Source organism: Schistocerca nitens, chromosome 3 (assembly GCF_023898315.1).
Source record: "Schistocerca nitens isolate TAMUIC-IGC-003100 chromosome 3, iqSchNite1.1, whole genome shotgun sequence".
Classification (NCBI taxonomy): Eukaryota; Metazoa; Arthropoda; class Insecta; order Orthoptera; family Acrididae; genus Schistocerca; species Schistocerca nitens.
In genome coordinates this window covers 293,698,537-293,986,894 of record NC_064616.1, presented here as the reverse complement: position 1 = coordinate 293,986,894, position 288,358 = coordinate 293,698,537, and the positions used below count along the sequence as shown (strand labels likewise).

At 42.5% G+C, this 288,358-nt stretch overlaps 1 protein-coding gene and 1 long non-coding RNA gene across 3 annotated transcripts; both read left to right on the top strand.

Moving 5' to 3' along the window:
* Positions 1-80,596: 80,596 nt before the first annotated feature.
* LOC126248262 (uncharacterized) lies at positions 80,597-253,849 on the top strand. Of its 2 annotated transcripts, none has more exons than XM_049949114.1 (6): positions 80,597-80,723; positions 92,406-92,502; positions 95,309-95,389; positions 95,934-96,023; positions 96,132-96,233; positions 253,670-253,849. In XM_049949114.1, exons 1-6 carry the CDS (start codon positions 80,617-80,619, stop codon positions 253,847-253,849), a joined length of 657 nt encoding a protein of 218 aa, XP_049805071.1. In that variant the 5' UTR covers positions 80,597-80,616. The 2 variants fall into 2 exon arrangements, with proteins under 2 accessions (XP_049805071.1, XP_049805070.1); XM_049949113.1 differs by lacking the exon at positions 253,670-253,849 and adding an exon at positions 98,156-98,409.
* Positions 113,951-142,681, top strand: LOC126248268 (uncharacterized). Its single transcript, XR_007545442.1, has 2 exons — positions 113,951-114,168; positions 142,310-142,681. It is a non-coding gene; the product is annotated as an uncharacterized LOC126248268 (long non-coding RNA).
* Positions 253,850-288,358: the final 34,509 nt, after the last annotated feature.

Here is a 288,358-nt window from a genome sequence, read left to right as displayed (position 1 = left end):
AGCGTAACACGAACTATGTAAGAGTGTTGTATAAGGTAAAAAAAAAAAAATAGTGAGAGTACCATATACTAGGATAAGTTAAAATTTAGGATTCAACAATAACTAGATCCTTAATATTGTGGTGGTTTTCTACCACAAGTGTTTGGCGCGCGCCTGTTGGGATGTTATTTTTCAGGTCATCAAATCACAGACCCGAGATGGAGGGACGACCGGCGAGCGAACATAGAATAGTTGCATGTTCTTTATAGCTCAGTAAAACTTCAGCCTGCATAATAACATAATTTATTCAGAAGACATAGAATGTAGATCGTTGGCATATGGTAGTTAATTCTTGAGCATGTCTACTGTCGATCTACACTCCTGGAAATGGAAAAAAGGACACATTGACACCGGTGTGTCAGACCCACCATACTTGCTCCGGACACTGCGAGAGGGCTGTACAAGCAATGATCACACGCACGGCACAGCGGACACACCAGGAACCGCGGTGTTGGCCGTCGAATGGCGCTAGCTGCGCAGCATTTGTGCACTGCCGCCGTCAGTGTCAGCCAGTTTGCCATGGCATACGGAGCTCCATCGCAGTCTTTAACACTGGTAGCATGCCGCGACAGCGTGGACGTGAACCGTATGTGCAGTTGACGGACTTTGAGCGAGGGCGTATAGTGGGCATGCGGGAGGCCGGGTGGACGTACCGCCGAATTGCTCAACACGTGGGGCGTGAGGTCTCCACAGTACATCGATGTTGTCGCCAGTGGTCGGCGGAAGGTGCACGTGCCCGTCGACCTGGGACCGGACCGCAGCGACACACGGATGCACGCCAAGACCGTAGGATCCTACGCAGTGCCGTAGGGGACCGCACCGCCACTTCCCAGCAAATTAGGGACACTGTTGCTCCTGGGGTATCGGCGAGGACCATTCGCAACCATCTCCATGAAGCTGGGCTACGGTCCCGCAGGCCGTCTTCCGCTCACGCCCCAACATCGTGCAGCCCGCCTCCAGTGGTGTCGCGACAGGCGTGAATGGAGGGACGAATGGAGACGTGTCGTCTTAAGCGATGAGAGTCGCTTCTGCCTTGGTGCCAATGATGGTCGTATGCGTGTTTGGCGCCGTGCAGGTGAGCGCCACAATCAGGACTGCAGACGACCGAGGCACACAGGGCCAACACCCGGCATCATGGTGTGGGGAGCGATCTCCTACACTGGCCGTACACCACTGGTGATCGTCGAGGGGACACTGAATAGTGCACGGTACATCCAAACCGTCATCGAACCCATCGTTCTACCATTCCTAGACCGGCAAGGGAACTTGCTGTTCCAACAGGACAATGCACGTCCGCATGTATCCCGTGCCACCCAACGTGCTCTAGAAGGTGTAAGTCAACTACCCTGGCCAGCAAGATCTCCGGATCTGTCCCCCATTGAGCATGTTTGGGACTGGATGAAGCGTCGTCTCACGCGGTCTGCACGTCCAGCATGAACGCTGGTCCAACTGAGGCGCCAGGTGGAAATGGCATGGCAAGCCGTTCCACAGGACTACATCCAGCATCTCTACGATCGTCTCCATGGGAGAATAGCAGCCTGCATTGCTGCGAAAGGTGGATATACACTGTACTAGTGCCGACATTGTGCATGCTCTGTTGCCTGTGTCTATGTGCCTGTGGTTCTGTCAGTGTGATCATGTGATGTATCTGACCCCAGGAATGTGTCAATAAAGTTTCCCCTTCCTGGGACAATGAATTCATGGTGTTCTTATTTCAATTTCCAGGAGTGTATATAAGTAATAGTAATATTGGTGCGGGCCCGCACATTTAGTTGTTCATCCATTACATAGCTACAGATAAATAACTATAAAATTAAAATTAGAGTGTCTGAAATGACAGACCATCAATGTATCGTTTTGTAAATTTATTATAACATAGAAGGTCATGGGGAAAAGTTAGGCATAAGATTTTTGTAAGAATTGTGGAGATGGCGGGGATCGTGGCAATGCAGAGGCCAGCCGGAGCAAAAACAAGAGGTCATCGGCTACCTGCAAGAAGAGAGCGTCAGTGCGCCACCTGACGTGAAGGGCGCGAGAGCTTCTGGTCCTACAAGCTGACAGTCACCAGGCCGTATACCTGAGGGATTAGGCGGCAGACAGCCCTCGCCGAGCCACAAGCGAAAGTGAGGCTGGCCGTTGACACTGACATGCGACACACACGCGACAGCCTGCTATCTCTCCGGACGCGGCAGCCATTTGGAGGGATTCCCTGCAGCAGACCACGTTGTCGTGAGTACACGAAGAAGATCACATATCGTGTCAGAACCTGCGCCTCATGTGCCTCAGGACAGAAAGGGACGCTATACACTCACCTGTTTGGGTTTTTACAACTCACTAGCATTGGCCGATCTGCATACACAAAACAGCATCGTGCCACACTAACAAATGAATGGTCTCATTTCTAACTTCTCCTCTCCATTAGAGAGCAGTTGTAGCAATCGTCGCTCCTAGTTCGATCCTGTATGGATGACCTCACACACTTGTGGAGTCACTCCACGTGCCATCATCCCTCGTCGAACTGCAATATTGGGAAACGTAAAGTACTGTCCAGCGAGAGAAGAGACCTAGACTAGTGATGTATCCCAACAAGTAGACCTCAGAGACAATTAATCGACGTGAGGAGAGCCTATCACTGTGTCTTCCTACCGTACTGCCGTGATCATATGCGTGGGTCTTGGTGCAATCTCAACAGAGTACTGCAGATGCTCCAGCACACCCTATTGCTGTTGCAACAACGTAGCAACAACACCCGACGTTTAGCCCTATGTGATGTCAGTACTGTGGAATTTGTGAAGTGCTTCGAATATTTCTAACAATGTGATTTAGTGCCTCATTCTCAGCACAGTCGTGAACTTTGTGCAATGTGCACACACAACTTGATGCCCCATGAACCTTGTTTTTTTCTTAAATTTCTTTCTCTTATGTTGTTTTTGTAATGTATGTTATACCTTGTATGTGTTTGTGTTTTACACTGTAATTCTTATTACAAATTACTGTATTGTTCTCCACACCATGTTTTTTTTTGTATTTTGTATTTATTGTTGTGTGTATGCAAACAGTGTGCCGGAAGTCCCCATAAACTGAAGCAGATACCACCACCGTCATTGTGAATGGACCGTCAGTTCAGGGAACATTTTGTAAAGGTTATTCTTGCTGCAGGGAGACAGAATGAATCGGAGGTTGTAACTAGATTCTGAAAGCTCACAAAGAGATTGTTAACTTAAATAGTATCACGTGTGAGTGAGTTCAGGTTAGTTTCATGATTCAAATTGTTGTAAAATCTTGGGCATTTAATTGCGGAGCACTCCAACTCTGATTGTAAAGAATAAACTGCTCCATATTTGGCTCACATGCCCGGGTCAAATTTAGAGCGTGAATGTCTGTGTGAATCGGTGTTTGGAAGGGGCTCCCTGGGTATGGATGTGTGATGTGAGTGTTAGTGTTCCATATTAAGAAGGTGAAGTTGGCTACATCATAAATAATCCTCCCTCTATGAGCTGCACTTTTCGGTTGCAGTGGTTTTTTTTAATAGATTGCGGCATGTGGAGTCAGTTTGTAAGATTGTTCTTGGGCGATTGACTCACTACTTTGCTCCTAAGTGAGCCAACCGCTCACCAATTACAATCTAAAATGGCGTAGGGGCTATGAGAGATGGCATGAGCCCCCTCTCATATTTCTATCTTACGATTTTCGTCTCTAATTGCATGCGGTGAAAAGTTGCTATTCCTTCACACACGGACTTCCCACACAGCGTCTGTTGTCACCCAGGTGGTCCGGTGACAGGCAGGCTCTGCGGATCTCGAGAGGGTTAAGCCGACGAGTGTGAGGGAGTCGAGTGAATGCTTTCCAGACGCCGACATTGTCAAAAGACACGCCCGGAGGGGCCTGAAGTAGCGGCTGGGCTAGAGGTTCCGTTACTTCGCAGAAACTTAGCGAAAACACTTTCTGGCGGGCTACCAGCGAGGCGTGGGAATGACTTGTGTACCCAGGCAGTTGTGGCGGGAAAATTCCCGCGCTTTCTGCAAAATAGTAACTGTGATTGGCTTGCTCAGGGCATAGCTCCGTGACGTAGCAAAATCAGCGCAGAAATTGGCGCCAAGAATCTCCATTGGTGGAATGGTAGTGCTCCGGCAATGGAGTGGAATTTTCCGCCGGTTTTCGAGTTGCTGATTGGAACGTTTAACCACGGCCACTGTCGTGGGGGCGGGAATGTTCTGTGTTCGGCCTGTACGGGTGCTCTGGGGTAGTCGGCTCTCGCTTTGCGGTCGAGGACATCGAAGCAACCAGCCATCGCCTCCGGTACGCCAGATCGTGTTCTGGCACTTAAGAAGACAGTTTGGTAACGTATGTCCGCAGCACCGGCAGATAGGGATTTTCCTAGGTGATAATCAGAGCTCACCAGAGCGCGCCTGTTCGTCTTTTTCTAACTTTGTTCTGTCTTGAGTAGCAGCAATTAATGTTGGGTTAGCTGTGTGTCTCTCTTAAGATTTGAGTGGCAAGGAATTGGCTCCACATACCACTTCGACTTAAACCTCACAATCTAGTTTAGGGACAACTTCACCTTTACAGTGTTTGTATGAGTATCCAATTTGAGCCAATTTGATGTATTGTAAATGTTTCATGTGTTTTTGTTTATTATTTTGTGTTTAGTCTTAATAAATCATATTGTTATTTTGGACAGAACTTTCATTCTGTTAATCGGTAGAGCAACCCTATCATTCCTCACTATGTTAATGAAACCTTCGTTTATTTAACTTATTTATCAAATTAAATTATTGCAGGTGCCAAACTCTCTTCTACTCCACTGGCAGGGTTGATTAGAGTCAGTTCGCGTATTTTTTTTAATCCTTGTGTAACAGCAAAAGTCGGAGTTAGAATAGGGGGGCTTAGAGCATCATTTACATATGTAGATTCTAGAAGAATTTAGTGTTAAATACACTGCTTGCCCCGGCACCTCGCAAACTCTCAAGTTACAATAACTGTCTGCAAGATAATTAATGTACGAGTACATCAGCAGCAAGGGGTAGTAGTATAGCTAGGCTGGCTCGAGCACTGCCTGCATTGTTTCTAGATTTCCTCCCCCCTTCCCCATCCCCCTCCTCTATAACATCATCGATGATATCATGCATTGTTTTCAGATCTCCTTTCTCTGACACAGGCCAATTGCCCTATGTATAGAATGGTAGGGAACTAAAAAGTTGACAAGAAATCCAAAATAGTACGATTGTGCTACAACATTCTCCCCCTCACCTATGTGGTTACATATCAGATCTCAGTTGTTGTAAGTGTTAATTGGTGGGGAATCCAAGATGATGCATTGTTCTGCTCGTTGAAAATCCAAGATATCCGACCTGGGAATCCCAGCACAGCCATATGACATCAGAATCAAAGATGGTGATCCAAGATGGCGGACCTGGGAATATGAGCATAGACTCTATAAAGTCACAGTTCAAGATGGCTGACCTGGGAATATGTGCATAGCATCTATGGCATCATTTACTGAGATGGCGAGTTGGAATACGAGCACAGCCCTATGGAGTCATAATAGCCCTGTGGCGTCATAATCCAAGATGGCGGACCTGGGAATACAATCACAGGCTCTCTGATGTTGCTATTCAAACTGGCTGACCTGGGAAAACGAGCATAGGCAACATGGTTGTCAGTTTTCCTGGGTTTTCCAATCCTATGGCGTCACAGTCTAAGATGGCTGTTCTGGAGAACGAGCACAGGTTGAATGGTTGCCAGGTCAGTTGTGGAGGGAAATTAAAACAGTCATTGTCTCCCCCACTCCCATGACTTCACAGTTCAGGTCATTCAGTTCAATTACGTAGGTATTCGAACCGAATCAAAAAAGGAAAAAGTAATGACAGAAACGAGACTCAACATAGCGATTATTTGTCTCATGCACCTTCTGTATTCTACACTTCACGGAAATGCTCAGAGCATGCACCTTTTTTAAAAAAATTAGATGCTATCTTGAATCGAACGCAGCCCCACTTCTCCCCACCCCGCAGCAAGCGAGCACCCTAACATAGTACCACAGTGCTTGTAGAAATATTTGTTCCTAACTTTAACATATTAAACGTGGCTGGAAAACTTCGAAGTCCATTATCTCGACAATTTTTGAGAGTTGCATCGAACTGCGTTACGAGATGCATATTAAAGTTATGAACATCACGTGCCATAAACATTTAAATAAAATTAAAAAAATCCGATTGCCCCGTGGTCCACTTATGAGTTGGCGGAGTCCTTTTTTCATGGCGCATTCGACTAGTCGCTGTAAAGTTAGGAAGTCGTTTCTGAAAGTATTTGTATGGAGTGTAGCCATGTATGGAAGTGAAACATGGACAAGAAGAGAACAGCATGGACAAGAAGAGAATAGAAGCTTTCGAAATCTGGTGCTACAGAAGAATGCTGAAGATTAGATGGGTTGATCACATAACTAAAGAGGAGATATCGAATAGGATTGGGGAGAAGTTTGTGGCGCAACTTGACTAGAAGAACGGATCGGTTGGTAGGACATGTTCTGAGGCATCAAGGGATCACCAGTTTAGTATTGGAGGGCAGCGTTGAGGGTAAAAATTGTAGAGGGAGACCAAGAGATGAATACACTAAGCAGATTCAGAAGGATGTAGGTTGCAGTAGGTACTGGGAGATGAAGAAGCTTGCATAGGATAGAGTAGCATGGAGAGCAGCATCAAACCAGTCTCAGGACTGAAGACCACAACAACAACAACCTCTTCTTCGACATTTCGTATTACACCCTTATGTATGGGGTCGATCTTTATGGCTGCTATCCCTTCTGTACTCGGCCGACAGTTCTGGCTGCTATAAAATGCTGTATCTCTTCTCTTACAAAAAAATGGCTGTGAGGTCATCAGTCCCCTAGAGCTTAGAACTACTTAAACCTAACCTAACCTAAGGACATCACACACATCCATGCCCGAGGCAGGATTCGAACCTGCGACCGTAGCAGGTCGCGCGGTTCCAGACTTAAGCGCCTAGAACCGCTCGGTCCTTCTCTTACAAACTGACATTTAAGAGAAACAAGGTCACGGTGGTCTTCCACAACTGCCATAGGGAAAACTTTCGCCCGACTCTTTCTGTTGCATATTCTCGACGCGCTGGCACCATTTCACAAATTATTCTGGTGTTGTGACATCCTTTACGAGAAAAGATTGTTACACGTCTTCTGCGATTCCTTTCATCACTTGTGAGATTTTGTCGGCTTGTCATATTCGGATTCACAATGTGTAAATGGCCAACACATTCTGCATGTATAACTCTGTCGTTTTGCCAGGACGTTGCGCCTTGCTCTTCAGTTGCTCTTCTACTAAGCGGACTTGCTGTTGATTGTCACCAAATGTTTTCTTGAGTTCTGGCTGGAATTTTTCGCAGCTACTGAGCTTCTCTTCGTTGTTGAAAAATGTTGAAATGTGTGTGAAATCTTATGGGACTTAACTGCTAAGGTCATCAGTCCCTAAGCTTACACACTACTTAACCTAAATTATCCTAAGGACAAACACACACACCCATGCCGGAGGGAGGACTCGAACCTCCGCCGGGACCAGCCTCACAGTCCATGACATCAGCGCCCAAGACCGCTCGGCTAATCCCGCGCGGCTCTTCGTTGTTCTCGAAGCACTGCTGGGCTATCATCATGTCATCCCACCCGTTGCATTTGGTGACTCGGTCGAGTCTTTTCAGGCATTTAGTCGGTTCCTGATCAGCGTATCCGGAAAACAATGATAGTTGTCTGATGTGCAGATGATTTACTGCTGTTTTGGAATGAAATGGTTCAAATGGCTCTGAGCACTATGGGACTTAACTTCTGAGGTCATCAGTCCCCTAGAACTTAGAACTACTTAAACCTAACTAACCTAAGGACATCACACACATCCATGCCCGAGGTAGGATTCGAACCTGCGACCGTAGCGGTCGCCCGGTTCCAGACTGAAGCGCCTAGAACCGTTCGGCAACTCTGGCCGGCTGTGAGAGATACGATAATACTCTGCTACGGTAGTTTTTGAAGGCTTCGCGCATTACCGTCTAGACAACCGAAAGAGTTTCTTGTAGCATCGCTCTGTCCATAACCCTATGTTTTGCTTTACCCCCATGAATTGCTTGGGAAATTTTTTATTTAATGTCATTGGTGTTTGTTACATACTTTGCCGTCTGCCCCATACTACGGTGGAGTGCTGAAAAATAATTTCTCCAATCTTTTTCCGTGAAAGCTCTTAAACTTTTTAAATAAAACGAACTTCATTAACACTATTTATTTCTCAACATAGTCACCCTAACGACGAACACACTTTTCGCAACGAGAGACCTGTTTGTTGGTACCGTCGTTGTAGAAAGTTTGACTTTGTTGTCGGAGTCATAGTCTTATTTTTGCTTGCGCCGCTTCATCACTATCAAAGTAAAGTTCTGGAAGTTTTGGAAACACGTGAAAATCGAATAGGGCCAAGTCGGGACTGTATGGGGGACGATAGAACACAGTGAACCCAAGGCGTCGGATAGTTGCAGACGTGTCAGCTCTAGTGTGTCATCTGACATTGTGCTCCATGTGTGGACGTTTTCTGCGGTAAGATACTCGACTACAACACGCTGTTGCTCTTACATCACGCTGTTTCTCACGCACCGAAATAGTTACGTTACACACCGCTATGTTGCGCGCTATAGCTCTCTACCGGCAGAGTTGCAACTTGCTTCAACGAAGTGGGAAAGTCGACTGAATAATAAACATAACTTTTCATACCTCAACTGATATTGAGAACAGAATAAAAAATCTGGAGGTATTTCTTTTCAGCACGCCGTCGTATATAAGTAATCCGACGGTTACAACATTTTTATGTTAATACATGCAGAGTACGCAGTAACTGTTAATTATATCTGTAGGTTATTATGTCTAAAGTTCATGGCTATTTTGTAAAATTCTACATTTCCTTCTGTGAGGATGAATATGATTTTTCTGGGAAACTGGTGTTTCAGTTTGCCTTTTGACAAAATTACTTGTTAATTACTATAACAGTGACACGAAAAAATTCGTGATCTCAATCACCTTCTCTGGTTGATAACGCGTTCTTATCATTGACTTTAGACATCGTCTGGCACATGCCCATTCAGAAGGGGGAGGGGGGGGGGGGAGAAAAGGGGATTTGGGGTGGGGGAGGGGTAAAAGTTGCACATTACGTTACTGGCGGCCTCTCCTCCATTGTGTTTTGCTTACACTTCAGAATACTTAAGCCCAGGCACGACTCACGACCAACCCTCGCAGCTTCACTTCTGCCAGTATCTCATTCCTGATTTCCAAAATTCATAGAAAGAAAGGAAGATTAACGCTGAACTTCCTGTCACCGATGAAGTCATTAGAGACGAAGCTGCATTTGGGGTAGGATAGGGAAGGGAAAGAGCAGTGCCCTTTGAAAGAATCAGTACTGACATTCACCTTCAGTTTCACACATAACCTGAATCTGGATGGACCGACAGATTTCGATCATGGCCTCCCCAACAGGAGTCCAGTGACTTGCCACATTGCTCAGTACTTGATCCGTCAGTAGATCATGGTTCACGAAATGATCATGCTCCGTCGATATCTGACGTGAAGGATAATGATTATTTTTTATCGCATAAGCTCCTCTGCATTACAAACATCGTAATACGATCCCTCACTAAAATCGTAGTAAGAATGTCGCAATAGCAGATATTGACATAAGCGATCGCGGAATAGAGAATCAACTAAAACTGCTCAACAGAAGAAAGGCAGTGGGACCGAACAAGATACCTTTCAAGCTCTACAGAGATTAATTGAAAGAAACTGCTTCTCTTTTAGCAGTAGTTTACTGCATGTCATTGTGACAATGAAGGGTACCTAGCGATGGAATAAAGCGCAGATAATTCCCTCTTCAAGAAAACTCACCCGGGTAGCCGATCGCGTTAAAGCTCCGCTTTCGGGATTCGGTGGGGAGGGGGGGGGGAGGGGGCGATGGGGAGTCTTTCCCAGATCGAGCCACCGTCGCAGGTTAATGACGAGAGAGCTGGTAAAACTGACCAGCCTGAATGTGATGTGTAGCGGTTTCCCACATCAAACTATATACACTCCTGGAAATTGAAATAAGAACACCGTGAATTCATTGTCCCAGGAAGGGGAAACTTTATTGACACATTCCTGGGGTCAGATACATCACATGATCACACTGACAGAACCACAGGCACATAGACACAGGCAACAGAGCATGCACAATGTTGGCACTAGTACAGTGTATATCCACCTTTCGCAGCAATGCAGGCTGCTATTCTCCCATGGAGACGATCGTAGAGATGCTGGATGTAGTCCTGTGGAACGGCTTGCCATGCCATTTCCACCTGGCGCCTCAGTTGGACCAGCGTTCATGCTGGACGTGCAGACCGCGTGAGACGACGCTTCATCCAGTCCCAAACATGCTCAATGGGGGACAGATCCGGAGATCTTGCTGGCCAGGGTAGTTGACTTACACCTTCTAGAGCACGTTGGGTGGCACGGGATACATGCGGACGTGCATTGTCCTGTTGGAACAGCAAGTTCCCTTGCCGGTCTAGGAATGGTAGAACGATGGGTTCGATGACGGTTTGGATGTACCGTGCACTATTCAGTGTCCCCTCGACGATCACCAGTGGTGTACGGCCAGTGTAGGAGATCGCTCCCCACACCATGATGCCGGGTGTTGGCCCTGTGTGCCTCGGTCGTATGCAGTCCTGATTGTGGCGCTCACCTGCACGGCGCCAAACACGCATACGACCATCATTGGCACCAAGGCAGAAGCGACTCTCATCGCTGAAGACGACACGTCTCCATTCGTCCCTCCATTCACGCCTGTCGCGACACCACTGGAGGCGGGCTGCACGATGTTGGGGCGTGAGCGGAAGACGGCCTAACGGTGTGCGGGACCGTAGCCCAGCTTCATGGAGACGGTTGCGAATGGTCCTCGTCGATACCCCAGGAGCAACAGTGTCCCTAATTTGCTGGGAAGTGGCGGTGCGGTCCCCTACGGCACTGCGTAGGATCCTACGGTCTTGGCGTGCATCCGTGCGTCGCTGCGGTCCGGTCCCAGGTCGACGGGCACGTGCACCTTCCGCCGACCACTGGCGACAACATCGATGTACTGTGGAGACCTCACGCCCCACGTGTTGAGCAATTCGGCGGTACGTCCACCCGGCCTCCCGCATGCCCACTATACGCCCTCGCTCAAAGTACGTCAACTGCACATACGGTTCACGTCCACGCTGTCGCGGCATGCTACCAGTGTTAAAGACTGCGATGGAGCTCCGTATGCCACGGCAAACTGGCTGACACTGACGGTTGCGGTGCACAAATGTTGCGCAGCTAGCGCCATTCGACGGCCAACACCGCGGTTCCTGGTGTGTCCGCTGTGCCGTGCGTGTGATCATTGCTTGTACAGCCCTGTCGCAGTGTCCGGAGCAAGTATGGTGGGTCTGACACACCGGTGTCAATGTGTTCTTTTTTCCATTTCCAGGAGTGAAAGTGCTGGCCTGGTACTCACATTCCGCCTCAGGCGCACGCTACGCAAACATTTAGGAAACGTTCTCATACTTGAACGTAGATTTACGGTAGACGCATACAGATGTGGTGTACAGATTGCGTCCCATGGGGAGTGGTGGCAGCAGAAAAGATATCCGGCCGCCAGCTCCGTCTAGCATTAAAAGTCTCCCTAGGTTCGCTGCCGTGGTCTGAAAACAACGTAATTCAATATTTCGACGATGCAGTTGTGCACCATCTTCAGAAGAACGTTGCTGCTTAGCGGCACTCAATGGGACTCAGCAACAGCAGCGTTCTCCTGAAGATGGAGGACAGTTGGATTGCCGAAATACTGAATCATGTTGATTTCAGGACCCCTCAGCAAACCCAGGGAGACTTTCAAGACTTATTACCACTAACACTGCCTCAACCCACATATCCGCCAGGTTAGACCAGAGCTCTCCTGCGCTGCTTTGTGGACTCGGGTAGGCGCGCCGGCCCCGGATCGAATCCGCCTGGCGGATTAACGACGAGGGCTGGCGTGCTGGCTGGCCTGGATGTGGTTTTTAGGCGGTTTCCACATCTCACTAGGTGAATACCGGGCCGGTCCCCACATCCCGCCTCAGTAACACGACTCGCAGACATTTGTAACACATTGGCACTGTTTCATGATTTACACTAGACGCAGACAGCTGGGGTACACTGATTCCGTGTTGAGGGGGGGGGGGGGGGGGTTACGGGGTGGTGGCCCGAAGTGAATCCAGCCACCCCTTACAATTAAGCATACCAAATCTGATTGTAACAATGCCGATCCTGCCAAAACTGTAGGATAAAGCACAAGCGAAAAAAAGAAGAAGAAAATTGCGTCAACCCACTTAACCGACCCCGTAGAAGAAGCGGGAAAAGGCTTGTTGTCTGTGGCGTAACTGAGATTGTATTATGCACATTTTTTCAAACATTTAACTTTTGTCACACCTTTATGTGATATCAATGTTAGTTATCCACTAAGGTGTTGTGTAGGAACGATCAGTCAACAGCCAACTCAGTTTCAGACGATTTACCTTCGCTGGAAGTTAATAATAGGTGTATCGTTAATTAGTGTGATATTTTTTAAAATTCGCTTGAACATTTTCAGGTTTAATGTTTTTTCAAAGGTTGGTACGAACATATAAGCGGTGCACAAAAGAAAGGAGAAGCAAGCATTAGAAAAAAGAAACAAACAAATTAGCGAAAATAAAAATAACTATTTTCTTTTCTCTTCCTGGTGATAGTGCTAGCTCAATGGTTACACAAGTTTTCTGTGTAACAAGTGAGTGCTCTACTGAGGTGAAAACTGATAACAGCAGTTGTGAAGCCGAAAAAGAAGACTGTAAGAAAATCGCAATAAAAATAATTAGGCCCATTGATATCACTTACTATTGAAATGATCGTACAAATTATTAGTTAGATGTAGATGATGAAACTAAAACGTTCTTTGCCAGACAAAACCCTTATCAGCCAGTAGCTCCATTCGCCCAAGATGCTAAGCGGGAAACCTGGTTCTACTCCATTATATAACGAAAATTCACATTGACAGGACGACGAACTTGAAGGGAATGGATGTGTTATTCATCTAAAACTGACCCGTTTACTGCAAACCGTGTTGGCTCTTTGGAGGACAGAAATTGCCGTCACCTTGGAGGAAAAGGGTTCGAGAATGAAGTATAATGCGACACGAAACTAGATATGCACATCTAGCGCATGAGTTGTTTTCAGTTCATGGCGTAAGAAAAACGCAGTTGATGCGGTTGTGAATTCAGGAGTGAAGAAAACTAAGAGCAAACGTAAACAGGTCCTTAAGGATATTTTATATGTGTCGTTAACACTAGCACCAATAACACAGATTTCCGGAAACATAGGGAGGAACTGGAAAATCAAACATGGAAAAGTTTTGGCAATTATCGAACTTGCAGCAAAGTAGGATCCAGTATTACGTGATCTAATAAATGAACAGAAAGTACCTTAGCCCTTCAACTGAAAACCAGTTAGCGAATGTCCTAACCCGTGCAGCTGAAAAAGAAACTATTCATGACATTAAAGCTGCCCCATACTTTTCTGTTATTGCAGATACAACGTAGGACATTACAGAAAGAGATTAACTAACTCAGACATTTCGGTATGTTACAGTTTCACATGATGTCACTGAACAACCTTGGGACGAGAAGATAAATGAAAGCTTTCTAGGTTTTCATGAAGTAAAAGGTCAATGTGTGTTAGAAATAAAAAAAATGAAATACTAAGTACAATAGAAGAAAAGGGGCTTTTGTTGACTGAACGCCGTGGTCAAGGTTATGACGGTTGTGCCAGTATGTCATGCATGTACAAAGGTGTTAGCAGGAGAATTCAACAAAGACAAAGAACTACAAAATATGAGCATTGTGTAGCGCATAATTTCAATCTAGTACTTAACGATGCTGCATGTGGAGTTCAACAAAGCAGATCCTTTTATGACACAGTAGAAACGTTGTATCTTTTCTTCAGCCATTGTATCAAAAAATGGGAACTTTAGGCATCTTATTTTACCTTAAAAAACTTTGCCCACAACTTTGGTCTTTGATATAGCAGTCAATTAAAGCCCTTTGTTACGTTTATGTCGATGTATTATGGCTCTGTCAAAAATAATATTTATATCTAAACAGAGGGAGAAAGGAGAAGAAACTGTTGTATTGAAGAACTAATTAGAGAAATTTGAATTAATTTCTCAGATAGTGTTGCAATTAAAGATTCTAGAATGTACTAATTTAGCATCTCAAACAATGCAATCGGAAAATGTTGAGCTTGATAAAGCGTGTTCTCTCTTTTAGAAAGCAGCTGATAATTTATCTTACTATGGAAACAATTCTGAAGAAGCAGTGTCGTCAGCTACATCTTTAACAAAGAAATGGAGCATTTCACCATAATTTTAAATTAAAATAATTAGAAAAGTGGATAAAACAGTTTCATGAATGGTATCAGGACGTGTGGCTAGTGGATCAAAACATATGTTTCAGAACCACGGTTTTTAATGGCTTTTTGGACAGTATTGTAGCCCTGTTAAAAAGGATATTTGAGGGTATGCACGATGTTAACTATTTCTTCAAAATTATTGTCCCAACATTTCTAAGTCTGCTTCTGCCGAAGAGGTTCACAATGCAGCATTAATTCTCCAAAACGAATATGAGGTGGATTTATCTAATAAAGTCCCAGACCAGGTAATAGGTTCCAGAAACACTCTGATAAAGGAAATAGCTTCATTAACCTCTGTAGTTGACTTAACAAAATTATTAGTAATAGAGAATTCAATCGTAACAGCTAGCGTTCTAGATTAATGCACAGCATTTTACCTTTTTTCACTGTTCCTGGTACTGTTTCTTCGGCTGAGCCCTCATTTTCGAAGCTCACACTTATAAAGAAGTGTCTCGGGAATTCTATGACCCAAAATAGACTTAGTGAACTCAGCCTCCTCAGTACCTAAAGTGAAATCGCTTGATCCATTGATGTCAGTAAAATTATCTTCACTACAGATCAAGGCGAGTAAAGTGATGTTTTATAAATGCAAGTATTAATAACATTTAACAGTATCAAAAATTTTGTTTAATACTTTGAAAATAGTGAACAAATAATCGCTTTGTTTATATTACATGGGATTATGCAACACATTGCATTAAATTTCTACTTCTACCTGCGTTTATTATGAATATGGTTAAATATGACGTGGGGACTTCATTTTTCTATTCAAGTACCGTTAGACCGTATATTAGTTATTGATCGGTTATAGGCTATATTTCATTACAGGGGGGCAGGATTTTTATTTCTGCAGGCGGGCCGGTGTCGTGTACGTTACCCCTCTACCTCAACGGCGAGGGGCGCAGGACCCATTCGTTCTGCGGTCAGAAAAATAGGACACGTTCCTCCCGAGCCCGCAAGGGTCCGGAAAAGGATGGGACCCATTACTCCCGTTTAAAGCAGGTAGACGCGTCTTTCGCAGCTGGTGACGGCCCTGCAGCGCATCGGGAGATGAGGTCGGAGTGTGTGACCAGCCTGAAGAACCGTTACCGTTCTAGCGCGGTTTTTTTCTGCCCTTTCTGGGCACTCATCCCGGCCCATTCTTCAGTCCAAACTTCGTGAATACTCCAAGCAAGCAAAGCTTTCTAGCATATGTACTTATAGTAGATGCTGTAAAAGTTTTCCGCGCTTATCATGAAAATGGTTAAATGTGACGTGGGGACTTCATTTTTCTATTCGTCAAGTTCCGTTAGACCGCAAAAAGCCAGTAAAACGGCTGAATATAAACTAGCACAATAGTAATGAAACACAGAAACTGGCTGAAATATCTCCAAGGAACTATTAGGCGTAATACAAGGAGTGTGCCAGCAGGAGATTCTTCAATTTAGGTGCGAGAATCACCGCTAAGATCTTTGACACCTCGCGGTAGCTTACTGAAAAGGGATGCAGGAGAATACTATACGACTTTCTGCATAAGACTCAGGGAAGTGTGATCCAAATGTAGATTTAATTTCTGTGTGATATTAATTGAATGAAAGCTACTAATTTATGGGAAATTGCTCATGTTTTTAAAAACGAACATCGTTTAAAAAGTCCATGTTGAGAGTGCCAGTTCGTTTAGTCTCTGAATTTTGTGACAAGGTAATTTTTGCGTGAATGTGGACTTCTTCAATACCCACAGCATCTAATACTTCAGTAGAAACAATTTCAATAAAGCTACTGCAACATGAGCTGAAAAGCCTCTGGGCTGCAGGCCACTAGGCTAGATCGGGAGGAGTGGGTCCTGTTAACCGCTAATGTACCTGGTTTTAGGAGGAATGGGATCCACGGCGAGAGTTCATCAAGGACAAAGGTATCGTCGGGAATGCCCCAGAGATGTGTGATAACACCATTGTTATTCTCTTATACATTAACAGCAGTGGCGGCTGGTGCTAATTTTCATTGATGCGGCCAATAAACTTTACTAGCGAATTGCTCTAAACTGTTTGTTGTATAACATTTGTTTACGTCTTACTGCTTAAACACACTAGAAAAATAATAAAACTGGTAACTTCACAGATATGCATGTGGAGCTAATCCAAGAAATACTGTAGTTAATAATAAAGTATATACAGAAGTGAACTGAAGTTTTTTATGTGTTGTGTGTGTAAAATTGTAGTTGCGCCTAACCGTTTGATATCTAGCTCTTCTTCCATATTTAATAAATTAAAGGCCGTTTTTAGCAAACAACTACTTTATTCATTTTAAAATCACTGAAAGAATTCATTTTAAAATTACTGTAAGAATACTCGAGTTGCAACCACAGAGCTCCAGAATGTGAAACACTACTGAGATATGCCCCGTTTGCTGTTTGCAACATTTTCTTTTGACGAAGGGCAGTAGAGGGGGGGACAAGAGGGGGGAGAGGGTTTATGTGTCAACAGTGCAATTAATTCATACAGCTGCTGCCAACACAGTTAGCTCATTTCAACAATGGAGTTTTTGCTAGTACTTCGCTACAGTATTGTAGGACCTCGAAAGTTGGCCATCGGGTCATGAAACAAAAAATATGCTGTTTAACCGGCCTCTTCTTATTCTTGCCAATTTCTGCTAACTGTGGACTGGAGTGAAACTGTTTAAGCTAAACTGCTTCAAAATATTCGATACAATAGTAAGTGAAACGGGAAAATGATCTCAATGAAACACATCATTTCATCTCACTTTCATTTCCTGCCAGAAAAGCGTTAAATGAGAGCTCTGTATCTTATTTTGAAAAATATGCATCAGAAAAAAATGGTTCAAATGGCTCTGAGCACTATGGGACTTAACATCTGAGGTCATCAGTCCCCTAGAACTTAGAACTACATACACCTAACTAACCTAAGGATATCACACACATCCATGCCCGAGGCAGGATTCGAACCTGCGACCGTAGCAATCGCGCGGTTCCAAACTGAAGCCCTTAGAACTGCTCAGCCACACCGGCCGGCTATGCAGCAGATTTTGGGCCCAAATAGATTAGAAATATCGACACAGGAGAGCTAGTTAACGAATCAGCTGCTTTCAAATTGCAGTAGAAAGAGTCGATAAAGAGTGCTGACACAGATTCTCATATGGATATTTGTAATTTTTTATTTTTGATGTGTAGGTTACGAGATGCTAATTCAAACATCGAAATAGGTTTGAGGATATTTATGACAATTTCAACGCAGTTCCAGCTAATTAAAGATGATAAAAAAATTATTTATGCTCAAGTGCAGGTGAAGCAGACTGTCAAATTCAGCTATCTTGTCGATGGAACATGACACAGCTGCTAAGTTTGACTTCAATGACATTATCAATGAGTTTGCTGCGCTCAAAGCTCTGAAATGGAAAGTAAAATTATAATAAGAGTACAGTTCTCGGAAAGGAATGTGTTCTCAACAGCCGGCCAAGGTGGCCGTGCGGTTCTAGGCGCTACAGTCTGGAACCACACGACCGCTACGGTCGCAGGTTCAAATCCTGCCTCGGGCATGGGTGTGTGTGATGTCCTTAGGTTAGTTAGGTTTAAGTAATTCTAAGTTCTAGGGGACTAATGACCTTATAAGTTAAGTCCCATAGTGCTCAGAGCCATTTGAACGATTTTTTTTGTTCTCAACACTTAATTATAGCTCTTTTATTTCCTATTAATGATTCATAAGCTATTAATAATTTAATACAAGTAAATAAAATCTGTCTTTGATTATACATCGCGATAAAACCTAAGTACAGTAACTGCCACAAACAATGAGACATAGATTTTGTTTCACTTTCAATTATTTTGGAAAGTTTGTACAATTTGCAATTTATTTACTGCGATGACACATTTAATTTGTTGTATGAAATATTTTTCGTCAATATAGCTCATGCAAGTAACATTTTTTCAGTAACGCTTGATTTTTATTAAGTCTCCCTTACAAATTTCAAAATTTCCTATAACTGCTTAGAAAAAATTGCACAAACGTAGTTTCCTCGGGTGGGGGGGGGGGGGGCGAGAAGTTTTGGAATTTCTGCCAGTGGCATGGATCTGGCTACGGGCACTATTTGCATGGACTCAAACGTTGTGTAGACGAGCGGACGGGTGGCCCAGGAGGGGTAAAAGGCAGCATGGTTCGATAGGGTGCGTGACCTGATTCCCCCAGCGGGCCCGTCCGACCCTCAGAGCATGCTCTGTGGTCCGAGCTGGCGAGGAGCGAATTCAGAAAGGGAAACTGTTTGGCCACATCACTGTGACTTCCGTTTTACGAGCCCGGGGTGCGGAGGGAGTGGGGGCTATCTGACGCAAGCCTGTGGTGCTCGACGAATGGGGTGGGGAAAGGAAAACAATGTCGGCGCTGTGGAGGAATACGCTTTGGAGAGAGAGAGAGAGAGGTAGCAGCGAGGCCTGGCCCGGCTACCGACAGCGCAGAGTAACATCGTATCTCTGTAGCGGAGCAGTGGAAATTGGACCTGATTACATATACACTCTGTCATTCGTACCACATCAAATCGTGTATTATTCATGCTCTGCGAAATAATACTGAAGAAATAAAGCGAATAAAATTACGAGACAAAATTTCTGGTGGGACTGGGCCCCTCTAGACCTTAAGAACGAGCCCCCTCTGATAAATGACCTGACAGATAGAATGAGTATCAGTTTGCGACTGTTTGCTGATGACGCTGTAGTGTACGCGAGAAGCCGGCCGCTGTGGTCGAGCGGTTCTAGGCGCTTCAGTCCGGAACCGCGCGACTGCTACAGTCGCAGGTTCGAATCCTGCCTCGGGCGTGGATGTATGTGATGTCCTTAGGTTAGTAAGGGTTTAAGTAGTTCTAAGTTCTGGGGGACTGATGACCTCAGCAGTTGAGTCCCATGGTGCTCAGAGCCATTTGAACCATTTTTGTACGCGAAAGTGTCGTCGTTGAGCGACTGCAGAAGCGTACAGGTTCACTTAGGCAGAATTTCTATTTGGTGTGACGAGTGGCAGCTTGCTGTAAACGTGGAAAAATGTAAGACAGTGGAGATGGGTAGAAAAAATAATCCTGTAACGTTCGAAAACAGTATTAGCGTAGCGCTGCTTGATAGAGTCATGTCGATTAAATACACTGAAGCGCCAAAGAAATTGGTAAAGGCATGCGTATTCAAATACAGAGATATGTAAACAGGCAGAATACGGCGCTGCGATCGGCAACGCCTATATAAGACAACAAGTGTCTGGCGCAGTTGTTAGATCGGTTACTGCCGCTACAATGGCAGGTTATCAAGATTTAAGTGAGTTTGAAAGTGGTAGTATAGTAGGTGCACGATCGATGGGACACAGCGTCTCCGAGGTAGCGATAAAGTGAGGATTTTCCCGTACGACCATTGAATATCAGGAATCCGGTAAAACATTAAATATTCGACATCGCTGCGGCCGGAAAAAGATACTTTAAGAACGGGACTGAAGAGAATCGTTCAACGTCACAGAAGTGCAACCCTTACGCAAATTGCTGCAAATTTCAATGCTGGGCTATCAACAAGTGTCAGCGTGCGAACCACTCAACGAAACATCAGCGATGTGGGCTTTCGGAGCCGAAGGTCCACTCGTGTACCCTTAATGACTTCACGACACAAACTTTACGCCTCGCCTGGGCCCGTCAATACCAATATATTGGACTGTTGATGACTAGAAACATGTTGCCTGGTCGGACGAGTCTCGTTACAAATGTCATCGAGCAGATGGACGCGTACGCGTATAGAGATAACCTCATCAATGCATGGACCGTGGATGTCAGCAGGGGACTGTTCAAGCTGGTGGAAGCTCTGCAGTGGTGTGGGGCGTCTACAGTTGGGATGATATGGAACACCTGATACATCTAAATACGACTCTGACAGGTGACATGTACGTAAGCATCGTGTCTGATCACTTGCATCCATTCGTGTCCATTGTGCACTCCGACGGATATGGGCAATTCCAGCAGGACAATGCAACACCCCACATGTCCAGAATTGCTACAGAGTGGCTCCAGGAACACTCCTCTGAGCTTAAACACTTCCGCTGGCCACCAACCTGCCCAGACAAGAACATTATTGAGCATATCTGGGATGCCTTGCAACGTGCTGTTCAGAAGAGATCTCCACCCCCTTCTACTTTTACGGATTTATGGACAATCCTGTAGAACTGATGGTGTCAGTTCCCTCCAGAACTACTTCAGACATTAGTCGAGTCCATGCCACATCGTGTTGCGGTATTTATGCGTGCTCGCGGGGCCCTATAAAATATTAGGCAGTTTCTGGTTCAAATGCCTCTGAGCACTACGGGACTTAAATTCTGAGGTCATCAGTCCCCTAGAACTTAGAACTACTTAAACCTAACTAACCTAAGGACGTCACACACATCCATGCCCGAGGCAGGATTCGAACCTGCGACCGTAGCGGTCGTGCGGTTCCAGACTGTAGCGCCTAGAACCGCTCGGCCACCCCGGCCGGCAGGCTGTTTCTTTGGCTCTTCAGTGTATCGAGGTATATCGTTGCAAAGCGATATGTAATGCAACAAGCACGTAAGAAGCGTAGTAGGAAATGTAAATGATCGACTTTGGTTTATTGGGAGAGTCTTCAGAAAGTGTAGCTCATCTACAAAGAAACAGCGTGTTGTAGAACATTTCTCTGCAACCCATTTCTGAGTACTCCTTGAGTATTTGGGAACACCACCAGCTCGGATTAAAGACAGACATCGAACCAATTCAGAAGCGCGCTGCTACATTTGTTACCAGTAGGTTCGATTAACATGTGAGTGTTACGTGGATTCTTCGTGAACTCCACTGAGAATCCCTGGTAGAAGACAACGTTCTTTTCGTGAAATACTCTTGAAAATGTTTGGAGAAAGCGCATTTGCAGCTGATTGGAGAACGATTCTATTACGGACAACGTACATTTCGCATAAGAACCACGAAGACAAGATAAATCAGCGCTCGAACAGAGACATATAGATAATCGTTTTTCCCTCGGTCCATTTGCAAGTGGATTAGGAAAGGAAATGAGTGGTTGTGCTACATGGTACTCTCCACCATGCGCCATTCGCTATGTAGCGAAGACTTTGATGTAGATGTAAATGTAGATCCGGAGCGATCTAAAGAGGGATGGCCACTCTAAACGAATAGGAAAAGCGGATGCCAGAATGAATATCACGGAGAGTATCTTAAGGAAATGCAATTCATCCACGAAAGAAGTGGCGCAGAAAATGCACGTTCGACCGATTCGTGAGTATTGTCCATCAGTATGCAATCCCCATGAATCACAAATAATAGACGGGAGAGATAGAAGATCCAACGAAGAGCGGCGCATTTCGTCACGGGATCGATTACGGTGCGAGAGCATTCCAGAGATACTCAATAAACTCCAGTGGCCGGTGCTACGAGACAGGTGGTGTGCATCACGGAGAAGTTTGCTGTTGAAATTTTGAGAGCTTGCATTCGGAGAAGAGTCGGACGACATATTACTTCCTCCCATGTACGTCTCGCGAAATGTCAGATAATTAGATATCATACGTAGTTTTACCGACAGTTATTCTTCCCACGCACTATTTGTGAATAGCACAAGGACAGGGGGAGAAAGGCAGTTGTACCAGAAGTACCCTTCGTCACATGTAGTAAGGTGGCTTGTCGAGTGTAAGTGTAGATTTAGGTACTTCCTGAATTAGCACTCCTGGAAGAAAACACACTGCGGAGAACTTGGCTTAGCCACAGCCTAGGGAATTGTTACCAAAATGGATTTTTTCATTCTCCAGCTGAGTGCACGGTGTTCTTCTTGCCAGATTAAAATCGTGTGCTAGATCACGACTCGCTAGTCTTGCAAGGTATACAGAAATATTTGGATGGAACTGACTGGAGCGATCAGTCGGTAAGACAACTTCGCGTTAAACGCAAAGTTCTGAGTTCGAGTCCCGGTCTGGCACAGAGTTTTAACCTACCGAAAAGTTTCAAACCAACACACTCTTGGCTGATGAGTGAATGATTCATTCTGGAATAATTAAGTTGCACAGATTTGACCACAGTTCTACACTACTGACCATTAAAATTGCTACACCACGAAGTTGTTCTACAGACGCGAAATTTAACCGACAGGAAGAAGATGTTGTGATATGCAAACGATTAGCTTTTCAGAGCATTCACACAAGGTTGGCGCCGGTGGCGACACCTACAACGTGCTGACATGAGGAAAGTTTCCAACCGATTTCTCATACACAAACAGCAGTTGACCGGCGTTGCCTGGTGAAACGTTGTTGTGATGCCTCGTGTAAGGAGGAGAAATGCGTACCATCACGTTTCCGACTTTGATAAGCATGGGCGGCTGTACCTGTACACGCCATCCAAACTCTGTTTGACTCAATGCCCAGGCGTATCAAGGCCGATATTATGGCCAGAAGTGGTTGTTCTGGGTACTGATTTCTCAGGATCTATGCACCCAAATTGCGTGAAAATGTAATCACATGTCAGTTCTAGTATAATATATTTGTCCAATGAATATCCGTTTATCATCTGCATTTCTTCTTGGTGTAGCAATTTTAATGGCCAGTAGTGTAAAAGCGTGCGTTGTTGAGAAGTTTTCCTTTATTCGGCTGATTAGTTACAAACTATTTTCGCGTTTCGCCCTGAACTGAGACAATGGTTTCCTGGGCGGCAAACACTTGCATGTGAGAGAAATAATGAGTGGGTAGCGCCGTGAGTCACCTTTGTGGCAACTTAGATCGTGCCTGTGAACGAGCACGCGAGCTCCACGCAAGTAAGGACGTAGAGCTCTTTCACAACCACTTGCATCTTACTGCATGTCAATCCTTACGACACATGTCACTGTTAATCTCATATCTGATGTAACAAGTCAGTTGTGAGTAATCGGCAATGTCAGATAAAGCGAAATTCCTTGTAGTTAGAGGATACATTTACATTCTGAATCAGCAGCCATCTGAAACTGATCATTAAGATTGTATAAGTCAGCCGTATGATCTGCAATAATAATACAGTAATCTTGGCAGTGTTGCCCTATACAAGGTCATACCGACCATATTGTGAAGTATCTCGATTCTCGGAAGCTTTTTTGATTGGAAACCAGGCTGACGTTGACTAAAGAAACTACGTCCTTATGAGATATGTAACCAAGATTGCAAATGAATCATAAATTTCCCTCGAAACTGCACGCATCACGCTAAATTGGATGGAGGGTCGTCTGCAGGCCCTGAAGTAATGTATGGTGTGGCCAAGGACAACGTGATATGACTGTTGCTGTTCCTCTTATCCTTAAATGACTTAACGGATAGTATCAGTTGAAGAACTCAAGCTTGTCGCAGATGATGCAATTATCCATGAAGAAATTCTATTCGACAAAAATTGCAGTTATATCCAGTGAGATGTCGACAAAATATCAGTCTGGTGCAAGGAGCGGCAATCAGGTCTTAACGCAGAAACGTACAAAGCTGTTCACTTAAAGAAAAGTGGTATAGTTGACTACACTATTAATGAGCCACAACTAGAGCGAGTCACACTGTACAAATAATTGGTAGTAACAGTGAGTTAGACTCAGTTAAGATGTTGTGGTAAATCACGTTTCAGACTACGATTTATCGGTAGAGTACTGGGAAAACGCAGTTTGTCGACAAAACAGAAAAGGGGCTGGATAAAAAACTTCTATGGCCCGCACTTGAATACTGCTCATTTCTATGGGACCTGTACAGTGCCCGACTAGCAGGAGATGTAGAGTGTATTCAGAGAAATGCGGTGTCGAACGGTCAAATGCACAGTTGACTATGCAAGAAAGGGTAACAGAAATCTTGAAGAAACTTATCTGGCAAAATTCGAAGGAAGAAGCCTGCTTAGAAAACATTAAGAACCGATTTTCAGGGCAGAAACCACGAATATTCTTCAGCCTTGTATGTATCTATCCGGAAGAGACAGGGAGTGGAATAGTTCCTTAGTAAGTATTTTAATAAAAAGCACTATTTGTCTTCATAACTGATCGCTTAGCTTGTTAGTGCCACACACGCAAAAGAATAAACTTATTTTATGTAGATACTCCTTTCCCGAGGTGAAACAGCTGGTCTGGGAAATAACGTCGTCCCAATTATGGAATTATCAGATATGATTTTGAGCACGGACAAAGAACTAGAAACTGCAGGTATGGTTACAGGCTGTTCTGAAACAAGTTGCCAAGTAGGAGAAACACAACACAAGTTTCCAAGACTGTCACGACGCGTGTAACAGAGAAAGAGCAGAAGGCACGTAGTACAACGGCCAAGAAGGGCAATTATCTGTACGGACACCAGACTTTGTGCGAAAAGTAATACGTGGACAGCGGCTGCACATTGTGTCATTCTCACAACGTAAATATCTCTATACACCTCATGTAACGATGAACTAATGAGTGACGCAGTGTTGTTTGATGGAACCTCACGTTCTTGCGTATTTACTTTCATTAAATGAAACCTGTTTCACCAAAGATGGAATGCTCTATATTCACTACAGTCATGTACTGCCCTTCAACAATCCTTGCACTATAGCTGTGAAGAGAATGAGGATTTGCAGTTAACTAATGAGAATGCAAACTAAATGACTAATTAAGAACTTATCTGACAAGCGTTGGTTGAGCAGCTAAATTAGGTGCAGCGCAGGTGACAAACGACAGCCGCACGACGACCGCCCTGGATCAGTCTGCTAAGCTGAGGACAAAGGTAGCCCATTGCCAAACAAAACACTATCATGAATGTGTCATGCACGGGATGCAAGCCTGATCATCGATCATAGTAGCAGTTCCGTCGGCGAATGAATGACTCAGCAGATCATCGATGAACGATACCAGACACAAAATTTTCAGTCTCGTCTTCTATATCTTATGGAATATCAGTTTGCGTGAGATTTTGTGCCACTGGTTAGAGGTGATATTTATGTCCGCCAATGGGGTCAGCCATTACTTCTTCTCCCTCACTTTACTTGCTATACTATTGTACTTCCAGAGTTCATTGCCTAGAAAAAATACACTCTAGGTGTTTTCCATCGGTTCCCACGCGTGATATACACTGAAAAAAGTCGTGGGATACCTCATAATATCGTGTCAGACCTCGTTTTGCCTGGCGTACTGCAGCAACTCGACGTGTCATGGATTGAACAAGTCGTCGGAAGTCCCCTGCAAATAATATTGAGCCTCTATAGCCGTCCATAATTGCGAAAGTGTTACCGGTGCACGAAATGATCTCTCGATGATGTAACATATATGTTCGACTGGATCCATGTTGGGCGATCTGGGTGGCTCGAATTGTCCAGAATGTTCTTCAAGCCAATCGCGAACAACGGCCTAGTGTCGTGGCGCATTGTCATCCATTAAAATTCCATCGTTGTTTGAGAACATCAAATCCATGAATGGCTGCTTATGGTCTCCAAGTATCCGAACATCCAGAGGACCCAGTCCACTCCGTGTAAACACAGACCACACCATTATGGAGCCACCATCAGCTTGACGACTTGAGTCCATGGCTTCGTGCAGTTTGCGCCAAACTCGAACCCTACAATCAGCTCTTACCAACTGAAATCAGGACTCGTCTGAGCAGGCCACAGTTTTTCAGTCGTCTATGGGTCAACCGATATGGACACAAGCTCAGGAGGGGCGCTGCGGTTGTCATGCTGTTAGCAAAGGCACTCACGTCATGCATCCACTAACAGAACCCATTAATGCCGAACTTTGCCGCACTGTCCTAAAGGATGAGTTCCTCATACGTCCCACATCGATTTCTGCGGTTATTTCTCGCACCGTTGCTTGTCTGTTAGCACTGACAAATCTACGAAAACGCCGCTGCTCTCGATCGTTAAGTGAATACCGTCGGCCACTTCTTTGTCTGTTGTGAAAAGTAACGGTTAAAATTGGTTATTTTCAGCACACTTTTGACACTGTATATCTCGGAATATTGAATTCCATAACTACACTACTGGCCATTAAAATTGCTACACCAAGAAGAAATGCAGATGATAAACGGGTATTCATTGGACAATTATATTATGCTAGAACTGACATGTGATTACAGTTTCACGCAATTTGGGTGCATAGATCCTGAGAAATCAGTACCCTGAACAACCACCTCTGGCCGTAAAACGGCCATGATACGCCTGGGCATTGAGTGAAACAGAGCTAGGATGGCGTGTACAGGTACAGCTGTCCTTGCAGCTTCAACACGAAACCACAGTTCATCAACAGAAGTGACTGGCGTAATGTGACGAGCCAGTTGCTCGGCCCCCATTGACCAGACGTTTTCAGTTGGTGAGAGATCTGGAGAAAGTGCTGGCCAGGGAAGCAGTCGAACATTTTCTGTATCCAGAAACGCCCGTACAGGACCTGCAACATGCGGCCGTGCATTATCCTGCTGAAATGAAGGATTTCGCAGGTATCGAATGAAGGGTAGAGCCACGGGTCGTAACACATCTGAAATGTAACGCCCACTGTTCAAAGTGCCGTCAATGCGAACAAGAGGTGACCGAGACGTGTAACCAATGGCACTCCATACCATCACGCCGGGTGATACGCCAGTATATCGATGACGAATACACGCTTCCAATGTGCGTTCACCGTGATGTCGCCAAACACGGATGCGACCATCATGATGTTGTAAACAGAACCTGTATTCATCCGAAAAAATGACGTTTTTACATTCGTGCACCCAGGTTCGTCGTTGAGTACACCATCGCAGACGTTGCTGTCTGTGATGCATCGACAAGGCTAACCGCAGCCATGGTCTCCGAACTGATAGTCCATGCTGCTGCAAACGTCGTCGAACTGTTCGTGCTGATGGTTATTGTCTTGCAAACGTCCCCATCTGTTGACTCAGGGAGCGAGACGTGGCTGCACGATCCATTACAGCCATGCGGATAAGATGCCTGTCATCTCGACTGCTAGTGATACGAGGCTGTTGGGATCCAGCACGGCGTTCCGTATTACCCTCCTGAACCCATCGATTCCATATTCTGCCAACAGTCATTGGATCTCGACCAACGCGAGCAGCAATGTCGCGATACGATAAACCGCAATCGCGATAGGCTAAAATCCGACCTTTATCAAAGTCTGAAACGTGATGGTACGCATTTCTCCTCCTTACACGAGGCATCATAACGTTTCACCAGGCAACGCCGGTCAGCTGCTGTTTGTGCATGAGAAATCGGTTGGAAACTTTCCTCATGTCAGCACGTTGTAGGTGTCGCCACCGGCGCGAACCTTGTGTGAATGCTCTGAAAAGCTAATCATTTGCATATAACAGCATCTTCTTTCTGTCGGTTAAATTTCGCGTCTGTAGCACGTCATCTTCGTGGTGTAGCAATTTTAATGGCCAGTAGTGCATTTCCGAAATGGAATGTCCCGTGCATCAGGCTCCAACATCCATTCTGCGTTCAAAGTCTGTTAATTCCCGTCGTGCGACCATAATCGGGTCGGAAACTCTTTCACATGAATCACCTGAGTACAAATGATAGTACCGCCAATGCGCCGCACATTTATGCTTTCGTTCGCGATACTACCGCCACCTGTATATGTGCATATGCTTATCCCGTGGCTTTTGTCACCTCAGTGTACCTTCTTGAAGAAAGAATATACGCTGCATTCAGGGCTGGGCGTTAATTTCAATCCCAGCGTCCGCCGCCCAGTTAAATGATCAGACTAAAAGCAGATGCAAAAGGATGAGAATTGCAGAAGATATTTACTACGACCCTGGGCTCCAGAAGGTCACGGAATTCTATGGCTAATGAAGGACCATCGCTGAACGACGGTTGTCTGTCTGCCTTGACAAAGGGAGGTCATTGTGAGCATTGTGAGCAGATGAGGAATATATAAAAAACACACTGAGGGAAATGGAAATAATCGGTCCGGTATTTATCAAACTTTGCGGAGATATTCGTCACATAACAGGTATTAAAATATTTACCTTTCATTCCGTTCGGAATTGATCTCCATCATCAACATTGGTATGAGACATGACCTCCATGAGCACGAATCCGCTTTTGCATTGGTTAAGGCATTTCCTGTCAAGTTTATGCATACCGTGCCAGATCATGAAGACTGGTGGTAGACATGTTTCATGGAGACAAATCACGGAGATAGAGTAGACCAAAGAAGGACCTGTATATTTCTCAAAGATTTTATGATGTGGACTGGATAATCATCCTAGGACATGCCATTTGGCACCCTCGTTATGAAGGGTACAATAGGTTTTCTTATTCTTCACATGCTGGCGTGCATTCAGAATACCTTAAGAAATTACCACATTAATTCTGTCGTCATATCCGATAGCTCCGTATACCATGGCTCCGAGTGTTGGAGAAGTATGGATCCCGAGAATCACTTTCACCTTTCAGCATGCCATCTACAGGACGTTGGCGTCAATCTGACCGCCACGAACAGAAGTGAGACTGATCGCTGTACACCACAGAATGCCACTCAGTGACGTAGTTAGCTCAGGTTCTACACTGTGCAAGTCTCTGTTGTGTGTGTGGTGTGGTGTCAATGGTAAACGACGCATGGCAACTCGACGCCTCAACCTTGCGTCCAGTAACCTGTTCCTGACGTTTCGTCGTCGTACTATGTCTGTAACCTCTTCACGAATTTCAGATATTATCATCCGCCTCTTCGTCACAGCAGATCGAACTATCCTACGACCTTCTCGTGGTGTAGTCCTTCTGAAAGGACCTGCGTCTACGCTTCTTGCCACACTGTTGTCCTCAGTCCATTCCATCAACCCTCGTTCAGAAGTCATTACTCTGCAGCCAGCCGTCTGCACAATCCATCGGAATGAAGTTCCCATGTCCCTCATGTCAATAAATCGACCTTTCTCAAAGTCCGAATGATGGTGATCAGCTGCACGTCCACGTCCGCTTGCGTGTTGCGTTGCGATCTCGTCCTGGGAAGGCCCTGTAACGTTAGACACATCCAGCGGCCATCGTGTACCCACACCAAACTATATCTGCAGGGGTGCTTTTAGTCTGAGCTGAAAGTACAGAAAATAAGCTTACATAAGACAAAATTTTAATCAACATATCTCACACGCATAGAAATACCGGAGTATCAGTTTAGCAGTGTACAGTCAAGAGGTGCACAGTATAAAAGTATCCAATTCCGTTTCTGTATTTGCGACTGTTCTTTGGTCCACAAAGTTGGGGAATTCGGTAGATGTAGAGAATGGAACATTGTTGGATGTTGATGTTTTGGTTTCCTTGTCAAAGAATTCATGGGGAAAGATTTATGACTGCCTTTCTAAAAGCACACCTCACACAACATACGAAGGCAGTTTTCTTCCAACCTCTGATGGGTCGCGAAATAGAAATCGCAGAGAAAGTCAATTTTATTTGCAACATTTAGCTAGACGTTCCAGCTAATTCCTTATATAATCTCCGCTCCGACGTATACATTTGTCGTAGCGTGGTACCGACTTTTCAATTCCCTCGTCATAAGTAGCAGACCAACCTTCGTGTCACGACACGCTGCATTGTTGCCAAATTTATTCAATATGGCGGCGATGACGTCATCCAAGATGGCGGTATGTAGACTTGGCAACAGTGCACGACGTCATCCAAGCTGACGGCTTTTGGCGGGAAAATAGGCCAATTATGCTATGTCCACTAACCTAACCTCCAGAAAACATGGCGGGAATTTTGAATTTTGGTGGGGAAATAGACCAATTGGGCTACATCCACTAACCTAACCCTCCAGAAGAAATTGGCGCCAAATTCAAATTCCAATAAGACAATGCATGCAAAACCGTACATGTCTTTATTACTATTGATTGCCATTTATTAACATTCATTATCATTTATTATTATTTATTATTATTATTATTAGTTATTATTATTATTGGCCTACCTCCCCTAGAAAATTCGCGACAAATTCAAATTCCATCACGATAATGGCAGCAAAACCGTACTTGTCTTTATTATTATTGATTATTATTCATTATCATTCATCACTTATCATTACTTATTACTATTATTGGCCTACCTCCACTAGAAATTTGCGCCAAATTCAAATTCCAACGCGACAATGTCTCCATAACTGTACTTCTATTTATTATTACCATTTATTATTTATTCAAGATGTCCGATTTCGGTGGGGAGAAAGCGATTTGCGTTACATCCATAGCAAAAAATCTGTCACAAGTTCAAATTCCAACACCATAATCTATCACACATACCAAATAGCCTACATCCTACGAACTTTAGCACTTATTTATCATTTCACTGCTAAGCTATGAAAATCGCGTCAAATAATAAAAGGCACTTATAATAACCTAATTCACATTCTTTGATTTTGTGTGGGAAAAAGGGCTGATGTATTTATTTCAAGCAGTAAGGTCATCACTTGTTCTCCAACACAATCAGTACACACCTTCGCCACGACGTCCGCGCTCCAGCTGAATTAGTTCAAACCGTCGCCAGCCCCTGGCCCCGTCTCCCAGGCGCCACGGTCGCCGAGCGAGCGGCCGCGTAGCCCCGCGCACCACGGGTAAGGGTGCGCTGGCCCCACCGGCTAGCGTGCGGGCTATTGCCTACGGCGGTGACGTGAGGCGGCGCGCTGGGGGTGGCCCGCGCTAGCTGCTGGACCGGCGATCGCTCCCACGTTGTAAACATGTTTTCACTGGACACGCTGGAACTTGCTGAGTTTGACATCACAACAGTTCGTTGTCCGTTCATCACGTGATTCATCGCCTCCACATGTTGCCAACCAAAATTGTTTGCCTGGGAGCTGAATAACACAATGGTCGTCCGTTCGACAAAGAACGCCCGGCCACACTTTCGGCGCGAAAGTTGTTTTCCTGGGCACGTTCAAACCTGTCGATGCCGACCGTTCGCCACCCACCACGTGTCTTTGTGCGACCGAGAACGCCGTGCTACACTTTTGGCGCCAAAGTCTGATCAACGGTTGAATTTGCCATGACCGTACAAGAGCACGTTTGGTCGTCACAAGACCCCTCAGTAAGTTAATTCACTCTCTCTTGCGCCACGTCACCACTCCGCCCACAAGCGACCGCTTACGTCACACACCCTCGATCGCCCCCTCCATACACGCGACGCACATAGTCTTCTGTAAATGTGCTGACACCCACATCGCGCATCTAACCTATCAATTACCTAAGTACTTAATTCCATTTCAGTTTTAATCATATTAAATAATTCAATTTAAAATTTCGTATACGTTTGAAAACGTGTTCAACTACCTACTTTCAAATACTTTTATAGGACCAGACCGCAACCTCTTCCTAGGACCCCTCGCCGAGTTTGAATTCTGTCAGTAAAGAAACGTCACTTGTGCTTTCGCTACCAACCTAAGAAAATTGCGCCTAAAGAAAGTACACTTGTACTAACCTCATCCACTCGACCACCACCTCCTCCTAGGATCAGGCGCCAAGTGTGAAATCTGCCAGTAAACGAAGCTCATTTGCGTCTTCGCTACCAACATAAGAAAATTGCTGAAAACGAAACTTACCACCACCACGACCACTTCCTAGGGGGCAGCTGGTTAAAGGGCTCAGCCCGCACTAGGCTGATGGAAGGAGTGTACTATATTTATTTGGGGGCAATTTATTTAGGGATGGAATATATGTATCACGGAACACACGCTCTGACATGCCCCACACCATACAGACTTGCTAACTACTCCCACATAACGCATTTATAAGGCTCTAGACACACGCTTGCTAATTGTTAACAGTTAAAAATAACGTATAACACAGCCTACAGACATGCGAACCGCTCGTAAATAATGCAAAATATTTACGTCCAAATACCCAAACAACTCCTAATTTTCGCAAGTAATTTCAGTGCAGACCTGCAAACTGCTCCTAAATAATACAGCACAATGATGTGCAGACACGCTAAGTACTAGTAAACTATTCAGATAGCGCATATGCAGGCCTACCGACCCGATCCCCAAATAATGCAATCAACGCGTGCAAGTACAGTCCAATGAGTACATAGGAGGCTTCCGCAAACATGAAGTGGCGGTAACTCCCTCATACGTAACGCCTGTGAAATTCCTATCCAAATACATGCTCACCTACACACACGTGCTGATGTGATCGGGTGGGAGTGCAACCCCGAGCTTCAGCCGAATGCAGGCCAAAGCTGTATGGCCCGCCGGAGTGACCGTGCGGTTCTAGACGCTACAGTCTGGAGCCGAGTGACCGCTGCGGTCGCAGGTTCGAATCCTGCCTCGGGCATGGATGTGTGTGATGTCCTTAGGTTAGTTAGGTTTAATTAGTTCTAAGTTCTAGGCGACTGATGACCTCAGAAGTTAGGTCGCATAGTGCTCAGAGCCATTTGAACCATTTGAACCAAAGTTGTATGTAGGCGCCCTTGATGACCGAGCGTTTATTTACACACACAACGCGCACTCCAAGCAAAGCCCCGCGCGTTCGGCCTTCCTCACTCTAACTACTGTTCAGCGAAGTTGCTTCGGAATTCCATTCCACAATAGCAGAACCTGCTTTCCGCCCTTAGCGATTCTAACGGACGATGACTGACGCTTCATCGCGCGCGCATCAACCCCCGCGAAGTGAGGCAGCCACAGCTCGCAGCCGCCAGCCGCCACCACCACCGAACGCCGGTAAAAGTTGCATTCCAAGCAGCGCTGACACCAGTCTCATATTCGAGGCATCCTCAGGTGCCGCTCGTCTCTGCTGTTGAATGCAAGGCGTGTTGACACACACACACACACACACACACACACACACACACACACGGTCATCCTCTCTACTCACCCCATAACATAAGCAATAGTAACTTTACAATCCAATATATATATACAAAGTCTACACAATGTAAGCCACAGTAACTTTGACAGTACCGACTACATGGTTGGTAGGACATGTTCTGAGGCATCAAGGGATCACAAATTTAGAATTGCAGGGCAGCGTGGAGGGTAGAAATCGTAGAGGGAGACCAAGAGATGAATACACTAAGCAGATTCAGAAGGATGTAGGTTGCAGTAAGTACTGGGAGATGAATAAGCTTGCACGGGATAGAGTAGAATGGAGCTCTGCATCAAACCAGTCTCAGGACTGAAGACAACAACAACAACAACAGTGTGTAAGCTTAGGGACTGATGACCTTAGCAGTTAAATCCCATAACATTTCACACACATTTTTTTGTCTCTCCTTCCTTGTCTGTTCCGTTTTGTACAAACATCCTCAGACTCATAGACTGCAATAACACATGTACTTTCTCGATAATACAGGGTGATTCAAAAAGAATACCACAACTTTAGGAATTTAAAACTCTGCAACGACAAAAGGCAGAGCTAAGCACCATCTGTCGGCGAATTAAGGGAGCTATAAAGTTTCATTTAGTTGTACATTTGTTCGCTTGAGGCGCTGTTGACTAGGCGTCGGCGTCAGTTGATGCTAAGATGGCGACCGCTCAACAGAAAGCTTTTTGTGTTATTGAGTACGGCAGAAGTGAATCGACGACAGTTGTTCAGCGTGCATTTCGAACGAAGTATGGTGTTAAACCTCCTGATAGGTGGTGTATTAAACGTTGGTATAAACAGTTTACAGAGAATGGGTGTTTGTGGAAAGGGAAAAGTTCTGGACGGCCGAGAACGAGTGATGAAAATGTAGCACGCATCCAGCAAGCATTTGTTCGCAGCCAAGGAAAATCGACTCGCAGAGCTAGCAGAGAGCTGCAAATTCCACAATCAACTGTATGGAGAGTCCTACGAAAAAGGTTAGTTATGAAACCTGAACGTCAACTACCAGAGGCGATGGATCGGCCGCCAGGCAGCCCGTGACAGAGCACTTCATCACTGGCCTCCAAGAAGCCCTGATCTTACCCCCTGCGATTTTTTCTTATGGGGGTATGTTAAGGATATGGTGTTTCGGCCACCTCTCCCAGCCACCATTGATGATTTGAAACGAGAAATAACAGCAGCTATCCAAACTGTTACGCCTGATATGCTACATAGAGTGTGGAACGAGTTGGAGTATCGGGTTGATATTGCTCGAGTGTCTGGAGGGGGCCATATTGAACATCTCTGATCTTGTTTTTGAGTAAAAAAAAAACCTTTTTAAATACTCTTTGTAATGATGTATAACAGAAGGTTATATTGTGTTTCTTTCATTAAATACACATTTTTAAAGTTGTGGTATTCTTTTTGAATCACCCTGTATTACACCATTTTAGCTCTACTTCTCAATATCATGCACTAGGCTACACCCTACCGATCACTAGTTCATCCTAATTCCCAAGATATCTGCAATTTAAGTCGGAGAAAGACATGTCCATTACCTTCTGTAGCCTGTCTAGAAACAGAACGACCTCAGTTATTGCAACAGGACCTTGTCTTGACCATTCGCTCGAAATGCGAGCGCCGCCGGCAGCATGTCAAAGCCACATATCTGTCCATCTAAACAGCCGTCCACTCTGCCCTAGGACCAGCATGCCAAAGTGGGCTCTCTCCATACCTGCTCTCCAACTATTGTCTAACGACATACACTGCACAAATGGATTCCTGAATAGTGCAGATCCCTATCCTCCCCTGCATCTCGAACTCGACGTGTAAACAGTGTCTCTTCACCAGCCAGCGAACCCGACATCATTAAGGCTGCGCTGACAATTTCCACACACAAATCTTAAGGACTTGCATATATAAACGCCTATTCACTCCTGCCAAAACTCACATAATAATAAAAAAGCATTCTTCCTTTATAAACATACATTAGTATGCATTTAGAACAAATAGACAAACATAATTCCAAGCAGAAGTCATACATATGATTAAAAAGAAAAAAAAGACCTCAATTTAGGTTATTGCACATTTATTTACGTGTCCTAATGATACCGTCGTAGATGAGTTGTGTCATCCACTCGCTCATTCCTTCAACACACACTTTCACGGAACTTGTTCTACTTATAAGCCACCCACCCTCTTATAATAATTTTGTACAAGCATTTACGCCCCCACATACATCCCAGCTCATTAGAACATAATAATTCCTTTTTCCACACGTCACTTATTGCTGCCTCCCGTGTACTCAATTGACTGTGCTTGCACGCGTTGATTGCATTATTTGGGGATCGGTTCGGTAGGCCTGCATATGCGCTATCTGAATAGTTTACTAGTACTTAGCGCGTCTGCACATCATTGTGCTGTATTATTTAGGAGCAGTTTGCAGGTCTGCACTGAAATTATTTGCGAAAATTAGGAGTTGTTTGGGTATTTGGACGTAAATATTTTGCATTATTTACGAGCGGTTCGCATGTCTGTAGGCTGTATTATGCGTTATTTTTAACTGTTAACAATTAGCAAACGTGTGTCTAGAGCCTTATAAATGCGTTATGTGGGAGTAGTTAGCAAGTCTGTATGGTGTGGGGCATGTCAGAGCGTGTGTTCCGTGATACATATATTCCATCCCTAAATAAATTGCCCCCAAATAAATAAAGTACACTCCTTCCATCAGCCTAGTGCGGGCTGAGCCCTTTAACCAGCTGCCCCCTAGGAAGTGGTGGTGGTGGTGGTAAGCTTCGTTTTCAGTAGTTTTCTTACGTTGGTAGCGAAGACGCAAATGAGCTTCGTTTACTGGCAGATTTCACACTTGGCGCCTGATCCTAGGAGGAGGTGGTGGTCGAGTGGATGAGGTTAGTACAAGTGTACTTTCTTTAGGCGCAATTTTCTTAGGTTGGTAGCGAAAGCACAAGTGACGTTTCTTTACTGACAGAATTCAAACTCGGCGAGGGTTCCTAGGAAGAGGTTGCGGTCTGGTCCTATAAAAGTATTTGAAAGTAGGTAGTTGAACACGTTTTCAAACGTATATGAAATTGTAAATTGAATTACTTAATATGATTAAAACTGAAATGGAATTAAGTACTTAGGTAATTGATAGGTTAGATGCGTGATGTGGGTGTCAGCACATTTACAGAAGACTATGTGCGTCGCGTGTATGGAGGGGGCGATCGAGGGTGTGTGACGTAAGCGGTCGGACATGAGCGGAGTGGTGGCGTGGCGCAAGAGAGCGTGAATTAACTTACTGAAGGGTCTTGTGACGACCAAACGTGCTCTTGTGCGGTCATGGCAAATTCAACCGTTGATCAGACTTTGGCGCCAAAAGTGTAGCACGGCGTTCTCGGTCGCACAAAGACATGTGGTGGGTGGCGAACGGTCGGCATCGACAGGTTTGAACGTGCCCAGGAAAACAACTTTCGCGCCAAAAGTGTGGCCGGGCGTTCTTTGTCGAACGGACGACCATTGTGTTATTCAGCTCCCAGGCAAACAATTTTGGTTGGCAACATGTGGAGGCGATGAATCACGTGATGAACGGACAACGAACTGTTGTGATGTCAAACTCAGCAAGTTCCAGCGTGTCCAGTGAAAACATGTTTACAACGTGGGAGCGATCGCCGGTCCAGCAGCTAGCGCGGGCCACCCCCAGCGCGCCGCCTCACGTCACCGCCGTAGGCAATAGCCCGCACGCTAGCCGGTGGGGCCAGCGCACCCTTACCCGTGGTGCGCGGGACTACGCGGCCGCTCGCTCGGCGACCGTGGCGCCTGGGAGACGGGGCCAGGGGCTGGCGACGGTTTGAACTAATTCAGCTGGAGCGCGGACGTCGTGGCGAAGGTGTGCACTGATTGTGTTGGAGAACAAGTGATGACCTTACTGCTTGATATAAATACATCAGCCCTTTTTCCCCCCACAAAATCAAAGAATGTGAATTAGGTTACTATAAGTACCTTTTATTATTTGACGCGATTTACATATCTTAGCAGTGAAATGATAAATAAGTGCTAAAGTTCGTAGGATGTGGGCTATTTGGTATGTGTGATAGATTATGGTGTTGGAATTTGAACTTGTGACAGATTTTTTGTTATGGATGTAACGCAAATCGCTTTCTCCCCACCGAAATCGGACATTTTGAATAAATAATAAATGATAATAATAAATAGAAGTACAGTTATGGAGACATTATCGCGTTGGAATTTGAATTTGGCGCAAATTTCTAGTGGAGGTAGGCCAATGATAATAATAATAATAATAAATAATAATAATAATAATAATAAATGATAAATGATAATCTATAATGATGAATAATAATAAAGTCAAGTACAGTTCTGAATGCATTATCTTGTTGGAATTTGAATTTGGGGCCAATTTCTGCTGGAGGGTTAGGTTAGTGGACGTAGCCCAATTGGTCTGTTTCCCCGCCAAAATTCAAAATTCCCACCATTTTTTCTGGAGGTGAGGTTAGTGGACATAGCACAATTGGCCTATTTTCCCGCCAAAAGTCGCTATCATTGATGACTTCATGTGCTGTTGCCATCTTGGATGACGTCATCACCGCCAGCTTGAATTCATTTGGCAACAATGCAGCGTGTCGTGACACGAAGGTTGCTCTACTACTGTCATAGAAGGCAGCCATCTGCGACTTCCGTCAATTCCATTCGCTGGTCTGCAGGTCGTTGTCTGTATGAAAACGCTGTGCCATAGCCAGAGGTTACTTGACCGAAGAAATGAAAATCTGAAGGAGCCAAGTGTGGGCTGTATGGCGGGTGATCAAACACTTCCCATCGTAAACGCTACAAGAACGTCGTCGTTGCACCTGCAGTGTGTTGCGAAGATTGAACCACATGGCATTTACGTTAAGTGGACTGAATGAAATCAGGCGAAACCCCTCAGCAGGTACACCACACTTGATGGAAGACACTACTTTTCTAGACGTTTTATGTGCTCGCTGTGCCCTCAGAACTGATAAATACGATGTGACGCGATAGACGGGCATACTAGAGACACTGTGTAATACATTTGCGCAAAGCTTCATTGAATTTTCACTCTGGTTTTAATTTTGCGACCGATCGCAGGTTGAAAAAAATAGTCCTTGTAGTAGCGACGCATTTAAAACACAAAACCATGCGCAGGCACCCTCCGCTTTAAGTGGCACAGACGTTTCTCCGAGACGACATAGGCTACCTCTAGATTTTTTAGGGAGAAAGAAGTGACTGTCGACCATCTAATCTTCAGTAATGTAATTAGAGGCGGAACACTAGCTCTCTGGAGCGAATCGACAATGGCTTTGTCGTAAGAATCTTCCTGATATTATAATGAGCTACAGCAAATCAGAATCTGGATCGTCAGACAGAGATTAAAACCCTGTACCTTTTAATACGAATACAGTGCCTCAAGCATTGTATGACGGTACTCAGTATTTATGGAGAGTGAAAGGATCCAACACCACACCTGGTTCTCATCAAAATTGTTAAGCTTTGTATGCCATATTGACGTAAGATTAAACCATGGAGTCCCAACATAAAAAATTCAAAATTTTTCACAAAATTGACCTTTATCATCATGGAAAGCAACGAGTACATGAAAAAATGGTAAAACAATAATTAATTAATTGTTGTAACGATGTGGTTTCACTTTGAAATACAATTTTAAATTTTTTCACAAAATTAACCGTTATTATCTTAGTAAGAAAATACAAGAAAAAATTGGCAAAAAATAAGCAGCCAATCGTTTTAAAGCTACAGTTTCATTTTAGAACCATTGGGACATAAAGTTTTCAACCACCCATCATTCCATGAGATATATTTGGAAGCAATTTCCCAGTTTTCCTCGTCGCAATTCCACAGCTCAGAACTACCATCAACTTTGCCTAAAACAAATTATATTCCTAACTAGCAAGCAAAAATGGCTTTAAAATTTAAATTTTATCAAAAGCACATACTATTCTAGTGGTTTCATCTCTTCAATATGAAAAAAAGAAAAACAAAAAAAGGGAGCCACATGCCACATTCTACTAGCACGTAGCACAACTCCGCGGCAGCTGTTGCTTTGAACGCTGTAAGTCACTCTAAAGGTACGTTTACATCCGGCATTTGTATCGGCACCAGTATGCGCGCCGTATATGCGCATCTCCGGGACATGTATCGCGACTTGGAATGCACTCCTTGCAAGTTATACATGTATGATCTGCGTTCACATCTGGTGTTCTGTATCGGTGCGTCCGGTCGTGCAAAGCTGTTCTGAATCCGCAAGCCGACATCTGTAAAAGGTGTCTGGCTGTAGCTAAATGATGCCAAATAGCAGAAAAAATCAGCACAAAGTGGCTCGCTGTTCGCATTAAGTTATGTTTCAGGTATGCTGGGTGCTCTTATATCAGGTACTGGCTGTTGGCGCTTTGAATAACGGGAGTGAGGGAGCGCTCTCTGGCCGTGCAGAAGTCGTTTCGTGGCATTCGTCCGAGAAATGCCGGGTTGTTAACTTGATCGCTCCAACGCAGCGTAGCTTGCGCCGTAGAGGAGTTTCAAATCTACTTATCACCTTTTGCACTGAGCAATCTCCTGTGCTATAATATTTTAATTATCTTTTCAAAGTAAATGATTGTGCAGATTATAAACGTGGTTTTCCTCCTTTCAGCTGAATGAGTAGTTAAACTTTCTATTATTTCAACTCTTGATCAATACTACACACTCTAATGTCACTGTTTTTATTACCTTATCTTATTTAATACTTCGTAAAGTTGCGTTACATATTTAACATTGGGGTTATTTTTGAGCTTCTTTGAATATATTCACGTGATCTTTGTCTAGAATCCGCGGGCACTGTATAACATTCACGTAGTAGATGTCCATTGGCACTATGTTCCCAATACCTACACTAAACATTTCAGAGAAAAGGGGAGCTCGTGAAACAGGACTTTCTGCTTCTCGTGAGTTGTAGACTGCGTTCCACTTAGCCCTCGTCTATTCGTCTTGCATATTTGAAACTTGTGGGAAAAGAATGGCTCATCTTTCTAAGTAAGTGTAGATTTGTTTCACAATAGCAAATCGATCGTTGAGCAATTTTTGGTAGCTTTGCAGAACTGTGGATGAATGGGACCTCTTGTCCCTCCACGTGTCCTGATGACGCCGAGATACTGTACTCAACGTCTGTACAGTTCGTATCTGTTTTCAGTTACGGAAAAGTCATTTTGTGAAATCACTTTGTCTAAGAACCGTGGCTGGTTTATTGAATATATTGATAACGTATTTCCTCGAGTCAGAAGCAAATACAGTACGTAGTAATTACCATTAAAAACAAAACAGAGAAAGCATTGTTAAGCTACAAAATCTTGTAACATCAGAGTCGCGAGCATAAGTCCTCCTTCTGTGCAAGATGCAAGGCGTAGTTGACATACCAGTAGGTGTTCCATGGCGAGTTCTCGGCAGTGATATCCACAGGGAAGTGCCATTTCTGGAAGTTGCTCCTGAATATTTCAACTCAAGATAGAAATCGGCTGAGTGATCTCGACACTATCCAATTCTGTTCATGCCCAGATGAGTGGGTTTCCGACAGGGGTGGCCATGTAGAGGTGAGGTATTCTCAAGTCGGGAAATCCATAGTTGTTTCGTTTCTGTAGCTGCTGTTGTTGGCCACACTGTGTGTTGTTGGCCACTCCGAAATGTTCTTGAGGAAACTTCTTCTGGAGCTGGACCTTAGGGCTTCTGGAATGTGCCCATATGATGAATGGTTTTCCAGCTAAGTCTGATTTGTTCTCTCCGCACTGGCAGCTACTTCACGACGAATATTAGGTGGCGTTAAGCCTGTGAGCTGACAGAGCTTTGCAAGTGGCATAGGTTTCAAATCTCCTGTAGTAAGACTACACATTTCGTTCAGTGTCTTGTCAATTTTGTTTGAGTGCGTAGATTTGTACCAGACTGGGCACGCATATTCTGCAGGACTCTAACATGTTACTAGTGCCGTCGGTCTCAGGGTTTGTGGTCGAGAGATCCACGTATCATCAGTGATCTTGCTCAGGATGTTATTGAATATATTGATATTAACAAACGCGTTTCGGTGTCGGCTACATCACTTCTCCTTGACAATCCCGTTTATCATTCAATTATAAAGTTTAATTTTTTTTGAATAATTATAAATGACAGCATCTCCTCTTCCTTCATTTAATTATAAATGCCTGAAAAAGACATCATTTCTAGACATTGTGGCGCGTGTTACTGGAGGACGCTTGTACAAGTGATGCAGTTACAATGGTTGCAAGTGAGTAGAGTAGTTAGAGTAGATCAAAAAGAATACGGAAGATGTTTATGTAGTTACGTTACGTTTCTTTAATGTATTCATGAAAAGATTCACTGACTCTGTGGCACTCAGTGCCTTATTCTCGATCGTATACAGATTTCTTTTTATTATTTTAGCATGTTAAATATTGTGGGATACTTTCTTCTTTATTCTTTTATATAAGACAGATAGCAGTTAAATGATTTCTTTTGGGCTTGGCAACCTTACGTGTGTGGTTCTTGATATTCAATGTGTTTGTGAGAAAGCACACCCTAATAATCAAATTTATAATATTCCTTTGCGTAACAGTGATCTTGAGAAAAGTGTAACTTCAAATTAATTTCAGTTTCATGTGTGGGCTAAATAGTGATTACACTCAAGGAATCACCAATTAGTAAGTTCTAAGAGACTACGCGTAATTAGTGCACGAAAACTGGCCAAGTGTGAGTGCCAACGTTTGAAAGTGGCCGCCGCATGGTCCCGCGTGTTTACTGGGAATACAACAACGAAGAAGGAAGACGCTGAAACGCGCCGTGGGTGGCGCAAGGATTGCTCACACCTGCTCCACGAACGTGACCGATGACGGAGGACGGCTATCGAGAATTCTGTGAGACAATAGAAAGGCGTATTAGCTGTCATGACATCATCGTGTTACGATTACGAGGCCGATTCTGAGAGTACAGCATGTATTCATTTCGTGCATTTCAGGCAACATATACTGCCGGGAAAAAATTGTAACACATTCAACTATGTTCAATGACACCAGGGTAATTATACGCGCATACTGAAGGGTTTTAGTATTAATGATTCATTTCTTACGGTCATTGGCGATCAAAGAGCACCCCGTAGGCCTGTTTGCGCACCTTCTGCTTTGAGGTGAATAGTGTTTTCAACATTTATTCTAGGGTACAACCGTAGCGGTCGCGCGGTTCCAGACTGAAGCTCCTAGAACCGCTCGGCCGCACCGGCCGGCTCATTCATTTGAACATGTTCGCATTGTGAGCCTGCGGTAACGTGGATAGATGCATCGACGGATTGCTGTACATATTGAGCACGATATATCGTTGATGTGTCGTTGCTTTCAATAGTGGCCTGTTGAACATTCCCATAGCTATAGACCAGATTCTGGACGTCCAGATAGTATAGACGCACGTCAAAATCGACGTGTTGTTGCGAGCAGCGGTGATCGACCGAACATCATCCAGGGACAAAATCTGGGTACATGTTGCACCCGCTCTGCCATCAGGGACCGTCTGATTGCAGCAGGACTAAGAACACGCCTGAGTCTGGCCAGGCCAGCATTGACACCACAACACCGCCAATCATGACTACTCTGGTGTCATCAAAGAGTTGAGTGGAAAGTGGAATGTCTCTCTGTTGTGTTCAGTGATGAGAGCAGGTTCTGCCTCTATGCGAGTGATGGACGAACACTTGTATGGCGCAGACCTGGTCAGCTGCCTTTTCCAGAATGCATTCGCCCACGACACACAGGTCTCATCCCAGGTTTCGTGGTGTGGTGGCCATCAGTTACAACTCACGGTCAGATCTGGTGTTTCTGCATGGCACAGTAACCAGTGCCCACAACAGTGCACAGGCTGTATCCCCGTGCTACTGGCCTTTCTTCGACAGGAAGATGATGAGCTTTTTCAGGAGGACAATGCACGTCCACTTACAGCTGCTGCGGCTGTACGTGTCCTTCGTGGTGCACAGCAACTGCCCTTTTCAGCAAGATCACTAGATCTCTCAACAAATAAACACGTTTGAGACATGATGAAGGGGGAACTTACTCATTCTCCAGGGCCTGCATGAAATATTGCTGAATTGCAACAAAAGGCGCAAGGTGCTTGGGACAACCTATCTCAGGATGCCATTCTGCATGTTTATGATCGTTTGCATGCGAGAATTCACACCTATACTGCAGCCAGAGGGGGTAAACTGTGTAACGATGCTACTGTCTGGGCACCGTTTACTGTGAAATATGTATTTCATTTCATCTAAACTTATTATCATGTATCCCTACAATGGCGAACTACCTGTCACCTCCCTTTTTAATAAAATGACCTTGTCCTTAAGGGTGTCGCATTTTTTCCGGCAGTGTCGTAGCAGAGAAGGCCACCATATTCCCACTAACAAGAACAGAGCGCTAGGGTTCTTTGTCTCGACAAGTCACTTACTATGGAACAGAAGCCTGCAGATACACTTGTGATAGATTGTATCAGAGATACTTCAAAGGGTTGTCTCCTTTGAAGATGTACCGAGTACGACGGCCGAATGTTGCGGTTAGAAGCAACGTATGGCGCGAGAGTATACACGACGACTGACCGGTCGACAGGGGTGTGGTGACGTGGCAGCACGTCGCAAGTTAACCGCTTTGTCGTAACATACCGAAGATCAACTAAGAATCCAGTATCTCAAGGCCGACAGCGACTAGGGTGTATCTTCAGTATGGTAGAAATGTATCCACACGCGTAAAGCGCTGCAAAGGTCGACCACAGAAGTTTGACGAAACGACGCCACGTGTCTCCGCTGTGATACGAGGCGATCGACAGTCTACTTCATTCTACTCTGCTCGGAGTCAGATCGGTGCCGACTTGAATCTGAGGCGTTAGGAACCCATTTGTGCCGTGAATGTAGGAGGACAAATGTACAGTAGAGGATTCAGTAGCCAATGGCTAACCTGTGTCTCAGAACCTACTATCGCGCAGTAAGAGCTTTCGCTCTGATGACAACTAGGACGTATCGTGGTATAATCCCCATGAAGAACTTTTTCATACGAGGAGCGTTCTTCTAAGAATTTGGACGCAATTAGGCAGCGATGATGTTATCCATTGCCTGACTGTAGAGACGAGCGATGTTGGCAAATCATCGATGCTGATTTCCTTTTCATCATAGCCGTCTTGATATCGATAGCCAATAATGCTCGACCCAAAAACATCGATGTTTTTAACATCGATGTTAAACTGTCAGTTTATAGATGGTGTAAATATGAGAATAAGAGGGGATTGCAAAAAGCAAGTTCAACATGTCGTCCCACGCTAAGACCATTGACCATTGCACAACCAGCGTGGCACCTCTCAGAAGAGAGTACATGTTCTGGGTTTCCTGCAGAGAAATTGGTGCTGCAGTACGGTTAACAGGTGCACCACACTATGTGAATGAAATGGTGAGATAGCTGAAAACGTACTCCAAAGTTGTAGTGGGAGGGACGGTATGATTCTTATGAGCAAAACGTCTAAATTGCACACAGATTACGGAGGAATTCTGGCGGCATATGGACCAAATGGTACGTCCCTTCCAGCCTCAGTGAAGTGATTCCAACAATGTGTCTAAGGCCGCAAAGACGTGGGTGATGCTGATTGGAAGGATGGCCATCACATCGTCCACAGACAACAATGTCCAGGTAGTCGGGGAACTGATTCGTAGCAATCGCAGATTTTTCAACCACGATGACGTTCACACAGCGGTTCTCGAATGGCTCCGTTACCGATGAGCGGATTTCAGTCGTCGAGAAATCTAACGATTGGTAGAACAGTCCGTCTGTTGTTCATAGTGACTATGTTGAAAGAGAGTGTCATGTGTCTTTGTTTCTTTAAAGTGTTGTATACTTTCAATAAAAGTTACTTGGCCCGCCATAATAATATGTAATTTACTTTTCAAGTCCACTCGTACAAATTAGTCAAATAAAATACTTATTAACCAATAAATACAGCAATAGTTCACATTACATATGCCGCAACTTCTCGTCAACAGACTGAAACGCTTTTTTTATTTCCAGTTGCTAGTCCCGTAATGATCCAGATATAAACTGATTCTTACTGTTCACTTCACATTTAATGTAACACGAAATTAACCTCCGTTTTTTGAAGTACTTTTCGGAACAACTCAAAAGTTGAGAAATGAAAAAATAAGGTATCAATAACTCACTCGTCGGTGAATATGACGCTCCTACACTGCTGTATCATTCCGTAATCATCTTTAATGTTAACACAGGCCGCGTGGAAATGAAAGTGTGCTGAAAGCGTTTGTTCTTGGCAATAACGATCTCTCAAATTAACAAACCAAAAGAGGAAATTATTGGAGTACTGAGGGAACAGAAACATTTACTTGGATTAAATATAACCTTTCGTATCGTAAACGAAAAATGTACTTACATAATTCAAAATAACATTTTTAGCACTTATAAAAGCTATTCAGGATAATATGGGTACACACTACTTGATACCACGAAAACATTAAATGAATTACCAAACCAGCCATTTCTTGTTATTCTTAACCGTCTGCTATTACATCACAACACTTTCAAATATGTTACTATACACCGATAAGGGGTGCTAACCTCTTCGACAGGAGTGCATCTGCAGAAATCTTGAGTACTAGGATTGACTTGGACTCGTCTAGCTGCATTCATTCACGACACGCGGTATATAGCGGTCTACTTCTGGTCAGCTGCATATTAAATCGGTGCTGCAGGGCGGGCTGGTCAAAGATACTGCGAAGGGGTCTTTCAGTCTCTAATTTTATCCTAAGACTGCGAGAATGCTCTTTGACTCCCATCTGCATAGAGATAGATCGTAAATTATGCACTATGCTCGAGGTGCTAGAAATATGTAGAGCGCTGTCTGGTATACTTTGATGATGCATGTGTTCGAGAATTAACACTGAATGAATGTACTGCACAAGTACTCGCAAAGTAGATGATGAGATGAGTGTGAAATCTTATGGGACTTAACTGCTAAGGTCATCAGTCCCTAAGCTTACACACTACTTAACCTAAATTATCCTAAGGACAATCACACACACCCATGCCCGAGGGAGGACTCGAACCTCCGCCGGGACCAGCCGCACAGTCCATGACTGCAGCGTCTGGACCGCTCGGCTAATTCCGCGCGGCCCGCAAAGTAGAGAAGGGCCGGTTTAGCTATGATACTGAAATTGGGAAACATGCTGTTGCATCATTGGTCGGTGTTGAAATTACTGTAAAATTGCTAAAATTGTTCGCACTATCAATTGTGAAGATGTTCAGCAGAAAAAACGATGTTTCAAACCACGACACATGGTCACACGGAGCATCTCTTGTGACTTACAGTAGAGTTTGAGGGATACGGTCATCCTCCTACTGCACAGGTGTTGCAACTTTACACTGGCCTGTGCAATGGATCAATACCTGTATATTCAATAGGATCGTCACATGTGCTCGATGCCTGCATGCAGATGGTATTTGTTTTCGATATATGGGATGAGAGAGATGCAGACAAAATCTTATCGAGTGTTCTATTGGATGAAGTTAGTGAAGCTTTTATAGTTTGTAATTTTTCTCTGTTGGATGGATCAGAATAATGATGATAGCATGTTGGGGTGATAAAGGTTAATGGGCCCTGAGGGACGCAGATCTGCTTTGGACAACAGTACCTGTATGTAGTTTGGGGACGTACCACAATGCTGTAGCAAAATCTCGTCCTTTACCCAGTTCCTGTACTGTTTTTTCTACTACCTCATATTGCAGGAGCAGGCTTCGTTTGGCGCTGACCTTACATATCGTACACTGTTGGTGGAGCTACAACAACTTGTTCCCATTTCCACCGGATGGTCAAAACACAGTCCTGTCGCACTAACTCAGGTCACTCTGTTTCTACATGGGTTGCAGAAGGTGGTAGATACGGCTCTTTCCGACTTCTGCTCAGTTTCTACTTAAATCGCAACGATCACATGCTCAAATCTGCAGAAATGGCAGCAGTTGCAAGAAGCATAGGAACTATCTGAAATTTTACTGTAGCAGATAGGTTCGAAAAAAGTGACTCGTTTCGAGATATGAGAGTGCCAGAAATATGATTCACTAGTGGCTGTAATCATTAAAGGACTTCTCCATTGGATACAACGCAGATATGTGGTTGAATGGAAAGACTTGATTCCAAATCATAGACATCATTTCTACCAGAAAGCGTAGCACTAGAGATCTGAAAAGCTAGTGTACATTTCTTACGACCACAATCAGCACACCATCTACTGTTTGGATCCTTCTCAATCCACCATCGCCTATAACCCAGTCGATATATCACTGAACCTCTGACGTGGCATCGAGACAGAGTGCGTTACAAATACTGGACAAATATCTAGCGGCGGCGTGAGGCTTCATACCATGTTCCTTAGCCAAATCACTTTCCGAATTCGGTGATTTTTTCACGAGGTTGCATCTTTGGCGACGTGTAACCACACTGTTGGTCTGATAATATACACTAAGGCGATCACCGTCTATATTCAATGTTGCGGTATTTGTCTGGAAAAAAACACTTCATTCGGAGGTAATGCCATACCTCGATTTATAAATCTGGTATAGCTTTTAACACAGATACTTGAGTGCACCTGTAGAACCAAGACCGACTGTGATAGTAATATGGTCGTTGCGATCGTATTTTTTTTAACATCTGGCGGTTTGTAAGACGATTATGCCTCTCTTTATAAGACACAGTGGTACCACTCGCAAGAAAAACTTATGACACTTGTCCACCCATCGCCGATTTTCGGTCAATATTTTTTCGTATCGCTGGGAATCAGTTATTGACGAAGTATTACACTTAGTAGCAGGGGGTGTGTGATAGGTTCGCCTTGAGCATCAGGCTTATAAAATATGTGTGTGTGTGTGTGTGTGTGTGTGTGTGTGTGTGTGTTTGAGTGTGTGTGTGTGTGTACCGATGTGTGCAAAGGAAATGACTCTGTCCAGTCGTAAGGAAGGTATGCATTTGATGTGGAATACTGTTATAGCAAAGGGAAAAGTATGTCAGGTCATAAGAATGGTACAGATATTTCTATTTCCAGGACCACAGCTGTCAGCAGGGTGTATTTCTGATACTTCACTCATTGTCGAATGTCGTCCAATTGAGACAGTGATCGTAACATTTAATTGAAAGTATAGCGATCAAATACACTCCTGGAAATGGAAAAAAGAACACATTGACACCGGTGTGTCAGACCCACCATACTTGCTCCAGACACTGCGAGAGGGCTGTACAAGCAATGATCACACGCACGGCACAGCGGACACACCAGGAACCGCGGTGTTGGCCGTCGAATGGCGCTAGCTGCGCAGCATTTGTGCACCGCCGCCGTCAGTGTCAGTCAGTTTGCCGTGGCATACGGAGCTCCATCGCAGTCTTTAACACTGGTAGCATGCCGCGACAGCGTGGACGTGAACCGTATGTGCAGTTGACGGACTTTGAGCGAGGGTGTATAGTGGGCATGCGGGAGGCCGGGTGGACGTACCGCCGAATTGCTCAACACGTGGGGCGTGAGGTCTCCACAGTACATCGATGTTGTCGCCAGTGGTCGGCGGAAGGTGCACGTGCCCGTCGACCTGGGACCGGACCGCAGCGACGCACGGATGCACGCCAAGACCGTAGGATCCTACGCAGTGCCGTAGGGGACCGCACCGCCACTTCCCAGCAAATTAGGGACACTGTTGCTCCTGGGGTATCGGCGAGGACCATTCGAAACCGTCTCCATGAAGCTGGGCTACGGTCCCGCACACCGTTAGGCCGTCTTCCGCTCACGCCCCAACATCGTGCAGCCCGCCTCCAGTGGTGTCGCGACAGGCGTGAATGGAGGGACGAATGGAGACGTGTCGTCTTCAGCGATGAGAGTCGCTTCTGCCTTGGTGCCAATGATGGTCGTATGCGTGTTTGGCGCCGTGCAGGTGAGCGCCACAATCAGGACTGCATACGACCGAGGCACACAGGGCCAACACCCGGCATCATGGTGTGGGGAGCGATCTCCTACACTGGCCGTACATCACTGGTGATCGTCGAGGGGACACTGAATAGTGCACGGTACATCCAAACCGTCATCGAACCCATCGTTCTACCATTCCTAGACCGGCAAGGGAACTTGCTGTTCCAACAGGACAATGCTCGTCCGCATGTATCCCGTGCCACCCAACGTGCTCTAGAAGGTGTAAGTCAACTACCCTGGCCAGCAAGATCTCCGGATCTGTCCCCCATTGAGCATGTTTGGGACTGGATGAAGCGTCGTCTCACGCGGTCTGCACGTCCAGCACGAACGCTGGTCCAACTGAGGCGCCAGGTGGAAATGGCATGGCAAGCCGTTCCACAGGACTACATCCAGCATCTCTACGATCGTCTCCATGGGAGAATAGCAGCCTGCATTGCTGTGAAAGGTGGATATACACTGTACTAGTGCCGACATTGTGCATGCTCTGTTGCCTGTGTCTATGTGCCTGTGGTTCTGTCAGTGTGATCATGTGATGTATCTGACCCCAGGAATGTGTCAATAAAGTTTCCCCTTCCTGGGACAATGAATTCACGGTGTTCTTATTTCAATTTCCAGGAGTGTATGTATGCGACTGGTTTCCTAGGATAATTCTGTCTAGGGGTGTGTGGCGTGTTGGCGGTGGCATGATTCATGTTTCAGCCAACGGTAGGAGCTGTCCGAATGGAGAGGCCTGTTGGGATGCAGGAATGTAGCTGACTTAACCGTGTCGTTCTCTAGACAGCCGAATAGTGAACTAATACTTAGTGTGTGTTGGTCAGCTTTCGCCATCACGTGGAAATTTGAGAATATTCAATATGGACATGTGTTTGCGCTTGACCATTATTCCCTTCCATGTCAATTGTCCCATTGACTGCTTCTTCACATTTCCGTCTTTATTTAGTTGTGAGAACATCGATTGTGGTGTGCGCATCTAGCAGGTGAAAGAGAGGTGTAAGACATGTTTGCTGGTTCTCTAGACATGAGAAACACCTTAGCTGACTTTGCAAATTATAGGAATGATTTGGAATCTGATACATCACCGACATCAGTATTCGCGAGTGGAAATATCAGTTTCCGCTATTTTTTTTTTTTCGAGTTTCCACGTAAAGGTCTTCGCAGATGGGATAAGTTTCTAGTTAGTCAGTGGTTTACAGCATGATGCACCTCGCTAAAATTTTGGGTTTCTAGAGAAATATGCAAGCAATATTTTTGTGTGCTTGATATCGAGAAGTATCACGTGAATTGTATAATATTCTGGCAAACCATGTGAAAATACATGTTCAAATGGCTCTGAGCACTATGGGACTTAACTTCTGAGGTCATCAGTCCCCTAGACCTTAGAACTACTTAAACCTAACTAACCTAAGGACATCACACACATCCATGATCTAGGCAGGATTCGAACCTGCGACCATAGCTGTCGCACGGTTCCAGACTGAAGCGCCTAGAACTGCTCGGCCACTCCAGCTGGCTTGCGGGAAGTATCTAGTGCAGTGAGGAGTATACCTACAGAGCATGTGCTGTCTTCACGGCTTATGTAGGAGTGTCTGGCAGTCGATAGCTATATGCTTGATGCAAAAGGGGCAATTTTGTATGGCGCAGGATACGAATTGTAAGTTAACTACATCGACACGGTACATGGTGATATATTGCCGGGTTGGAGATTGGTTTCACGCTCTAATATTCAACCTTCTGGTCTCAGTGGCAGAGAAGCGTAATTGAGCAAGTGTCTTTCCATATTTGACGATCTGTAGGACACTTTTTCAGGGTTTAACTGTCTGTGCAATATGGCGATCTGTGCAAAATAGTGTTGGCGCTGAAAGTCTCGACTGCAGAAAGAAAGAAAAATGCACACAGTGCTTCCACACTGGCAGCATCAGTAATTTGGAGGGTAAATTCAGTAAGAGCCGATTAGAATGCCCCATTCATTCACAAGACTCCTTTGTGCTGGGACGTAAGACCCTCTACATGGCAGCAAGAACGTTTACTGTTTCTGAGACGCATGTTGAAAGCAGGACATCATTGTTTCCAGGAAGAGTAACACGTGATGGATGGGGTGCCTAATTAGGACCATCAAGAAGAATTCAATAGGTATTATTCTGGGCTATTTTCGTAAACAGCTCCTGTTAGGACAAGTATTTCCATACAGACGAGCTGAGACATCACAAAAGCTCCTACAAAAGCGACCGTTAACTATTTCTGCAGCACTTTACTATTTCCAAGAGGTAGATTTGGCTTTTATTTACATAGACATGTGACATTAGTATAACATTGAGAACCATTTAGCTGTGCCTGTGCACATGAGCCACTATGCAGACATCTCTCGCTTGACACTGGACTTGCAGCTACATGTCAGTCACAGTAAACACGTGCATGTCTGGAGGCATCTCACATGTCCTGTTAGGATTGCATAAACAATGCACCCTGTGCTATTCTGGGAAGCATTGCATCAGATTTCTATAGCGCGACCTGTGATGTCGGTATAACATTGCGAACCTTTTAGCTGTGTCTAGAAGGGTGAGTCACTCGCCAATTAGGTCTTCACTAGACCGCAGGTAGAAAGGATTCGCGCCAGCAACAGTAAATATCTGTGTGTCGAGAGGGTGACTTGACTCTTATTTACGTAGACATGTGATGTCAGTAACACACTCGAAGAATTCTAACTGTATACCCGAAAATAGATATGATTTTCACCTACTGACTGTATGTAGTAGCTGCCTGAGAGCAATAGATCGCACTCCTGCATTCGTCTGTCTGGCGGTAGCTCGCTGTGGCATCGTCGCGTGCACGCATTGTAGCCTCTGATACATTGCAGTTGACGACAGTTCGAAAGCGTTTTTTTCGTGCAATAGGTGTTTGTACATTCCATTACTTTCAGTTGTTTAAGCGTTGTGAGCATGTTTTCAGAGCCTTTTACATGCATTATTTTTGATAATTTTCGAGTTGTTTGCGTGTCTGTAGACTTTGAAATGCATTATTTCGACAATGAGCGTGTCTACAGAGCGTTTCACATGCACTATTTCGGTGATCTACGAGTAGTTTGCAGCTTTGTAGGGTGTGCAATGCATTATTTCGGTAATTTACGAGTTGTTTGCTTGTCTGTATATCAGTGAACTGCATTATTTCGATTATTTACGACTATTTTGCAGGTCTGTAGGCTATGTAGCATGATCCCAAGCATGTCATGGCGAGTGTTTTGAATCAGTGTAATAAGTAAACTATGTGAAATCTATCTCTAAATAAATTGCTCCAAAATAAGTATAGTACACTCCATCCTCTCTCCACCAGCCCAGCAGAGGCTGAGTGCTTTCCCCACCATTCTCCCCCCCTCCCCCCCCCCCAAACCGCCATGGGATAACAGCCGCTCTGATGGCAGTACTGTGTACTAGGTCAGTTGGACTCCGGACCTCATAGTGAACACAGCAGATGGAGCTACTGCCTCAAATTGTTTAAATAAAGACTGCCTGCAAAAGAAAGACTTATGTCCGTCCTATCCAGCAGCCCAGCACAGGTTGAGTCCTTTCCCTGCCAATTACAAGGAAGAGGTGGCGGTTGGATGACTTAGGTTAGTAAAGGTAGCCCAAGTGACCTTTTTTCCACCAAAATTTGAGCTTCTCGCCATTTTCTGGGGGAGGGGAGGAGGAGTGGGTTAGATTAGTGGAGGTAACCCAATTGACCTATTTTCCAGCCAAACTTTGAACTTCCCACCATGACGTCATTGCGATGTTCCTATATCTATCGCCGCCATCTTGGATCCGCCGTCTTGAATAAATTTGGTAACAATTCAGAGTGGGGTGACATGCAGGTTGTCCCACTTCTGACGTTCTGTGTGTCTGTTTTGTTAAAGTCCTATTGCTCATCCTGTTTGTACTCTATAGCAGGATCAGTTGAACCCTTGCATTGGCATATTGTGCATTGAAATCACAGTCCCCCACATCAAATCTATCCTCCCATTTGCGACTAGACATACGTGATTTTTTTTAATGAAGAGTTGTCTGATTGCTTCCAACAGACGTCTGGTGGTATGTCGGAACACAAGCCACAGTAACTTTATGTTGAACCAGCATAACATTTCTGACTATCATTCATAGGTGTATGGCGTCTGAAGAAATTACGGTACGTCCACCCTCACACCAGCTGGGTGTCGTTTCGCAAGGCCTACCATGGCTTCCCAATAGCAAAATTACAATTAAAAGGCCTTCGCGTCTTTTATTTAAGCTCCGTACATTCTTGCACAATAGTCGGAGTTTGCCAGAGCAGGAAGAAGTGATACGCCAGGCCAAGTCACAAACTCCTGCTACTTCTCGCGAAGTACCGTCACGTTGAAGGTGGCGAGTGATCGAAGTCGCTTCTGTAAAGTTCGTTACCTGTACTGCAGGAAGACTATATCCTACAGACTATTATTAATCACAAGGAGAGGTTTCTTGTGTCTGATACAATGTTTTTTGCTGTAACACATCGAAGTAGCGTATGAATTCAGCTGTGTACCCAGCCATACATTTTGTTTTTCTGCCATGACTTCGAGATCTGTGACAGTAACATGTTTCCACCCGTAGATTCTCACAGAAAGCCGCATGGTTAAATTATGCTGCTCTCACAGCACACAGGATGGTTGAAATAAATCACAGAGGCGGTGTTTCTTATTGACAAAAATGTGGAAGACATCGCACATATGGAAACTGGAAGAGTTTGCGGCATTGTGGAGCGTTTCCAAATAGCTGTCCTCCACATTTAACCTCATCTTCCACAGATACGGGGTAGCAGCTCTCTCGGTGTTCCGTTTTTCGAAGAGAAGCAGAGCACTGATTCCTCACACTGGTGATGCATATAGCACCCAGGAATATATGTGGTATGCAAAAAAATAGTTAATTCACACGATAAAATTAAAACCATATGGTCAGTTGTGAAGGAAGTGTCTGGTCAGCAGCACAAGGTCGACGATATAAAATCAGTTCGCAGTAAAAATATTTCTGTTACTGATAAATCAGATATATGTACAGTATTTAACAATCATTTTCTGAGCATTGCTGGTGAATTAAATAAAAATTTAGTTTCTACAGGAAATCGTATAACTTTCTTGGCAAATGCCTTTCCGAGATAGATGTCTGAAATACTCCTCTGTGATACAGGCAAGAGGGAGACTGAGTCAATAATTAAATCACTGAAGACTAAGGACTCTCATGGTTACGATGTTGTATCTAGCAGAATATTAAAGTACTGTGCTGCACATGTTAGCCCTGTAGTTAGCCATATTTGTAATTTTTCCTTTATGAATGGTCAGTTTCCTGAGTGATTAAAGTATTCAGTAGTAAAGCTCCTTTATAAAAATGGAGAAAGGGATAATGTAGATAATTTTAGACCCATTTCTATGCCATCAGTGTTTGCAAAAGTTATTGAAAAGGCTATGTATGTAAGGATAATTGATCATTTTATATCACACAATTTGCTATCAAATGTACAGTTCGACTTTAGAAATTGTTTGCAACTGAAAATGCTATATTCTTTTTTCTCTGTGAGGCACTGGATGGGCTAAACAAAAGGTTTTGAACGCTTGGCATATTTTTGGACTTAACTAAGGCATATGATTGTGTTGATCACAAAATATAGCTTCAGAAGTTGGACCATTACTGAATACGGGGAAAATTAATCTACTTTGCTTATTTTCATTTGCTTATGTCGTATGGTATTATATTTTGGGGTAACTCTTCCCTTTATGAAAGGATATTTTTGGCTCATAAACGGGCTGTTCGGGCAATAAGTAGTGTAAGTTTATGAACCTCTTGTCGACCCCTGTGCACTAGTCTGGGTATTTTGACATTGCCCTCTCAATGTATATATATTCCTTACTGTCATTTCTTGTTAACAATATTAGCTCAGTTAATACTCGGCAGAAATCAATCCTGAATTTGGATCGGACTTCCTTAACTCTTGCGCAGAAAGGTGTGCAGTATACTGCTGCATCCATTTTCAATGAGGTACCACTCGAATTCAAAAATCTTAGCAGTAATCCACGCCCTTTCAAATTGAAACTGAAGAGTTTCCTCATGGGTCACTCCTTCTATTCTGTCTATGAGTTCCTTAAAAAGTTAAGCTGATTCTTGTTGTATTGTTGACTGCATTTACTTAAACTTATGGATTGTCTTTTTTCGGGTTCATAAACATTTTATTTTTATCTGTTATTACTTTTATGTTGTAATTTCATGTACTGATACGTTCCATGACCTTGGAGATTTGCTCCTCTATTTGGTCCTACGGAACTTGTCGTCTAAATAAAAAAAAAGATTTACCCCAAAAAGGACAACACACTACTGGTAACCTTCTCCAGCAAACAAATATGTGGCGTGCTTACGTGACTCCTTAGCTAATGGTATTTAGCAGTAACCTTCTTTTAGGTAATGATTTGTCTTAAATTTTAACACCGTCAAACCCTTGTACTATATCTTCTATTTCTATACTCTCCGGTTTATCATATTCTCTCCACACTATGCCATTCAATTTCCTAGTGTCTATTACTACCCGTACACTTCCATTCTTCATATCCACATTCAATAAGAAATTATTATATCCATCGTTGCTCCTTTCAGTAATACCCCACACTTCTACGTGAGTCAGTTATTCTTCTACAGCTTTCCTTCTAGCCGAAGGTATGTGGTAACATTTTGCAAGAAATAGAGTATTTGGTTTTATATTCAGGTGATATTCAAAATTCTTCACTCTTCTTGGTTCATCAGAAGTAATTTTGTTATTGTTAACCACCGTATTACGTAACTCAACTCTTTGACCTTTACTAATAAATTGAATTTCGTCTAACGTCCTCTTGATCTATTCCATTCTGTCAATATTTGATTCAGTATAGTCTTCATAAGCTCTAATATATTATTTCATAACAGATATCCAGTGGTGTCATAGTCATCCTCATACACCCTGTTTGACCATCCTTGCGCCGGCCGAAGTGGCCGTGCGGTTAAAGGCGCTGCAGTCTGGAACCGCAAGACCACTACGGTCGCAGGTTCGAATCCTGCCTCGGGCATGGATGTTTGTGATGTCCTTAGGTTAGTTAGGTTTAACTAGTTCTAAGTTCTAGGGGACTAATGACCTCAGCAGTTGAGTCCCATAGTGCTCAGAGCCATTTGAACCATTTGACCATCCTTATCCATCACTTTTTCACTGAATCCTACCAGTACCTCAACACCATTGCACAAAAATTTAATCATTTCCTTTTCACAATCAATTTTGACATTCACCTACTCATAAAGTCCAATCCAATGATCCAGATGAAATATAAAACAGCTAACACTAAAATTCGTTTTATTATTATTGTTATTTTTTTTCTCAACCTACCTGTGGAACCTGCCACACTCACACCAGATACAGCCATCCCTAAAGCTTTAATATTTGCTCCCATAATGTTCCTGACAAATACGTGATTTCACTCCTGTTTCTCAACAAAACCCTTTCCTTTAAGCTATAAATGTTAATAATTATGATGGTATACTACTTTTTATACAGTTCTCCTTCATTTTCTTCTGTCAATAAATTTTGTTCAGTAGCCTCTGCTGTCCAATCGGGTTTCATTGGTTCAAATGGTTCAAATGGCTCTGAGCACTATGGGACTTAACATCTATGGGCATCAGTCTCCTAGAACTTAGAACTACTTAAACCTAACTAACCTAAGGACATCACACAACACCCAGTCATCACGAGGCAGAGAAAATCCCTGACCCCGCCGGGAATCGAACCCGGGAACCCGGGCGTGGGAAGCGAGAACGCTACCGCACGACCACGAGATGCCGACTCGGGTTTCATTAAAATATTAGTTTGCACAGTATTGTTTACAGCTTCCTGTGAGATATGATCGGTTTCCCTTGTCTTGGTTCATCTCCCACTTCCTACTTTTCCATAGATTCTATACACTGACAATCTTTAGTGCCCAACTCATCTGTTCTCTTCATAACATAGAATAGATTGCTCTCTTTTTCCTGTCTCTCATTTGCAACATGAACTACTTTTGTATTTGCTGTAATCTGTCTTTCACTATTTCCACCAGTGCCAACTTAACATGCAACATTACTGCCCTTCCCACCTTCTTCTTCAACATCATCTTCTGATTCTTCTCAATTGCCACTTGACTGACTATCATACCACTATACTATACCTTATTCTCTATACTCCCTTCACGATTGTCCACTACACATCTTTCAAACCTCCCTTTTGTCACTACTCCCATTTCTTCCAAATATTCCTTAAGACCACCATTTAACCTTTTCATCTGTTCCACAAACTGATCACACACCATCTGATAAGAGGAAATATTTACTGGTGTTGCAAACATTTGCATCATAATCATTATTTATTTAATCTAGATTGCAAATCATTATACCTTCATCCTCATTTTCTATATTGCTCTAGACCAATCTATTCTCCCTACTTCTATCTTCCTGCCGATTAACTCTCTCATCAACTTGGCAGCATTCTTCCATAATACAGAATCTGTTTGTTTTCCTACTTTTAATCTTCCCTTACTGGAGACTGAATCTTCTTCAAATTATAATTCCTTTGTTTGCTACGGCCACTTTTGATGTTATTATCCCAAACTGAGAACTTCCACCTTTATTCCCACTGTTCCCTTCATATCTATTATTTATTTAAAACGTTTTACAATCATCAGTTGATTGCGTGTACCTGTAACCACTGGAACTCTGCTTATAACCTGCACCAGCTAAGCCACTCACTGTTCTGGGCCAGAGTTTTCTCATGACCTCAATCATGAAATTGTCTATCTGTGCCCCTCCAAGGCTTCGTACCTATTCCTCCTCTTCCCCCTCTATCTATCCTTGTCATTTGTGCACTATATTAATGGTGCTGCTTCCCTTGACTATGCCACCTTGGATTACTATGTAAATTTCTATCACTTCTCTGTTCCAGCTGTCTCTTTCCCCCACATTTCTGAAAATGATTTCCAAATTACAATCTCCCACACTAATATACCTACTCCCATGGCAATGTTCTACACAATTCCATTTTCCTACTCTGTTACTAAAATTTTTCTAAAAAATTTTCCAAAAATTCTTCCTAAGTATTACACCCTACAACAGCTTTAATCACCCAACTTCGCATATCTCCTGTAAGCCTCGGCTTTGCAATTCTGATTTTGTCAACTTCAGTAGATGCTTATAGAATCATCTATCTATATGATGATGGGTTCCCTTCGAACAAAATTTTTCAGCATCAATTCCTATACTCGCATAACATGCCTCTGTAAACCGAGAAATACTCTTCCCTTGATGACATTTCTTTAAGATATCTACTTTCACTGAAATTTTTGAAGTAACGGTTTTTCATTTTTCTTTCTCTTTTACCTTCAGTTCGGATAGTTGCTTCTTGATGGAAGCCTCCAATGATTTATTTCCTCCATTAACGTCTGTTCTGACTTCAGATACCTTGTTGTCCATCTTTTCGTTAATTCGCGTTTGTAAATTCTGTTTGCTTTCATTAGTACTACTTTTAGCCAGCTCAGTCTGTCTCTGGAATTTGTTAACTGGCTGAACAAGCACTGTACGAACTTCGATTCTTATCTTTTTTCAATCGTTCAACGGCAGCTTTTATTTCGCGATCGACTCTCTCTCCCAATGTGTCCACCCGTTCGTCCATATTATTCACACTTCCATTTAATGTAGCTCTCTCCCCATGTCAAACTTCCGTGTTTTTGTTTAACAAAGATAGTAAATTGCTGTTCACTGATTGCATTTAAGATCTGTGTGTGTATATTTTCTTACTTATCTCAGATCTTACTGCTAACATTACTTTCACCAAATCACCGATTTCATTGTTTTGGCTCGATTCAAATTCCGGCTTCACGTTAATTCACGTTTTCGATCCGTCAATGAAAACTTTTCCTCTCCTTGATCAAAACAGTGATTCTCCTGTTCCCTTTTTACGTCTGCAACCACACCTGTTTCGTAACCTATCTCATTATGCTTCTCTGTTTCATCGAAAACTTCTGTTTAAATTCAGTATTTATTAGTACGTCGTTCCCATCTAGCTGTTCAGTTCCTGCTATGCCGTTCTTCCACAGAGACAGCATTGTCAACACGCTAGACACAATTGTCATCACTGGTTCAAAAAATGTTCAAATGTCTGTGAATTCCTAAGGGACCAAACTGCTGAGGTCATAGGTCCCTAGACTCAAACGCTACTTAAACTAACTTATGCTCTTTTTTTTTTATAAGAACAACACACACACCCATGCACGAGGGAGGATTCGAACTTCCAGCGGGAGGGGCCGCGCAATCCGTGCAGGGCGCCTCGAAACCCGCGGCCAGTCCGCGCGGCCATCACTGGTTCAAATTTCAACACTTGTCCTTGACAAAGTTAAGTATTGTCCTGTGCCCTATGATCGTCACGTATACCGTGGCAATCGGGATTTACTATTTAATTGTGTTGATCTATTAAAATTATTACGTGAATGCATCTGACTACCAGACGCCGTATTATAGCAAAACTTCAAGTAAACGCGCTAATAATACTTCACTTTTATGTGCACATAATCATAATTTAAATCAGAAATAGATAAATCGTTTACGACTATAGGGGGGTAGTAGTAGGTTTGGCAATGACCTAATATACTATATCAGTGAATCATATAATAACGTGGCGTTACTTGTTACATTTACAGAACATTGGTGCGCACCTTAAAATACTCAGACTACATTATCAATTAAAATTAATAAACGCACGAATCAAAATTACGCTTTCCTTTATATTTTGAAAGTGAGTGTCTTCAAACTTATGTTCATGTCTTGACTTAATTGTGTCGTTACATGATCTATCGTCGAATATTACTCAAAAGTGTGCGACCCATGCCGAATTAACTACTTGAGAATACTAAATGTGTACAAAGAATAGAATCACAAATGATCACAGGTTACGAAGATCCACACAGAGCGTCACGGATAGTTTCAGGAGCCAGTATTAAGAGATAAATGTAGGAATATACTACCGCCCCCTATGCATCGCTCCCGTAGAGACCGCGAAGACAAAATTACATCAATTAGAGCTTCCGCAGTACCATTTATCAGTCGTTCTTCCCCTGTTCCATACAGGGATGGAACGTGAGGCAGAAGTAATATGCGGTTCGATGGGAAGTACCCCCTGACACACACTCCACAGTGGTTGGCGTACTATGGCTGTAGATGTAGAAGTAGAAGAAATATCTGTGACCTGCGGGGCGTTGTGCCCGTTTTATCATATGTACTCATAGACGAGAGTGCAGTAGTTTGCTTCTGTTACGACCGGTGTTCACATTCGCCATCTTTCTTAGCTTCTCTCATGTCCTGATCAGCCAGAACATTATGACCGCCGATCTGCTATCGATATAAACCCGTACAGGCGACAGCAGCGTCAGCTGGCGAGAAATGACAACTTGTCAGACATACGCACGGCTGATGTGCACTACTGGCCATTAAAATTGCTACACCAAGAAGAAATGCAGATGATAAACGGGTATTACTTGGACAAATATGTTATACTAAAACTGACATGTGATTACATTTTCACGCAATTTGGGTGCATAGATCCTGAGAAATCAGTACCCAGAACAACCACCTCTGGCGGTAATAACGGCCTTGATACGCCTGGGCATTCAGTCAAACAGAGCTTGGATGGCGTGTACAGGCACAGCTGCCCATGCAGCTTCAACACGATACCACAATTCATCAAGAGTAGTGACACGTATTGTGACGAGCCAGTTGCCCGGCAACCGTTGACCAGACGTTTTCAATTGGTGAGAGATCTGCAGAATCTGCTGGCCAGGGCAGCAGTCGAACATTTTCTGTATCCAGAAACGCCCGTACAGGACCTGCAACATGCGGTCGTGCATTATCCTGCTGAAATGTAGGGTTTCACAGGGATCGAATGAAGGGTAGAGCCACGGGTCGTAACACATCTGAAATGTAAAGTCCACTGTTCAAAGTGCCGTCAGTGCGAACAAGAGGTGACCGAGACGCGTAACCAATGGAACCCCATTCCATCACGCCGGGTGATACGCCAGTATGGCGATGACGAATACACGCTTCCAATGTGAGTTCACCGCGATGTCGCCAAACACGGATGCGACTATCATGATGCTGTAAACAGAACCTGTATTCATCCGAAAAAATGACGTTTTTACATTCGTGCACCCAGGTTCGTCGTTGAGTACACCATCGCAGGCGTTGCTGTCTGTGATGCATCGACAAGGTTAACCGCAGCCATGGTCTCCGAACTGATAGTCCATGCTGCTGCAAACGTCGTCGAACTGTTCGTGCTGATGGTTATTGTCTTGCAAACGTCCCCATCTGTTGACTCAGGGAGCGAGACGTGGCTGCACGATCCATTACAGCCATGCGGATAAGATGCCTGTCATCTCGACTGCTAGTGATACGAGGCTGTTGGGATCCAGCACGGCGTTCCGTATTACCCTCCTGAACCCACCGATTCCATATTCTGCCAACAGTCATTGGATCTCGACCAACGCGAGCAGCAATGTCGCGATACGATAAACCGCAATCGCGATAGGCTAAAATCCGACCTTTATCAAAGTCGGAAACGTGATGGTACGCATTTCTCCTCCTTACACGAGGCATCATAACGTTTCACCAGGCAACGCCGGTCAGCTGCTGTTTGTGCATGAGGAATCGGTTGGAAACTTTCCTCATGTCAGCACGTTGTAGGTGTCGCCACCGGCGCGAACCTTGTGTGAATGCTCTGAAAAGCTAATCATTTGCATATAACAGCATCTTCTTTCTGTCGGTTAAATTTCGCGTCTGTAGCATGTCATCTTCGTGGTGTATCAATTGTAATGGCCAGTAGTGTAGTATCAGTGAGCGTGCTGTCTGTGAGTAGACCGGGGAAGGCGCACGATCTACCTGAGTTTGACCGAGGACAGATTGTGATGTCTCCGAGGCTCGGCATGAACATTTCAGAAAGTGCACGACTTGTCGAGTGTTCGAGGAGCGCTGTTGTGAGTGCCTTCATCACGTGACGAAATCGAGGTGAAACTACGTCCAGACATCGTGGGATTGGGTTTGCACCCCACATTACAGATGTCGGACGTCACAGACTGGGCAGACTGGTAAAGCAGGACTAGCGGAGCACTGTGGCGGAACTAACATCAGACTTTAATGTTGGGCAGAGTGCAAGTGTTTCTGAACACACAGTGCGCCAAACACACCTAACGATGGGCTTCTGCAATCGACGACCCATGCATGTGTACGTGTCAGCACCACGACTTCGGCAACAACGACTGAAATGGGCCCATGATCATCGGCACTGGACGTAGGCGCAGTGGCAGAGCGTTGCATAGTCTGATGAATCCCGATACGTTATTCATCAAACCGATGGGAGTGCACGAATCCGTAATCGTCCAGGGGAACACCTCCTCGACATATGCACTGCGGGACGGCGACAAGACGGCAGTGACTCCATCATGCTCTGGGGAACATTCACTTCGGTATCCATGGGTCCAGTGGAGCTCGAGCAAGGGACCATGACGGCCAAGGAGTATAGTATAGTGCTTGCAGACCACGTATGCCTCTAATGACACTCATGACGATCATGCTCCTTTCAGCAAGATAATGTGCCACGTCAAAGGGTCAGAAGTGTGACGGAGTGGTTCGAGAAACAGAATGGTGAGTTCCAATTGGTGTGCTGCCCCCCCCCCCCCCCCCCAACTCTCCAGATCTGAACCCAATCGAACACATCTGGGATGCGATCGAACGTTGCATCAGAGTTAAGATAATTAGGTGACTTGTGTATGCAGATGTGGTGCCAGTTCCCTCCAGCGACCACCCAAGGTCTCATTGCTTCCATGCCACGACGAGTCGCCGCTGTTATCCGTGCAAAGATGCACATACCGGCTATTAGGAAGGTGCTTATAGCATTCTGGCTGATCTGTGTATAAGATATGTGGGGTCGCGTGAAGAAATTTCCAACTTATGGTTCAGAGCTGCAGTGGGGTGGCGCCTATGTTATCCTCTAAGACACTTAGGACACTCTACAGAAACTAAAATAAATAGATAAAATCAACAACGTGGCAGTAACTTTTACAATTTGACATCAACATTATGAAATTTCTGTGAGTCGTTTTACAGCGGCAAGTGGATGGCAGTTTTTCTCCCATGTCATCTATTGACAAAACTAGATGTTTACAACCTGACATCAACATTATAAAACATCTGCAGATGATTTTATAGTATGAAGTGCGTCGCAGGTTCCCTCTCTTCTCATCTGTTGAGACCTAAACCTTATACTGCTCGATGAACGGGAAGAAACTTCCTTTGTAAGCAACTGAAAATCTGCATCTGTTCATCAATACAGAGTCATAACTGTGCGACATGTTGATAGTAATCGAAGCAGATTAAACTATTTTGGTCGTGGCTTCGTATCACTTTGCTAACGATCCCCGTGTTTCATACGTGTTAGCTGCAGAAGGATCTCAGAATATGAGGAGAGGATTTACATTTTCCCTGAACTGGAAGTGAATCGCTAGAAGCATCAACAGTAGGTTGCGTCACGACCTTGGAACACAGACGTCCCGTCCTGGCACGAGCAGTAAATGTCAGCATCGAGGATAACCGAGATTACTGTGGCCCGGTACTGTGACTATAGAAACGTAAGCTGTAAAAGTCGAAAGAAATCTATAAAATTACGAAAAGAACAGGGATTGACAGCCGAGAAGAATGCATTAGAAACACTTCCACGCCTGTGGCATCTTCGTGATAAGTATGTGTGCCAGACTTCCGTGAATTGTTCACATGCATATCGTGAATATTTTCCCATTGGCATCAATATATTGGCATGAATACTAATACGGAAGCTTTAATTCTGTGCATGTAAATCCTTTCACTTTCAGACCAGTTCTACTCAAAGTGGAAGAAACAGTTTTAATTGACAACCAAGGCGTTGGGAATCTCTTTTAGTGCTTTCTATCCAAGACAATAGATTTGTCAGAGCTGTGGTGTCGCATGGGCTCGAGGGTCATCCCAAATTTCGTCTCTAGGTTACTGGTATAGTTCGGGAGGTTCACTAAGGTCCGACGTGTACTGGCAACCGGTGCAAACGAGGGATGAATTCCTCGTTCATCCTGTACACGCTGAAATACAAAACTAACATATGCGGGTGAATAGATAGATCCAGTCTTCCTAGATTTTCCAAAGACGTTCGTCGTGGTGCCACATCTTCGACTAGTTATAGGCTACTGGTATATTTCACAATCTCTCAAAAGCATTTGATTGTGTTCTTTTAAGTAAATCAGAATATAAGGGTGTGCAAGGAAATGCTACATGGTTCAGATCGTATCTCTGTGACAAGAAACAAAGGATGTCAATAGGAAGGAGTCCTGTATTAATTTATCAGTCATCAACCAAATGGGAACCAACTTCATGTGGTGTCCCAGAAGGTTACATCTCAGGTCCCTCACTTTTTCTTGCGTATATCGATAAACTTTCATCAGCGACACTACCAGATACCTAATTTGTTTTCTTTGAAGATAGTACAAACATTGCAATAAATAGAAAACTGATTATAGTTTTAGAAAGATCGACTAATGAAATTTTCACGGGCATTAATAAATTGGTCATAGCCAATTCTTTGTCACGAAGCTTTGAAAAGACACGCTATACACTGTTCAGAACTTGTAAGAGTCCCTCCTCCCCCCCCCCCCCCCCCCCCCGTATACGATGAAAATATGAGGACAAACAAATAGAAGAGGTTGACAGTGATAAATTCTTGAGATTACAAAATGGTCAGGTCCTGCAGAAAGTGTCATCACTTATGTCTCTATGCTGTTCGTTTTTGGAACACAACCTACGACCAGCTTAGAGACAGAAGTGAGAACACTTTCTGCAGGACCTGACCATCATTTTGCAGGACAATGTTCAAACACGTACAGTGCAAGCTCTCACTGATTTGTTTGACTGGTGGGGCTAAGAGCTATTCCACCTACTGCACTCCCCTGACTTAAGCCCTCGTAAGTTCAACTCGATTTCTAAATTGAAGGAAACACTTCACGGCACGCGCCGCTCGAACTGCCAACTCATCTGGCACTGCTAAGAGTATCTTACGACTTCCACATCGCTGGCAACGGGTTTTATACACTGCTGGTGACTACTTTGAAGGTCAGTAAAACTTTGAAACACGTATCTATTTTGTACAAGCTGTAAATAAATAGTTGCCACTATTAAAGTTCCAACTCTCGTATTCGAATATTCATAGCAAGCATGCAATCGATAACTGATAAGCTCCTTCAAACAAAGTGCTCTCTGGCTTTTTAACATAAATTTACTCGTAACAGAAGTTGGATCTGATGTAACATAACGTACTCTGTAAACTACAACAAAAGATTTTTTTGTAATCTACTGTTTATTTCAATACCAATAATTTTTAATGTTAAATGCGCAAAAGAAAGTGCCCCAGAACCTGCTAATGTGCGAAAGTATGTAGGATTAGATTCAAGAGGAGCTGGAAATGAAATAATAGGCTTTATGAAACGGTAAAAGAGAACTTCGTTATGAAATAAAAACAAAACAATAGCCAAAGTAGCCAACCCTCCTTGAACTACAGACAACGGCAAGGTGAGATGGCTCGCATACCTCAGCGATACGGGAGGGGCCTCACAGTCCGTGACATGACGCCTCAAACCACGCGGCCATTAGGCGCGACTGTATTTAAATACGCTTGCCTATACCAGTTTCTTTGGCGTTTCAGTGTATATAAAAAATAAATGTAATATATGTCTGTCTGAAAGTTTATTAGGGTTTCGTTTACAAATTTGATGAAAACTGGCCATGCGGGTTTTGAGATTTCTGCTAATAACGTTTCCGTGTTACATGATATCTTTCTTGCGCCACATTCTAGGAAAATGTGGCTTCTCGCTGCAGAAGTTCTTACAAGGGATGCGCCTTGATACAGAAGTCCTTCATGAATAGTAGCAGTACGAGCCCATTCCGAGAAAACTTGACTAGAAGAAGGGATCGGTTGGTGGGACATGTTTTGAGGCATCAAGGGATCACAAATTTAGCATTGGAGGGCAGCGTGGAGGGTAAAAATCGTAGAGGAAGACCAAGAGATGAATACACTAAGCAAATTCAGAAGGATGTAGGTTGCAGTAGGTACTGGGAGATGAAGAAGCTTGCACAGGATAGAGTAGTATGGAGAGCTGCATCAAACCAGTCTCAGGACTGAAGACCACAGCAGCAGCTTCTCCATGTCCTCCTGGATTATCCATCTTTCAGCTGTCGATACTCTTTATGAGCGCTAACTAATTGGTGGAGGTTCCTCAGTGTTGACATGCGTTTTACCATGGGCCGATTGGTGTGTATTTTCTCCACTTTGGATTTAAAAACATCCTAAAATTAACTCAGAATTTCTATCGGTCACCGACGTTGTTGCTTAGTCAGGCCAGATCCTATTGGCAGTTCGATAGTAGCTTCCTCCCCTGCATTGTCTGTAGTGGTAGGAGAGCATGATTCTTCGTCGATGCCATTACTCTGCCCTTCCTCGACTGGTTCGGCTGTCCCTATGCACATTCTCTCAGAAATTAATTGTGGCTTCAATGTTTAACTGACCATCTCGATTGACGGCTGACACTCGTCTCGTATATGATAGCGGAATACCAACGACTTCAACGGCAAACAACCGACTAAGGCACTGTTGGTCATGTGTGCTCGTTGGAATAATTTCGGCAGTCAGGAGCTCTGATCTTCCACCATCAATGACTGTTTGTGGTGCCTGTAAGAAGTTCCATTCGACAATAACAGCACGAATACTTTCTGATAAACAACAAACTCGAAAGCTATCTTCAGCACAGCCGTTTTCTTATCACGAAAACGGTATCTTGTAGCTGGCCGTGATAAGCACTCGACATTACAGGAAAAGAAACATCTGAGTCTACTAATACCTGAATTAGTTGTCCGCCGATGACGACGTCGATGAGATTTCCTGTCATCATGGTAACTATCATCCATGGAGAATTTTCATCGGTAGCGGCTTCACTTTCTTAGATTGTCGCCTCGCTTATTTTTCCTGAATTAGGTGGCTAAGCGAGCGGCTGGTAGCTCCGTACGGCGACGTGAATGGTTACGGCATCTTGGGGAGTGACTTCGACCAGGGTATGAGCTTCGACACACAGGTCAGCTATAATCGTTTGCAGTTGTCTGCCGTGAATGAGTCTGTTGTGATGGTTGACGTCTTGCAGCGTAATAGTCGTCGAACATTATGCTTCTTTTTCTGCAGTAGCGAGCAACTTGTCCAGAGCGTTCACAGTGAAACCAGACTGGTGTGTTGTTCTCCTTCCTTCAAATATCTATTCTTCTGCGGAGCTTCATGGCGCGTTTGGCTGGTGGAGATTGGTGCCAAAGATTGACACACCTCTTCTTCAACGTTACCTTCAGATGTATAAGGTTGACGTTCATGGCTGGTCTCTCTTCTGTACTAGGCCCAACAATTCTGGCTGCCATGAAATGCTGTATCTCTTCTCTTACAGTCTGGAGTATGAGAGAAGCGAGGTCATGGTAGTCCTCCACAACTGTTCGTATTCCGGTAGGTGACGGCTTTTACATTGCCCAGTTGGAGACACGGGGATGTACATGTTTTGAAGTACCAGGTGCCTCCACCAAATAATGTCACTGTGTAATCACACTCAAGTCCATATCCGAAAGCCGGGTCATTAAAGAAATATAACATTTAGGACTGAAAGCAAGTTTATTGGGAGCGCCAACATATAGCCAGAACAGAACTAACTTCCTCGACGGAGAGTACAGCTATTTATATAAGCATCCCGTATTCCAGATTGCTGGTATTCATGTAAACATAGAATATTAAAAAGTATTCAAACATTATAAACATGAAATATTTCGAGCACCACCCAGAAACGATAAATACTAAATAACAGATAGTTTGAACTGGCAGCCCACAGCACACCAGTCAGCGACCCTAACCAGTGCAACACACTGCAAGAACAACAGCTCGCTGCAATATCTGTAAAGTCATACAATACATTTATTATATGCAAACAACAAACACGCCTTCGGTGCAGATGGTCTAGCGGGAAAGCGCGAGCCTGGCAAACGAGAGCTCGCGTGATCGAATCCCAGTTGGACCACGGATTTTTCAAAATGGTTCAAATGGCTCTGAGCACTATGGGACTTAACTTCTGAGGTCATCAGTCCCCTAGAACTTAGACCTACTTAAACCTAACTAACCTAAGGACATCACACACATCCATGCCCGAGGCAGGATTCGAACCTGCGACCGCAGCGGTCGCGCGGTTCCAGACTGTAGCGCCTTTAACCGCTTGGCCACCCCGGCCGGCACGGATTTTTCAGTTTACGGTTTAACCTAGCCTTCGCCTCTCAAAGATGTGAAATGTTGCCAGAAACGACGAGTGGTTCGGATTCCAAGTTAAACTGTAGGTCCCATTTCCCTCGGGGATATCCTTATGCAATGCGGAATTGACAACTAGATTGTCACGAGAGGAAAACCTGCAATATAAAAGTAGGCAGAGAGTACCGCCTTCTCAGCACAGAAGCAGTAACAGCAGAATTGGTTGACCAGGGCAACTCAGTTGCTTAGAATGTGGACGTGTCGTTGGATGTCACCTGAGTACTAAATCCATCAGCGACATTTCAGCCTGAGCAAGCACACCACATGCTTTCCTTTCCAGTCTTGCTCTTGAGTATTCTGCAACTACAGCCAGCATCTCATCAGCGTAGGCTAATATTTCTGACACCTGATTCCGAGATGTTAGCAATTCGCCTCTTTACTTTATTGGATGTTGCCCCCCCCCCCCCACGCTACACTGCGCCCTACCCAATAATCTAGGAAGGTCTATTACAAACATTGCCTGTCACCACAGACTATCAATTGCACCCACAATGTCAACCACGATCTCTACGATATACTTCCTACTATCAGATGAATTTGCAAATGCGAATAATGACTACCATCAGCTGTAGAATGGAATGACGACAATGAAAAATTTGTGCCGGACCGTAGACGTATGGCTGACGACATATGGAAGCTTGGGTCTGGCCGTGAGCTGTGCACGGATAGCCAAATGCTAAGGTGACTGCTCGCGATAAGCGGGAAATCCGGATTCGTGTCCTGGTCCGGCACAAATTTTTACTGTCGTCATTCCATTCTACAGCTGATGGTAGTCATTATTCGCAACTGCGAATTCATCTGATGTGTTTCGTAACGGCTGTGGTCACCGCAGCATATCGTCATCAGAATAACACAGGCACTGCAGTATCGTACTTGTTATTACATTGTCCACAATGCTGTGAGCACAGTTAATTACCACGTCGTTGGATCTGCCCTTTCTGAAGCCGAAATGGCTCTGGCTGAGGTCATGTAGATCCCTGCGGGACTGCAGTCTGCTGCACAGTTAAGTGCTCTTAAACTTTACCCAAGGTGCTAAGAAGGCAGATTGGTTTGTAGCTCTTTGGAACCACTGGATCCTTCTGAATTTTCAAAACTTGTCCAGAATCCCAGACTAGAGGAATTCTTCCTGGTATTAGTGATTTGCGGCGTTTCATTACGAATGAAACCTGGAGGTGGTCCATAGCTACAACAGACAGGAAATCTTTCACCTCTTTGTTATTTCAGATTATGTTGTATGCTACTCCTGTAACATCAGCGGCGGACCTTATTACATTAATTCACACTGCAACCGAAATACTGAAAGCCCAGCCGTATTTATTTCAGTTTGTGCGTCGGTCTCGACATACCTGCTGTATACTCTACAATTAAGTAGTAGGTCAAAATTTTGAACCTCTTTTGTAGTATACAGACACCCTTGTCGGATTTCTTAACAAAATGTGGAAATCGGTCCATCACAATATCGGAAAGTTGCTCTAAATTTGACATCCCACAGGGCACTAACTATCTGTTCCCTCTTCAAAACTGGTCTGTTCACCGTACTGTTCCTCATACAAGTGTCGAGTGTCTGAGGACACTAAACTGCGAGGTAATTTGCGGCCTGCTCCACATAATAAGCGTCCCACAGGCACAGTCCGTGTATTCACATTGCACGGACGGATAACAGGTTGTATAATTACCTAGGATAATTAACACAGTCTATCTGGTAGAGCAGGGATTTCCAAACTTTTCCTCTGATGGAATACTTTGAGAATACTGATACTTTGATGGGACGCTTTGTTTAATCTGAAGCTTAATAAAATCTTAATTATTGAGAAAAATTTGTTTTATTCAGTTATCACTTCAATTTTAAATCACAACTAATGACACAGAAATCACAATAAAATTTATAAAAGAAGCAATTAGTACGTCAAAATGTCGAAAAAACGCCATATTGTTAACAGTTTTTCGGGGAGTTTTTAATCACCTCCTGCGGAACATCAGTTTCGGAAACTCTAGTCTAAAGATGATTTGACCCCAACCTGGTAACAATTTGTGTTGACCAGTCCTTAGATGTCTTACGAAATCGTTCGCCCCTGGGGAAATTCAGAAGCGCTAGTGGAAAATTAAAACGAAAGCCCTGAGACAATGGGCTCGAATGAATCAGTTTCAGCCACATATTACATTCGCTGGGCACTGGACCATCTCAGCACAGAACGTTTCGAGACTGGATTAATAAAAAAAGATAAAGAAAAGATGAGATGATGGTTCAATGATTCAAGTGTTCTACATAACCACCGTCAACTTGAGTAAAAGATAGAAGGTTCACACAACGCTGTAAAACTGTCAGAAAAGTCCTTCTTTGGGATGTTGTGCAAATCATGCGTCACATTGGCGTGAATGTCGGTTACGTTGTCAAAGCGTTGAGCCTTCAGGTATTGATAACATCAAGTATCGTCATCTGCGACGAATTTTTTCAGGAAAGAATTTTTTACGTCATGCATTTCAATCAAGTCGTGGCAGGCGTCCATATGTCGTTTTTGTTCGGGAGTCAAGGTATGCAGGACGAACTTGACGCACATTTTTCTCTTCGTCAAAACATTTTGGAAATTGTCTTGAACACTTAATTTAAAGATATTGTTCCATTGCGATTTGTCAAACGACGAAGTTGACACACTATAGCCGCATGTAGACTACTTAACACTGCCTGCTCACTACTTACTGGTCGAATGCACATACGCTGTTTACAGTTGTTAGTTGAAGCTGCCATCATAGTTACTGCGCTGACGTAGCTTATACGCTAAGAATAAAATCGGTCTCAGATCTTTTTGGAAGGGCGGTGTATATCATTCTAATAGCACGGTCATACACCTGGAGACAAAAGTTACTTCAAGCCTTTTCTTCCTACAAATTGCAGACCTACAATCATGGATAGAGAAAATCAGTGTCAGATATCATCTTGGGAGATATTATACCACTCTACTTCCAACTGTTGTTCCAGTCGATCAAGGCGTGTTGCCAGTAATGCAGAGCGAAGTAGACACTGTGGCTTAAGTGATCATACCAGACAAAGAAATTTGTCAGCCCCAGGAGACATGACGCTAATACCGCTTAACAACTCCTCTAGCCTTGACAGTGGCCTCAACTCAGCGAGAAAGTCCACATGATTTACCAGTTCTGCCTTATCCAACTGAAGAAACTCATTAATGATTAGATCCCATCGCACTTTCGTGAAAGCGCTTAACACAAGGCCCCGCTGCAGACAATTAACGAAGGTACAGGCATACGGAACAGGTTCCCGTATGTGTGAGTGGCTCGAAGACTTTTTTAAGTAACAGAACGCAATACGTTGTCCTCGACGGCGAGTGTTCATTGGAAACAAGAGTATCGTCAGGAGTGCCTCAGGGGCTGTTCTTATTCTCAATGTACATAAATGATCTGATCGACAGGGCCGGCCGAAGTGGCCGTGCGGTTAAAGGCGCTGCAGTCTGGAACCGCAAGACCGCTACGGTCGCAGGTTCGAATCCTGCCTCGGGCATGGATGTTTGTGATGTCCTTAGGTTAGTTAGGTTTAACTAGTTCTAGGGGACTAATGACCTCAGCAGTTGAGTCCCATGGTGCTCAGAGCCATTTGGACCATTTTGATCGACAGGAAGAGCAGCTATCTCTGCCTCTCTGCGATGACGCTGTGGTATACGGGAATGTGTGGACCTTGAGCGGCTGGAACAGGATACAAGAGGACTTAGACACCATTTGTAGTTGGTCTGATGAATAGCAGCTTGCTCTTAATGCAGAAAAATGTAAGTGCATGCAGATGAGTACGAAGAACAATCACGTAATGTTCGAAAACTGCTGCTAGACACAGTCACGTTGATTAAATATCTAGGCAGCGGTATGAAATGGGACGAGCACGTAAGGACGGTAGTAGAGAAGGCGAATGGTCGACTTCCGTTTATTGATAAAGTTTTAGGAAACTGTGGTTCACCTGTAAAGGTAACCACGCATAGGACAGTAATGCGACCCATTCTTGAATACTAATCTAGTGTTTGGGATTCCTTCAGGTCGGATTAAATGAAGACATCTTAGCAATTGAGTGACGGAATGCTAGACTCGTTACTGATGCATTCAATCAACACGCGATTATTATGGAGATGCTTCGTGAACTCAAATGGGAATCCCTGGAGGGAAGACGACTTTCTTTTCGCGAGTGTCTAAGAAGCTGCAGTCATAGACTGTGCGGCTGGTCCTGGCGGAGGTTCGAGTCCTCCCTCGGGCATGGGTGTGTGTGTTTGTCCTTAGGATAATTTAGGTTAAGTAGTGTGTAAGCTTAGGGACTGATGACCTTAGCAGTTAAGGCCCATAAAATTTCGCACACATTTCAACATTTTTCGCGAGACACTGTTGAGAAAATTTAGAGAAATGGCCTTTGAAGTTGACTTGAGAACGGTTCTATTGCCGCCAACGTACCTTTCGCGTAAGTACCACGAAGATAAGAGAATGTAGAGCTATCACGGAAGCATAAAGACAGTTGTTTTTCCCTCGCTCTATTTGTGAGCGGAACAGTAAAGGAAATGACAAATGGTGGTCTAAAGTACCTTTCGACATGCACCATATGGTGGCTTGTGGCGTATGTATGCAACTGGTAAATAGATGGAAATGGAAATGAGCGTTTGGCGTCATTGGCCGGGAGCTCCCTTACGGGCAGGTCCGGCCGCCTTGGTGCAGGTCTTATTACATTCGACGCCACTCTGGGCGACCTGCGCCGGATGAGGATGAAATGATGATGAAGACAACACAACACTCAGTCCCTGAGCTGAGAAAATCCCCGACCCAGCCGGGAATCAAACCCGGGTCCCTTAGGACAGAAGTCCGTCACGCTGACCATTTTTTTTTTTGTTTAAAAAATCTCATTTTGTTCGTTGCATCCGCTCTTGGCGGACGTCATAAGACATCCGTTTAAGTTCGTTGTTAATCGATTAACTCAGTTTTTTTATTACAGAGGGCAGCTAACCCTCTCACCGAACACGCTGAGCTACCGTGCCGGTGCCATTCAGCTATCGGGGCGGACGTTAGATAGATGGAAGATGTTGACAGCTACGCTTCATACTCTGTTCCAAACTATACCAGATATTTCCCAAGAGATTAAGATCGGTTGGTTTAGCCCACAAGTCGAGGTGGCTTATGGCGACTGACTGTCGGTTGAGCCAAGAATGTATGTGTGGAGCCCTGTGAACACGGTTGTTGTCATCTTGGAAGGCGGGAGTGTCCACAACATAATCATCATGAGGATGCAGAAGGGAGGACAGCAGTTGGTGACCGAAATTTTTGAGACAAACATCCGAGTTCATGACAACCTAAATAAGTCGCCCCAAGTCATGCTACGAAAATGACCCCCAAAATAACACAGAACAGCCTGCAGCCTGAACTACTAGTTCCACACTCAGCGCGTTAAACGGCAGCACTTAGTCACTTCAAATGTTGTTATAATTGCCGTGGTTCGTAGTCACGGTAAGTCGAATGAATGGGATCGAAATCACGGGAGGACAAAAAAACCAAAAACATCCCAGAACCACCTTCAGCCAGAACTACGCCCTTCAAACACTGTGGGTTAAACAATTCGTTGTGCCGTCGGTGCACATGCCACCTTGATTCATTTTTTCAAATGAAAAATCGCTACTATTTGGACCACAGTATACGGGTCTAGTCAGCTACCGTTCAGTTTCTGGGTTGTTTGGCCCACTGAAGACATTCAGACTATGTACCACTGTGATTAATGAACTGTTGCGACATATCCAGCTGAAAATGTCTATTGTACGCAGCTTCCTTCATCATGTTCACTCGGAGACTGTTTGAAATGGATCTGCACTCACTGAGAGCAGCAATTCCTGTCGGGGTTGAAACAGATTGCCACTGACGAGGTGTGGCACATGTCTGCACACCCTATCCGTTAAGATCTTATTACGACCACTTTTCTTACACCCTGTTACAATGCTGCGATTGGTGCACCATTCTGTGTAGATGCGTTGATACACTAAAAATCGGGCAAATTCATTCACGGTGTGGTCATGGGCACTCCATACACGACTACTACACCTACATAAATACACCTCAAGCCACCGTATTGTACGTAGCGGTGGGGTACTCCGTACCACTACTAGTCATTTCCACTGGCAATTAGAACTGCTGACTATATGCCACTGTATGAGTCCTAATCTCTGATATCTCATCTTCGTGGTCTTTACGCGGAATGTATGTTGGCGGCAGACAGCTTCAGTTGCCGGTTCTCTAAATTTTCTCAAGAGTGTTCCTCGAAAAGAACGTCGCCTTCGCTCCAGGGATTCCCGTTTGAGTTCCCGAAGCATCTCCGCAATACTTACGTGTTGTTCAAACCTACCGGTAACAACTGTAGCAGACCGCCTCTGAATTGCTTCGATGTATTCCTTCAATCCGACCTGGTACAGATCCCAAACACTCGAGGAGTAGTCAAGAATATGTCGCACCAGAGTCCTATATGCGGTCTCCTTTACTGGTGAACCACTCCTTCCTAATTTTCTCCCAATAAACCGAAGTCGATCATTCACCTTCCCTACCACAATACTGGCATGCTCCTTCTATTTCATATCGCTTTACAACGTTACGCCCATATATTTAAACGAGATGTCTATGCCAAGCAGGACGCTACTAATGCTGTACCCGAAAAATTACTAGTTTTTTTTCCCTGCTCATCCGCATTAACTTACATTTAGAGCTAGCTGCCTCTAATCACAGCAACTAGAAATTTTGTCTAAGTCATCTTGGCTCCTCCTACAGTCACCTAATTTCGACACCTTCCCGAACATCACACAGTCATTAGCAAACAATCGAGGATTGCTACCCAGATCATATATACACTCCTGGAAATGGAAAAAAGAACACATTGACACCGGTGTGTCAGACCCACCATACTTGCTCCGGACACTGCGAGAGGGCTGTACAAGCAATGATCACACGCACGGCACAGCGGACACACCAGGAACCGCGGTGTTGGCCGTCGAATGGCGCTAGCTGCGCAACATTTGTGCACCGCAACCGTCAGTGTCAGCCAGTTTGCCGTGGCATACGGAGCTCCATCGCAGTCTTTAACACTGGTAGCATGCCGCGACAGCGTGGACGTGAACCGTATGTGCAGTTGACGTACTTTGAGCGAGGGCGTATAGTGGGCATGCGGGAGGCCGGGTGGACGTACCGCCGAATTGCTCAACACGTGGGGCGTGAGGTCTCCACAGTACATCGATGTTGTCGCCAGTGGTCGGCGGAAGGTGCACGTGCCCGTCGACCTGGGACCGGACCGCAGCGACGCACGGATGCACGCCAAGACCGTAGGATCCTACGCAGTGCCGTAGGGGACCGCACCGCCACTTCCCAGCAAATTAGGGACACTGTTGCTCCTGGGGTATCGGCGAGGACCATTCGCAACCGTCTCCATGAAGCTGGGCTACGGTCCCGCACACCGTTAGGCCGTCTTCCGCTCACGCCCCAACATCGTGCAGCCCGCCTCCAGTGGTGTCGCGACAGGCGTGAATGGAGGGACGAATGGAGACGTGTCGTCTTCAGCGATGAGAGTCGCTTCTGCCTTGGTGCCAATGATGGTCGTATGCGTGTTTGGCGCCGTGCAGGTGAGCGCCACAATCAGGACTGCATACGACCGAGGCACACAGGGCCAACACCCGGCATCATGGTGTGGGGAGCGATCTCCTACACTGGCCGTACACCACTGGTGATCGTCGAGGGGACACTGAATAGTGCACGGTACATCCAAACCGTCATCGAACCCATCGTTCTACCATTCCTAGACCGGCAAGGGAACTTGCTGTTCCAACAGGACAATGCACGTCCGCATGTATCCCGTGCCACCCAACGTGCTCTAGAAGGTGTAAGTCAACTACCCTGGCCAGCAAGATCTCCGGATCTGTCCCCCATTGAGCATGTTTGGGACTGGATGAAGCGTCATCTCACGCGGTCTCACGTCCAGCACGAACGCTGGTCCAACTGAGGCGCCAGGTGGAAATGGCATGGCAAGCCGTTCCACAGGACTACATCCAGCATCTCTACGATCGTCTCCATGGGAGAATAGCAGCCTGCATTGCTGCGAAAGGTGGATATACACTGTACTAGTGCCGACATTGTGCATGCTCTGTTGCCTGTGTCTATGTGCCTGTGGTTCTGTCAGTGTGATCATGTGATGTATCTGACCCCAGGAATGTGTCAATAAAGTTTCCCCTTCCTGGGACAATGAATTCACTGTGTTCTTATTTCAATTTCCAGGAATATATATATATATATATATATATATATATATATATATATATATATATATATATATATAGAGAGAGAGAGAGAGAGAGAGAGAGAGAATAACGATTCTATCCCACTTCCCTGGGGCATTCCTTACGATATCCTTGTTTCTGATGAACAATCGTCATCTAGGACAATATATTGAGTTCCATTGCTTAAGAAATCTTCGAGCCACTCGCATATCTGGAGGCACCTATTCCATATGCTCGTACCTTCATTAAAAGTCTACTGTGAGGCACCGTGCCAAACGCTTTTCGGAAATCTATAAATATGGAATCTGCCTGTTGAGCAAGGGCAACCCGAGTTCCACACGAGGGATGCTTTATAAAACCGTGCTGGTTCGTGGGCAGAGGCTTTTCCGTCTCAAGGCAGTATATTACAGTATATTCGAACTGAGAATATGTTCAAGGATTCTGTAGCAAACCGATGTTAGGAATATTGCTCTGTAATTTTGCGGGTACATCCCTTTAAGTTTCTTATAGAGTGACATTTATTAAACTATACGAAATAAAACCGTCATAACTTCTGAACGGTTTGCGTTACGCCGTTCAAACTGCACATTTGGCCGCGGGGCGTTGTGGGAATTAAAACGCGGATTGTTCTTTGGTTTAGCAACGAAGCCCACTTTCATTCGGATGGGTTCGTCAACAAGCAAAACTGGTGCATTTGGGGGACTGAGAATCCGCGAGAAGTCTCTTCACCCTCAACGGGTCACTGTGTGGTGTGCAATTTCCAGTCACGGAATAATCGGTGTGATATTCCTTGATGGCACGGGACTACCGAACAGTACGTGAAGTTTTGGAAAATGATTTCATCCTCATTATCAAAAGTGACCCTGATTTCGACAAGATGTGGTTCATGAAAGACGGAGCTCGACCCTATCGAAGCAGGAGAGTGTTTGATGTCATGGAGGAGCACTTTGGGGACTGGCATGGGCCTCGATTGGCCGCCATATTCTCCGGATCTGAACACATGCAACTCCTTTTTGTGGGGCTATATTAAAGAAAAGGTGTAGAGCAATAGCCCCAAAACCATTGCTGAGCTGAAAACAGCTATTCAGGAGGTCATCGACAGCATCAATGTTCCGACACTTCAGCGGGTCATGCAGAATTTCGCTATTCGTCTGCGCCACATCATCACCAATGATGGCAGGCATATCGAACATGTCATAACGTAAATCCGAGTATCTGTAGTGACGTTTACATGTTGAATAAAGTGCGTGCACGCTGTAGTTTGTACTAATTTACGCTTCTTTCATATAGTTCAATAATTGTCGCCCTGTATATACAGGAGTCACCTGCGCTTTTTTGCAGTCGCATGGGAGTTTGCGCTGGGTGAGAGATTCGCGATAAGTGCAAGTTAGGTAATTGGTCAAAGCCGTAGAGTACTCCTTGTAAAACTGAAATGAGATTCCATTCGGTCCTGGCAACTTATTTGTCCTTATTTATCCTTGACAAGGTTTATCTCTGCTATTACGTGAAATCCAGACCACGCCCACTTTCCACGGTATTTAGGCCGTTCTTCGACGTCCGACTCGTCAGTCGGCAATACTCAGCACAGCCAGGAGCACCTCCGAAGATGTCCAACGTAGCTTTGGACGAAACGTCAGGGATAGAAGAGTTCCATGGACCACGGCCAGACAATCCGGAAGAATTCTCGGCAGGCCGGCCGGAGTGGTCGAGCGGTTCTAGGCGCTACAGTCTGGAACCGCGCGACCGCTACGGTCGCAGGTTCGAATCCTGCCTCGGGCATGGATGTGTGTGATGTCCTTAGGTTAGTTAGGTTTAAGTAGTTCTAAGTTCTAGGGGACTGATGACCCCAGATGTTAAGTCCCATAGTGCTCAGAGTAATTTGAACCAATTCTCGGCAGCTCAGCTCATTTGTTTTCAACTCTCGTAGTTGTTGCTCTACGCCAGGGATGCTTATTACTATGTCATCCATACGAGAGTACGTTCGTTGGTCTAACGATCGTATGTTGTATGAACGTCTTTAGTTTTGCTGTCTTCAACTGCAACATCAGACTGGTCAATGAGCAACTGGATGAAGGCCTTAGACACACTTAGCGGTTTTACATATGAATATTCTCGGCTTCCCTGCCAGATCTTTTTCTACGGTATGATGGTGGCAGCTGTTGTATGTTTTACGCTTAAATCTTTTCACAGACGCCCAAAATTCTACTATCCTTCACCTACCGCCATTTGCGCGTTCTCTTTTGAACCGAGAGTGCAACAGCCTCTGCTTCCTCAGCATTTTCCGAATTTCGATATTAAACCATGGTGGGTCTTTTCCAGCCTTAATCCACTTACTAGGCAGATAACTCTCCAGATCGCAGTTTACAATCTGCTTTAACTTCGCCGATCTTACTGAAACTTAGTGACCTCAATTTACTGTCTGAGTGAGATGCTAACAACTGCTTATGTGCTCTATCTATCAGAATAACTTTCTCTAGCCTTCTTCACGATTTATTAACTTTCGTAGCCATATTTGCTATTATGAAATCATGATCGCTAATCCCCGTTTCTATACTGATGTTGTCGACAAGTACCGGCCTATTTGTAGCTACAACAAAACTCTTTGAAATGGATCTACACTTACTGACGGCAGCAATTACTGTCACGTTTGAAACCGATTGTCACTGACGAGGCGTGACACATATCTGCAGTCACTGTCCGTTAGTATCTTATTACGACCACTTTTCTCACACTGTGTTACATTGCTGCGAGTGGTACACCATTCATTGTATATACGTTGGTCAGTCCGCGTTGATAAGCCAAAACCTCGGCCAACTTCATTCACGGTGTGCTCAGGGGCATCCCCAAACACGAGGCGGCCGGAGTGGCCGTGCGGTTCTAGGCGCTACAGTCTGGAACCGCGAGACCGCTGCGGTAGCAGGTTCGAACCCTCCCTCGAGCATGGATGTGTGTGATGTCCTTAGGTTAGTTAGGTTTAAGTAGTTCTAAGTTCTAGGGAACTGATGACCTCAGTAGTTAAGTCCCATAGTGCTCAGAGCCATTTGAACCATTTTTTGAACCCAAACACGATAACTCCTTTCTTCCACTCCATCACGTCTCCACGTGTTACTGCGCTAATCCATAAAAGCGACTAGAATGTGCACACCACTTCACTACCATGACTTAGCGTCAAGTGGCCCGTTGCTCATGTAAGCTTGTTTCTAATATTTTGCCCGGTTAGCTACGTGTGAGATATTTATAATCGTAATCTTTACCTATACCTGAGATAACAGGTCACGAGCATCGAAGATCTGACCTGGCTATGGTAGGATCCAAGTGTACCCGCAATCACAGCGCCTTCTTGCTCTGTCTGAAAATAATTGTGTGGCGGTAAAAAAGGCGGCGCCGAGCTGTGAGCAGCGCGGGAAAACACTAGGCTCAAGGGTATCTGTGCAGGTAACGAAGCGGGCGTGCTTCTTTTTTCTGCGAACGCCGTGACGTCAGGTCGGAAGCTGAAGGTTGCGCATCCGGGTGTGTGTGTGGGTATATAGCCGCGGCGCGGGTCGGCACCTCACAGTCCCAGCCATGGCCGCCACACCTGCAGTGCTCGCCGGCGCCGTTGCGTTGCTCGCTGCTTCCGCCAGTGCTTTCAACGCACAGGGGCCGCGGATGGCCTCAGAGTTCACCACCAGGCACGTACTCGCTGCGGCTCCTCATACTCACGGCCTTCATGTGGCATGCTGAACACCGTATTTAGCAAACTGACTGTCCAATATCACTTTTGGTTGCTCGTCCAAACGCTTCAGTACCGTACGGTCTGTTGGCTTTCGCTTCGGTATGTTCGGCGGACGTTTGTTAAACGCTTTTCTGACTCTCATATTGGAATTTTCAGCTCCTCCCGTGCTTTCAGAAAATATAATGAAATTAGGTATAGGTCCGCCATTTTGCAAGTAAACAATTATTAAACCTCCTGGCAGATTAAAACTGTGTGCCGGACCAAGACTCGAACTCGGGACCTTTGCCTTTCGCGAGCAAGTGCTCTACCAACTGAGCTACCCAAGCACGACTCACGCCCCGTCCTCACAGCTTTAATTCCGCCAGTACCTCGTCTCCTACCGTCTCCAAACCTTCTGTAAAGTGTGGAAGGTAGGAGACGAGATACTGGCAGAAGTACATCTGTGAGGACGGGGCGTGAGTCGTGCTTGGGTAGCTCAGTTGGTAGAGCACTTGCCCGTGAAATGCAAAGGTCCCGAGTTCGAGTCTCAGTCCGGCACACAGTTTTAATCTGCCAGGAAGTTTCATATCAGCGCACACTCCGCTGCAGAGTGAAAATCTCGTTCTACACAATTATTCTTTTGCTTTTATAGCCAAGCGTGTTTCATCACAGTTGTGGCACCCTCAGTGGGGTTTACATTTTACATTGTGTGTATCCTGTGACTGCCAACTGAAATCAGCCACAGGTCTAAATTAAGGGTCCATTCTCCTCTGTCAGCCTTTAAAATAAGCGATTTTACGAGTATTTTGGAAAAACTAAGGAGGCAATCAACGTAAATCTATTTGCACATTATTTATTGATTCTTGCACAACATATGATTTTTTTAAAGAAATTCGGTAATCATTAAGCCCTCCATCCCAGGAGTTAAGGTTGCTCTGTCCAAAATGAGGTGTGACCATGACCGAAGTGCTGCAGTCTGGAAATCTTATCTATAATCAAAAAACAATTTCTTTAATACATAGAATATTGCGCACATAGTAATAACATAGTTTCTTTGAAATTTGAAAGAAATATCGAACTGCACAGGTTTGAGACAAAGATATAGTATTGACTTTTTTCGGTCACGCTATTTCCAATAACTGATGAATAAATTAAAATAAAAAATAGTCTACTACTCCCCGCGGACATGCCCGAGGACTAATTCTGCCAAATTGCAGAAAGATATCTTTCTTAGTGCGCCCGTAATCCATTCCGTCAGCTTAAGTTCAACTGTGTTTCAAGTTGACGTAATAGATTGCATGCACACTAATGTCGATATCTTTTTGAAATTTGGCTGAATTACTCCTCGGACGTGTCGGCAAGGAGTAATAGTCTAATTTTTTATTTTAATTTATTCGTAAGTGATTGCAAAAAGAGTGGCCAAAAACACACGACAAAACTACATCTTTGACGGGACACACTTCATTTTGGACAGAGCAATTTTAACTGCTAGGCTGGGGGGCTTAATGTTTACTGAATTTATTTAAATAAATCGGAAGATGTTATCCAATAATCAATTAATAATGTTCAAAAAGATTTACGTTGCTTGCTTCATTGGTTTTCCCAAAAAAATCGTAAAATCGTTAATTTTATAGACTGACTGATGGGAATGGACCTTTAATACAGTGGTTTATATCTGCGTAAAAAACGTATTTTTGTTTCTATGTAGTTGGAATGACGTTTTCTCCTGCTCATTCGTGAATCCTGCGTCTTGTTACGCTGCTGTCGCTTGGATACACAAAGGTAAATTGTGCAATGAAACGTATCTGCAACCCATGGTAACAAAACAAGCCACAGGATTCACAAATGGGCTGTAGAAAACGTCACTTCATCTATACAAAAACAGTTTTGACACATAAATATAAACCAGTCGAAGCTCAGAACAAGCCAAATACAGCAATGATGGCGTGGTGTATTAATGACCTGTGGCTGATTTCGGTTGGTAGCCACAGGACATACACAATATACAATAAAAGAGAAAAGCCCACTGAGAATGCCAAAACTGTGGTGGCACATGTTTGGGTATTAAAGCAAAACAATAATTGTGTACTAGCAGAAAGGCGGACCCGTATTTAATTTCATTACGATCTTTCTGACGTTTCATCAGCACGACTGACAGACATTGCTGGTGGCGAGAAAGTGTGTGAATCTCTGACAATGCCAGCTAGTTGTGCTGGCCAAACGTCAGATAAATTATTAAACAAACATCGATAGAGGATCACAAGACCAAAGCCAACAAGGAATACGTGAATAAGTATCCATGAAAGCTTCGCCGAGAGAGATGGTGCAGTGATTAGCACACTGTACTCGCATTCGGAAAGACGACTGGACACATCCCCGTCCGATCAACCAGACCTAGGTTTCCGTGATTTTCCTAAATCGGTTCGAGCCAAATCCGGATGGTTCTTTTGAAAATGGCACCGCCGACTTCCTTCGCCATCTTTTCCTAATCCGAGATTGTGTTCTTCTCGTTGACGACGGGACGTTAAACGCTAATCTTCTTTCCTTCTTTTACAGAAACTTTAACAATTTTGCACTCCAATAGCGATTCTAGAAATGCGATTTTGGCTGCCAGATTTTATCTTCCGCAAACGGCGTTCGGCTCCATATAAACGTTCTACTGCATTTAAGTAGTGGTTCTGACGTCAGGCTGTGACTTTATTTTTAAAATGTTGCTTTAAATATTGGACTGACGAGAAAATTATTCATCTTCTATATTTGATATGCCGAGAGTTTTTCTGTTCGGCGAGCAGGATAACTGACAGTGACCGAAGCAGAAAGGATATAAAATGCATACTGTCAATAGCAAAGGAAAAGTTTCTAAAAAAGAGAAAATTGTTGACAGTGAATGTAAATTAAGTATTATGAGGTATTTGCTGGAGGTATTTTTCGGGAGTGTGTAGCCTCGTATGGAACCAAACATGGACGGTAAAGAGTTCAGACAAGAAGAAGGTAGAAGCTTTTGAAATTTGGTGCCACAGAAGTGGCCGAAGATTAGATTAAGAGATACTACATCGAAATGGAGGTAAAAGAAATTTATAGTACGATCAGACTAAAAGATGAGACTAATTGATAACACTCATCTTGTGACGTTAAGGAATCGTCAATATGGTAAGGGAAAGAAGCGTGTCGGGTTAAAATTGAAGAGGGGAATTTGGAAAAAAATAACTTTCCCAGAGTAATTTTTGTAATTTCGGAAAAAGACTGAATTACACAAAAAGTGAATCCTATCATTTAAAAATAGAATAAAAATATTACAACTCTATTATTGGCCTGGAAAAGAGGCAAAAGTCAGAAAAGTATTTGGAGAGACAACTCTCTCCCCTACAGCTGATATTTCTTGCTCCAGTTTGTCATCTGCAACAAATCAGGATTTATCCATGGTACATTACGTACGCGGGGTGTCCTAGGAGGAATGGTCATTATTCGAGGATATGACAGGAAAACGTATTCGAAGTAAAAATCCAGTAAACATGGGCTCTAAAATGCATACCTTAAGACCTATGAGCATTTCGTCTTCCATACTGTGAAACACGCCCCCCCCCCCCCCCCCCCCTGAACCATGGACCTTGCTGTTGGTGGGGAGGCTTGCGGGCCTCAGCAATACAGATAGCCGTACCGTAGGTACAACCACAACGGAGGGGTATCTGTTGAGAGGCCAGACAAACGTGTGGTTCCTGAAGAGGGGCAGCAGCCTTTTCGGTAGTTGCAAGGGCAACAGTCTGGATGATTGACTGATCTGGCCTTGTAACAATAACCAAAACGGCCTTGCTGTGCTGGTACTGCGAACGGCTGAAAGCAAGGGGAAACTACGGCCGTAATTTTTCCCGGGGGCATGCAGCTTTACTGTATGATTAAATGATGATGGCGTCCTCTTGGGTAAAATATTCCGGAGGTAAAATAGTCCCCCATTCGGATCTCCGGGCGGGGACTACTCAAGAGGACGTCGTTATCAGGAGAAAGAAAACTGGCGTTCTACGGATCGGAGCGTGGAATGTCAGGTCCCTTAATCGGGCAGGTAGGTTAGAAAATTTGAAAAGGGAAATGGATAGGTTAAAGTTAGATATAGTATTAGTGAAGTTCGGTGACAGGAGGAACAAGACTTCTGGTCAGGTGACTACAGGGTTATAAACACAAAGTCAAATAGGGGTAATGCAGGAGTAGGTTTAATAATGAATAGGAAAATAGGAATGCGGGTAAGCTACTACAAACAGCATAGTGAACGCATTATTGTGGCCAAGATAGATACGAAGCCCACACCTACTACAGTAGTACAAGTTTATATGCCAACTAGCTCTGCAGATGACGAAGAAATTGAAGAAATGTATGAGGAAATAAAAGAAATTATTCAGATAGTGAAGGGAGACGAAAATTTAATAGTCATGGGTAACTGGAATTCGAGTGTAGGAAAAGGGAGAGAAGGAAACGTAGTAGGTGAATATGGATTGGGGCTAAGAAATGAAAGAGGAAGCCGCCTGGTAGAATTTTGCACAGAGCACAACTTAATCATAGCTAACACTTGGTTTAAGAATCATGATAGAAGGTTGTATACATGGAAGAACCCTGGAGATACTAAAAGGTATCAGATAGATTATATAATAGTAAGACAGAGATTTAGGAACCAGGTTTTAAATTGTAAGACATTTCCAGGGGCAGATGTGGACTCTGACCACAATCTATTGGTTATGACCTGTAGATTAAAACTGAAGAAACTGCAAAAAGGTGGGAATTTAAGGAGATGGGACCTGGATAAACTGAAAGAACCAGAGGTTGTACAGAGTTTCAGGGAGAGCATAAGGGAACAATTGACACGAATTGGGGAAAGAAATACAGTAGAAGAAGAATGGGTAGCTTTGAGGAATGAAATAGTGAAGGCAGCAGAGGATCAAGTAGGAAAAAGACGAGGGCTAGTAGAAATCCTTGGGTAACACAAGAAATATTGAATTTAATTGATGAAAGGAGAAAATATAAAAATGCAGTAAATGAAGCAGGCAAAAAGGAATACAAATGTCTCAAAAATGAGATCGACAGGAAGTGCAAAATGGCTAAGCAGGGATGGCTAGAGGACAAATGTAAGGATGTAGAGGCTTATCTCACTAGGGGTAAGATAGATACTGCCTACAAGAAAATTAAAGAGACCTTTGGAGAGAGGAGAACCACTTGTATGAACATCAAGAGTTCAGATGGAAACCCAGTTCTAAGCAAAGAAGGGAAAGCAGAAAGGTGGAAGGAGTATATAGAGGGTCTATACAAGGGCGATGTACTTGAGGACAATATTATGGAAATGGAAGAGGATGTAGATGAAGGTGAAATGGGAGATACGATACTGCGTGAAGAGTTTGACAGAGCACTGAAAGACCTGAGTCGAAACAAGGCCCCCGGAGTAGACAACATTCAATTGGAACTACTGACGGCCTTGGGAGAGCCAGTCCTGACAAAACTCTACCATCTGGTGAGCAAGATGTATGAAACAGGCGAAATACCTTCAGACTTCAAGAAGAATATAATAATTCCAATCCCAAAGAAAGCAGGTGTTGACAGATGTGAGAATTACCGAACAATCAGTTTAACAAGCCACAGCTGCAAAATACTAACACGAATTCTTTACAGACGAATGGAAAAACTAGTAGAAGCCGACCTCGGGGAAGATCAGTTTGGATTCCGTAGAAATACTGGAACACGTGAGGCAATACTGACCTTACGACTTATCTTAGAAGAAAGATTAAGGAAAAGCAAACATACATTCCTAGCATTTGTGGACTTAGAGAAAGCTTTTGACAATGTTGACTGGAATACTCTCTTTCAAATTCTAAAGGTGGCAGGGGTAAAATACAGGGAGCGAAAGGCTATTTACAATTTGTACAGAAACCAGATGGCAGTTATAAGAGTCGAGGGGCATGAAAGGGAAGCAGTGGTTGGGAAAGGAGTGAGGCGGGGTTGTAGCCTCTCCCCGATGTTATTCAATCTGTATATTGAGCAAGCAGTAAAGGAAACAAAAGAAAAATTCGGAGTAGGTATTAAAATTCATGGAGAAGAAGTAAAAACTTTCAGGTTCGCCGATGACATTGTAATTCTGTCAGAGACAGCAAAGGACTTGGAAGAGCAGTTGAACGGAATGGACAGTGTCTTGAAAGGATGATATAAGATGAACATCAACAAAAGCAAAACGAGGATAATGGAATGTAGTCGAATTAAGTCGGGTGATGTTGAGGGTATTAGATTAGGAAATGAGACACTTAAAGTAGTAAAGGAGTTTCGCTATTTGGGGAGCAAAATAACTGATGATGGTCGAAGTAGAGAGGATATAAAATGTAGACTGGCAATGGCAAGGAAAGCGTTTCTCAAGAAGAGAAATTTGTTAACATCGAGTATAGATTTAAGTGTCAGGAAGTCGTTTCTGAAAGTATTTGTATGGAGTGTAGCCATGTATGGAAGTGAAACATGGACGGTAAATAGTTTGGACAAGAAGAGAATAGAAGCTTTCGAAATGTGGTGCTACAGAAGAATGCTGAAGATTAGATGGGTAGATCACATAACTAATGAGGAGGTATTGAATAGGATTGGGGAGAAGAGGAGTTTGTGGCACAACTTGACGAGAAGAAGGGATCGGTTGGTAGGACATGTTCTGAGGCATCAAGGGATCACCAATTTAGTATTGGAGGGCAGCGTGGAGGGTAAAAATCGTAGGGGGAGACCAAGAGATGAATACACTAAGCAGATTCAGAAGGATGTAGGTTGCAGTAGGTACTGGGAGATGAAGAAGCTTGCACAGGATAGAGTAGCATGGAGAGCTGCATCACACCAGTCTCAGGACTGAGGATCACAACAACAACAACAACTGTGAAACACATCTTTTCTACTGAATAATATTATAAAAAGGAAAGCTGCTACTCACCATATAGTGGAGATGCTGAGTTGCAGATAGGCACAACAAAAAGACTGTCACAAATAAAGCTTTCAGCCAGTAAGGCATTCTTCAAAAATTGACGACAGACACACACACACACACACACACACACACACACACACACACACACATACAGACCCAGTCTCGCAAACGCAAATCACACATACGACTGCAGTCTCAGGCAACTGAAACTAGACTTATCTGATATGCAAAAACAGAAATTCACGTGGAAGATCAACGCCTTGACTACATAACCGCCATTGAAGCCAATGTGACATGCGAGTTGAACAATATGTCAAAGAAATAATTTTCTGACACTGTTGCATATTTGTTCTTTGTGTACACCACCTGAAGCACTAAAACCACCATCTTAACGTTTCTCTGTCTTCTGTTAACCACTCTCAAAACTTATTGCAAAAAATTGACTTCTGAACAGGTCTATTGTTGACGAAAGCCTTAGTGGCCGAAAGCTTTAATTGTGAGAGTCTTTTTGTTGTGCCTATCTGCGACTCAGCATCTCCGCTATATGGTGAGTAGCAACTTCCCTTTTCATACAATTGTTATATTGCATCCTGGATATTCCACTGTTTAATCTTCTACTGAACAAGTGTTCATAACTCTTAAGGTATGCATTTTAGAGACCACGTTTACTATACAATTTTATTCTTGTTTGGTACCGTACTACCTCCTCGTAAAATATGGAAAGCGAAGAGCTTGCAGTAGAAGAGATTTGTTTCACAGTATCGAAGAACCGAAGTTTTCTAGACTTCTTTGTTTCGAATGCTCGTTCCTGTCATATCGCTGAATGTTGACCTTTCTTCCTGGGACTCCCTGTATGTTTACATTATCAGGCTCTAGGCCTATAATGAAACCATTGCTTTTTTCCCTGTTTTGTTGATGTTGGGCTATGTACGTACTGCCATTATCTTACTTTCTGCTGTCAATAGTGATTTGTCAATAATCTTTTAACTATCATTCGCTAGGTTAATGTAATAGATTTTGAAACTACTGTAAGGACATATGTTACTTGTAATGGGCTTTGTGAATTGGTGAGCGACGAGAGGGGTTTTTGTATGTACATACATTTTTTTTTTAATAAGGCGACTGAAATTATACCTCATGGTCTCCCTGACTATAGTATGTACGACTGGCAGTCTTTTTTGTGTTGTTTCTATTAATAGCGTCTATTTTCATCCGTGGTTATTACTGTGGAAGAAGACTGCTCCATTCTGATATAAGCTCAGGAGAAGAAACAGTCACGCCCTTAGAAGAACATACAAGCCGCTATGGAGAGCTGTATATGACGTTCAGTTGGCACCAGGCTGTCATGTAACGTCAAACGCTGACCTAAGTCAGGGCAGTGAGGTATATTCGTGCCAGTCGGTTGTATGGAAGTAAGTGCAGTAAGATGGGTCGAAGTGGATGCGTGACAGAATGGCACAACGGAGCTGTTGTGTTGAGATGTGCCCATGAACACACAGTGATGGAAACTAGCCGATATGCTGGTGTATCAACGCAGGCTGCCTACCACGTCTACAGGGAGTGGTGTACTACTGGCAGTCATTTAGCTTGGCGTGTGAATAGTGACCATAAAAAGAGTCTCTTGTGTTTATTTCAACATTTTCGATTTTGCCCTTTCTTCTATATCTTCATGATGAGTTTTCTGAAAACACTCCCATCTTCCAAGATGCTAGCAGCTGTGTTCATAGGGCTGCACGTGTACGTTCTTGGGCTGTCTAACACTCAAGATCCCTACTACACCTCATCTGGCTCGCCAGATCACCTGATCTTAATCCCATGTAAAATGTCCAGAACAATTGGGAAATCTGATCATCAATGAGCAGCTTCAGCTGGATATGTAGTACATCAAGAAAATTTTGGATTCTCCTCTTTGTCATAATGAGGCTGATATCAAGGCTAAAGGCGGTGTTACAATGTATTAGCGTGATGTCTCCAGGGGTTGGCAAAATTTTTCGTGCGTCTGAGCATATATTTTAATTCTGAATACACTCTATCACCTGACGTAAAAAACTGGTCTCACAGTGCCAAGTGTAGTGTGCTACACTGGTTGCCTGAAACGGTCTATCGTTGACAGTGGCTCTGGACTGTCCCTTTCTTGCCATACATTAAATTAAGTACAACTTAAGGCGCTGTCACATATGAGACTGAGTGCTCATTGAAAGTCGAGTAGCTGCTGACCTAGCACCCAAGTTAGTAAAGGATGAAGGTGATTTCCAGGACAGTTCAGGGCCACCCAACAACAACAGTGTCATGAGGATCTGACCCCTCCCTGCCCCCTCCCCCCACCCACAATGTCGCCTTCTCCACCTTCCCCCTTCAAGGTCACCCCCTCCTCTCCTACCATCTCCTCCTCTCTCTTCTCACATGCAGCATTGCCATATTTCTTCCAAAATGGCGGATTTAACCAACAAGTGTTGCTTAAAAAATTCAAGGTGGTAGAAAGAGGTCAGTTAAAATGGCTGAATCAACATTTTATATCTTGTACTATGTTGAACGTAATGTACCTGTAATACTTAAGAATGATGACCTTCTGTCTGCATCAACTTCCCACGAATGTGTCTCAGTTATTGAGTAGAGAAATCGATTCAAACGGTAGGTAATGCATCAGTATTTGTGTTGATGTTTCATGTCTTTCTCTTATTAGTACAGTACTGGGTCAGGTACACTTTGTGGAAGTTTAGCCAGTTGCCTCATGTCTCAAGCAGCTGTTGGTGGAAATCTCTCTCTCTTATTAATGGTCATGTCTTCAAGTCTTTTTGTTATATGAAAAGTGCTGTTTTGTCCGAATCAGTCTCCATTAGCAAAGGACTCTACTTATTCTACTTTCTGTACTGAATATAGATGTATCTACAGTACAGCAGTAGTGTAGTTGGAAGTGAAATTTTGCAGTCTATCTCACTGCATCTGGGTTTTGTAGATACGAGCCTTGCACTCAGATGTGCCAAGAAGGCTGCACCTGTTATCCTTTCCAGAGAAACTTCACAGGCAGTCGTCTACAAGGGAACAGAGTCAGCATACATCCTACATACTGGCAGCATCACAGCATTAATGCCTCTGTTACAAAATATTTTGTCTCTGACCTCTTCTGCTGCACACACACACACACACACACACACACACACACGCACACACACTGTCTTCTTTTCCCTTCCGACCAGGCCTTTGAAGCATGTAATATTTACTGCGCTCTTTACAGTCTCAGTCTCTTGAAGTGAAACAAAACTCCAAAGTTAAGTGGCCAGTTTTGCTTTATCTCACTACAGTATGACTCTTATCCTTATAATTAGGCATCAATGCGACACTGATTTTATGCTTCTCTATTCCTTCACCTCTTTTTACCACATATGGAATCGAAAATGATCTGTGATAAGTATTGTAATCTTTACTGGGGCCCTAGAACTGTTCTGGAAACTGCCTTCATCCTCTACTCATGTTGGGTGCTTCCCATTCTCCCATTGTGTTGGTCTTTGGTGCCATGTCACACTGGACGAATAATAGTTTATACATGTTCGTGAATCTCGTCCACCCATCGCCCCTGCTCACAAGCATTCTGGGTGAGAAATCATTCATTAACATAACTATTCGTTATTGTATTCACTCTTGTGAGAATGTAATCAAAACATTTATGTAACAAATTATGCCTTCAAATTTATGTTAATTTGTATTTCAGGGCTGTTATTTTCTTCCATTGGTAAATTTTTTGATTTTGAACTTCTCATTCATAATCTTCTGATTTGAATGATTCATTTTATCACTTACATGTTTCTACGTCGGGATATGTATACTGCATAATCCACTGTACAGTGTGTGGCGGGCGGTTCTCCCTGTCAGACATGGATCGAGGAAAAAGTACTGTCGGCACCTCTCCTTACCATTATTCAATCTAAATAAGTTAAAAAAGCCTATTCTGACCAAACTAATGACCTGAAGTAAACGAGAACAGGATTTTCATGGTCCTTGTACAGTTTCACTAACTGCAATGACTTCTGTGATATTGAGTGCATCGCATTTCTTACGAAAAGGTCTATATTTTCTACAGTTTTATCCTGCCTACGAAGATTTTATGGCTGCTGTGGACTCCTAGTGTTTATGACCAATGACTTCAATAAAATCCTATTTCCTTTAGCGTATTTGTAATAGGTACCATAGCTTGCAACAGCTACCTATCTTCTCGACTTTGTATTTTTCTTATTGATCATTGATTGCACTTCAGAAAGCAGGTAGCAAAATCTTCATTAGACATTCCACAGAAATCTGGCGAGTACTCATCGACATCTCGGTAAATACCTCGCCTATTCAGAATTTGGTGGACACTTGCTCTGCTATCGCCGAATGCCGCATATAAAGTTTTACTAAGGCCTAAAAGATTATTCTTTTAATTATAACTTTGAAGGTTATTAGTTTGATTGTTTTGAATTTTCTTTTATTGGTTATTTGTGTTTTAATTAGTGTGGCTTTTTTTAACTTTAGTAGAGCGAAAGGCCTTAGGTTCTGGCGCCGACTTTACATAGATCGGCAGATTACAGTAACGTAAAGTTCTGTAGGTATTTTCGCTACATTCACCTGTACTTATGTATTGTTTATGTAGAAGATTCACCTCTACAGGCCTGTCACGTGTGGGAATTCGCACTGTTTTTATTGCATTCTTAAGGAAGTGGCTAACAAAGTGACGCTTTGCTTGTGTGTTGGTAGCCTGCTGTTCGACGACCTAGTGCAGCCGCTGTGCACAGAATCCACGACCAATGACGCGTGCTACGGCTGCTTCGCGCGCTACGCCAGGATGAGGCAGGTAGTGTATACAGCTTGACAGACACGAAAAATGTAACATTTTCCTAACAAAAAAAGAATAACATTCTGCCTTCTAAGAGATAATATTACAAACTATATATAGTATTCTCTCCTTTGTGTGTTAACGAACATTTATTTACATAGTTTTTATTTATTTGTGATCGTACGCAAGTGTTGCTCCTCTAGTGGCTGTGGAAAGAGGTGTATTCTACGACAGAAAAAAGAGAGAAATACTAGTGTATCATATTTCTGGAATATGCTATATAAATTATTAAATTGCTGCGTGATATATCACAAACGTTTATATGAAATAAATTTAATCTACATATAATATCTAATTCATTTAATACATTTAATATATAATTCATTGCGCTTTCTACTTGTAATGCGTCCTGGTATCAACAGACTCAAATGAGTATGTCCAGGGCAAGAATGGATGAACTGGTCCAGTTAGCTGCCTCGTGTGTCACTGGTTCCCTGTTGCGCAAATGTTCCTAAATTACATTATCTACTAATATGTAATATCTAATAACCTAATAATCACCATGAAATTTGTCTCATCTCATCTTTTTTTCCCAATCTGATGTATAAATATGGCACTGAAACGGTGCATCACTTTTGTATCCTGACAGTTAAGACAAAAAATTTCGTGTTAATGAACACCGTGGGCGGAGAATAGTCCATCCGTTAGGGCGTCAACATAAAAAGATGTATCAACAGAAAAGTTCTTCTTCCAGTTCCCCTGAGGTCCCCACAGGTTAAGATTGCGGACGAAGCGTACCTTCCGGCATTGGTTTCATTCTGATATAGGACGACACCGACCTTCTAATAGGCGAACATTCAACCAGCAAACTCAAGTTACATACATTGATCTAGCAGAAAAACCATTTCTACTGACTCTTATTAAGCTTCCTTCCAGCTACTCCGTTCAGTGCTCGCGACATCCTTTGCTGTAGCTGAATCAAACGTCTTCTTCTACTTGCTCGTCTTCCCTTTCACGGAAATTTGAGGCCATATGAATTTATTGGAAATTTGTGGTAAGTTCCTATGGAATCAAACTGCTGAGGTCATCGGTCCCTAGGCTTACACATTAATTAATCCAATTTAAACTAACTTACTCCAAGAACAACACACACACCGATGGCCGAGGGAGGACTCGAACCTCCTACGGGGGCAGCCGCGGCTACACCGCGCGGTCGAGGCCATATGATCCATTCCGGTTTCAAATATATGCTTCAGAAATTTATCATTTTGTTTCGCTTTCTTTTACTTCAGGCGAAATATACAAATCATATTTCCTTACAAATAAGATAAATACACTCCTGGAAATGGAAAAAAGAACACATTGACACCGGTGTGTCAGACCCACCATACTTGCTCCGGACACTGCGAGAGGGCTGTACAAACAATGATCACACGCACGGCACAGCGGACACACCAGGAACCGCGGTGTTGGCCGTCGAATGGCGCTAGCTGGGCAGCATTTGTGCACCGCCGCCGTCAGTGTCAGCCAGTTTGCCGTGGCATACGGAGCTCCATCGCAGTCTTTAACACTGGTAGCATGCCGCGACAGCGTGGACGTGAACCGTATGTGCAGTTGACGGACTTTGAGCGAGGGCGTATAGTGGGCATGCGGGAGGCCGGGTGGACGTACCGCCGAATTGCTCAACACGTGGGGCGTGAGGTCTCCACAGTACATCGATGTTGTCACCAGTGGTCGGCGGAAGGTGCACGTGCCCGTCGACCTGGGACCGGACCGCAGCGACGCACGGATGCACGCCAAGACGGTAGGATCCTACGCAGTGCCGTAGGGGACCGCACCGCCACTTCCCAGCAAATTAAGGACACTGTTGCTCCTGGGGTATCGGCGAGGACCATTCGCAACCGTCTCCATGAAGCTGGGCTACGTCTCCCGCACACCGTTAGGCCGTCTTCCGCTCACGCCCCAACATCGTGCAGCCCGCCTCCAGTGGCGTCGCGACAGGCGTGAATGGAGGGACGAATGGAGACGTGTCGTCTTCAGCGATGAGAGTCGCTTCTGCCTTGGTGCCAATGATGGTCGTATGCGTGTTTGGCGCCGTGCAGGTGAGCGCCACAATCAGGACTGCATACGACCGAGGCACACAGGGCCAACACCCGGCATCATGGTGTGGGGAGCGATCTCCTACACTGGCCGTACACCACTGGTGATCGTCGAGGGGACACTGAATAGTGCACGGTACATCCAAACCGTCATCGAACCCATCGTTCTACCATTCCTAGACCGGCAAGGGAACTTGCTGTTCCAACAGGACAATGCACGTCCGCATGTATCCCGTGCCACCCAACGTGCTCTAGAAGGTGTAAGTCAACTACCCTGGCCAGCAAGATCTCCGGATCTGTCCCCCATTGAGCATGTTTGGGACTGGATGAAGCGTCGTCTCACGCGGTCTGCACGTCCAGCACGAACGCTGGTCCAACTGAGGCGCCAGGTGGAAATGGCATGGCAAGCCGTTCCACAGGACTACATCCAGCATCTCTACGATCGTCTCCATGGGAGAATAGCAGCCTGCATTGCTGCGAAAGGTGGATATACACTGTACTAGTGCCGACATTGTGCATGCTCTGTTGCCTGTGTCTATGTGCCTGTGGTTCTGTCAGTGTGATCATGTGATGTATCTGACCCCAGGAATGTGTCAATAAATTTTCCCCTTCCGGGGACAATGAATTCACGGTGTTCTTATTTCAATTTCCAGGAGTGTAGTTATGTTTTCCCATGTTTTTCGGAGAAGAACTACAGCTGTATTTTAATTACTTTTTAATTACAGGTACCAGATGCATACGATGAACTAAAAAAGTGCGCCAGGGACTACTTGAATGGTACATCCTATGCAGAATGTCAGGCAGTGGTGAGTCAATAAATTATTTTCATAATGATAACAATATATAAAGTTCACCGAGTCTCAACTGCCCTTTAAGGTAATGTTTATGCACAACATACCCGTAATGAGGCAGTTCCGAATCTCTGTTTAGCCCGTGCCTCTTCTATAGCTCTGTAGCTCTATATAACTGTCACGTCGATAGTCAACTTAGCTTCAGTATGCTTGAATTATTCACGAACAGTAGTGTTAGGTTTATTCTTGCGAGAGTCTTGTACGTAGTTTCTCGCAGTAAAAGAAGAAATTAAACCCAAACGTCTCTTTCACGCTTCAGAAGTCCCAATTTGTAAACGAGTGGCAAGAAAACGGTCGTTTTTAATCACTCCACAAATATTAATTTGCCTTGGACATTATAATTAGGTGACGATCTATGGTGTGCTGCTGTTGAAAACTTTCCCGTGAGTTGAAACACGACGTGAGAGACCAACGCGCTTTAACATTACCTTACCTTGATGCTCTGTGAGAATGTAAAAGTGACTTCTTCATCCCATTTTTTTTTTTTTTTCATTTTCAGATCGGAGATGCTACAGGCAGTCAAAGTGGACAGTCGAATGTATTCTGCGATTTTGAAAAGTGCGTTAGGAAGCGGGACATGTTGCATCTGGTAAGTGTGACGAACAATACTTTATGTACATGTACGCCTTGTTTGAGAAATTATGAAAATTTCTGAAACAACTTTCTTTATCTTTCGTCATTTGTTTGCTTTTTTTAGGTCGATGAATGTGCCAGAAAGAGTGACAATTCCAAATCTGAAGGGGAGAAGTACGTACAAACAACATCCTGCGTTCTTGAAGAAATGCATCGGCGCAAATTTGTAAGTGCTTAGCTAACTAAAAAACAAAAAAAGCATGATGCTTATCGAAAAGCAAACTATGTACAGATAATTCTGAATGCATTCGAAGAGTTATGGACCGTTTTTCACGTAAACCATTATTTATGGAGCTATTGATAATTTTGTGTAGCTCGCAAACAACAATTTGGAAAAATGTAATAACTGACTCGTTCGGATAATGATATGTAGGTATAGATGGTTCGGTAGTATTCAAACCTGTCATGACCTGCCATTTTTGAAATTTAGATTGTATTGTATTGTATTGTACTGGGGACCCAGAAACGACGTAGAGGCTTGGTCCCCGCCGTAGGCCTCAGTGGTACACAACCTTACAACAGGCTACAGAGGTCCACTCACCCCACCACCGCCCCACACTGAACTCAGGATTATTGTGCGGTTCGGCTTCTAGGGTACCCCCCCAGGAACGTCTCACACCAGACGAGTGTAACCCCAATGTTTGCGTGGTAGAGTAATTATGGTGTACGCGTACGTGGAGACAGTGTTCGCGCAGCAATCGCCGACATAGTGTAACTGAGGCGGAATGAGGGGAACCAGCCCGCATTCGCCGACGCAGATGGAAAACCGCCCCTTAAAAATCATCCACAGACTGGCCGCCGGGCGGATTCCTGCCGGGGACAGGCACGCCTTCCCGCCAGGAAAGCAGTGCGTTAGACTGCACGGATAACCGGGCGGGCCTGGAATTTAGGTTACTATGTTATTCTTAAAGTCTATGCGTAATTCGTCTATCTTAATGCAAGGTGGAATAGTTTTGCATAGTTTGCTCTTCCAAGTCGGTGAGACTCTTCAACACATGGCGAAACCATGTCCAGACGTTGTGAGGTTGGGCGGCCACCCCTATTACAGATGTCGGACGCCGTAGGTTGGGCAGACTGGTAAAACAGGACAGGTGACAAACTGTGGCAGACCTAACATTATAGTTTGGTACCGGGCAGAGTACAAGTGTATCTGACAACACAGTGAACCAAACACTCCTAACAATGGGCCTCCGCAGCCGATGACCCATGCATGTGCATTGTTAACAACATGACATCGGCAACTTCGATTGAAATGGGCACGTGACTACCGGCACTGGACGTTGGCGCAGTGGCAGAGCGTTGCATGGTCTGATGAATCCCTATACCTCCTTTATTATGCCGAAGAGAGGGCGCAAATCCGTCGTCTTCCAGAGGAACAACACCTCGACAAGTGTACTGCAGGACGGAGACAATCTGGCGGTGGCTCCATTGTGCTTTGGGAACATTCAGGTGGGTATCCATGGGCCGAGTGGAGCTCGAGCAAGACACCATGACGCCCAATGAGTATCGTACACTGGTTGCAGACGACGTACACCCCTTCATGACGATCATGTTTCCGGACGGCGGTGGTATTTTTCAACAAGATGTCACAAGGCCAGGTTCTAGTATAGTGGTTCTAGTAACACAGTGGCAAGTTCCAATTGATATGCTGGCCCTCCAACTCGCCAGATCTGAACCCGATCGAACACATCTGGAATGAGGTTGAACGTGGCGTCAGAGCTCATCGCCCCCCTCCCCAGAATTTACAGGAATTGGGTTACTTGTATGTAGATGTGGTACCAACTCCCTCCGGCGAACTACCAAGGCGTCATTGCTTCCGTGCCACGACGCGTAACCGCCGTTATCCGTGCCAAGGATGGACATACCGGCTATTACGTAGGTGGTCGTAATGTTCTGGCTGATCACTGTACGTAGACGGCACAATCTCAATTCGGAACCATACAGAGGGGTGTAGACAGTCTAACTCTGCGAATGGAAAAGGCTAGGGGAGTGGGGTGGGGGAGGCTGATGCTGTATGTAGACTGATGTAGACCGTACGGTAACTTGCGGAGTTCAGACGTGCTTGTAACACATGTTATCTGCTTACAGCTGTCGGGACCTCGATACCCAGGCGGCTTCTCGACTCCGAAGGCGTACTCGCTGTACGTGACGGAGGCCGGCGAGCTGCGTGTGATGTCGACGTACGTGGGCGCCAACGATCAGTTCAGCTGCGAGCCCTCACCTTCCCCACTCGGGCCGATTCCTGCTTCGGCCGACGGGCACGAGGGAAAATAACACCTCCCAACAAATTTCCTTTAGTGTAAAACAAAATTATCGTTCAACAATTAAAAGGCTTAACCATATTCTGTGTATATTTCATTTCTATCATCGAAATCGTAACCTTTGCTTTCAGAACAATTAATGGCAGCTCCAGATATTTGTGGTCGTTTAAATCTGCATGCTGGTCTGGAGCTCAAAACTGAAACCTTGTGTTTCGCAGGTGGCGCTCTTACCTACTTAGTTAAGCTCCATTAATTGCAGGAGTAGTATTTGTCATAGCAGACTGGAGAAATTAGAATATTAATATAGTATTACTTAATTGCAGAAGTGACAGTGGAAAGATCCCAGAACTATACCCGGATCAGAGCAAGAAAGAGATTGACAGTTCATTACTTACACGAGAGTTACCATAGCAATCATCAACCACAGAAAGTGTTGGTCGCGCCTTCTGTTTTGTTCCCCGTTGACATATCGCTCTGTGGACGACAATTACGGCGGCTAACATAATTGATGTATTTCCTTTTCGCCATGTACTTTGTTATTTGGTGCTTATAATACCCAAAAATGGATCACATGGCTCTGAGCACTATGGGACTTAACATCTGAGGTCATGAGTCCCCTAGACTTCGAACTACTTAAACCTAACTAACCTAAGGACATCACACATATCCATGCCCGAGGCAGGATTCGAACCTGCGACCGTAGCAGCAGCGCGGTTCCAGACTGAAACGCCTGAACCTCTCGGCCACAACGGCCAGCGCTCGATCACACATGGCACGTGTGTCTGTTGACTGACGGCGTGATGTTCAGGTATTTCCGTGGTCAGGAATATTCTCAGATGTGTTCGGTATCGACTAGCCGTGAGGGGTAGGCTATATGCCAATAGTAATTGGCGTACCCATGCAGTTACCCAACCACATGCTGGCCACGACAGATTTTGCTTAACTTATGTGATCTGACAAGAACCGGTGTGTCCAACGAGACAAGGACATTGGCATTTCTTTCGTACAACTAGATTACAGAACATTCTAGCAACAAGTACATTTTATCACCGGTGCACAGAGAAACGATCCGATGAAAGTTAAGGAATTTGTGGGAGTAATGCAGAGCAACCAGATTGGAAAGAGTGACATATGTAACTGATGTAGCATTGTAAAACTGCGTTGCCTTGGCCTAGATCGGTCCGCGCCATCAACCACGAACGTACGACAGAACTACACTTTACAGTGTTATTTCTCTGCACTAGTAACTTACTTAAAATAGTCAAGTCTAGAGAACCGCTTCTACTTACCGCATGAAGAAGTGCTCTCTACCCATTACCATCTCGAAAGTTTCTTGGTCTATATCGGTAAGACAACACTAAGAACTGGGCACATTTTTCTCTTCCTGATTATGTTTCTTCAGTCACAATTAAGTTGCAATTGCTTCCTGTTCACAGGCAGCGGGATTCACAACCGACACAGGTGGCCTATTGCGTGATTTATTTCGTAGACACAAACCTTCCTTGAGGTTCGAACTTACATTTTTGTTTTCGGCGAAAGTGGGGCAAAAGACGACGAGGATTTCAGGGTCCGAATCTTTGGTAATATGGGTCTTTCTGCTTCGTTCAAATTCTTCGTCAGATTCAGCTTCATTCGCAAGCTGAAGAAAATATCAAACCAATCTTTCTCGTTTAGCTCTCTTGCTTGTAGATGCTTTCGCCGTATTTGTATTTTGTAGCTGTTTCCTTATTATGCTGTGGTGTTCAGAACGGCCCGATTAATTTATAACCAAACTGCTGTTCGAGCATTCGGCATCACTGTCATTTTAGGTAGCTGTGACTCATCAAATAAGATGGGCGTGCTTACAAATTTTCATCTTTATTGTCGAATCGATACAACTGTGTGCGAAAACATGAATACAGGTTTGACAGTCATGGCACCTTAGATCGCATTTGCAGGAAATATTAATTATTTCATTTTTGCGTACAGACCGAGAACATATGAAAAGATAAATTGGTTTTCTCTCGCTCTACTTGCGAGTGGGACAGTAAGCAAAATGACTATAGCCCATTTCACGTAGGATGTCGCTTCCGCGCATAGAGGCGGAACGAGAGGGAAGCGTGGAGGGGATAAGGTTTGCGCATGGCTGACGGCAGAAAGCGGGCAAACAAAAGTCCGTGTTGCCAAACTGTGTTACTGCGGACAACAGGCAGGTCCATTTGCCTTTGGTACATCGTATTATACATTCACATCTACGAGGGAATAGTACATTTTAAAGCCGATTTCGATCAGACGTCTACATGAAATAAATATTACTTTACGTCTTGAGGTGTGTCCACTGCTTCATAGTAATCGTCTGTGTGACGTCGGAAGGTGAGAACAGCTGACGCAGCTTTGTGAAGACGTCAAGTACCATTTTTCTCCAAACGAGTACTGTCTAACGACAAGGTCATCGAAAATGTTTGCAATAACTGCCATTTATTGCGATTTGGACTATATTGTAAGTAAAAAAATCTTCAGACTGAAACCAAAATCATTGTATTTGTTGGACAACTGCTTCTACTAAATATAGTTTTTTCCAGTGTGTATAACGTGCGTATGTAGATGTGTCTCACTGCAGCTCAATGTAAATGTTAGTGGAAAAAAGAATTACTGGTAGCAAAGACTAGTGCAAAAGACTATCGTAAAAATTGTCAGTATGTTATCATATTTTTCTGTGTCAATGGTCATTAACAGTTTAAACTAATTTGTTCGACATTAGAGTGGGAGAACGCATTTATGATCCATTGAACAAGCTAACAGTTAACCACCTTTTGTAAATAACTCGACGGAACGCTGGCCGATAATGCAAGAACCCATCGATATCTTAACAGGTATCCCTCCCTTTAATTTTAAGGCGTTTTATAATTCGTGCCTTGAAAATGACTGGGGTTTACGTGTCGAAATATTGGAGTTTATGACGAATGTATCCGGCTGCATTCTCTCGAATAATTAAAGAAAAGCTTAATGTTTCCTTGAGCAATGTGTTGAACATTGTAGTCTGAATACATCATAGGATAAGTATTCCTAATCAATAAAAGTTAGGAAGTTCTCAGGTAGTATGTATATGCAATTTATATGCTAACAAAAACATTTTCAAACCATGGGCCTTTAAAACCAAGAAAGATCATTACTCTACTTTGTTTCGAAGTCTACGTCGTAACACCATCTACCAATCGAGCCCATGTCCGAACCATGTGACCGTAAATTTAGGATGATAGGTTCAAGGCTTCACCTCCCTGTCAAAGTCTTATTTCGGAAACTTTTCAGCGTGCCCACACTGAAGGGGCACAAGCGTTTCAGTGTCTGTTATCTTGACTGTTTTTTTTCCCCACATAGCTTGTTACCTGTGCACAAATTAATTCTATCGGATTATATTGACAGTGATTTGTAGATAAACGCAAAACTCTGTGACCACATTCACATGCAAGAAAGTCAAGTTTGTACATTCTGTTGCGTGACTTTTACAAATTAATGAGCTGCAGGAGTTCAGCACTAGTCTGGCTTATATTGTCTGGAGTATTTTTATTTTTCAGCCAGAGCACAATGTGCCCTTTCCTGGTGCTCGTACTTGGTCATTTCTCTGTACCGTAACGGGCTTGGTAGTTACAACGACCTACTTCAAAGCAAGGTATGGCAAGAATTGTTCAGTGAACCACTTCTTGAAAGTGACAGCGTTCATATCCGAATGGTAGTCACTACGGTTTTTATTACACCTAAATACGAGTTTACTCTCAGAAACCAAATCAGAAGAAGGGCCAGCATGCAGAATAACTAGGCGAGAACCTTTCCCTATGTGTACTTTAAAACCGACAGTACCGTAACTCAATTTCCATCGGGTCTTCATGGACCCATGTTTCATCAAGATAACATTGTAGAACTACCACGTCATCTTTTGTAGTGCGTCTTTATAAGGGACATGATTCGTGCAGCTTCTTTGTCACTTCATTCAAATAAAAACTATTTTCTTAACGTATTTGAAACCAATGTCTTTCAAAATTCTTTGCATTGACGAAGTGCTACCTTTGAGGCCAGTTTGCTCAGGCATAATTGTAACAAGTTCTCGTGATGTTAGGTATTTCCTCCTTGTATACATTTCAGACACGGAGAGCTTTAAAAAATCGTTTTCAAAACCAACTATTTGTGTTACAGCCTTCTCGCGATTTCGATGCTGTCTGGCGACACGAAAAAGAATTTTCCTGAGGTTTCTATAGTTCCGACACTTTCGTTTACTACTCTCGGTACAGTTCTTTTCCCGATAGGTGCTTCTGCAGTTCCTTCTTGAGTCTTCATAATGTCAAAAATAGATGTACCGGTCTCAGGTTCACATTTCAAACAGTTATAAACGCGGGACATAGACCTCTTCGACTTCTTGTGAAGCAGCTACATCTGTATCTACAGGACTATTCCGCAATTCACAGATAAATGCCTGGGAGAGCGTTTATAGAACCACCTTTCAAACTATTTTTCTATTGTTCCACTCTCGAATGTTGCGCGGGTAACACGTACACTTTAATATTTCCGTGTGAGCTCTAATTTCTCTTATTTTATTATTGTGAGCATTCCTTCTGTGTAAGTAAAGTATTTTCACACTCTGAGGAGAAAGCTGGAGACTGCAATGTCATGGGAAGATCCTGCCACAATGAAAGACGCCTTTGTTTTGATGACAGCCACACCAATTAGTGTATCATATTCGCGGCAGTCTCTCCCCTATTCCACGATAGTACAAAACGAGCTGCCCTTCTTTGAACTTTTTCGATCAATCCTACCTGCCGTGGATCGCACACCGGACAGCAATATTCCACAAAAGGGCGGAAAAGCGTGGTGTAAGTGGTCTCTTTAATAGAGCCGTTGCATTTTCTAAGTGTTCTACCAATAAATCGCAGTCTTTGGTTTGATTTCCAAACAACGTTATCCATGTGATGGTTGCAATTTAAGTTTTTCGTAATTGTAATCCCTAAGTATTTAGGTGAATTTACAGCCTTTAGATTTGTGTGTTTTATCTCGTAAACCGAAATTTTGTTGATTCCTTTTAGTACTCATGGGGATAACTTCAGACTTTTCATTATTTAGACTCAATTGCCACTTTTCTCACCACACAGCCGTCTTGTGTAAGTCGTTTTGTAATTTATTTCAATTATCTGATGACTTTATAAGACGGTAAGTCACAACATCATCTGCAAACAGTCTAAGAGGCTGCTTAGATTATCTCCTAAATCGTTTATTAGATCAGGAACAGAGGAGAGCATGTAACACTTCCTTGCAAAAGCCAGATATCACTTCTGTTTTACGCGATCATTTTCCGTGGATTACTACATACTGTGATCTTTCTGACAGGAAATCACGAATCCAGTCGCTCAGCTAAGACTTCATAGGCACACTTGTGAGGAGCTTCACGTTTATTGCAGTCACCTGACATATTCATTTGGAAATCATACTAATACATTTACAGATACACGTTCACAACTATTCTACTACATCAAAGTAACATCGACGTCTCAGTGAATAATTCGGTCGCTCTGTGAATGAAACTGCATTGTCGCTAAATACGGCAACAGCGCAGCACGATGGAGAGAGAGTCTCGCAGTCTACTTTGTAACTTGCGGCTAGCCGCTCAAAAAGGGGAAAAGTCTTATTAGCTGGTAGCAGTTAATTTCGGGGGATGCGCAGAACGGCTGAAAATAGGGCCACTGTCCTACATGACACGAACTATAGTAGTGGTACAAAGTACCCTTCGCCATGCACCATGTGGCGGCTTGCAGAGTATGTACGTAGAGGTAGACAATCATACAATCATGCTGATACACTCAGTCATCGTCTCCGAACTGTTCCTTTTCTGAATGTAGTACATAATGCTATAAAATGTGTTCATATTCTATCGCAGTTAGCGTTTTCTTGACCTTAGATTGTCAAATCCTCGTAAAATTTACGATTGCAGCTGGCATCCCTTCGCTCTTCCCGCTAACCAGAACACATGAGCGACACGTGCTCTTTAGTACCTTCATAGCAAACATTGCTGTTAGCAATGGTTGAATTATTTATTGACCGACTCTGGTGGTTTGCTGAGACTGATGCTCTTGTCGTAAATATTAACAATGTTTAGTCATGGTGTGCCAGTTTTCTAATAGTCAGCATTTTTGTTATATAGCTTAGAATTTATCTTAGTGTGGCATCTTTGGTGAAACATTAAGCAATCACAGTTAGAATAGTGTTAGTTTATATCACACTGCCCCAATTCAGTGTTGATCACATCTTTTGCTACTGAAACTAGCATAATATGGATGGTGCTCAGTTTGATTTTGATACTAACATACTGTGTGGTTTGCTCGAAGAAGCTCACAAAGTCACAGACAATGGAAAATTTAGTGAAAAGGAAGATAGTGATCTGTAAATAGATGACAGTGATGTAGACCCAGACTTTGAAGCAGCAAATGAGGAGAATAAGGCATCAGAAAAATAGTCCTTGGGTGACAGTGGAAGACCGAGCTAGGTCATGCTTAGAGAGTGATAATAGCTTCTACAGCTGAAGATTCTCTGCTCATTTCGTGTACCTGTGGAGTTATAGTAATTGGTAACTAACGTATAACATTAATTATAACTTCTTTTCCTATAACATTTCAAGCAGTCATTATAGTTTATAAAACAGGACTTTTCTACGTATTTTGTATATAACATACCACTGGAGCTCTAATAATTGTAATTAACTAGTGCATAGCATATAAATTATGATGTCCTTTGAATAAAATTTGGAGTCGTAGAATTTACGATGTTTTAGTAGCAATTCAACATTTTCCCCCCTTTAGTGCTCTCACGTTAAGCTCAACAAGGGGGTAACACTAACTACGAAAAATATGCCCATACAGTAATACCACCTCTTCTCCAATTCACTGTTGACACTACACAAGACGGCTGGTAATGTTCCCCATGCACGTGCCAAATTCAAATCCTCCTCCACTTTTGTAGTCCTGTATTCCTCAGTTTCATGTAATATTACGGTCCATAAGTAAAAATTATCAATATACCGTCAAATCCTCCTATCGGTTTGCCACAGTGCATATGGTGATTCACCACACGAAGTCATTCGTTTCCAGTCATCCACTGTCCAGTGACGTGGCTTATTGGGACCTGCTCGACCATTCTACCCCATTCTTTTCAACTCCCTACGCACTGTCAGTATGCTAGATGGGCTGATAGTAGCATTTTGGAGCTCACGAGTGATTCCTTCCGCTGATTTCATGCCATTTTTTACAACCGCCCTTCGCAGTTCCTGTCTGTCAGTACTTGAGGTCTCCTAGTCTTGGTTTAGATGCGGCTGCTCCTTCGCGTTTCCACTTCACAGTCACATTAAGTTCGCGTTTTCTGATTGTAAAGGAATATAGGTCAGAATTGGCAGCACGAAACCTGAGAGTGCTAAACCGTTAGTCACATATAGTATATTAACTGAGGGCAGTTTTGAGCAATTGAAACATGAACTGAAGGTAGACGATTGGCCGAATATAATAAAAAATCTTGATGAATGATTCTCTAAGTTTTATCTATAATTAAAAATACAATAGATGGGCATCGTCCGTTTGTCACAAAAATAGGCATCCCTAGCAACAGACAGAAACTTCAGCACTCTAACAAGTGGTACACTCAAATGCTCGAGCAAATAAGGATACTGCTACTTATGCACAAGAATAAGACTACTAAAAGTGTGGAAGCCAGGGGACACTATATGACCCATATGAAGCTGTTCAAATATGAAACAGAATCAGCTAAATGTAAAGTAAATGATGAATATATCACAAGCTCAAAAAACAATTGTCAATCAACTTGGAATATTATAAAGTCAATATGGGCAAAGGGCAAACCACAGCCCCAATAGATTGCAGTGCCCTTAACCAATGCCTTACAAGCTATACCAGCACCCATTCTTCATTTACCACAAATAATTCCAATAATTGTTCAGCTGCTGTGTCTCAACTTAAGCAACGAAAACCAGCAACCAAAAAATTATCTTGGTCAAAACTCACCTCAAGTAACATCATCAAATCTATCAATAAACTTAAAAACTCAAAAACAGAGGATTACTATAGGGTTAGTGGCAATATTGCCTTTGAAATCATGATGCCACTAACATATCTGGCGAATCGTATTCTCAATGAAGGTGTGTCCCTGAATGTCTGAAAATGATGGTTACACACCCAATTTACAGGGTGAATCACTAACTATTGCCACCAAGAATAGCATGATAGGAACTGAAAAGCTTGTGGGACAAAAGTTGCATGGGACTGTGGGGGCCGGAATATGACGTTGGTTTTTTGTTGCTAGGTGGGGTCGCGTCAGAGATATGAAGGTCAACTTTGCTTTTTTAAATGGGATGTATAGTTTGGTACTTATTTTCTGATAGCGGCTATCCAGATGAATCCAATGATGTGTAACAGTAAGGTCTTTGAAGGTCAACAAAGGTCACAAAGGTGGCATGAACATCCCTTTACAGAAGGTGTTCAAAGAGATGAGCATTGATATCAATGCAGTGCTCGAATCTTCTTATCGTGGATAGAGTGGTATTCCTTATCACACCAGCACTTATCGAAGCATATTTAAATGTACGACGTGTAGGGTGAGTACGTTGAGGATATCTTTCAGTGTATAAGGCTCTAGCTCTTACTGAATTTCGTGGGCATTCTCCGTAAATGAGAAGCATATTGACTTGTTCTTCGAAGGAATACATCACTCACATTCGCTTGATTCGACGATACTAGTCCTACCGTCCCTATTAGTGTTGTATTGCGAAACCGTCCAAATGGTGTTTCATGTCAATGGCACGTTAGATGGATACCACGTATTTGGCGAATATTTACTATTTGTACGATATGCGAGAGAGCGTTGTCAGATTATGTGCTTCGATAAGTACCGATGTGATAAGGAATACCACTTAATCCACGACAAGAAGATTGCAACACTGTATTGATACCAGTGGTCATCACGCCGAACACCTTCTGTAAACGGACGTTCGTGCCACCTTTTTGACCTTCGTTGATTATCAAAGACCTTACTGTGACACATCATTGGATTCGTCTCGATAGCCTCTATCAGAAAATAAGTACCAAATTATAGCATCCCATTTAAAAAAACAAAGTTACCTTCATATCTCTGACGCGACCCCACCTAGCAACAAAAAACCAATGTCATATTCTGGCCCCCGTTGTCCCATGCAACATTTGTCCCACAAACTTTTCAGCTACTATCATACTTTCGGAGTTATTCTACGTGGCAATAGTTAAGTTACTCACCCTGTATAAGAAAGGTGAAAAAAAGTCAGACAATTATAAATCCATATCAATAATTCCTATTACATCAAAAGTTATAGAGAACAGTATACGTATGCAAAATTACTGTTATTCTGAAAGTAATAAACTACTGAGTAACAGACAGTTTGGCTTTCGATCTCAGCTACCAACAACAAAAGCAGTAGGGTGTCTCCTCAGTAACATATACGAAGGATTTGAGACCAATAAACTCTAAATGCGAACATTTTAGGTTATTTACTTGTTTTGAAAATCAAACTGCCTTTTCTAGCTGCTAGGTTATTCTTTACCATGACTGTTATTGGTATCAAATACAAGTGTAAGTCAATTATTATCCGCAATTTAGCTATATGTTTGTTTATTTTGGTAGTACTGTCGTTTTACGTTGATGAGGCATGCTTTGTTTATTTGTTGCTATATCTTTGCAATTTTCAAGCTGCTAGGTTAGTTTCATTATCGGTGCCGTGCTGTTAATCATGACTGCTCCGCTGTCTATTTGCACCAAAGAAGAGCTACGTTCAGTGATTCGTTTTTTTGTGGTCGGAAGGCGTATCAGGGGCAGAAATTCATCGAAGAATTTCGGTACAGTACGTGAACAGTGATTTGCCACAACGGAGTGTCTACTAATGGATTAAAAAATTCCGAAATGGTCGCACAAGTGTTCCTTCCGCACAATGAAGGAGTCGGACGACCGTTCACCGCCACAAATGAAGAAGCCATTCAGCGTTCACTTGAAATGATTCTCTTAGACGGACGATTAACTATTGACGAAGTGGCACATCGTTTGCAAATTAGTCACAGTTCCGCCTACGAAATCATCCACAACAGACTTGGGTTCCATAAACTTTGTGCAAGATGCGTCCCAAAACAACTCACACAGTTGAATAACAAACGTTCTTGGACATCTGCAAAAAACTTTTGGGTCACTATGGTAACGAAGGGGACAACTTCATAGACAGGTTCATTACCGGTGACGAAACATGGGTCCATCATTACGAGCCGGAGAGTAAACGACAGAGTATGGAATGGAGACATCCAAATTCGCCGTGCAAGAAAAAGTACGAGATCCACACGTCTGCAGGAAAACTGATGCTTACGGTTTTTTGGGACGCACAAGGTCCAGAACTGGAACATAATGGGGAAAGGGGCACAGCAATAAACAGTGTACGTTACAGAGAGATGCTTACTGCCAGGCTAAAGCCCGCAATTCGAAGCAAACGAAGAGGATTGGTGTCAAAAAGGAGTTGTGATGTTGCACGACAATGACCGTCTGCATACTGCTGCCCACACTGCTGAAGCACTCCAGAAACTCAAATTTGAAGTACTTGATCATCCTCCATATAGTCCCGATCTTGCCCCTTCTGACTATCCCTCGTTTTGTCCACTCAAACAGGCATTAACGGTCCGTCGATTTGCCTCTGACGAAGCAGTGAAAGAAGCCGTGCATTCCTGGCTCGCAGCTCAACCGAGAATCTTCTTTCATGAGGGCATCTGGAAGCTTGTACAACGATGCACCAAGTAAGTTTAAACCCAAGGAGACTATGTCGAAAAATGATGTTCTTGTAAGTTTCCTAATTTGATTACTATAAATTTTTATAACTACTTTGCGCATAATAATGGACTTACCCTCGTAAAATAACGAGTTCACTGTTACCAGTCACTGTTTATTCATATTCACAATCCCTTTTCGTAGGTTTAAACCTCCATCACCTGGTGGATTTACATGTGCTAGTGTGACACATGTGTGGGTTATGTTATGATTTTGGGGTAACTTGTGGCACTCTCTGCTTTGGGCAAAGGTTCCTTCCTCTGTGATAACACATCACATGTAAATTGTTATATTTTGTAAACAAACATGGTTTCTGGAAACTAATTGGTGGTTCTTTAGACCTAGCAGTTTCCAGACACCATCTTTGTTTACAAAATATGTCAGTTTACACATGATGTGTTACCACAGAGAAAAGAACATGTAACCACTGGAGACAATGCCACAAGCTACCCCAAAATCGTAACAGTAGACAGATATATCATACTAACACATGTAAATCCACCTGAAAATGGAGATTTAAATCTTTGAAACACCTCGTGGATTTAAATAAACAGCGACTGTTAACAGTAAACTTGTTCTTTCATTCAATACCAATAAACTGATTTGCCCAACACTGTTAGATTTAAGCAATTTTTTTGATTCTGTCACATGTGCATATATGATAAAAAAGGTAGAACATTATGTGTTGTAGATAAGCCATTACAACTATTTCAGTCATACTTAAGCAACAAGATACAATTAGTAAAGGCAAACAACTAAATGTCAACACCCTTGAAAATAAAGATAGGAGTTCCACAAGGGTTAGTGCTTCGGCCTTTCCTGTTCATTGTGTATATCAGCGACTTGCCAATATACATGCCATGTGACGAAGTCCTGGATGCTGATGACATGACACAAATTATGGATGAAGAAAATCTGCAAGATGTCTCAGAATACCACAAAGAGGTAACTGTAATGAGCAGTGACTGATGCAGGGCCAGTCTTTTAGCTATAAATAGAATAAAAGCTCAAGAAATTTGCTTCATCCTAAATACATCCAAATAAGATAGAAAAATTACTGGGGTTCATTTAGATCAAGAAGGTACATAGGATAAGCTTACAAATTATCTATATTGCAAACTTGCTTTTACTCTGTTCCTACAGCACAAGCTGAGACACATTATTAGCAAAAATTTATTAATTCCTGCATACCTTGCTGTTTTCAAACACAACTGCAGTATGGATTAATAGTTTGGGGTAACTCAGTGGGTTCCAGTACCACCTTCAAGTGCCAGAAGAAAGCAGTTAGATGTATATTAGGCCTAGAACCAGCACAAGGCTGCAAAAACCCTGTTTAAAGAACTCAAGATAACGACACTGCCTAGTATGTATATCTACAACTGTTTAATACAAACTAAAGAAAACGCAAGCAGTTTTAAGTTAGTATCCCAAGTCCATCTCCATAATACTTGAAGTAATAGTGACCTAGATCTTCCATACTCGAGACTGACATTAACACATAAGAACCATAAGTACCTATGTTTGAAATTCTGCAACGATCTCTCAAAGACAGTGAGCGATCTACCCATGAATAGTTTTAAGTATACAATAGTAGTTTGGTTCAAATGTATGCCATACTACTCAATTTACGAGTTTCTAAATAGTGACACACAGGAGGCACAAAATAAGCAGTCGGTAACTACATTATCAAGTATGCCTATATGTGTGTGTTACAGTAATGTATACGTGTTTACACATTTTCTACATAGTACTTAAATAAAAACATAATTGCTTAATGATACAATCATATATGTGATTAATATAATGTATTATTCCTAGTTATTACTATTATATTAACAATGTATAGTATCACCATCACTTTAGCATATATATCTACTTTATGTAATTATATTTTACTGTTTTATGTATTAAACACACCAATGAAACCAGTTGTATGGAAAATATATCGAAAGGCAAATAAAGATTCTATTCTATTCATCATCAGCATTCGACTTAGACAGTTTTAGAAACACTGGACTCGCATTCGGGAGGACGACGGTTTAATCCCATGTCCAGCCATCCTGATTTAGTTTTTCCATGATTTTCCTAAATCACTCCAGGCAAATGGCGGGATGGTTCCTTTGAAAGGGCACGGCCGAATTCCTTCCCCGTCCTTCCCTAATCCGATATGACCGATGACTTCGTAGTTTGGTCTCTTCCCCAAAAACAACAACAACAACAACAACAGCTTTAGACGGGTTGAAATGTGCCCGATGGATTTGTTACTCAGGTGACATCCAGTGATTAATCTACACCAACCCATTCTGTTGATACTGCTTAGCTACTGACACTGCGTACTTTCTGCTTTCATTTATACTGGTACATCTGCTTCTCGTGACATCTAACTGTCATTTCAGCTTTACATAGATTCAAATTCGTTTTCGTCAGAAAATCCAAGACTTTCTCGTGGTAAACGGAATAATTCTGATGCATCTCACTTAGTTCTGCACACTTGTATTTACACAATGGACACAAAATGCTATCTCCACGTACCTTTTGGTGACAGTGACTGCTGAAATTGTCATGTCTAGAGGTACTAGAATTACAAATGTTACACGCAAATTTCAAAGCACCATTACTCAGATTTTTAGTATTAATATCTCTTTGCAAGTTACTGTTGATACTGGATGTTGCACAACAGCCCACGCAAGTATATTCAGCCATGTTTCGAGGATCTGAGAATGGCACTGCAAGCTTAGAATACAGTGCAGATGCTGCAGTAATTCAGTGGACGTTTACATCCGAAGCACAATGACAGGTACCAAGAACCTAAAATAGCAGTAACTTAAACACCAATAAACAACACTCAGCAAGAATCAAGGCACAGAGCATTACAACGGCACAAAATCACAAACTTTAAGCACTCGGCTTCATGCATTGCTGTGGCTGTACGCCAAGACAAGGTGTTTCTTAGGTTTTTGCTTGGTTTCCCCCCATCTGGTCTACTGATGAGACCGGGGCCAAGTACAATATTTCGTTGGCCCCATCTAGCGTGGCATGACGTCACTAGGTAGCTAACAGCGACCACACATGTAGCTGCACGCTTGACAACACGCTTGTGCAAGTGTGCTTGCCCAAGCATGCTTGATAGTGATTGGGATAAATTTGCGCAAGCGTCAGTACTGTACAACCACTTTGATGCTTGATCGAATTTCGAATATGCATGCTTGTGCAAGCGTTCAAGCGTGTGTATGCTTGAGCGTGTGTACCAAGAATAGGGAGGCTTGTGCAAGCGTTTGTCGGTGATCTGGTTTGATTTAATTTTTATTTGGTCCTGTTAAATAACGTTCTGTACAAATGTTGTACTGTATTGTAGGTCAGGTCATAGAATACAATATCACTCGTACATGGAGAAAGAAGAAAATCAACAGTTCTGTGAGGTAGTTTCCATAGCGTGTCTATCACGAATAGTTAATACAGGAATGATGTTTTCGTTTCTTTAACCACTCTAGTCCACTAATCTCGTTTACTCCCCTTTATTTTAACACAAGCAAAAAGGTTGCCAAAGCCAGCTCATCGTCGTCTCAGTTCGGCATTTTCTTGTGAACAAACTAATGTTTATATAAGCATGCTTGAACCGTATGTAAGCGCCAGAAATCTGTGCATTCTTGCTCAAGAACGCTTGAGCATGTCAAGCATGCAGTTACGTGTGTGGTCGACGTATGATACTGCAAAGAGAAACGTTAACTCGACAGAGTGCTCTGCACTCGACAAAGTAGTTTTCTGATTGTTTCGTAATCTTTTTAGATTAATTATCGAGTGAATCAGCAAAACGACGTGCAATAACATTGAACACAAAACCAACTACATAGTTCATAATTTATTTTCCAGATTGGCATATCGTTATAAACGGGCAGACAGGTGTATGGTAATGTCAATAAAGGAAGTACTTGTTCTAAACAAAAATGTGGAAACAGCCAATTTCGTTTAGCAGGCTTTTGCGACCATCTGCCAATTCAGGTGATTTAACATTTCCTTGGCACTCATCTATGGGTCAAACTAACTTGTGACCAATCGCACTGCCTTTTTCATAGATGTTTAATATCCGCAGTTAGTCCTGCTTGTTATGGGTCTTGCACAACTGCGCAGTATTCTAAAATTGGACCTGCGAGTGATTTGTCAGCAATCTCCTTTGCAGACCGACAGCACTTTCCCACTATCCTACAAATTAATCTTTTATTGACGCTATTGTGGAGAACGTGCAACATATTTGCATCATTAATTAATAATGGCACGCATTAGTCTAGAAGAAGGCGAAGCCACGTTTAACATAACACGTCAAACAATTTTGTCAGAGGGACAGAGCCAGAAGAAGTCGCTCCTGGCATAGAAGACGCGTTGACATACAGAGTGTCCAGCGAATGAGTCACTGTTTCAAAATTAAATATGTCAAAAAATAATATCGATGGACGACTGCAATGAAAGGTACGTTTATTGTGAATTTTATAAAAAAATTTCGAAATAGTTCAAAAAGCTGCTAACAGATGACGCTGTTCGCTATGCAGCTCGAACAGTATCAAAGTGAACAATTTAAGTCTTCCTCTGCAAATAGTATTTGCAGTCACATCACAGCATTTGAAGGATTGGGGAAAGACAACGGTAACACTCAAATTTGAATTTTTCAGACCAAGTACAGTAAAGCAATGATAACCCCGATGTAGGCAAGTTGATGCAACGACTTTGTCTAATTGTTGACAGATGGCAGCACAATGTTGTTTCGTTTATGTGAGAACCCACACACTCTGGTGAGAGACAATGAAAACACATACCTTCAAAATGGAGGCAATAGCTGAAAGGAGTGACACAAGTTGTGGTCTTTCTTCCATTGTAAGTGAATTGTGTGGTGATTCCGACAGTTTTAATGCCGACATTAATGATTCAGATTCCAGTTTAAACCAGGAGATGAAAGATTCTACGAATATTAATTCCAGTACATATAAGGTAAGGTTTGTTTTGACATGTTATTTGCTGGATGTCATTCCCTTTGTGCTGGATGGTTAGGCAATGTGTTTTTATTTTTGTCTTGAACTGTTTTACAAGCCCTTTTTACCAAGATACAATCAATACGCCTTTTAATAAAACTACTTTCTGTTGTGTGAATCAACTTTGTTAACAAAAAAGAGCATACTCGTACTTTTGGGTTACTATGTCATTGATGAAGTTATTGGTTTAACAGAACTTTTTTCAAATTGCACTTTCTATACAATAATATGTCTTGACTAAAAGGAAAAGGTCCCCAACCGTGCATGACGTCATCGCCAGTGGTCGTACTGCTGCGCGAGACGCTTTCAGCTGCTAGCCTATATTGATCTTGACGTTCATAAATAAATAAATAAAAATAAAAAAAATATCCGATACATCAAATAATATTTTTTCTCTTATTTTTACGGTACACTGCCCTTTTCGTAAGATCACATTGAAACTTAATTTGAAGTGAAATTTTGAATTATCTGTACAAATACGTGTTTCGGGAAATCAATGAAATGTTTGGAAATTCGATAAGCAATGAGTTAGTATTTATAATTGCACAATTATTTATTTTTTGTGCTGAAAAATACAAAAATCTTCACAGAACCAAATTTTCAGTAATTTTTCTCATACTCTTTGCGTGTTGTAACACTATATTTACAGTATCAGTGACCCTTATTATTTATAAAATAAGCCCCTGATTATTTTAAAGAATATTGACCTCGGGACCAAGTATACAGTCGATGATTTCATGTACTGCGTAATTTGCAGTACAATCAAACCCAACAAATATATCGCCAACAAGTTGCTACAACATGCACAAAACAATACATTTCTTTGGCACCTTTGGTGAAGAAACAACTCTCCCTCTCCCCCTCCCTCCCCAAACGTAATACCTAACATATGCAGCATAAGACTGAACATCTGCAAACTGAATGACAGACATTGTATCATCACACATCTCAGAACATAATGATACCCCCATGAACTTCACTGTAATATCCATACCAAATGAAACAGCAATAAAAACTTAACTTCTTTCTGCACAACAAACACCAAGCTAATCAGGTCTAATAAAAAGGCCAAACACATGAACAAAAAAGAACCATAATCATTCGCTGAAAACACGTACACAACCCTCGTTACCGCACAAAGTACCTAAACTCGGAACCACGTTAGCACAATGACAACCAAAACTCAAATGAACCCAATGCCACAAGTTAAACTGAGCACATCCACCACCAGAGGGCACCATCAAATACAACACATCCTCTACAGACACAACCAACTCAAATACTCTGCATCATAATGACATCACACACCACTCCATTGTGTCATGGGTCAAAGCAGATGAGTGGAATTGGATGCTTAGGTTGACCTGAATGTTCCATCATTATTCAATTTGCAAACTGATGTAGCAACTCTAGTGTGTGTTTAGAATTCCTGGTTATTGGCTCTTGGAACATATTTAATTACCTCTGACCTTTTAACAAAGTTTGAATGTTAACTGCATGTCACCATTTTCAAATTATCGCAATGAAATTTGCACCGTCATTGTGGTGAAAAATATGAAGACCAAGTTTTACATTCTCCGTTTCTGTGCTTGATGGATACTGTGATTTAAGACACAGTTTGTTGGCAAATTTCAATAAATTTTCCCTTTCAAGTGAGTGAAGAGATTTCCAACTGCTTAAAAATGCAAAATTGCCATCAGCCTCATTGCTAAAATCTGGAAACTGTAATCTCTTCTTTCTGATTTAGCCAGTTGTTATATATATATTCCAATAGGTGCACACTATCAAACAGAAAATACAAAAGGTTACATCCAGCACCTGGAAAAGGGTTTGAGTACTTAATTTTAAGTTCAGGTGGATCACTGTAGTATGATACAGCCTTATTATTGATGTCATTATCATAATCGTTACCAAGAACCTCATACCATATGCTCTGCAATTTCAATACAACCTTTTTAAGAAAGTTAGAAACAGCAAGGGGCATGCATGGCTTTGACAGGTAGATCATGAGCTACATCATTGTACTGCGTATCCAAATGACACACCATAAATACGTAGGCTGTAAATGCACATTCACTTCTGCTGCTACTGCTACTTTAGGCCTGACCCACAATACAACACCTTTTGAAATGCATTAGTGATTTTAAATGCCTTCCATCAAAATGAGGACTGTTCAATCTTGTTCAGTCAAAAATGACACTTCGTTAGCTGTGTATTCTAGAAAATATGCAGAAACTTGCCTAAGAACGAGATTAATAGAAAATCCAATACATATTCTAGTCAGAGTAGCTGGACAAGGCATCATTATTAAAGGCACACAACACTGAGGAGAAATTGAGCGAACTAATGACCATACCACCAAAATATCCCATGAATATCTTGCCCTATTCTTTTTACATTTTAGCATTGAAAGCTGTTCTTTCAAAAATGTAATTATTTCTTGTTTATCTGGTAACTTTTCAAATAAATTGTTCAAAACAGTAAATATAAAATGAATACTCTCAGTAATATTATTGTCTTCTCTATTGCTAAATTGTAAGTTCGCCATATTAAGCATAGTAGTTAACTGCGTCGTATTATTTACAGTTACTGGGAACTTGAAATTCTCTATTTGATCAGTCTGCAGATCATTTACATGAACAGTGAGATTTAAGTTTGCCCTAATATGACAAAAAACTTTCTGAAATGACACTTCACTAATTAAAAGGAAATGTACAATAGTCTTCTTAACAACACAGATCCACTCACTCAAATCAAAAGTATTAATTTTATAATTAATTCATTCAGGGCTGAGAAGGATACAGACTTCATATGTTCTTCATGACTAATCAAACTTTCCTTTAGAACACAAATGATGTAAGCATTTTCTATATGCTGTCTTCAGTCCTCAGGAGATTCTCTTGATGTTGAAGGTGTAGATAAATATCCAAGACCTCCAAGTAGTAGTGATGGTACTGCACCTGTAATAAATATATTAACTGCCATTATCTTATCTTATACATTGTAAGGTCAACAGATTCATTCACTAATTATATATCCTAACACAGTCCGTAAACACCCAACAAACCTTTCCTTAGCTGTGGATGGTCAAGAGGTGATGTAATAAATTTTCGAGTCTTAGCCTCATATGCTGATGTACTTCTTTCTGTATCGTGTGGATGAAAGTGCCTCTCACAAAACTGTTAAAAATAATAGAGTAGCTTGCATTAGTGTGACAAAACAGTTCCCATATATAGGTTATGTTTATAAATTACAGTTAATGCCTGAACTAAATAAAAATATTTAATGTATTTGTTTACTGAAGCTGCTGCTTTGCACAGAATCGTATGTAGGTGTAAAATTATTGTGATGAACTGCACTTACCCATTTTCTCCTTGCATTTTCATCATGTGGGAAGTGGAATATACTTACTCTTTCTTGAGTACTGTAATTGCCTTTACAAGGCCCCTACCCTTGGCAGGGGGCTACGGATCTTTCAAGAGTTCGTGTGTGGCGCACATGGTGGCCCAGGCTATATTCCTTCCTGGGCTGCATTTCCCTTCCCCATGCCCCTCCCTACCCTGTCCTCACTCCTTCTCCTCTGCCCCCTGCTTCCCCTCTCTTAGTGTTCTTACTAATGTCGACCTGGCTGTCAACCTAGTTTTGTTCCCTATGCCTTTTCTTTTTCACCTTCCTTTTTGATTCCCCTTTGGGGTTTGACTGCCACTTCTCCATAGTGTGAGCCACTTGGGGAATAACTACTTTCCTAGTACCTATGGGGGGGGGGGGGGGTGCTGACCACTTTTTGGTAAGTTCGTGCTCGGCTACCACAGGGCCCCAACATTTGCAGCACCCCTTCCCTGCTGCATGTCTATCATTCTGGTATTCTTCTTCCTCTTCCTTGGGGGGACACGTCTGGAACATTTTTGGGAATGTGTTCTGAGGTTTTAATAGCATGCCATGAGAACAACCCCATCATGTAGATTCTCTTTCTTCGTTCTTCATCTTCTACCATTCCCCTGCATTGTTGTTTGAGGTTCCTCTCAATTTCTTCTTCCTCCTTGTGCGCTCCTGAAGGCTGGCCCATGCTGTTTTACGTGTAACAGGTGATTAGGTAATGTGTAATTCCCAGACCTGGGGTAACAGGTACAAGTCATACGTACTCCCTGGTACAAGCCAGGCCTAGGGAGGGGTGATTGCTTGAGCTGTTACCTTTCCAAATTGCCATTTGGCCCTCTGTCAGGAGTTCGAGATGTGTGACCTGAGGTGTGAACAATCACCTAAGACAGGTTAGCCCATCTGTGAGGGACGGCAATTGGAAGGAGTGGGCCATCGGAGACACTAGCAATCGTGGGGATTTTTTTCACAATGAGCCAGTCATCATCTCAGCCTCAGTCTGTGTTTTCTAAACATAAATGGAATCAGGCTAAAGATTCAAAGAATCTCCCAGCTGCACCTCAGTTCCTTGTGGTATCACATAATGGAGGAAGTCAGTCCTTTGCTATGGTTAATCCGTTTATTATTCAGAAAGCTGTTCATGCAATTGCCAGTCCTGTGACATGCTGCTCTCGCTTACATAATAGATCTCTGCTTCTGGAGTCCAGTTGCGATTTTCAAGCCCAACAACTGCTTACAGTTCTACTCCTCCATGGCTATCCTGTTCACGTTGAGGCTCTTTGAATGCTGAATTCTTTGTGAGGTACTATTTACACTTGGCTGCTTGATGGTCCTACCGAGGGAGAAATCAAAACTAACCTCTCTGATCAGTGTGTCCTAACAATACCACAACTTGCAAAGTAGGTTAGAAATAAGATTTAATAATGTTGCTCATGCAGCATATGTTCGCTTTATTGGGCAACAACAAAGTTATTGACTGTGGATGGTATCGTCAGAATGGAAATAATGAAGTCACTGTAAAAAAAAGTCATTAATTTTGGCACTTTTCTTAAGTGGATTCCCACGTAGATTTCGTCGAAGTTGTTATGGCTCATCTTGTTGATTCTAGAGTGATTCCACTTTGACTGCTAGAGGGTCGAGATCTGTATTTTAGCAATATTTGAAGTCCTAACAAATGTGTTTTTCAGGAAATTCTTAATGATCAAACAATCCCAGATCAAAACAATGGTATGGTAGAAATAATTTTTGACTTGTTCACGATCCACATTTTTATTAAACTTCTTGTAAATTCACATACACTTCTTAATTGCCACATCATCAAGAAAACAGTTTTGTATCAATCTTCATATATTGAATTTCCACTTTAACCAAACACAAGACTTGACTTCTTTTACAAAGCAAAATAACAACTTAACTTCTGCAAAGTGAAACAAAAACTGCTCTGTGCGCTTTCGCACCAAAACGGTTACAAGTAAGTCAAAGATTATGACAGTCTCACAGAAATGAATACACACAAGAACAATATCACTGTAATATATCGATACATCGTAGTACCTATACATTAATAAAACCAAATGTGAATATTTTCACAAAAATGTCTGTTACTTTGCAGAAAAGTAGTAAGACATTATTGGTATCGAGAACTGGGGTTAGAGTGCAGTAATGGTCACGTAAATAAAGAACCATTACAGTGTCACTGCAGTCCATTGGGTAATGAAAAAGGTTGGTGCACCCTTCCTGCCTAAACACAATCTTTTTTCTCAGGTTTGATCAAGTAGTGCTGCCATCATAGATCAAAGCAGGCTATGAAATCATCATGGTCCAACCCCGTACATTCCAAACCCAATGCATTGACACCAGTGTCAATGTTAGAACCACACTCACATGTCCTATTGAAAACATGGACAAATGTGTCATTTTTGGGAAGGATACTCAAGAGGGCTATTGCCTGCCACCTTCTCCCCTATATGTGAGTTGTAGTGGTGACCTTCCAGCCTCACCTCGAGAATGTCCCGTGTATCTCAATGAGCAGGCCATCCAGGAGGTCTGGGAGAAGGAAAAAGTACCTTACCCTCTGGCATGCGGGTTGTTGGCTAATTGAAAGCCCTGCATTTTACCATCAGGTACCGTTCTTGCTACTCCTTGCTCCTAGCTCCATGAAGGACATGGCCCCACAGGCTTGCAACTTCAAATTCAGCACTGCAGTTGTAAAGTAGCCCAGTATCACCATATCATTCCAGTGTCCTCCTCCTCCAGATGCGCAACAAGCCACCTAATCTTTGCCCCAACAGCAGGCCGGAAAGGACAAATGGAACATTTGTGAAACTTCTTATGATGTCCTCCCCCTAGTCCCGTACCCCTCTCCTCTCCCCCCCTCCCCTCCGTGTGCCGCTCCCCCTCTCCAGCCGGAGAAGTGTCCCACTTCTTCGGCGTCTGCCGGTCAAGGGTGCCCCTCCCGGGACCCCCCTTCCCAGCACCTTCCAGGCAAAAGGTCTGCTGCCATGCAGCAACCACAAGAACCACGGTCTGTGGGCCCCCAGGTCGCCCGCTCTCTTCTTGTTCCAGATCTTGCTGCAGCTGGCTCCTTTTTGCAGCACAGCCCTCCTCGATCTCAAACAGAAAAGAAGAAGAAAAGCCTCTGGTGTCGCCAGGGGTCCCGTCCGCACTTTTGCAACCTGACTCTGACCTACTGTTGATAGATGTCGCCCCTCCTTGTCAGTGACGGATGGCGACCCAGTGGCATGACTGGCTTTAGCCTGTCTGTCCCCCCCCCCCCCCCCCTCCCCATTTGAATCATCGTTCTGTGGGTATCCATTGGAATTGTAATGGATATTACCGTCACCTTCCGGAGTTGAAATCCCTTATTTCATTTTACTCTGCAGCTTGTGTGGACTATGGGGTCACAGTTCGCAATCTTTATCTCCCCCCTGGCAGGACTCTCACACCTGCTGCCTTAACTGCCCTTCTTCCGCAGCTTCCTCCTTCTCGGGGATTTTAATGCTCATCATCCCTTGTGGGGCAGTGGATTTCCATCTAGTCGGGGTCTTCTCATAGAGCAGTTTCTTGCAGACCACGACTTGTGCCTTCTTACCTACCCATTTCAGTGCCAGTCATGGTTCCTTTTCTGCCATTGATCTTTGTCTTTCTTCTCCCTCCCTCCTCCCTTCATTACACTGGTCGCTACACGACAACCTTTATGATAGTGACCACTTCCCATTGATTCTCTCGCTCCCTGATTGGCAGGTTACCTTGTTGGTCTTTCCAACATGCCGAATGGCCTCTATATACTCCACAGGTCGTTTTTGCTCCCTCTTTGTTGGGTTGTATTGATGACGTCCTACATGATGTGTTTGATGCGACTGTTCGCACTGCTACCCTTGCCGTCCCATGCTCATCTGGACCATTTCGCCGCTGGCAAGTCCCATGGTGGAATACGGCCATTGCCATCCATGATTGCCGTCAAGCTTTGCAACAGCTTAAGAGGCACCCATCCGCTGCCAATCTTATTACCTTTAAACGCCGTTGCACCAAAGGCCATTACTTAATCAAACGGAGCAAACGGGTGCGTTGGGAATGCTTTGTTTCTTCCCTCAGTTCTACTGTCCCTATGTCACAGGTATGGGCTACACTTTGCTCTCTCCAAGGTTGCCATCGGCAGTCTACCCTCTCGGGCCTTGCCCTTCCAGATGGCCTTTGCACGGACCTGTTGATTCTTATGGAACATCTTGCGACCCATTTTGCAGCAGCATCAGCATCAACCTCCTATCCGCCTGCTTTCCTTCACCAGAAACAGCAGGCCGATGCTTCCGCCTTATGTTTTACCCCTTGTCAGTCAGAATCTTACAACAAACCTTTTACTGAATGGGAACTTCTTTCTGCACTTTCTTCTTCGCATGATACGGCCCCTGGTCCAGACTCCATTCATAACCAATTGCTCCTTGACGGCGACATCATCTCCGGGTGCTTAACCGTATTTGGCTCCAAGGTGACTTCCCTTCTCAGTGGAGGGATAGCATCGTGGTGCCTGTTCTTAAGCCTAGTAAGAACCCCGTTTGTCGAAAGCTATTGGCCAACTAGTCTGACAAGCGTTGTTTGCAAGTTACTTGAACAGATGGTAACCCGTTGGCTCAATTGTGTCCTCGAATCTCGGGATCTATTGTCCCCTTACCAGTGTGGCTTTGAGAGGGGACGGTCTCAGATTGATCATTTACTTCGATTGGAATCCACAGTTCGGCAGGCTTTTTCCCAGCGTCGCCATTTGGTTGCAGTATATTGTGACATTCGCAAGGCCTATGATATGGCTTGGTGCCATCATATCTTTCTTGCCCTTCATGAGTGGGGTCTTCAGGGCCCACTCCTGACTTCTATCTGCCAGTTCCTGTTCCCTCGGTCGTTCAGAGTTCGTGTTGGTACTGTTTTTAGTTCTCCATGGACCCAGTAGAATGGCATCCCACAGGGTTCCATATTGAGTGTACTTCTTTTCCTCATTGCTGTAGATGGACTTGTGGCCTCTGTCAGTCCTTTAGTCACCCCTGCTCGTATATGCATGATTTCTGCATTTGGGTTAGTTCCTCTTTGATGGCCTCTGTAGAGCGGCATCTCCAGGGTGCTGCTATACGGCGTGCCTCTGCATGGACCCTCTCACACGGGTTTCAATTCTCTCCTTTAAAATCATGGGTGGTCCACTTCTGTCACAGTACTACGGTCCATCCCAATCCGGAGCTCTACCTCGATGCACGACGATTACCTGTGGTCTCACAGTTTCATTTCCTGGGTCTTCTATTTGACAACAAGCTCACTTGGCTGCTTCATATCAGGCTCCTGAAGATAGGATGTTTTTGTAAACTCGATGTCCTTCGCTTTCTCGCCAACACCTCTTGGGGTGTTGATCGTTCCACTCTTCTCTGCCTTTATCGGGCTGTAGTCCTGTCTCGCTTGGACTATGGTTGCCAAGTTTATGGTTCAGCTGCTCCTTCCACACTGCGCCTCCTGGATCTGGTCCACTATTGTGGTATCTGTTTGGCCACTGGTGTCTTCCCTACTAGCCCTGTTCATAGTCTCTTAGTTGAAGCAGGGATCCCCACCCCATCATTCTGTTTGGCGGTCCCAGCTTCTGGTTTCTTATGCAATCACTGTCCATTCCTCTCCCACTCATCCTTGCTATTCTATCCTTTTCCCAGACCAAGGACGTCACCCACTTGATTCCCGCCCTCGGGCAAGTTCACCGGTTGGGCCCCGCCTTGCGTCTCTTCGCTGCGCCCCCCCCCCCCCCCCCATCCTCCGGGATGCTGTTGTTTTTTACACCGATGGCTCTGTGTGCTGATCATATGGGATATGCCTTCACGTCCTCTGTTGGCATGGAAAATCATCTCCTGCCAACTGCATGTGGGTGTTTACTGCAGAATTGATGGCAATTTCCCGGGCCTTTACCTTTATTTAACAGTCCCAACACAACTGCATTTTATTATGTACGGACCCAATGAGTGGCCTTCAGGCTACTGACTGGTGTTTTTCCCACCATCCCTTGGTCTCGGCCATCCATAACCGTCTCACTTATCTTCACCATGCTGCTTGTTCCATTGAGTTTCTTTGGGTCCCTGACAATGTGGGTATCCCAGGTAATGAGCTTGCTGATCGTTTGGCTTGGGGAGCAGTCACTTACCCCTCACCCCTTCTCTGTAACCCCTCCTGTGGCAGATTTACGGGAGGGTGTCTTGCTGCTCATCCAGGATGATGATCATAGCCAAACCATTTCACTGAACCTTGGGCTGCAAGCTCTTGCAGTCTGCCTAATCGTTCCTTGCTTCACCTCTCCTCTTTGTGATGCCTATATCCCTCCATCATTTGGTGTCACCAGGGCAGGCTTCCTCCAGTTTATTGGTCCAGTCTCCATCCCTTTTTTGCTGTTCAGTGACTTTAATGCACATCAATCCTCTTTTGGGGCTCTTCCATAACCTGTCTGAGAGGTGTCCTCTTGGCTGACCTCCATCAACTCAACCTTATTTGTCGTAACACTGGAGTAGCTGCGTTCCTTTCAGACTCCTCGCACACCTATTCCCACTTGGACCTCTCATTCTGCACTGGCTAGCTTGCCTCTCATCTCGAGTGCTCCGTTCTGTCTGACACGTACTCAAGTAACCATTTTCTGTGTGCTATCCGGTTGCTGACGCCTACCCCACATACATGTAAACCCAACTGGCAGCTTCCTAAGGCCACCTGAAGGCTATACTCGACAGCCCTTGACAAACAACATTTTGCCAGTTGTGATGACCAGGTTGAGTACCTTACAAACGTTATCCTTACTGCTGCAGTACATTCCGTACTTCACATTTCGTCTTGACCGCACCGTGTCGCAGTCCCTTGGTGGACTGAGGTATGCTATGACGCGATTCACGTGTGGAGATGTGCTCCCCATATTTTCAACGTCATCCTACGATGGAAAACTGTATTCATTATAACAGTTGCATGTGCAGTGTCACCTCATTCTTGGGATAGCAAACAAGCTAGCTAAATTTCATTTACTAGGGTTTTTACAATTTCACTCCCTCTTCTGTCACGTGAGGCAACCTCTGTTGGCTCTCTGGGACCAAGGTCCAGTCCGCAATTTCCACTCAATTATAGCAGGTGATGTCATTGTGGACCCTGTTGCTATCTCTAACACCTTAGGTCGATACTTTGTGGAGATTTAGAACTCAGCCCATCACCCCACCTTCCTCCATTGTAAATGAGTGCAGGAGGCTCAGATGATAGCCTTCTCCTCTCAGAATCGTGGCTGCTACAATGCTGCCTTTACTGTGAGGAGCTAAATCGTGCTCCATACGTATGATTGCATTTGGGCTGATGGCATGTTTCCCAGAACCTGGCGTGAAGCCACTGTCGTACCCATACCTAAGCCCGGTAAGGACAAAAGCCTTCATTCTAACTACCACCCCATTTCTCTCACCAACTGTGTTTGCAGGGTTATGGCCTGCTGGTAAGGTGGCTTGAATCTTGCAATCTACTATCCATTGCACATTTTGGATTTTGAGCACTCCATTGTGCAATTGACCATCTCGTCACTTTGTCAACCCATGTAATGAATGGTTTTCTGTGGAAATACCAGACTGTGGCCATGTTTTTTGATTTAGAGAAAGCCTACGGCACTTGCTGAAGTACTGGTATCCTCCCCACTCGATACATGTGGGGCTTCTGAGGCCACCTGCCCCATTTCCTTCAGGAATTTTTAAAAGACCAAAGTTTCAAGGTACTTGCAGATTCGACCTTGTTGGACACCTTCATGCAGGAGAACAGTGTGTCTCAAGGCTTCACCTCAGTGTTCTCTTTGCTATAGCCATTAACCCTATTATGGAAGTATCTCTCACTGGGCAGCTGCTGCTCCCTTTTCTTTGACAACTTGGTGATCTATTGTAGTTCTCCATGAACATGCCTCCTTGTGAGGCAGCGATGTCTCGATCATCTTTACACATGGAGCATCAACAATGGCATTCACTTTTCCACTGACAAAACTGTTTGTTTGAATTTCTGGTGGCGCAGTGGAGTTCTTCTACCTTCTTTACATATTGGGCATGTTGCTCTTCCATTCACTGAAACTGTGAAATTTCTGGGGCTCATGCTTGGTAAAAAATTTTCTTGGTCCTCCCATGTGTCTTACCTGGCCACCCACTATACCCGGTCCACCAGTGTCACATGGCTGGAGATGGAAGATATGATACTGCAGTAAGAGTTTTAACAAAGCTCTGAAAGATCTAAGTTGAAGTAAGGCCCTGGGTGTAGATGACCTTCCGTCAGAACTATTGATAGCATTGGGGACCCAGCCATGACAAAACTCTTACATCTGGCATGCAAGATGTATGAGACAGGCAAAATACCCTCAGACTTCAAAAATAATGTGGTGATTACAATTCCAAAGAAAGCAGTTGTTGACATGTATGAAAATTACCAAACTACCAGTTTAGTAAGTCATGGTTGCAAGACGCTTACACAAATTCATTACAGAAGAATGGAAAAACTGGTAGAAGCTGACCTCAGGGAAGATCAGGTGGGATTTCAGATAAATCAAAGAACACATGAGGTTGATTAAAGGCAAACCTACATTTATAGCTTTTGTAGACTTAGAAAAGATTTTCAGTGTTGACTGGAACACACTATTTGAAATTCTGCAGGTAGCAGGGGTAAAATACAGGAAGCAAAAGGCTATTTACAATTTTTACAGAAACCAGATGGCAGTTATGAGTCAAGGGGTATGAAAGGGAAGCAGTGGTTGAGAAAAGAGTGAGACGGGGTTGTAGACTATACCTGATGTTATTTAATCTGCACATTGTACAAGCAGTAAAGAAAACCAAAGAAAAATTTGGAGTAGGAATTAAAGTTCAGGTAAAAGAAATAAAAACTTTGAGGTTTTCTGATGACGTTGTAATTTTGTCAGAGGCAGCAAAAGACTTGGGAGAGCAGTTGAACAGAATGGACAGTGTTTTGAAAGGAGATATAAGATGAACATCAGCAAAAGCAGAACAAAGATAATGGAATGTAGTCAGAGTAAATCAGGTGATACTAAGGGAATCAGATTAGGACACGAGACACTTAAGAGCAGTAGATGAGTTTTGCTATTTAGGAAGCAAAAGAACTGGTCTTCTTTTCATGGAAACAAGTAGAGAGGATATAAAATAGACTGGCACTGGCAACAACAGCATTTCTGAAGAAGAGAAATCTGTTAACATTGAATATATATTTAAGCTTTAGGGAGTCATTTCTGAAGGTATTTGTCTAGAGTGTAGCCATATACAGAAATAAAACATGGACAATAAACAATTTAGATAAGAAGAAAATAGCTTTCAAAAAGTGGTGCTACAGAAAAACACTGAAGATTAGATGGGCCGATCATGTAATTAATGAGGAAATACTGAATAGTATAGGAAGACAAGAAATTTGTGACACAACTTGCCAAAAGAAGGGCTTGGGTGATAGGCCGCATTCTGAGACATCAAGGGATCACCAGTTTAGTATTTGAGGGAAGTGTTGGGGGTAAAAATTGTAGAGGGAGACAGAGATGAATCCAGTCAGCAGATTCAGAAAGATGTAGGTTGCAGTAGTTATTCGGAGATGAAGAGGCTCACACGGATTGAGTAACATGGATAGAGTAAACTAGTCTTCAGACTAAAGACGACAACAACAACATACACAGATTGTCTCAGTGCTATTCAGAGCCTCTGTATGTCATACACAGTCCATCCCTTAGTGCAACAGGTCCAAGAAAGCCTTCACTTTCTTGCTCTTGAGGGAGCCGCTGTGATGTTTATGTGGGTTCCTGGTCATGCCAGTCTGACAGGAAACGAGGCTGCCGATGTTGTTGCCAAGGCTGCAGTCCTTCTACCTCAGCTTGCTGGTTCTTCCTTTCCTTTTGATGAACTTATTTTTGCCGTCTGTCGGCATGTAGTGTCACTTTGGCATCAGCACTGGTCTTGTTTTCATGGGAACAAGCTCCAGGGAATTAAACCTCTCCCAGTAGCTGGGCCGACCTTCTCTTGCCGAGAGGAGATCATTTTAGCTAGGTTGCCTATTGGGCACTGTCTTTTTAGCCATAATCATTTCTAAGGTGGTGATCTCCCACCACTGTGTTCATTACTGTCGACCTTTGATGGTTCTGTATTTCCTGACCGAATTCCCCTTGTTTAACAACATATGTTCTAGTGTATGTTTGCCATCTGAGTTATCGGCCGTTTTAGCGAATGGCACATGGGCTGTTGACCACGTTTTACTTTTTATCCATTGTAGCAGTATGGCGAAGGATATTTAATTTAGTTTGGGACCTCTGCAGACTCCACAGTGTATTTTGTGGATGTTTCCCCAAAAGGAAGTCCTTGTTCTTAGCTCTCTTTCCTTCCATCGATTAGACTTAATGTATAGTCACTTCTAACTGTTTTTCTTATTTATGTTCTAGGGTTAGGACATGGGAGCTTATGACATTGGTTGTTTTTGCGCCCTAAAACAAAACAAAACAAGCATATGTAGCTAGTTTGTGTGGTGGGGCTGATATGTAACCATCTGGACTAAGCTCCCTGGCAACGCAAGGGATCACACTTCTGATATCTGAGCTTTTGCCTCCCCATGTATGCGTAGGAGTGTTGCTTATCATTATGGAGCATAAGAACTGCCCGGCAGTAGCCATGGAGCCAGAAGGCCCTTGCTGTGGCTGTGTGGCACCCGTGGGGAAAGCCCTTGATTGGAGTGGGTGGTATCAGGTAGCATGCTTTGCGTATGAAATTTATTAAGCTCCAAAAAACTGGCTGTTCCTCTATGACCATTTCTTCAATTGGTAATGGATCATTGAATGCTGCTTGTTATGACCCTGCAGCCTTCCTTTCCTGGCTACAGCCTGGGGGCTACCTGGTTTGCAGTAGGATGGATGGGGACACATTCACTTTTTTTGTGGAAAATATCGAAGAAAAGTTAGGCAAAGTGGAGTCTCTTGGTAAGATGTGGTCGTGTTCACTGTTGATCACAACTACTTCTGGTGCCCAGTTTGCAGCCCTTTGTGATTATGCTCAGCTTGGCAATGTACCCTGTCCCTCACTGCTCACCAGTCTTTTAACATGGTTCAAGGAGTCATTTTTTTATTGGGAACTCATTGAGGAGGAACTCCGGGCCAATCTTGAATGACAGGACATTCATTTTGCTCGGCACGTGCAGAAAGACCGTAAGGACAGTGGCACCTTAATTCTAGCTTTTGAGAGAGATCTTTCTGGAGATCAAGGTTATGTGTTATCAGTGTCATGTGAAGCCATACATCCCACCATCCATGAGATATTTTTGATGCTTGCGTTTTGGGCACATGCCTTCTCAGTGTGTGGCAGACCCTCTGTGCTGAATGTGGACACCCACTCCATGAGGGAAGCCACTGTGTGCCGCTGTCCATGTGTGTTAATTGTCATGACCATCACTCTCCACACTCACTGAGACACTCACACACTGGCATATAAGAAGGAAAAGAAGATACAGGAGATTAGTCCCTCAATAGTTTATCTTACACTGAGGCTCATCAGAAATGTTTGGTTTCGCTGCGTCAATGACTTCAGCATTTGCCAATGTTACGTCCTTTCACACTCCTCCCTTTTCCTTACCCAAGTCCTGTCCCCCCTCTTCTCCCCCCTTTGGTTCCCACAACCTCCCCTCTGGATGCTGCTCATACTCCCCAGCTGGAGACGTGTGTCCTTTCTTCAGCATCTGCTGGTGATGGGGCACCCTCCCATGACCTCTCACCCCAGCATCTCAGGTCAGAGGCCTCTTACCACAACTCAGCCATGTAACACACAGTCAGTGTGCCCCAAGATTTCCCCCTCTCTTTTAGTGCCAGACCTTGCAGAAGCCTGCTCTCTGTCTGTGCCCTGCCCTCCTCAACCTCTGAAAGAGAAGAAGTAGAAACATAGGTCCCAGGACATTCAACCTCCCCCCCTTAGGTGCCCCTGGAGATGCCATCTCCCCTCTCACAACCTGATTCTGACCTCTTATGTATGGATGTCACCACATCATCTTCGGTGACAGATGGTGACCTGGCAGTGTGATTGGCTCCAGCCCATTTGCCTCCTGTTGGGATACCCACTCCGTGCTTATTCAGTCAAACTGTAATGGATACTACCATCACCTCCTGGAGTTGCAATGCCTTAATCCCTTATTGCCTTTTACTTGGCAGTTTGTGTCATTCTCAAAGAATCTCATTTTACTGATGCTCACTCACTAACCCTTTGTGCGTTCTGTGCTTTGTCAAAACTGGGTCAGCACTTCAAGGGCATCTGCTGGCATTTGCATGTTGGTCCATATGGACTTTATTAGTACATGGATCCCCCTTGTTCCACATTGGGAGCAATTGCCGTCCGGATCCACTCAGACTCTGCGGTCGTGGTTTGCGGTCTCTTATCTCCTTCCTAACAGTCCACCTACATGTGGTGCCCTAACTGCTCCTCCTCCTCCTCCTCCTCCTCCTCCAAGTTGGTGATTTTAATGCCCACCACTCTATGTGGAGTAATGCTTATCATTTAGTTGTGGGCTCCTCATTGACCAATTTCTTGTAGGCCACAACTTGTGCCTTCTTAATGAGGGTTCTCACACTATTTTTGGTGCTGCATGTGGCACTTTCTCTGCCATTGATTTTTCACTCCCTCCCCCTCCCCATCTTCCTTCCTTACGTGAGTCACAATGCGATGACCTCTATGATAGTGACCATTTCCCGTTGATTCTCTCCTTCCCCTCTTGATGGCCAGGTTACTCCACTGGGCTTTTCATCATGCTGATTGGTGTCTATACATCTCCCAGGTCATGTTTACTTGTTCTTTGTCACGTTGTATTGATGAAGTCATTATGTAATCTGTCCAATAAGATAATAGACACTGCTAATATTGCTGTCCCCCACTCGATGGGACTTGTTTTCTGTCAGCCAGTCCCCTGGTGGAGCACAGCCATTGCCACCACCACCTGCGATCGTCATCGTGACTTGCAACATCTTGTTCGGCACCTGTTCACTGCCAGTCTTATTACCCTTAAATGTCTTTGGTGCAAAGTCCTTTACTTAATCAAACGGAGCAATTGTGTCCCCCCCAGGGGGTCCACAACTCTTTTGTGGATACGTGCGTAGCGAGCACGGGACCCCGAGCTAATGTGGCCCTCCTTCCTTTCCGTGCTGCATACCTTCCTTTTCTGCATCCTTCCCCATCCCCCATCTTCGCCCCCCCCCCCTCCTCCTCTTTCCTTCCCTTTCTCCCCCTCTGGGTGTATGTTTTGTGCCTATGTCCGGAGACGGACGCTCGAAAATGTAACACATTCTTCGCTTTCTCTGCTTGCAAGTCTTCGTCCTTCCTTTGCCCTTCTCTTTTCCTTACCTCTTCTCTTTACCCTTTCTCCGCTGCGGCATTTGAGACCTCTCTTCTTTCCTTTCCCGTTCTTTGTTTTTCTCGTTCTCTTTTTTCCTCCCTGTGCGTGTCTGAAAGCTGACCCATGCATTTCCATGCGTAGCCAGTGACAGGGTAACGCGTAATTCCCTGCCTCAGGTAGACAGGTAGGACACGTACATACCCCCTGGTAACGGCCAGGCCCAGGGAGGGTTGATTACCCGAGCTGATACCTTCCGAAAGTGCCGATAGGTCCCTCCATCCGTTTTTCGGGAGGTGTGACCTGAGGTGTGAACAACACCTAAGGCGAGAGTGCCCTGAGAGAGGGCCCCCACAAGGGAGGAGCGTGCCATCGGAGACGCCGGTAATCATGGGGGATACTTCCGCAATGGTTTCCTTATCTTCTTCTATGTCTGCTCACAAGCGTAAGTTCAATGAGTCTCAGCCACAGACAGTTCTTCCATCGTTGCCACAGTTCCTTGTTGTTTCTCGGTCTGACGAAGGTCATGACTTCTATACGGTCAACCCTTTCATTATTCAGAAAGGTGTCGACGCAGTTGCAGGTCCTGTAAAGGCTTGTTTCAGATTACGAAATGGCACCTTGTTGTTGGAAACAGTCAGTGCCCTCCAGGCCCAAAAATTGCTGCATACTTCACTGCTACACACCTTCCCTGTCACGTGGGGTCGTTTATACCCACTCCCTCGACAGATTCTCCGACGAGGAAATTCAACACTACCTGTCTGACCAGGGCATAACGGCTGTTCAGAGTCATGGAAAGGGTTGACACGAACATTGTTCCAACCTGTACTGTCTTCTTGACATTTGACAGAGTTACTCCCATCGAACATCAAAGCGGGCTATGAGATAATTTTCGTTTGCCCTTACATCCCAAACCCTATGCGTTGCTATCGGTGTCAGCGGTTCAATCGTACCAGCCATTCCTGCTCCAATCCGGCCAAATGTGTTATGTGTGGCAAGGATGCCCATGAGGGTGCTTGTCTACCTCCATCCCCTCGTTGCAACAACTGTATGGGTGACCACGCTGCTTCCTCTCAAGATTGCCCCATTTTTAAAGACGAAAAGCTCATTCAGGAAAACAGAGTGAAGGAAAACATGTCGACCTTTGCTGCTCGAAAATTATTTGCCAGTTGAAAGCCCACTGTGCCTCAGACAGGTAAATACAGCACTGTCCTTGCCTCTCCTCGGCCAACAAAGGAGGCGGCCACGCAGACTTGTGATCTCACCTTTAGTGCCACAGTCGTCAGATCGGCCAGCGCAAAGATCGCCCGTTCAACCTCCTCACTTTCGCTTGCTCACTCTAAGGCTCACACTTTATCGGGTTCTGCTAAATCTCGAGCCCAAAAGTCAGACACCCGGACTTCCAAAAAAGAGCCTACACGTGAAGATTTTTTACGTACCCCAAATTCACAACCATCAGTTCCTCCTTCATCTAAACATCCTGTTTCCAAGAAGGCTAATAAGAAACCCAGTTCCTCTCCTTCTCCGCCACGGATTGTCTCATCTACAACACCACCTGGCGGTAGCCGCCCTTGTCAGTGTTCTGTGTCGCCGAGGCACACTGCTGGCGGCCGATCAACCGGCCGATCGCTGGTGGCAGGAGCTGCTGCTGAACAACCTATGGATCAGGATCTTCTGCCTTCGGCTGACTGCCGTTCCACACTGTCAGTCGCAAGCTCTGAGCTGTTGAGGGCAACCTTGGTCACATTCTTCCATTTTCTGTCCACCCTATGTCCATTATCCATTGGAATATACGTGGCATTCGATCCAATCGGGATGAACTGTCGATCCTGTTACGATCCTACTCGCCGGTCATCTTTTGTATTCAGGAAACAAAGCTGTGTCCCCAGGACCGATTTGTTTTCCCCCATTTTCCGTCAGTCCGATTTGATCTCCCCTCTGTTGAAGACACTCCAGCACATGAAGGACTCATGATTCTTCTCCATGATACTCCCCATTATCACCCAATCCCCTTAAACAGTTCCTTCCCAGCTGTTGCTGTCCGTCTTTCCCCTTCTTGATACACCTTCTCTCTTTGTACTGTATACATTCCATCGTCCACACCAATGACACGAGCTGATCTCCTTCATCTTCTTGGTCAGCTTCCACCCCCCCTATTTGCTGGATGGGGACTTCAATGCCCACCACCTGCTTTGGGGATCTCCACATCCTTGTCCGCGTGGCTCACTGTTGATAGACATCTTCCACCAAGCGGATCTTGTTTGCTTCAACACTGTGGACCCTACATTTTCGTCTGCCTTGACGACAAATTTCTCTCATTTGGACCTTTCGGTCGGTACTGTTCCGCTAGCTCGGCACTTCGAATGGTTCGCCCTTGCTGATACACACTCGAATGACCACTTTCCATGTGTCCTTCGATTGCAGCCACACCTGCCATATATGCACCCGCGACAGTGGAAGTTTGCCCAATCCGATTGGACACTTTTTTCATCTCTAGCGACATTCAATGACCGTCACTTTCCTAGCGTCGACGATGGGGTCACTCATATTACAGACGTTATTCTTTCAGCTGCGGAACGTTCAATACCTCGCACCTCCGACTTGCCCTGGCGCCCACCCAGTTCCTTGGTGGAACGAGGCATGCCATGACGCAATACGTCAGCGGCGGCGTGCTCTTCGCGTTTTCAGGCACCGTCCTACATTGGCCAACTGTATCTGCTATAAGCAGTTCTGTGCGCAATGCTATCGCATCATCTGCGATAGCAAGAAGGCAAGCTGGGACTTCTTTACTAGCTCATTTAACACCTTCACTCCCTCCTCGGAAGTTTGGAGTCGGATTCGACGGTTATGTGATGCGCCTAGTTTCTCCCCGGTTTCTGGGCTCACTGTCGCGCATGATACATTAGTGGACCCCCTCGCAATTTCTAACTCATTGGGTCAACACTTTGCTGAGATTTCGAGCTCTTCAAATTACCCACCAGCGTTTCTCCCGAAGAAACACTATGCGGAAATGCAACCTCTTGCCTTCTCCTCTGAAAATCTCGAAAGCTACAACACTGTTTTCTCCATGCGGGAACTCCAACATGCGCTCTCTTCTTCTCGCTATTCCGCTCCAGGACTGGATGGAATCCACATCCAAATGTTGCTGCATTTAGCCTACCATAGTCTGCGTTACCTCCTTCACCTTTATAATCGAATTTGGACCGACAGTACTTTTCCCAGATGGTGGCGGGAAGCTATCGTCGTCCCTGTTCCGAAACCTGGAAAGGACAAACATCTCCCCTCTAGCTATCGCCCCATTTCTCTCACGAGTAGTGTATGTAAGGTTTTGGAGCGTATGGTGAATTGCCGTTTAGCTTGGTGGCTGGAGTCCCGCAGTCTTTTAACACCTGCCCAATGCGGTTTCCGGAAGCATTGTTCTGCAGTTGACCATCTTGTTGCCCTCTCCACTTATATCATGAACAATTTTCTCCAGAAACGCCAAACGGTAGCAATATTTTTTGATCTGGAGAGAGCATACGATACCTGTTGGAGGACAGGCATCCTCCGCACATTGTTCTCTTGGGGCTTTCGAGGTCGGCTCCCCCTTTTTCTTTGCGAATTTATGGCAGAGTGCACATTTAGAGTGTGGGTGAACACTACTCTCTCCCGTACTTTCTCTCAAGAAAACGGGGTACCCCAGGGCTCTGTGCTAAGTGTTGTACTGTTTGCCATTGCCATAAATCCTATTATGGATTGCCTCCTTCCTGATGTCTCGGGCTCCCTCTTTGTGGACGATTTTGCGATCTACTACAGCTCTCAACGGGGACCAGCCTTCTTGAACGACGTCTTCAAGGATGTCTCGATTTCCCCCCCCCCCCCCCCCCTCGCAATAAGTCACAGACCGGGCACTAATGACCGTAGCAGTTTTGTGCCCTAAAACCATAACAAAAACAAAAAAAGGAGCAATTGTGTGTGTGTTTTGGATTGCTTTCTCTTCTCTAGGTTCTTCTGTTCATTCGTCATGGGTGTAGGCTACACTCCGCACCCTCCCAGGTTGTCAGCAGCAATCTTCCATTCTGGGCCTTCTCCTTCCAGGTGGCCTTTGTACAGATCCATCAGTTCTCACAGAACACCTCACAACCCATTTTGTGATGGCATGGTGTTGCCTTGTTCCTCCTCTGGAAACAGCAGTCTGAAGCTTCCCGCCTATGTATTACTCCTTGTCAGGCAGAAACCTACAATGAACCTTTCACTGAATGGGGGCTTCCTCAGGCCGTTTCTTCTTCTCACAATTCAGTCCCAGGCTCTTATTCTGTCCATAATCAATTGCTTCAACACCTCATGCCTCCACAATGCCAATATTCTGGTGTTTAACCATATTTGTCTTTGAGGCATTTTCCCTTCTCAATGGAAAGACAGTATTGTGGGTCCTGTATGTAAGCCCAGTGAGGCTCTGTCATCCCTTGATAGTTACAGGCCAAACAGCCTGATCAGTGTCCCCTGCAAGTTGGATCCTTGAACCTCTGGATATTTTATGTCCTTACCTGTGCAACTTTTGGGAGGGATGGCGTCTGATAGATCATCTGCTTCGATTGGAAACTGCAGTTCAGCAGACCTTTCCTTAGCACCACCCTCTTGTCACAGTTTTCTTTGCTCTTTGTAAGGCCTACAACACAGCTTGGTGCCATCACGTCGTCCTTACACTCCATGAGTGGTGCCTTTGAGGCTGTACCCTCCCAATTTTTATTTGCCAGTTCTTATCCCAACAGCTGTTCAGAGTTCAGGTTGGCACCATTCTTGAATATCTGTACCCAGGAGAATGGTGTTCCACAGGGCTCCGTGTTAGTGTACTTCTTTCTCTCATCCCTATTAATGGTCTTATGGCCTCTGATGGACCGTTTGTCACTCCTATTCTGTATGTGGCTGATTTCTGTATTTGGGCTAGCTCCCACTCAGTGGCCTTTGAGGAACGACAACTCCAGGGGTCCATCCGGCACACTTCAACATGGACACACTTGCACGGTTTTCAATTCTCTCAAGGGTGGTGCATTTCTGTCACCATACTATGGCCCAGCCTGATCTGGAGCTCTGCCTTGACACCCAACAGTTCTGTTTCTTGGGCCTTTTTAACAACAAGCTTGCTTGGTTGCTCCATGACCGTCATCTAAATATTGGCTGTTTTTGTAAACTCAATGCCCTTCACTTCCTTGCCCACACATCTTGGGGCACAGATCATTCAACCTTCTCCACCTTTATCAGGCATTAGTTCTGTCTCAGCTGGAAAGTGGTTCTCAAGTTTATGGATAAGCTGCCCCTTCCACACTGCACCTCTTAGACCCAAATCACCAGCATGGTATCCATTTAGCTACCAGTGCCTTTCACACTAGCCCTGTTGGTAAGTCTTCTGGTTAATGCTTGCATCTCTCCCCTTTTGATTTGGCGGTATGAGCTCCTGGTATCGTACACCATCACTACTTGCTCTTCTCCTGCTCACCCCTTCTATTCTATTCTTTTTGCTGCTTTGGGCTGTTGCCTGCCCTCACTACCTGTCCTTGGATGTGTTTACTGGTTGGGCTGTGACTCGTTTCTCTCTGCCATGATTTCCATCTCTCCTCCTTGGCCTCTCCCCCATGTTCTCTCCACCACCCAACCCCCCACCCCAGATTAGTTCCTCGGCCCCGGATTCAGATGGATGTCTTTCGGGGTCCACAAGTCTCCATCACCCCAATTGTGTTGTTTGTTCTGAATGCCCCTATGGGAATGTCAGGGTGCCATTGTTTCTTAAACCAGTGGCTCTAAACCTGCTGGTCACATGGGATGTGGCTTCACGTCTTCTGTTGGCACAGAACACCATCTCTTTCTTGCCACGAGTGGTGTGTTTACTGCAGAATTGATAGCCATCTATTGGGCCCCTCTGCTTTATTAAATGATGTTCACCTGAGTTTTATTATGTATGTACTCAATGAGTGGCCTTCAGGCTATAACTTGGTGTTTTTCCTGCTTCTTCTTGGTCTCTGCCATTCACAATATTGTGGATCTTGGCGATGCTGTTGTTTGGTTGATTTCCTTTTGGTTCCTGGCCACATAGGTGTCTTGGGTAATGAACTGGCTGATCATCTGGCTAGGGGTAGTAGGCACCTACCCCACCATTCCCCATTATACCACCAGAGGTGGATTTGCAGCAGTATGGTAAATCCCTTTTTGCTCAGTTGCAGGCCAACTCTTGGGAGGCTACCTCCACCCCCTGTCCAATAAACTTCATGCAATCAAGGAGACTCCCACCACGTGACATTTTTCACTCAGTAGGAATCTACCATCCTCTGCTCCACCCAACTTTCCTGTTGTTTCCTTGTCCTGTTGCCCCAATGCTCCTTTTACCTGTTTGTTTGCTTGTTTTCATTTTTCCTGGTCTGGAATGTGCTGTTTGTGTTGTTTCTCCCTTGGTTTCTGCCACTGTAGGTCATGGGACCTTGCCCCCCCCCCCGCGCGCCCCCAACCAACCCACCAAGCCTCTACAAGCAGGCATACAGCATCTGTATGGCATAGTTAAATGTTAATACTACTTTAAATAAAACAATTCAAATTTCTTCTCTGTGTTAGGTTCACAATCTAAATACCACAACAGATAAACTGCTGCCAGTGCATATCTCACTTTGTTTGTTATGACCTGTAGCGCTTATGTGACGAGTGATTCCAAAGACAATGTAGAGGCTTTATTCTTAGATGGCACTACCACAACAGAATTTATCCTGGGAATAAAGACATCCCAATGAAAATGTCAAAAAAAGTGAAGAAACAACTGAGAAAACTTGCAAGGACTAGTGAACTCGAATACTCTACTAAACAAGATACAGTGATTGAGGTAAGAAATTTAGTTGGTGCTTCTTGTAAATGTACTAAAAATGTTTTGAATGGGTTGGGGAGAGATTTCTACAGCCATTCTGGGACATTGGGGACTTCAGTAGGTAGAATGCTTGTTTATTTTGTTCCATGCAGCTAGAACCCATAAGAAGCAGATATACAGGCAACAAATTTAGCAGGCATAACAACACTGTGTGATGCAGAGCTATAAAAGATGGCAGAAGCACTGAAATTTGCAAAGTTGCATTTTTAAGCATCCCTGGTTTGCAGCACAACAGAGGCAGAGTACCGTATTTACTCGAATCTAAGCCGCACTTTTTTTCCGGTTTTTGTAATCAAAAAAACCGCCTGTGGCTTAGAATCGAGTGCAAAGCAAGCGGGAGTTCTGAAAAATGTTGGTGGGTGCCGCCACAACTAACTTCTGCCGTCGAATATATGTAGCGCCACATAGGCATGCTTTGTAGGCACAAAGATAGATACTGGCACCAAAATCTCTGCGTCAGTAAATAAATAAAAAAAAAAAAGTGGAAGACGAGCCTTTTTCCTCCTCCCAGAGTTTCGACCACTGCATTTTGGTACATTATTCAACGAAGTAAATACAAATTCTGTATTGTTGATCTTCGAATGTAGCAGCATTTCAATGTACTATGAAAATCCGACTGGCAAGACTGTTTGGGATGTTTGTCAATATGGCCAACTCTGCTTTCTGAATTTTTTCCTACCTGTGAGAAAGATGGTTGCTAATAGGAGCTTTTATGAATTGTGAATCACATGTAGTATTCTCTTCGCCATAAGATTAATACGAATATAAACATTTTGCCATGTATTGTTTCGTGTTTGCTACTATCTCATTTAAATCCTGTCTGCCTAATAAACTACGAAACTAGAGTGAGACAACAGCAAACTCGGAAGAATATAGATATCATGTCATGTTTATATTCGTATTATTCTTATGCCTGATAGTGATACAGTCAGAAATGAAGCACGGCAACTGACTAGATTTTTAAATCTAAGAAGACTCTAATTTCTGTGCAGAATGTAATGAACTAAAGAGGCACCTGCAAAGATTTTGAAACGGAGAAAAATTTTTGCTAAAATTTCGTTCAGATCATCATCTATCATACGCAGTCTATTATTTGGTTCTTGTTGATCATTATCAAAGAAAGCAGTAGTGTAAGTAACAACAAATGTTTCGCTAATGAAACGATTCCTCTCTATTTTTTATTTGTAAGCGGCGGTAGCGCGCACAAGAGCAAGCCATGCCGCGAGCGGTGACAGGCCGTAAACACGCACTATCAGAATGCGACAAACAATGCATGACACAGTACAGTAATGCATTTTCAGCTTAGAGTGACGTAAACACCTATCACAAAGAGAACGGCACTTATCAGATCAAAGAAAAATAAGCAATCAATTCAAACCAGACGAAGCACGTGAAAAAGGAAGGATATCCGTATAAATACGGACGGAGCGCGTGACGCGTAGCAATGGCTACCTGGTAAACCGTAACTGCTAACCTTATGACTCGAACCAAACTACTGCAGCTGTATCGTCATACATTCGACCTAAATTGTGTCTCATATTACAATTAGACGAACTTTGTTTCGATTTGGAGGTGCGACCTAAAACTTTTCTCTCCCCTTGAATTTCGAGTCTCAAATTTCAGGTGCGGCTTAGATTCGGGAAAATTTTTTTTCCTTGATTTCGAGTCTCATTTTTCAGGTGCGGCTTAGATTCGAGTGCGGCTTAGATTCGAGTAAATACTGTAAAAAATATGCAATGAAAATTTCGAACAGGGGCCACTACTCCATGAGATGATAGAAGAGGTAAATACAAGCATAGTCCACACGCCTTCTCAGAGGAAGATGTGCAATTAGTCAAGGAAAATATGGAAAGTATTCTGAAATACAAAAGTCATTGCAGTAGAAAAGATAATATTCATAAGTCTCATGTGCCGATGCAATATTCTGTTCTAAGTTACTACAACCACTATAAAAATGAATACTGTCACGATATCAAAGCAAAGCCTGTATCTTTTGATAAGTATCATCTCATTTTTATTGAAGATTTCAACATTTCATTCAAACTGCCAAAATCACTTACTTGCCCAATGTGTGATTCATAGGAAATTGAATTGAAAGCTGTCAAAAAGACATGGAAAAATTAAGATTTTATATGTGTATATTTCAGCAGTCATCCCTGTAATTTGTCACCCGGTAATTTCTTTGTTCGGGATGAAACAGTAGCATCAGGGGCTTTAGAGGAATTAGACAGCTGCTTACTGAAGTATTTTGAAGATCACAACATAAAAGGGAATAAGTTGATTGCAGTTTCAAACAACTGCTCCAAGCAAAACAAAAACTGCAACATTGTGTATGTTTGGATGCCGCTAATTGCAAAAGGAAGGTTTTCCTCCATTGAGTACCACTTACCACTTTCTGGACATTCCATGTTGGCTAGTGATTGAGGTTTTGCTGTTATTGAGAAGTATGTTTACTGATGTGTGCAATTTGTGCAATGGGGAAGATAGGAAGAAAGTCAACTTAAACAAACAAGGTCGTCCTCCAGCATCTTAACCAGTTTTTGAAAGAATTACTTCGGGTCACTTTCAGTTGACCCAAAGAAGAAACAAGACCGCATATCAGCACTGAATTGGATATCACATATTTATCAGAACTTTTACAGAGTCGTAAAAACTAAGAAGACATCTACAAATAAGTGTGTGTAGATGCTTTTGCAGACGAGATATGAGAAGTGACAGTAGTGCTGTGATAGTTACAGGAAAACAATGGTATGCCACAAAATATATTCATCACTGCTAAGAAAATATAAAAATTTGTACATTATTAATACAAAGTTCATATTTTTTGCCATTGATTTGTGTGGTTAAGTCTTTGAACAGTGTACACAAGTCACATTAATAATAAAATGTCAGTAACTCCTGCATGGAAACATTTTTTGAGACTTTTTCAACTGAATATCTCCAGTCATAGCTAATGTAGATTATCATTATTTTTCACAAACTTTAAATTTATGGAATGTCCACAACTCGCAGTATGGAGGTGGCGCAAAAGAACAATGAAATTTATCATTTGTCTGCCTCGGTACCTGTACCTTTGCGATCAGCAAGGCATACTGTTAACTGAAAGGGCTTGGGTTCAATTCATGGCCAGGTCAGAGATTTTTCTCGAGTCCTGGACTGGGTGTTGTGTTGTCCTTATGTTTGTATCATCATAAATTAGAAGAGTATTGTCTCCAATACGCTGTCATATCATCTTTCTATTATTGAGATGGCTACATGGGCATGAACCGAAAGCCAATAAATTGAAACAATAATAATAAAAAAAAGTTGCCATCATATCCTGCCATGTCTCAATGGCCAATGGATTCAGATGCTGCACAGGTTGCCGATTCGAACTTGTTTAGCATGGTAGTATGGGTCCAGTAGACAGTTTCTTTCAGTGTGCCCCACAAAAAGTAGTCACAAGGAGTGAGGACACTCAATCTCTGCACCAGTAAATTTGCAGTTATCCAATGCAGTGACTCTGTTTCCAAAGTATTCATCAAGAAAGCAAAGCACCCATTCAGTGGTATGTGGTGTGGCCCCATCTCGCATGGATTGCCCAGTACTCCCAACACTAGCTGTGTAGAGACTAATTGTTCCAGAATTGCAACGTAACCTTCACTAGTGGTCGTTTCTTGCACGAAAAAGGGGCCACTAATGCCCCTGCTACATACTGCAGCCCAAGCAATAACTTTGGGAGAATACAGTGGTTTTGCTTCATGCAAATTGAAATTTTTGAAACACCAAAATAACAAGTTTTCCTTATTCATGACTTTCATTCTGGTGGAAGTGCACTTCATCTGTGAACCAGATGCAGCAAACATCAAATCCTTCTTCATTATCAATCATTGTGAAAATCTGGTTTGCAAAGTCTGTCACACAGCTCGTATACTTATGTCCTGCTGGCTTTGGATTTTGAATGCAAATATGTTTGGGCTCTGTCTCAGTATTTTCTGCATACTGGAATGCTTCAGACCAGTCTCTGCTACAATTCTTTGGATGGATTTCCTTGGATTTTGCTTAGTAATCCCAGAAACCTTTGTGACGTTTTCAGGAATAACCACAGCTTGCCTGAGCCAATCATTCCCCACTAGACCATCAACCTTGATGCCTGTCAATTGGAATTTGGGGAAGAACTTGTGAATGCTTTTCCCATCAGGTCCTTTTCAAATATTAACTCATGTTCCAAAACTGCACCTTGTGCAGGTTACTCTGAGGTTACTAATAATATTGTCTGCCAGGTAATAAATACATAACTTGAAAAGCAAAGGTCCCAACACTTTTCCCTTGCGTACACCTAAGTTACTTCTGCATCCAAAATAACAGGCTGTGTTCTTCTTGCTCAGAAATCCTCAATTCAGGCTCAATTATTTTTTTTTCTTATGTCGCATATAATCATATTTTTTGTTAGTAAATGTTAGTGTGGTATCAATTTTACAAGAAACCTGTTTCTTTTTAGATGTCCTGGTCCTGGAGGTGGAAGGATCTGCTCACAGTGGAGGCAGCTCCTGTCAGTAAGCTTTACCAAATTATGGGTACAGCTCCAACAGATCCTCATGAAACCAACTTCAGAAATTGATAGGAAAAACAGAAAACTGATTCCAGACACCCCGTATTTGACCACGAGCATCGGCGACCAGGACTCAGAATTGTGAAAGAGCTTCCTACAGGCAACTACGGCAATGCCTTCATTTCCTGGTGCTCGCCTAGTGGAACTTTGACAAGATCCTTCACCCAAAGCACACGAAACAAATGTCAAAGGAGAACCAGTGGCAGGTTCAGACCTACCTTATGTGATAAGAAAAAATGCTAAACAGATTGATAACTGGGGTTTCACAATGCAAAGTCAACTTCACAAAATAGTGCTTCAGCAGTGATGATGAAATTTGCCATTGTGGTGGCCTGCAGGAGCATCAACATCTATTTGTCTGTTAACAGGAACCTGCTGGACACACTACTACAAGTGATCTTGCTGCAGCTAAGAAAGCAGCCAAAATTGTCAAATAGTGGGCTCTCCCCAGAATTTGAAGAAAGAGCTTCCTACAGGCAACTACGGCAATGCCTTCAATTCCTGGTCCTCGCCTAGTGGAACTTTGACAAGATCCTTCACCCAAAGCACACGAAACAAATGTCAAAGGAGAACCAGTGGCAGGTTCAGACCTACCTTATGTGATAAGAAAAAATGCTAAACAGATTGATAACTGGGGTTTCACAATGCAAAGTCAACTTCACAAAATAGTGCTTCAGCAGTGATGATGAAATTTGCCATTGTGGTGGCCTGCAGGAGCATCAACATCTATTTGTCTGTTAACAGGAACCTGCTGGACACACTACTACAAGTGATCTTGCTGCAGCTAAGAAAGCAGCCAAAATTGTCAAATAGTGGGCTCTCCACAGAATTTGAAGAGAATTATCTTGCTGTTTTTTTTTTTTAAATCTTCCTGTCTGTATTTTATCAATACTTGTGGTACATATTTTTCCCTGTATTTTTACTGTTATTAATTTCTATCTGTATGTTACTGAATTTCCTCTGTAACTGATTTTTTATATGTATTCAATCTCAATATGTATGTTATTAATGCTCTGTCGGTTTTGTAATAATTCAATAGTAAATAAATTTCGAGATTTAAAAGAGAGTTTGCGTGTTATTGCTGGCAATGCTTGCGAAATATGGTTGCGCTGTGGTGCTTCTATTGCTTTACACAGAAATCAATATTCACATGAATTTATCAGAGTTGAATAGATCAAACAGCTCAGCTGTGGTAATAATACTGAAGAAATGACACAGCAACTACTTATTGTTCTGTGTTTCAAAAATTAACAGCTTCAGATGATTTTTGCATCCATCTTCTGAAGTTCCTTATGCTATCGTAATAAATTTGAGGTACTGAAACAACTGTTCTTGTGTGCAGCTGTTAGTCTTTTCTTTCTCACATCCACTCAATCGGCAGCTCCTGATCTTTAACTAGGGGCCATTAGGAGACTCACACTCCTACTATATCCCCGACCCGGCCATCAGCTACAACTACTCCTCTGTGCCTTGAGAGGTGTTTACTCCTTTTCTGAAACAGCTATCAGAAGTCCTCTAGTAGGAGCCTGGAGTTGTTAATACCTATTACATTCTGATGTAGAAATCGGCTACCAGAAGTCCTCTATTAGAAACCTTGAGTTGGTGTTCGCACCTGCTACATTCTGATGCAGCCATCAGTACTGGACATCCTCCAGTAGAGATCTTGAGGAGATGTCTACTGCTAGTAAGTTCTGACCCAGCTGTCTGCTACTAAAAGTCGTCTAGTAAGGCCATTGAGATGTTATCGCCTTCTATGTTAAGATGCAGACATCAGATGTCCTCTAGTAGGTGCTTTGAGAGTTGATTTCCATACCTGCATTCTGACATGGCCATTGGCTGTCCTCTAATAGAGATGTTGTTGAGATGCACACTCCTGCTACGTTCTGACACAACCATCAGCTACTAGGTATGAGCATATGACAGAGTAGGTTCCCAGATATGTGAGTGGCTCGCCTGTACGTTGTCCTCACTGGTGAGTATTCATCAGAGAGAAGGGTATTATCCAGAGTGCCCCAGGAAAGTGTGATGGGACCACTGTTGTTATCTGTATACATAAATGGTCTTATAGACAGGGTGAGCAGCAGTCTGTGGCTGTTTGTTGTTGATGCTGTAGTGTATGGGAAGGTGTTGTCACTGAGTGACAGTAGTATGACACCAGATGACTTACACAAAATTTCTAGTTGATGTGATGAATGGCAGCTACCTTTAAATGTAGAAAAATGTCAGATAATGCAGATAAGCAGGAAAAATAGTCCTGTAATGTTCGAATACAGCATCAGTAGTGTGCTGCTTGACACAGATATGTTGATTCGATATCTAGGTGTAACATTGCAAAGTGATATGAAATGTTTATCTTGTCATAAAGACTTCATTTTTATTGTCTGTATGGATTTTAATTCCCATTTACTTTCACCATCATCAGTTATTTTGCTGCCCAAACAGCAAAAGTCATCTACTGTTAGTGTCTCATTTCAGAGTTTAATTTGAGTCCTTTGCCATCTCTGGAAGAGTTACAATGTAATCAGTATCTTACAAAAGTTTTATTTCTTCGCCCTGAACTTTAATTCTGTTTCAGAAGTTTACTCAATGTACAAGTTGAATAACATGTAAGATAGGTTACAACCCTGTCTCTGTACGTTCTTTCAAATACTGCCTCTGTTTCTTGTCCTTGAACTTTTAAAAGCTGCAGTTTGGTTTCTGTACAAGTTGCAGATAACCATTTGCTCCCCATATTTTATCTTTATTAATATCAGAGTTTCAAAAAGTTTATTTCAGTCAGTATTGTCAAAAGATTTCTCTAAATCAACAAATGGTACAAATGTAGATTTACCTTTTTTCAGTCGAAAATACCTCAGTTTGCTGTTTTTACAGATTGTTCGATTTTTGACATGCATGTTTCTTTCTAGTCTCTGGCAGAAACAAGCACGGATTGTTACTGTAGTTCAGTGGTGAATCATTCATAAATGCCACATTCTGTGCCAGCAGTTGGTGTGTTGGTCCAGCCACTTGTAGTCAAGTGTGATTAGTAACCGTTTTAAATTAATCTTTTCATCACTAGTCCACCTTTTTAAGTAGACCCCTGTAACTGTGACACAAGCTGGAGCGTCTCGTCAGCCTGATGCGACAATTCTGTATAACAACACAATCCTCTACATAAGATGACAATCAGTTTCTTGTTCAAAACAGATAAATCCCAAGTTTTAAGTATTGTAATTTCCCTGAAACTATAATCAGATTTTGAAAAGTGAAATTCCAGTGTAGTCTTCTCTTTAAAACTATGATACTAGCTGCAGAAATTACCATAGTTCTTTTTGAAAATACAACATTGATAGCAATATCTTTGTAACTTCCTGGCAGATAAAAACTGTGTGCCAGACTCGTACCTGAGCACAGAACCTTTTGCAGGCAAGTTCTCTGCTAATTAAGCTACTCAAGTACAATTCATGATCCATTCTCACAGCTTTACTTTCGTCAGTATCTCAGAAGAACTTCTGTGAAGTGTGGAAGGCATGAAATGAGGTACTGGCGTGCTCGTTGTGTGTGTGTGTGTGTGTGTGTGTGTGTGTGTGTGTGTGTGTGTGTGTGTGTGTGTGTGTCAGTTGGGAGACATTCTCAGATAGCCCAGTCAGTTAAGCAGTTGCCCAGAAAAGAAACGGTCTTGGTTCGGGTTTCAGTCCGACACACAGTTTTAATCTGCCAGAAAGGTTCACATCAGCATATACTGTGCTGCAAAGTAAAAAAAATTCCCCTAGGCTGTGTCTAAGCCGTGTCCCTACAATATAGTTTCTTCCAGGAGTGGTAGTCCTGCACGTTATGCGTGAGAACTTCTGTGAAGTTTTGAAGATAGGAGATGAGTTACAAGAGGAAGTAAAGCTATGAGAATGGGTCGCGAGTTGTGTTTGGGTAGCTCCATTGGTAGAGTACTTGCCCATGAATGGCAAATGTCGTGGGTTCGGGTCGAGTCTGGCGCACAGTTTTAATCTGCCAAGAAGGAAATTCATTCTGGAATATCTTTGTAATTTATATAGCTGTGAAGAGAGACTGTCATTCAGTGAGGACTTTTTCACAATTCATTTGGACAAAAACAGAATTCAGACATCTTAAACAGTTCAGGAAATATCTAAGGTGAACAACTTAGCTGACTGACCCTGTATATAAATGCCATAGCAGATAACACAGAAGCACCATAAGGCTGCTCGCAGATGATGCTGTTGTGTTGCTAGAATAGTATAGTGAATTGCAGGAAGAGCTGTGTTGGATTTACACTTGGTTCAGGAATTGGCAGCTGACCCTAAACATGAATAAATGTAACACATAGTGCATGAACAGATGAAAAGTCCCATTCTTGTACAATTATGAGTGTTTAATAAGCACTGAAAGCAGTCGCATCCATTAAATACATGAGAGAGTGCATACAAAGTAATTTAAAGCGTTATGACTGCATAAAACTAATTGTAGGAAAGGCAGAGGCCAGACTGAAGTTTGTTGGAAGAATCGTCAGGAAGTGTTGTCCACCCATGAAGTTAGTAACTTACAAACTCTTGTTCTAATATTACTAGAATATTGGTCATCAGTCTAGAACCCTTGCTGGATAGGAAAGATAGAGGAAATAGAGAAGATCCTAGAAAGCAGTGCATTACATCCTAGGTTCATTTAGTAAGTGTAAATGTGTCCTGGTGGTGTTCATCCAAATCCAGTCATATATGTTACAAGAGATGCATTGTTTATCATGGTGTAGTATACTGTTAACATTCTGTGAACACATTTCTAGAAGTGTCAACTGTTATATTGTTTCCCCCTACTATATCACGATGAAAAAAGTCATGAAGGTAACCTGTGAGAGGAGAGATCTGAGCTCACAGAGGCTTACTGATAATTATTTTTCCTGCACAACATTTGTGACTGGAACATTAAAGGGGAGGAGGAGGAGGGGGGGGGGGGGAGGAATGTTAGAGTGGTACGCAAAGTACAACACACCATAAGATGGCTTGCAAAGAATGGAGACAGGTAATGAATAGTAAAAACGGCACAAATGCTACTGGTAAAGTAAATTTAGCTTTCGGCCAACAAGGCCTTTGTCAAAAATAGAAAATGTACACACACACACACACACACACACACACACACACACACGCAAGCGCAAGACCAGTCTCTAGTCTGGAGCCAATTATATTGTTACATTCCATCCTGGATTTTCCATTGTTTGGTAAAGTAAACACTGTTTTGAAAATGAAGTTTCTTGTATGCATAAAATTGAATATTTAAAATGAGTGTGCATTACTGTTTTTAACAAATGGTTGTGATTTATGGACTTTTAAACGGAAAAATCATTCAAAAACTGAGGTTAATCAGCAGTGGAGGAGTGCATGTTGGGAATCAGTTGTAGACACACAAACCAATGAATATAATGAACTGGAATCTGAAAATACGATTATAATAAAAATGCTAAGCAGGTGAGCAGGACATGTAGGTAAGTATATAGATGGTAGATGGACCAAGGAAGCTCACTGCTGGATTCAAAGATAAGAAAATGACCTAGTTGATGGTGTAATGAAAGGTAGGTAGGTAGCATTACACAACTTGCAGGAGCAACATATGTGAAGAATGCAGCACATGAAGAACTGTGGAGGAAAACTTTATCCAGCAGTACGTTTCAAGTGGATGACGGTGGTGGTGGTGGTGGTGGTGGTGGTGGTGGTGGTGGTAGTAGTGATCAAATAAATATTAGTATCTAGCAAAATGGCAATAACACAGGTTTGTGAATTGATTTAGTCTCATGTCTGAAAGATAATGAAATATTTTTCTGTTAGTAAGAAAATTTCATTTTAGTTCCCATGTGGTAATTACCCCCCAGGTTGGAAACAACTGGAGTAGATGATGAATTTATTCCTCTCTGTGAAGATCTCAGTTCTCACTCATCAACAAGATCACAGTGAAGGAAATCAGTGAACAAGGAAGTACACTGAGGTGACAAAAGCCATGGGATAGTGAGATGCATATATACAGATGGTGCTAGTGTCACATACATGAGTACAAAAGGCTAGTGAATTGGTGGAGCTGTCATTGGTACTCAGGTGATTCGTTTATGAAGATTAATAATACAATTATGGCCACATTACAGAAATCAACAGATTTTGAATGCAGAATGTTAGTTGGATATGGGATATCCATTTCGGAAATCTTTAGGGAATTCAATATTCTGTGATCCACAGTGTCATGAGCGTATCAAGAATACATTTCAGGCATTACCTCTCACTGTGGATAATGCAGTGGTCATGGCCTCATTTGCATAGATTTGTCAGTGCTAATAGACAAGGAACACTGCATGAAATAACTGCAGAAATCAATGGGGACATGATGAACATATCCATCAGGACAGTGCGGCAAAATTTGGTGTTAACGGGCTATGGTAGACAGACGTGAGTGCCTTTGCTAACAGCCCATCATGACCTACAGCACCTCTCTTGGGCTCGTGACTGTATCTGTTGGCCCCTAGATGACTAGAAAACTGTGGCCTCCTCAGACGAGTCCTGATTTCAGTTGGAATAATGTACTATGGGGTGGACCTGATGAGCCAAAATGGTCACATAATCGTTGGCAGTATTGTGGCCTTGCAGTGTAATGACAAGTCTCATGGAATACCTTGATGTGGCTGCCCAAATCATCACTGCAGCCCCGCCATGTTTCACTCTTGGAGCATAAACTCAGTCAGAAGTTGGGAGCAGTGTGAAACAAGACTCACCTGACCAAATGACTTTCTTCCATTGTTCCATAGTCCAGGTTTTATGGTTCCGTCACAACATTTTCCCGTTACATGCATTTGAAATTACAGTTCACCCTGCAGTTTCCACTCCGTGGAGTTCCTTTCATGTTGTTTTGGTGTTAACAGGGTTCACAAGGGCGAAATTCAGTTCTGCAGTGATTTTTGCAGCTTTGTTCTCTTAGTTTTCATCACAATACTCTTCAATCACTGTCTGTCATGATCAATCAACTCACACTTTTGACCACGTTATTACTTACAAGGGAACCTCCCCATCGCACCCCCCTCAGATTTAGTTATAAGTTGGCACAGTGGATAGGCCTTGAGAAACTGAACACAGATCAATCGAGAAAACAGGAAGTTGTGTGGAACTATGAAAAAATAAGCAAAATATACAAACTGAGTAGTTCATGTGAAAGATAGGCAACAACAAGGAAGTAGCAAGCTTGGGAGTGCTGTGGTCCCGTGGTTAGTGTGAGCAGCTGCGGAACGAGAGGTCCTTGGTTCAAGCCTTCCCTCGGGTGAAAAGTTTAACTTTTATTTTCAGTTTATGTGACAGACGCTTATGTTTTAATCACTTTTTTGGGAGTGATTATCACATCCACAAGAAAACCAAAATCGGGCAAGGTAAAAGAATCTTTTTACCCATTCGCCAAGTGTACAAGTTAGGTGAGTTGACAACAAATTCCTGTCATGTGACGCACATGCCGTCACCAGTGTCGTATAGAATATATCAGACATGTTTTCCTGTGGAGGAATTGGTTGACCTATGACCTTGCGATCAAATGTTTTCGGTTCCCATTAGAGAGGCACGTCCTTTCGTCTACTAATCGCATGGTTTTGCAGTGCGGTAGCAAAACACAGACACTAAACTTATTACAGAGAACAGAGATGTCAATGAACGAACGGACAGATCATAACTTTGTGAAAATAAAGAAAGTAAACTTTTCACCCGAGGGAAGACTTGAACCAAGGACCTCTCATACCGCAGCTGCTCACGCTAACCACGGGACCACGGCGCTCCTGAGCTCACACTATCCTTCATGTTGTATATCTTGCACATGGACTACTCAGTTTGTATATTCTGCTTCTTTTTTCATAGTTCCACACAACTTCTTCCTGTTTTCTCAATTGATCTGTGTTTAGTTTTTCAAACCTATCCACTGTGCCAACTTATAACTAAATCTGAGGGGGGTGCGATGGGGAGTTTCCCTTATTAGTGTATAATGTTTTTCAGTTTTCCCTGTATGTAGTATAAATATTCAAGACACTGAATAGCTGCCATTCATAGCCAACTGATTAATTGCCTTGCAAGGCCTGAATATTTTTATAGTAGGGGTGGCACATAAAGACTGGCAAAATAATAGTCTGTAATCTTGATAATTACATTTAGTTTATAAAAAATGTAGGGCAAAAATTTAATAATGTAGATGACTTACAAATTCCAGGAATCATTTGCTTTAACTAAGAGACAGCTGTTTAGAAAATGTGTAAAGCTGTCATGTTCAAAATTTTGCTAATTTATGTAGTCTTAATCACGAACTTAATTCACTAATGAAGATTGTTATCTGGTTCAGAAAAAGTGTAGCAACAAAAGTAGTCAAATCCTGTAATCTAGCAAGCATAATGGCTAAAATGGCAAAAGTAATTTTGGGTGTGACCAATCTATACTATGGCCTGCCCAGTTAGCTGAGCGGTCTAATGCATGGCTTTCCGGAGTGGGAAGGAGCACCTGGTCTCTGGCCCGAATCCACCCGGAGGACTTGTGTCGAGGTCCGGTGAGCTGGCCAGTCTGTGGATGGTTTTTAGGCAGTTTTCCATCTGCCTCGGTGAATGCGGCTGGTTCCCCTTATTCTGCCTCAGCTACACTATGTCGGCGATTGCAGTGCAAAAAGTTCTCCACGTATGCGTACACCACCATTACTCTACCACGCAAGCACTCGTCTGGTATGAGACGTTCCCTGGGGGGAGGGGGGGCACAGGGGGCCAAACAAACTGCACAATAACCGTGGGTTCAGTGTGGGGTTGTGGACCACTGTGGCTGCGGCGGGGATGGAGCCTCTCTGACGTTTCTAAGTTCCCGGTCAACATACAATACAATACAATACAATCTATACTATGGTCCAACATAAGGACAAGTCGTATGACATTGTTACCAAATATCTTGAAAAGTTCTTGGATTTACTTCAAATTTTTACACCACACTCTAATGAACATCCAGATGAACACAGGCTATAAATTTTTAATATATATATATATTACAGTATATGTCATATATAAATGGGAAACATTGTTACTAAATATTAAAAAAAAAATAGCTTTTCTTCAGGTATAGAATGGCTGGAAATGCACTCATTTCTGGGTTCTTATTTCATGTAACTTGGTGCACATTACACTATTCTGATTATTGGGTTTGATTAGTGCATTCTCTTTTATGCCAGCCTGCCTACATTAATTACTGAGTTGTGTAAATTCAATTTACAGGGTGATTATAATTAAACTTTCGAAACACTGTAGAAATAACACCACTGGTCAGAATGACCAAATTGCAGCAGAATATTATCAGAGAAGAGGGAAAACGTTATGGCAGAAGAAAAAAAAATAGTGTGAAAATTGATCAGTAGATCGTGCTGTATATGTCAGGACATGTAAATGAAAACACCTGTCATGAGCACGACCCATTGAAATTGGTATAAACATGCCGGGTACACAGCTTTTCCTCCTTATGCAACTGTAACGTTTGCCATGACTGTCTCACTGCAACATCACACTCTGCTTGTAAGGCTGTATTACAAGAATGATGACTATACACGTTGCTCTGCAGAAGTTCCAGACACTGTAGGGTTTGAAAAAAGGCGTTGGTCCGATGACTGCTGTGGGTCTGGAGAAAATGATTTGGAAATTTGAAAAGACGGGTTCTTTTGGTGTGCAACCTGGTAGAGGGACGAAACAAATTGGTTCAACGTCAATGGAAGCAGTGGCCACAGCAATGCAGGAGGAGACGAGTGGTGATGAGCAAACGTGTAGTGCATAGAGAATTGCTCGAAGATTGGACATACCAGTGAGCATGGTGCGTAAAATCCTACGAATCATCCTTCTTTGCTATCCATTCAAAATTACCCATGTGCACGAGTTGCTTCCTGTTGACCTGCTAGCAAGAGAGATCTTCACTTCAGAATTTCTTGCTAGCCGTGGAAGATATTGTGGACAGACAAAGTCCACTTACATCTGACAGGATATGTCAGTACACAGAATTGTCGAATATGGGCAATGGAAAATCCACACGCAAATCAACCAGTACCACTTCATCCTGAAAAGGTCACTGTGTGGTGCAGGTTTATGGCCATATTTTTTCAAAGTCTGGTCCTGTTACCTGTACCGTCACTGGTAAGTGCTATGGGAGTTTCGTGCACAACCACATCATTCCAGCTCTCCAACAGCATGGATGGGATCACTTTTATGCAAGATGACACATCTCCATGCACTGCAAATACAGTTGAGCAGCTGCTGAAGCACCATTTTGGAAATGCTATAATTTGCAGCTGCCATTTCTGTACAGCCTGGCCATCCTGATCATCTGATCTTAATTCATGTGACTTCTGGCAGTGGGGCTATCTGAAAGATGTTGTGTTCAGTGTTCTGATTGCAAACTTAGAAGCATTGAAGGCATGCACTGCACATCACATTCTGAATGTGACCCCGGAAACACTTTGATCAGTTGTGGAACATGCTGTTTCTCGATTTCAACTTATTGCAGAAAATGGTGGACAGCATATTGAACATCTTTTGCACCAGTCACACGGAAATCAATAATCTGATTTGATTTTGATTGATGCTTTTTATGCCATTTTTGGCATCAAGACAATTAAAAACTAATTTTTCGCATCCAATGTGATATGACCTTGCCATGGTGGATGGGCTTACGTAACTAACAGTATCACACCTGTACACCCATGCACACTGAGTAGTACAGTTTGTGTAACTTCAAATGTACACCTTAGGCATTGTTGTATGATTCATTTGTCATTTGTAGTTGACCACTATTAAATTATGATGCTTACAGCGCCATCTATTGCTACATTTTGTAACTATTTATTTTTCTTCTGCCATACGTTTTCATCATTCTCCAATAATATTCTGTTGCAATTTGACGTCTTTCTGACCAGTGGTGTTATTTCTACAGCGGTTTGAAAGTTTAACTTTAATTATATACACCCTGTATTTCAAATTGGTATTAACATAACTTACTTTGTAGTATTTAATAACAGTGTCTTCTATTGGTTTCTGTTTGCAATTTACCCAATACCTATTGTGTGGTATTGGTTTGGCAGTCTACTTTAATATTGACACGCAGATTTAACTCAGACATGGGAGTTTTCCATTATTTTAGTTTTTGACAATGCTTTTATTTTATTTTAGGTCATGGTAAACAGCTCAGATGACATATAATGATTTTGCTTTGATACTGACCAGTGGTGTTATTTCTACAGCGGTTTGAAAGTTTAACTTTAATTATATACACCCTGTATTTCAAATTGGTATTAACATAACTTACTTTGTAGTATTTAATAACAGTGTCTTCTATTGGTTTCTGTTTGCTATTTACCCAATACCTATTGTGTGATATTGGTTTGGCAGTCTACTTTAATATTGACACTCAGATTTAACTCAGACATGGGAGTTTTCCATTATTTTAGTTTTTGACAATGCTTTTATTTTATTTTAGGTCATGGTAAACAGCTCAGATGACATATAATGATTTTGCTTTGATACTGAACTTATTTATGGGTAGGTCTGGTGTCATGGCTGCTTGGTCACAGTGTTGGACTGCAAAGCTGGAAATCCATGCTCACAGGAGATTTGATCACAGATCTCAAGCTTTGCTGTCCAACACTGTTACCATGCAACCATGATGCTGTGGTTCTTGCAACTCGCTCAATGTTGCACACCTTACGCTTGGAGCATCCACTGTTTCTATTTTGCTTCTTTTTTTACAGTCCGGTGCACCTTCTTTCTCTTTTTATGCTTGATCTGTCCTCAGTTTTTGATGGGCTTTCCATTGGACCGTGTTACCACTGAATCAGAGGGGGTTGCGATGGGGTGTTTCCCTTGTTAGGTCAATTCAAATGGTCAATGTACCTGCATCTTCTTTTCTTTCTTTTTTTTTTTCCTCAAGAAATTATTACCCATGTGGTACTATGTGGGCCAATGAAAACCAAATAAGTTGCTTAGATGGAGCCATTCTTGTTTTGCTGAGTGGTAGGACAACAGGCAATACATACACGAAGTAAGAACCCAGAAATAAGTGTATTCCACACCTGAAGAAAAGCTAATTTTTTAAAAATATATGGTAACAATGTTTCCCATTTATATATTAAATATGCAGTATATTTATGAAATATATATATTAAAAATGTATAGCCTGTGTTCATCTGGATGGTCATTAGTGTGCGGTGTAAAAATTTGAAGTAAATCCACAAACTTTTCAAGAATTTAGTAACAGCGTCAAACAACTTGTCTTTATATAGTACAGTAGTATAGATTGGTCACACCCAAAATTACTTTTGCCATTTTAGCCATTATGCTTGTTAGATTCTAGGATCTGACATACTTTTGTTGCCACAATTTTTCTGAACCAGATCACAATCTTCATTAGTGAATTAAGCCTGCATAAATTAGCAAAATTTTGAACATGACAGCTAAATGTAATTATCAAGATTACAAACTATTATTATGCCAATCTTTATATACCACCCTTATCATAAAAATATTCAGCCTGTGCAAGGCAGTCAGCCAGTTGACCATGAATGGCAGCTGTTCAATGTTCTCAATATGTTCCAAGTGTCAGTCGTGGTCAGAATAGTGTTCGAGGTAATCATGAGTGCACGATGTCAGAGCTAAGTGGACTCAAATTTGGGTAAATTGTTGGTGCTCATATGATGAGTGCTTACATAACCCAAGTAGCCAAAGTGTGAGGTGTTTGAAGAGGCACCATTCTGAATATTTATACTACATACAGGGAAAACTGAAAAACATCATAGACTAAGTTACAACATGGTCAAAAGTATGTTTTGACTGATCATGACAGACACTGATCAAAGAGGATTGTGGCAAAAAATAAGAGGATGGCGGCTGCAAATGTCACTGCAGAATTGAATTTAACACTTCTGAACCATGTTAACATCAAAACAACATGAAAGGAACTCCTTGAACTGAAAACTGCAGGGTGAACTTCAATTTCAAACCCTATCATCAAAGACGCAAAGTAATAACTTCTCAAAAAAAAAAAAAAAAAAAAAAAAAAGCAAAGGCAGGTACATTGATCATTTGAATTGACCTAACAAGGAAAACTCCCCATCACAACCCCCTCAGATTTAGTGGTGACATTGTCCAGTGGAAAGCCCATCAAGAACGGAACACAGATCAAGCATAAAAAGAGGAAGAAGGTATACTGAACTGTGAAAAAAGAAGCAAAGTAGAAACAGCTAATGGTCCAAGCTAAAGATGTGCAACATCAAGTGCATTTGACTAACAATGATGTCATGGTTATGTGGTCATGATGTACTGCGAAGGGGGAGATCTGTGATAAAGTCTCTCTCTGCCCCCCCCTTTTTTCCTCTCTCTTCTTCTTTTTCTTTTCTTTTCCACAAAATTATGAACTGTCTGTCCAGTCATTGATGTGCCTGTTTGGTGAATTCAAATTTCTGTCAGTGTCATGGTGTAACATCCATTTGCAACAGCGAGGTGTAAGGCAGGGACCCTCAGACGTACGTACCTCCTCTTTGTTCTATGCAGGTCCCAAGTTGTGACTCTTGCGTTTTGTTTCAGAAATATTTTAACTCTTGAACTCCTTTGTTGTAACATAGTTCACACCTGTTTATTTCATTTCTGCGAGAGGTCCATGCAGCATCTGCCTGCTCTCACTATTCATCACATTTACTTGCGACGATCATGTATTCTTACCACATGACTCATATTCTGTGATCAACATATAGCATGACAGTTGCCAAGATCACAGAAGAGAACAGACACGTCAATGACCAGACAGACAATTCATAAATTTATGGGGGAAAAAATGGGTATGAGGAGAGATTAAAACACAGATCTCCAGCTTTGCAGTCCAACACTGTGACCACGCAACCATGACTCCGCGCTTCTTGGAACTCACTTGGGCCATTCACCATTTCTATTTTGCTTATTTTTTCACATTTCAGTACACTTTCTTCCTGTTTCCATGCTTGATATGTGTTCAGTTTTTGAAGGGATATCCACTGGGCCATTTTACTACTAAATCTGAGGGGGTTGCGATGGGAAGTTTCCGTTGTGAGAATCGGCTCATAAAGACAGTTACTGAAGAAGTATGGTACAATGTTAGTAGAATCATGATGTAACCAGTAATTTTCACATGCAAAATGTGCTTCGAGAGATCAAAGTCACATAAAATTCTGAATCTATAGGTTATTGATTACTTTTTGCTTGTGGAGCTACAGAGCAACTCTGATAATTATTATAAATAAAAATACAACTGGAGCTACATTAGCCATAAAAAATCTATAATATATTTTGGCAACAGCGAATATTAAACACAAAACTGTGTTACAGATGTTTGAGGAATCAGACACAAGACACACCTTTGAAAAATATGTCTGTAAATGCAGATGTAGAGAGCACTGTCACACACCAAAATAATATGCAAATGAAAGTGAGGTTTAAGGAGTTGGAATCAATATAACCTATATTAATAAATTATTTTATTTAATGTGGATGACTAGTACACAAATGAAACAAATACTATAACATGAGATATGCACAGTACAAGATGTACAGTGATATAATTTACAGTAAACTAACACAGTTCTACATACTGCAGAGTTGGTGCACAAAAACAAACTATAACAAAATTATAACTTTTCTCATTTATGGTCTGAACCCAAATTATTGACATAGTTTCCTTATTTCAAACTTTAGCCCTTGTAAATAACTAAATTAACAACCTCAAATGAAACATGTATATTACTACAGACTTTACATCATAAATAAAAGCCAGAATCTGAAGTGCAATGAACAAATATTTTGTACAGTATAGTTAAAACTCTTGTAAAGGCACTAGACTGAAAGGCTTTTAACAGTTAAAGAGAACTGTTACTGAATACATTAACTAACTACTGGCATATCATGGAAAACAGCAGACATTCATCATACATCATTTCCATAAAACTTAGGAAAGTTTACTATGCAGTCACATCACAGCAAAAATACTCTCAGGTTATAAAGAGGTGCAATTCACTGTTATGATGTCAAAAACTTAATTTCCTTCTTAGCCAGCAGGAAGACTTTGCTCTGTAATTACAACCTGCATTTAAGATCACTGCTTACCAGTCGTGATTCATTTATATAGAACTGTTACTGATATACCCGTAACTACAAAAAGTATGAGGCCGCACAAAATGTAAACGAAAGCTTTCTGTGCTAAGGATTTCTGTTATCACTGTATGTTCAGTTAATTCCAGTTAATGTACCAACATGTATCTCATCTCCAGAAGATGCTTTCTTTCCTTTAAATTTAGCAGTGGAGAGAAGCTCACAAACTGCAAAAGTATGAATTTTCTCATAATTTTTATGAATCTACAATACACCAACATCAAAACCTTCAACATTAAAAATTATTTTTGTTTTTGAGATGCATATTTCAATGGAATATTGCTCTATAAGTAATGGGCAAGTTCATTCCATTTTTTCTCATCATTTTAAATTCTAATTCTGAGAAACAGTACCAATCTTCACAATAGATTCTTAAGACCATCTTTCAGTTAATTTGTGCAAACAGTGCAGCATTCAAAACAGGTACTCTGCAGAGGCTGTCACTTACTCAAACAAAAACAGGAAGGAGAAGAATCATCATACACAACTTTTTCTGTACATTTCAGCTATAATATGTTTTTAACAGCTTCCCCATTTCTTTAAAGTTCATCTTAAATATTCTTTGGGTTTTCCAAACATAATTAACCACAATGAGCACCACTATCTCACTCTTCCAATTCAGTTAACAATAACTGCTTAAAACACTTTGAGAAGCGACATCATCCAATGCAAGAAAATGCAAAAAATAATAAAAGAAGACATCATCACGGAGAAACCAGCCATCAACTATTATAAAACAGAACATCAGCTATGGCACTCTTCATGAAGCATTGCAGTGCAAAGAGACACATGTACTGGAAGCAGATATAAAAATTAGCCTTGAAGTTCACTTGTGTGCAAGACTTCTGGCACTGATGGTTTCTTGGTAAGTGGTAATGTCATTAGTTTATTGATTCAGTTGGGCTTATTGCAAGCAGATGTTAGCAACCTGGTTTAATTTACTAATTCAGATTACAATTTTAATTTTCCATGAAAGTTTAGTTTCAACAGTCCCTCCCAACACAGAACACAGAACACAGATTACAGTTTCTGGTAACTGAAAAAAATAGATAAGAATTGAAATCGGGTGACAAAGGAAGAAAGGGCCAATTTTTTTTTTTTATTGTTCTGATAACTTTATTTTTTCAATGAGTAGCTATGATTTAGGAACATCTTAAAGTCCAATAATAAAAGTGACTATGATGGCACACAACTTTAGGTGCCAACTAAAGTGACAATTTATTAAAAGGGAAACCTCAGATGCAAACAAATGTACTGCATATTTAAGTAGCATCATATTAAAAATTATACCCACTGTAGTCTTTAAATGTTCAGAACATTTTAACAGATAGCAGTAACTTAGATAGAGTAGATGAAACTTCAGCAGCCTTATGTTTCACTAATTTCCAGTAAATCATTAAATCTATCTTGTCAGTCTGACTACACTGAAACATATTTTGGGTGCTGCTTCCAAGCTACTTTAAATGGTACACATTTATGTACCTCTCACATTGGTCTAAAATCAATACTCAAGATATACTTCAATGCCCAAACAACTCAAGTGCATGATTTACTGGGAATGAGGGAAACATAATGGTGTTCATGTTTCATTGCTGGAATTTATTAGATAAGTGTTAACATAATCAATATTGAGAAAGAGAGAGAGAGAGAGAGAGAGAGAGAGAGAGAGAGAGAGAGAGAGAGAGAAAAGTTCTTTATTTTTTTATCCTTTGTCTTAATGCTTCAAGTGTCACATTATTTGTAAGATTGATAGGTGGTGTTTCTCATTTTAATAATTACATATGTCCACTTCCCTAGTATGTGAGCCATGGCATACATGCTTTATGGTGCAGCATGACAGTATTCATTGTTGGGTTTCTTCTGCATGTTCTAAATGGGATTGTTTATCATACTGTAGTGAATGAGTTGCACTCAAAACACTTCCATGACGCATTTGCTCAAGTAATACTAACAGCGTCTGCCTTTTTCTTTCTTTCTGCATTTTGTGTTGCTAGATGTGTATCAACTTTCACAGTTTGTGAAAAATGTCATATTATCTTTTGATTGTGGGACTTCCTTCCACTGCTAAAGAAGCAAAACTTTGTATGATTTCAATATTTAACTGCAATTTTGATGATTTTAATGCATTTTGCTTCTATAAAAAAGTCACAAATGTTACAAATTTGCATTAACAAACATTCCTAAAGCCCTAACATTTGTTAAATGAAATGATGAGTTTAATCTCTCTCTCTCTCTCTCTCCCTCTCTCTCTCCCTCTCTCTCTCCCTCTCTCCCCCTCTCTCCCTCCCTCCCTCTCTTGGCATTAAAATGAAGGCTTTCATCTTAATGAAAGCTTTCCTTAATTTTTTTGAGATTTATCCTTAGTATACTGTACAATTGTTACCAGGCTATTTAGCAATACTGTAAATTAAAACACACTGTCCTATTTTTCACTTCCGTTTATCCCACTCTATATTCCAATGAATTCCACACTGATATATTTCTACTGCAAAGAACATTAATTACTTAGAAACACCTTACCATCTGCCCTGACCGAAGTGGCAGCACAACTGTATTATGTCTGAGAGAGAGAGACAGAGAGAGAGAGAGAGAGAGAGAGAGAGAGAGAGAGAGAGAGAAACAAGCTACTTTCCAGTATTGTCCAATTTATTACTGTTTTTTATAGCTCAGAAGTTATTCACTGACAGAAATTGTGCATTGTGCAACTATTTTGTACGGAAGTCTTTTGCTGTCTACTTCAGATGTGGATGGTATAATATGATGAAGAATTCAGTGCATTTTATATTCACTTTCACCACCCATCAGAGCACATGATGCTTAGTAATCATCGTACATATTTATAACACTAACTACCACATTTCTCATCACCTAATTTAACAACAGAAAAAGTATCACTCACTACTTTGTTTTAGACATCTGTAAATTATTTCACAGGCATCCTCCACTTTTTTCTAAGGCAAGAAACTTAACAATAATAATAATAGCAAACTGTAGCTCATGTCCACAAAGGCATTTTCTGTGATTGCTGCACTCTACATACTGCTTAAAAAGCTCTTTGGATTTGAAAATTGCTTTATGTTATCAAGTGATCAAGAAGAGCTCCTGCTATGTCTGAGCTCACAGTGGGCTTCTTTATAAAATATAATTCTACCAGTTACAGTTCATTTGCCATACATGTAATAACTTTTGAGTACTGTAAATTTTTTAATAAATACCAAAAAGTGATATGTTGCTTTTAAAATACTAATAGTGGTGCAAAATCTTGCAGTCAATAGAATAAAAAAGGAACACAATGGTGGAAGGTCCTTGGCTTATATATTATGTTTTATAGATGTGGCAGTCCAATATGATGCAACAATTGCTATAATGATTGTAAACTGTTTATAAACTTATTCATACACTGTTTTACAACTAATACAGGCATAATTTCACAGCCTTATAATGCACTAGCCCTGCCACTAGACGGTATTTTCAGTTAAATACCTGAAATGTAAATATCATATTGCAAACTTAAATAATAAATACAATAGTGGGAAAGAAAGTGCTGGAAGGTACATAAAAGTTCATAACTTCAGAGTTCCTAACAGCTGTCAGCCAGTAATCATTATAAGTGATCTGATGTGATTGGCATGTGTTACTGAGACTCTGTTCCAGCAGGTAACATTTGGCATAGAGATTCCAATGGATATGTCTGGGCCAAGTACGTTAAAATTTCTGAAACAGAAATTAGATATCAAAATATTTCACACATTGAGAAATGAAAATAATAGGATGCGTACATTTTGTATTCATCGAAGATACAGTATAATCTTATGTATGACTTGAAATTATGTAATATCATATTAAAGATCAATGCCATTGTAAAACAGCACATATTCTTTCAAGTTTCTAGCTGTCTGGTAAAAAACAAATTTGGGTAACTGTGTATGGTAATTACAAATGGCAACAACTAGATAACTGATAGAATTAATACAATTATCTATGTTAGCTCACACCTAAAAGAAAACAAACTGATTTTTTGGTGGACAGAGTTTTTGTAGTACTACATTTTGCTGCTAGGAGCACATAGCGCAAACATTCCAGAGTCAGTAAACCTAGTGCTGTCACTGGAGAAGGCCAGGACTAGTTTTGGCGGAGTTTACAATGACAAATGTTTTCTATGATTGTCGTGCGTGTAATGGCTGATTATTGTGACAAGCATGCAGCAGTGAAATTCTGCTCAGAGAAAGTGGAACAGAAATTCTTGAAATGTTAAAAACGGCATATAAGGACGATGCTAAGGGGAAAGCTCAAATGTTCAAGTGGTTTTCCCATTTCAAAAATGGTGAAATGTCAACTGATGACAAATGTTGTTGTGGTTGCCCTTCCACAGCTTGAACACATGAAAATGTTGAAAACATTCATACAATCATCAATGCAGATCGATGGCAGACCACTGAGGAAATTCTGGAGCTGTTGGGAGTGACTTTGTGCTCAGTGCAGTGAATTGTGACGGAAAATTTGGAAATGAAAAGGGTGGCTGCCAAATTCGTGCAATGACTGCTGAACAAAAACAAGGTTGCATTGGAGTATGCTGCACTTTGAAAGAAGAGTCCCAAAATGATCCAAACTTTTTTTCAAAACTTATCACAGGTGACAAAACTTGATGCTATGCTGACGATCCTGAATCAAAGCAACAATCACGTAAGTGGAGGACTTCAAGTTTGCCTCACTCCAAGAAAGCTTGTCATGTTAAAAGAGACATGAACAGAAAGAATTTTGCTAATGCTGCTGAGGTGACGAAAAAAACAACAGAGATGATGTAATGCATCACAAAAGTTTAATGTAAATAATGTTTTGAAAAATAGAATAAAAGATTACACAAGTGAATTAATGCAAGTGGAGAGTACTAAGGGGATTAAAGATGTGTGCTTTAAAAATGTTCAGTTTCTTTTAGGTGCCCCACTGTAAGTAAGCAGAAATATAGTTGTGCTAAGTAGATGACCTAGACTATGATTTAACAGTTTAATGGTTAGCTAGTCAATTGTGTATTTCATTAATCTCTATAACAAATACAACAAGCAGAATCTTTTAAGAGCAAAACTTAATGCTGACAAGGACAGGGTGCCCACAGCTGCTTCAATAATTACCTCTGTTGCTAATGAGTTCAGCAACTTCATCATATGAGTTTCAGTACTGAGACAAGAAGAGGAAGAGGAAGAATAAGGAAATTATTGAAGGAAATAAGTATTGACTGAAACATTGGGATTTCCATGAATTTCATTACTCTGGTGAGCGGTACAGAATACCATTCACAATGTAATAATTAATTTTTCAGAAAAAGCAACAAAACATATTGACCTTTAGACTCTTGCCACACGTTTTCCCTTTTCTGCTACTGTTGGTCTGTAGATGGATTAATTTTCCTTTCCTCCAGAACCTTCACCTACTCTTTTTTCCAGTTTTTGTGTGCCTGTTTCCACTAACAAAGGAATTCTAAATGTTCCAGAAGCTTAGAGTTCAGTAATGAGCTCTAATTTGTGAGCCTGTTAGCTTCCTTCTGTTTATGTTCTGACAACAAATACCTAAACCAAATTTTTCTCCATTGAATAGTGATGATAAATCCTTTCTTAAAGCATAAAAAAAAACAAAAAACAAAAACCCCTCTCTCATTAACATGTGGGGAACTGACATACCTGCAGTCAGGTGTGACACACAGATAATATGATTCCTTGATCATGTTACAAGCTTTCAGGGATGATGAAGAAGGGTTTTAAATTTGAGATATGGGGCCCTAGTCTGGAAATGACCTGGTCGAAAGTTATAACCGAATATTGTTCTGTTACCTCTGACAGTGGACTACTTCTACTGCAAGCTCTTTGCTTTGGGAGGGGGTAGTATGGACCAAACCAAAGAATAATGTCCAGTAAATATAGGCTCTAAAATGAATACCTTCCAGCTATCAGCACTTGTTCAGCAGAAGAGATGTATTTTCATGGTGGCATAGATGAACAAGTTCTCATAGCTCCTAAGTTTCCATACACACTTTAGAGCCTACATTTATTGGACTTTTTTTTGTACATATTACCTCCTTCCAAAGAATGGAAAGCTACTAGTCTCCTACTGAGTAACACCCCAGGTGCTGGACAGACTGCTAATCATTACTGGCAACAATCAGCTCAAGGTCAGAATGGGTTCTCGATGGGTCTGTCTGTCTGCTGTGTCCCTGTACCTGAATATACTGGCTAATAATAGTCTTTCTTTTGAGTGCACTAACTCCAGACACACATGCTGTCCCTGATGGAAACAAGCATTTTGGGGAAAAAAGATTAAAATAGACATGTTTTAGTCTGAATTGTTTCCATGAGAGACGCATGTCATGTTTTTAATGGTGTAATATAAAAATTCCTTCCAGAGGTAGGCAACAATATTCTGTTCAGCATTCAATGATAAATACAAAAAACTTATCAAAGTTTTAATTTTGTTTTCCTTTGACATGACACATTATAGAGAAACACATCATCTCTAAGGAAAATAAAATTTGTGATGAAGACTAAACTATCAGTCATTAAATGCTGAAATTGTTAGGTACACAGGCTTTTTCACTAGTTCCTATCTAACATATCTGTCCTCTTTTACTCCATCTATGCACTCATACCTTCGCTGCTACTAAACCAAGTATTGGTTTTGATGCTGACTGTTGTTTGTTACAACACTATAAGAGAGAGAGTATACTGGAGTGAAGCATCAGGTAATTATTCGATTGTGCAAATAATTACAAACAATATGGTAATTTTCACTGATGCAGAATATGTATATATGGCATATGTTTTATGGTCTCTATGGTGGCAGTGTTGCTGCTGGTGCTGCTCCTGTTGCTGTTGAAGAATACCATCACCACTTTTTTATACAAGTCACTCCAGATCAAAACTTCTTTTTACAAGCTTTCAACTGACAGCATAAATGTAGTAATTTATTTACATCATTTTGTTCTTCACTGCAAGGCAAGTCAAATAACTGACCCCACGTGTCAGTGTGTGTTCTTACTGTCTTCTAGTGGTAAACCATAAGAAGCACTGCAAAAATTACACCCATTCTCGAATCCTAGTTGTTTGTTTGAAGATGGTATCTGTTCTTTCGGACATGTCCGAAAGAACAGATACCATCAGTGACCATGCAACTCTCTTAGAATGAAATGATAATTAGATCAAGACCCTAAGCTGTTGACAGGTGTTGATATACATCAATGGGGACAGTTGAAAATGTGTGCCATGTCCGAAAGAACAGATACCATCTTCATATACTTAAGGTTAACCAGCCATGTCTTTCGGACATGTCCGAAAGAACAGATACCATCTTCATGTATTTAAGGCTAACCAGCCATTGACCTTCTTTTTCTGTGCTGGATGCAACACACATTGCCCGAACTCTTACGGGACTTGGTAAGATTGTCTGCCGCGAGTAATGAGTGTAATGGGCAGGGGCACTATGAATGTAGTGTATGGACATTAAGTTGGGAATGTGGGTCTCACGGGGAGCATGCAAGGGACAAATCCCTGCAGTCATCCTATTCTCTGTGCCCTCGGTGGCTCAGATGGATAGAGCGTCTGCCATGTAAGCAGGAGATCGTGGGTTCGAGTCCCGGTCAGGGCACACATTTTCAACTGTCCCCATTGATGTATATCAATGCCTGTCGAAAGCTTAGGGTCTCGATTTAACACTTTCAGACCTGGCGTCCAATATATTGGAAACCGACTTTTATACATATTTTATAACAGTAAACAATTTCATTCACCATTGAAACCCTGTTGCCTGTTTACTGGACATCTCTCACATTAAGTTCCATGCATCTTGCTGCCCTCTGTTGCTGGAACTGTGTACTACATCGAAAAACAATCAAGATGGCGGACCCGTTGCGAAATACTCCAGATAAGTCATATTTACGTGTTAAATGCTGCAATATACACATCTTCAGGTGCTCAAAAAAAAATATATTGGGTAAGAGCCATCTGTAGAGGTTGCGTGTAATGTAAGAGATGTAAGATTATGAACATAATTGAGCTATTATGACACTAAATTACATCTTCCAAAATTCTGGACGTCAGGATTCGGCAGTAATATTTTTTTCCCAACAAGCTGCAGTGAAGGCATTGATATTATGGTTGTTTTCAATCTACTACTGTCTTATAATGTTCTTTCAATTAATGTTGCATTTCTCTTTGGATTCATAGCATAATATATTAGCTAATAAATTATTTTATCTGTGGTATCCAGTGATTAGCTTTGTATTTTATGACATTTTCATCTGTAACATACATGATAGTTTGCTAAAACTCGGTTTTTGTTTGTAGATCACAGGAAGGTATATGACACAACAAATCCAGACCACATCAAGGAGATCCTGGACCTCTTAACAGCAGGAGATGTTTCTGATACCGAAATCAATATTTCTCTTGACAAAGACCATTTTGAAAATATTCCAGGTGCTGTTTCCACAACTCCAATGATAGGAAGTGAGAAAATGACAGTGAAAGATGATTTGTTGGTGACACAATTTGAATTCACAGAAGATGCAGTGGAGGTAGCGTCAGTTCATAATGGCCTAGAAGGTGACGAAGAGCCACATGAGCTATCTGCACCTGCAGGGACTGTATGTAATAGTGAACCAGAATATGACTATCACACTAGGAAAGAAGAAATAAAGTGGACACCTCATCCTTGGTCACCTCTTCCTATTAATTTTGAGAATCAGTGCTATATTGATCAAGAAATTGAAGAAGAACCTGTCTGTTACTTTATGAAATATGTAACTGAGCAAGAATGGGAAATGTTTTCGAGAAACACAAATATATATGCATTACAGTCTGGTTATACAAATTTCAAACCAACTAACCCAGATGAAATAAAAGCACTCATTGGCCTGCATATAGCAATAGGAAACTTGAAATTTCCTCGAGTTAGATTTTAATGGGACAAGTTTGTTGGAATAGGTTTATTCTTAGATTCTATGACTAGAGATATGTTTTTCCAATTGTGAAATGCTCTGCATATTGTCAACAATTTGGAATGCCCTGCAAACTCAAGTGGCAAATTGTATAAAGTTCAACCTTTGTGCAATGTTTTCAGAGGAAGATGTTTAGAGCTCTCCCTTGAAGAATATTTATGTACTGATGAACAGATGGTTCCATTCAAAGGTCAGTTTTCAATCAAGCAGTATGTGAAAGGCAAGCCATCAAAATATTTGTTTTGGCTGGAAGATCTGGTGTTGCTTATGGCTTCCTAATATATCAGGGTAGTGCGACTGAGCTTGATGAACAGAACAAGAAACTATTCAGTTTAGGTGCGTCTGTTGTTCTCCATTTGTGTGACAGAATAAAAAGTGAAGGACACAAGCTATATTTTGACAATTACTTCTCTTCTTATCGTCTTCTTCAAGTATATAAACAAAGAAAAATTTTTGCTGCTGGAACAGTTCATGTAAACAGGTTTTCTTCTCCTACGTTGATAAATGACTATGATATCAGAAAGAAGGAGAGAGGATTTTCTGACCAGATTGTCAGTAGAGACAATAATGTAGTCCTGGCAAAGTGGCTTGATAACAGAACTGTGGTATTGGGTTCAAATTTTGTTGGAATAGGTAAAGAAGCCACTGTTGAATGATGGGACAAAACCTCAAGATCATACATTAAAAAACAAAGCGCCCTGAAGTTGTTAAATTGTACAATGAATCAATGGGTGGAGTAGATTTGTTTGATCAGGTGATTGGACTGTACAGAATCTTTATTACATCCAGAAAATGTGCTCTAAGAATGCTGATGCATGCTGTTGATTTTGCTTTGGTCAACAGCTGGTTAAAATATCGAAAACACTGTTCAGTGAAAAAAATTCAAGACAACAAAGTATTCGACTTACTGCATTTTCGAATGAGTGTAGCTGAAAGTCTTGTGAGAGCAGGGACAAACACAAAGAGAAGAAGAGATAGGCCAGGCAGTGAAGAACCTGGAAAAGAGACTCTACAGGAAAGATCCAGAGCAGAGAGACGATCTCAATCAAATGTGCAATACGATGGTGTTAATCATCTCCCAGTGGTAGATCAACGCAAAGATGGAGGTACGTGCAAAAACACACCATGTCAAGGGAAATCAAAAAGAATCTGTTCAAAATGTGATGTTCACCTTTGCCTAAAAAAAGATGCAAATTGCTTTGTGGCCTTTCAGAGAAAATGAATGTAAATAAAACTGTCTTCTGTAAGTGTTCAACTTATTAACTGTTCTGTAAATCATAATTCCAGTAGTTAAAACTATTAATATAACATATAGATTCCTGTATTTTATAGAAGAATTACACCCTTGAAAAGATTTTGCACAATAAACATTGTTGTATAATTTGTAACTACTGACTTCTTATTTCACATTATCAACACCTCCAAGACCCTACCTCCAATTTATTGGACAACATTTCATTTTTTAAACCAAGTATGACATATTGAAATTTTGCTCGAATATACAATAAATAGGTCCATATAGACATGATAAAGTGCAAATCTTTTTTTTTCTATTTTTAAAATAATTCAGGACTGAAGGGGTTAATTATCATTGGCTTTTTCTCATGTTCGTGGTTTTGCTGACTGACTATTACTGACACCAAAATTAAGTAATTATGTCTAAGTTCAAATTCAACCAATGCGTTAAGCAATGTAAACAATCCTATGCAGCATGGGCTGATGATATAAAATGTTTGGCATGCAAGTGTGACTTTACCTGTAATGGATGTGGACTCCTTAATCCATAATGTTATTATACATCTCACTCTAGATCATGATGTTCATGTGAAAACTTTAGAAGTTTCTGATCCCAACATGAGTGATGTGTTAAAAACTGCCAAAGCTCATGAAGTAACTGTGTCAGCACAAACTCAGTTTCACGATTCCTCAGGTGTTGATGTTGTTAGTAATTTAAGTTGCAATGTGCTCCATGATCACCTGATGACTTCCAATCAAGATCATTATCTCATTTACAGAGCACCCATTTCTCCAGTAGTCCAGCAACACGGGTTCAATAGTTAGTGCAGAAGTTAGCAATTCCTCAGCCTCATTGTCAGCATATGTGCACAAATGGAAGCTCTTTGTCCACCACTGGCATGTCCTCAAGTGAGCAGAGGCTCATTCGGTGTTTTCCTCCTCCTCTTCATTGGCAGACACCAAAAACATTCAAGCTAGAATGAAATTTTCACTCTGCAGTGAAGTGTGGGCTGATATGAAACTTCCAGAGCACTTGCCCACGTAAGGCAAAGGTCCCGAGTTCGGATCTTGGTCTGGCACACACCCTTTTAATCTGCCAGGAAGTTACATTCAAGCCGTCAAATCATGTCCATATGGTGGACCGCAGCACAACTGACTTTACTGCCCTACTAGTGACAACATCTGTTTTGCATGGTGCAAATTGGAGCACCTCACAAGTGTCTGCTTCAGCTGGTGTGCATTGTCAACTTTTGCCGTCAGTATGCTCCATGCTATCTTGTTGATGCCCGTGGCAGCAACAGGTGAAATGCAATGTCTTGTGTTGTAACTGGACAATGCAGATTTCCAGTTGGACACAAGTGTGAACATTTTTCTGATTAATGAGGACACATACCAGTGCACTGGCTCTCCATAGCTGTACCCTCCTAAGTGCAAAGTGGTGACATACAATGCCCAATCAATCCTGTTGCAGGGTCAGATAGTTGACCAAGCTAAGTATAAAAATATTGCTCAGCAACTAACCTTGTTCATAGTAAATTCTTGTTCATAGTAAATTCTTGGATGATGACTAATGTTTTTGGCATAGAGGCTTTTACGATTTTGTGTTTTCAAATTCAAGACCAGGTTAATTTAGTTTCACCTGCGATCCCATTCAAGGAACTTGGTATGTTGTGTGTACAATTTAAGCAGCCATTTGAACCAACATTGGTTTGTGCAACAGAGTTCCAGGCCCAAACTTCCTTAAGGCAATGGGTAGTGTCTAAGTTCTGTAGGGCTCTTCCAGTGCCTTTCACCACGTGTGAGCAAGTTAAAGCAGAACTAGATATGTTGCAAAGTATGATAGGCATGAGGCCCTTTGTTTTGCCTTAAACGCAAACCAGCAACACACCGTCGATGGATTTCCAATTATGGTGTACAAAGTAGCAGCAGAGACTGTCTGTGATCTGTTTCTCTGCAAGGTGGTGTCTGCTGTACGGTGGAGTTGGCCAGAGCATTTGCGTAAGGATGCTGATCTGGAATAATGCACACATTTTTCCTTATGGCACATGCTTAATGTTATCAAGGGTGTTATTTTGTTGGGTATGGATGATACTGAATGCCAAGTGGTAGTTCCTCTCATGCTCCGCCCACGCATAGTGCAACTCCTCCACATTACACATTGGGGAACGTGCAAAATGAAGGAAATAGCGTGGCATCATGTGTATTCGCCTGAGATTGACGCCATCAATGAATGCACTGCACGGAAGTGCCATGTCTGCACCAACAACCAGTCTGCCCCAAAGCAGAGGTTCAACCCTTGGCTACAGCCTGACTGGCCCTGGCATAGGGCACATGTTGATTTTGCTGGTCCATTAGGGGGAGTGATGTAGTTGCTTGTTGTTGATGCTTTCCATATGTCACATGGATGGCTAAATTACAACAGCAACTACCATCCATGTGCTGGGCGTCATATCTGTGATACAGAGTTCCCTTCCACTTTAGTTTCTGCCAATGTCTCTCAGGATTTTTGTCAGTACAATGGCAGTGAGCACCTGACCACCATTCCTTTCTATCCCATATTCAATTCAGAAACTGAACAGATGGTCAGGACCTCCAACATGCAGATGTGCAAACTAATGATGACAACTTAATTTGGTGGCCTAAGCTGCTCCCCAGACTCTGTTGATCAGCCAGGACTCTCACAGATGGCACCATCTACCACCCCAGCCAAACACGATAATGACCCTCTGAAGGTGTCTTTGACAGGCATTTGTACATTTCTCTCTCCCTTCCCATGGCAAAGTTGGCAGAAGCTGGGCCACTTTCGGTCCTATATGCCGATTAAAGTGGGGAGAGATTTATTATCTGAGGGTGATTTGGATTCCCTGTCTAGCCTGTCATCACAGATACTCAGGTTCCATGTGACAGATGCTACTTGCGGCTGCAGAGGGTGTGGCTGCGGTGGCAAGCATGTGGGGTGGCACCACCCCCTGATGAGTGTTTACCAATATACTACAGCCCAGCAATTGCAGCCAATCTCTCACCAGTCACTTAAGTCTTAATGACACATGACTGAACTGCAGAGCTTCGACCTTACGTGATTTACATTTGCAATTGGATTTTTCTCCTTGGATGGTTGTATGTGCTTTAGATAACTTAGCTATGCTCTGGACTTGTGATGGTTGTTAGTTCACTTCGTGATCTCTACTGTGATTCATCTCCAGAACTGTCTGTTTTTTGTTTTGTTCTGTCAGTCTCTATGTTACCGTCAGTTCAAGTTATCATAAACTGTGTTTCTACCTACACAGAAATAGCATAGAAAAGTTAGCCCCTGATGAAGATTTTGGAGGCAGTCATCAAATGCTCAGTACTTTACCTGAAACTGATGTAGCAAGTAAACCAAGAACTTTTTATTTAAGAACTCCATCACAAAAGACTTTGTAACAATATGTGTATGAATATTATTACGACTGTGTAAGTTAGTCCTATAACTAGCATGCAGAAACTTTCTACATATCTTGATAACTTGCAACCAAATGTATGATGAGCATTACGTACAGAAAACTTGTAAAGGGAAGTGTGTACAGTTTAACACCCTTTTGATAGTGAAGTACTTAGAAGGAGAGGAAGTTTGTACCCTCCTCACCTTAAGTGGTTAGCAACCTTTACATCAACCTTTACATCAGAAGCTGTGCTTTGTGGCTTGAATTTTGTCACTGGATAAATAATAATCATGCTGAAACCACCTTTGAACAGGATGGAATCAATAACACACTTAATAAACATCCATGGTTGCATTCAGCAACAAATGACTGTAATGGCAAACCTCTGGACAAACTTTGTTGTAACCCTACCTGAGGAAACCACACAAGGTGTAAATTAGGCATCCTAACTGGGATACAAACTGAGACCGTTCTGATTATGATTCCAGTATTTTGCCACTGAAGCCATCACTCTCACTTTGAACACTTGCTAGCACTATGGGAGTTCTGCATTGTTTTCATATCAGATTTTGTGGAAGCTGTTCGCTACTACTTCCTTAAGACCAAAAGTAGATATTTCCAGAAGCATGAAAAAAAATCAATAACCTAATGTGGAATGAGAACCATAGTGTGGCTTTAGATTCTGCTTATAATTTTTTCCAAATACTGTGCACCTAAAAAAAATTTATCAAAGTCTCAAGTGCCTGTCAATCTGGAACCTGTGCATTCCATATTCCTTGCAAAATCAACACAGACGGTTATAAAAATACTTAATCTATGGAATGCTAAGCCATATATAACTGTGTACTGTTTTTAAATAACTAACCAAACAGACCTGACATTTTTAATAAATCCATGAACAAATTCACATCAAAATTAACATCACTATATTGGTAACAGATGCAGGACACCAAATAATGGAAAAACCTCCAACATAACTACATATGAAAAGTTCATGCTGTAACATCATGTTAACAGTTGCAAATACATTTCTCGAGTTGTCACCAGAAAAAATTGTATAAGACCCTTGATATTTGTTCAAAGCGACTGTTTGACATATTCAGATAGTTCTGGTATTTGCTATTGACACAAGTGATTATATTTCTGTAGCAGCATCCAAATTTATGAGGGCCATGAGCAGAAATGAGATATGTGGAAAAGCTCTTACGGCTGGACAAAAAGAGCACTCCTTGTGACCCCAGCTAGGAACCGAAGATAAGCATTATGCAAATTCCCCATGGGCAATGACTATGCAGTTGGACATCGCTATGGCTAAAAGCTGAATTAATTATATTATTAAGTAAGCCATACATATCCTTATGGCAGACAATTTCCTCAATAGGGACGCGGGAGTCTCTAAACTGTTCCTCCACTGTTCACAGTACACAATGCTGTAAAATATACTTCTGCATTTGGTGTTTTCTTAAGCACAATAAGGGGACTACACCCTAACCAAGATAAACACCTCTATAGTGGAACACTATCTCTTTCGTATTTTACTATTGACATTACACATGATGGCAGGTAAAGTTCTTCAAGCATTTGCCAAACCAAAACACTTCTATTGGACTGCCACAGGGTACAGCATGATTCATTATGCAAAATCACTTTTTTAGAGTCATCCACTGTCCAATGGAATCACCATGTGAAGCATCGTTCAGCATTCCATACAGAAATTTGTGGCTCATGAGGAGATGCTCAACCACTGTGCCCAATTCTTTTTGACTTCCTGCACATACTCATTGGGCTAGTTGGACTGCTGGCAGCACTTTGGAACTCATAAGCGATTCCTTCTGCTGATTTCATGTGAATTTTTACAACCACCCTCCACAATGCTCAACAGTTCCTGCCCATCAGTACATGAGGTCTGCTTGGTCTTTGTTTAGATGCAGTTATTCCTTCGTGTTTCCACTTCACAATCAAATAACCAAGAGTAGACTTGGGTAGCTTTAGAAGGGTCAAAATGTTGCTGATGGATTTGTTATGCAGGTAACATTCAATGACTAGTGCATGTTCAAAATCACTGAGCTCTCCTCACGGACCCAATCAGTTGATACTGCTTCTGTGGTGTCACTGCCAGACACCACGCTTGCTAGGTGGTAGCCTTTAGATCGGCCACGGTACATTAGTATACGTCGGACCCGCATGTCGTCACTATCAGTGATTGCAGACCGAGCACCGCCACATGGCAGGTCTAGTCTAGAGAGACTCCCTAGCAAGAGAGAGGAAGAAAACCAATGTGCACTCCGTGTACATACCGGGGGGAGTCATTCCAGATGTGGAAAGGGTCCTTCCGGATGCCATGAAGGGTACAGGGTGCACCCATCTGCAGGTGGTCGCTCATGTCGGCACCAATGATGTGTGTTGCTATGGATCGGAGGAAATCCTTTCTGGCTTCCAGCGGCTATCTGATTTGGTGAAGACTGCCAGTCTCGCTAGCGGGATGAAAGCAGAGCTCACCATCTGCAGTATCGTCTACAGGACTGACTGCGGACCTTTGGTACAGAGCCGAGTGGAGGGTCTGAATCGGAGGCTGAGATGGTTCTGTGACCGTGTAGGCTGCAGATTCCTCGACTTGCTCCATAGGGTGGTGGGGTTTCGGGTTCCGCTGGATAGGTCAGGAGTCCACAACAAGCAACAAGCGGCTACACGGGTAGCAGGGGTTGTGTGGCATGGGCTGGGCGGTTTTTTAGGTTAGATGGCCTTGGGCAAGTTCAGAAAGGGCAACAGCCTCAACGGGTGTGGAGCAAAGTCAGGACATGCGGGGAACAAGCAGCAATTGGTATTGTAATTGTCAATTGTCGAAGCTACATTGGTAAAGTACCGGAACTTCAAGCGCTAGTAGAAAGCACTGAAGCTGAAATCGTTATAGGTACAGAAAGCTGGCTGAAGCCAGAGATAAATTCTGCCAAAATTTTTACAAAGGTACAGACGGTATTTAGAAAGGATAGATTGCATGCAACCGGTGGTGGAGTGTTCGTCACTGTTAGTAGTAGTTTATCCTGTAGTGAAGTAGAAGTGGATAGTTCCTGTGAATTGTTATGGGTGGAGGTTACACTCAACAACTGAGCTAGGTTAATAATTGGCTCCTTTTACCGACCTCCCGACTCAGCAGCATTAGTGGCAGAACAACTGAGAGAAAATTTGGAATACATTTCACATAAATTTTCTCAGCATGTTATAGTCTTAGGTGGAGATTTCAATTTACCAGATATAGACTGGGACACTCAGATGTTTAGGATGGGTGGTAGGGACAGAGCATCGAGTGACATTATACTGAGTGCACTATCCGAAAATTACCTCGAGCAATTTAACAGAGAACCGACTCGTGGAGATAACATCTTGGACCTACTGATAACAAACAGACCCGAACTTTTCAACTCTGTATGTGCAGAACAGGGAATCAGTGATCATAAGGCCATTGCAGCATCCCTGAATATGGAAGTTAATAGGAATATAAAAAAAGGGAGGAAGGTTTATCTGTTTAGCAAGATTAATAGAAGGCAGATTTCAGACTACCTAACAGATCAAAACGAAAATTTCTGTTCCGACACTGACAATGTTGAGTGTTTATGGAAAAAGTTCAAGGCAATCGTGAAATGCGTTTTAGACAGATACGTGCCAAGTAAAACTGTGAGGGACGGGAAAAACCCACCGTGGTACAACAACAAAGTTAGGAAACCACTGCGAAAGCAAAGAGAGCTTCACTCCAAGTTTAAACGCAGCCAAAACCTCTCAGACAAACAGAAGCTAAACGATGTCAGAGTTAGCGTGAGGAGGGCTATGCGTGAGTCGTTCAGTGAATTCGAAAGTAAAATTCTATGTACCGACTTGACAGAAAATCCTAGGAAGTTCTGGTCTTACGTTAAATCAGTAAGTGGCTCGAAACAGCATATCCAGACACTACGGGATGATGATGGCATTGAAACAGAGGATGCCACGCGTAAAGCTAAAATACTAAACACCTTTTTCCAAAGCTGTGCACAGAGGAAGACCGCACTGCAGTTCCTTCTCTAAATCCTCGCACAAGCGAAAAAATGGCTGACATCGAAGTAAGTGTCCAAGGAATAGAAAAGCAACTGAAATCACTCAACAGAGGAAAGTCCACTGGACCTGACGGGATACCAATTCGATTCTACACAGAGTACGTGAAGGAACTTGCCCCCCTTCTAACAGCCGTGTACCGCAAGTCTCTAGAGGAACGGAGGGTTCCAAATGATTGGAAAAGAGCACAGGTAGTCCCAGTCTTCAAGAAGGGTCGTCGAGCAGATGCGCAAAACTATAGACCTGTATCTCTGGCGTCGATCTGTTGTAGAATTTTAGAACATGTTTTTTGCTCGAGTATCATGTCGTTTTTGGAAACCCAGAATCTACTATGTAGGAATCAACATGGATTCCGGAAACAGCAATCGTGTGAGACCCAACTCGCTTTATTTGTTCATGAGACCCAGAAAATATTAGATACAGGCTCCCAGGTAGATGCTATTTTTCTTGACTTCCGGAAGGCGTTCGATACAGTTCCGCACTGTTGCCTGATAAACAAAGTAAGAGCCTACGGAATTTCAGACCAGCTGTGTGGCTAGATTGAAGAGTTTTTAGCAAACAGAACACAGCATGTTGATATCAATGGAGAGACGTCTACAGACGTTAAAGTAACCTCTGGCGTGCCACAGGGGAGTGTTATGGGACCATTGCTTTTCACAATATATATATAAATGACCTAGTAGATAGTGTCGGAAGTTCCATGCGGCTTTTCGCGGATGATGCTGTAGTATACAGAGAAGTTGCAGCATTAGAAAATTGTAGCGAAATGCAGGAAGATCTGCAGCAGATAGCCACTTGGTGCAGGGAGTGGCAACTGTCCCTTAACATAGACAAATGTAATGTATTGCGAATACACAGAAAGAAGGATCCTTTATTGTATGATTATATGATAGCGGAACAAACACTGGTAGCAGTTACTTCTGTAAAATATCTGGGAGTATGCGTGCGGAACGATTTGAAGTGGAATGATCATATAAAATTAATTGTTGCTAAGGCGGGTACCAGGTTGAGATTCATTGGGAGAGTGCTTAGAAAATGTAGTGCATCAACAAAGGAGGTGGCTTACAAAACACTCGTTCGACCTTTACTTGAGTATTGCTCATCAGTGTGGGATCCGTACCAGATCGGGATGACAGAGGAGGTAGAGAAGATCCAAAGAAGAGCGGCGCGTTTCGTCACAGGGTTATTTGGTAACCGTGATAGCGTTACGGAGATGTTTAATAAACTCAAGTGGCAGACTCTGCAAGAGAGGCGCTCTGCATCGCGGTGTAGCTTGCTCGCCAGGTTTCGAGAGGGTGTGTTTCTGGATGAGGTATCGAATATTTTGCTTCCCCCTACTTATACATCCCGTGGAGATCACGAATGTAAAATTAGAGAGATTAGAGCGCGCACGGAGGCTTTAAGACAGTCGTTCTTCCCGTGAACCATACGCGACTGGAACAGGATAGGGAGGTAATGACAGTGGCACGTAAAGTGCCCTCCACCACACACCGTTGGGTGGCTTGCGGAGAATAAATGTAGATGTAAATGTAGATGTAGATGTAGATGTAGATGTAGCACTCGCCCCAGTTGTACAGCCGACTTTGCTAGCGATGGTTCACTGTCTACATACGCTCTCATTTGCAGGGACGACAGTTTAGCATTGCCTTCAGCTACGTCAATTGCTACGACCTAGCAAGGCGCCATATTCAGTTACTATAATCTGAACAGATATTATTGTGAATCATGTGCTGTCAAGAGCGACATTCATCACTAATGGATAAAAGTTAAGTATCAAACTAATTACGTCCGCTTTCTGAATTCTCATTCCTTGTCATGTTCCAGACCTCACGTCAGTATAGCTCTTCCCTCCTCACGCCAGCTTGCGTGAGCTAAAACGCGTGCATTTCGGCCTCCACTAGAAACACAGTGTTGGCTCTTCTGCCAACACAACAGCTTCTCTATTGACAACTCCCTCCCGCCTTTTATACTGGTGGGTCTACTTTTTCTGACATCTAGTGGTCATTCTGCGTTACACAGGGATGTCTGGGTACTTCCGATCAGATAGTATAATGTATTACTCACTATTACTATAATCTATTACTCACTATTTTGTCAAGTAATTATTAATATTATTATAAAATCATTTAAAAACCACCTTACTTTGGCAAACTGCAGCAGTGTTTGAGGACAGAAATTCAGCAAAACATTCGTTGCGTCCTTTGTTGAGACACACAGCACCTGGAGGCTGAGGTTTCCATGAAGTTGTGGGTGTGTTTGAACAAATTGGTAAACTTCTACAACACACTCCTTTGGAAGTTTCCCAGAGCAAAGAAGGCACTATGAAATGCAAAATTATATTTTTACAATCTGGGAAGATGTGAACCTTTGACATAATAATGTATACTTTTATCTCTGAGAAATAAGTCCAATGGTCCCAAAAATTGGAGCCCACACAGAGTGGGAATATTGTAGTATCATTTTTTAAATAGCATAGCTCACTCTTAAGCAGCAAGAATATAGCCACTTCTCTACAAACTGTACGTAATATACAATTAAAAATTGATGAGTATTTCATTCTTGTATATGAAATACAGAGGTGAGATTCATTAAAATTAAAAACTAAATGCTTAGCTACTTTTCCTGCAGAAATATTACAAAAGGGATAGGTGAAGCAGATGTTCTTTGCCCATGCACCAGTGTGTCTGACTATTGTACATAGTACAAAAGAACATGAATTGCAGCACATTTCAGATGCTAAATGTAAACCTTAAGCTTTGCCTAATGTTAAGTTGTAATCAAGTCACTTAATACACATTATGCATGACGTTCAAAGTGACAACAGATAAGCTTTAAGCAGTTCAATGAGTATAATATGACCCACCACAGTAGGAAACAAAAGAATGAGTGAAGAGGTGACTATCTGTAAGTTTATCTTCTCTTTTCTTTCTTTACAAGCTAGTTATACATTTGCGAAGAAAATTATATAATTTTACATTAAATTTTGGAACTGGTTCAATATCCCTGCCAGTGGATAAAATCGGTAGCAGTTCGAAGGTTTTAAAGCTAACAACAGACAGTTGTCACCAGAGGTGTCAGTGATGGGTCACGTGGCCTCAGTCAATAACAGCACAGGTCTAAGCAAGCAGCTGCACAGTAGTCTTATTAGTATGCTGCATGACTAACTACTATTCACACTTAGCTGCTATTGGGTACCCATCCTGCTTTCGGACTTTGACTTTCTGGCTATCGTTACTGTTGTTTCTTCCATGTACTCCTAATGATACACTTGCCTTTGTTTATGGGTTACACATTTGTACCAGGAGCAGACATAGAAGAGGTGACAAGTTCTTACCTTACCATGTTTATGGTGACACATTCATACCCAGTGCATCAAGTCCCTGGAACTTTGGCAACAACAGCTCCAATTACAATGGCTCTGACTACAACAGCAACAGTTTGAAGTTCAAGAGCATGCTGTTCTCCTGCAGCTCTTGTCTCAACAGCAACAACCACATTAGTCGGTGGCTGTGGCTATGCCTTCAATCACTGTTCATTGCCTTCAATGAGTCTTCATATGGTAGGGAGGTCTATCTCAACCATTCTGAACTGTACTGTTTTGCTTATGGCATTTCTGGTGAGCAGCAAAGTGCATTACTCTTGTCTTGTAGTAGTTGTTTATACTAAGTGGTACAGAAATCGCAACCACTTTCAGATCCAAATGAATTATCCAAAATATGGATACAGCTTGGGCTGCCAACATGCATGCTCTTTTGCTCACAAGTCCAATTTTACATGCCAGAGCTGTGCAGATTTGTATGCAGAATCATTGACTAAGGGTGTGATTTTGCACCTTGCCCCTGACACTGAGGTCACATCTAAATCTTTGGCCAAGTCCAATTCTAGTCTTTGTGAAGCACTTAAAACCACTAAATCTTTCAAGATTGCTTCAGCAGCAGACCATACCTTTATGGATGAAATTCGAATTCTCCAAGTTGTTAGTCACCATTACATGCAGCAGTCAATTGGTGATTCTAATTCATCATCTAAAATTATGGTTCTAAGTCTTGCCCAAGTCCACAGGTGTCCAGATCACCATCATCTCATAAGATATTATTCTGCTGTCCACTCAGCATCAAGTAATCTTTTTTGTAATGTTAATCGGGCAGGTTAGAAATGCCCTTGCACCTTGGCATTGTCCTATGCACATGCCTTCATTGTGCAGCAGATCGCTAGGCCTACAGAAGGTGTGGTCATCTAGTAGAAGTGCATCAACACGCGACCCACCGGCCGTGCCCTCAGCTGCAGCATGAGGACAACACTGTGGTCCACACCATCATTGCTACGGAGAATGCAGCTGCCCTGCTAACAAGTGTGAAGTGAAGTCACATAAGAGGTATGCACCCATTTTTATGTAATTTGAAGGTTGTATCAGTGCTATAGTGGTTGCTATAAAAGTTCATAGAAGTCACAGGTTGTGTGGTGACTACTTTCTTTTCAGTGCACATTTGAATTTATACGTCATTATCAGATTAATCAGGCTTTAGGTAAACACATCATACATATGTATGGAGTTATTTATTTTATCCATAAAATAATGTGAGTTTCATACTGATTTATGGATAAGATAGATGCCTCCATACATATGTATGACTTGTTCAACCAAACCCTGAGTTAACAAGATGGAGGAAAATAGCTCATTACCAGCCAAGTTCTTTATCGACCTTACAATTAAGGATAAGGCAATCCAGCTACAGGTGGACACTGGTGCTATGGTCAGTTTGATCAACTGTCCAACATATGCCTCTGAAGTTGAACCCTATATGGTGGTAAATTGCCAGCTACAACAAACAGCGAATACTGTTAAAAGGCCAAACAAATATATCAGCTTCGAACAGAACATAGCCCAACAAATAACTGTTTTTGTATCAAATAGTAACATCACAGAAAATTTATTTGGCATGTATGCCTTCCAAAGTTTTGGCATCTCAATCCAATATTCTGTAAACCTGGCGTCAGATGATAGCCACATAAAGAAATGTATGCATTATGCAAGGCCTAACATCAAGTTTTTGTTCCCAGATTGGGGAAAGCCAAATCATTCGAAGGTCATATAATGCTCATGCATATGGTGGAGCCACATTTTTTAGGGTTTGCCAGGTGCCAAAGCCCCTTTGAATCTAGGTCGAGGAGGAACTAGACTGGTTGGCCCAGTTGGTTGTTATTGAACCAGTCACATCCAGCGAGTGGGTCATGTTGCTGGTTGTAGCCAAAAAACCATCCGGGAAGTTGTGGCACTGTAGAGACTTCAAAGTGACTGTCAACTTTCAAACAGAGGTGGACACGTATCTCATTCCTCGGCTGGAGGAACTCTTCACAAAATTGAGTGGGGGCAGGTACTTCTCCAAAATCGACTTGGCTGAGGTGTATCTACAGCTTTCTACAGACCACACCTCTCAAAAAAGTCTAGTGGTAAATACCCCCCACAGCCTCTTTAAATTAAAAAGAGTGGTCTTCAGCATCGCCAGCGCACTGGCAATCTTCCAACATTTTTTGGAGCAGCTGTTCCAGAATGTGTCATTATGCATAACTACTTGGATGACATCTTCATGAGTGGATCCATGCCAGAAGAACATTTAACAAACCTTGAAACTTTGCTCCAAGTCTTGCAGGAAGTTGAGTTAAAGTGCAGCTTAGAGAAGTGCAGTTTTTTCGATCTATAAATTGAATTCTTGGGCCACATTTTCTCTGCTACAGGGATTCAGCCAACCAACAAACACGAAGAAGCTATAGCTATTCTCCCCAGGCCAACAAACATGAAGCAGTTGCAATCCTTCTTAGGGAAAATATCATACTACCGAAAGTTCCTGCAACCTGTGGCAGACACAATATGATGCTGTATCAGCTGTGTAAAAAAGGCACTCTGTTCTCTGGACTGATAAATGTGAACACGCATTCCAAATCATGAAACTACAATTACAGTCTGCACTGCGTATGGCCCATTATTAGCCAGGGAAACCACTCATTGGAGCTGTCAGTGCCTCAGATCACAGCATGGGGGCAGTACTTGCTCAAAAAATGCTGACATGTCAGAACAGCCCATCGCTTTTACATCCAAGTCATTAAATGCCACACAGCAGACAGCAGAGTTATTCACAAATAGAGAAAGAAGTATTAGCAATCATGTTTGCACTAAAACAAATCATTTTTATCTCTATGGAAATACCTTTCAGTTCATCACTGACTGCTAGCCACTGATAGCACTGTTCAATGTGGCCTCCAGGATTCCAGACAAAACTGCAAACTGCCTCCAGAGATGGGCATTATTTTTATCCTTATAACAGTATGCCATACAATTTAGGAATAGCTCTGCCCCCACCAATGCTGATGCTTTATCAATACTGCCCATGGGTCTTGGTCATGATTTTGATCAGGATAAGCTCGTGGTTTTTCAACTAGACAACAACTTGTGGATAACCTCAGACAATTTTCCATTCACCAGTGAACTAATTGCCAAGGAAACTGAAGCAAACCCCATACTTCACGTAGTACAAAAGGACATCTTACAGGGCTGGCTGGAGTCAATGCTGCGAAGAGGAAATAAACAACTGCATCATTATTTCTCGTTAAGACACCAACTCTTGATAGTGAATACAATATTACTCTTGGATACTGAGTGATGTCAACCACAAGTCATACTCCCATCAACACTTCGCCACAGCATGCTGCAATTGCTCCATCAAGGACACTGGAGAATTGCAACAACGAAAGCCTTAGCCCACTGTTTTGCCAACTGGCTAGGGATTAGCTGGTCCATTGAGAGTATAATACAAATACACCATCACTGTGCAGCACGACAAGTGGCTCCATGCCAGATGTCTGCCCCACACCTGGCAGCCACAACACTGTGGGATCGAGACTGCATACATCTAGCATGGGCGTTTCTCAACACAATGTGTCTCAACATCACTGACGCTTATTATCACTTCACTTACATTGTCAACTGTCAGTCTATCACCTCAGAACAAATGATCGCTGCCCTTTCCAAAGTTTTTTCGAATGAGGGCCTCCCTCACACTCTAGTTTCTGGCAATGGGCCCCAGTTCCGGAGCCAAGCTTTTGAAGATTTCTGTACTCATAATGGTATCTGACACATTTGGTCTCCCCCCCCCCCCCCCCCCTTCTTCCACCCTCTAATGTGGAGGCAGTGGACTGGTAGGCACTTTTAAAACCCAAATGAAAAAATATGTGGAAGAACAGTCAACCAAAGATGTGCTACTTCCGTTCTTGCATTCATACAGGTCCACACCGATGGGTGAGGAAAGTCCATCAGAACTCCTTTGCTGGACACTTCTGCATCTGGTGGTGCCATGGCCCAACCACTCACCAGATATGCCATTCAACAGGTATCGGCCAGGCAGACCAGTGAGGGCATGGGGGTTTGGATGGTAGGTACCCTGGTCCCTGGCCACCATCGTTCATCAGCAAGACCAGAAGGTCTTCACCATCTGGGTGGAAGACCGGGAGGTCTTCTGGGATCCTATAAACCCGGACAACATCATGTCTCCTCCAGACACACAGTGCTCTTTGTGTTCAGCAGGCAATACCCATCCCCATCTGGATCCCCTGCAGAACCTTCCATCACCATTCACTGACTCCCAGCAGCTGTCTCCTGTCAGCCAGCCCACTCCCAAGCAGCCTCAGGAATCACTCTCACTGGAGATTCTGGAGACAGAGATGGCTCTGCCATAAATAAAATTAAAATAAATAACCATTTGGTGACCCTGCCCTTGCACCTAGAGTTGTGCCTCTTAGCTGTTGGCAGTTCTGCCCAGGACACTTCCAGTGCTGCACTCCTACCCCAGCCAGCCAGCAGCTCTTGCAGGTCATTAATGACCCAGCACAGAGGGATGACCCAGCACCATACGAGACAAGCCCAGGTAGTCAGAGCAAATGGACATTGCCCACATCCTGATCTCACATCACTTTGATTGTCATCAGGGTCTGAGCAGTGACAGCACCACGTCCGGATACGGCTATCTCAATTGATCTGCCAAAGAGATTAACAACAACAACAACAACAATAACAACAACAGCCACGGTATGATGGGAAGACTTGCCAGCTGGCCAGACAGGTCGACTTCGATATGGACTGTAGAGCAAGAACCATCGTGACGTTTGGCCACCACCACATTTGTGCAGGAACAAATACAATGAGTGGCCTTATTTAAATGAGCAGGCAGGCCACTACAGCTAGTTCATCTCAGTTTGCTGTGCTATGACATATCCTATCATTCACTGTCTGTGCTTGGCCAGACTACCTGAACACATTAGAACAGATTTTGGGTTGTGAAATGGACATTTATTTTAATGGTGCGAGTAATAAAAATGTGTCAGTAACTGAGTTTGTGTTCTGTCAATCATAACAATAGTAATTAAAAAACCAAATGAGTCATTACATGTTTGACATGATTTAAAGGCCACTTTTAATTCACAGTCCACCATTCATTTCTATGCCCTGTCTCATGCAGAGGAGTTCGTGACTTAAGTGCCTGGAGCCAGAATTATTTGGAGATAGATTTAAAGTATGCGTATCACCGACTGCTGCTTGCTGATGCTTCATGTCAGGTGCTGATCACTTTATAAAGATACAATTGCATACCGTTTGAGATTGTGCATGCACATGCCATTTTCAAAAAGTATTTCAAACAATTTCTTCCAAGGTATTCTGCACTTTGTTCATTATTTGCATGCTGTGAGGGGCATTCAATAAGTAATGTAAAACTTTTTTTTTTTCTCAACCAATTTTAGTTGAAAAAATGTGGACTTTTTTGTGTGGACATCATGGAATATTCCCCCTTCAGCCACTGTACCTGTAGCTTCAGGAAGTTCTGATAGGTGGTAACGCTGTACATAGCTTTCATAATGGTGTCTGCAACAAAGGTACATTTCAAGCACGGAGGTGTCATTGAGATTTTTTGGCAGAAACCAGTGCACTGCAGATATTCGTAGGTGCTTGCACAATATCTATGGAGACCTTTCGCCACAAAGATGCAAATGAACTTTGCCTTCTCAATGACAATGCAAGGCCCCACAGAAGTCTGCACACCTGAGATGAGCTCACAAAACTTCCGTGAACTGTTCTTCCTCATCAACTCTACAGCACAGATCTCATACCTCTGACTTCCATCTGTTTGGCCCAATGAAGAATGCACTCCACGGGAAGCAGTACACGGATGATGGGGAGGTTACTGATGCAGCTAGACATTGGCTCTGACGTCAACCAGTAGAGTGGTACTATGTGGGCATACAGGGCCTCACCATAAGGTGGCATAAGGCCATTATGTTGAATGGAGATTATGTTGAATAATAGGGATTTGTAGCCAAAATTATGGGTAATAATATGGTGCATAGGAACCATGAATAAAACCAACCTGCTTTCAGAAAAAAAAGTGTTGTATTACTTATGGAACACCTCTCATATTATTGTTACGGGGTTGATGCACGTGGAACATCACAAGATTCTTGAACCCCTTTGAAACGGCTCCAGGGAAATGGGTTGTACTTCAGTTGGAAATGTGCAGTTTCTTTGCCCCAAGCATCAAATACCTGGATCACATTCTTAGTCACAAATGCAGCCCCCAATGCAGACTATTAATGAAGGTCGGAGCACATGAATTAGGTTCCCAGATATGTGAGTGGCTTGAAGATCTTTCAAGTAAAAGAACCCAGCATGTTCTTCTCAATGGCAAGTGTTCATCAGAGACAAGGGTATCACCAGGAGTGCGTTAGGTAAGTGTGATAGGAGTGCTCTTATACTCTATATACATAAATAATGTGATGAACAGGGTGAGCAGCAATTAATAGCTGTTTTCTGTTGGTGCTATGGTGTATGGGACAGTGTAACCATTGAGTGACTGTATGAGGGTACAAGATGGCTTAGAAATTATTTCTAATTGGTGCGACAAATGGCAACTTGCTCCAAGTGTAGAAAAATGTAAGCTAATGTGGATGAGTATGAAAAACAATCCAGTAACATTCAAATACAACATTAGTAGGATGCTGCTTAACACAGTTACATTGATTAAATATCAAGGCATAACATTGCAAAGCGATATGAAATGGAATGAGCATGTCACATTGAGAGTAGGGAAGGCAAACTCTCAACTTTGTTTTATTGGGAGAATTTTTGGAAAGAGTAGCTTATCCATAAAGAAAACAGCCTACAGAATGCTAGGGCAACCCATTCATGAGTACTGTTCACATGTTGGGAGCCCCACCAGATTGGATTAAAGGAAGACATCAAAGCAATTCAGAGGTGTGTTGCAAGATTTAATATCAGTAAGTTTGATCAGCATGCAAGTATTACAGAGATGCTTCATGAACTCGAACACGAATCCCTGGAAGGAAGACAATAGCCTTTTTGTGAGGCACTACTGTGGAAATCTAGAGAACATGCATTTTGACACCAATTGTAGAATGATTCTACTGCTGCAAACATACATTTTGTGTAAGAACCACAAAGATAAGATGTGAAAAACTATGGCTTGTACAGAGGCTTTTAGAGAGTTGTTTTTCCCTCTCTCCAGTTTTGAATGGAACAGAAAAGAAAGTGACTAGTAGTGGTATGTGGTACCCTCTGCATGCACCATATGGTGGCTTGTGGAGTACGTAGGTAGACCTAGGGTTACATCATGCTCGTGTGATACCATGACAACAAGATTATAAAAATGCCAACACCTATTTTACTTTTAAATTAATAATAAACACTTTACCTACCTTTTCCCATCTGCCTCATTTTCATTTGATTGCCCTTTATAGATAACACAGAAACAAAACTATAATGTATTTAGTTGCAAGTGGAAACACTTTCCCCCCATTTGTAACACACACAGTTCTGAAATGCTCAAAGCTTTTAATCAAAACAGCAAACTTTTCTTGAAACATGCTAAAATAAGTTTATATCTGCCACTTTTACCCACCAAGGAGGAGAAATCATGACCAACAAAGTTGTATAGAGTGTGTGTTCAACAAAACAGCTCTCATGAATCATGCTATGAATGTCCAATTTGTCATGGACAGTTGGCTTCTTGAGTAGAAGAATGCTTAAAGATCATTCACCAATAAAAAACTAGTCTTTTAATTACCATTTGGGACAAAATGTAAAGATTTTACATGTAAAACTTTATTATTTGTATGAGCTTTTGTATTCACATTTAAATTACTTTATTCCCTGTATGAAAAGAAAAAAAATTTTCTATCATGCCCATACAAATTACCATACATGTCTCTCATGCCCACAGACACAGTATACACCTTCACAGCACATTACTAAACACAAAATCGTGTACAAGTGTAAACATTTCTTCCAAATCTATGACAATATATGAGTATATACACATAAACATAAATGTTACCTGAAGTTTAACAAGACTTTCATTTTTGTGGCCTTTATCTTCATCTGATGGTTGAATTTTTGGATCTGTGTTTTCACCTCTCTGATATGATAGAAGCTTTGCATACAAATTAGGAGCAATTGGAGGCATTTTTTGAAGGAACACAAAGTGACAACTTTCAAAGAGAACTGATGATTTATCTGCACTATCTTTAACTTCTGGAGTTTCAGGTGCGCAACTTTTGTCACTGGTATTCTTTTCACTAGCAAGATTATAGCACTGGAGGTCACTCAGGTAAGACCTCACCAGTATTTTCAGTGCTTCAATAACAGGAAGGTCATACACAGATTTGAAGTCACAATCTGGATACAATTCAAAATAATGCACAAAGTAGTTTTCCAGGAAAACTTGTAAAACAAGACTTGCTGATGATCCAGAAATACCAATTCTAGATGGGAGATACTCCAAAAGAAACTGTAAGGAAAGAAGATAGAGAAAAACATATTACTATACAGCTAAATAACTGGGCATCTAAAAAATATGTAATACAAAGGAACGCTGGACTGTAACTGTAGTAATGTAGCAACACTCAGAACAATGTAAAGAGATGCAGTATGAATTTCTTTATATCAACAGCTGACAAACACATAAACAAGACGTTCAGGTGTACTTCAGTACTGTATAATACTATGAAGGATAGTAGAAAACCTTTTAATATGAGTGGGGTTCACTGAGATGTATACAGTCTGTGGGGTGAGTGTGAAAGGAGAAGAAGGGGGGTGGGGGCAGGCAATGGTACAGCATAATAGGATAGTGTACCAAGGCTGGATGAGGAGCAGTTGATAAGTAAATAGTCTCTTCCCTTTCAAACATAAATTTATTAAATTACAGGGCTACACAAAGCAATTGCCAAAACCAGTAGGCAGGAGGTAGTCTTTTGATGGTCTTGGCAAAAGAGTGGATGCTAGGTTGAGTCTATGAGGTGTGAGAGTATTATCAGAGAACATGACAGCACACACAGCGTATGGGAGTCTGAAAGAGAACACCCCAAAATCAAAAACCTTACATGTCTCATTCCAAGATGCATTCTGTATCAAAATTGTCCAAGTAACTAAAACTCATATGATGCAGTTCAGAACCCAGTCAAAATGTGAACAGATTAATGTTACTCACAACAATGACAACATACACAAAAATAACTCCTTCAAAAGCTAAGTCTTGAATTTCAACAAAACTTTGAGTTGGCACATATGTGTGTGTGTGTGTGTGTGTGTGTGTGTGTGTGTGCGCACGCGTGCACACACACACATACATACTCGTTACTCTGACTCTATTGTCAGGTATGGTATTGTCTTTTACTAAAACAACTGTTCTCATGTATCTGTGATATTATTATCTTTTTGAAGACCAGACAGGAATTATATGAGGAAAATCATTTTATTCATACAAACAACACAACTTTATGCTTCCCACCCACCAACAGAAACCAAATCTTTTGCAAATGTATACTACGAGCTGAACACAATGTACTCATTACAGACCAAACATGACAAAATATTCTGATCAGCTGCTTTGCACTGTGAGTAGTTGCTATACATGAAATAACTTGGGACTGCCTGTCACGTTGATAAAATTTTGGAATGAAATACTAAAAGAATGACACCCTTGCTTTGTATAACAAGTAATAAAGGATTTCCAATTGAAGAGTTTTCCTCCCTTTAAATTTTACAGCATTTAGTCTACATTCATAGTTTCATGGCATTTTATTCCATGATTTTGGTCTGCTTTACTGTCAGACATGCAGTAAATTGTCATTGAGTTGGCTCATATATAAGAGCATGGGACACTGTGTGTGTGTGTGTGTGTGTGTGTGTGTGTTTGTTTGTTTTTATCACACTGAAATGAAGGCTCATGCAAAGGTGTCTCAACAGAATGTCACACAATTTATACAACACTCAATTTCATTTAAACAATCTGCATCTGCAGTCACAACTTCCTCTGAATTGGCCACTGTCATCTTACTAATGCAATCTTACACAGATTCTTATTACAACACTAACTTCTCTTGATTAATCATTTTGAATTTTACTTACTATTATAAACCCCATTCACATAATGTTTTGTCCGCACTAACTTTAAGACTTAGTGTACACATGTTACACATTCTAGTACTTGTACAAGTGTGTCAACTCAGGTGCTATCTTGTAACCAGCAGTCCTGATTTTGTCTGCTCTGCTGTTTGTAGCCACCAGCTCTATTATCACTGCCACTTACACTGCTGTATCAATTTCACATACTACAACTATGCCAGTGACATGCACATTGCAGGAAGGATACTGATCATACTGTAAAGCTACGTTGTACCTTCGATTGTTGTGAGAAGTATAGAGGTTGAAATTAGTGTAATTATCCTTAGTTTTAAGGCTCTGTTGTAACTGTCAATTCACCTACTGAGAACCGTAGAGGGGAGAGGTGTTCAACCCGAGACACCAGTCTTTTAGAATTTAATTGCTTTACTCAACATTTGTCTTAACTGATAGACAACCTGAGTTCTGTTTGTGTATAGTAGCTGCTTGCTCTGTAAAGTGACTTACTAGATAGTATTCTGGAATAAAACAGTACTTACTGTTTGCTATGGCCACAGCTTCATGGACCACATGCCCCCACAACTTGTCAAGTGATATTGGTACAGGGTGCATGTCATAATGAGGTGCATGAAGTTTATGGTTTTACATTCTTATCTTTCCAGACACTGACACTGACAGCCACATCAAGCAATTCTAGAGCCCTGTGCATTGCCATGTTCCCACATAACAGTTCCTACAGGTGCAAACAGGGGAAGCAGCATATGGACATTGGATAACAGCCCCCCCCTCTCCCCCTCTCTTCTGCATGAATCAACCCTACCCAATTTGAGATGACATAACTTCAATCCAGCTGCAGCATGTGTGCATCCTATTCGTGTGCTCTGAATAAAACTGCAAGTTTGAAAGCTAAGACAAAGTTTTCAGAACTTTTTTTACTTGCAAATCTATTGATCAGCGTTTCTACTATAGGTTTAAAAGGGGGGGGGGGGGGAAGGGACCAAACTGCTTGGTCACCGGTTCCTTGTTCCTGCTGTAACAATTCCACAAGGGAAAGAATAAAAGAAACTAGACATACAGCACAATACTGAGAGGAAGGATAAACCACAAGAACCCCAAAAGAGCAACTAACACTACAAGGAACAAAACAGGACATGGAAAACACAGAGGTGCAAAAACCAGCAGAAGAGGGTAAAAGAGGAGAGCAGATTACCATGGCTGGCTGACCATGAAAATAAAAGGATAAGCCAGCCACTCTGCAACACATTAAAACCTTCACCCTAAAAGCACTAGGGTGGAGGACACAGAGGGACAAAGGACATGTGCTAAAATTTAGATCAAATGATAAAACCCACCTTCACATATAAAATGTAAAAAGAAATAAGCCAATGAGGTGTTGCCTGCTAAAATTAATGATAATGAGTCAGGTAACTGAAGATGATGTCTCAGGGCAGCCAAACTAGAACAGTGCTAAAGAATATGGGTCTCCACGGTGCGGGAGGTAGCCATGGGTCACCCAAGCATGGCCAATGGAGAGCCAGCAGAGAACCACAGAGTCCCTGTGGGAGGCCCGCATCGTGGAGAACTTCCACACATTCATAGTCTCCTTAATGGCACGCAGTTTGTTGAGCATACTGAGACTATCCCATTCCGTCTCCCAAAGCCAAAAAACATTGAGACGTAATAATGAACGCAGGTCAATTATTGGAATGCCGAACTACATTAGCGGTTCCCGTGTAGCCTGTTTGGCTAGCCTGTCGGAAAGTTTGTTGCCTGTGATTCCGACATGACCTGGGGTCCAGACAAACATCACTGAATGACTGGACTGTTCCAGGGCATAGATGGACTCCTGGATGGTCGCTACCAAAGGATGATGAGGGTAGCTGTGCTTGATAGCTTGTAGGCTGCTCAAGGAGTCAGTACACAGAAGAAACGAATCACCAGGGCATGAAGGGATGTGCGCAAGAGCATGAGATATGACCACCAGCTCTGCAGTGAAAACACTGCTGCCATCAGGCAACGAATGCTGTTCAGTAGGGCCTCTGTGAACGGGGATGAAGCCCACATGACGATCAGCCATTGAGCCATTAGTGTAAACCACTTCAGAGCCCCAGAACACGTCAAAAAAAGAGAGGAAGTGGAAGCGGAGAGCCGCAGGAGTAACTGAGTCCTTAGGGCCATGTGAAAGGTCCAGGCAAAGTTTCGGCCTAGGTATCCACCATGGAGGTGTACGTGAATGGATCTCAAGTAGAGATGGTAAAGGGAAGGACTCCAGTTCAGACAGAAGCAACTGGACGCAAACCGCAATTGTGAGCCCTGACCTGGGCCGCCAATGCCGGAGATGAACCGCAGTGGTTGGGAAAACGATATGGTAATTCCAATGTACAGGACAACTACGAATGTGTCCAATGTAACTGGTGAGCAGTTGTGCACGCCTAAACTTCAATGGAGGGACTCTGGCCTCCACCATGATGCTGGTCACCGGACTCGTTCTAAAAGCTCCCGTCACTAGTTTAATGCAACAGTGGTGCACTGGGTCAAGTAAACACAATGCTGAGGATGCCACCTATGAATCAGACTCCCATAGTCAAGGAGGGATTGAACAAGGGCTCTGTGGAGCTGCAGCAGCATAGAGCAATCTGCACCCCAGTTGAGGTGCTGCCAACACTTCTGCTTAAGCTGACAAAGGTGAGGAAGCCAAGTCAATTGGGTGTCGAAAACCACTCCTGAGAGTCAGTGTCTCCACTACAGTTCTGGTTCAAGATCAAGGATAGCTCCCTGTAGGTGCCGCTCAGCAACACCAGTACTTGAGCAGCAGTACAAAATGCAGAAGTCGTCTGCATACAGAAAAGGTGAGACGGACACCCCTACAGCTGTTGCTAGGCTGTTAATAACCACTATAAAGAGAGATACATTCAATAAAGAGCCCTGTAGGACCCCATTCTCCTGGATATGGGGTGAACTATGGGAGGCACCAACCTGGATGCAGAAAGTATGGAGTGACAGGAAATTTTGGATAAAAATCGGGAGCGGGTCCTGGAGACCTCACTCATACAAGGATATGATGTCACCAGGTCGTCTCATAAGCTTTTTGTAAATGAAAAAAGATGGCAACAAGGTTTGGCATCTGGAAAAGGCTGTTCAGATGGCAGACTCAAGGGACACAAGATTATCAGTGATAGAGCGACCCTGGCAGCAACTGCCCTGGCATGGAGCCAGTAGGCCAGGTGACTCCAGGGCCCAACCCAACCGCCGACACACCATACGTTATACCAGCTTACAAAGAACGTTTGTGAGGCTGATGGGCAGATAGCTATCCGCATCAAGCGGTTTTTTAGCAAGTTTGAGCACTGGAATGATTGTGCTCTCCCACCATTGCAATGGAAAGACGCCATCGCACCAGATCCAGTTGAATATGACAAGATGTTTAATTATCTAACTGTGGATCTGATCCAGCCCAGGAGCTGTGTCAGGGAAATGTGCAAGGGCACTGAGGGGCTCCCACTCTGTAAATGGGGCGTTATAGGGATCACTGTGGTGTCTAGTGAACGAGAGGACTTTTCCTTCTGCCCACCGTTTGAGAGTGCAAAAGGCTGGGGGGTAATTCTCTGATGCAGAGGCTTGAGCTTAGTGCTTAACAAAGTGCTTATCAATCATGTTTGCTTCGGTAGAAAACACGTCATCGATGGTAATGCCAGGGACACCTGTTGGGGATTGATACCCCAAAAATATGTCTGATCTTTGTCCAGACTTGGGAAGGAGACGTACAGCACCTGATGGTTGAGACACACCTCTCTCAACACTCCTGTTTCCTTCTTTTTATGAGCTGGTGAACGAGGGCACAGAGCCATTTGAAAGCTATTAGGTGCTTCAGAGATGGGTGCTGCTTTGCCGCTGTAGAGCCTGCCTACACTCTTTAATGAACTCAGCAATTTCCAGCGACTACCAAGGTACTGTCTTTCACCGGGGGCATCCTAAGGAACAAGGGATCGCGTTTTCCACTGCAGATATGATCATTCCAGTGACCCACTCAATCACATCGATGGTACCATGTGGGGGAGATTTAGCAGAGGTGAAACATTCCCAGTCTACCTTGTTTAGAGCCCATCTGGATAGGAGTCCGTGGGCATAATGCCGAAGGAGTGACAGGAAGATGGGGAAGTGGTCACTACCACACAAGTCATCATGGACTCTCCAGTGGACAGAAAGGAGAAGTCCTGGGCTGCAAAGAGATAAATCAATGGCCAAATAAGTGCCATGAGCCACACTGAAATGTGTGGGAGCCCCAGTATTTAGGAGGCAGAGGTCCAGCTGAGACAGTAAATTTTTGATCTCTCTACCTCGGCCAGTGATCATGGTGTCATTCCACAAGAGGTTATGGGCATTAAAATCTCCCAAAAGTAGGAAAGGTTTAGGGAGTTGATGAATCAGTGCAGCCCAGACGTTCAGGGGTGCCACACCACCTGGTGGAAGATCTACGTTGCAGGCAGTTATTTCCTGTGTTGTCCTTATCCTGACAGCAACAGCTTCAAGAGGAGTGTGAAGGGACACAGGTTCACTACATACCAAGTTCAGGCCACAGACGCAAACTCCACCTGACACATAATTATATTCGCTACGGTTTGTGTAATATCCGCTATAGCCGCTGAGGGTAGGGGTCTGCACTGCCGGGAACCAGGTTTCCTGGAGAGCAATGCAGAAAGCAGGTGTAAAGCTTAACAGTTGCCGTAGCTCAGCCAGGTGGTGGAAAAAACTGCAGCAATTCCACTGGAGGATGACATTATTGTGAGGCAGGGAAAGCATGAAACACTCAATGAGGCAGTTTACACCTCAGGATCCCCTGCTGCCATCGACTTAGTTTTCGAGCAGTCTATATCCATTGTGTCTGAGGGTCCAGCTGCTTTTGGGCTTTTCAGCCACTGGTGGGTGTCATCTTTCCCACTAGTTGAAACCTGGGAAGTGAGGGACCCAAGGACCCCTTCCTAGCAAGAGGAGCCGAAGACAACTTACGCTTCTCTGCCTGAGAAGTGGAGACTGCTGCCCTGATGGTTGGAGGGGGGCAGTGCTCCCAAGGCAGGTAATGGGCTAGAACTGTTCTCACAGTGGCAGCATAAGATGATGTCAGAAGTGCAGGACGTAGGCGGTCAAATTTCCTCTTCACCTCAGTATAGATAAATCAGTCCAGTGTCTTGTATTCCATGATTTTCCATTCCTTCTAGAGAATCCTGCAGTCTGGTGAGCAAGGGAAATGGTGCTCTCTGCAGTTGAGACAGATGGGAGCTGGGGCACATGAAGTATTGGGGCGTGATGGACGGCCACAGTCATAACATATGATGCTGGAAGTACAGCGGGAAGACATATGTCTGAACTTCCAGAACTTAAAGCACCGCATCGTGTGAGGGATATATGGTTTGACATCACATTGGTATACCATCACCTTGACCTTCTCGGGTAATGTGTCACCCTCAAAGGCCAAGATGTAGGCATAGGTGGCTACCAGATTATCCTTTGGACCCCTATGTACATGCCGGACAAAATGAACTCCTCGTCACTCTAAGTTGGTGCGCAGCTCATCATCAGACTGCAAAAGAAGTCCCTGTGAAATACAATACCCTGGACCATATTTAAGCTCTTATGGGGCGTGATGGAAACACAAACATCCCCCAGCTGGTCACAGGCGAGTAGTGCCCGTGACTGGGCAGAGGATGCTGTTTTTATCAAGACTGACCCCAATTGCATTTTGGACAATCTCTCCACCTCCCCAAACTGTCATCTAAATGCTCCACAAAAAACTGAGGCTTCATCGACATGAAGGATGCCCCATTAGTTCTCGTACATATGAGATACCAGGAGGAGTAAGATTCACTGCCATGCTTAGCCTGGCATTCCTCCCATGGTGTGGTCATGGAAGGGAACAATTTGGGGTCATACTTCTTTGCATTGTAGTTAGATCATGACTGCTTAGAGACTGCTGGTGTTAGGCCACCAGGAAGAGATGATATAGTACACTTCACTGCGTGTCATCTGCCCTGATGCCAATCACTCCAACCAGGGGGTCTCCCTACAGACACCACCCAACCACAGCACAAAGGCCACCTGGCAGGATGACCATTGACGGGAGTCCCAATGACCCAGGGTGATGGGCATCTACTCCTTGGCATATGTGGCAAGTTAATGGCACAGGCATCAGCAAAGCAATCCCTGTATAGTCAGGGGTCTACAACCAATAGAGTACATGGCGGCCCCACCACAACAGACTGGCTACCATGCTGGATATCAGGTGCAAACAAGTCCATTATCATCATCAGTGCCAAAAACGATACTGCACAGTGGATGGAGGAAAACACACCCAGGAGGTTGACCTCACCCAACAGCTGGAGAATGAGCAGAAGTGCAGATCCACGTTGATAAATGATGCGAGAGATCTCAGCACATAATGGACACGATGCACCATGTAAGGCGCCCTTCACCAGTTGGTTTGCTCTTCAGGAAAATTTAGAATAATGGAGGTCAAACCCGACAGGGAACCATCACATAAAGGTCAAAATGTGTGAAACTTCTTTCAATTACCTGTTACAACAGGCAGGAATACCTCAGGCCTATTCTAACCCCTGGACCCGCAGGGGGGGTACTATAAAGTGAGAAGTGGTCATTTCTCATGCCATTGTTTCAGTGTTTCACTGTCTCAGCTAAAGAAACAAATTCTAAATTCTAAAACAATATTTACAACAACAATATTTACAACAACAATGTACAATGTTACATTTTTAGTAATACACAAATAAATAGAAATGTAGGCATCAACATTTGTCTACTTGCTAGACATTGGAACAGGAACAACTGGAGCAAGTTTAAGGGAAACACAAATTAAAAACATGGATGAAATATTAACTTTTGGAATTTTTCAAAAATTCTTTATCAGGAAAAATGGAAAATGAAAGAAATGTTAAAAATAAAAGGCAAGACCTAAAGATAAACAAGTGAACACTGGATCTGGAGAAACAAGATTCTGTAGAGAATTTTAAAGTAATAATTTCTATTTCTTATCATTTCATTTGTTTTGATGATTCACCACTACTACCGGCATCATCATCATATTATACAGACTGAACCTTGTTACTGTAACCAGTTTCAAAAATATGAAATGCTATAGACTGAGTAGTGTGTGCATGCATGCATGCGTGTGTGTGTGTGTGCGTGCGTGTGTGTGTGTGTGTGTGTGTGTGTAGTTCTTCCTATTGCAAGTGGTCCCACTTCTTCTGTGCCAAAGAAAGTTAGTATGGGATGCAACTCATTTCAAACACCAAAGATACAGATATCATGCTTTTACAACACTGTCACATTATATAACGTATATTGTCATGTGAGCACATACATACTTGCAAAACCTCCTGCAGCGACATTTTCTGTGATGCAACCAACTTTGATAACACTCCTGCAAGTACTCTAGGTTTTGAATCCATCAGAACAACACACAACTCTGAAAATGTTGTTAACTGGTCATTCCTTCTGCTGTATAAATAAAAATATATACATTAAGAAAAATAAGTTCATAGGGGAATTTCTTTGACTTCAAAAAGTACAGACACAGTACAACCCTATTAATGAACTATATAAATGAGTTTTGACATTATTTTTTTCCTCTAAAAAATGGGAAAAAGACTCCAAGGACCTGTCAAGAAAATAGAATTTTATAGGTATTTCATCTAAATTTTGTACCTACTGTACACAGAATTGTGCTTACTCGTAGACTTCACTGGTGTAGTTGTCTCAAACAGAAGCATACTATTTTCAAAAAGTATAGCTGAAAGTTGGTTTGGTTCAAAAGAGCTTACGACAGCATTTGCTTGTTCTGGTGATCCCTTCTGGATGCATAACAAAACTAAGGCTAATGCATCACTTCACTTGGGCACTCATCTGAAAACAGAAGCAAAGTATCTATATAAGTAAGGCTTTAGTGACTTCAAAAAGAAAAAAAATTTTAATACTTATTATAGATAGTATAGATAGTAACTCAAAAGCATGGCGAAAGAGATATAATTCTCAATTTTTTAAGAGAATAAACATGAAGTTAAACAAGCGTCACAAAAAGTTTTTTCATTCATAAAAAGTATATATAATGCATTTTTCACCTTAAAGTCAAACGATATAACAATGCAAATGATAATCATTATTGATTTTTCCCAGTCCCACATTTCTTTGTGTAGTGAAATTAGATTACCCATCTGGTCACATAGGCAATAGCCTTGCTGCAGTGGATACACCGGTTCCCGTGAGGTCACCGAAGTTAAGTGCTGTCGGGCATGGTCGGCACTTGGATGGGTGACCATCCAGGCCGCCATGCACTGTTGCCATTTTTCGGGGTGCACTCAGCCTCGTGATGCCAATTGAGGAGCTACTCGACCGAATATTAGCAGCTTTGGTCAAGAGTACCATCATAACGACCAGGAGAGTGGTGTGATGGCCCCACGCCCCTCCTATCCGCATCCTTCACTGAGGATGACACGGCAGTCAGATGGTCCGAGTAGGCCACTCATGGCCTGAAGACAGAGTGCTTTTTATCTGGTCACATAATGTGTAACCATGGCAGTAGTTTCTCTGTGAATACCAATAAGTTAACCTTCATGCATGTCATCCTGGGACTGCTGAATGTAAAAATAAAAAACAAGACAATGTCACACTTGCACCAATGCTTACCTGAGAATTCATGCACAACTTTTGTGAATGATTTCATAGTTTGTCAGCAATGGGTACCATTTAAATAAAGTTATCTTTAGAAGTGATTACAGATGTGTCATATCGATTTTTATTTTAAACGATATTGTTTATTATAATTGCAGGATAGAATATAATATGATGTATATGAGAATATAATATGATGTATATGAGGAGAACCCACTACTAACAAAACAGAGGAGACATTGAGCAGGACAGAGGTATGTAGTAAAGATGGGAACTTGTTTAGCTTTTGGACAATACTGGCCGCCAGTCAGCAGTAGCAGCAGGTGTGTGTGTGTGTGTGTGTGTGTGTGTGTGTGTGTGTGTGTGTGTGTGTGTGAGAGAGAGAGAGAGAGAGAGAGAGAGAGAGAGAGAGAGACTTGGAGACTTGTATGAGTGAAAGAGAGACTTGTACCATGGATATGTTAAAATCTGGAATTACACACTGATACGCTAAAACATTATGACCACTGCCCTCCGTTGTATGCCACTTGGTGGCTTTGCAGGCACGGATGAGGGATCATGCTAGCAAAGATGTGTGCTGCAAATGGGGAAATCCATTGAGATGACAAAGGGCAGATTATTATTACACAGATTCTGAGAATGAGTATCTCAAATATGACAAAGCTGGTTGGATGTTCACATGCTACTGTTGTGAGCATCTACGGAAAGAGGCAGAAGGACAGTGAAACTACCATTAGGCGCTAAATGGTTGGATGCCCACAAATCTTTACAGAATGTGGGGTTTGGTGGCTTGTCTGCTTTGTAAAGTAGGATAGATGGTACTCTGTGGCATCTCTGCCAAAAAAGCACAATACTGGTGCATGCAGAAGTGTTTTGGAGCACACTGTTCATCGTACATTGTTGAGCATGGAGCTCCGCAGCAGACCATCGCTACATATTCACATGTTGACCAGACAACAGAGCCAATTATCTGATATTGCAGTGGGCATAGGACCATCGGGATTTGACCGTTGATCAATGGAAATGTGTTGGCTCTTTGGCTGAATCAAATTTTTGCTACATGAAGTCAATGGTTGTCTCCACAAACACTGTCGTCGAGGTGAACAGTGGGTCGAAATGTGCAGAGCGCCACGGATGCAGACTGGTGAAAGCAGTGTTATGCTAAGGGAGACATTCTCCTGCACTTGCATGGGACCTTGGTAGTAATCAATGACACACTGACAGCTGCAAACTTCGTGCTTGATGTCTTCCCCAACACTAATGGCATCTTTTAGCACTATAATTGTCTGTGTCTCAGAAGCATAACTGTGCTAAAGTGGTTTGAGGAGTATTATAGTGAACTTATATAGATGTCTCAGTGGCCAAATTTTCCTGATGTAAATCCTATGGAACCCATCTGGCCCACTACTAGGCACCATCACCGTGTACACAAATAGGCGGCCCGTTATTTACAAGATTACATAGCCTTTGTGTAGATATTTAATGTCACACACCTGAACAAACCTACCAACAAACTGTTGGATCCTTGATATGCAGAATCAGTGATGTATGTCATTCCAGAGATGGACAAATAAGCTATTAAACATGTTGTCATAATGTTTTGGCTTATCAGTATATATACTCATAATTTTTTAATAAACTTTTTAGACTCATGCTCGAGAATTGTTTAAACCTTTTGGCTGCTACAGATGTACTTGCTGTTGGCCACACTGACTGCTGTGCCACTATTGGTAATCTGGCTACCTACTCACTACGTGGTTGTAGTTGGGCTAATACGTTTAGCCAAGTTAGCTGCATGGCCTGCTTCGCCCTTTGCTGAATATTATCTGGAGTGCATAGTCATGATTCTGCCTGCCATTTAGTATCTGGGCAATGCTGATACAACATAAATACTGTGAGTGCCTAAGTTATTTTGACACTGAAAATTTCTGATTCTGAGCTACTACTGATAAATTACAGTACAAACTCACGGAGTCAGTACAGCTGTTTTGCCCAAGAATTATATTTTTCCAGTAGTTTTCAACACAATTTTAGTAGCCTATGAGGAAAATGATAAGTATCTTTAGATTCACCTGAATAGATTCCTAAGCTACTTTTTCTTAATGCCTGCACTTCTCCACGTATTCCTTACTGCACCAACTGAAGAAAGAATGAAACAACCCATAGCTTACTTGAAAGTGTTAGTGTATATCAAATTTCATATCACACTCCTTATATGTGAAAGGGAATGCCAATCATCTATCATATTTCTTTAATACATTAACAGTTACTGTGTAAACAGTTAGAGCTAAGCTCACCAGAGAAAACATTAGTCGCCCCTTGAGAAATCATTTTAAGCCTAATTTAACACTGTGTAATTCCACTCCTGGACTTTATAACCACCTGGATTCAGTTAGGAAGCGAGTCCAGAAGGTTGCACACATATACTGTACCCAAGTTAAGCCACTCACTAAGGATTTGATCACGCAATGCCATCAAATTGCGTGGATACTGATGTCAGTATTTTACCTGCTGTTCTAACATGTCCCACAGATTTTCTACTGGGTTCCAGTCAGGTGATTCTGTAGGCCAATTGAGATGTAATAGGGTGAGGGAGTGCTCAGAAAAACAGTCACATATTCTTCCAGCTTGATGACGTCTGTTGTTGTCGTCTTAAAAAATAGGGGTATCAATAGCAAACTCATCATATTGACTGAAAGGCAACAGCTAATCATTCATAATGTTTAAATAAACTTGTTGGTTCATGTTACTGATCACCTCAGCAAACAGGCCCAATTAACGATAAGAAAAACATATGAATATAGGCAAAACATGATTCGTCACACCAAATTATGTTCCACAAGTCAGCTACTGTCCATGTTTTTGTTTTCTAACCCACTGAAGATGCACAGCTTTATCAACCTGTGTGAGCGATGGCCTCTTGCAAGGTGACCAACTCCAAATGTTCACTGCATACAGTTCCCATCGCATGTTCTCTCACTAACAAGTGGGGATGAACCTTCATTCATTGCCTGCAGCAATTCCTATTAGGTTTGGAAGCAGTTTTGATTCACATCCTGTGAAACACGTCACTATTCTGATAATGTGTTTTGCGTTACCCCACGGCTTGTAGATATGTTGAACAGTCCACCACAAAACACCAACAAATCCAGCAACTTCACACACCATATGGCCATGGGCACAACCAAACACGATTGCCCCTTTTTGCCACTCTGTGGGCTCCTTACATTTACCCATGTTTACCTACAATGTGCACTTGAAACATATGAGACGTGTGAGTAAAGTAATGAGACTGACAACAATGCAAGCAATCTGGCAATGCTGTGTTGTTCTACTTGTGCAGACTGGGGGTACTCATTCCTTCCAGATGCTCAGTCCAAGTTTCGGCTTGGTGCAGCCATCGCGTGATTTTTGAGAGCACCATCTGTGATGTTATTTTTTTGTTGTTTGTTATGAAAATGGAACGGCAGAACTGAGAGCAATGTTAGGCCCTCAAGTTTTATGTTAAGCTTAGGAATCTACAAGCTATGGGGAACATTCTTCATTAAGAGAACAAGCTTTTTGTAGCCACAAATCATTTTTGGAGAACTGAGAACACCTTGAAGATGAACCTCACTCAGGGAGAACTTCCACTTCAAAACCAATGAAAATGTGTGCAAGCTCTTGGGACATTAGACTGAATTTGTCAACCAAACTGTTTTACAAAGATGTCACTGAAAGACTCAGGAAAAAGATGAATTGAGTGAGACTGGACACTGCAGACAAGTGGGTGCTGTAACATGGCAATGCCCCATGTAACACGGCCACTTTCATCTTGGAATTTTTGACCTCCAAAGGCATCCTTGTTGCTCCACAGCCCCCTATTCACTTGATCTGAGTCCTTGTGACTTTTTTCTTTTCCCAAAATTGAGGGATGTCTTAGGAAGACATCATTTTGGGAGTCTGGAGAACATTTGAAAGAATGTGACCTACATGTTAAAGGCCCTAATAGTTGAAGTCTTTCAGCACTGCTACCAAGACTCAGAATGATGACTCCAAAGTGTATGACTGCCAAAGGGAACTACTTTGAAGGTCACAATATTGTTGTTTGAAATAAATAAATAAATGCTTGGGTAGTTAAAAACTCAGTCTCGTTACTTTTGTCACACACCTTGTAAATGTCTCACTGATTACTACTGCTTTATTCTCACATAGAGGCACTGCAAGCATGGTAGAGCATGTGACTCAATCACTCTGGTGTCTGTAAAAGCTTATCTCTGCATGTGGCTGTGGTGAGTAATATTTTATGTATTTTATGTAGTGGGCTTATTTTGTTCCTCTTCGTTGAACCCATTTAGTAATTTCATGTAGAATATGTCACTTAGACTGTAACAAAACCAAATGCGTAGTCATAGTTGGACAGATTGTCAACCTGCAGTAAGTATGCTGCATAAACAGTGTAAGTGTGGCACAGATTTTGCACGATATGTACTAGCGAATCAAAGTGATGCTTTATTTTTGAATCTATTATTGTGGACTGGAAACGGTTGACTGTGTGCAATGGTGTTTCTTTAGTGCAGCAATGCCTAATGTTTTGTACATAAATTATGAAATAAACGCTACAGCATTTGAAATGTTCAATCATTACTGTTCATCTGTGCCAGGTCCCTAGGCAATCTTTAAAACAAAATAATGAATGTTTCTGAATACCTTTCAATGCTGTCCAAATAACAGTTGCACATTGGAAATAGACAATTATGTACAATTTTGTTTAATTAACATAATATACACTCATTTTATAATTGCAGTGCTTCACATAAACATGTGTAAAAGCATCTGAAGTTTGTGAAATCTGTGTGTCTGTCATATCAATAATGCAACTGGACAGTAGTTTCAAAGTCAGGAATCTAAATGGTCAAATACATTCACACCTATATAAAATTTGCATCCTCTATTTTGATCCAGCCTTTGACAGGCACTTGCAAAATTAAAAATATATACTACCTGGCAAAAAATTGAAGCACCCCCACGATATGGCCAGATCTCAAAGTAAGTTCATACACATACATACCATTGGTGGCTACGTAAATGATTAAGAGTTGCAATTCTGTGTGACAAGTAGAATGGCCATCAGACTGTATTAGTGTTGTTCGTGGTTAATGTTGGTACCAGGCCTGGTAAAGTATATAAGGAGTGTGAACAGTTCCAGATGTTCAGTGATCATGGTGAAGGGCATGGAGATGCCACGTACTCACATGAGGCAGTGTTATCAGCACCTGACAGAGTTTGAAAGGGGCCTCGTTGTGGGTCTCCCTTTGGCCAGCTCATCTAATCATACAATATCCAGATGTGTGGGGTATTTGAATGTGACGGTGGCCCAATGTTGAACTGAATGGGAATGTGAGTATAGTATGGTTGACTACATCTGGCCATTGTATATGCACCAAGAACATTGTAACCCCATCACATCTAAACCCACGATTAGAGAACACACAATGGGCTCCCTGCAACATTCTGTGTCATCTTGCACCATTGGTTGGAGTCTAGCAGCACATGGCCAAGGGAATCATCACTGCATGTGTAGGATGCCATTAACACCACAACACAAACAACTGCATCTGGTGTGGTGCAGTAACCAGGTAGCATGGTTGGCTGATGACTGGCATCACATTGTGTTCAGGTTGCACTACCCTGTGTAACCATTGTCAGTGAGTATGGCAGCAACCTGCGAAGAGGTCCCATTCTTCCAATGTTTTGGAGTGGCACGGCAGTGTTATTCCGTGTCATGGTGTGGAGCCATAGGGTATAACTTCAGTTCACAGCTGGTGGTGACTGATGGAACACTGGCAGCACAATGGTATGTCAAAGACATTCTGCATCCTCATTTGTTACCTCCAATGCAACAGTACCATGGTGCCATTTTTCAACAGGACAATGCACGTCCACACATGATCTGTGTCTCTATGAACAGTCTGCATGATGTTGAGGTACTCCCATGGCCAGATAGATCCCCATATTTGTACCTGACAGAGCTTGTGGGGGGAACAGTTCAAACATTAATTCTGTGCCAGTGACCATATCAAGGATATCAGGGACCAGTTACAACAGTTGTGGGCTAGCATGCATCAGGATTTTAGCTGCATAGCACAGACAACTGGTCACTACACCTATTTTACCCACATGCTGGCCACAGAAGCACTATTATTATAAAGAGTTAGGAAATACAAAGATAAAATACAAATATACAAGGAAAGTATACATGTCAAGCTAACTTATTAACTTTTTCTTCCTTAAAGGGAGGTGCCATGTATGCAACAACCTGCATCACTGGAATCTGGTAATGCCCTTTCTGGTTGCCCACATGAGTTACTTTTGATAGGAGGAAACCATTACCATCAGTGCTGTACGAAATATGCTAGGGATCATTAGAGCTTTCTGCAGAAGGAAGTGGCACACTACCGGAGTCAGAAATAGCTACCTTTCCTTGTAGTGAGGGTGCTGTTTCCAATTACCATGCAAGTGGAGAAATGTTTGCTTCTCTTCTTTAATCCTATAAAAATTTGTATGGCACATTTGTATCCATCTTTATCATAGTTTCCTCCCCTTTCCCTCTCCCCAAAAGAGCATATACACAAACACAAATTAAATTAGTAAATATAATAAAAGATAGCATTTTGGAAGGATTTAAGTTTACTTGTACACACACACACACACACACACACACACACACACACACAAACACACACACACACACACACGAGAGAGAGAGAGAGAGAGAGAGAGAGAGAGAGAGAGAGAGAGAAAGCTATGTGCAATACAAAGATTTGGCTTAAATCAAACTACCTGACAGATAGCTGTTTTTTCATTACATTCAGAACCCTGTCAGTAGCATACTCTCTCAACAGAGCAGAATGAAGGACAAGTGTAGAAACTTCAGATGGACTATACTTCTCAAACAGATCCAGTAAAGTATTTGTAAAATCTTGGATGGATGGATTAAATGAGCTGTCTGAATTATGATGCATGAATAATAAACTGGTCTTCAGATACTTCATCAATGCTTTCAGCTGAAAAAATAGAAAAGATGACTGTTACAAAATACTGTAATTGAAATTTTACACATAAACGACGTCTATGTATCATACATGTCCACACATTATAAAACATTCATTTATTTATGATCTGCCAGTAATCTGTCATATAACTATCCTTTTTGTGGGAAGTTTGAGAGGTGGCCAGATTAGGGGGGGGGGGGGGGGGGCTTGTAATGTCCCATCAATTGAATCTTTTGAGCATTTTTTTCACAAAGCCGTAAACTATCATAGAAAGCAGCATTATGAAATAGTCCTTTAGCGACTGAAACCTTCCATAAAAATGATTATAAGTGCCAGGATGATTATTATTATTATTAATATTATTATTATAAATGACTATAGGAAACTGCAGGTCTATTGTTATTAGACTTTTGCCAACATGACATGCTGAATTACTTCATACTGCATCAATTACAAATTAACATTCAATAGCTGTTTGGCCCCTGTATGTTAGCAAATATTTAGCTATTATTATTAGTCAGATAAGTTCACCTCTGCCAAAGATGTATGTTTTGCTCACTTATATTGAACTAATTCTGCATGTGGCTCAGTACCATAAAATGTTCACAGGAAGAATCTAAACACAAAATTATCATTTTTATTAATAGATGGAAAAGGTTAATAAACTAGAAAATTATCAAAAGTTCAGCAGTTTGACACTCACACATACAACAAATGGAAGAGTGAAAAGTATCCAAATAATTATTGGAATGAACAGGAGCTCTATAACTATGTGCCTGTCATTTATACAGAATGTTTATGCAAAATAGGTATTCATCCAAAAGAAAGAGCAATAGTACAATATATGGAGCTGTAAGAATTTGTCAAAAGCTTTGTAACAAAACCTAATTTAAATTCTGGTGTAATTAACTGAAAATTTTTGTCTTTAGGTGATATATTATTTAGGGTTCTTTAAAAGAATGAACTGTCAGCGTTTTCTGCAAAATGTTTACATTTCCAATATGAGCTATTCCTTTGGTAAATATGAAGGTGAGGGCACTCAGATGTATTTAACATGCACACTACTTGGTTTCTTGTGCCCTTCCCTTCCTGCCTAGTTACTTCTGAATATACAACTATCTCAAGCATTTAACTCAAATAACCGTAATATTTTCCTGATATTTCTCCCATAGCTTCAGTCTTGCTTATTCTCTCTTTGGTCAATCATTCATCCTTGAGTAATTCAAGCATCATAACCGCCTCCCTCCCTGGCCCTTCTGCCATCTGTACAAATTTTGTATATTACTTATCTACTTTCACCCTGGTTAACAGCATATTACATTACACAGCTGATTTATTCCAGCTCATTATTAGAATTTAAGAATTTGAATGTCAGTTGATGCATCCTCAATTTACTTCCACCTTTTGTTATATTTTGTGTGTATCTCTGACACAGGTTCTTAAGTGGCTTTTCTCATAATCAAAATCACATGGATACTGATGTAGATGCTGGTAATCAAATAGTGCTTCCAAGGAAACATCATCATCATATTTTATGGAGAAAAAAGTACACTTGCAAGATATCAGCCTCAGAAATCGATCCCATGTAAAAATTTGGGCCATAATTCTAATAGAATGCAGTTATGACCTTCTGGATGTGCATCTTTTAAACATGCGCAAATGCCAGTTGTCACTCATTCTGTCACACTGCAGCTGATATCTTGCAAGTGTGCTTTTCAATGCAACCCTCACTCGTGCTCTCTCTCTCTCTCTCTCTCTCTCTCTCTCTCTCTCTCTCTCTCTCTTCTCTCTCTTTCTCTCTCGTGTGTGTGTGTGTGTGTGTGTGTGTGTGTGTGTGTGTGTGTGTGTGTGTGTGTGTGTGTGTGTGTCTATATATATAATGGGCACCTGCAGGCTCACTCAAAAACAATATACATTTGGATCCTGTACTACAATTTTCAATTTCTTGTTCACATGCCTACCCCTAACTTGTTTTCCATGTACATTGAGTGTTTGTCTTTACCCATCCCATTGTTTGTATTTGGCAAAGGACTTTCTATTAGTGTATTAATTTTTCTCAACATCATATAACTCCAAATCATGTGCAGAACCTTAACAACATATGGTCAGTGACAAATGTAAGTTTATGTTTTAAATGTGTAGATTATTTCTTTCCTCATCCTCTGGCATAACCTTGCACTAGTTTCTCTCTCTCTCTGCATTTAAATTCTGGAAAAGAAATCCTTGCTTCCGGAGGGGCAAGGCCAAACACTCAGTATTTACTTACAAGTATTCCCATTTGGTCTATAACAACAATACTTATTAATAATAGTTGTCTGTTACAACTACACTAGTCAGAGGTTTAGATGACATAGCACACATTATGTAAAATTATTATGTAACATGATTCCCTTTCCTGTGTCTCCTTGTATGGTGTGTTGTTAATGGGTCTAGGTGCCAGAAGGATACTTATCATCACGCCTAAAAATGATGATCATCCTATCCACAATCCTTTCCACCCAATCCAATGTAGTATTCTGCCACTCAGCTAATCTACAAAATAATCCAATCCATCCTTATACCACACCTACTCCCACCCCTGGCCCCATTGACACTGTGGAAGACATGGTAAAAGACCAATCTTTCTCATCCACACAACACATCTCATTCCAGTCAAGCAAGAGGCACATCCTGCCCATGAGGGCCTACCTTTGACAGCAGCTGTCATATAACAGCTCTGCCATAAATTTTGCATATGACTTATGAGGGCATGACCACCAACTGGCTGTCCAGTCAAATAAATGGCCACCAACAAACTGTAGCCAGAAGCATAGTTAGCTAATAAGTGGCAGAACACAGTGCTAAGCAACATAAATGGAACTTCAATGGCTTCTTCACATCCTGTACCATCTGATTTCCCCCCACCCCTCCCCCCACAAACCAAATACCAGCTTCTTACAACTACGTGCTGGAAAATCCTCCTGCCCCAATCTCTGCTAGTTCATGGTTGGTACCCACTTTCAAACCTGTGCTCATGCATTTCACTTTACTCACTCTACACTCATGCTCTCCTCTTCGCAGTCCCTCTTCCCCTTCTAATACAAACCTGTACTTCCTTGTGTGCTGTGCAAAACTCCATTTGCTCAAGTAGGTGTGCTCACCAGTGCCACACTCCTATCCCGACTCCTTCTTGCCTCTCCCTCTCAGCTATGAACCACCCTTCTCTCCACCCCTCACTCCCATCCTGCACCCTTTCTCCTCTCACCAACTCCACCACACACAACCCCTCACAGCAAGTGAGTTGCGGTTCTGGTACAATTTAGTAGGCCAGGACAATTTAACTCTCTCTCTCTCTCTCTGTCTGTGTGTGTGTGTTTGGTTGGGGGGGGGGGGGGTTGTCAAAATAGTAGTATGTGATGGGTAATGTCTTCATAAAAGTACAAGTTAACAACCTATCCATGGCATCTGATAAAGTAAATGAACACATTATATCCAAGAAATTTGATTTCTGTATAATATGGGAACAAGTTGAAAAGTTCTCAGCCTGGCATAGAGATGGCATTAATATCAAAATTTTGGTTTTGTTTCCATGGTTCACACAGTGACTGTCAACATGATCTGGGAATGTGCTCTCTTTATACAGCTTCATAAATAAGTTGTTGTGTGTACAATTTGTTCAAATGGATAAACCAGAACATCACACTAACTAAATATTCATTCTTTTGGGTAGTTTATTACCAAAGGAAATACATCCAATGTTACTGAAGGTTTATAAGAATTCTGTTTCCACTAGGTGTGATTAAAAGATGACATCAAAGCAATCCAGAAGTGTGTTACTAAATCTCATACTGGCAGGTTCTATAAACATGAGTGTGTTACAGAAATGCTCAGTGAACTCAAATGGGAATCCCTGGTGGCTGGAAGAAATTCCTTCTATAAAACACTTTTGAGAAATTTTAGAGAACCAACATTTTCAACAGATTGCAGAACAATTCTGCTGCCACCAACATACATCTCATTCACATACATTGAAGAAAAGGTAAGAGAAATCAGCACTTGTACAGCAGCATGTGGTCAGTCATTTTTCCCACACACTGTTTGTGAGATGAACCCGAAAGGGAATGATACAAGGCATCCTCCATCATGCATCCTGTAATGGCTTGTGAAACATGTGTGTAGATGTAGATTATCATCAATTATGAGAAGGTGGGCTGTGATCAACTGTGGTCAAACTTCCCTGGAAGATTATCCATGTGAAGGATACCCCAAAACTGCAATCATAGATGAAAATTCTGAAAAAATGCACAGTATGATTGTCAACTGTTGACGATTAAACATGTATGATGTCATATGAATATAAGAAGAAAGAGTATGGCACATTTTACTAGAAAAAATAACTATGAGAAAGTTTGCTGAAAATTCATACCACATGACCAAAAGTACCTGAGAGAATGAATTTCTCAGAATGGTTTGCACTGCTTTAAAAATAATGCAACTGTTTTTGTGTGACCACAGTCTTAACTGAAACACTTTTCTACAAACAAAGATTATTATATGTGATGCTTCATGGTTAAAAAAACTTGGCAGTTTCTGTGGCTCCAGCAGTCAGTATAGAGGCTGTGACAGAAGAAAGGAGACCATCAGTCCTACCTATTTATTCACATTTGTTGATATGGAAAACCTGCACAGAGATACTTTCTAATCCAGTTGCATGGAACAGTTGCAGGAAGAATTGTTACCAGATAGCCTGGGGTAATTGAAGCACACGCTTCTGTCGCTAACATTCCCTATAGTAGCTTTCTACCTAATGTTAGACAGATTGCTGCAGTCTGTGCCAATGATATCTGTTTATAATTTAATCAAGGCTCTTCACAAATCTCAGATGACCTGATGCTAAAGCATTGTGAAAATACTTCAGTATGGTGCATCATATATGAGCTCAGATGACCAGCAACCATTTCCCCACCAGTCCAAAACATTTAGAGACTGAATTAATAATAATAATAATAATAATAATAAAAAAATTAGAGAAAATCTAAGATTGTTAAGACTGTGGTTTTAATGGTTCAGGTATTCTACATAGTCTCCCGTCAGTTGAGTACAATGCACAAAACATTCATAAAACCATTTGATACTGTCAGAAAACCCTTCCTTTGGGATGTTGTTTAACTCGCACATCACATTTGCTTCAATTTGGTTATGTCATCAACAAGTTAGCCCTTCATGAGAATTTCTGCACTTTGTCATATCGTGGTAGGTTTGTATTGGTAACATCAAGTCTCATCACTCATCATGAGTTTTTCCACAACAGAAGTGTCCAAGGTTTTCATTTCAATCACATCATGGCTGGCGCTTTGTGTATCTCTGATTTTGTTCATGAGCCAAGGTGTGTGGAGCAAACTTTGCAGATGTTCATCTCTTCTGAAACCATTCTAGGCACTGTCTTGAACACTTGATTCAGAGTTGTCACTCCAGTGGGATATGCCACACCTGCATGTCCACTCCTTAACACTGCCTGCTCACAACTGACTGGTGGAATGCACATCTGTTGTTAGTTCAAGCTGCCACTATGCTGATGTTGCTTGTACATCAGGAATGAAATCAGTCTCAGAACTTTTTGGAGAGGCAGTGTACACAGTGTACATTCCACTGGCTCAGAATTCCTCTTATACAATGTGCTATCTATCATTCTGAATTCTTCTTTGACAGCTTCTTCCTTCTTTAATGCCTCCAATGGATTTGGCCAATGGGATTTGGCACCTTTGTGTTTGCATCCTTTTTTTATACTACTGTGATGTCATATTCCTGAAGTTTCAGTGCCAATCTTGCCAAACCTACTGATGGATCCTACAGTTTTGTCAACTTACATACAAATAATAGTCAGACAGAACAGTGTTTGCCACATAATAAGGATCAGAACTTGCTGACTGCCTAAACAACAACTAGGCAATCTTTCTCAGTTTTAGAGTACTTACAGTACACTGGAGGCATCAGCAATCACTCTTTCAGTGCCTTCCTGAATTTGCGTGGGTCCCATAATCACTATTATCATTGTGTAGTTCCATTTCAGCAATATTGTCAAAAAGAGAGGAGCCATGAAGATGGCATCTGCCCCCTCCTTAAGGATGCAGACAGATCTTTCTTGCTCCTTATTCCAAGAAAATCTGGTGTCACCCTACATCTGTGTTTGTACTGGCCATGCCTTGCAAATGAAATCCTTTATGAAGTCTATGTAGTAGCAGGACACTACAAGGAAGCCTCTCACATCACAAATGTCCTAGGGAATTGGGTATCAGTTATGGCTCTTACTTTATCTAGATAGGAACAGAATCGGTTTCCTTTAACTAGGTGTGTAAACATTTTTATTTTTGTTGGATGACAGTGAGGCACTTTCTGTGAGTCAGGCAAAGACCTGTGTTGTGGACACAGTTCAGCATAGTTGTTAAGTATTTTAGATGTTCTTCAAATGTTTTATTGAAAACAATATCACCACCATCTAAGTTACAAAGCCTTGTCTCTAAGATGTTGAAGCAGGTGGTCCACCAGGAGTTCAAAAATGGCTGGAGTTATGCACAGCCTTTTTTCATTTTATTAAAACTTTAAAATTTAATTGAGCATTCTGACTGTTGATTAGAATTCATCCTGTCTTCAGTTAGACAATCACCCAGAGAAACTATAACTGTCTGAAATTGATGGAGTTCCAATTTCCCGTGGTCTATAATTGCTTGTGAGAGCTGCAAGCCCCATCCATGGATAACATCATCTATGAATTCTGGTGAAACAATAAATTCAAAGGGCTATGTCCTGATATTGATAGTTATTCTCACAACACAGGTTCCTGTTGGTTGAATGTACTTTCCATTTGTAACATTGATTACAATGGCATTTGAATCTCACACTGTAATTCTTTCTTCAGCTGGCAACAGAAGCATTCAATATGACAGAAAATGATACCTTAAGAGTCAACTACTGCCAGGCCAGTAGGTTCTTTGATGAGGACACCAAAGTGATTTGGCAACATCATTGCAACTGTTGTTATGTGGATTTTCATCTGGGGTGGTCTTGTTCAGTTTTCCTGACCTCAGCATCTGGTTGAGTAATTAGAACCATTGTGTGGTGACAGGGAATGACTGCTGTGGGTTGGAGAATGACCTTGTTCAGGATATGGTGATGAGCTTCAGTCCACAGATCAGCTGTAGTCATTTGCGGTTGCCTAGTGTGCATTGATTTGCCTGTTGTTCAATATTTTATGGTGTAATAGTCATCAACCACTCTTCTTCTTTCGTTACAGGGGTTGTACAATGGATACATGTACATGGTGATCAAACCAGTAAGGGATCCCATGGAATTTGTGTTGTCAATAACCTCATATGTTGTATGATAGTCATGGTCTTAGTCCATGTTTCTGACTCCATTCCGCTATGTGGGTTTGCCTTGTTGAGATTGGTGTCAATGATCAAGAAAACTCTTCTCAAATTAGCTATGCAACTTACACCTGGCTGGATTCACTGCAACTATTCGTGTTTGATGTCAAGACATTATCCCCTCATATTTCTTCTCCTACTATTTGACATTTTAGTGATGTGATGTCCTGACGGCCTTGCCAGCTGTACAACATACATGATTCTGTTGAACATGTTGTACTCTAGAATAGTATCTCAGCTTAGCAACATCCTCAGCAAATCACAGTTTGAATTTCAGAAGGGTCTCTACTGAGAATGTCATTTACATGTTCACTCACCAATTTTACAAGCATTAAATAATAAAATAATGCTGACTGGTATTTTCAGCAACCTAAGGCATCTGAATGTATGAATTATGGTATTCTTATAGATAAAATGAAGTTTTATGGGATTGATGGTACAGCCAACCAATGGATAATTTCATATCTAACCAAAAGATTGCAGAAAGTTGTACTTACTAATTCAACCAATATTGTCTGGGGACATAATTCTGACTGGGGGAGAAATCATGTATGGGGTTCCCCAAGGCTATATCTTAGGCCCACTGTTGTTCCTCATAGGCATAAATGATCTTCTGTCTAATGTTCAACAACATAATTAGTTCTCTTTGCTGATGACACTAGTATTGTAATCAATCCAAGCATACATATGGAATGAGAAGAAATGGTAAACAAAGTTCTTAAAAGTCTCATTGGTTTCCTGTGAATGGTCTCGCTCTCAATTTTAAAAAGACACAACATGTTCAGTTCTGCACATCTAATGGTACTACATCAATGATAAGTGTAAAACATAGTGAGGAAACAATAAATAGTGTGTAAACTTAAAAAATCTTATATGTCCATATTGATGAGAATTTAAACTGGAAAAAGTACATTTTGGTACTACTAAAGCAACTTAGTTCAGCCACATTTGCACTTGGAATCATTACAAGTCTTGCAGAGAGAGAAATCAGTAAGTTGATGCATTTTGCATATTTTGATTCAATAATGTCATATAGAGAATGTTGTGGGATAACTCCATCTTTAAGAAAGAAAGTCTACAATGCTCTAAAATGTGCTGTAAGAATAATATGTGATGCTCATCTATGATCATATTGCAGACATTGTGCATTCTGACTACTGCTTCACAGTATATTTATTCCCTCATGAAGTCTGTTGCAAATAATCTATTTCAGTTAAAAAGGTATAATGATGTACATAATTATAAAACTAGATGGAAAAATTACACACATTACTCCACATTAAGGTTGTCTTTGGCACAAAAAGGGGTGCACAAAGCTGCAACTAAAATTTTTGATTACTTATCCAGTAAAATAAAATCTCTGTCAGACAGCAAAGTAAATTTTGAAAGCAAACTGAGAAAGTTTCTCCTTAATAACTCCTTCTGTTCTATAGAAGTATTTCTGTTATTGTAGTGTGTCAATGATGGTAGGTAGGAATTATTAACTCACATCTGTATATCTTTTTTCTTAAAAAAGAGGACACGTTAGAAATGTTCAGCATGTAACCAAATGTACCAATTAATTTGTGATGTGAATAATGACTCAGTCCACATCCTAACCATTTGTTGTGTAAAATGATCCATGGAACTTGAAAATAACTGACTAACTTTCAATACACTCTTTTAAAGTGCATTGCCTCAATGTGCTAGCACCACTTAGTCAAGTGATGATATCCTTCAAAAAAAGCACTGAGTACGATACCTTCTGCCACACTGTTCATTACGTGTGAAATTTCATCAGCTTCCATCACATTCAGGTTCACTGTGAGACACAACTCCAAAACATATATGTTCTGTTCTTCCATTGCAATAAAGGATTTGCAGTCCAGCTGCTAGTTGGCACCAAATGTTTTTTTGATTTCTGCCTTGAATTTTTCCCATCTTGTGAGCTGTTCCCTGTTGTTATCAAACCACAGTTGGGCTGCACTGTTCAAGAAAAAGTAGGTGTTGGCAAGACACATCAAGTCATACACCTGTTGTATTTGGTGACATGGTAGAAATTCTTTAACCATTTCATCAAACCCTGACCAGTGTCTCCCGAAAACACTTATGGATACTTGACATGCATCTGAATCACTGATGCTTTCATATCCATTGATGCCTTTACAATACAGCCCGCAGGGGGATATAATGTTTACGTTTCGGGTCCAGCTAGTAAAGGCAATGACTTTTGCAGTCATATTCAAACCATAGCAATGTTGATGTCAGTGATGACCTGGCTCCTTCTGCAAACTATGTGATGTTGAATCCAGGAACAGGTAACACTTATGAGAGGAATGTTGTCAAGAGAAACTAAAACATCACATTGAAAACACAGCTATAGATCACACAGAAAAGTGTACATTCAGCTAAACTGCCTGCCTAAGCAGTGTACAATATTCATACATGAGTAAGTCCCAGAACCTTCCAGAAATTACAAATGCCAAATAATAAATAACCACAGATGGCAGGAACTGCACCAGTGACCTATACATCACCAGCCAACAACTATAAGCACTACACACGGTGTATAGGAAACTACAGAGCATATGGTAATATGAACATGTTTTTGTAACAAATGTGTGCAATTTCTGTTTGATTGACATATCACACATTAATAAGATCTCTGGAGTATGTAACCAACTACATTAAAGAAAGGGGTGTGCAGCACAACATACATCTGAAAAATAGGCTTCCTCAGGACTGTGGTTGTTTGTGACCAAACAGGTTTTCAAACACAAATTGGAGACTTTTCTCCTGGCAAACAATTTCTATTTGCTGTAGGAATATTCAAACATATACTGGAAGCTTTTGTCCTGAAAAATTACTTTTATTCACTGTAGGAAGTCTTTAGTACAACTTAATTTTCTTACTGGACTGTAATTCAGTAAAATGAATTTCATATCAGCTTGATAGTGCTGTTATAAATGTAACTCACTAACATAAATCTAAATGTAGTTCAAACTGTTCATACAAAAAGTATATAGGTTTGTTTACCTGATGTGGTGGTTTTCATTGGTTTCCCTAAATCAATCCGGGTTATCTGGAATGAGTTCCGCCATGGTGACTCTTTCTTTTTTCATCATCCATTATTATAATTAATGAAGTGAAGTAAATTCTTATTATGCATTAAACCAGGAAGATGAATTATGGCTAACACATTATAAACAGAAAGTCTCAAAAAAGTAAATAATCATTTTGATTTCAATTTAAATGTGGTGGGACATCAATGTGGGTTTTCATAACTGATGGAAGAGAGATGAAAACTTTAGTGGCAGAATGGTGAAGAAGACTTAGATGTTCCAGATCTCTACATAAATCATTTTTAGATCTAGGTTGAAATTTTCACTCTGCAGCAAATTGTGCACTGATAAGAAACTCCTGGCAGATTGAAACTGTGTGCCGGATTGATAATTGAACTCGGGACCTTTGCCTTTCATGAGCAAGTGCTCTACCAATTGAGTTATCCAAGCATGACTCACAACCCATCCTCACAACTTCACTTCCACCAGTACTTCATCTCCTGCCTCCCAAACTTCACAGAAGTTCTCGCGTGTTACTTGCAAGACTACCACCACTCCCGGAAGAAAGGATATTGTGGAGACATGGATTAGCGACAGCCTGAGGGATGCTGCCAGAATTAAATTTTCACTCTGCATGGTGAGTGTGCTCTGATATGAAACTTACTGTCAGATTAAAACTGTATGCTGGAACTAGACTCAAACTTGGGCCCTTGTCTGCAATAGGCAAAAGTCCTGAGTTCCAGTCTCAGTCCAGCACAGTCTTAACCTGCCAGAAAGTTTCATACTGGAGCACACTCCACAGCAGAGTGAAAATTTCATGCCGGCCGAAGTGGCCGTGCGGTTAAAGGTGCTGCAGTCTGGAACCGCAAGACCGCTACGGTCGCAGGTTCGAATCCTGCCTCGGGCATGGATGTTTGTGATGTCCTTAGGTTAGTTAGGTTTAACTAGTTCTAAGTTCTAGGGGACTAATGACCTCAGCAGTTGAGTCCCATAGTGCTCAGAGCCATTTTGAAAATTTCACTCTGGAAACAGCCCCCAAGCTGTAGCTAAACCATGTCTCTGCAATATCCTTTCTTCTAGGAGTGGTGGTGTTGCAAGTTTGGCAGGAGAACTTCTGTGAAGTTTGAAAGGAAGGAGTCGAGGTGCTGGCAGAAGTGAAGCTGTGAGGACGGGTCATGAGTCATGTTTGGGTAGCACAGTTGGTAAAGACTTGCCCATGGGAGGCAAAGGCCCTGAGTTCGAGTCTTTGTCTGGCACACAATTCTAATCTAAAGGGAAGTTTCATTTCTAGATCTTGTGTTATGATCCATGGTATGCACTATTAGATGTAAAAAGAAAATAGTTATTAGAGACAAAAACCACCAAAGAAAATAAATTGAGATGTGACGGTTAATATTTGTAGCTTATGGAACACATTTCTGCAAGAATATCTTGGATGACCTCCACCCACAATTCTAACTGCTGTCTTTTGTGTAACAAAGACTTTTTTGGCTAAAGGTTGATTACCCTAAAAATACACACATCAAAAAAAAATTTGCATCACCTCGGTTCCCAGAACTGAAGATAGACATTGACTGTGGATATTGTATCACAGACACAGTCCCTTTGACTGTTCAGAGATGTCACTAAACCTGCCCAAAGGTGTAAACAACCATGCATGAGCAGCACCTATTAGACAGAGGGGGTCCGACAGCCGATCAGTTCCAGTCATTCCACCAGGAAGGAGGTACATGGTTCGTGTTGTCTGTAGTTCAACCATGTCTAAATGATCAATACCACAGTTCGATCACGTCTGCATTGTTACTTTGTGCCAGGAAGGGCTCTCAACAAGGGAAGTGTCTAGGCATCTCGGAGTGAACCAAAGGGGTGTTGTTCGGACATGGAGGAGATACGGAGAGACAGGAAGTGTTGATGACATGCCTCACTTAGGTCACCCAATGGCTACTAGTGCAGTAGATGACCGCTACCTACAGATATGGCACAGAGGAACCCTGACAGCAACATCACCATGTTGAATAATCCTTTTCGTGCAGCCACAGGACGTTGTTTTATGACTCAAACTGTGTGCAGGTAGTGTGCAGGGGTAAGTTGTCGCACTGAGTCTTTTTTGATGGTCTAGAATATGCCCAGACCAATTTAACCTGCCATCAATTATAATTCCCTGGAAATTACAAAATTCACAATGTAATATATTTGGGTTGTCATATTTAAAGTGGATTACTTCATTTTCTTGTTGAGATACATGAAACTGCATATATTGAGCTGCATGAAGCTCAACTTCACTCCCAGTGTCCATGGCGAGGTCCATCTTTGCAACCATGACACCATGCAGCACCGCACAGCTGGGCACAGCAACATGCTGAATGAACTGCTCAGGATTGGCATCATGTTCTCTTCACCGATGAGTGTTGCATATGCCTTCAACCAGACAATCGTCAGAGATATGTTTGGAGGCAACCCGGTCAGGCTGAATGCCTTAGACACACTGTCCAGAGAGTGCAGCAAGGTGGAGGTTCCCTGATGTTTTTGGGTGGCATTATGTGAGCCGACGTATGCCGCAGGTGGTCATGGAAGGCGACTGTGTGATACATGAATGCCATCCTGTGACCAACAGTGCAACCATATCAGCAGAATATTGGTGAGGCATTCATCTTCATGGAAGACAATTTGTGCCCCCATTGTACACATCTTGTGAATGACTTCCTTCAGGATAATGACATCGCTCGACTAGAGAGGCCAGCATGTTCTCCAAACATGAACCCTACCAAACATGCCTGGGATAGATTGAAAAGGGCTGTTTATGGACAAGGTGACCCACCAACCGCTCTGAGGGATCTATGCCCAATTGCCATTGAGGAGTGGAACAATCTGGCCCAACAGTGCCTTGGTGAACTTGTGGATAGCATGCCATGACAAATACGGTAATGTATCAGTGCAAGAGGATGTGCTACTGGGTATTAGAGGTACCGGCGTGTACAGCAATCTGGACCACCACCTCTGAAGGTCTCGCTGTATGGTGATACAACATGCAATGTGTGGTTTTCATGACCAATAAAAAGATGGATCTCTATTCAAATTTTCTGTACAGGTTCTGGAACTCTTGGAACCGAGGTGATGGAAAACTTTTTTTGATGAGTGTATTATACCATATGACACGACAGAGTGAAAACATACAGAATAAGCAGCTCTGATAGCATTCATATCACTGACTGCGGTAACCAGATGCAGGGGTAAGTTGCCACACTGAGTCTTTTTTGATGGTCTACAATATGCCCAGACCAATTTAACCTGCCATCAATTATAATTCCCTGGAAATTACAAAATTCAAAATGTAATATATTTGGGTTATCATATTTAAAGTGGATTACAAGTCAATGGCATTATCACACTGAGGCTCAGCGGAAGGCCAGATCGCCTGGCCAACCCCGTTTGTGCACTGGGGACTGCTTACTATGTGTATCTAACTTCACCACCTGTCGAATGTCTGAAAGTAAATCCCTTGCTGCTGCTGTAAGCCCCGTGATTCAGCAATCTGGTCAACTTCAGTTAAAGAAGGGTGGGACAAGTCATGGTCCTAGTCTGGACCTCAGGGCTGTGTGCTCATTGGACCATCATGTCAGTAATTAATCAGTCCACATACATGGTGGTAGCACACTGGAGACAATTAATTGCACAGGAGATTTGGCAAGTCAGTGATCCAGGCTGTGAGTGCCTGCCCTGGGCAGTTGTGATACAGTTTAAACTGCAACTGTGCCACCACCACATGCATTTGATATCCAAAATACTGTGTCAGCAACTGTCAGAATCCTGAAATATCAGTTTCTTGGGCTCAGTAGAGGGTTTCAAATTTTGCACAGCAGTATCAACAATACTCCTTACCTGGCAGTGCAGCAAGAGTTAGTGCTGGTAATTCTGCCTTGCCATACCCTCATCCAAACTATCTAATGGTATGAGGGTGGTGGAAGAGGAGGCTTTTGTGCAGGTCCCTGGCCTGCCACCAGTATGGTGTGATAGTAGATCAATTCTGTATTCTGTTTGAGTACCTTCTGCATTTGTTCCTGCTAAAGTTCATGCTGTTGCTTCTGGAGACACAACAGTTCCTGCCAGCATTGCAAAAATTTTGGGTCCGTGGTAGCCACCAATGAACACTATGAAAAAAAATGAAATAAAAGTGTCACATGTGGAAAAACATCCTCATTCACCACTTTTGTTGGCACAGTCATGACAATGCCCCAAAGCCATGCTGTCAGCGCAAACACCACTATTCTAGCCAATGGTGTGTGCTCGACCTGAAAGCTGGTTCCAGGAGAAGTAGAAAAACCCAACATTCAGGTCAATCTATGGAGCAGCAGAGGGTCAGAACACTGCAAAGAGACTGGCACAGAGAAAACCACAAAACATGATCAGTGCGAATGACTGAAACAACTAGCACTTGGAACCAAGACCATGGCACACGACTGCAGCCACATTCGTGTTAGTTGACCAGAGCATAAGAACTGACTGGCCCAGTTTTTCACTGCCAACAAGAAAACATCTATGTTGACAGTTATGCCCATACAACACTCTGTGAGTGCCTTCTAGCTTATGATGCTACTCTGCCGCGAGACCCCAACCAGCTCATCTGCATCCACATGCATGTACACTGGCGGTGATATTAAACTCACCTTTTGTAAACGTAACATAAAATTTATTGGATAGTGCATAAACATAAAAGAAAAATCAACATGTTGGTGAGCTATCACTGTATGGTAGGTAATGGAAGGCAATAATGTGCCTCACCAGCTACAGCTCCTTGAAATGGTGCTTACAATCTTCTCATTACATGTCCATAATATCAGAATCCTCACATAAATGTCCTGTATAATCATATGAATATTCTGAATTTCTTTTTTTTTTTTTGAACCCATATAGTTCCAATTTTGTTTTTAAACCTAACAATCATGACTACTGAAGACAGAAGAATCCACAGTGAAAATGGTAAATGATGTTTTCCTTAAAGTATTAGCTAGTTTTGCACAAATTTATGATGGTCCCCTGGACATTACAAATGGTGGGACATGGTTTTATGATAGGGTGTGTGGTCACCACAAAAAGCAACGCATGCTGTGCAATATGCTCCCATGCTGGCAATAAAGTTAGTGAGGGGCTCTTGAGGTAGGGCATTCCTTTCCTCCTACAGTGCAGTTGACAACTGCTGGATGGTCAGTGCTACAACCGGATGTACTAAAATATGTCTCCCTATGCATCCCACATGTTCTTAATGGGGTTTACATTGGGGGAAAGGGCAGGTTAGTCCATCTGCTGAATATGCTCTCATTCCAAGAGCTGCTCTTCTTGTACAGTTCAATATGGTCGTGTACTGTCATCCATAAAAATGAAGCCAGCACCAAACACATGCCTGAAAAGTTGCAAATAGGGAAGGAGTAGAGTGTCACAATAACATCAACCAGTACCACGTTCAAGGATTTGGAGGTGAGTACCCTGATTCAATGAGCTCCTCCACCAGTGCCATTTGATGTAGTCACACTCTGTCATCCCTTGGATAGGGTCAGGGTCAAATACACCTCTCAAATGACGCACATGTGGATGGAGTACAGAGTCACAATAATGTCAACTGGTGAGTGTATCATGTTCAAAAATTTGGAGGTCAGTGTGCCCATGCAACATTATGTATCCCCACACAATATCACCTCGATCATGAAAACGGTTATGTTTGACACTGTTCCTGGGTGTTTTTGTGACGGCCTTCGTAGCGACAACACTTCGCTGTAGAAACGGCCTACGAAGTCACCGCCACACTTTTAATAGCGGGCCGACCGGTCCGCTGGAACAGGGAACAGAAAGATGAAAACCCAAACACTCTGATTAAATAAAAGTCGGTACTTATCTTTATTAATGAAGATACTGGAACACAGTAGTGAACTCCGTGTCTACAGAAATCTGTCTAGTTCGAGTCGGAGCGGCTAGGTCAGCGTCGGCTGACGACAAACAACAACTCTGCTGCGATGAACACACAACTGACTAGCAAGTACACAATTCGGTGGTGAGTATACAACTGAGCGGCGAATATAGAACTGTCCTAGCGCTCGCGACTCCAGCGCTTAAGAAGCCAGAAGCCAGCGGTGGCGCGCGCAGACTTGCGGCGATTTCCTGTATCGCTGGCGCTGCTTATGAGGACGGCGTCCGGACTTTGATGCTGCAACCTTTTTGGCAGTGGGCTCGGGTGGCATTACTGGCTAGGATATAACAGGTGTATTACTGTGTTCCCAGCTCTCACCGCATGAGGACATGTCTAGAATCACTACTCAGACTGAATTCTCTCTCATACAAGAAGAGCATGTGAGTTCACCCCTCATTCGTCCAGTTCCTATGCTCTTGGCACCATCACAAAAGATGCTGCCAATGGGCAGGTGTCAATGGAACACAACATAATGCTCACCAGGCAAAGAAACCACCCCCATACAATTGCCTTTTTGCTGTGGAGCACAAGATTGCATGCTTGCAGTCCTGTTAAAAATGTAAACATAGGCTTCTGTAGCCGTTGTCACAGTCAGTTAGCAATACACCCTGAGGAAGGCGCCTTGCAACAGTGGCCAAAACGTCGGAATTTTACAGATGACAATATGGCCTCAAACCCAGAAGAATTTTATTAACTCTGTTAACTATGGTTGCAATTGCATCTGTTGTTTGATATGGGTCCATTATTGCCTGTTGCACATCGTAGCAGTCATCTGCTTCTATAGGTGGCCTTGGTTGACTACCTTCTTTCCTTCAGGCAGCAATGCCTATGGTTAGGAATGCTTCCATGCTCCCCATGAATGTGAAACAATGCTGTTAGCAATACCAAACTACTGGGCAACACTTGTCACACTTCACCCATCTACCAGTTTCCTGATGATCCACCCCAATGTGAAGTCATCCAGATATTGTTTCCAGGCTGTGCTCTAATGAAGGACGCAATCATAGATCACCACAACTGCTTGCTGATAGACACACACTGTCTTTTCCCATTCCTTCAACTGCCTTGTATTGCAGGGCAGCCCTGTTTGGTACTACAGTCATGCAGACCTCAAGCCATACGATTTCCAGCTTTCTGTGTATGACTCGGAATCTTCTGGCAAACAGGCAACTGCACTTTCATTCATTTCCACTGTGTAGTTAATATATTATGGTACTTTATCTTTGTCATCCTAAAGGTTTTCAGAGCAGTGTTTTGCATATTTTGTGGTTCACCCTTAAAGGAGACAACTTACAGGGCACTAGTATGACCCATTCTTGAGTGCTTCTCAAGTGTTTGGGCTCTCCAAGAGGTCAGAAGACATCAAGGCAATTCAGAGACGGGCTGATGGATTTGTTGCTGGTAGGTTCGATAGTATTATAGAGATGCTGAGTGAAGTCAAATGGGAATCACCGGAGGGAAGATGGCATTCTTTTTGCAGAATACTATTGATAAAATTTAGAGAAAAGGGAGTTGCAGTTGACTGCAGAACGATCCCACTGCTGCCAATGTACATTTCGAGTAAGGGCCCTGATGATAAGAGAAATTAGGGCTCACACAGAGACACATAGCCAGTAGCTTTTCCCTCACTCTATTTGCAAGTGGAACAGAAAAGTAAATGACTAATAATGATTCAAGGTACCCTCTGTCATGCACCTTACAGTGGCTTGAGGAGTATGTAAGTAGCTGTAGATAGTAATTAGAATTGTACATGAAGTTCAAAAATGTACATCTTGTAGACATCTGTTTAAACAATTGAAAACATTAAACAGCACTGCCTTCTAGTGAATTTAACTTTTACACAGAAAAGAGTGCAACATTCAGCTATAGAAGTCTTCAATGATCTGCCCATTGAAATAAAATGTCTGACAGTCAGTATAAGTGTATTCAAACAAATATTAAAGTTGTTTCTCAAACCTGTAATCTGCCAGGAGGTGTGTGTGTGTGTGTATGTGTGTGTGTGTGTGTGTGTGTGTGTGTGTTCTCTCTCTCTCTCTCTCTCTCTCTCTCTCTCTGTCTCTCTCTCAGCCTTTCTCTAATTGTCTCTTGTCTCTGTGCAACTGACAGGCTATGCATCATAACATTTATTGTGAATATAATATATGATCTACAATACATGGACACTAACAAACTAATTAATTACATCAGGTGGGTACAAATACATGAATACAGCAGTATTTACTGGTCATGAAGTTATCCAATCCATGACTGATGATAATAATATCAGGCCTACAATCTTGTGCTGACAGTCAGGGACTCAAGGCATATTTACCGACAGTTTCAAATATGCCACATTGGCATCAGTATATCCAAATGGATATATGAAAATCACCTTCAATTACGTCCAAGAAAGTGTTTTACAATAAAAAACCTCATTCAGCTACACGGAGCAGTGTAACTGCTCTCTGTACAGCTATTGTAAGGGATTCTTTTTGTGGAGAATTCCTTGCATGATGAGAAAAATTAAGTCCTGGCAGATAAAGAACAAAAACTATACTATTTGTATATTTTATGATCTTGTCAAAATCTTTTTCATTATCTGCACAGGTGTCACAAGGAGGGGGAGGAGGGTGGCAGATCAAATTCCATGAGCTCCACATCAGCAGGTGCAGGTGTGGGCTTCACTGTGGGCTGCTGCTGCAAGTGCAAGCCCTCACACAAAACAACATTGTGACCCAACCAGCTGCCCATCACACCAGCAGACCACAGCAGTAATGCTCCAACAGGATGCAGGTTTAGCTGATTTGCATGATGGGTCAGCTGCTCCCTACCAACATCCACAACAAACAACTGCTGACCTTTGTGGTCCACCATTACAACTGGTAGCCTCCCCCACTACAGCCCAAAGGACTGGGCCCAAACGGCAGCCCCCAGTAGGAAAACATGGCAGTCTATGGCAGTAAGTGGGATGTGACTCATTGTGCAGCAAGTCCAGGAGAAGCTGTGGCTGGCACCCATTCAAACATTCTGCTGCACTGCACCCATCGACTGGCGTTGCCCTGTATATGGCCAGAAAGCTTGACAATGCATCGTAATGGGAAGTGGCAGATATGGAACTTCTTCCTTTGGGTCTTAAACTTATGCACAATGGACTCCATCTCTGAGTTAGAAGCCTGGTGAAATGGAGTGGTAGTCAGATGCTGGATACCACTGTGAACACAAAAGTCCTCAAACTCTTGTGACACAAATTGCTGAGTGTTGTGAGATACCATGGTCCTGGGGGATCCCTCAATGGCAAAAATAACCGACAGTGCATGAACCATGAAAGTTGGTGATGTGGAGGACAGACTGGCTATGTACGGGAAACTGGACAACGCATCGACCTGCAACAACCACATGCTGCACACAAAGAGTTCCCCCTGTCCCAGGGGTGATCCAGGACTGGCTAAGGAGAGAAGTGGTGCAGCCTGGTCCTGTACACATGCCCAGGAAGAACACACCAAATGTTCAATGCCACAATCAATCACCAGCCAGTAGACGTGACGTCACATTGCCTTCATATGACTCATACCCCAGTGTGATGCATGCGGCAATTGGAGTAAGAAATGCCGGGGAATGGCCACGTGACAGCATTGCTCCACTGTGGCAAGCATAAGAACCTTCTGGACAGCACTGAGCTGATAATGTACAAGAAAAAACGTATTTCACATCTGATCCACACCAAAGAGAAGTGCTGCAGCCAACCCAGCTGGACCACTGAAATGACATGCCAGAAAAATCGGTCAATGGCTACGGAGGTCACAAATTCATATGCCATCGACAGACAGTCTGACAGAGTTTGCCGCAAGGGTTTGCCCGCCAATCAAACTCCAGATCAGGCTCCACTGGTGGCCAAGACAGCACATCACTGTCGGCATGCTGGCAGTGGATAGTAACAAATGTCACATCAATAGTTACTGAGAAGAGTGCCCACCACAACAACTGGGGGATAGTCCGAGCAGTATATAGTCCAAACGGCATAACTTTGAGCTCATAGGTGCCGTCAGGAGTTGTGGAAGTAGTTTTTTCCCCGTCATAGTCGACAGCCTCAGTTTGCCAGTAACCTGTCTGCATGCCCATAATTGAGAAATACTTTTCCTCTTTGCAGAAACTCTAGAGTGTCATCAGTGCGCAGCAATGGATAGACATCTTTCTTCGCTACATTTTAGTCGTCAGTAGTAGATGCAGAAACTCCATGTGCCGTCCTTCTTCTTCCCCAGGATCATAGGGGAGAACCAACAAACTTCTTCAGTGACGTTATTTCGCAGCATCTTCTCCATGTCCTCCTGGATTATCCATCTTTCAGCTGGCGACACTCTTTATGAGCGCTAACTAATTGGTGAAGGCTCCTCAGTATTGACATGCGTTTTACCATGGGCCGCTTGGTGTGTATTTTCTCCACTTTGGATTTAAAAACATCCTAAAATTAACTCAGAATTTCTATCGGTCACCGACGTTGCTGCTCAGTCAGGCCAGATCCTATTGGCAGTTCGATAGTAGCTTCCTCCCCTGCATTGTCCGTAGTGGTAGGAGAGCACGATTCTTCGTCAATGCCACTAATCTGCCCTTTCTCGATTGGTTCGGTTGTCCCTGTGCACATTCTCCCAGAAATTAGTTGTGGCTTCAATGTTTAACTGACCATCTCGATTGAAGGCTGACACTCGTTTTGTATGTGATGGCGAAATACCAACGACTTCAAGGGCAAACAACCGACTAGGGCAATGTTGGTCATGTTTGCATGTTGGAATAATGTCGTCAGTCAGGAGCTCTGATCTTCCACCGTCAATGACTGCTTGTGATGCCTGTAAGGAGTTCCACTCGAGAATAACAGCATGAATACTTTCTGATAAACAACAAATTCGAAGGACTGTATTCTGTCATTGACAGTTATTCTTGCAATACATGTTCCTGTCGGCCTGGCGTATTTCCTATTTGCTATCTTCAGCACAACCGTTTTCTTATCACGAAACACGGTCTTTTTTAGCTGGCCGTCATAAGCATTATCCATTACAGGAAAAGAAGCCTCTGACTGAATTAGTTGTCAGCCGATGACGACGTCGATGAAATTTCCTGTCATCTTGGTAACTGTCATCCATGGAGGATTTTCATCGGTAGCGGCTTCACTTCCTTAGATTTCGCCTCGCTTAGTTTTCCTGAATTAGGTGGCTAAGCGAGCGGCTGGTAGCACCGTACGGCGACGTGAATGGCTACGGCATCTTGGGGAGTGACTTCGTCCAGGGTATGGCAATGAGCTTCGACACACAGGTCAGCTATAATCGTTTGCAGTTGTCTGCCGTGAATGAGTCTGTTGTGGTGGTTGACGTCTTCCAGCGTAATAGTCGTCGAACACTATGCCTCTTTCTCTGCAGTAGCGAGCAACGTGTCCAGAGCGTCCACAGTGGAAACAGACTGGTGTGTTGTTATCCTTCCTTCAAATATCTGTTCTTCTTGGTAGCGTTTCAACTTGGTGGAAGAGATGATGTACCTGCGTTGGTTGGATTGTGGGTTATCGTTCGACGGCAGTGGCGTAACTCCAATTGGTGGACTCCACTCTTCATGGAGTGTTCGGCTGGTGGAGATTGGTGCAAAATATTGACACACCTGTTCTTCGACGTTCCGTATTACCTTCAGACGTATGAGGTCGACGTTCATGGCTGGTCTCTCTTCTGTACTCGGCCCAACAGTTCTGGCTGCCATGAAATGTTGTATCTCTTCTCTTACAGCCTGGAGTATAAGAGAAGCGAGGTAAAGGTGGTCCTCCACAACTGTTTGTATTCCGGTAGGTGACAGCTTTTACATTGCCCAGTTGGAGACACATGGATGTAGATGTTTTGAAGCACCAGGTGCGTCCACCGAACAATGTCACTGTATAATCACACAGTCCATATACGAAAGCCGGTCATTAAAGAAATATAACACTTAGGACTGAAAGCAAGTTTATTACGAGCACCAACATACAGCCAGAACAGAACTAACTTCCTCGACGGAGAGTATAGCTATTTATACAAGCATCCCGTATTCCATATATCTGTCATTTATGCAAACATCGAATATTCACAAGAATACAAACATTAGAAACATAAGATATTTAGAGCACCACCCAGAAACGATAAATACTAAATAATAGATAGTTTGAACTGGCAGCCCGCAGCACGCCAGTCAGCGACCCTAACCAGTGCAACACACTGCAAGAACAACAGCTCGCTGCAATATCTGTAAAGTCATACATTTATTATATGCAGACAACAAACAGGCCTTCGGCGCAGATGGTCTAAAGGGAATGTGCGTTCCTGGAAAACGAGAGCTCGCATGATCGAATCCCAGTTGGACCACGGATTTTTCAGTTTACGGTTTAACCTAGCATTCGCCTCTCAGGGACGTGAAGTATTGCCAGAAACGACGGGTGGTTCGGATTCCAAGTTAAACTGTAGGTCCCATTTCCCTCGGGGATATCCTTATGTAATGCGGAATTGACGACTAGAGTGTCACGAGAGGAAAACCTGCAATATAAATATAGGCAGAGAGTACCGTCTTCTCAGCAGAGAAGCAGTAATAGCAGAATTGGTTTACCAGGAGAACTCAGTTGCTTCGAATGTGGGCTTGGCGTTGGATGTCACCTGAGTACCAAATCCATCAGCGACATTTCAACCTGTGCAAGCACACCACATGCTTTCCTTTCCAGTCTTGCTCTTGAGTATTCTGCAACTACAACCAGCATCTCATCAGCATAGCCTAATATTTCTGACACCTCATTCCGAGATGTTAGCAATGGCTCAAGGGTAAGGTCCCAGAAAATTTGTCTCTGTGGACAGCCCTTAATGACTCGCCTCTTTACTTTATTGGATGTTGCACCCCACGCTACACTGCGCCCTTTCCAATAATCTAGGAAGGTCTGTTACAAACGTTGCCTGTCACCACAGACTATCAATTGCACCCACAATGTCAACCACGATCTCTACGATATAATTGCTACTATCAGATGAATTAGCAATTGCGGATAATGACTACCATCAGCTGTAGAATGGAATGACGACAATGAAAATTTGTGCCGGACTGGGACTCGAACCCGGATTTCCCGCTTATCACCTTACCATTTGGCTATCCGTGCACGACTCACGGCCAGACTCAAACTTCCATATGTCGTCAACGATACGTCTGTGATCAGTACTTGGACATCTACTATGTGTATTCACGTACAGATCAGACGTTGTGCTTGAAAGTCGCATGCTCGGTATCGGCAGATAAATACAATATTGCAGTGCCTGTGTTATTCTGATGACGATGCACTGCGGCGCCCACAGCCGTTACGAAACAAATCAGATTAATTCGCAATTGTGAATAATGACTACCATCAGCTGTAGAATGGAATGACGACAATGAAAAATTTGTGCCGGACCGTAGACGTATGGTTGGCGACATATGGAAGTTTGGGTCTGGCTGTGAGATCTGCACGGATAGCCAAATGGTAACACGACTGCTCGCGATAAGCGGGAAATCCGGATTCGTGTCCTGGTCCGGCACAAATTTTCATTGTCGTCATTCCATTCTACAGCTGATGGTAGTCATTATTCGCAACTGCGAATTCATCTGATGTGTTTTGTAACGGCTGTGGTCACCGCAGTATATAGTCATCAGAATAATGCAGGCACTGCAGTATCGTACTTGCTATTACAGTTGTCCACAATGCTGACAGCACAGTTAATTGCCACGTCGTTGGATCTGCCCTTTCTAAAGCCGAAATGGCTCTGGCTGAGGTCATGTAGCTCCCTGTGGGACTGTAGTCTACTGCACAGCAAGTGCTCTTGAACTTTACCCAAGGTGCTAAGAAGACAAATTGCTTTGTAGCTCTTTGTAACCACTATATCCTTCTGAATTGTTACAACTTGTCCAGAATCTCAGACTAGAGGGATTCTTCCTGGTGTTAGTGAGTTTCAGTGTTTCATTACAAATGTAATCTGGAGGTGTCCGCCCCCTGTAGCTGAGTGGTCAGCGCGACAGAATGTCAGTCCTCAGGGCCCGGATTAAGCTGTAGCTCAAAATTTTGAACCTCTTTTGTAGTATACAGACACCCTTGTCGGATTTCTTAACAAAATGTGGAAATCGGTCCATCACAATATCGGAAAGTTCCTCTAAATTTGACATCCCACAGGGCACTAACTATGTATTTGTAGACATCGCTTCCCTCTTCAAAACTGGCCAGTTCACCGTCTTGTTCCACATACAAGTGTCGAGTGCCTGAGAACGCTAAACTGCGAGGTAATTTGCGCCCTGCTCCACATAATAAGCGTCCCGCAGCCCCAGTCCGTGTATTCACTTTACACTGACGGATAGCGGGCTGCATAAATACCTAGGGAAAAAAATGGATATTTGTGGTAAGGACTATGGGACCAAACTGCTGAGGTCATCGGTCCCAGGGCTTACACACTAATTAATCTAACTTAACCTAACTTATGCTAAGGGCAATACACACACCCATGCCCAAGGGAGGACTCGCACCTCCGAAGGGGGGAGCCGCACGAACCGTGACGAGACGCCCCCTAGACCGCGTGGCTACCCCGTGCGCCCGGTACCTAGGATACTAAACTCAGCCTTCCTGGCAGAGCAGGGATTCCCTAAATTTTCCTCTGGTGGAATACTTTGAGAATCCCGATACTCTGATGAACACTTTGTTTAATCTGAAGGTTAATAAAATCTTAAAAATTGAGAAAAATTTGTTTTATTCAGTATTGACTTCAATTTTAAATCACAACTAATGACACAGAAATCACAATGAAATTTAAAAAAGAAGCAATTATTACGTCAAAATGTCGAAAAAACGCCATATTGTTTACAGTTTTTCGCGGAATACTTATAATTTTAATTAATATTGTGTTTATACTGATTGCTGGTGAGGAGGAATGTTAGTTATTAGTATTTTATTAATGATCTCATTGATAAGCAACGATATCACAGTCATCACAGTCACTCAAGAAAGTTATAATTAAGCTTTACTTGTTTAATCAGAATCGGACGATGACTCTCCTTGTCCGCAGTCTCGATGATTCGAAGCGATCTGCAATCCTGTGTAAATAAAATGTCTTGGTTTTCTTGCGTTGTGTAGTCAGTCGGGAACCTCAGATCGAGCGGAAAGTTGGCTCTGATAGAGTTTAATTATCCGATGAAATAATGGAGCTCTCGGATCTAATAATTGCAGGTTCGTTTCCAATTCATCGGAAGTTCTCTTCCGATTCCCAATCGAAACGATACCTCCGTGCAAATTTCCAATTAGAGAATACATATATAATGAAATTCCTTGCACACCTTTGATATAAATGCTCAGTATATACTTTCTTGAGTAGAATATATTTTCAATCTCTTTCTTCCAGTAATCTCGATGGCAAAATTACAATTATTCAATGCGGCTATTCGGCACGGAGAAGATCCTAGATGTCCTCTCAACGCACCAGAGAGAATATTACAAAGAGTAATTATGCGCTCATGGAATATTAATAGTACTGTACTACTCCGCGCATCGATTCTGCGATTATATAGATGGTCAAGTAGGAAACGTAATTCACTCATAGAATTGTGCAGGGATAATTAGTAGAATATAAAGAGATATTACATACTTAATCACATCCTGCAGAACATCGTGTAACATCAGTTTGGGAAACTTTAGTCTAAAGAAGATTTGACCCCAATCTGGTAACAATTTGTGTTGACCAATCCTAAGATATCTTACGAAATCGTACGCACCTGGGGAAATTCAGAAGCGCTAGTGGAAAATTAAAACGAAATCCCTGAGACATTGGGCTCGAATGAATCAGTTTCAGCCACATATTACATTCGTTGGGCACTGGACCATCACAGCCCAGAACGTTTCGAGGATGGATTAATAAGAAATGATAAAGAAAAGATGAGATGGTGGTTCAATGCTTCAAGTGTTCTACATAATTACCGTCCACTTGAATAAAATGGACAGAACGTTCGCACAACCCTGTGAAACTGCCAGAAAAGTCCTTCTTTGGGATGTTGTTCAAATCATGCGTCACATCGGCGTGAATGTCGGTAACGTTGTCAAATCGTTGACCCTTCAGGTATTGATAACATCAAGTATCGTCATCTGTGATGAATTTTTTCAGGAAAGATTTTTCCACGTCTTGCATTTCAATTAAGTCGCTGCAGGCGTCCACGTGGCGTTTCTGTTCGGGAGTCAAGTTATGCAGGACGAACTTGACGCACACGTTTATCTTCTTCAAAACATTCTGGAAATTGTTTTGAACACTTAATTTAAAGATGTTGTTCCATTGCGATTTGTCAAACAACGAAGTTGACACACTATAGCCGCATGTAGACTACTTAACACTGCCTGCTCACTACCGCCTGGTCGAATGCACATACGCTGTTTACAGTTGTTAGTTGAAGCTGCCATCATAGTTACTGCGCTGATGTACCTTATACGCTAAGAATAAAATCGGTCTCAGATCTTTTGGAAGGGCGGTGTATATCATTCAAATAATCCGGTCATACACCTGGAGACAAAAGTTACTTCAAGCCTTCTCTTCGTACAATGCAGACCTACAATCATGGATAGAGAAGATCAGTGTCAGATATCATTTTGGGAGATATTATACCACTCTACTTCCAACTGTTGTTCTAGTCGATCACGGCGTGTTGCCAGTAATGCAGAGCGAAATAGACACTGTGGCTTAAGTGACCATACCAGACAAAAAAAATTTGTCAGCCCCAGGAGACATGACGCTAATACCGCGTAACAACTCCTCTAGCCTTGACAGTGGCCTCAATTCAGTGATAAAGTCCACATTGTTTTTCAGTTATGCCTTATCCAGCTGAAGAAACTCATTAATGATTAGATCCCATCGAGCTCTCCAGAAAGCGCCTAACACAGTGTCCCTCTGCAGACTGTTAACGAAGTTACAGGCATACGGAACAGGTTCCCGTATATGTGAGTGGCTCGAAGACTTTTTTAAGTAACAGAACCCAGTACGTTATCCTCGACGGCGAATGTTCATTGGAAACAAGGGTATCGTCAGGAGTGCCTCAGGGAAGAGTGATAGGACCGTTCTTATTCTCTATGTTCATAAATGATCTGATTGACAGGATGAGCAGCTATCTGTGCCTGTTTGCGATGACGCTGTGGTATACGGGAATGTGTGGTTCTTGAGTGGCTGGAGTAGGATACAAGAGGACTTAGACACAATTTGTAGTTGGTCTGATGAATGGCCGCTTGCTCTTAATGTAGAAAAATGTAAGTGTTCGCAGATGAGTAGGAAAACCAATCCCATAATGTTCTAAAACAGTACTAGTGGTATGCTGCTAGACAAAGTCACGTTGATTAAATATCTAGGCAGCGGTTTGAAATGGGACGAGCACGTGAGTGCGGTAGTAGAGAAGGCGGATGGTCGACTTCTCTTTATTGATAAAGCTTTAGGAAAGTGTGGTTCACCTGTAAATGTAACCGCGCATAGGACAGTGTCGGATTAAATGAAGACATCGTAGCAATTGAGAGGCGGAATGCTAGACTTGTTACTGATACGTTTAATCAACACGCGAGCATTATGGAGATGCTTCGTGAACTCAAGTGGGAATCTCTGGAGGGAAGACGACTTTCTTTTCGAGAGACACTGTTGAGAAAATTTAGAGAAACGGCATTTCAAGTTGACTTGAGAACGATTCTATTGCCTCCAACGTGCCTTTCGCATAAGTACCTCGAAGATAAGAAAATGTAGAGCTATTGCAGAAGCGTGAAAACAGTCGTTTTTCCCTCGCTCTATTTGTGACCGGAACAATAAAGGAAATGACAAATGGTGGTACAAAGTACTTTCTGACATGCACCATATGGTGGCTTACGGCGTATGTATGTAGCTGGTAGATAGATGGAAGATGTTGACTGTTACACTTCATACTCTGTTCAAAATTATACCAGACATTTTTCAAGAGATTAAGATCGGCTGGTTTAGAGGACAAGTCGAGGTGGGATATGGTGACTGAGTGTCGGTCGAGCCAGGAATGTAAGTGTGGAGCTACAAAAAGTGCGCGCTTACGGTCTATCCAATGACATATGCGGTTGGATAGAAAGTTTTCTAACAGACAGGGAGCAGTATGTCGTCCTGAACGGGGTAACTTCAACAGAAACAAGAGTAACATCAGGTGTGCCCCACAGCAGCGTAGTAGGTCCTCTGCTTTTTACGATTTACACAAACGATCTGGTTGATGGTATTGACAGCGGCCTTAGACTGTTTGCCGATGATGCTGTAGTCTACAGGAAAGCAGAATCACACGAAAGTTGTGTGAACAAATCAATCAGGATTTGCAGAAAATAAATGCGTGGTGTAATGACTGGCAGTTATCTCTCAATATTAGTAAGCGTAATCTACTGCGTATAACAAGACGAAAATCCCCATTAATGTATGAGTACAAAATAAATGATCAGTCTTTGGAAGCGGTAACATCAGTCAAGTATCTGGGTGTGACTATTCGAAATGATCTCAAATGGAATGATCAGATTGCACAAGTAACAGGTAAGGCGAACTCTAGATTGCTGTTTATTGATAGAATCCTGAAGCGATGCAGTCCTTCAACAAAGGAAATAGCTTGCAATACGTTAGTTCGTCCAGTCTTAGAGTATTGTTCATCTGTATGGGACCCTTACCAGTTGGGTCTGATTTAAGAGATTGAGAAGGTCCAAAGATGAGCGGAAAGATTCGTGACTGGTACAGTTAGCCATCGCGAGAGCGTTACAAATCTCATAGAAAGTTTGAAGTGGGACACACTTGCAGATAGACGACGCGCTAAACAGAATTCCGAAATCCAATCTTCACCGAGGATGTAGAGCAAATATTATTACCACCAACTTTCAAATCGCGTAATGATCATCATTCAAAGATAAGGGAAATAAGAGCTCGTACTGAGGCGTCCAGACAGTCGTTTCTCGCTCGCGCGATCCGCGAGTGGAACTGAGGGGGAATAAATATGATTTTGGCGCGAATTGTGCCCTCCGCCACACACCGCTTCGTGGCTAGCGGAGTATATATGTAGATATAGATGTAGAGCCCTGTGAACACGGTTGTTATCATCTTGGAAGGCGGGAGTGTCCACAACATAATCATCATGAGGATGCAGAAGAAAGGACTGCAGTTGGTGACCGAAATTTTTGAGACAAACGTCCGACCGAGTCCACGACAACCTAAATAAGTGTCCCAAGTCATCCTACGAAAATGGCCCCCAAAACAACACAGAACAGCCTCCAGCCTGAACTACTATTTCCACAGATAGCGCGTAAAACGGCAGCACTTACTTTTTTTTATGTTGTTATAATTGGCCTGGTTCGTAATCACGGTAAGTTGACTGAATGGGAACAAAATCATGGGAGGACAAAAAAACCAGAAACACCCCGGAACCACCTTCAGCCTGAACTACGCCCTTCAAACACTGTGGGTTAAACAATTCGTTGTGCCGTCGGTGCATTTGCCACCTTGCTTCATGTTTTCAACTGAAAAATCGCTACTCTTTGAACCACAGTATACGCGTCCAGTCACCTACCGTCCAGTTTCTGGGTTTATTAGATTAGATTAGTTTTTCGTTCCATAGATCCGTGCTGAGGAGATCCTCGTGGATGTGGAACCTGTCAATTTATTTTATTTTTTTTAAAGTTGAAATAACGATACTCATAGTATGAATATATACAATACATCATTTGTTTCTATTAAAAAATTCGTCAATGGAGTAGTAGGAGTTGACCACTGGTAAATCTTTCAGGCTCCTTTCAAACTGATCTTTATTTGTTACTCAATTTTTTTTGTTTACTGGCAAATTATTGAAGATGTGTGTTCTTGAGTAGTGGACCCCTTTTTGAACTAAAGTAAGTGCTTTTAAGTCCTTGTGCAGATCATTTTTTTCCTGGTATTGTATGTATGAACTGAGCTGTTTGTTGGAAAAAGAGATATATTATTTAGGACGAATTTCATTAATGAGTAAATATACTGAGAGGCAGTAGTTAGTATACCCAGTTCTTTGAAGAGGTTTCTACAGGACGTCCGTGAATTTACTCCACAAATAATACATATTACACGCTTTTGGACTCTGAAAACTTTTGTTTGATTTGAAGAGTTACCCCAAAATATTATACCATATGACATTATGGAATGAAAGTAGGCAAAGTATGCAAGCTTTTTCATTTTTATGTCGCCTATGTCTACTAACACTCGAATTGCAATTACAGATTTGTTAAGGCGTTTCTGCAGTTCTGTGGTGTGCTCTTCCCAACTGAATTTATTATCAAGTTGTAATCCCAGGAATTTAAGACTGTCAACCTCTTCTATCTGCTCTTCTGCGTATTTTATGCATATGCTGGGTGGAAACCTCTTACAGGTTCTGAATTGCATATAGTGAGTCTTTTCGAAGTTTAATGTCAGTGAGTTGGCTTTAAACCATTTATTAATATCCATGAAAATATCATTAGCAGATCTTTCTAGAACTACATTTGACATACTATTTATTGCGATACTTATGCCATCTGCAAACAAAACGAACTCTGCTTCTGGCAGTGTAACTGATGAGAGATCATTAATGAACACAAGAAAAAGCAATGGCCCTAAGATGGATCCTTGTGGGACACCACATGTAATTTCTTCCCAGTCTGATGATGACTGATGACTTAATTCACTAGTCCCTTGCACAGACACCCTTTGTTTCCTGTTAGTGAGGTATGACTTGAACCATTTTGCAGCACTGCCCGTGACACCATAGAATTCTAATTTACTTAAAAGGATGTTGTGGTTCACACAATCAAATGCCTTTGACAAATCATAGAAAATACCTGCTGCTTGTAATTTGTTATTTAATGAATTAAGTACATTTTCACTGTACATGTAAATAGCCTTCTCGATATCAGAACCCTTCAGAAATCCAAACTGTGTTCTTGATACTATGTTATTTGTGGTCAGATGATTGAGCAGCTGCCTGTACATTACTTTTTCTAAAATTTTTGAGAATGCTGGCAAAAATGAAATCGGTCTGTAGTTTGATGGTATCTCTTTATCCCCTTTCTTGAATAGAGGCTTAACATCTGCATATTTTAGCCAGCAGGAAATGTCCCAGCTCTAATTGACTGGTTACACAAGTAACTTAGAACTGTACTAAACTCACAAGAACATGCCTTAATTAACTTTGTTGATATTTCATTGTACCCACTAGAATGCTTTGTTTTTAAAGATTTTATTATGGAAGTTATTTCTTTTGGTGAAGTGAGTGATATATTCATGTACTTGAAGCTATTTGTGAAGGCTAGTTTCAGATATTCAAGGGCATTATTTACTGATCCTGAAAGTCCCAGTCTATCAGTAACGGCTATAAAGTACTTGTTAAATAGATTTGCCACACTATGCCCATCTGTTACTAATGTGTCATCTACCCTTAGTGCTATTTGCTCCTGTTCCTTTCTGGTTCTACCAGTCTGCTCTGTCACTATATCCCATATTGTTTTTATTTTGTTCCCTGACATTGCTATCTTCTTCTCGTAGTGCATTTGTTTAGATGTCTGAATTACTTTTTTTAATGTTTTACAGTATTCCTTGTATTTAGCTAAATCATCAGCATTGGAGCTATTCTTGGTCGACAGATACATTTTCCTTTTTGTCTTACAGGAAATCTTTATTCCTTGTGTAATCCAAGGTTTTATTATAGACTTCTGTTTAATTTGAGTAACTTTTAGAGGAAAACAGTTCTGAAACATGCTACTGACATTGTTCATGAATGTGTTATATTTTTCATTTACGTCATGAGCACTATAAACATCTTTCCAGTTCATATCTTTGAGCAGTTTTCTAAAACACTCAATTTTTGGTTGATTGACTACTCTCCTGTACTCAGATTTAGCAGTCTTGATAATCTGCTTACAATTTACATCTAAAACAGGGAGCTGCATGTCATGATCTGATAGTCCATTTATAACAGGTTTTATGATATGATTTTGTTCCTTTGATTTGTCTATGAAAATGTTATCAATGGCTGTCCTTGAGGATTTAGTGATCCTAGTTGGAAAGTTTACAGTGTGAGTTAGATTGAAAGACAACATTACTAACTGCAGTGAATGTTTACTGGAAGATTGCATTAGAAAATCTGTATAAAAGTCATCAGCAATCAAAATATCTTTGTTTCTTCCTGTTTGGTCCACTGAAGACGTTCAGACTATGTACCACTGTGATTAATGAACTGTGTTCACTCGGAGACTGAAATGGATCTGCGCTTACTGACAGCAGCAATTCCTGTCGGGGTTGAAACAGATTGCCACTGACGAGGTGTGGCTCATGTCTGCACACCCTATCCGTTAAGATCTTATTACGACCACTTTTCTAACACCCTGTTATAATAGCTGCGAGTGGTGCACCATACTGTGTGGATGCGTTGATACACAAATCGTGCAAATTCATTCACGGTATGGTCATGGGCACTCCATACAGGACAACTACATCCACATAAATACACCTCAAGCCACCGTACTGTACGTGGCGGTGGGGTACCCCGTAACACTACTAGTCATTTCCTTTCCTGTTCCACTGGCAACTAGAACTGCTGACTATATGCCACCGTTTGAGCCCTAATCTCTGGTATTTCATCTTCGTGGTCTTTATGCTGAATGTATGTTGGCGGCAGTAGAATCTTCTACAGCCAGCTTCAGGTGCTGGTTCTCTAAACTTTCTCAAGAGTGTTCCTCGAAAAAAACATCGCCTTCGCTCCAGGGATTCCCGTTTCAATTCCCGAAGCATCTCCTCAATACTTACGTGCTGTTCGAACCTACCGGAAACAAATATAGCAGACCGCCTCTGAATTGCTTCGATGTCTTCCTTCAATCAGACCTGGTACGGATTCCAAAAACTCGACCAGTAGTCAAGAATATGTCGCACCAGAGTCGTATATGCGGTCTCCTTTACTGGTGGACCACTCCATCCTAAAATTCTCCCAATAAACCGAAGTCGACCATTCACCTTCCCTACCACAATACTGACAAGCTCCTTCTATTTCATATCAATTTACAACGTTACGCCCATATATTTAAACAAGATGTCAAGCAGGACACTACTAATACTGTACCCGAACATTACTAGTTTTTTCGCTGCTCATCTGCATTAACTTACATTTTTCTACATTTAGAGCTAGCTGCCACTCATAACAGCAACTATAAATTTTGTCTAAGTCACCTTGGATCCTCCTACGGTCACCTAATTTCGACACCTTCCCATACATCACAGAGCCATTAGCAAACAATCGAGGATTGCTACCCAGATCACTTATGTATATAGAATAGCGATTTTATCCCACTTCCCTGCGGCACCTCTTACGATACCCTTCTTACTGATGAACAATCGCCATCTAGGATAACATATTGGGTTCCATTGCTTAAGAAATCTTCGAGCCGCTCGCATATCTGGGCACCTATTCCATATGCTCGTACCTTCATTTAAAGTCTACAGAGGGGCACCGTGACAAACGCTTTTCGGAAATCTACACTACTGGCCATTAAAACTGCTACACCACGAAGATGACGTGCTACAGACACGAAATTTAACTGACAGGAAGAAGATGCTGTGATATGCAAATGATTAGCTTTTCAGAGCATTCATACAAGGTTGGCGCCGGTGACGACACCTACAACGTGCTGACATGAGGAAAGTTTCCAACCGATTTCTCATACACAAACAGCAGTTGACCGGCGTTGCCTGGTGAAACGTTGTTGTGATGCCTCGTGTAAGGAGGAGAAATGCGTACCATCACGTTTCCGACTTTGATAAAGGTCGGATTGTAGCATATCGCGATTGCGGTTTATCGTATCGCGACATTGCTGCTCGCGTTGGCCGAGATCCAATGACTGTTAGCAGAATATGGAATCGGTGGGTTCAGGAGGGTAATACGGAACGCCGTGCTGGATCCCAACGGCCTCGTATCACTAGCAGTCGAGATGACAGGCATCTTATCCGCATGGCTGTAACGGATCGTGCAGCCACGTCTCGATCCTTGAGCCAACAGATGGGGACGTTTCCAAGACAATAACCATCTGCAGGAACAGTTCGACGACGTTTGCAGCAGCATTGACTATCAGCTCGGAGACCATGGCTGCGGTTACCCTAGACGCTGCATCACAGACAGGAGCGCCTGCGATGGTGTACTCAACGACGATCCTGGGTGCATGAATGGCAAAACGTCATTTTTTCGGATGAATCCAGGTTCTGTTTACAGCATCATGATGGTCGCATCCGTGTTTGGCGTTATCGCGGTGAACGCACATTGGAAGCGTGTATTCGTTATCACCATACTGGCGTATCATCCGGCGTGATGGTATGGGGTGCCATTGGTTACACGTCTCGGTAACCTCTTGTTCGCATTGACGGCACTTTGAACAGTGGACGTTACATTTCCGAAGTGTTACGACCCGTGACTCTACCCTTCATTCGATCCCTGCGAAACCCTACATTTCAGCAGGATAATGCACGACCTTATGTTGCAGGTCCTGTACGGGCGTTTCTGGATACAGAAAATGTTCGACTGCTGCCCTGGCCAGCACATTCTCCAGATCTCTCACCAACTGGAAACGTCTGGTCAATGGTGACCGAGCAACTTGCTCGTCACAATTCTCCAGTCACTACTCTTGATGAACTGTGGTATCGTGTTGAAGCTCCATGGTCAGCTGTACCTGTACACGCCATCCAAGCTCTGTTTGACTCAATGCCCAGGCGTATCAAGGCCGTTAACACGGCCAGAGGTGGTTGATCTGGGTACTGATTTCTCAGGATCTATGCACTCAAATTGCGTGAAAATGTAATCACATGTCAGTTCTAGTATAATATATTTGTCCAATGACTACCCGTTTATCATCTGCATTTCTTCTTGGTGTAGCAATTTTAATGGCCAGTAGTGTATAAATATGGACTCTGCCTGTTGAGCAAGAGCAACTCGAGTTTCACACGAGGGATACTTTATAAAACTGTGCTGATTCGTAGGCAGAGGCTTTTCCGTCTCAAGACAGTATATTATATTCGAACTGAGAATATGTTCAAGGATTCTGTAGCAAACCGATGTTAGGGATATTGCTCTGTAATTTTGCGGGTCCATCTCTTTAAGCTTCTTACAGGGTGACATTTATTGAACTATGTGAAATAAAATCGTCATAACTTCTGAACGGTTGCATTACGACGTTCCAACTGCACGTTAGGCCGCGGGGCATTATCGGAATTAATATGCGAATTGTTGTTTGGTTTAGCGACAAAGCCCACTTTCATTTGGATGGGTTCGTCAATAAGCAAAACTGGCGCATTTCGGGGACTGAGAATCCGCGAGATGTCTCTTCACCCTCAACGGGTGGCTGTGTGGTGTGCAATCTCCAGTCACGGAATAATCGGTGCGATATTCCTTGATGGCACGGTGACTTCCGAACGGTACGTGAAGTTTTGGAAAATGATTTCTTCCTCATTATGAAAAGTGAGACTGATTTCTACATGTCATAACCTAAATACGAGTATGTTTAGTGACGTTTACATGTTGAATAAAGTGTGTGCACGCCGTAGTTTGTACTAATTTAGGTTTTTTTCATATAGTTCAATAATTGTCACCCTGTATGCACAGGAATCACCTGCGCTTTTTTGCAGTCGCATGGGAGTTTGCGCTGGGTGAGAGATTCGCGGTAAGTGCAAGTTAGGTAATGGGCCAAAGACGTAGAGTACTCCTTGTAAAACTGAACTGAGATTCCATTCGGTCCCGACAAATTATTTGTCCTTATTTATCCTTGACAAGGTTTATCTCTGTTATTACATGAAATCCAGACCACGCCTAATTTCCACGATATATAGGACGTTCTTCGACGTCCGACTAGTCAGTCGGCAAGACTCAGCAGAACCAGGAGCACCTCCGAAGATATCGAACGTAGCTTTGGACGAAACGGCAGGGATAGAAGAGCTCCATGGAACACGACCATACGACCCGGAAGAATTCTCGGCAGGCCGGCCGGAGTGGCCGAGCAGTTCTAGGCGCTACAGTCTGGAAGCGCGCGACCACTACGGTCACAGGTTCGAATCCTGCCTCGGGCATTGATGTGTGTGATGTCCTTAGGTTAGTTAGGTTTAAGTAGTTCTAAGTTCTAGGGGACTGATGACCCCACATGTTAAGTCCCATAGTGCTCAGAGCCATTGGAACCAATTCTCGGCAGCTCAGCTTATTTGTTTCCAACTCTCGTAGTTGTTTCTCTACGCCAGGGATGCTTATTACTATGTCATCCATACGAGAGTACGTTCGTTGGTCAAACGATCGTATGTTGTATGATTCTCCTGCGTGAACGGCTTTAGTTTTGCTGTCTTCAACTGCAACATAAGACTGGTCAATGAGCAACTGGATGAAAGCCTTAGACACGCTTAGCGATTTTACATATGAATATTCTCGGTTTCCCTGCCCGATCTTTTGCTATGGTATGACAGTGGCAGCTTTTGTATGTTTTACGCTTAAATCTTTTCACAGACGCCCAAAATTCTACTATCCTTCACCTACCGCCATTTGCGTGTTCTCTTTTGACCGGAGAATGCAACAGCCTCTGCTTCCTCAGCATTTTCCGAATTCCGTTATTAAACCATGGTGGGTCTTTTTTAGCCTTAATCCACTTACTAGGCAGATAACTCTCCAGATCGCAGTTTACAATCTGCTTTAACTTCGCCGATCTTACTGAAACTTAGTGACCTCAATTTACTGTCTGCGTGAGATGCTAACAACTGCTTATCTGCTCTATCTGTCAGAAAAAATTTTCCCTTGCCTTCTTGACTGATTTATTAACTTTCGTAGCTATATTTGCTATAATGAAATCATGATCGGTAATCCCCGTTTCTATACTGAAGTTGTCGGTAAGTTCCGGCATATTTGTAGCTACAAGGAAACTCTTTGAAATGGATCTACTCTTACTGACAGCGGCAATTACTGTCGCGTTTGAAACCGATTGTCACTGACAAGGCGTGACACATATCTGCAGTAACTGTCCGTTAGTATCTTATTACGACCACTTTTCTCACACTGTGTTACATTGGTGCGAGTGGTACACCATCCATTGCATATACGCTGGTCAGTCCGCGTTGATAAGCCAAAAACTCGGCCAACTTCAATGTTAAAAACATTGTTTATCGTGTAAAACACTAAGATTGACGCGTTTCGGAAGTCAAGCTTCCATCATCAGAATAATAAAAAGTAAGAGAACCTGTTAAAACTCGCTAAAATGGAACATGCACCAGGCACAATAAAATTGATAATAAAATTAAAACATCGAGGCTACTTCCCTTGTTGCAGCCGTGTCTTCCAAGGTGCATCTCCACATAGTTGTCAAAATATAAAAAACACTAAAATGGTGTCGCTTATGGTGTTCAACATCTAACTACATGGCTCTCTCCTCTATCGTCGTAAACCACCCGTGCGTCTTCGTTGATACCACACACCACGTAGCCAAACACGACACTGAAACGCGAGTGAGCCCACACGCAAGTAAAAAAGGAAGTCACAGAGATATCTATACAAACAGATAACGTATACATGTTCCAAGGACCTCATGAAATAATGGTATCCTGCCAATTGCTAAAAATGTAGTTACTAAAAGAAACCAGTGAAATGTTTGAAAAAGTTATTTGTATCACCAGTTAGCTGTTCATTCAGTGTGTTCTGATTATCCACGCTATGTATCGTAATTTCCAGCTGTTCTAGTAGATCCAGCTTTTTGCCTTTGCCCTGTCTATGTAAAATAACGAGATCCTGATCTATTCTCAACATGGGGTGTCCCGTTTCCCAAATATGCTTTTCTACAGCTGACTTTTCGAAATTATTAAGCCGGAAAGCATCGCTATGTTCTTTGTAACGTTTTTTTAAGGACCTACCAGTTTGGCCTACATAGCTCGCCTTGCACGTGTTACACTGAATTTTAAAGACCCCAGCTCTCTCATATTTATCGCTTTCCTGCTGTAAATTATTTCTTAGTGTAAACCTCAGAGTATTATTGGTCTGAAAACCGGTATCAACTTTAAAAGGTTTGAAAATGTTAGCCACTTTTTGCGAAATATCACCGAAGTATGGTAATGTGACTCTCGTAATATTATTTGCTGTATTCTTCCTTGCATTCGTGAGCTGTTTCTGTCGTATTAGTTTATTGACAACGTTTTGGTGATATCCGTTAGCTCTGGCTAGTTGCTTCCCAATGCTCAGCTCAGTCATTCTGTCTTCTTCATTCATAGGGACTCTAAAGGCTCTATCTATCAAAGATCTAAAAGCAGAAAGTGTCTGGCCATTAGGATGGCAGGAATTATTTTGTATCAACACAGCTGCAACAAGGGAAGTAGCCACAATGTTTTAATTTTATTATTAATTTTATCGTGCCTTGTGCATGTTCCATTTTAGCGAGTTTTAACAGGTTCTTTTACTTTTTATTATTCTAATGATGGAAGCTTGACTTCCGAAACGCATCAATCTTAGTGTTTTACACTATAAACAAGTGGTTGAGCCGATATATTTTTTAACATTGACATTCACAACCACGACCTCTCATCCAGTACGGATAAAATCGAAATCGGCCAACTTCATTCACGGTGTGGTCAGGGGCATCCCCAAACACGACAACTCCTTTCTTCCATTCCGTCACGTCTCCACGTGTTACTGCGCTAATCCATAAAAGTGACAGGAATGTGCACACCACTTCACTACCATGACTAGTAGTAGAGGGCGACATGACCGTCTGGTACCAGATCTTCACCACCTACGATACCCGCAAGCGGCCCATTGCTCATGTTAGCAAGTTTCTAATATTTTGCCCGATGAGTTACACGGTAGATATTTATAATCGTAACTTTTACCTACACTTGAGATAATGGGTCACGAGCATCGAAAATCTGACCTGGGTATGGTAGGATCCAAGTGTACACGCAATCACTGCACCTTCTTGGTCTGTCTGAAAATAATTGTGTGGCGGTAGACGCGGCGGCGCCGAGCTGTGAGCAGTGCGGGAAAACACTAGGCTCAAGGGTATAAGTGCAGGTAACGAAGCGGGCGTTCTTTTTTCTGCGAATGCCATGACGTCAGGTCGGAAGCTGAAGGCTGCGCATCCGGGTGTGTGTGTGGGTATATAGCTGCGGCGTGGGGCACCACCTCACAGTCCCAGCCATAGCCGCCGTACCTGCAGTGCTCGCCGGCGCCGTTGCATTGCTCGCTGCTTCCGCCAGTGCTTTCAACGCACAGGGGCCGGGGATGGCCTCTGAGTTCACCACCAGACACGTATTCGCTGCGGCTCCTCATAATCGCGACCTTTGTGTGCCCTGCTGACCACTGTATTTAGCAAACTGACTTTCCAATATCACATTTGGTTGCTCGTCCAAACGCTCCAATGCCGTACGGTCTGTTGGCTTTCATTTCGGTATGTTCAGCCAACATTTCTTAAATGCTTTTTCTGACTATCATATTGGAATTTTCATCTCCTCCCGTGCTTTCAGAAAATAATAATGAAATTAGGCATAGGTCCGTCATTTTGCAAGTACACAATTATTGTTTTGCCTTGATAGCCGAGCAGGGTTCATCACAGTTGTGGCACCGTCAGTGGGCTTTACATTTTACATTGTGTGTATCCTGTGACTGCCAACTGAAATCAGCCTCAGGTCTAAATTAAGGGTCCATTCTCCTCTGTCAGCCTTTAAAATAAGTGATTTTACGACTATTTTGGAAAAACTAAGGAGGCAATCAACGTAAATCTTTTTGCACATTATTTATTGATTCTCGCACAACATATGATTTTTTTAAAGAAGTTCGGTAATCATTAAGCCCTCCGTCCCAGGAGTTAAAGTTGCTCTGTCCAAAATGAGGTGTGCCCATGATCGAAGTGCTGCAGTCTGGAAATCTTATCTGTAATCAAAAAACAATTTCTTTAAAAAATGGCTCTGAGCGCTATGGGACTTAACTGCTGTGGTCATCAGTCCCCTAGAACTTAGAACTACTTAAACCTAACTAACCTAAGGACATCACACACATCCATGCCCGAGGCAGCATTTGAACCTGGGACCATAGCGATCGCGCGGTTTCAGACTGTAGCGCCTTGAACCGCTCGGCCACACTAACCGGTACAATTTCTTTAATCCATAGAATATTGCACACGCAGTAATAACACAGTTTCTTTGAAATCTGAAAAAAAAAATCAAATTGCACAGGTTTGAGACAAAGATATAATGTTGACTTTTTTTGGTCATGCTATTTCCAATAACTGATGAATATTTAAAAATAAAAATTAGCCTACTACTCCCCGCGGACATGCCCGAGGAGTAATTCTGCCAAATTTCAGAAAGATATCTTTCTTAGTGCGCCCGTAATCCATTCCGTCAGCTTAAGATGAAGTGTGTTTCAAGTTGACGTAATGGATTGCGTGCACACTAATATCGATATGTTTTTGAAATTTGGCTGAATTACTCTTCGGACGTGTCCGCAAGGAGTAATAGTCTAATTTTTTATTTTAATTTATTCGTTAGTGATTGCAAAAAGAGTGGCCAAAAACACACAACAAAACTACATCTTTCACAGGACACCCTTCATTTTGGACAGAGCAACTTTAACTGCTAGGATGGGGGGCTTAATGCTGACTGAATTTATTTAAAGAAATCGGAAGATGTTGTCCAATAATCAATGAATAATGTTCAAAAAGATTTACGTTGCTTGCTTCATTCGTTTTCCCAAAAAAAATCGTAAAATCGTTAATTTTATAGATTGACTGATGGGAATGGACCCTTAATACAGTGGTTTATATCTGCGTAAAAAACGTATTTTTTGTTTCTGTGTAGTTGGAATAACGTTTTCTCCTGCTCATTTGTGAATCCTGCGTCTTGTTACGGTGCTGTCGCTTGGACACACAAAGGTAAATTGTGCAATGAAACGTATCTGCAACCCATGGTAACATAACAAGACGCAGGATTCACAAATGAGCTGTAGAAAACGTCACTTCATCTATACAAAAACAACAAAAACACTTTTGACACATAAATATAAACCAGCCGAAGCTCAGGACAAGCCAAATACAGCAATGATGGCGTGGTGTATTAATGACCTGTTGCTGACTTCGGTTGGCAGCCACAGGACATAAACAATATACAATAAAAGAGAAAAGCCCACTGGGGAAGCCACAACTGTGGTGGAACATGTTTGGGTATTAAAGCAAAACAATAATTGTGTACTAGTAGAAAGGTGGACCCGTATTTAATTTCATTTGCGACCTTTCTGACGTTTCGTCAGCACGACTGACAGACATTGCTGGTGGCGAGCAAGTGTGTGAATCTGTGGCAATGCCAGCGACTTGTGCTGGCCAAACGTCAGATAAATTATTAAACAAACATTGGAAGAGGATCACGAGACCAAAGCCAACAAGCAATACGTGAATAAGTAGCCACGAAAGCTTCGCCGAGAGAGGTGGTGCAGTGATTAGCACACTGCACTCGCATTCGGGAAGACGACTGTTCAGATCCTCGTCCGATCAACCAGACTTAGGTTTTCCTTGATTTTCCTAAATCGGTTCGAGCCAAATCAGGGATGATTCTTTTGAAAATGGCACAGCCGACTTCCTTCCCACTCTTTTCCTAATCCGAGCTTTGTTCGTCTCGTTGACGACAGGACGTTAAACACTAACCTTCTTTCCTTCTTTTACAGAAACTTCAACAATTTTGCACTCCAATAGCGATTCTGGAAATTCGATTTTGGCTGCCAGATTCCATATTCCACAATTGTCGTTCGGCTCCATATAAACGTTCTACTGCATTAAAATAGTGGTTCTGACGTCAGGCTGCGGCTTGATTTTTTAAAATGTTGCCTTAAACACTGGACTGACGAGAAAGTGATTCATCTTCTATATTTGATTGTTGAGAGTTTTCCTATTGGGCGAGCAGGATAACTGACAATGACCGAAGTAGAAAGGGTATAAAATGCAGACTGTCAATAGCAAATGAAAAGTTTCTAAAAAAAGAAAATTGTTGACAGTGAATGTAAATTGAATATTATTAAGTATTTGCTGAAGGTATTTTTCGGGAGTGTGTAGCCTTGTATGGAACCGAAACATGGACGGTAAAGAGTTCAGACAAGAAGAAGGTAGAAACTTTTGAAATTTGGTGCCACAGAAGTAGCCGAAGATTAGATGATGAGTTACGGCATCGAAATGGAGGTAAAAGAAATTTATAGCACGATCGGACTAAAAGATGATTGATAACACTCATCCTGTGACGTTAAGGAATCGTCAGTATGGTAAAGGAAAGAAGCGTGTGGGGTTAAAAATGAAGAGGGGAACCGAGGATCGAAAGCAGTAAGCAGGCTCAAAAGCATGTAGGTTGCAGTAGTAACGCAGAGAGACAAACAAGACATGAACACGATACACTAGCATGGAGGGCTTCATCAAACCAGTATCCGGACTGAAGACCACAACAACAGTTGTCAACAAGTACTTTTTTCCTTTATGAAATGAAAAGAGTACACGAATGCAGATGCATGTTCCTGGTGTCATAATCATGAGCTCTCGCTGTGTTGCGTAAAGAGTACGATTCTAATACACATTCTCAGCTGAAAATATCGAAACATTCTGACCCTTTAAGTGATTTCTTAATACATTCGTCCTTTGGCTGAAGCTTACTTTTTTCGGTTTTTGCTTTCAAATATATAATTGCAGTAACAGTATTCTGTCTTGAGCAAACGTAAATACTTCTTTAACACTCATACGTTTTTCGGTGAAGTTTCACCATCATCAGGGGTCATTGTATTTTCTGTGAATAACATGTAAAAATTTTGTATAATAATATGTACAGATGTGAGGTTACGCTATTTATATTTGTAATATTACTAACAAAATACATATCTTAATATTAATAAAGACGTTTCTGTAGCTGTTTGTTATTTGCAGTAGAGGATGGTGTTGTACCTTGAGGATAGTGTATTTAGGAACACATGGAGTATCCTGGTCGGTGTTTTAATCTAGTGACCGATTTCATAATTACGTGGAAAGAATGGGCACTAGAGACCGCCAGAAGCAGTTTCCATAATTTTATTCTGTTTCTGTTGTTGTGAGACACGGGGCTGTGTTTCGTGTAGCATTTGAAAATACTTAGAGTTCTACAAATTTAAGTGCTATGTAATATATTGGAAGACATTATTAAGCCTTTAGTTACAGAATATTACGGCGAGTAAAATTATGTATATTTTTAAAACAAATTATATAACCTGTGGACCACACTTCGTCGGTCTTGCACCATCTTGTACCCTGAAATGGAAGGAGGTTTCCTACCACGAAACATGTGACATTTCTAAATGAACTGAGTTTCTTTAATGTGTTAACAGTTTTACCGGCCTTGCAAATGGACATTTGTATTATTTTGCAATAGTTCTTATTTCAAATTGTATTTTCTCGATGGTAACACTTTTAAATTTCAATAGAATATTTGTTCCTAGGCAGATAACCAAGTTACTCTGTGAAACCTATTTTTTCAAATTTGGAAAAAACTAACTTTCACAGAGAAATTTTTGTAATTTCGGAAAAAGACTGAATCACACAAAAAGTGAATCCTATCATTTAAATATAGAATAAAAATATTACAACTCTATTATTGGCCTGGAAAAGAGGCAAAAGTCAGAAAAGTATTTGGAGATACAACTCTCTTCCCTAAAGCTGATATTTCTTGCTCCAGTTTGTCATGGGCAAAAAATCAGAATTTATCCATGGTATATTAAGTACACAGTGTGTCCTAGGAGGCATGGTCATTATTCAGGGATATGATAGGAAAACGTATTCGAAGTAAAAATCTAGTAAGAAAGGGCTCAAAAATGAATATCTTACGATCTATGAGCACTTCATCTTCAATACTATGGGTCGGCCGTAGTGGCCGAGCGGTTCTAGGCGCTTCTGTCCGGAACCGCTCGACTGCTACGGCCGCAGGTTCGAATCCTGCCTCGGGCATGGATGTGTGTGATGTCCTTAGGTTAGTTAGGTTTACGTAGTTCTAAGTTGAAGGAGACTGATGAACTCAGATGTTAAGTCCCATAGTGTTCAGAGCCATCTGAACCATATTTTTTAAATACTGTGAAACACATCTCTTCTACTGAACAATATTATAAAAAGGAAGTTTGCTATTCACCATATTATGGAGATGCTGAGTCGAAGATAGGCACAACAAAAAGACTGTCACAAATAAAGCTTTCAGCCAGTAAGGCATTCGTCACAAATAGATGACAGACACACACACACACACACACACAGACACACTAACGCAAACGCAACTCACACACAGGGCTACAGTCTCAGGCAACTGAAACGACTGTAGTCGTGTGTGTGAGTTGCGTTTGCGTGAGTGTGTGTGTATGTGTGTGTGTGTGTGTGTGTGTGTGTGCGTGCGTGTGTGTGTGGTCTATTTTTGACGAAGGATTTACTGGCCGAAAGCTTTATCTGTAACACACTTTTTGTTGTGCCTATCTGCGACTCAGCATCTCCGCTATATGGTGAGTAGCAACTTCCCTTTTCATAATATTGTTATATTCCATCCTGGATTTTCCATTGTTTGATCTTATACTGAACAAGTGTTAATAGATCTTAAGGTATGCATTTTAGAGATCACATTTACTATACAATTTTATTCTTGCTTGGGACCGTACTACCTCCTCACAATATATAGAAAGGGAAGAGCTTGCAGTAGAAGAGATTTGTTTCACAGTATCGAAAATGAAAAAGTCCTCATAGCTCTTAAGGTTTGCATTTCAGAGCCGAAGTTTGATAGACTTCCTTGTTTCGAATGCTCGTTCCTGTCATATCGCTGAAAATTGACCTTTCTTCCTGGGACACCCTGTATGTTTACATTATCAGACTCTAGGCCTAAAATGAAACCATTGCTATTTTCCCTGTTTTGTTGATGTTGGGCTATGTACATACTGCCATTATCTTACTTTTTGCTGACAATAGTGATTTGTTAATAATCTTTTAACTATCATTTGCAAGGTTAATGTAATAGATTTTGAAACTACTGTAAGGTCATGTTACTTGTGATGGGCTCTGAAAATTGGTGAGCAACGAGAGGGAGTTTTGTATGTACATACAGTTTTTTTTTTTAGTAAGGCGACTGAACTTATACCTCATGGTCTCCCTGACCATAGTATGTATGAGTGGCAGTCTTTTTTGTGTTGTTTCTATTACTAGCGTCTATTTTCATCCGTGGTTATTACTGTGGAAGTAGACTGCTCCATTCTGATATAAGCTCAGGAGAAAAAACAGTCACGCCCTTAGAAGAACATACTAGCCGCTTTGGAGAGCTGTATATGACGTTCAGTTGGCACCAGGCTGTCATGTAACGTCAAACGCTGACGTAAGTCAGGGCAGTGAGGTATATTCATGCCAGTCGGTTGTATGGAAGTAAGTGCAGTAAGATGGGTCGAAGTGGATGCGTGACAGAATGGCACAACGGAGCTGTTGTGTTGAGACGTGCCCATGAACACACAGTGATGGAAACTAGCCGATATGTTAGTGTATCAACGCGGGCTGCCTACCACGTCTACAGGGGGTGGTGTACTACTGGCAGTCATTTAGCTTGGCGTGTGAATAGTGACCATAAAAAGAGTCCCTTGTGTTTATTTCAACATTCTCGATTTTGCTCTTTCTTCTGTATCTTCATGATGAGTTTTCTGGAAACACTCCCATCTTCCAAGATGCCAGCAGCTGTTTTCGTAGGGCTGCACGTGCTCATTCCTGGGTTGTCTAACAATATATTAAGTTCACCGAGTCTCAACTGCTCTTTAAGGTAATGTTTATGCACAACATACCCGTAATGAGGCAGTTCCGATTCGCTGTTTAGCCCGTGCATCTTCTATAGCTCTGTAGCTCTATATAACTGTCACGTCCATAGTCAACTTAGCTTCAGTATGCTTGAATTATTCACGAACAGTAGTGTTAGGTTTATTCTTGCGAGAGTCTTGTACGTAGTTTCTCGCAGTAAAAGGAGAAATTAAACCCAAACGTCTCTTTCACGCTTCAGAAGTCCCAATTTGTAAACGAGTGGCAAGAAAACGGTCGTTTTTAATCACTCCACAAATATTAATTTGCCTTGGAAATTACAATTAGGTGCCGATCTAGGGTGTGATGCTGTTGAAAACTTTACCGTGAGTTGAAACACGACGTGAGAGACCAACGCGCTTTTACATTACCTTACCTTGATGCTCTGTGAGAATGTAAAAGTGACTTCTGCATCCCATTTTTTCTTTCATTTTCAGATCGGAGATGCTACAGGCAGTCAAAGCGGACAGTCGAATGTATTCTGCGATTTTGAAAAGTGCGTTAGGAAGCGGGACATTTTGCATCTGGTAAGTGTGACGAACAATAATTTATATACATGTACGCCTTGTTTGAGAAATTATGAAAATTTCTGAAACAACTTTCTTTATCTTTCATCATTTGCTTGCTTTTTTTTAGGTCGATGAATGTGCCAGACAGAGTGACAATTCCAAATCTTAAGCGGAGAAGTACGTACAAACAACATCCTGCGTTCTTGAAGAAATGCATCGGCGCAAATTTGTAAGTACTTAGCTAACTAAAAAACAAAAAAAGCGTGATGCGTATCGAAAAGCAAACGATGTACAGAAAATGCTGAATGCATTAGAAGGGCTATGGACCGTTTTTCACGTAAACTATTATTTATGGATCTATTGACAGTTTTCTGTATCTCACAAACAACAATTTGGAAAAATGTAATACTAACTCACTCGTGCGGAAAATGATATGTAGGTATAGATGGTTCGATAGTATTAAAACCTGTCATGACCTGCCATTTTTGAAATTTAGATTGTATTGTATTGCATTGAAGTGGCGACCTAGAAACGACGGAGAGGCTTGGTCCCCGCCGTAGGCCTCAGTGGTACACAACCTCACAACAGGCTATAGAGGTCCACTCACCCCACCACCGCCCCACACTGAACCCAGGGTTTTTGTGCGGTTCGGCCCCTAGTGGACCCCCCCAGGAACGTCTCACACCAGACGAGTGTAACCCCAATGTTTGCGTGGTAGAGTAATTATGATGTACGTGTACGTGGAGACAGTGTTCGCGCAGCAATCGCCGATATAGTGTAACTGAGGCGGAATGAGGGGAACCAGCCCGCATTCGCCGACGCAGATGGAAAACCGCCCCTTAAAAATCATCCACAGATTGGCGCCGGCACATCGGACCCCGACACTAATCCGCCGGGCGGAATCGTGCCGGGGACAGGCACGCCTACCCGCCAGAAAAGCAGTGCGTTAGACTGCACAGATAACCGGGCGGGCCTGGAATTTAGGTTACAATGTTATTCTTAAAGTCTATGCGTAATCCGTCTATCTTAATGCATCTTGCACACCAGGTGGAATAGTTTTGCATAGTTTGCTCTTCCAAGGCGGTGAGAGTCTTCAACACATGGCGAAACCACGTCCAGACGTTGTGAGGTTGGGCGGCCACCGCTCATGTACAGATGTCAGATGTCGTAGGTTGGGCAGACTGGTAAAACAGGACAGGCGACGAACTGTGGCAGACCTAACATTATACTTTAGTACTGGGTAGAGTACAAGTGTATCTGAAGACACAGTGAACTAAACACTCCTAACAATGGGCCTCCGCAGCCGATGATCCATTTATATGCATTGTTAACACCATGTCATCGGCAACTGTGATTGAAATGGCCACGTGACTACCGGCACTGGACGTTGGTGCAGTGGCAGAGCGTTGCATGGTCTGATGAATCCCTATACCTTCTTCATTATGCCGATGAGAGGGCGAAAATCCGTCGTCTTCCAGGGGAACAGCTCCTTGACAAGTGTACTGCAGGACGGAGACAATCTGGAGGTGGCTCCATTATGCTCCGGGGGACATTTGCGTGGGTATCCATGGGCCAAGTGTAGCTCGTGAAAGGCACCATGACGCCCAAGGAGTATAGTACACCGGTTGCAAGAATGGTTCAAATGGCTCTGAGCACTATGGGACTTAACTTCTAAGGTCCTAAGTCCCCTACAACTTAAAACTACTTAAACCTAACCAACCTAAGGACATCACACATCCATGCCCGAGGCAGGATTCGAACCTGCGACCCTACCGGTCGCGGGGTTCCAGACTGTAGCATCTAGAATCGCTCGGCCACCCCGGCCGCCCACTGGTTGCAGATGACGTACATCCCTTCATGACGATCGTGTTTCCCAACGGCAGTGGTATTTTTCAACAAGATTTCACAAGGCCAGAAGTATGATGAAGTGGTTCTAGTAACACAGTGGCGAGTTCCAATTGATGTGCTGGCCCTCCAACTCGCCAGATCTGAACCCCATCGAACACATCTGGGATGTGGTTGAACGTGGCGTCAGAGCTCATCGCCCCCCTCCCCAGAAATTACAGGAATTGGGTTACTTGTATGTAGATGTGGTACCAACTCCCTCCAGCGACCTACCAAGGCGTCATTGCTTCCGTGTCACAATGCATCACCGCCGTTATCCGTGCCAAGGATGGACATACCGGCTATTATGTAGGTGGTCGTAATGTTCTGGCTGATCACTGTACGTAGACGGCACAATCTCAATTCGGAACCATACAGAGGGGTGTAGACAGTCTAACTCTGCGAATGGAAAAGGCTAGGGGAGAGGGGTGGGGGAGGCTGATGCTGTATGTAGACTGATGTAGACCGTACGGTAACTTGCGGAGTTCAGACGTGCTTGTAACACAGGTTGTCTGTTTACAGCTGTCGGGACCTCGATACCCAATCGGCTTCTCGAGTCCGAAGGCGTACGAGCTGTATGTGACGGAGGCCGGCGAGCTGCGTGTGATGTCGACGTACGTGGGCGCCAACGATCAGTTCAGCTGCGAGCCCTCACCTTCCCCACTCGGGCCGATTCCTGCTTCGGCAACAAATCTCCTTTAATGTAAAACAAAATTATCCTTCAACAATTAAAAGGCTTAACTATATTCTGTGTATATTTCATTTCTATCATCGAAATCGTAACCCTTGCTTTCAGAACAATTAATGGCAGCTCCACATATTTGTGGTCGTTTAAATCTGCATGCTGGACTGGGGCTCAACACTGAAACCTTGTGTTTCGCAAGTGGCGCTCTTACCTACTTAGTTAATCTCCATTAATTGCAGGAGTAGTATTTGTCATAGCAGACTGGAGAAATTAGAATATTAATATAGTATTACTTAATTGCAGAAGCGACAGTGGAAAGATCCCAGAACTATATCCGGATCAGAGCAAGAAAGAGATTGACAGTTCATTGCTTACACGAGAGCTACCATAGCAATCATCAAGCACAGAAAGTGTTGGTCGCGCCTTCTGTTTTGTTCCCCGTTGACATATTGCTCTGTGGACGACAATTACGGCGGCTAACATAACTGTTGTGTTTCCTTTTCGCCATGTGCTCTGTTATTTGGTGCTTATAATACCCAAAAATGGATCAAATGGCTCTGAGCACTATGGGACTTAACATCTGAGGTCATGAGTCCCCTAGACTTAGAACTACTTAAACCTAAGTAACCTAAGGACATCACACACATCCATGACCGAGGCAGGATTCGAACCTGCGACCGTAGCAGCAGCGCAGTTCCAGACTGAAACGCCTGAACCTCTCGGCCACAACGGCCGGCTATAATACCCAAAAGAATGTCTGCAGCCACCACTGATAGTAAGTAGTAAAGTTAGAAGACTGTTACCAGCTTGCAAGACGGCCTGAGTCCCGCATTTTAACGAGAAACGTATGAAGAAATTCAGAACTGAATGGTACAACTGTTGCGCACGCGACCATATTGTCTCTGTAAAACTTATTTACGGTTTTGTCTGAACTAGGAGTAGTAGTATGTAATAAACATCTTCACTATTAGTTCTAAAGTAGATAAATACAGTAGAGCACAACTAATTCGTTAATGTGCTTCGTGTTAGCAGTAACTTTATTGCACAGCTTAACAACAACGTATTTATAAACTTCTGATATTCCAGATCAGTTCATAATGCAGCATATATTGTTGAAAGTGCGTCACCACCTTACACACAAATAACATGAACATATTGCAAGCCACCTGTGGTTCCAAATTTCACATCCATGGCAATGATGAATATTTATACGAGGGACATTCAGTAATTAGATGCATTGATGTAGAAAAACTGTATATTTTTGCAAGATGAGGCTTTACTACTTCTCAACATAATCCCCACCAATATTAATACACTTGTCCCAACGATGAACTAATTTTTATACCTGATGCAAAGAAGTATTTTTCCTGTAGTTTGAGCCACTTTCCCATAAATTCTTTGACCTCCTCGATGCTATTTTTTTACCACGTTATGCCTCCTTGAGTGAACCAATAAAATGAAAATCCAAGGACGTCAAACCTGGAATGAAGGGAGGATGAGTAAGTACCTCCCTACCCATTTTTTCAATGGTTCTTGAGTCAGCTGTGCTGTGTGAGGGCGAACACTCACGTGTAGCGATATCACGCCTTTTCTTGTTCTCTCATTGCTGGCTTAACTTTGTTCATCAACATGTCTGGGTAGTTTGCAGTGTTTGTTGTAAACTAATCTTCTAAGTAATCACAAAAGACGCCATCGTGGGCATCCCAAAAACGGTCAATATGACATTTCCGCTGATGTTTGCGTTCTGAATTTCTTTCGAACAGGTGAATTAGTGTGCTTCCGTTCCATGCGTTCTCTTTCGAACTCTGGTCCAAAATCGTGAACCCAAGTTTCATCACACGTTATAATCTTTCCCGTTTCCTTGTGTTATTGCGTAAACCCTTTCGGGGGGACACCTTGCACTTGTTTTGCTGTACTTGAGCTTGTTACTGATAACGTTATGAACTGTGGCAACACTTACTGCAACTATTTTTGCTATGTGTTCAACTGTAACATGTCGTTCTTTACCAATAACGTCATCAATGCGGGTTTCAAGCGAAGGAGTTGACACTTCTGGCCGGCCAGAAAGTTGCTCGTCAGTCACTGAGGTTCGGCAGTTTTTGAACTCTTCTATCCACTTTTAAAAATGTTCGCCGTTCATTCAACCTTCACCATAATGTAAAATTATTCCTGGAAACATTGCATCTTCGGAAAGCAAAATACGGATCACTGAACGTTGTTCAACTAATGTGCAAATTTCAAGCGGACACTCAGTCGTTAAGTGCAGTACTGACTTTACAAACAAAAACATTTTTATCCGTCAGCTGGCATAGTATCACATGAGAGACTCCGGAAAGGTCTCTGAATTTAATGCAAGCCACTGGCACAAAGTCTGATGATCAGGATCTTTACGCCACTCCTTCCTCCCCTTTGCCGTAAAGGCCAATAGTACTATATACCAGCTCTAATTTCTCTTATTTTATTATGGTGAGCATTCCTCCCTATGTAGGTAAAGTATTTTCACACTCGGAGGAGAAAGCTGGAGACTGCAATTTCATGAGAAGTTCTTTCCACAATGAAAGACGCCTTTATTTTGATGACAGCCACCGCAATTCGCGTATCATATCAGCGGCAGTCTCTCCCCTATTTCGCGATAGTACAAAACGAGCTGCCCTTCTTTGAACTTTTTCGATCCTTCGCAAAGTGTGAGAGTTGTGTGTTTAAGTGTATCCGAGAAGTGTAGGTGACTGTAACCGGTGTGTGTAGTGTGGTATCATGTTTATGTTGGATAATGATGAAGAAGGGAGAGGGTGAAACCCGATGATGGCACTGATTGTGATCCGTCTGTAGGATGGGGACGTTAAGTTCGGTATCGACTAGCCGTGAGGGGTAGGCTATATACCAATAGTAATTGGCGTACCCATGCAGTTACCCAACCACATGCTGACCACGACATACTTTGCTTAACTTCTGTGATCTAACAAGAACCGGTGTGTCCAACGAGACAAGGACATTGACATTTCTTTCGTACAACCTAGATTACAGAACATTCTAGCAACAAGTACATTTTATCACCGGTGCACAGAGAAACGATCTGATGAAAGTTAAGGAATTTGTAGGAGTAATGCAGAGCAACCAGATTGGAAAAAGTGACATAACTCATGTAGCATTGTAAAACTGCGTTACCTTGGCCTAGATCGGTCCGCACCATCAACCACGAATGTACGACCGAACTACACTTTACAGTGTTATTTCTCTGCACTAGTAACTTACTTAAAATAGTCAAGTCTAGAGAACTGCTTCTACTTACCGCATGAAGAAGTGCTCTCTACCCATTACCATCTCGAAAGTTTCTTGGTCTATTTCGGTAAGACAACACTAAGAACTGGACACATTTTTCTCTTCCCCATTATGTTTCTTCAGTCACAATTAAGTTGTAATAGCTTCCTGTTCACAGGCATCGGGATTCACAACCGACACAGGTGGCTTATTGCGTGATTTATTTCGTGGACACAAACCTTCTTTGAGGTTCGAACTCACATTTTTTTTGTGTCGGCGAAAGTGGTGCAAAAGTCGACGAGGATTTCAGGGTCCGATTCCTTGGTAATAGGGCTCTTTCTGCTTTGTTAATAATTTCAAATTATTTTTCAGATTCAGCTTCACTCGCAAGCTGAAGAAAATATCAAACCAATCTTTCTCGTTTAGATCCCTTGGCTGTAGATTCAATCGCTGTATTTGTATTTTATAGCTGTATCGTTATTATGCTTTGGTGTTCAGAACGGCCCGATGAATTTATAACCAAACTGCTGTTCGAGCATGCGGTATCACTGTCATTTTAGGTAGCTGTGACTCATCAAATAAGATGGGCGTGTTAACAAATTTTCATCTTTCTTGTCGAATCGATACAACTGTGTGCGAAAACATGAATACAGGTTTGACAGTCATGGCACCTTAGCTCGCATTTGCAGGAAATATTATTTATTTTCTTTTTGTGTACAGGCCGAGAACATAAGAAAAGATAAATTGGTTTTCTCTCGCTCTACTTGCGAGTGGGGCAGGAAGCAAAATGACTATAGCCCATGTCACGTACGATGTCGCTTCCGCACATAGAGGCGGAACGAAAGGGAAGCGTGGAGGGGATAAGGTTTGCGCATGGCTGACGGCAGAGAGCGGGCAAACAAAAGTCCGTGTTGCCAAACTGTGTTACTGCGGACAACAGGCAGGTCCATTTGCCTTTGGTACATCGTATTATACTTTCAAATCTATAAGGGAATAGTACATTTTAAAGCCAATTTCGATCAGACGTCTACATGAAATAAATATTACTTTACGCCTTGAGGTTGTGTCCACGCTTCATAGTAATCGTCTGTGTGACGTCGGAAGGTGAGAACAGCTGACGCAGCTTTGTGAAGACGTCAAGTACCATTTTTCTCCAAACGAGTACTGTCTAACGACAAGGTCATCGAAAATGGTTGCAATAACTGCCATTTATTGCGATTTGGACTACATTATAAGTAAAAAAATCTTCAGACTGAAACCGAAATCATTGTATTTGTTGGACAACTGCTTCTACTAAATATAATTTTTTCCAGTGTGTATAACGCGCGTATGTAGATGTGTCTCACTGCAGCTCAATGTAGATGTATTTGGAAAAAAGAATTACTTGTAGCAAAGACTAGTGCAAAAGACTATCGTAAAAATTATCAGTATGTTATCATATTTTTCTGTGTCAATGGGCATTAACAGTTTAAACTAATTTGTTCAACATTACAGTAGGAGAACGCATTTATGACCCGTTGAACAAGCTTACAGTTAACCACGGAACTCGACGGAATGCTGACCGGTAACGCAGAAAACCACCGATATCTCAACAGGTAACCCACCCTTTCATTTTAAGGCGTTTTAAAATTCGTGCCTTGAAAATGACTGGGGTTTACGTGTCGAAATATTGGAGTTTATGACGAATGTATCCGGCTGCATTCTCTTGAGTAATTGAAGAAAAGCTTAATGTCTCCTTGAGCAATGTGTTGAACATTGTAGTCTGAATACATCATAGGATATGTATTCCTAATCAATAAAAGTTAGGAAGTTCTCATGTAGTATATATGCAATTGATATGCTGACAAAAACATTTTTAAACCATGGGCCTTTAGAACCAAGAAAGATCATTACTCTACTTCGTTTCGAAGTCTACATCGTAATACCATCTACCATTCGAGCCCACGTCCGAACCATGTGACTGTAAATTTAGGATGATCGGTTCAAGGCTTCACCTCCCTGTCAAAGTCTTATTTCGGAAACTTTTCAGTGTGCCCACACTGAAGGGGCACAAGCGTTTCAGTGTCTGTTATCTTGATTGTTTTTTTTTTTTTTTCACATAGCTTGTAACCTGTGCACAAATTAATTCTATTGGATTATATTGACAGTGATTTGTGGATAAACGCAAAACTCTGTGACCGCATTCACATGCAAGAAAGTCAAGTTTGTACATTCTGTTGCGTGACTTTTACAAATTAATGAGCTGCAGGAGTTCAGCACTAGTCTGGCTTATATTGTATGGAGTATTTTTATTTTTCAGCCAGAGCACAATGTTCCCTTTCCTGGTGCTCGTACTTGGTCATTTCTCTGTACCATAACTGGCTTGGTAGTTACAACGACCTACTTCGAAGCAAGGTATGGCAAGAATTGTTCAGTGAACCACTTCTTGAAAGTGACAGCGTTCATATCCGAATGGTAGTCACTACGGTTTTTATTACACCTAAATACGAGTTTACTCTCAGAAACCAAATCAGAAGAAGAGCCAGCATGCAGAATAACTAGGAGAGAACCTTTCCCTATGTGTACTTTAAAACCGACAGTACCATGACTCAATTTCCATCGGGTCTTCATGGACCCATGTTTCATCAAGATAACATTGTAGAACTACCATGTCATCTTGTGTAGTGCATCTTTATAAGGGACATGATTCGTGCAGCTTCTATGTCACTTCACTCAAATAAAAACTATTTTCTTAACGTATTTGAAACCAATGTCTTTCAAAATTCCATTGCATTTTCTAAGTGTTCTACCAATAAATCGCAGTCTTTGGTTTTATTTCCAAACAACGTTATCCATGTGATAGTTGCAATTTAAGTTTTTCGTAATTGTAATCCCTAAGTATTTAGTTCAATTTGTGTGTTTTATCTCGTAAACCGAAATTTTGTTGATTCCTTTTAGTACTCATGGGGATAACTTCAGACTTTTCGTTATTTAGACTCAATTGCCTGTTTTCTCACCACACAGCCGTCTTGTCTAAGTCGTTTTGTAATTTATTTCAATTATCTGATAACTTTATAAGACGGTAAGTCACAACATCATCTGCAAACAGTCTAAGAGGCTGCTTAGATTATCTCCTAAATCGTTTATTAGATCAGGAACAGAGGAGAGCATATAACACTTCCTTGCAAAAGCCAGATATCACTTCTGTTTTACGCGATCATTTTCCGTGGATTACTACGTACTGTGATCTTTCTGACAGGAAATCACGACTCCAGTCGCTCAGCTAAGACTTCATAGGCACACTTGTGAGGAGCTTCACGTTTATTGCAGTCACCTGACATATTCATTTAGAAATCATACTAAAACATTTACAGATACACGTTCACAACTATTCTACTACACCAAAGTAACATCGACGTCTCAGTGAATAATTCGGTCGCTCTGTGAATGAAACTGCATTGTCGCTAAATATGGCAACAGCGCAGCACGATGGAGAGAGAGTCTCGCAGTCTACTTTGTAACTTGCGGCTAGCCGCTCAAAAACGGGAAAAGTCTTATTAGCTGCTAGCAGTTAATCTCGGGGGATGCGCAGAACGGCTGAAAATAGGGCCACTTGTCCTACATGACACGAACTATGGTAGTGGTACAAAGTACCCTTCGCCATACACCATGTGGCGGCTTGCAGAGTATGTACGTAGAGGTAGAAAATCATACAATCATGCTGATACACTCAGTCATCGTCTCCGAACTGTTCCTTTTCTGTATTCTTTTCTGCAATTCGAAGCAAACGCCGAGGATTGGTGCCAAAAAGGTGTTGTGATGTTGTACGACAATGCCCGTCCGCATACTGCTGCCCACACTGCTGAAACAGTCCAGAAACTCAAATTTGAGGTACTTGATCATCCTCCATATAGTCCCGATCTTGCCCCTTCTGACTATCACTTGTTTTGTCCACTCAAACAGGCATTAAGGGTCCGTCGATTTGCCTCTGACAAAGCAGTTAAAGAAGCCGTGCATTCCTAGCTCGCAGCTCAACCGAGAACCTTCTTTGATGAGGGCATCAGGAAGCTTGTACAACGATGGACCAAGTGCGTTGAAACCCAAGGAGACTATGTCGAAAAATTATGTTCTTGTAAGTTTCCTAATTTGATTACAATAAATTTTTATAACTACTTTGCGGATAATAATTGACTTACCCTCGTAAAATAACAAGTTCAGTGTTACCAGTCACTGTTCATTCATATTCACAATCCCTTTTCGAAGGCTTAAACCTCCATCAGCTGGTGGATTTACATGTGTTAGTGTGACACATGTGTGGGTTGTGTTATAATTTTGGGGTAACTTGTGGCACTGTCTGCTTTGGGCAAAGGTTCTTTCCTCTGTGATAACACATCACAAGTAAATTGTCATATTTTGTAAACAAACATGGTTTCTGGAAACTAATAGGTGGTTCTTTACACCTAGCAGTTTCCAGACACCATTTTTGTTTACAAAATATGTCAGTTTACACATGATGTGTTACCACAGAGAAAGGAACATGTAACCATAGGAGACAGTGCCACAAGCTACCCCAAAATCGTAACACAGCACACAGATATATCATACTAACACGTGTAAATCCACCTGACAATGGAGATTTAAATCTTTGAAACACCTCGTCGATATAAATAAACAGCGACTGTTAACAGTAAACGTGTTGTTTCATTCAATAACGAGAAACTGGTTTGCCCAACACTGTTAGATTTGAGCAATTTTTTTGATTCTGTCACATGTGACATATATGATAAAAAAGCTAGAACATTATGTGTTGTAGATAAGCCATTAAACTTTTTCAGTCATACTTAAGCAACAAGATACAATTAGTAAAGGTAAACAACTAAATGTCAACACCATTAAAATAAAGATAGGAGTTCCAGAAGGGTTAGTGCTTCGGCCTTTCCTGTTCATTGTGTATATCAGCGACTTGCCAATATACATGCCATGTGACAAAGTCCTGGATGCTGATGACATGACCCTAATTACGGATGAAGAAAATCTGCAAGATGTTTCAGAATACCACAAAGTGGTAGCTGAAATGAGCAGTGACTGATGCAGGGCCAGTCTTTTAGCTATAAATAGAATAAAAGCTCAAGAAATTCGCTTCATCCTAAATACATCCAAATAAGATAGAAAAATTACTGGGGTTGCATTTAGATCAAGAAGGTACATAGGATAAGCTTACAAATTACCTATGTTGCAAACTTGCTCGTACTCTGTTCCTACAGCACAAGCTGAGACACATTATTAGCAAAAATTTATTAATTCCTGCATACATTGATTTTCCAAACACAACTGCGGTATGGATTAATACTTTGGGGTAACTCAGTGGGTTCCAGTACCATCTTCAAGTGCCAGAAGAAAGCAGTTAGATGTATATTAGGCCTAGAACCAGCACAAGGCTGCAAAAACCCTGTTTAAAGAACTCAAGATAACGACACTGCCTAGTGTGTATATCTACAACTGTTTAATACAAACTAAAGAAAACGCAAGCAATTTTAAGTTAATATCCCAAGTCCATCTCCATAATACTTGAAGTAATAGTGACCTAGATCTTCCATACTCGAGACTGACATTAACACATAAGAACCATAAGTACCTATGTTTGAAATTCTGCAACGATCTCTCAAAGACAGTGAGCGATCTACCCATGAATAGTTTTAAGTATACGATAGTAGTTTGGTTCAAATGTATGCCATACTACTCAGTTTATGAGTTTCTAAACAGTGACACACAGGAGGCACAAAATAAGCAGTCGGTAACTACATTATCAAGTATGCTTATATGTGTGTGTTACAGTAATGTATAAGTGTTTACACATCTTTCTACATAGTACTTAAATAAAAACCTAATTGCTTAATGATACAATCATATATGTGATTAATATAATGTATTATTCCTAGTTATTACTATTATATTAACAATGTATAGTATCGCCATCATTTTAGCATATATATCTACTTGTACTGCACGTGCATATTTATGTAATTATATTTTATTGTTTTATGTATTAAACACACCAATGAAACCAGTTGTATGGAAAATATATCGAAAGGCAAATAAAGATTCTATTCTATTCATCATCAGCATTCGACTTAGACAGCTTTAGAAACACTGGACTCGCATTCGGGAGGACAACAGTTGAATACCGCGTCCGGCCATCCTGATTCAGTTTTTCCATGATTTCCCTAAATCACTCCAGGCAAATGGCGGGATGGTTCCTTTGAAAAGGCACGGCCGAATTCCTTCCCCGTCCTTCCCTAATCCGATAATACCGACGACCTCGTAGTTTGGTCTCTTCCCCCAAAAACAACAACAACAACAGCTTTAGAAGGGTTGAAATGTGCCCGATGGATTTGTTACTCAGGTGACATCCAGTGATTAATCCACACCGACCCATTCTGTTGATACTGCTTAGCTACTGACACTGCGTACTTCCTGCTTTCATTTATACTGGTACATCTGCTTCTCATGACATCTAACTGTCATTTCAGCCTTACATAGGTTCAAATTCGTTTTCGTTAGAAAATCCAAGAGTTTCTCGTGGTAAACGGAATAATTCTGAAGCATCTCACTTAGTTCTGCACACTTGTATTTACACAATGGACACAAAATGCTATCTTCACGTACCTTTTGGTGACAGTGACTGCTGAAATTGTCATGTCTAGAGGTACTAGAATTACAAATGTTACACGCAAATTTCAAAGCACCATTACTCAGATTTTTAGTATTAATATCTCTTTGCAAGTTACTGTTGATACTGGATGTTGCACAACAGCCCACGCAAGTATATTTAGCCATGTTTCGAGGATCTGAGAATGGCACTACAAGCTTAGAATACAGTGCAGACGCTGCAGTAATTCAGTGGACGTTTACATCCGAAGCACAATGACAGGTACCAAGAACCTAAAATAGCAGTAACGTATACACCAATAAACAACACTCAGTAAGAATCAAGGCACAGAGCATTGTTGTTGCTGTGGTCTTCAGTCCTGAGACTGGTTTGATGCAGCTCTCCATGCTACTCTATCCTGTGCAAGCTTCTTCATCTCCCAGTACCTACTGCAACCTACATCCTTCTGAATCTGCTTAGTGTATTGATCTCTGGGTCTCCCTCTACGATTTTTACCCTCCACGCTGCCCTCCAATGCTAAATTTGTGATCCCTTGATGCCTCAAAACATGTCCTACCAACCGATCCCTTCTTCTAGTCAAGTTGTGCCACAAACTTCTCTTCTCCCCAATCCTATTCAATACCTCCTCATTAGTTACGTGATCTACCCACCTTATCTTCAGCATTCTTCTGTAGCACCACATTTCGAAAGCTTCTATTCTCTTCTTGTCCAAACTGGTTATCTTCCATGTTTCACTTCCATACATGGCTACACTCCATACAAATACTTTCAGAAACGACTTCCTGACACTTAAATCTATACTCGATGTTAACAAATTTCTCTTCTTCAGAAACGATTTCCTTGCCATTGTCAGTCTACATTTTATATCCTCTCTACTTCGACCATCATCAGTTATTTTACTCCCTAAATAGCAAAACTCCTTTACTACTTTAAGTGTCTCATTTCCTGATCTAATCCCCTCAGCATCACCCGATTTAATTTGACTACATTCCATTATCCTCGTTTTGCTTTTGTTGATGTTCATCTTATATCCTTCTTTCAAGACACTGTCCATTCCGTTCAACTATTCTTCCAAGTCCTTTGCTGTCTCTGACAGAATTACAATGACATCGGCGAACCTCAAAGATTTTACTTCTTCTCCATGAATTTTAATACCTACTCCGAATTTTTCTTTTGTTTCCTTTACTGCTCGCTCAATATACAGATTGAATAACATCGGGGAGAGGCTACAACCCTGTCTCACTCCTTTCCCAACCACTGCTTCCCTTTCATGCCCCTCGACTCTTATAACTGCCATCTGGTTTCTGTACAAATTGTAAATAGCCTTTCGCTCCCTGCATTTTACCCCTGCCACCTTCAGAATTTGAAAGAGAGTATTCCAGTTAACGTTGTCAAAAGCTTTCTCTAAGTCTACAAATGCTAGAAACGTAGGTTTGCCTTTTCTTAATCTTTCCTCTAAGATAAGTCTTAAGGTTAGTATTGCCTCACGTGTTCCAACATTTCTACGGAATCCAAACTGATCTTCCCCGAGGTCCGCTTCTACCAGTTTTTCCATTCGTCTGTAAAGAATTCGCGTTAGTATTTTGCAGCTGTGACTTATTAAAATGATAGTTGGGTAATTTTCACATCTGTAAACACCTGCTTTCTTTGGTATTGGAATTATTATATTCTTCTTGAAGTCTGTGGGTACTTCGCCTGTCTCATACATCTTGTTCACCAGATGATAGAGTTTTGTCATGACTGGCTCTCCCAAGGCCATCAGTAGTTCTAATGGGATGTTGTCTACTCCAGGGGCCTTGTTTCGACTCAGGTCTTTCAGTGCTCTGTCAAACTCTTCACGCAGTATCTTATCTCCCATTTCATCTTCATCTACATCCTCTTCCATTTCCATAATACTGTCCTCAAGTACATCGCCCTTGTATAAACCCTCTATATACTCCTTCCACCTTTCTGCCTTCCCTTCTTTGCTTAGAACTGGGTTGCCATCTGAGCTCTTGATGTTCATACAAGTGGTTCTCTTATCTCCAAAGGTCTCTTTAATTTTCCTGTAGGCAGTATCTATCTTACCCCTAGTGAGACAAGCCTCTACATCCTTACATTTGTCCTCTAGCCATCCCTGCTTAGCCATTTTGCACTTTCTGTCGATCTCATTTTTGAGACGTTTGTATTCCCTTTTGCCTGCTTCATTTACTGCATTTTTATATTTTCTCCTTTCATCAATTAAATTCAATATTTCTTCTGTTACCCAAGGATTTCTATTAGCCCTCGTCTTTTTACCTACTTGATCCTCTGCTGCCTTCCCTACTTCATCCCTCAGAGCTACCCATTCTTCTTCTACTGTATTTCTTTCCCCCATTCCTGTCAATTGTTCCCTTATGCTCTCCCTGAAACTCTCTACAACCTCTGGTTCTTTCAGTTTATCCAGGTCCCATCTCCTTAAATTTCCACCTTTTTGCAGTTTCTTCAGTTTCAATCTGCAGTTCATAACCAATAGATTGTGGTCAGAATCCACATCTGCCCCTGGAAATGTCTTACAATTTAAAACCTGGTTCCTAAATCTCTGTTTTACCATTATATAATCTATCTGATACCTATTAGTATCTCCAGGATTCTTCCAGGTATACAACCTTCTTTTATGATTCTTGAACCAAGTGTTAGCTATGATTAAGTTATGCTCTGTGCAAAATTCTACAAGGCGGCTTCCTCTTTCATTTCTTCCCCCCAATCCATATTCACCTACTATGTTTCCTTCTCTCCCTTTTCCTACTGACGAATTCCAGTCACCCATGACTATTAAAGTTGCGTCTCCCTTCACTACCTGAATAATTGCTTTTATCTCGTCATACATTTCATCAATTTCTTCATCATCTGCAGAGCTAGTTGGCATATAAACTTGTACTACTGTAGTAGGCATGGGCTTTGTGTCTATCTTGGCCACAATAATGCGTTCACTATGCTGTTTGTAGTAGCTAACCCGCACTCCTATTTTTTTATTCATTATTAAACCTACTCCTGCATTACCCCTATTTGATTTTGTATTTATAACCCTGTAATCACCTGACCAAAAGTCTTGTTCCTCCTGCCACCGAACTTCACTAATTCCCACTATATCTAACTTTAACCTATCCATTTCCCTTTTTAAATTTTCTAACCTACCTGCCCGATTAAGGGATCTGACATTCCACGCTCCGATCCGTAGAATGCCAGTTTTCTTTCTCCTAATAACGACATCCTCTTGAGTAGTCCCCGCCCGGAGATCCAAATGGGGGACTATTTTACCTCCGGAATATTTTACCCAAGAGGACGCCATCATCATTTAATCATACAGTAAAGCTGCATGTCCTCGGGAAAAATTACGGCTGTAGTTTCCCCTTGCTTTCAGCCGTTCGCAGTACCAGCACAAGAAGGCCATTTTGGTTAATGTTACAAGGCCAGATCAGTCAATCATCCAGACTGTTGCCCCTGCAACTACTGAAAAGGGTGCTGCCCCTCTTCAGGAACCACATGTTTGTCTGGCCTCTCAACAGATACCCCTCCGTTGTGGTTGCACCTACGGTACGGCCATCTGTATCGCTGAGGCACGCAAGCCTCCCCACCAACGGCAAGGTCCATGGTTCATGGGGGAAGCACAGAGCATTACAACGGCACAAAATCACAAACTTTAAGCACTCGGCTTCATGCATTGCTGTGGCTGTACGCCAAGACAAGGTGTTTCTTAGGTTTTTGCTTGGTTTCCCCCCCATCTGGTCTACTGATGAGACCGGGGCCAAGTACAGTATTTCGTTGGTCCCATCTGGCGTGGCATGACGTCACTAGGTAGCTAACAGCGACCCCACATGTAGCTGCACGCTTGACAACACGCTTGTGCAAGCGTGCTTGCCCAAGCATGCTTGATAGTGATTGGGATAAATTTGCGCAAGCATCAGTACTGTACAACCACTTTGATGCTTGATCGAATTTCGAATATGCATGCTTGTGCAAGCGTTCAAGTGTGTGTATGCTTGAGCGTGTGTACCAAGAATAGGGAGGCTTGTGCAAGCGTTTGTCGGTGATCTGGTTTGATTTAATTTTTATTTGGTCCTGTTAAATAACGTTCTGTACAAATGTTGTACTGTATTGTAGGTCAGGTCATAGAATACAATATCACTCGTACATGGAGAAAGAAGAAAATCAACAGTTCTGTGAGGTATTTTCCATAGCGTGTCTATCACGAATAGTTAATACGGGAATGATGTTTTCGTTTCTTTAACCACTCTAATCCACTAATCTCGTTTTCTCCCCTTTCTTTTAACACAAGCAAAAAGGTTGCCAAAGCCAGCTCATCGTCATCTTAGCTCGGCATTTTCTTGTGAACAAACTAATGTTTATATAAGCATGCTTGAACCGTATGTAAGAGCCAGAAATCTGTGCATTCTTGCTCAAGAACGCTTGAGCATGTCAAGCATGCAGTTACGTGTGTGGTCGACGTATGATACTGCAAAGAGAAACGTTAACTCGACAGAGTGCTCTGCACTCGACAAAGTAGTTTTCTGATTGTTTCGTAATCTTTTTAGATTAATTATCGAGTGAAACAGCAAAACGACGTGCAATAACATTGAACACAAAACCAACTACATAGTTCATAATTTATTTTCCAGATTGGCGTATCGTTATAAACGGGCTGACAGGTGTATGGTAACGTCAATGAAGGAAGTACTTGTTCTAAACAAAAATGTGGAAACAGTCAATTTCGTTTAGCAGGCTTTCGCGACTATCTGCCAATTCAGGTGATTTAACATATCCGTGGCACTCATCTATGGGTCAAACTAACTTGTGACCAACCGCACTGCCTTTTTCATAGATGTTCAATATCCGCAGTTAGTCCTGCTTGTTATGGGTCTCCCACAACTAAGCAGTATTCTAAAATTGGACCTGCAAGTGATTTTTCAGCAATCTCCTTTGTAGACCAACAGCACTTTCCCACTATCCTACAAATTAATCTTTTATTGACGCTGTTGTGGAGAACGTGCAACATATTTGCATCATTAATTAATAATGGCACGCATTAGTCTAGAAGAAGGCGAAGCCACGTTTAACATAACACGTCAAACAATTTTGTCAGAGGGACAGAGCCAGAAGAAGTCGCTCCTGGCATAGAAGACGCGTTGACATACAGAGTGTCCAGCGAATGAGTCACTGTTTCAAAATTAAATATGTCAAAAAATAATATCGATGGACGACTGCAACGAAAGGTACGTTTATTGTGAATTTTATAGAAAATTTTCGAAATAGTTCAAAAAGCTGCTAACAGATGACGCTGTTCGCTATGCAGCTCGAACAGTATCAACGTGAATAATTTAAGTCTTCCTCTGCAAATAGCATTTGCCGTCACATCACAGCATTTGAAGGATATGGGGAAAGACAACGGTAACATTCAAATTTGAATTTTTCAAACCAAGTACAGTAAAGCAATGATAACGCCGATGTAGGCAAGTTGATGAAATGACTTTGTCAAATTGTTGACAGATGGCAGCACAATGTTTCATTTCTGTGAGAACCCACACGGCACACACTCTGGTGAGAGACAATGAAAACACATACCTAAATAGTATTTAGTGATGGGCTAAACTGCGATTTTCCGATATCAGTGATTTCTGTGAATGCTACTTTCCAGTATCTGTTATTCTTAACTGCGATTTGTCGCAGTTAAGAGTCGCAGTTAAGGAACATAGGTCGTGTATCCCTCCGCCACTGCTATTTCTGCTACTTCCGCGATTTCTGCTACTTCTGTGACTTCTGCGATTTCTGCTACTTCTGTGACTTCTGCGATTTCTGCTACTTCTGCGATTTCTGCGACTTCTGCTACTTCTGCGATTTCTGTGACTTCTGCTACTTCTGCGATTTCTGTGACTCCTGCGATTTCTGCGACTTACCACTGTATGAAAAAGTTGCATCTGTCAACACAGAAAATTGCATCGCAACAAACCTGTCATTGGCAAGTATGTTTTACGTTTTTTCTTCCGTTGGCTTTAATTTTGTATTAAAGAAACAACTGTGAAAATATTAATAGTGTAATTAATATGTAAGTAGCCGTACAGTACCGTAACAGTTCGTGTTTAGAAAATGAATTCTAACATATTGTTATGTTCACAGGTACCTGAACTACATTTCAGTCACTCAGTAAAGTGATAACTCAAGATATCATTGTCAACAGATCTGAAGAAATTGTCACTGCGTCTTTAGACCGTTTTTGTCAGACGAGAGGTTAGTTTCTAAGCGTTTCGATGGACTGAATTACTTCAGTGAGATCGTTCTTGCAAATGTGATATTCATTATAGCAAATATTAGCAATCTGCTCTGTCAATTATATTGCTAGTAATTAATGACAGCAAAAATTGTTTAATAATCCTTGTGTTTTTGCAGACACAGTTCTGACTCTGATTACTGGTTGCTGTACGTATCTATCCACATCAATGTTGTTGGGAGAGACTCGTGAAGATTCAAGACAGCTCTTAGAGGATTTGCAGGTTAAAAGTGAAATAATTGTGAAATAAGTGTGTGAATGATTAAACTGTGTTTTATTGAAGTTGTTGTGCGATTTTAAAGGAATAATAAATGTCAAATACAGTGAGTGAATAATAAAAATCTCATTTTCCACATGTTTAAGCCGTCCTATACCCATAATTTTCCGCCACTTACTTATTGGTAAACACTTGTTGGAGAGCGACATGCCGCCCCCCCCCCCTTTCTCCACAATCTTGGTGTGACACTGACCTGTAACATATACCGAAGTCTAAAATATGCATTTTGAGGCTGTTGATATGAAAGTGGGAAGTACAGATCTTCCAGTTAAATCAGGAATAGCTTAAGTGCATTACTTGAAAGTAACACAGGAAAAGCTTACTTATGTAGGTGGAAGTAGTGTCGGCAAAAAGTTCTTGTGTGTGAAGTTGCCATGTAGAACACCAGGTGTAAAACTTTTCTCCCGAGTCTTGAACTGTGTCGGAACAAAAGTGAGGCATTCATATGACTGTTTTCATTTCTCTACACTTATACAGATGTCTGAGTTCTGCTGTGTTAACATTGCAAAGTCCTGTAGGCATGTGGAGTATTAACCAAAACTGTCATATTGGAAGCAGAATCAAACACATTTGTTACGTTACTTGATATTTTCAGGAGAAAAGGGCAATGTGGCTTCTTATTAATATAATACATTCAGAGTCACAGCAGTATTTGACCAACCATAACTGATGCTGAATGAGCATGTCGTCATATAATATGAAAGGCTTATTTCAATAGTGGTACAAGTCCATTACCTCCACTTTTCTGTCTATAATGCTTCTGAAATTAGTGATCCAAACAAACATAAATAAACGTTGAATATTTCTGGTATCTCAACCGCAGATTTTTCAGCGCTCATTTAACTTTACGACTCTGTATCTCAAAATGAACAAAAATGGTCTTGTACCACTATTGAAATAAGCCCTTCATATGCACACACAGCACATCGATCTCGTGAGGCACAAGGCTCTCATAACGAAGTACGTACGTCGGTCAACAGATGACACTAGGAAAAGTATGTTAACTGCGCTTTTTAGTTGCTACTTGCGACTCTTAGTTGCGTTTAGTCACAGAAATCGCAGTTTGACTCGGTAGCGAATAGCGTAGTATGAACTTTGCTCAACAGATGGGAGTGCTAACTGCGCTTTTTAGTTGCTACTTGCGACTCTTAGTTGCGACTTGTCACGGAAATCGCAGTTAGACTCCATAGCGTACCGCAGAGATGGGCGTAGTACGAACTTTGACCCACAGATGGCACTGTTAACCGCGCTTTCTAGTTGCTACTTGCGACTCTTAGTTGCGATTTGTCACGGAAATCGCAGTTAGACTCCATAGCGTACCGCAGAGATGGACGTAGTACGAACTTTGGCCAACAGATGCCACTGTTAACCGCGCTTTTTAGTTGCTACTTGCGACTCTTAGTTGCGACTTGTCACGGAAATCGCAGTTAGACTCCATAGCGTACCGCAGAGATGGACGTAGTACGAACTTCGGCCAACAGATGCCACTGTTAACCGCGCTTTTTAGTTGCTACTTGCGACTCTTAGTTGCGACTTGTCACTGAAATCGCAGAAAGCAGTGCTAAATTCGACCAATAGATGGCTCATGTCTTTGAATGTGAAATACTACTTGCGACTGCTAACTGTGACTGAAATCGCAGTTAGATTCTGTAAAGTTGCTACTGTGATATCTGTGACTTCTCAGTCACTGTGATTTCTAACAGATACGCGATTTCCTGCCCACCACTACTAAATACCTTCAAAATGAAGGCAATAGCTGTCAGGAGTGACATAAGTTGTGGTCTTTCTTCAATTTTAAGTGAATTGTGTGGTGATTCCGACAGTTTTAATGCCTACATTAATGATTCAGATTCCAGTTTAAACCAAGAGATGGGAGATTCTACGAATATTAATTCCAGTACATATGTGGTAAGGTTTGTTTTGACATGTTATTTGATGGATGTCATTCCCTTTGTGCTGGATGTTTAGGCTGTGTGTTTTTATTTTTGTCTTGAACTGTTTTACATGCCCTTTTTACCAAGATACAATCAGTACGCATTTTAATAAAACTACTTTCTGTTGTGTGAATCAACTTTGTTAACAAAAAAGAGCATACTCGTACTTTTGGCTTACTATGTCGTTGATGAAGTTATTGGTTTAACAGAACTTTTTTTCAAATTGCACTTTCTATACAATATGTCTTGACTAAAAGGAAAAGGTCCACAACCTTGCATGACGTCATCGCCAGTGGTCGTACTGCTGAGCGAGAGGCTTTCAGCTGCTAGCCTGTATTGATCTTGACGTTCATCAAATTCTTATCTAAAATAAAAAAATAATCCGATACTTGAAATAATATTTGTTCTCTTATTTATACGATACACTGTCTCTTTTTCGCAAGATCGCATTGAAACTTAATTTGAAGTTAAGTGAAATTTTGAATTATCTGTACAAATACGAGTTTCGGGAAATCAATGAAATGTTTGGAAATTCGATAAGCAATGAGTTAGTATTTATATTTACACAATTATTTTTTTTTTTATTTGTGCCGAAAAATACAAAAATCTTCACAGAACCAAATTTTCAGTAATTTTTCTCATACTCTTTGAGTGTTGTAACACCATATTTACAATATCAGTGACCCTTATTACTTATAAAATAAGCCCCTTATTATTTTAAAGAATATTGACCTCAGGACCAAGTATACAGTCGATGATTTCATGTACTGTGTAATTTGCAGTACAATCAAACCCAACAAATATATCGCCAGGCAAGTTGCTACAACATGCACAAAACAATATATTTCTTTGGCATCTTTCGTGAAGAAACAACTCTTTTTTTGTAAGTAATTTCTGTGCAGTAACATATGTATATTCTACACGTTAAAACATCCTGACGAGGATAACAGTCCACCTCTACTGATAACAGCTGTTTAATGATTTGGTTATCATTCACATCCTCATTGTGTGCTATTAGATACAGTTTACAATAATTACATTTATTTTTCTTAATGACAATATGAGCAGTAGCCATCTATGTAATGAAGTACAGGCCGCATGTCCTCATCTAACCTCTGTTGGTTAGCATCATCTACAACTAAATTCAATTCTTAATTAAATGTCACTTGTGAAAGGTCATTTATATCTCACTCATTAGACCAAATATCATTCTTGAAAACTTCCTCATTTATTTTTTTGTGACTTTAATATTAATGACACCCAGCTTTATACCCTTAATTTACTTTGTCTCAAAAATCTTCTGATTGAGACATGGTAATTACCACCATTCAATGAACGATACTTCCCAAACCTGCTATCTAGATCATCAGCTTGAACCTTGCCTGTTAGGAACTATTCTCTCTCTCTCTCTCTCTCTCTCTCTCTCTCTCTCTCTCTCTCTCTCTCTCTTCCCCCCCCCCCCCTCTCTCTCTCCAAATGTAATACCTAACATATGCAGCATAAGACCGAACATCTGCAAACTGAGTGACAGACATTGTATCGTCACACATCTCTGAACCTAATGATACCCCCATGAACTTCACCGTAATATCCATACCAAATGAAACCAATAAAAACTTAACTTCTTTCTGCAAAACAAACACCAAGCTAATCAGGCCTAATAAAAATGCCAAACACATAAACAAAAAAGAACCATAATCATTTGCTGAAAACACGTACACAACCCTCGTTCCCGCACCAAGTACCTAAACTCGAAACCATGCTACCACAATGACAACCAAAACTCAAATGAACCCATTGCCACAAGTTAAACTCGGCACATCCACATCCACCACCAGAGGGCACCATCAAATACAACACAACCTCTACAAACACAACCAACTCAAATACTCCACACCATAATGACATCACACACCACTCCATTACGTTATGGGTCAAAGCAGATGAGTGGAATTGGATGCTTCGGTTGACCTGAATGTTCCATCGTTAACCAATTTGCAAACGGATGTAGCAACTCTAGTGTGTGTTTAGAATTCTTGGTTATTGGCTCTTGGAACATATTTAATTACCTCTGACCTTTTAACAAAGTTTGAATGTTAACTGCATGTCACCACTTGCAAATTATCTCAATGAAACTTGCACTGTCATTGTGGTGAAAAATATGAAGACCAAGTTTTACATTCTCTGTTTCTGTGCTTGATGGATACTGTGATTTAAGACACAGTTTGTTGGCAAATTTCAATAAATTTTCCCTTTCAAGTGAGTGAAGAGATTTCCAACTGCTTAAAAATGCAAAATTGCCATCAGCCTCATTGCTAAAATCTGGAAACTGTAATCTCTTCTTTCTGTTTTAGCCTGTAATGTATATTTTCCAATAGGTGCACACTATCAAACAGAAAATACAAAAGACTGCATCCAGCACCTGGAGAAGGGTGTGAGTACTTAATTTTAAGTTTAGGTGGATCACTGAAGTACGATACAACCTTATTATTGATGTCATTATCATAATCGTTACCAAGAACCTCAGAGCATGTGTTCTGCAATTTCAATACAACCTTTTTAAGAAAGTTAGAAACAGCAAGGGGCGTGCATGGCTTTGACAGGTAGATCATGAGCTACATCATTATACTGTGTATCCAAATGACACACCATAAATACATAGGCTGTAAATGCACATTCACTTCTGCTGCTACTGCTACTTTAGGCCTGACCCACAGTATAACGCCTTTTGAAATGCATTAGTGATTTTAAATGCCTTCCATCAAAATGAGGACTGTTCAATCTTGTTCAGTCAAAAATGACACTTTGTTAGCTGTGTATTCTAGAAAATATGCAGAAACTTGCCTAAGAACAAGATTAATAGAAAATCCAATACATATTCTAGTCAGAGTAGCTGGACAAGGCATCATTATTAAAGGCACACAACACTGAGGAGAAATTGAGAGAACTAATGACCATACCACCAAAATAGACCATGAATATCTTGCCATATTCTTTTTACATTTTAGCATTGAAAGCTGTTCTTTCAAGAATATAATTATTTCTTGTTTATCTGGCAACTTTTCAAATAAATTGTTCAAAACATTAAATACAAAATGAACACTCTTCTCTATTGCTAAATTGTAAGTTTGCCATATAGTAGTTAACTGCGTTGTATTATTTACAGTTACTGGGAACTTGAATTTCTCTATTTGATCAGTCTGCAGATCATTTACATGAACAGTGAGATTTAAGTTTGCCCTAATATGACAAAAAGTTTCTGAAATGACGCTTCACTAATTAAAAGGAAATGTACAATAGTCTTTTTAACAACACAGATCCACTCACTTAAATCAAAAGTATTAATTTTATAATTGATTCATTCAGGGCTGAGAAGGATACAGACTTCATATGTTCTTCATGACTAGTCAAACTTTCCTTTAGAACACAAATGATGTAAGCATTTTCTATATGCTGTCTTCAGTCCTCAGGAGATTCTCTAGACGTTGAAGGTGTAGATAAATATCCAGGACCTCCAAGTAGTAGTGATGGTACTGCACCTGTAATAAATATATTAACTGCCATTATCTTATCTTATACATTGAAAGGTCAACAGATTCATTCACTAATTATATATCCTAACACAGTCCGTAAACACCCAACAAACCTTTCCTTAGCTGTGGATGGTCAAGAGGTGATGTAATAAATTTTCGAGTCTTAGCCTCATATGCTGATGTACTTCTTTCTGTATCGTGTGCATGAAAGTGCCACTCACAAAACTGTTGAAAATAATAGAGTAGGTTGCATTAGTGTGAGAAAACAGTTCCCATATATAGGTTATGTTTATAAATTACAGTTAATGCCTGAGCTAAATAAAAATATTTAATGTATTTGTTTACTAAAGCTGCTGCTTTCCACAGAATCATATGTAGGCGTAAAATTATTGTGATGAACTGCACTTACCCATTTTCTCCTTGCATTTTCATCATGTGGGAAATGGAATATACTTACTCTTTCTTGAGTACTATAATTGCCTTTACAAGGCCCCTCCCCTTGCCGGGGGCTCACGGATCTTTCACGAGTTTGTGTGTGGTGCACATGGTGGCACAGGCTATATTCCTTCCTGGGCTGCATTTCCCTTCCCCGTGCCCCTCCCTACCCTGTCCTCACTCCTTCTCCTCTGCCCCCTGCTTCCCCTCTCTTAGTGTTCTTACTTATGTCGACCTGGCTATCCACCTGGTTTTGTTCCCTATGCCTTTTCTTTTTCACCTTCCTTTTTGATTCCCCTTTGGGGTTTGACTGCCATTTCTCCATAGTGTGAGCCATTTGGGGAATAACTCCTTTCCTAGTACCTATGGCATGGGTGGGGGGGGGGGGGGTGCTGACCACTTTTTGGTAAGTTCGTGCTCGGCTACCACAGGGCCCCAACATTTGCAGCACCCCTTCCCTGCTGCATGTCTATCATTCTGGTATTCTTCTTTCTCTTCCTTGGGGGGGACACGTCTGGAACATTTTTGGGAATGTTATGAGGTTTTAATAGCATGACATGAGAACAACCCCGTGATGTAGATTCTCTTTCTTCGTTCTTCATCTTCTACCATTCCTCTGCATCGTTGTTTGAGGTTCCTCTTGATTTCTTCTTCCTCCTTGTGCGCTCCTGAAGGCTGGCCCATGCTGTTTTACGTGTAACAGGTGATTGGGTAATGCGTAATTCCCAGACCTGGGGTGACAGGTACGAGTCATACGTACTCCCTGGTACAAGCCAGGCCTAGGGAGGGGTGATTGCTTGAGCTGTTGCCTTTCCAAATTGCCGTTTGGCCCTCTGTCAGGAGTTCGAGATGTGTGACCTGAGGTGTGAACAATCACCTAAGACAGGTTAGCCCATCTGTGTGGGGCGGCCAATTGGAAGGAGCGGGCCATCGGAGACACTAGCAATCGTGGGGATTTTTTTCACAATGAGCCAGTCATCATCTCAGCCTCAGTCTGTGTTTTCTAAACGTAAATGGAATCAGGCTAAAGATTCAAACAGTCTCCCAGCTGCACTTAAATTCCTTGTGGTATCACATAATGGAGGAGGTCAGTCCTTTGCTATGGTTAATCCGTTTATTATTCAGAAAGCTGTTCATGCAATTGCCAGCCCTGTGACATGCTGCTCTCGTTTACATAATATATCTGTGCTTCTGGAGTCCAGTTGTGATTTTTCAAGCCCAACAACTGCTTACAGTTCTGCTCCTCCGTGGCCATCCTGTTGACGTTGAGGCCCTTTGAGTGCTGAATTCTTTGTGAGGTGCTACTTTACACTTGGCTGCTTGATGGTCCGACTGAGGGAGAAATCAAAACTAACCTCTCTGATCAGTGTGTCCTAACAATATCACCACTTGCAAAGTAAGTTAGAAATAAGATTTAATAATGTTGCTCATGCAGCATATGTTCACTTTATCGGGCAACAACAAAGTTATTGATTGTGGATGGTATCGTCAGGATGGAAATAATGAAGTCACTGTAAAAAAGTCATCAACTTTGGCACTTATCTTGAGTGGATTCCCATGTTGATTTCGTCGAAGTTGTTACGGCTCATCTTGTTGATTCTAGAGTGATTCCACTTTGACTGCTAGAAGGTCCAGATCTGTATTTTAGCAATATTTGAAGACCTAACAAATGCGTTTTTCAGGAAATTCTTAATGATCAAACAATCCCAGATCAGAACAATGGTATGGTAGAAATAATTTTTGACTTGGTGTTCACGATCCACATTTTTATTAAACTTCTTGTAAATTCACATATACTTCTTAATTGCCACATCATCAAGAAAACAGTTTTGTATCAATCTTCATATATTGAATTTCCACTTTAACCAAACACAAGACTTGACTTCTTTTACAAAGCAAAATAACAACTTAACTTCTGCAAAGTGAAACAAAAACTGCTCTGTGCGCATTCGCACCAAAACGGTTACAAGTAAGTCAAAGATTATGACAGTCTCACAGAAATGAATACACACAAGAACCATATCACTGTAATATATCGATACATCGTAGTACCTATACACTAATAAAACCAAACGTGAATATTGTCACAAAAATGTGTGTTACTTCGCAGAAAAGTAGTAAGACATTATTGGTATCAAGAACTGGGGTTAGAGTGCCGTAATGCTCACGTAAATAAAGAACCATTACAGTGTCACTGCAGTCCATTGGGTAATGAAAAAGGTTGGTGCACCCTTCCTGCCTAAACACAGTCTTTTTCTCACATTTGATCAAGTAGTGCTGCCATCATAGATCAAAGCAGGCTATGAAATCATTATGGCCGAACCCCGTACATTCCAAACCCAATGCATTGCCACCAGTGTCAATGTTAGAACCACACTCACATGTCATATTGAAAACGTGGACAAATGTGTCATTTTTGGGAAGGATACTCAAGAGGGCTATTGCCTGCCACCTTCTCCCCACTCTGTGAGTTGCAGTGGTGACCTTCCAGCCTCACCCCGAGAATGTCCCATGTATCTCAATGAGCAGGCCATCCAGGAGGTCTGGGAGAAGGAAAAAGTACCTTACCCTCTGGCTTGCAAGTTGTTGGCTAATTGAAAGCCCTGCATTTTACCTTCAGGTACCGTTCTTGCTACTCCTTGCTCCTAGCTCCATGAAGGACATGACCCCACAGGCTTGCAACTTGAAATTCAGCACTGCAGTTGTAAAGTAGCCCAGTATGCTCATATCATTCCAGTGTCCTCCTCCTCCAGATGCGCAACAAGCCACCTAATCTTTGCCCCAACAGCAGGCCCGAAAGGACAAATGGAACACTCGTGAAACTTCTTATGATGTCCTCCCCCTAGTCCCGAACCCCCCTCCTCTCCTCCCCCCCCCACCCCTCTGTGTGCCGCTCCCCCTCCCCAGCCAGAGAAGTGTCCCACTTCTTCGGTGTCTGCCGGTCAAGGGTGCCCCTCCCGGGACCCCCCCTTCCCAGCACCTTCCAGGCAAAAGGTCTGCTGCCATGCAACAACCACAAGAACCACGGTCTGTGGGCCCCCAGGTCGCCCGCTCTCATCTTGTTCCAGATCTTGCTGCAGCTGGCTCCTTTTTGCAGCACAGCTCGCCTCGATCTCAAACAGAAAAGAAGAAGAAACACAAATCTCAGGACAAGGAGCCTCTGGTGTCCCCAGGGGTCCCCCCCCCCCCCCCCCCCCCACCTTTGCAACCTGACCATGATCTGCTGTTGATAGATGTCGCCTTCTCCTTGACGGTGACGGATGGTGACCCAATTGCATGACTGGCTTTAGCCTGTCTGTCCCCCCCCCCCCCCCCCCCCGCCCATATGAATCATTGTTCTGTGGGTATCCATTGGAATTGGAATGGATATTACCGTCACCTTCCAGAGTTGAATTCTGTTATTTCATTTTACTCTGCAGCTTGTGTGGTTCTGGAAGCGGTTGCTGTTAGGTTCCACCTGGACTATGGGGTCACAGTTCGCAATCTTTATCTCCCCCCTGGCAGGACTCTCACACCTGCTGCCTTAACTGCCCTTCTTCAGCAGCTTCCTCCTTCTCGGGGATTTTAATGGTCATCATCCCTTGTGGGGCAGTGGATTTCCATCTAGTCGGGGTCTTCTCATAGGCCAGTTTCTTGCAGACCACGACTTGTGCCTTCTTACCTACCCATTTCAGTGCCAGTCATGGTTCCTTTTCTGCCATTGATCTTTGTCTTTCTTCTCCCTCCCTCCTCCCTTCATTACACTGGTTGCCACATGACAACCTTTGATAGTGACCACTTCCCATTGATCCTCTCGCTCCCTGATGGGCAGGTTACCTTGTTGGTCTTTCCAACATGCCGAATGGCCTGTATATACTGCACAGGTCATTTTTTCTCCCTCTTTGTTGGGTTGTATTGATGACGTCCTACATGATGTGTTTGATGCGATTGTTCGCACTGCTACCCTTGACGTCCCATGCTCATCTGGACCATTTTGCCGCTGGCATGTCCCATGGTGGAGTACGGCCATTGCCATCCGTGATTGCCGTCAAGCTTTGCAACAGCTTAAGAGGCACCCATCCGCTGCCAATCTTATTATCTTTAAACGCCTTTGCACCAAAGGCCATTACTTAATTAAACGGAGCAAACGGGTGCATTGGGAACGCTTTGTTTCTTCCCTCAGTTCTACTGTCCCTATGTCACAGGTATGGGCTACACTTTGCTCTCTCCAAGGTTGCCATCGGCAGTCTACCCTCTCGGGCCTTGCCCTCCCAGATGGCCATTGCACAGACCTGTTGATTCTTACCGAACATCTTGCGACCCATTTTGCAACAGCATCAGCATCAACCTCCTATCCGCTTGCTTTCCTTCACCAGAAACAGCGGGCCAATGCTTCCGCCTTATTTTTTACCATTTGTCAGTCAGAATGTTACAACAAACCTTTTACTGAATGGGAACTTCTTTCTGCACTTTCTTCTTCTCATGATACGGCCCCTGGTCCAGACTCCATTCATAACCAATTGCTCCATGACGACGACATCTTCTCCGGGTGCTTAACCGTATTTGGATCCAAGGTGACTTCCCTTCTCAATGGAGGGATAGCATCGTGGTGCCCGTTCGTAAGCCTAGTAAGAACCCCCTTTGTCGAAAGCTATTGGCCAATTAGTCTGACAAGCGTTGTTTGCAAGTTACTTGAACAGATGGTAACCCGTTGGCTCAATTGTGTCCTCGAATCTCGGGATCTATTGTCCCCTTACCAGTGTGGCTTTGAGAGGGGACGGTCTCAGATTGATCATTTACTTAGATTGGAATCCACAGTTTGGCAGGCTTTTTCCCAGCGTCGCCATTTGGTTGCAGTATATTGTGACATTCGCAAGGCCTATGATATGGCTTGGTGCCATCATATCTTTCTTACCCTTCATGAGTGGGGTCTTCAGGGCCCACTCCTGACTTCTATCTGCCAGTTCCTGTTCCCTCGGTCGTTCAGAGTTAGTGTTGGTACTGTTTTTAGTTCTCCATGGACCCAGTAGAATGGCATCCCACAGGGTTCCATATTGAGTGTACTTCTTTTCCTCATTGCTATAGATGGACTTGTGGCCTCTGTCGGTCCTTTGGTCACCCCTGCTCTGTATATGGATGATTTCTGCATTTGGGTTAGTTCCTCTTTGATGGCCTCTGTAGAGCGGCATCTCCAGGGTGCTGCTATACGGCATGCCTCTGCATGGACCCTCTCACACGGGTTTCAATTCTCTCCTTTAAAATCATGGGTGGTCCACTTCCGTCACTGTACTATGGTCCATCCCAATCCGGAGCTTTACCTCGATGCACGACGATTACCTGTGGTCCCACAGTTTCATTTCCTGGGTCTTCTATTCGACAACAAGCTCACTTGGCTGCTTCATATCAGGCTTGTGAAGATAGGATGTTTCTGTAAACTCTATGTCCTTCGCTTTCTCGCCAACACCTCTTGGGGTGTTGATCGTTCCACTCTTTTCTGCCTTTATCGGGCTGTAGTGCTGTCTCGCTTGGACTATGGTTGTCAAGTTTATGGTTCAGCTGCTCCTTCCACACTGCGCCTCCTGGATCTGGTCCACCATTGTGGTATCCGTTTGGCCACTGGTGTCTTCCCTACTAGCCCTGTTCATAGTCTCTTAGTTGAAGCTGGAATCCCCGCCCCCTCATTCTGTTCGGCAGTCCCAGCTTCTGGTTTCTTATGCAATCACTGTCCATTCCTCTCCCACTCATCCTTCCTATTCTATCCTGTTCCCAGGCCGAGGACGTCACCCACTTGATTCCCGCCCTCGGGCAAGTTCACCAGTTGGGCTCCGCCTTGCGTCTCTTTGTTGCGATTTTCAGCTTCCTTCTTTGTCCTGTCTCCCACGTTCCCTCCCCCCACCCTCCGGTTAGTTCCTCAGCCTTGGATTCAGATTTCTGCCGAGGTCCGAAAGATTCCGTTTCCCCGATGGTGTTCCATTGTTTTTTTTTGCCAAACTTTATGGGAGTTTCAGGATGCTGTTGTTTTTTACACCGATGGCTCTAAGTCTGCTGATCATATGGGATATGCGTTCACGTCCTCTGTTGGCATGGAAAATCATCTCCTGCCAACTGCATGTGGGGTATTTACTGCAAAATTGATGGCAATTTCCAGGACCCTTACCTTTATTTAACAGTCCCAACACAACTGTGTTTTGTTAGGTATGGACTCAATGAGTGGCCTTCAAGCTACTGACTGGTGTTTTTTCCCACCATCCCCTGGTCTCTGCCATCCATGACCGTCTTGCTTATCTTTACCATGCTGCTTGTTCCATTGAGTTTCTTTGGGTCCCTGCCCATGTGGGTATCCCAGGTAATGAGCTTGCTGATCATTTGGCTGGGGGAGCAGTCACTTACCCCCCTCCCCCCCCCCCCCCCCCCCCGCCCCTTCTCTGTAACCCCTCCTGTGGCAGATTTACGGCTTCATATCAAATCCCACTTCGCACAATCACGGCCCAACTCTTGGGAGGCTACCTCCCTGTCTAATAAACTTCAAGCGCTTAAGGTGACACCTGTCCCATGGCATTCTTCCTTCCGCCTCTCCCAAAGGGACTTGACCATCCTGTGTCATCTCTGCATTGGCCATACCAGGCTGACCCATGGTTTTCTTTTGCGTAATGAGCCACCTCAACTTTGTGGTTGTGGAGCCTTTGAGTCAGTAGCCCACATTTTGGTGCAATGTCCCCTTCTTTTGGCTCTGCGTACTACGTACAGACTTCCCCGCACTTTACCTTTAATATTGGCAGACGATTCCCAGATGGTTGATCTGGTTCTCTGTTTCCTTTGTGAAAGTGGTTTTTATTTTCAGTTCTAAGGTTTGTAATCTCCCTCTGGAGTAGGGGCAGGGTGGTGAGGGTTGGGGTGTCTCCCATTGTAAGCTGTGTTTGGAGATTCCTGACTCCTCTCCCTGGCCAAGATCCTCTTTTCTCTCCCCTTTACTCTATTTTTATCACTTTTTAGATTTGGTTAGTCTCCTTTTACAATACACACTTTTACATTCTAGCAGTTGAATGCTTTTGAATAGCAGGTGGTCTTGCCTGTACTGCATCAGAGGTGTCATATTTTCTGCCTCTAGCATAGCCTTGGGGTTGCCTACTTGTTGACTTCCCTCCTTTTGTTTTCACCGTTGACAACATGACTGCACTTTTACATATTTTAGCCTTTTACCTTTTATCGTTATGACTCTTCTGAGATGTAAATCTGTTCGAATGGACCACCTTTGAAACAAGGGACTGATGACCTTGCTCTTTGGTCCCTTCAACCCCAATCAACCAACCAACAAACATATCTATCTTCATCTACCATGACTCGAAGATCCTCTAATACGGCATCGCCATGTGGTACCCTCAACTGGTCAACCTCAGTTTTGCCGGTGTGCACTGCCTACCATTTTTCTACCCTGGAATCCACAGGCTGACCCAGAGAGAATGCCAGTGCGTCTGTAGATCTCAGGGAATAGGATCCTTCAGCCTCTGCACCCTTTAGCTGTAAGTCTTCAAAGGCAACTGCTGAGGTGACAACCCTTCATTTGTCATTTGTTCCCTCCTCCACTTTCCCCGTTATGACTCTCCAATGGAATGTTTGTGTCATTAAATCCAAAAAGGAGGAATTACAGCTGCTCTTGGAATCTTGGTGTCTGCTTGTTTTCTGCATCTTCGTGTCTGCATTTCATTATGGTCCGCTTGGCATTCCATCTCATGGGGAGGGGGTGGGGTGGGGGGTGTCTTGCTGCTCATCCAGGATGATGATCATAGCCAAACCATTTCACTGAACCTTGGGCTGCAAGCTCTTGCAGTCTGCCTAATCGTTCGTTGCTTCACCTCTCCTCTTTGTGATGCCTATATCCCTCCATCATTTGGTGTCACCAGGGCAGGCTTCCTCCAGCTTATTGGTCGAGTCTCCATCCTTTTTTTGCTGTTCAGTGACTTTAATGCACATCAATCCTCTTTTGGGGCTCTTCCATAACCTGTCTGAGAGGTGTCCTCTTGGCTGACCTCCATCAACTCAACCTGATTTGTCATAACACTGGAGTAGCCGCGTTCCTTTCAGACTCCTTGCACACCTATTCCCACTTGTACCTCTCATTCTGCACTGGCTAGCTTGCCTGTCACCTCGAGTGCTCCGTTCCGTCTGACACGTTCTCAAGTAACCATTTCCTGTGTGCTATGCGGTTGCTGACGCCTACCCCACATACATGTAAACCCAACTGGCAGCTTCCTAAGGCCACCTGAAGGCTATACTCGACAACCTTTGACAAACAACATTTTGCTAGTTGTGATGACCAGGTTGAGTACCTTACAAACGTTATCCTTACTGCTGCAGTACGTTCCGTACCTCAGATTTTGTCTTTACCGCACCGTGTCGCAGTCCCTTGGTGGACTGAGGTATGCTATGACGCGATTCACGTGTGGAGATGTGCTCCCCATATTTTCACCGTCATCCTACGATGGAAAACTGTATTTATTATAACAGATGCGTGCACAGTGTCATCTCATTCTTCGGGATAGCAAACAAGCTAGCTAAATTTCATTTACTAGGGTTTTTTACAATTTCACTCCCTCTTCTGTCATGTGAGGCAACCTCTGTTGGCACTCTGGGACCAAGGTCCAGTCCGCAATTTCCACTCAATTACAGCAGGTGATGTCATTGTGGACCCTGTTGCTATCTCTAACACCTTAGGTCGATACTTTGTGGAGATTTAGAACTCCGCCCATCACCCCACCTTCCTCCCTTGTAAATGAGTGCAGGAGGCTCGGATGATAGCCTTCTCCTCTCAGAATCGTGACTGCTACGATGCTGCCTTTTCTGTGAGGAGCTAAATCGTGCTCCATACGTATGATTGCATTTGGGCTGATGGCATGTTTCCCAGAACCTGGCGTGAAGCCACTGTCGTACCCATACCTAAGCCCGGTAAGGACAAAAGCCTTCATTCTAACTACCGCCCCATTTCTCTCACCAACTGTGTTTGCAGGGTTATGGAATGTATAGTTCATGGCCTGCTGGTAAGGTGGCTTGAATCTTGCAATCTACTATCCATTACACATTTTGGATTTTGAGCACGCCATTGTGCAATTGACCATCTCGTCACTTTGTCAACCCATGTAATGAATGGTTTTCTGTGGAAATACCAGACTGTGGCCATGTTTTTTGATTTAGAGAAAGCCTACGGCACTTGCTGAAGTACTGGTATCCTCCCCACTCTATACACGTGGGGCTTCTGAGACCACCTGCCCCATTTCCTTCAGGAATTTTTAAAACACCAAAGTTTCAAGGTACTTGCAGATTCGACCTTGTTGGACACCTTCATGCAGGAGAACAGTGTGTCTCAAGGCTTCACCTCAGTGTTCTCTTTGCTATAGCCATTAACACTATTATGGAAGTATCTCTCACTGGGCAGCTACCGCTCCCTTTTCTTTGACAACTTGGTGAACTATTGTAGTTCTCCATGAACATGCCTCCTTGTGAGGCAGCGATGTCTCGATCATCTTTACACATGGAGCATCAACAATGGCATTCACTTTTCCACTGACAAAACTGTTTGTATGAATTTCTGGTGGCGCAGTGGACTTCTTCCACCTTCTTTACATATTGGGCATGTTGCTCTTCCATTCACTGAAACTGTGAAATTCCTGGGGCTCATGCTTGGTAAAAAATTTTATTGGTCCTCCCATGTGTCTTACCTGGCCACCCACTATACCCGGTCCATCAGTGTCGCATGTGTCCTAAGCAGTACTTCCTGGGGAGCAGGTAGACCACCGTCCTCTGTTTGTACTGATCCCATGTCCGTTCTAAACTAGGCTGTGGGTGTTTCGTTAATTCATCTCATGTCCATCCATCTACCATCTTAATACAATCCAGCATCATGGAATCCGTTCGGTCACTGGCACCTTTTACACTAGCCCTGTTGAGCCTCTATGCACAAGCTGCCAAACTATCGCCATTGTATGGGCGTGGTGTCCTTCTCCCCGGAGTTCGCTTTGAGCTATTGCTCCAGATGCATGCTGTTTGTCTGCCATGCCTGGCCACCCATCCTATGCCTCCTTTTTTGATGACTCCCTTTACCACCAGTATGGGGTGTGTCCTCCTCTGTTACCTCTCAGAGTTCACTTTTGGCTATTGCTCCAGCAGCTTAACTTCATGCTACCTGCCACATTCACAATGGGTGTGAACCTTCTCAACCTTAGCTTTGCGTGAAGCTGAGCTTGTGAAAGATTCACACCCATGTTCATCTTTGACTTTATTTGCTTCCTAAGGAAACTACTCCTGATTCTATCGCTGTAAGTTGCTCCACCTACGTACACAAATTAGCAATAGCACCTTTGTGTACGCTGATGGCTCTAAGACTGACCTTTGTCCAGTGTGCCTTTGTCATTGCCATTGACCATTTTCAGTATCAGTTTCCAGAACACTGGTCAATATTTACAGTAGAGATCTTCACCCTGTATCAGGCCACACAGTACATCTAGTGACACAGATTATTTTAATTGTCATATGCTCCGATTCGTTTACCATTGTAGGACTGATAAACCAGTCCCAAGCAAAGAAGGGAAGCCCGAAAGGCAGGAGGAGTATAGAGAGGGAGATGAAATTGAAATCAGTATTATAGAAAGGGAAGTGGACATGGCTGGAGATGGAAGATACGATACTGCAGTAAGAGTTTTAACAAAGCTCTGAAAGACCTAAGTTGAAGTAAGGCCCTGGGTGTAGATGACCCTCCGTCAGAACTATTGATAGCATTGGGGACCCAGCCGTGACTAAACTCTTACATCTGGCATGCAAGATGTATGAGACAGGCAAAATACCCTCAGACTTCAAAAAGAATGTGGTGATTCCAATTCCAAAGAAAGCAGTTGTTGACATGTATGAAGATTACCAAACTACCAGTTTAATAAGTCATGGTTGCAAGACGCTTACACAAATTCATTACAGAAGAATGGAAAAACTGGTAGAAGATTAGGTGGGATTTCAGATAAATCAAAGAACACATGAGGTTGATTTAAGGCAAACCTACATTTATAGCTTTTATTATTATTATCGTTAATTCACCATTAAGACGAGCGTTAAAACACAATCAATATTCACAATGACAATATGATACATAAATTGGTACATTTCAAATTCATGGCACTTTTTTCTCTCTTTCTTTTCTCTTCCCAAAAACCTTTCATAAATTCACTGTGTTTGTTCTTCCTCTCTTCTGTCCACTTGTTTCCTGGTTTCTTCTGTTTTGGTGTTTCTTCGAATTTCTGTTTGTTGATTTGTTCTCTGTATTTTCCTCTGTTTGATATTTCTTCTGTGGAGATGTTTAGATTTTTGAGGTCTTCCATGGTTTCCTTTACCCAGTTAGTTTTCACCTTATTTGTGACCACTATGTTAAAAATCTTCTTGGTCAGCCTATTTTCATTCATCCTATGAATGTGCCCATAGAATTTTGCCCTTCTTTTTCTGATATTGTCTGTAATTGTCTCTGCCTGTTTGTACAATTCCTTTGTTGGTCTCTTTATCCAGATCCCCCGTCTCTGAACTGGTCCATAGATCTTTCTCAGAATTTTCCTCTCTTGCTTTTCCATTTCCTTGATTTTAGTTCTTCCTCTGATTACTGTTGTTTCTGAGGCATACAAGGCCTCAGGTAAGGTCTTAATTTGGCATTGACGGAAATATTTCTTTTATTGTAATGGTTCCATGTAAGTCTGTATGCTTTTTGTAGTTTTGTAACCCTTTCTTTATTGGCTGTTGAATTCAGTCCTGTTTTATGTATAATCTCTCCCAGGTATTTGAAACGTTCTCCTTGTGTTATCTTTCCGTACTTTGTTATCAATGGGCTTCTGTCTGTAGAATTTGTGTTCATGTACTGGGTTTTTTCATATGATATTTGTAGTCCTGTTCTGGCTGAGATTTCATGCAATATCTCTAGGGCTTCTCTGGCTTCTTTTCTGTCATTTGTAATGATGGCTATATCGTCGGCAAAGGCCAGACATTTTATGTTGACGTTTCTATTTTTCTCTCTCTCCCCATCTTTACCCCATTGACTTCTTTGTCCCACGTCCTGATTATTTTCTCTAAAACAGCGTTAAATAAAATGGGTGACAGGCCATCTCTCTGTCTAATTTCCAGATTTCTGCCATCAGTCCATCTTCTCCTGGTG

Bases quoted from the DNA above. Each gene is read 5' to 3' on its own strand.
- LOC126248262 (XM_049949113.1), top strand. From the start codon at position 80,617: ATGGCCGCCACACCTGCAGTGCTCGCCGGCGCCGTTGCGTTGCTCGCT. The intron at 80,724-92,405 runs GCACGTACTCGC...GTGTGTTGGTAG, and splicing joins GCCTCAGAGTTCACCACCAG to CCTGCTGTTCGACGACCTAG. The intron at 92,503-95,308 runs GTAGTGTATACA...TTTTAATTACAG, and splicing joins GCTACGCCAGGATGAGGCAG to GTACCAGATGCATACGATGA.